The following is a 243793-nucleotide window of genomic DNA, read 5'->3' as shown; positions in this document are numbered from 1 at the left end:
TCCCTTCTGTCTCCTGTCTCAAGATTAACCTCCTGGCTGGAGTTATCATGTAAAGCCTCCTGGTTTTGACAGGAGAGGATCTGAATTCCCTCTAATGCCAGTTCTAATTTTGGTGCTTCTTATCATGATAGATTTCCTGGCCTGTTTCACTATCAGGTGGGGGATAATGTCTAATATTTGGAGGCTGAGACCCAACAACTCCTGTGTCGGGCTGGGACCCAGCATGTGTTGGGGAAGAGAGAGAACGGCTGGTGGTGGGGAACATGCTGCTGCTGGTACAAACTGACTTTCCCAATGTCTTTGAGCATATGGCGAAGTGATGCTGAGGAAATGGCAAGTAATTACACCTAGACACTCTCTGTGTCAGGTTTTGCAGTCTCTGCAGTGTTCACAGCCTCCTGTTGCATTGTTCAGCTGTCTTGCCGTATTAATGGCTTTGAACTCTTGCTTGTAAGGGGAGTGATTAAGGTGTTGCTGCTTAGACATCAGACTTTGTTTCCTTCTTAGTCTGTGATGAATATAACAGAGCTTATATGGTGATTGAAACTATAAGTGCCTTCTGTGTGCAAGGGTTTCTAGGTGCTCGTCCTTTTTGCCCAATTGATTTTGGGTCTAAGTTGCTCAGCAGCCTCTGGTACGAGAGACCCTTTACTTGTGATCTGGAGTTAGGTGTGTGAGTAGTTGGGTATTAAAAAGTGCTTTATAATCTAATACAGAGTAGTATGTGCAGTTATGCAAAAGAATTGCCAGGTTGGAGACTTTAGGGAGAGATGATGAAACCTCCCACTTTCCTCGTACACATTTTCACATGGTAGAATGGTTTGTGTTGGAAGGGACCTTACAGATAATCTAGTTCCACCCCCTGCCATGGTCAGGGACACCTTCAATATGATATATTAGAAAACCTACCCTAGGAGAGCTAAAGATTTTAGCCTGAGTTGAGTGGGAAGGAGGCTTTCAATTCCACAACATTTCAGCTGTGTTTTTCCTATTGTGTATATGGGATGGAAAAAAAAAATCTTCAAAATATTCTGCAAACTGAAAAACCTGAAAAAAAGTAAAGTTGAGGCAATATAAAGGGTGAGGTGGGATAGTGATAGATTGCTCCAGGTTCAGATTTTGTTTGTGTATTTTTTTCCAAATTTTGAAAAAACCGGTACACTAGAGATGGTGTCTTCAAAAATGAAGCTAGTTTTGGCTATACTGAATGGCAAAAGCAGTGTTTCAGCAGTTTTCTAACATTTTTTCCCTGAAATGTACTGAAAATTGACCACACTCTTGAATAAAAAAAGCTATACTTTTTCTTTTTATTTTTTGCAAGCTATAGCAGTGGCTGATCCTGCTGTGCTGTACCAGAAGGGATGAACATAAATTTATATGCTCCCCAAAATCTGATCTGCCTGACTGCCTCTGGAGGTGTTTCCAACTCTCACCTGCTTTTCTCGAACTTCCGAAGTTAGCAAACCTTTTCTCTGTGTTGGATGAGAAAGGTGATTCCCCATCTCTGCTCATGTGTTTTATGAGTCATTTGCTGAGCTTCTTCCTGGAAATGGCAATGATTCAATAGAGTTTGTAGAGCACTTTAGAATGAGTATCTCTTACTCTCTATATTACAATAAAATCACTAGGCAATGAAACACACTAAATTCTCACCTAAATAAATGTAGTTCAGTTAAGAATAGTCACCTACCAGCTCCTTTTATGAAAGTGGAGAACTATAAAATGCAGACAGGCTGTATGGAGGGCTCTGCCAATGTTAACACTTTTTTTTTTTTAAGTGTTTGGAGAAATTTGATTTATTTAAAAAATCCTGGTGTGAATTTACCCATCAACATTCCTGAAATATTTTTTTTAAAATCTTATCTGAAGGATGTAGAAGTCCTTTGTATGAAATGAGGTTTGTTTTACATTCAACAGCTTCAGGTTAGGCACAAAAAGCGGCTTGTTGGGGGACTGGCACATGGCCAGAGGCAGCACAGCTTTGCTGAGCAGTCAGGGCAGCACCCACCACTCCTGGTTCTTATCTGGGGCTTGCCAAAACACCAGACAGGACACAGCTTGGGAGAGCCAACTCAAGCACTGTGGTGGCCACGCTCCTGGGGCTAATAGGGCATGGAATCCACTTGCCCAGGGGTTCTGCCTGCAGGGTCCTCCCTAAATTACAACAGCTCAGATAATTAAATCACATGGCCTGATTTAATAAATAAATAAATAAATAAATAAATAAATAAACAAATAAAAATTAAAGTGGCTTAGTTTAAAGCGCACAGAGCATGTGAACATGAGCAGCTCTGTGAAGGAGCAGCATCTTCTGCAGGGATGCCTCTGCACCAGAGAGAAGCTGATGTCTGGTGGCTGCTGTCTCACACAGGCAATGATTATGGGAAAATGCTCCTTTCCTCCTTCCTGGTGCCTCTTAATTCACTAGCTGTTATATTCTTTGAGGTAGGTACTGTGCTTTGCTTTACTCGTAGTGATGATCCCTGAGATGATGATCACACACACGAGCCTGGCTGCAGCCTGGCTGGGGCTGTTGCTGGTTGTGTCCATGTAATGGAATCTGCACTTCACTGATAGGAGAGAAAAATGAAAGAAAGGAAACATCTTACTGGTCAACCTCACAAAAAGAAAAAAAAAAAAGATCAAAATGTTCACAGAACTGAGCTATTGCTGATAGTTTTGTTTCAGATCAGAGGAATTATTATATTTATTTTTCAAGTTTTCCTAATAAAAAACCCTCCCACACCCCTGGTTTTCAAAAGGCAACATCAATTCATACTGAAAAGTGGGAACATCTTGTTTTCAAAACACCAAAACCAAATAATTGGTGTTTACCCCTGCTTTTCACTCTTTCCTGCACAACAAAAAACAATTTGGCAAAGCTTGTATCCAGTTGCGAGATGTTTGGGTACACCAGAAGCTGTGCGTGGTTTTCTTCTGCAAAATCGAGTGCTGGGAAGTGACAAGTGTTCAGTGGAGCAGAAAAGTGAGGTTTTTTTTCCCAGATCTTTGATGGATGATGAGCAGTGCAGCAGCTAATGGAGAACTGATGCTACCGTGCTCAGATGCTGAGTCTACGGAAAAACTGTGTTGCTGCAAAGATATTGGTTCAGTCCCCTTGAATGGCTGCAGCTAATTTAATAAGGGCATGACTGCATGAGAAGAGAAATTAGTTGAACAATTTTTAAGGTGGTATTACCTTGAAATTGCCATTCTCTTTAGAGGTTATACTGGTACAGTTGTACTGCTGTAAGGTCAAAGATTGTATAGTCAAAAAAGTGCAGGAATCCTCTTGGACCAGGCTTACACCAGCCAGTTCTTTCTCAGCAGCTTCTTTCATTGAACTCTGCTGTGGCTGGGATGAGGATGGAGATGAAGAGGCGAATCCTGCAGTGTTCCCAGCCTTGTCTCAGTACTTTGGGACTTCGTTCCCTATTTGTCCGTCAGGTGGGAAATCACTGCCTTTGTGTCTTCTCGAGATATTCGGGCTCTTGTGTTTCCTGAGCCCTCTCTCTTTGCTCTATTCCCCCAAATTCACACTGGACACAGGTGCACTTCCACTCTGGGTACATTTTCTGAGATAAAGTGATGTCTCCTCAATTAGGAAACCTAAATCAAAATAAACTCTCTGTTGTCCTAGCTTGTGACATTTAGTAAATCTGCTGCAAGGTGCCAAGTTTTGGAGTATTACGGCAGAGATGTTCACACTTCAGCTTCAGATTTAGATGTTCTAGAATAGAAATAAGGCTTGACATAAATAATTTAATTAGGAAAATAACAACTACTAAAAGACCATGTGAATCTGGTACGTGGAATACTTATGCATATTGTAAATCCCATAAGGGTACTTGTCATAGGCTTCTCATGCCTGTGAATACTGTAAAATCTCTTTCATATTGCACCTCTCCATTCTGGGGTTTTCCAGCACGGATTGTTCCTTGCTGTCCTAAATACCCATCTGGGACATCAAGAGGTAAAATGTTTGTGCTGGGAAGAGTCAGAACCAGCCTTAGAAACAGGGTGGATTTGCCCAATTGCTGAATTTCGCTGCCATGTTTGTCTCATTCATTTGAGCTGCCTACAGGAACATCAATTCCTTTTGCAGAGAATAAACATGATATTAAAATGGAGCAGAAAAAGCAATAGCACAGACCAACATCCCCACTGAAGCACCACCTCTCCTTGGGGCAGCAGGAGCTGTCAAAAATCACATTTGCAGTGCTGACACTTCAGTAGGGGGTTAACTGTGCCAGGGATCAGATGGATAATTCCCTTCAAAATTATTGTTTTACCTCACTCCATCCAATTACTCAAGTTGTTTTGCTACCCCACAGATCTTTCCCTTAATGTCAACAAAATGATTATAGCCTGCAACAGCGTCAAGATGTTTCACCCACAGGAGCTCTGCTGAAATATTTTATGGTGCGATGTGTTGAAAACAGCGTTTGATGTGTAAATGTCAGGAACAATCAGCTTCCCTGTCGCAGAACAAAGAAGCACAAATACAGGCACCAAAAATGTCACACACACAACCAAAGGGTTGCTTTATCACAAGGCACGTAAATCACTGTGTAAATGGACAACATCAGTGTAGGTGATGGGGTGGAAAATCCACCACGCCACATTTCTGATTTGGGAATTGCGACTGGCAGCACTGTCCTTCCTTTGGCATCGGTGACTGATGGTGGGGAGATGGACAGGGACAATCAAGGATGGCAACACCAAACACAGATCAAACCTCTCTACTTGGGAGAAAAATCAACTTTACAGAGGAAGGAGGTGCACCCTGGTAGCCACATGGGCCGTCTAGAAGTGGGTCATGATGCCTCCTTGGCTGTGTGGCTCCGGGGGCCTCACTTGGATACTGCCTTCTTGGCAGAACCTGCAGGATAAGGTTTTGTAACCATGATGAGCATCTGCAGCCTGAAACCTCTCACATCACGGGCACCAGGCAATGAATCCCCATGTCCCCATACTGGTGGTACGACCAAAACCCCAGACTGCCCCGTGCCTGTGCAGAAAGCAGTGGGGCACTGCTGGGATCTGCCATCTCCATCTCCCCGTCCACCCTGGCCCTGGGGGTGCTGAAGAATGAGTGGGTTGAATTAAGTTTGTTGTCAGTCCATTAAAGACCTTGTGATTCCAGTCCCTTTGATGCTGAGGTTCCCAGATCCACCGACGGCGGTTTCTGCAGTTCCAACATATCGATCAAAACTTCATTTTTGCAAATGAACATTTATGAATTCCCTGGTGCATCAGCACTCCTCATTTCTTGGTAATTCAAGCTATAGATAACAGTTTGATGAAACAAGCCACATTTGAAAGCAGAAAATATTGAAATCTAGAAGATTTAATTTAATATTTTTATTACATATTTTTGGAACCTTCATCATACCCCTGCCCCCAAGGAATTTAATTACCTAAGGAAAATTGTACTACTGATTACAAGATTGCAGGTTCATTTTCACTGCTGAGAACTCATATTTTTTTTTACAGCTCACGTTACACTTGCATGACTTGTTTTGTAACATCTTGAAATTTTTAATGCCATGTCGCAGAAAGGTACTTATATATAGAGAGATGAAATAGGCAAAATACTTGTTTTGCAGTCTTTTTGAAGGGAAAAATGTTAGTTTCTTAGTTTGAGTAGGCCTGCATATGGTTTCTTTGAGCTACTGAATAATGAGTTCACAGTGTGCTCCCAGGATCTGCCTTGCATTTGTCCTTCAGGCTGGGTGCAACGCGAGAAACTGAGAGAAGTGTCTTTAAAACATAAGAAGGAATGCTTTCTACAGGGGAATAAAAATTAATTATGCAGAAATTGTACATGAAATTATACTGGCAAGTATACTGCGGTAAATATTTGACAGATAGGACAACATTTTAGTCAGAATCTCAGTTTTTCCAATAAATCATTGCACCTGGGCCTTGTAAATCATAATTCATGTCAGCCAGCACTGCATACTGAGTTAAGGTCAGGAGAGACTTCCAGATGTGTTATGATGATTATCTAACAATTCAGTTAATAGAGCCACAGAATTGGATAAGATTTTTGTCAATTCCCATGTCACAGCAACAGAGACCTTTGACTGAAACAACATCATGAATATTGGATAAGATCCTACAGTGCTGCTCCTCCATGTTATGATATTATCCAAGGATGAAGGTTATAAATACATGACTTGTACTGTTCATTTTCCAGTGGGTAAAAACAAAGGAAAAAACCCCCATAAACAAGTTCCAATACACAACTAGATATAATATAGCTTTTTCTTTATATATATATATCTGTATATATATCAAGTAAAAAAATCTAAAATAGTTGGAAGTAAAAAATGAAAAAATAGCTGATTGTGTTATTTTTTTTCTTTACAATGATATGGTAGCAAATACAAGACAAATGAGTAATAAACCTTTACATAAGGAGTTCTGGTCCCACCTCCATCAATAGGGCTCAGAATAGAATAGAAAATGGAACAAGGTGGTTTTTTTTTTTTGGCTACAGCTTCTGCAATTGACAAAGATTATGTTGATAGGACAGAAGGAAATTATACACTAAACAAAACACAACAAAACTCCAAAGTGTTTTCCAAAAGACCTTAAACACCATAGGGCACAATTTACTTCTGAACTGTGGGAGCAAACACAAAGCATCACCAAGTCCTGCTGAGGCTGAAAATACTGTACACTTATCTTGGCCTCAGTATACATCCTTTTTGTGCCATCTTACCACAACCCCCCCCCCCCCTTTATCAGTGCTTTTCCCCCCCCTGCAGCCATTAATAAAAAAGCCAAAGCCATAAATCCTTTGAATGGACCAAGCTAGATGTGAGACCTCAATGATGCACAAGTGGTTGGCTGCCCTTCATCCAGTGGTGATTTTTCCCCAGAATTCTTTACATTGAAAACGTCAATTGACTAAGCTTGGCAAATGGTCACACTGAGCCCTATTTTGGCTGTAGAAAAGAAAGAAGTACTAGTCCCAGCATAAAACAAGATCATATAGACAGTCAACACAAAACAGTAACTTTTTCAGTTGTCTGCATAATAATAACATCATGTTTGCATATAGAACAGCTTTTGCATTATTGCTCTACTTATAAGAATATCGTAAGGAACTTAGAACAGACTTGCACATTACAAACTTAAGGTTCTTTGGTGAAGAATGAGAAAACAGTATTTTCGCTGTAGTTGAATTTCAGAGAAGTTTTCATTCCTATCTGCTGATCCTTTGGATTCTCTCGCAGAGGAGGGAAAGGTACTGAGTCAGCTTTACCATCGCGACGATGGCGACCCCGCCGATCATCATGCAGGTGGGCCAGAACAGGGAGTGGAACAGCACATTGGAGCTGTACAGTTTGGTTAATATCACGTTCTTCTGAACGCCCTCGGGGTCGTAGAAGCAGGAGAAGCGTTGGTACTTCCTGAAGTTTTCCATCACGACATTCACCAGAGACATGGATTCCTCATAATTCTTCCCACACTTGGGGATGTAGGAACACTGGGAAGGAATCAGAGGGAGAGAAATACATTTCTAAATCAGTCACAATGTCTGTTTTCAGGTGGCAAGCAGGAAAATCTCAAGATGATTATGCTTTTCATGACAAGAGTGGAATACTATTACGCTAATAATAAATTTATCACAGCAAAACTCAATATTTTGCACATCTACAGAATTTCCCATTGGAGAACCTCCAAGTGCTGTTCAAACATTAATGCTTTAATCTGCACAGTGCCTTGTGAGATAGGTGAATATATTATTATTACTAATTTACACATGCAAAAATAGAACTGATGAAGTACCTCTTCATCTTAAGTGGCACACATATGCTCGCAGTTAGATGGGTAATTGACTCTGTAAATACAAATCTGGTAGTTTAGATCTCACTTGGCTCAGATCAAAGTGATCATAGTGGGCACAGGAGTTCACTCGCACAGGAGAGGGATGATAAGAGACCTTTATACAGATTTTCCCATGGGACAAATGCCTCTATTAGAGACAAATAGATAACCCAGGAGAAAATGTAGTTTTCCTACTGAGAGCCCAGAGGACATTCATTCAGCCTTTAGCTGAAGATCAGCCTGGGTATCAGGATGGTTCTTTGTCTTGTTTTTGCTCTTGACCACAGCATAAGTCCAACAGTTCCTTCTCTCTGAAGATGCTCCTTGAATTTCAGTCTCAGTCACAAAGGAAAAAAAGATTTGGGGGTAGCTCTACCTAGCACAGAGAATAGTTCCAGAGAACACCGAAGGCAAGTTAATTAAAAAAACTACCTTATGGAGTCCATGCATTGAAGATACTCCATGGGACATGTATGACAGTAGCCCTGGGCTGTGCTGACCATTCCCTGCAAAGAGCTAGTGTGGGCTGGTGAGGTGGTGGGCAGACACACAAGGGTTGAGGCCACATCTGGACCATTTTTTAACTAGAGCAGAAACCCTTGAACTTGCTGGTGCTGCTGTTGGTCTGGAAGAAGACTGATGGGAGCAGCCCAGGGCCCCTCACTCCTCCTCTCATTCATGCACTCGCACCCCTCCAAACCTGGTGGTTTTCTACACCCACACAGGATTTTGATTAACTGCTTCAGGAAGGGTGGAAATCTGCTGCTGCTTGACTTTTTGTTTAACATGCATGGGGGGGGAGGGCCAGGAGGTCACTGCTCCCTCGTAGTTATGGGGTGACAATGTGTCCCACCATGCTCCTGCCTGCATTGCAAAACCTGCTTGTCCTGGTAGGCACCTAAAGTAGCTTCAGATAATTTAATGAGAAAGTTAGTTTTCTATAGGAAAAAATATGTTTTGATTACAATAATGTGACCCATGGCTTTTGATTATTATTGTTATAATGTGCATACTTTATAAAATATCCCTTTGTTCTTTTTCATGACTCTGCTGTGACTTTTTTTGTAACATACTGCGACAAATCTCTAGTCCTAATTATGATCAAAGGATTAACCTCATAACAGGATTTGATTGATTCATTGGCAAGTTATTAGCACAGAATATGATTTGAAACACAGCAGAAAGGTTGTCTGGCGTTAGCAGACTGGAGCATTAATGGCAGAGCATGACTGCACTGCCATTATGAATATTTCATAGAGTTCTAGAAATTAGCGATGGAAAATATCAGAGCAGCAATATCTCATCCATCTTCCTGCTGGCGCCTGTCTACTCCATCCAGGATATCCTCTTGTGCTCTGACCAGTTTTGCCTCAAATGTCCAAAGTCACAATCCCTCTTCCAGTGCCCGTGACTCTTCAACATATCATAATCTACTAAGTAGGGGAAATTTCTCAGTGAAGCATGCCTCATTTTCTTTTAATAGATTATGTGCTATCACTGTCATAACAGTAGTATTTCATCTTCAAGTGGGGTTTTGTTGAGGTTTTTTTCTTGCTACTTTGTTACTATACATTTTTGTTTCTGGAAGTCCCATGGAGTATCCTGAGGGAGGTGATTAAATGAGGACTTGGCCACTTTTGCCAAAACACAATTTTGAGAGCACCAAGGCTCTGCCATGATGGTGTCTGCTGTGTTTCATGGTGATTAATAAACAAGAAGGAAGACACAATAATGGGATGTGTTGATGTTTTCTTTGTTTTGATCTTCAGTAGTTTTCTCCAATACCTGGCAGGGAATTTTATATCCACAATTTTTATGCTGCACTTGTGAATGTAGACTACTGAATCTGTGCTGGTTTATTAACTGCATTGTCAAACACTTGGAAATCTGCAAGTAAAGAATGTCTGGTGCTCTATCTCAAGTGAGGGTTCTGTGATACAAAGTGACAAAAGTGGTTCTTGTGTTACCTGCAATCCGAGCACAAGAAGGACCTACCATAGAAACAGAACTTACTAAGTTTCCAACTCTACTTCCTTAATATAAAGGATTGGATAGGTATCCTGTCTGAACTACCTCTGGACACATCCGGTCCAATGCCCTGCTCAGTGCAGATTTGCTCAGGGACTTGTCCAGTCAGATTATGAATATCTCCAAGGACAAAGATCACACAACTTCTCCAGGCAAGCTTGAGGCAGTTTTCTTTAAATCAATGATGTTACACTGAAAAAGCTGTTGCCAGAAAAGCTCCCAGTTGAGGCTGGGCAGTGAAATACATGACCCTTGTCATACATCTGTGGTTGGGACTGGTGTCCTCGCTGAGCCTGGAAACTTAGACAGGATGTGCTGTGGCAATCTTTGTGAGAAAGTGGTCAGGATGTCAATTTACATCTATTTTGGAAAGTGCAACAGGTTTGGACCAAGGGTTGGAGCAGCTTCATTTTTGCATTGGCCTGATATTGATTACTCCAGACAGAATTCTCCAGTCCCAGCCTAGACATGAGTCTACTGGAATCCACAGCCGAGCACCTCTGCTCCCCCTCCCTGCACCAGGCAAACTCCCTCCTGGGTTATAAATACCTGAACCTTCAGTGAGAAACCCTGAGAACCACCATCATTTCTGAGTCTCAGGCAGTTACAGCTGATTCTGGTGATTAAATCCTGCTTGTTATCTCCCTTATGGAGCATAGATATAAATCAGCAGCAGCTCCGATGACACGAAAAGAATCAAAATGATATAATATGAGATCAAAATGAGGCCTCTCTAATTGCTTTAACTACCACAGCCCTTCCTCATGGGGACAGCCTGGCTCTGTGGTGCGGGCACGAGGAGAACTGGCCGATTTACCTCTCGCAGAGGCTGTTACAGCCTCTGGCAGCTGAGGAAGGAAAGTGTAGCCATGGAAGCATTTCAACCATTTCATCTGTAGTATTGACAAGGGGCTGGGCTTGTCCTAAAGGCTAAAGTACGCACAGCAAGAGCAATGAAAAGCCATGAAAAATCTCATGCGCTTTTCTTGGAAAGACTCGAGCAACTTGACAGGAATCCACAGACTTCCCACTGATTCCCACCAGAGACTGGCAGGAGCATGCTGTAGATCTCAATATAAATTGCACCTACTCCTTACTGCACCTTCTGAGCTGACAGCCAGGTTAGACAGCAAGTCTCCTGGATAAATCGTTATTTAAAATCAAAGTGATTTTGCTCCATCCACGTTGGCTGGCGGGGAGAGGAGAGAGGCAGGCTCCAGCTGCTGCTGTGTGTGTGTGTGTGTGTTGGTGCTCAGCAAGGCAGAGAGGTTGGTGAGGGGGTGCTGACCTTTTGAAGGTCACTGTTGTTGGCCTCAGAGGGTAAGAACTGTACTCTGCAACATCTCCAGCGATGTCAGAGCTCAGTGAGCCAGGAACGGTTTTGATATTTTATTTATTTAGCAAGGAGAAAGATGGGCAACACAGATCTGAGCAGATGGATGGAAAGACACAGCTAGCACCCAATTGGAGCATCACCATCCAGAGCTGCTCAGGACTGCTCATCCTGCTGCATGGGGATGCTCTCTGGCCAGGGAAGAGGGAGCTCCTGTCCAGGAGGCTGAGATGGGTTGCAGTGATCTGAACTTGGAAACTGCTGATCTGAGCCAGGCACAAGAAGCCAGGTATTTTATTTTTGCAAACTTCCATTCAAAACTGCATTTGGATTCAGGTCACATAGCCAGCAGCATGTCAGGAAAACCTAGGAATCCTCCTGAGAGCAGAGATTAACCTGTAAAACAACCTTGGTCTGGAGAAGTATTAACTGTGCCTACATTAAATTAAGAGAAGGTGGCATCTGGGAGAATTTCAAAGTCCATTTCAGCAAGCAAAAATCATCAATAGCAGAATGTGGAGATTTATGCCAGATCTCTTGATTTATTTGAATCAGCGAAGCACAGAGATTTATCTGATCTGTCCTAATCAACCTGCAGAGTGAGTGTCATGATTTTGCTTGTGCCTAGCAGAAAGTGGGGTGTGTCCTACCTGAGGCTGAACAGGCAGTGAGTGCCTCTTCCTGCACTGATGCCAGAGAAGAGGGGAAGGAAGGGGCACTCATCTCCATTTCACACTTCACATCCAGAGGACTCCATCTCTCAGCCACAGGAGTTAATTATCCAGCAGAATAAGCAGCCTAGTGCAACCATGCTGTGCTTTGACTAATTTTAATATCACTTCATCTTAATATGCAGAAGTAATTTGGTCTACTGACTGACTGCCATAAATAGAAACAGGTTACGTTGTGAGCAGGCTGAACTGGGGCTCTGCTGTTCCAGGCTGCACTTTGCTCATAGTTTGGGGTCCAGTGACCTTGGATAACTGAGCAGTTAATGCAAATATGGCACCTGTAAGTCTAATGATTTCACTGTGTCCCAGCTCACGACAACTTGCAGTCCTGGGGCCCCAGGCACTGTAGATATGAAGGAAGGTGGGGAGTGGGACATTTCTTAGTCCAATTCTGCCCTGCTTTGTGGAAGGAGCAAAGAGCCACCTGTGAAGGTGGCCTCTCTCCTGGGTGTGATGCACTGCCCTATGTCAGCCACACAGCTGTGGCTGTGGCTGGCAGGGAGGTGCCTTCTGTGCATCTGCTGCCTCATTACAGCCTCCAGACAGGAGCTGTCTCCATCCCACCTGGATGGAGTTAAGCTGGAGCTTGTACTTGCTGAAGCAGAGAGGTGAATTCTTCTGCAGATTTATTCAAAATAATTTTTCGGGTTCAACATCTGGAACAGGGGAAATTGTACTATAAAATTAGCTGATTCCTTAGCTTGTTCACACCCCAAAGCCAGAGCTTTTATTTTTGTGCTGCTGCTTTTATCTCATCAGTCCCCACTCAGCAAACTTTTAGGATCTTTGTACCATCAGCAGTGGCACAGCTGACCTCAGTGGAGATGCTCAGGGTGCCGAGTTTGTCACCAGAGATGGAGGTGGGGACACGTGTGCTGTTGGACACAGGGCTCTCATCTCTCCCTGCCACCTTGGCTGGCCCTGCAGTAGTGATGCCATTTCCATTCTCACCACTGTGGATGCTCCATGCACACTGCTGGGGGTGTTCACTACCCAGCAGAGCCATACCTGGGTGGGAAGTCCACAGCTCAGAAAGAATATCAATGTGACAAGTGCTTCGTGCTACCCTGTGCCTGTAAAGCACTTGCAAATGAGGAAGGAGGCTCCAGCCTTCGAGGACTGCACCCTGTGTGACACGAGCTGTGCTCCCCACGTGGGATGGAGGTGGAAAACTGCCCCTCCAGATGTGTGAGCTCAGTCTGTACACCAGTTTCTGCCTTCTCTGCTCTGTATTTCCCAGTGAAGCAGAAGCTGGAAGGTTTATATTGCTTTAAACTGAGGAATGTGTATCACAAGGAGAGCAGCCCTCCAGAAACCCATTTAGGAAGAAATTTTATTCTGTGCTCCTACCTCGGAATTAATTTTCATTGTTTCCTCGGTGTGGTAGAGCAGGAGCTTCTGGCCAGAAGAGGTGAGATTAACGTACACCTGGAGGCAGGGGTACTGTGAGATTTTCCAGCAGTCTGGGCCGCAGTTAAATGAGCAGTTGAAGGTTTCTGTGATGGATGCATTGAGAAGTGAGCACTGAGTCTCTTCTGTCCAGACACTAAGTAGGAAAAAAAGAGATATTAGAGCATGGCAAGAGTGGGCAATAAGCACTAAACACATCTCAGGCTTCTCATCAGGGATATACTGGGGGCATCTTGTAGGAGAGAGTACACGTGGCAGGGCTCTGAGCAAAGCCTGGACTTTCTTGCTTCACACATCACAGACAGTGTTTTATTTTGTAGTACCCAGAGTTTAGGCTTTGGGAACAAAATTACCTTATTTGCCTATGTCTATGTCTAAATGAAAAGGGAACTGCAACTTTGATTCTGGAGAAGGTGTATTTGAAAGCGTGTCAGCAGAGACATAGAAGAAAACTGAGCAGCTTACCCTGGGGAGAACATAGTGCACACAGTGCTCCATGACAAGACACCCCGGGCCAAGACTTGAGGGTTAACCACCAAGTCCAGGTCAATTTAAAGTGAAGGTCAGGAGGACAATTTTGAATTACCAGGGTATATACTCATAGGTATGAAGACACAGTAACTCACAAGTGGTACCCCATGCAGCTTGACCTATGGAAAAGCTTTTTCTAGTGGCAGCTTGCTGTTTTCTGTAAGTTAAGCCAATGGTTGTAATCATTCTGGGGGATTTCATCTTATCTCCAATTCACCAGAGGCTAAAACTGCAATGATGGAGCCTGGTTATGCACCAGCAATGTTCACTTGGGTATCTGGCATGTATTTCAAAAATCTACTGCTGCATTTTGCTTGGGGAAAGGGCACATTGAGGGCTCTGCAGAAAGCCCTTTATGGGCTGGAGGAAGGTTCCATCCAGAGTTTCCCTTTAACCCTAGTCCCTCAGTTCACCCAGAGTGTGGCTCTCCTGCCCCACCACAAAAGGGCTGAGGGTCTGCTTGCCCCTCACCAAACCTACGAAAGGCTTTACACAGTTAGAGGTATCAAAGATTTCTGACTAATTCTATTGCTATCTTTCTTTGGCAGTAATTCTGCTTGTGTATTCCATTTTACATTTATATTAAATTATGCTATGATTTCTGGGGGGAATCAAGTGGAAGAATTTTTTTTCCCCTCCTGGGCAGTATTTGTTGGAGGGATATTGCTGTAAAGGAGAATAACCCCTGAGGAGCTATGGCTGTGTGAAGAGAAGTGACAGCAAAGACTCCTGGGTTGTCTTCTCCTCTCTTTCACCTTTCTGGCTGCTGTTTTATTCATGCAAGGGGGTAATACAGTAACACCTACCTACCACACGCTTGTGAAGATGGAATATTTGATAATCTGTAGGTGCTTTGATATCTTCTGGCAATTTTTTCACATATCTTGTAATATAAATCATCTCTTTCCACATGAGTGATTTTGACCTTAGCAGCCTCTGCAATTGACCCTGATATTGCTGAAAGGTCTGGGAGAGCAATTTGGAATAGCAAATGCTCTTGGATACTTAACAGGTCTTGATCTCAGTTTTCAAAATCTGAATTTTGTCTGGACTTGAAAATGGACAAATAACTTTATCACACAAATAAAATGCTGCAAATTAGTACAGCTCATCCTCGTCGCTACTTATTTCTTATCATTGCAGGGTCAAGAAGGAATATTCTCTTGCAGGTGCACCAAAATAATTGAGGATGTTCATACAAATTAACTGTGGGCACTTACTGTATAGAAGCCTGTGGTGGATAAGCCAAAATGTGCCAGATATTTACCACTGCCCCAGGGTAGTTTGGGGCATGACTGACTAATATTTCGATCCCCAGTTACACATTTTTCATTTTCCTAACTTCACCAATCAGGGCAGTAAAAACATCACTGACAGCCTTATTACAGTCTGGGCTGGGTGTTAAATAGGACTGGTGCTTGAAAACTGATTTCAAACGCTGCTAATGAATCACAGGCCAAACCCTCTGCTCAGTGGCAGAGGAGGAAGCCAGAGAAAGCCTCAGAAAAATTAAGTGCAGGACAGTAATGATGAAAGATGATCTTTCACTTTCAGCAAATTACTATATTTCATGAGAATTTCACTTGTTAAGATGAAAGTAATAACCTACATGTAAAACTACAGGCTACAAAGAGCTTGATTTCCTTCCCAAATTAATTCTACATCCTTCATTTGAAAGTGTGTTGTTTCTCGAGGTTGTGAAATATTTTTGCCTTTTTGTCCTGAGTCTGAGCTTTGCAGCAACAGCCCCTGAGAAGCTTATAGGGTTCAGCAGACTGCCGACCAGCTGATATGGATATTATACTGGTGTTAAGATGTGCCAAGTCTAAAGCCTGTGGATCAAGATTTTGTCAAACAGGGATCTAATGCTTCCCTCACTTTCTGCTGGTATTACTCGAATTGCTTTCACCGTGGCTGTGCCTAATTTATACTGGGTTAAGGTAAGGAAGAGCAGCCAGGCCTATGTTGACCTAAGGAAAAATTATAAAACTTTAATATAGAGTCAAAAGAGTAAGCCAGCTGGAGCAGGGAGTGTGAGATCAGGGACCATCACGAAATTACCTTTGCATGTAGGAGCGCAGCAGCGTGATCCCCAGGAGGAAGTACATCATGATAGAGCACACCATCATGGCCAGCCCGAGGAGTATGGCCCGGTCTTCTCCAGCTTTTAGGGCTGTGACTGTTTTCCTTTTGTCCAGTAGATCGTGATCCCTGATTTTTTGGTAAATATTTCTGAGGTTGAAAATAATACATTCTTATGTGAAGTTCATATTTAATCAATGAAGCCTCTACAGGGTGGGTAGTTCCACCTCCATACCCATCTTGTGGGAGAGAAAGGCTTAAGGGTCCTCAGATGTCCTTTTTCAATGGATTCACTCTGACCTGGTGGAAACTTATTCATCTCCAAAACAAATTACAGCCATTTCTGAAAAGGTAAAAACCTCTTACAGCAAATACAAAGATTAGACACTTGTGCCAGCTCAGTAAATCCTCCTTTGGTACAGCCTCTTTGGCTCAGTTGAAATATACCATAAGTGCATTTGACCTGTCAATGCCATCTTAGGCCACTAGAATGTGTTCAGGTGTGTGAGGTGTCTTTTCTTCAGCTGAATATGTAGAAAAAGCCTGAAGGGAAGTCATCACTAACATCATCTGAAAGGACCACGTTCTCTTTTGATTCCCTACAGGCTACTGATTTGGGCAGTTTTCCGCCCTAAGTGTGACTCAAAGCTCATGAAACACTATGGGGATTTTGGAATTGATTTCTGTGGGTTTTTTTGATTGTGAGCTTATTTACTGTATTCATAATAGTATTTCTGGAAGCCCAGTTACTCATTACAGTGAAAACACTCACAGAAAATTATCCACCAGAGCTATTTGTTCTAGGATTAAAAAAAAAAAAAAAGATACAACAAACCATTCCCCCTTCAGCAGAGAGTCCTTTGCATTTTCTAACCATAAGTCCTTCTTTCATCTCCAAGCCTTTGATGATTCAATGGGTCATGAGGACACAATGGTGAAGAAGGAAATATTTGAGTACATTTCAAACACACTCAAACTTTGTGGGTTTAAAATGTACTTACAGACCTGAGGCTGGTCAAAATGTCCTGTGTTTTCTGTTATGGTTCTTTTGAATCATCCAGGCAGCACCCGAAGCATGTGAACCGCACACCTCTGAGCCCTGGCACCACCATAACATGGACACAGTAGTACACGTGGAAGAAGTTCCTCTTCTACTGTCTGCAAAACGGCAGGTGAGCAACATCAACATCACTTTGGGCTCTGGCAAACCCACCACTCATTTAAGCTGAAACCACCAAGCTTCACTCAACCGTGGAAAAAAGCACTGAGTCAGATCAGCCAGATAACTTACATTGACTATTAAGGACAAAGAAATAGAGTTAAGACAGACATAAGATCATACATAAACACAATAGAAAAACAACAAAATATATGTTTAATCATAGACTCCCTGAGATTGGAATTGAATTTGTATTTAGATGATGAGTCACAGTCAGGAAAAGCACATATGGTGTGGGGTTTTATAGCAAAAATCTTTCTGAGATGGTACTGGAGTCAATAGTCTCCTGTATCTAGGACCTCTTGAAATGTCTCCATCCAACTGTAATCTATATCTTTGGATGTCCATGGTTTCTCTTCAAAACCATCCTTTAAAGCTTGTCAATGTTCTCCTAGTTGGAAATGAAATGGTAGTTCAGCCTGTCAAAATTTTCTCTGTTGTTCGGGGGAAAAAAAATATATATTGTGAGCTGGCAGATGCAATTGCCTTCAAAGAAGTAATGTAGAGTAATAATCTAATGTTACTTTTCTATTATTATTTATCAAACTGTATTTAACTCTGAGAGCTGCTATTAGGATTTGCATTGCTCCCAAGTGGAAGCAGACAGGAAGGCAGAGATTGCCATGCAGTTCCAGCACATTAACCGATCACACAGCATAACTTATGTCGGCGCGCAGACATAAAACAGACACAGTGCAATCGCTCACCAGTGCCATTGGAGCAGCTAGGACACAACAGGGATACAAATGGACAATTTAAAAACAAAAAGCTGATTGAGAACGCTTACAAATACTTCCCATGTGGCCTCGAGCCAAGAAACATGCCATCAGAAGTAAGAAAAGGATGGGCTGAAGGGTATGTGGCAGAAATGAGCTATCTGGCAGGTGGCTGGCAAAGGGGACAGTGTGTGGTGACCACCTGCCAGGTGGATCCTTCGTGCTCACCTGCCATAGCAAATAAAGCAGAAGAAAGTTCTGCCTCTGAGGTCAGGCTCAGAGCCCTGGTTCAGTGGCTCTTTTGCAAACATTTGTTGTTCAAAGCCCCAAACAACAGCAAAGTGGTAGTCTGGTGCACCTCACTGAGGAATTTTTTTTCTCCTGAATCCCTGCCAGTCATCAACCTGGTGACCACCCACTGAGGTGTGTGGTGGCGTGGCACGTGTCAGCGTGTGACACACCAGTTCCATCACAGCCCAGGAGACATGCTGAGTAACCCTCCCTCCTCCTCCTCACGCTCGTGCCTGCACGGGGAGACGCCAATTTTCTCTGTAGGGTACTGGGAACATCTGCTATCACCAAACTTCAAGTTTTTGCCCGTTAGAGCCCTGGTTTAGGGAACACAGTATGTTATGTGCAATATTTGGCCACTAGGAGAGCAGCCTCAGCATCTCCTTTGCTGGAACCATGGCCTGTGCACACGTGTTTGCTGCTGCCTGGGGGTGGATTTTGTGTACCTGTGAACTTTTGGCACAGCCCAGGGACCTCCTTCTGCTCAGCGAGCTGGAAGAATGCCATGCTTAGCTGGCTGATTTTGGATCCCAGAGCTGCACAGCCACGTTTAACTGACTGCTATGGGGTGTTTAAGTACAGATCACTGCATGCCAGACACTACTCATCTAGGTGACTCCATCTAATACTTGTGATTACCTGTGAGAACTGGTAATTCACATATGACATTGAGGGGGGCTGCCTGCTTTTATAGAAGTCCCAGGTGTCAGAACACAGGGTCTCTCTACCCTGTGCAAAGACATTTAATAGGAAGCATGCCTCCAAGGACAAAAGGTCTTTGCTCCCTCGATCATTTCCATACTGAAGTTCTCCCTTGCTAAATCTCCATGTTCCTTTTGCCAAGTTGCTCAGAGGATATGGGCTGGCTGCTCTACCCGGGCTCAGCTGCCAGAGAGGAAATCTCAGCCGTGACCATGGCTGCTAGGGACAGAGCAGAGAATTCCCTCTCCACGTCTCTCTGCACAGCAGCAGTGCAGGGATCCCTCTGCAGTGTGGTCAGCAGATCTTTACGTGATCTCCCGCTCCAAAATAAGTAGATCTAGGAGCTCTGCAAAGGGCGTTATTTCCTCATGGGAAAGCTAAAATAACAATAACCAGGCATCTGCAATTACTTCATTTTTTTTTCCAAATAAACACAGATTACCTGCCTTCAAACCCCTCCCCTTGCAAATGGACCACGGTGAGAGGCTGAAAGAGGCACTGCCTCCTCCAGCACCATGCAGTCATGGTGCTCGTCAGATGGAAGTACCTGCTTGTCTAAATAATTCAGAATGACTTTGAATTCACATTCACTTCTCTGATATCACAGCTGTTATGCACATCTCACTCAAATTACCGCATGGGGAGGTGTTTACTGACATCACAAATCCTTGAATGCAATGGTCAGAAACCTGTCCTTTATCTTACCTGCAGAATTCCCAATGCTCAGGGACTTTTCTGCTCAGAAGCCAACTTCCTTATGTTTTTCTTTACAGGTATATTTAGCTGCATTAGTTTTTGTTACTAGACCTATGGCAACAGGAAATCTCTCTGGAGCTCTCAGAAAAGTCACAGTGATGGTTGCAGAAGGAATCCTGTTTATATTAACAGATTTTGTTCACTCAATTCCTTCTCTCTTCCCCACCAAACTGGACCAAACTGAACCAAACCAAACTAATGCTTTGGTTTCTCAAGCTTACAGTGGTGTGGAACACCTCACTGACATCTGAGAAAGAATGAGGACTTGACTAATTTTTCAAAGCATAAGAAGTGGCAGCTGGAGAACTGTCAGTGGCTAAAACATCAATGAAATACAGATATTTTGGTTCTGATCCTCCAAAAAAAGATTCCTGAGAGAGATACCTTCTACCCAGGAGGAGGTGATTCCTCTACAGCAAGTGACTCATTAAGCACAGTTAATATTAAAGTGCAATCCCTCAAAGGTCTGTGGTTATAGAATGTGTTAGGTGACAAATTTGCTCATCTACATGACAATCTTCCTGTCTGAATTCTAAAGAACAGAATTCCTAGGAAAGGGTCATTTAAGGCAAGTAATTTCTCTCAAAGGTACCACCTGTTTGATATAATGATGGTGCTGGTGACCTTACATGTGTTGAAATCACTGCCAGACACTGGCGGATGAGTTTCTCCCACTGGCAACACTCGCTCTGTGTTCACACCTCTCCTCTGCAGTCCTGAGGCTGCCATCAGCACTCTCTTATTTCCATTTTCTTTTCCTCCCTTTCCCTCCTGCATTTCATTAGTCACTCACAAGGTACAAACAATTCCTTCTGTACAGCTCCACAGGACCACTTGGGAAATAAACACACCCCAAGGCTTGACAAGGCACCTGAATTTCCCATGGCTAGTGTGTAGGCATAGAGATACTGCTCCCTGCTCCCTGTTTCTGCAGGCAGACAGGGATGAGCTCTGCTGAGGGTTTAGGCTGACCAGATGCCAATGAGTCCTGTTTAGCACAGCCCTCAGCCCAGGTTAATAAGCCCCACTGCAAGGCATGGTGAGAGTCAAAGGCAGTGCTAATCAGGAGCACTTGGCTTCCAGCCAGCCCAAAGTGTGGGCAGATATCTCCTCCAAGTGTCTAACCTTGGACTATGACAGTGTTTTAATGCAGGAGAACATTAGCCTGGGGAAAATTCAATTAAAGAAGAGACTTGCAGAAGTACAGGAGGCAGTTAGATAACCAGCTCCAACTGGAAGTTCATGGAAACCTGCTTCCAAGCTGACCTTTTGATCTTCAGAATACCTGTTTGGGATCAGATTATCCAATGAGCCGAACACCTATGCAATCTTTGCAGAAAAGTTCAGCAAATGGGCCAGTTCTCCAAAGAATCTCAGGGTCCTGAGGGCAGCTCTGCTGCCTGAATTCAGGAGCGCATTTTCCCAAGCAGATGCCAGCAGTAATGTCTCATTAGAATAACTGAGGAATGTGTTTTGCTAATTGGCACTGTAGATGCACTGATATCTGTTTTTGTTTCACTGGAGTCTGATTTTTTGTGATTACATGTAATAGTGACTGCAAGAGGAACTGAAGGAGAGGAGGGAAGGGGCAAAAGAAAGAAAAGAAAGGCAAAAGTGTCCTTGTTGTGACCAGACAAGCTGTCCGGCAAATCTTACTACAAAGGAGAGAGATTTTGGAAGGATGAGTCTGAGCATTACCAACAATTATTCTTTCTTCATTGATATTTAACTTCTTTCATTCCCAGTGGAGCACTGCCTTTGTCTGTGGACTTCAAACCCCTCCTTCTCTTTCCTTCTTTTTTGCGTATTTCCTTGCTCCTCTGGGAGATCCAGTAACTCATTTATTGCTGTCTCCTTCAGCCTGTTCCCTCCAGCAACACCACTTAAGTGGGCTGGTGAGCTCCCGGTTCACTTTCAAGCAGCTTAGCATCCCCCAGCAACTGTGCAATCCTGTCACATGTGTCTGTATAACCAGAAAACATCTCTGACAGCTGGATGCATCATCCAGATGTGTAAAAGCCATGTGGGGCAATGATCTGGCTGGGGGACAGGAGGCACTGTGTGTGTGTGTGTTATCTGGAGAGGGTGCAGGAGCAGTATGGCCAATGGCTGGAAGGAGGAAGGACACCTGCAAAAAGCATAAAGGCTTCACAGGGGTTGGAACTGGGACTGCAAACCTGGGACTGGGGATTAGTGCGCTTTTAAATGTGTGTGTGCTGCCCTCAGAGATGGTCACAGTGTGCTGCTGATGTGTGAGAATAAGGAAGACTTTGGCCATGGCTATGGCATTGCCCCTCTGCTTTATTCTGGCATGGCATATTAATCCTGGCACTCACTGGCTGATCCTGTGCTCAGTGGAGCAGCAGCTGGGGTTGTGAGGCACAGGATGGACACCCTTTGCATCCCTCCTCCTTCTCCAGTGCCACCACCAGGGAAGAGCCACAGGCCACACTCCTGAAGATTCAAACCCATAAGAGACAATCAGCACAGGTGCCGTTTACCTTTTCTCATCATGTCTGTAAGATGTAGAGCTCCGGCCACTGGTCCAAATAAACATTTTAGAGGGTTGCCCAGTGTTGGCTCTGCTCGCTGCAGTGGGACGATGGAAGGACCTGGGGGAAGAGGGATAATTTTTGTCACTGCCCATCCAACGTGGCAGACCACATAACATCCAGCGTGCCATGTCTCCTGTGGCCATGCCCAGTGTGCTCTGAAGACAAACTGTTTTTTAACTCAAGGTGAGATGTAAACTAATGGGGATGAGAGATCAGCGAGTGAGAATGGAGAATAAGCCCCATTAGCCCCCCTGGTAAAAGGTGAGGCTGGCTAATCAGGCTTAGCTGTGCTCCACACTGCAAAGGATTTGCACCATGGGCAAGAAATCATCAGTAAAGAAATGGTAATACCTGCATCTAGTGTTCTTATGGCAGTATTTCTGGGAGACAAAATGGCTATGGTTTAAGAACATACACACTCATTACAGGGTTTTGGTTGTTCTGCAGCTCTCAGTAAGATGAGGCTCTCAGGGAAGGTGTCTGAATGAGGCACAAGTATGAGATGTAAACACAGCATTTTGTGGAAATGTAACTGATGTGACAAAGATGTCTTTTCCCATGGAAAAATTACTATCCTGAGGCCATTTGGCCAGACCAATTAGGTCCCTGCCCAGGGGTGTCTATGTTTAACTGCAGGATGTGACACCTACTGCCTTCTCTCACGGTCTCAGGCAGTATTGGACTTGCTATTGAGGCTGTGGCTCCCCTCATAGCCCCTTCTAATCTCCTCCTGGTTTTAGTGAGGCTCACCCTTTCTGTGAGGGCTGTATTTTGCATTATTTCACAGCAAAGCACTTCGTGGTTTTAATGTATTCAGATAAAAACTTAAGGGAAAAAAAAAGAAATATTCCAAATACTTCAGTGGTGAAGTTTTTTATACACTAGGGGCCATTCTTTAACTCACTGAAAAATAAACCTGATGGTTGCTGCTGTCAGCAGAGAAGGCACACGATCTGAAGAAGTCTGTAATGTCACTATCTACATAATCATGCAAAGGGCTAATTTCAATATTTGCATAGTGGTGAACCAGGAGAATACTTAAATACTGTAGAGGTGGCTGCAGGGGAAGACTGACATGGACAAGATCCAAAATCCATCCATATGCAGACAGGCAGACAGGTGCCAAGAGACTGGGCTCTCCAACTGGAATTAACCCAGAACTCCACCACAGGATCCCTGGTGCAGCCCCATGCCAAACTCACACCCCAGCTGGGCAGCTGACTGGGCCAAACTGGTGGCCCTGTCACCTCCTCCCTGCTGGGATCCTGCTGCCATGCTCAGAAATGCTGTCTTGGGACTGAGATTTGCTTAAAATAAGAGGTGGCAATATTTGACAAAACTTCTGTACTGCATTTGTGAACAGCAAACTGGACAAAAAGGTGGTCCAAAAGAAGGGTGGAGAAAGGAGGAGCATCTCCCCCAGACCATTCCCTGACTGTGGTCATCACTGCAGCCTGAGAGCTAAAAGACTCTTCTTTCCTTACAATGACTGTAGTTAAGTACTGGGGAATAAACAACAAGAGGAAGTACTTCCTCCCTGAAATAACTATAGTTTAGAAGGTGAAGTAGCATCTTCCAGGATCTAACCAATGTAGCCACCAACTAAATGTTTTCACAGTCATATTGGTCAGAAATTTCAGTTGTAAGACCTTGGGTCTAATCCTCACTCTGGCAGGTAAGATTTGCACCCACATTACCTAAGGCAGCACCACAGTGACCACCCAGCTGGTGTTTCTGCACCAAGCCACGCAGGAGGGCTCAGAGCAACTACCCAAGGGCCTGGAGACCAGACTGGATACTGGACTGAGTCTGTCCCAGGCTGAGTCCCTCAATGCTGGAAAATAAAATTCTATATTTGCCACTGCACCCTCTAGGATGTCACACATGAATGGCATGACAGAAAAGCCTGGCTGCTGTGCTGCCACAGTCTGAGTGGTCCCAGAGCCATCAGGAGATGGTGATGAATGCTATTAGAGAGTCTGTTCTTAATTAAGCAAAACTTGGGCACATGTTAGAGGTGATCAGCAGCTTCTGCCACCTGTCTGAGCCTACAGGGACACCTGGGCAAGACTGCCTGGGCAGGGAGGCAGATTTGTAATGTCCAGAGCAAATTGCAGGGGCACTGCTGGGGTGAGAGCTGGGTGAGAGGGATCTGTCCCACCGAGGGGATGCCAGAGGAGAAAAAGGGATGTCTCTGTTCCCACTAAGTTGGAGTGATTTCAGACTCCCTCATATTGCCAGTGCCCTGGAGCAGTCCATATGTGACAACATTAATGCTGCCTGCTTCATTAGTTGGGCAATCCAAGCTAACTACCACTATTTAACACACAATTGCACAATTAATTTTGTGTAAAATTGTAACACTGATGACGTCATAACAGCTACTCCAGAGGTCAGATGTAAGCGACTAAAGCCCATGGTTCCTTTAGGCAGGGGTTAGATGTAAGGTAAGAACTTTTTGGGGACCAGTAACAACACAAAGTCTCCAAGACCTCCTTTGGAAGACTTTTGGAGGACATGTAACTTAAAACAGTTGCAACCTACATGACCATGTCCTGCCCCACCAGGTCAGTTAACAAACTTCCATGCTTTTCTCCTCCCCTGGGTTAGTCCCAAGGCAGGTTTGTAAACCTTCTTCCTTCCCTACCCCTTCTCTCTTTTCTGAGAAAACAAGTAGCACTACTTCTTTTCTTTTTTTCTCTTTTTGCCCATTGCCTCTCTGAGTCAGCTGCTGGCAACTTATTTTTATCATGCAACAAGTAATCAGCCTGCGAAACTCATTACTGTAGGACGTCAGCCTCACACTCAGAGTGTGTTGTGCTAATGCTTGAGCAGACGGAGCATTTAAAGTCATGACAATACCTGTTAAAAACAGAGTAGAAGAGATGCTTCAAGCTGCTTTTTGACTACCAGTAGTCTGTGGGGGATATTCCTATAGGGCAGGTTATTCGTAAACTCCTGTACTTGGTATGACTTTTGTTAGAGTTGGAACGCTGGGCTTTCTGCCTGACCTTGCCCAAACATCCCTATCTCCTTCACTATTTGCCCTTGTGGCAACAACACAGTTGTCTCTTGACATGGTTGCCACAGAGACAGGAGAACCAAGCTTTGGTTTTTACAAAACACACCTCATTCTTCATGTTTGGGGCTATTCTGAACAAATACACAAGGTTAAAGAGAGAAACACACGGTAAAAAGCGCACAATCTCCTACAAATACGTGGGCCTGCTACGCCTACACAGCCTGCCCGTGGCTGACCCACTCCTCCCATCCTCCCCTGTTCTCATCCTCCTCTTGAACATTACCTTCTGGTGGATCTCTTGGAACTCGCTAGAAAACCTGACAAGATTTACACTTTTCCAGCTATAGCAAGATGAAGACTTGAGATAGTTCTTATAGGATTAGAACTGCTCTGCCCTGTCCTAAGAAGTCTACCTGACAGCAACCACCTGAGAGAGGACTTCAGTGTGAAAAAACATGCCTGGATAGGATTTGATTCAATTTTCTCCAAAAAAGGATATAATTCTGAGGATGAATCGCAAGATCCCTTAGCTGGTACCCCGGGAACTCTGTTATGTGCTCTGTAGTCCTCACTTTCACCCTGAGCTGGCTTCCTCAGGTTTTGGGTTATGTCATGATTGGTATGAAAAGTCCCTTACCTCTGGGTCCCCACATCTATGAACAGACAAAGAGGGATACTGCAGACCATGTTTCTAGATGGAAAGCTGGGTTTTATATATGTTTGTTGGTAATTGCCTCTGTCTATGTTTATGTTAATCATAGGGTTTCTGAGACCTTGGAGAACCATTTACAACACCAAACTAATGAGCTTTGCCCCCCTTATGGCATTTCATTTCCTGAGCAGTGTGGCCACTGTAAAAAGAGAAGCACTTGCGTTAATTTTACCTCATAAAAGACACCCTGAGTCATCAAAAGGCAACAAAAGCATTCACTTAAAGATATAATCACTGACCACCTCAGCTTTGTCTGAATACACCCACATCCAGCACTGTCTGTGCTGACAAGTGCTCTGGACACTGGATGCTTCCCGGACAGATGATTCATTTGAACCCTAAGGGAGCTCTCTGTGAACCCCAAAGTTTTCCTACTAGTCCACATATTAACCCTTCCCAGTGTCACCACACAGCTGCCTGTGCCTGTTCATGGACGGACAGAGCAGCTGTTGTTGAGGAACAGGAGATATTTGATCTCTCTCATGACTGGATAGACCTTTTTTTTGGGATGGTCCCACCCACCATCACCCATGGGATAAGGAAGAGACAGAAACCAAGCGTCAAAGGCAACCTGCAAGGAGATAGTGGTTCACTTTGAGGTGAATTCACTGAGTATGGACAATTAGATTTTATGTCCCAATACGTCTTATGTATGCCTATGTCTGATGATAGCATGTTCTCCTATGGCTTTGATGAGCCAGAAAACAGAGAGAAGTATTGTGTGATGAAGGATAAGAGAGTAAATAAAGTGGCCTGTTGAATTTTTGATGTAAAGTGTAGCCTGACTGGGGGGTAATCTGGCATTTAGGTGCCTTAGAGTATGGTACAATCTCCCAGGTAGAGTGGTGGAGATAACTACTGTATGAAGACGCTCCTGTCTGATTCAGGAGATGATCCAGGGGAGTTTTCCAGTCCTGGTATTGAAATAATGAAAGAGCTGGACCCAGGACTCTTGTCTGCATCCAAAATGGAAGGACAGCAAGCATAGACCAACAAGAGCAGCAGTAAGCTGACTCACAAAAGAAATGCATCTGCATTAGCAGAAGACAGTCACCACTTAGGGAACGTTTAAGGCTCTGGCAGCAGCAGCTCTAAATTGTGTAGCAGCAACAGCAATATCAAATGGTGTATTTCTGCCTCGTGACTGGACTCTGCTGCTTCCCAGGATAATAGGCCTGGTGCAGGACAGAGGGACATAAATTACTGCCCTTGTTGCAGCATCTCAGGAGCTCCAGCTGCATTGACTGACTAATTCCACTGGCAGATGACCTTGAATTTGGGGTTCCTCATTATGGCAAGGGGAAAGTGGACAATGGGCAGCTGGTGTTAATGTACTGACAAAGAGTTTAGGAGGACTGATGGCTAATGATGCTTCATTAATGATTCACCTCTATTTCTGACCCTTCTCCTAAGCCTCCCTAGAGCTCAGAGATGAGAGCTGAGCTCTCCATCTGGATTTTTAGTTGAATGAGGGAGACATCCTGGACACAGGGTGGTCTTGCTGGGCTCCCATGTCACAAACATGTCTGGGACATTTTATGTCCAAAGGTAGACCATGGTAGGCCAGTGAAAACGAAAGCTGTGTGTGGAACACAGTGGCATTTGGGTTTGTTTTCAAAGGCAAAATTTCTTTTAACGTGAAGTCATCCTTCACAATTGTTAATTCCCTCTCCCCAGTATATAGAGGAGTAGGAGAGATATTCAGAAAGGCTGAGGTATCTGTATCTCTGCTACATGACAATATGCATTATCTTCACACTTCAAAATTAAGGATTCCAATGTAACCTCTAAAGCTTCCAGGTTTCCATTTCATGATGTTTTTCGTTCCAGTGCTGACTTTCTGCATTTTGAAAAAGCTTTCAAACCTTCCCATCTAGTGATGCCTTTCATCCCTAGGCTTCCCCAAGAGCTACCTTCCTAGTACAAGTCTAAACAGCCCACCCAGCATGGCTGTAGACTTTATAGTCTTTATTCTTCCTGATCTTTTTAACTTTAACTTCCTTTTCCAACTTTCTTTTATTTTTTTTCTTTTCCCCCAGTGCCTCTTCCTATGTGTTACTGTCCCAGTGACAACTCATTTCACTCACCTTGGCCACACTGTCATAGTCTTAATTATTCTGATTTAGTTGATTGAAACAGCAACTTATAAAAGAAATTCCTGTGTCTCCAGGTCAGCTACAAGGAGGGAGCTACTGTCTGTCATTGCAAGAGAGTCACAACTTCTTTGGTGACCTTCTGATTGCCTTGGAGCAGTCTGACACTACAGCCTCAGCTTCCTCATCCGTACAAGGGATGTGCTGGTCCCATTGCTGTACTTGGCAGAGGGCACTTCCAGCTCATCTCCAGGTAGCAGAGCATGCAGTGAAGAGTCAGCCCTTATTACCATCCTTGTGTTTTGGTGCTGGTGAGTTTGCAATCCAAGCACAAGGCAATGCCTCCCTTGGCATGTTGCAGTCACGGGGATCAACATTTGTGAGGAGCAGCTGAGGATAATTGTCCCCTTTGCCTGTCAGGATTCTGCAAACATTTTTAGCTTTCTGTGCTGAATTGGAATTAACGTAGCAAGTGACATATTGGACAAGCACTTTATTCATCATCTCAGCTGCTCTCTGGCTTTGGAGAAGGGCACAAAGCGGCATAAAATGGGCTGGCTCTGGGAGGGGGTGCAGCAGTGGCAAGTGCTGGGTCAGTCCCTTGCAACTCCTATCCAATTGAGCCAAGAGAATTTTATAGGGAGATCTGCCCTGCCAAAGACCAGGTAGTATTACACTGATGGAGAAGGATCCTGGGGGTAAGAATGAAGGCAGTGGAAGTGCTGCACTACCTCACTTGACACTCTCCTTTAAATCTTAGCGCAATTCTCTGCCATTGCAGAGGGATATATCACCTTGGGTACTGCACTGCACCAGAAGAGCTATATGGCCCTGGACCAGGCTGGCAGGCTAAGAGCATGTGAGTGACAGTGAAGATGCTCTGTGGCTTGTGGTCACGCCATGACAAACCAGTGGGAAATGGAGAGGGAGTGAGAGAAAGGAGATGAGGTGGAGGCATTGCTTCTCTGCTCCCAGGGAGGTGTTTCTAGCTCTAGCTCCATGCTGAGATCAGTCTCTTTGATGGTCATCAAGAGGGAATGACCTTCTCTCCAGCTGAGATTTTGTGGGTACCTACTTGATTAAGTCTTAGACAAGGCTCTTTTGGACACTAAAAATATTATTTTTAAGAACAATTGATTCCATGGTGGGATTTGAACACCTCTGACTAAGCTGAAGTGGCTTCTTACTCAACTTCTATGCCCCTGCACCATTGTCATCTCAGGGACCTGGGATTTACACCACAAACTGTGAAGCAACAGGGTGTTGGCACTGCTGTTTTACAAGTGATGGACAGAGGCACAGAGGCTGCTGAGACTTGGTCAAAGGCTTCCAGGAAGTCTGGGGTGGTTGTAGTGGAAAAAACAGTCTGAAAAATGGTGGACAACCACCTTCCACCCAGTGAGGAGGGATGAGAGCCAACACACGTACAGATTCCCATGTCAGAGAGCAAAGGCAGAACCTTGCTTTGTGGTTGTGCCAAGTCCCATCCATGGGGACACCTTGTCCAGCTTTGTGCAACTGTGCCTCAGCTTTATACCCCTCCAGAGAAGACCTAATCTGAGAAGTGCACGGCTTTTAAGTATCCCTGAAGAGGGAGCTTAATTTCAGTGCTAAAATCCTGGTGGTGTGTTTGTGGGTAGGAGCACACAGATAGAAAGGGTGATGTGCTTCTGGGGACACGGAGGACACCAGCAGCTTTTAGGGAAGCCACGAAGGAGAAGTAGATTGCAGGAGCGATGTGGCTTGGGAGAGAGGTGAGGGCAGAGAAAAATAAACAGAGACAAAGCAGCACCCAGAGGAAAAGCACAAAACAGGCAGGGCAGATACAGCAGGAGTGGCTTTTCTTGAGCAGGTCAATCATCTTTTATCTCCTTTGAGTCAGTCCCTCTGCCATCGAGAGCACCATCCGGAACAAAGCAAAGGCAGAGGCGAGCTAAAACTACTGCCCAGCGGGAAGTGAATGCTCTGGCACTATTTATTTTTGAGTCTGCATTTGGATTAGCTGTAAAGAGCTATGTGGATAAGCGAGCAGGCAATTACAGCTGGGACGTGCTGCTCATGAATGGAAACAGCTCCAATCTGCTCAGGACATATTGAAATTCTAATTCAGTTAGATTCCTTTAGTTACAGCGCTCATCACAGACACTAAAAGAGATGGGATTAGAAAATAAATACGACTCTTATGTTGCCTTTGGTCTGCCTTCTCTGCTCCCCTCCTCCCCCCCCCTCCCCAGTTTTAGCTGTTGTTTGGCTTTATTTTCTGTGGCAAAATACAGCAGCCTTCATTTAGAGTTCTTGTTAATTTTTATGAGGGTCTAGCAGAGCACAGCTGGCCGGACGCGTGCACTCCTTAACGGGTGGGCAGTCGGCACCAATACGAGACCACTGCTGAGGTATCACATGTCACATCTTACTAAAGACCATGACCATGGCCATGTTAATACTGCAAAGGTACAAGTGTGACACAGAGACGCTGAGCAAGGACATGATTTGCAAAAAGCTCTTCCCTGGCTTCACCCCTGGTTCAGACAAGTGTTTCAGCCCACGCTGCTCCCCAATGTAAGGAGGTTGGCTCTCTGCTTTGGGTGTTGGTGTAAAGCTACTTCACCATTGCAGGCAACTGCTTTTGCACCATGTTTGCACAGACCAGTTCGTAAAGGATCTGATCCAAAACAGTGACCAGGGAAGAGGACCATGAGTGCTGCCAATGTGAACTGGAAATTCAAGCAAGTTATTTAACTGTGCTGGTTTAGCTTCCCTGGCTGTCAGTGAACAGTGCTGTGTTAAATCTGCTGGCATACACAAGGAATAGATTGTTGAGATCTAAATGTCAGAGACTGCTGGATTGGAGGAACAAGAGGAGCATGAGCTTGGGTCTTTAGCTGGCTGGTAGTTGTGTTCCATTACCACTGGTCTCTGGGACCTGCTGAAGGATCTCTGGATGCAGAGAGATGTCTACAAATAGGTTGCGAATAGTCCTGCCATGCCAGCTTAGAAATCTGGTTATGACAGACACTGAGTAGAAATTACTTGTCTCCTTTGAAACTAAGGAAAGGGCTTGATAGGAAAAGACAGATATAATACCACAGTACTACTGATACAGAGTCATGGAGCTGGGAAATAAACAACTGTCTGGTAAAATCATACACCCAGCTTAGTTCTCATGAGCATCTTTCCTCTTTGTCTTATTACAAAAGGGTAAATTTTGCATCATAAGCACTCTGCGGTGGTTTGTCATCTTTTCAGAACACAGACTTCACCATCTGTAGCCCTCTTAGTTGAATATGATCAATTGCTGTGTCAAATTCACAAAGCAAAATTTTGTGCCCAAGTGCTGTAGAAAAGCTCCAGACATATTTTTTTCCTGCATACATTTCACGTAATTTTCACAGAAAATTAATATTCTTAGTGTCCTCATTTTTTCAAATGTAATTCTGCAGGTGCAGCTACCTATTGGCTCTTGAGTCTAAGTCGTGTGCAACGTGGCTACAGCTCTGTGGACCATTGAACTCATGCATGTGTCCTCTGGAGCTCCCTGTTTGCCCTGCCTGATTGCTTTTTGCTGATTAGGGGCGAGGAACTGTTGTTTTAACAATGAGCTCAATATTAAGATATTAACTGAATGGAAGAGATTTCTCTCCATTGACTAGTTCTGCTATTCACAGCAAAATAGAGCACCTGGGTGGGAATAGTGTGGTAGCAATATTTTCTGATACCCCTAAACATAGTATAGCAAGCTAATGCTTACCAGTCGGGGACTTCTGCTGATATATGACCAGATATTTTTTGTAATAGGCTGTGGAGTGAGAGTAAGGATGTCCAAGTCACATATTAGGGAGAGAAGCCAACTGGCTGATTAGAAAAACAATGCAAAATCCTAATTCCTACAGGGAAGGCGCATTTCTAGTGCAAGGAGGAAGCCTTTCTAATGGAGTCCTTCATGGTTAGGACACAGATCAAACCCAGTCTGATGAGCAAGGCTGGGAGAAAGTTAGAAATTAAGTGGGTCACATTAAGGCAGAGTATTAGAAAGACAGGGAACACAACACAGATAGTAGTGATGTGCCCACATCACAAAGAGCAGGAACAGCTGCATATTGCAGCAAGGCAGTAATGAAATGCACAGAAGTAGTGGTGTGAGGTGGATGGGAAATCTGGTGAGTCGAAGAGTTGATGGACTCTGAGACAAGGCTGATGCACTCAGGTTAATGCAGTGCTGCACCAGGCTAATAGGTCAGAAATCAGCGTGAGCACTAAAGCACCTGCTTTGCAGATGAGTTCAGTGCCTGATACACTGGACAATACAGATGCAGATTCATCCTCCTTAGAAAAACAATAGCTTGAGAGTTCATGAATCTCTTAATAGATGTGTTCTTGTAATATACTTTTTTAGCATAAAACCAATTTTTCTTGAGAGTCAGGAAAAAAGATAATGAGAAAGAACAAAGGCAAAGTCTCTCTAAGAGAGAACAGTGTACATACGCCCTTTATGCAGCTTTGAACCAATAAAGAGAACAAAATCTCTGCTGTCCTCTGATGGCCTGAACAGTGAAGGGGCTGTGTCCATGAAACAAAAACCCGAAGTATTTTTGGTCTCATAACTGGTCTGAAATTAAAACAATGGTAGGAGCAAGCACAGATACTTCCATTCCTCAGATGGCAATAATCTATATTAATTACTGCAAGTGTCCAGCTTCGAACAATGTCACTGCAGTGCTATTACTGTTGAAGAGTATTGAGTTTCCAAGGAGGTGAATGTCTTTTTCTCTCCCTAATCATGATTACTTGGCTTACTACTTGGGCTAAGCTTTTATTTAACCAAGATAAATGGATATTTCCAAAATCAGCGAGTTAACACTATGCATCACATTATTACTCTCTTCCCATATTTCTTGCCTTGACTGCTATTTTACTCAGCTGCTAAATACAAGTAACTATAAGAATAGGAATGAGGAGCTGTAAAGGATCCTATATGGATTAAAGTTAAAAAAATAAATCCGGTTTTGACCATTACTTTGTCCTATTCTGTGTTAGCATTTTCCCTTTATTGTTATGCAACACTATTTTTTTGTTTCATTTCTCTTTCTTGAAATATGAATGTCCACATCACATTCTTGCAGACACCACCAGCCTATCTGACTACTATTTTTTGTTTCCTATTTGGAATCCTTATTTAAGTTATGTGCCACTACTGTAGGTTAACATTCAGAAGAGCAGATGGGGAATTAGAAACAAAACTTCTGTCAGTGATAATGGGACTTCCATGCTTCATTTCCCCCAGGGCACAGTGAATGTTTTCCTTTTCAACAGAGCTGGGTAAAACTGCCTTAAGGAACTGGTGGCAGCAAAGCTGTGAGCTGGCAACACACTGAAATTTTCAGGCTGCAGGAATAGATTTTGGGTTGCTGGGCCATTTGTGGGAAGTTATTTTGTATTAGCTCCTGGAAGATACCCATCTCAGCACTGAAGTTCCAGTGCAAAATACTGAGTGAGAATTTCCTTTCTGTGAGAGTGAGTGAGAGGTCTGGCACTGAACAGCTTCTCCTACGCAGGCGGGTTCATCTGACCACCTCACTGAACAACTGTCCAGATTTGGTGACCAGGGCAGATCCAGGAGGAGTCAGAACTCAGGCCTCAAAAACCTTTCCAAATCCCATTATATCAGAACCATCCTGATCCCCACAGCTGCTGGGGGGAACTGCAAGGCTGTGCATGGGCAGCCTAATGTGGGTGGGTCACTTCCCACCCACATCCCACACCCTGACAAGGTAGGGGTGTCCAGGACATGACACATGTCCATATGTGTGGATGTGTGAGGTCCACATATTGTACACTTCCTTCAGGGAAAAAGCTGCCACTTTTCCCCAGCAGCTCTGTGCACCGTCCCCTTTCCCACACTCAAGGGAGCCTCACTTGTGTGCTGGGGACTGGCACGTGCAGTTAAGAAGGATTTCCCAAAGTCGGAAGTTGTTCATCTGCTGTGGCCTCAAAACTCCTCACCATCAAGGAGTGGCAGTCAGGTGAACATCCCATCTCTGTCTTGGGGACACTTGGAAGCTGGAGGGCCCTGTGGCACCTCCCTGGGATTGACCATCCCCACATGCTGCTGGCTTTGTTCTGGGCTGTTCTGCTCATGCTGTCCAGCTGCCACCCAGCAGTTGCTGAATGACAGGAACTATCAGGATCAAGACAGAATTCACTGTCCTGACACACCAAATGTCATATGGGAGATTAAAAGCAAATTCTGGCTGCTAAAATGTGTGCTGGAGATACAAAGGAGACCTGCCCAGACAGCAAAAGCTTGCCTCTACCCTTGAGTGCCAGGCAGGTGGGATTTGTTCAAATAATTATCACAGATACAGCCTGCACCATCTCACCTTCCTTGGTCTTTGTCTCTAAGGTGTACATCATTTGGCTAGTTTCCAGCCACCTTCTTCCAAACAACAAAAGGTTTTTACTAAGCATTTGATAGTGCCATTAATGAAATAAGCCAATAGATAGTGAAAATCAGATCTTGTGTGTTATGTCTGTATTCTCTGCTCTTTAGTGCAGTTTAACAATTACACATGAATTTTCACCCATTTTAATGCTTTTATGAAAGCTCTTCCTGCCTCCATCTCTCCTAAAAATCCTTGAGCCCCAGTAATCATGTGAGTTACATTTGAATCAAAATGCAGAAAATCTGTGTTTTCACATTGACCTTGAAATCCAGAAGACCATTTCTATTATAAAGGTGCTTTACAGCACAGCTTGTGACTGAGGAGGCTGCTAAGGTAAGTATAACTAAAAATGTTTCTCATAGATAGATATTCTCAGGATACTATCTTGCTCCTAAAAGATGGTATTCAAATTCTTCCATTTATTTCGCTCCTTTTAAGCAAACATACCTGTAGGAAAACTTGTGATGGTAAAAGGTAATTCCCTGCTCATGACTTGAGCCATCCCTATTGTAATGTGTGCCTCCCTCTGTAAAACAATGTAGTAGATAAATAAAAGCTGGTAGTCCTCTTCCTAATGTGTTCAGAGGGTTTTTCTCCCCTATTGATTTCATAGAAGTAATTCAATTACAGGAAATATTATCAGAGGCTTCTGTAATAGGGGATGCATTTATATTGTATAGGGTGTAAAATTTAACTTTCACCCCCACTTACTCATTTTCCTTACACTGGAACTGCTTTTAAAAAAATTCTTCTTTTAAAGTTGCTGTACAAGCAATGAAGTCTATCATTTAAATGTTCTTTGATATGGACTTCAGAAGAGCCTGGGTACTTGATTCTCTTCTTATTTACATCAGTGAGGCCAGCAGCCGAATGCAGAAGCAAGTAAAGGGCAGGACAATGCCACAGAACCTGTCAGCACCACAGCAAAGGCATTTTTTCAGTTTGCAGTGGTCCCTTGGGAAATCCTAACAGCTGCACTAATGCTGGATGTAATTGAAGAAATGTGCTCCTTAAACTGGCAGGCAGTTCAGTATTTAAACATAATGCCTGCTGAAAGAATGCTTAAAAGCTGAATTTTGACCTTCAAGCAAACCAAAAAAACAGATTTTTTTCAGTATCTGTATAGATTTAAAAAATGATGGGGAAAGTTTTGTCCAACAGTAACTTTTTTTATTTCTTTATGCTGTTTGTATTTATTTCTCCCTTTTGCCACAATGGAAATTCAATCAAAGTCAAGGATTTTATCGCCTTTCCACTCAAATGCCTGAATCAGATGCTTAAAACGTAACACCAGCAGCACTGTGAGCAGTTGATTAAAAAAAATCAACCTTTTGCTCTACAGCCCAGAGAAGTACCTTTTCTTTTTTTCTTTATTCTGGTGCAGTCATTTGCTATCAGAACACGTTGTGACTCGAAGTGATCTGCTATTGGTACCTTACAGGTTTTGGAAAATGTTGTTACTGGAGTATTTCATTTACCAGAGCTCTCCCCAGTCAGACCAGTTTGTTGGTGCAAAGTTCTGGGCTCGCAGCAGGAGCTCTACTATCAAATGCATTTGGCAACTGGAAATCAGCAATTTGCTTCCTCTCACTCAGGTGCAGAGGAAAGCAAAGTTTAGTTATTCTGGAAAGGGGAAAGCTGGAGTGGAACAAGAATGATTATCACTCTGCACCTTTCCAGGTTTCCTTTACTCCCCCTGGAATTCTGGGTTTTGTCTGTCACCCCCTCAAAAGCTCTCACTTCCCTCACTCCAGGAGTGCTCTGGCCCCCCTTTCTACTCATCTCTGAAAAAGCACTGCCCCAAATGTTAGTTTGGCAGTACTTGGAACAGCACCAGCAGCTACCGTATGTAACTGACACTATTTCCTAAGGTTCTGTGTTTTCACTTCTATGGAAAACATGGAGCTGATCTAGGAGCAACTAATTTGAGAGTTGTAACTCAATCACAGTGAAAAGCGGCACTGGAAGACCACCCGTGGATTTCAGCAGATCAGATCCCCCATAGTTAAACTAAATGTCATCACACTGTCCTCAGCTGCTGATTCCAGGTTTGCTAATTTGTAAAACAACGTGAATAAGATTCTGCAGTTGTGAACAGAGCAGCTGAATTATAGGTACTTAAGCAGCACTGTAGGGATATGAATTCTGTTTATTGCACAAACCTGCCTTTATAATTAATAGAAATAGTACCATTCCCTTGCTCTGTTTTCATTAATTCAGACTGATAGCTTTGGAAGACAGGAATGGATTAGGAAACACATTTTGGAAGAACAAGAGAGAACTAGAGGACCTTGGTTTTTCAGCATCACTCCAGATCTCCTTCTTCAATGTTCAAGGAGCAAAATTACTAGCAGTGCTCTGTGTGTACCAGACCATCTGCCACCATAATTGTAGCTTTGTTTTACTTTTCCCTGCTTCTGGGAGGAGAGATCCAAACTTTCCCAGCTGCCTGTCTGAACTAACATTTATGAAATGTACTTCAAAACCTTGAGAAACAGCCACAGTAGTCGTCCAAAACCTTTTTAAACCCCAACAGCCCTCTAAGACCAACGCCAGCAACTCTCAATAAAAACTGGCCGCAGGGTTTACCTATCAAGCTGCAAACAATCTGAACAGCCATGTCTCCTTTAGCGGGAATTTTATAGGCCTCTTCCCCCTCTCTTAGGAGGTGTAAACATATCAAGATTTAACATTGTGCTTTATTTATCTCAGTGGTATAGTATGTTATCATTCCCACAGAAGCACTGGTGATGCTTTATCGTGGTGGAGAGGAGGGCACTGCATGAAGCAGAGCTGATGCCTGAGCTGGCTTAGCCATGGCCAGTAACAGCTGAACTGTAGCACGGGCTTCAGTCTGGGCAATATCTCATTATTTTGGATGCTTTGGGGACTGGAAGCAAGGGGTGTCCAGAAACGAGCATGAAGATCAGACAGCTACACAAAGGGCCATGGACTTCACCTCTCTGGGTGGAAAGCTCTGCCCCCAGCCTTGTCCCTCTCGAGGTCTCAGGCACAGGAATAGGTGTGTCAGAGATGACTTATTTTCCCCGTGATTCATTGAAAAAACATTAATCTTAATAGCTTCCTAACACGAAGTACGTACCGACCACTGAACTGCTCCAAGGAGGGCCCTTTATTGATGTGACTCCTTAGCCAAATGTAATGCAATTAAATGATTGGATTTCATTACGTATATTGACATGGTGTCAGTGACAATTTCCATTCTCTCTATTATTTCTATAAATAAAGTCATCTGCCATAATTAGAAAATATGAACGTGCTAAGACCTCCATTAATTCTTCTCCATATTAATATAAGAGCTGGGCAGATGTTTATTAATACCTTGTTACACTGCGTTCATCAGCTGTTACCAAGAATAGAAAGATTGAGATCTGATCCCATGCTGAAGGTTAAATAAGAGCAGATCTGGCCAAGTTTTGGCTTCTGATTGACTTCTTGACAGTATCTTGCTTTTTTTATCAAAATGCTTTTTAAACCTTTAGCCTCTCTCTTTCTTCCCCTAAGTGTCCTTTGGACCCTGTATGAAACTCAGTAACATTCCCCACCCTCAGCATTGTGTTCAGCAGTCCTCTAGCCTCATCCTCATGTCTGGTGCGGATTCTGTGGAGCTGAATTACATCAGCCTGTGACCAGCCCTCTGCTTCTCCCACCTGGAAAGTATTTGAGGAGCAGTGGTGCCAGGTGAAAGCCCAAGTCCAGTCCCTTCGGTGCTGAGCACCTCCTGATGGGTGCTTGGGGAGGGATGTGAGGAACAGCAGGTATGGGTGGACCTGCATGAAGCTGTGAGGAGGACTGTGACCAGCCTCATGGACCCTCCTGGTATCCTGTGGTTGGCAGGTTTAAGACCTGGTCTAACCTCTGTTCCAAGCCATCTCCCATTATCACCTTCACTGAGTCTTTTGCCAAGAACCTCCACAATTTATTTATGTTTCTCTGTTTCTTTTAAATAGCATGCTTTACAATCTGAGGTCGCTCCCAATCTACTTCTCCTTTCCCATTTGTCTAGTGTTTTCTGCCTCTTCCCACTCTGTTCTTTCTCATAACCACCTGGATCTGTTCTCTCAGCTCTTACTTCCTGGGTTCAGTGCCCATCAGGGCACCGCTGCCATATGTACTTTGAAAGACTGGTGGCTGGCCCAGGCTCACCCCATCCCATCTCATCTCATCTCATGGCAGCTTCAGAGACAACCAAAGCAGATGAAAATGGCTCAGCGAAACACAAAAAGATTTCATGCCAAAACTTCTCTTGACCTCAAAAAAACCCCATGGGTGCAAAATTAGGCTGTCCAGCTATGGAAAACATGTATACAGGTACCCATGCTCCTCCTTTACTCTCCTCTGGGTAGATCTCAATAACAGTGCTCAGACCTTGCTTTGTACAAAGACTTTTAAAATTCATATACATATAAAAAAATTTAATAAAATCGAGTGGTGCTTCCACCACTACCCATCCCTTGCCCATCTCCTTTGATCTGGATGTTGCTTGTCTCTTCTCTTGTCTGCCACCTCTCAAAATTACCACTTACTTTTTGCACCCTCTTTCCCTTTCTTGGAATTGCCTTTGCAGAAATGCACACAAACAGCTATTTGGGTCAGCATTTCAATCAGTTTTAAATTGTACATTTCTATTTCCTGTGTCTGTACTTATTTATTATTATTTGTATTGAATCTTTGCCTGAGTGTGTGCATTGATTCTGATAACTCTGTGGGATGTTTATCTGTACAATAGCTTTTGGACTGCACTTTCTGAAGGAATAGACTAAAGAGACTTGCTTCAAACTTGAAAGCTGCTGTACTGAATTTATTAATACAGCAAACTATTATAAATGCATGATCCACTTAATCCCATGCTAAAGGAAGTGGATTTTGTACCTTTTCTTCCTGGTCATTTGTATTTAAACAGTTGCCAATCTTACACCTCCTTTTCTCACTACAAACACCCTCAGTTCCTCAGAGGAAAGAACACTACTGGTGTCACAACGACATTCTTTCCTGAGTTGACAGGGTTGGGTTTATTGCTGGTATTGCTGGTCCCAGTAGGCCAGAGCATGTGGATCAACTTAGACTCCTCCAAGGGACTAATCTGAAGGGAGGATCTAATAGGAATCAATCTCCCATCTCACATATGAAATGTTCCCTTCTCTTAAACTGCAGTAAAACAAACCCAGCTCTAATCTGATCTGAATTAAAACCAGGCACAAACTAAGACTAATTTCTATTTCTAGCCTGTTCAAGCAGAGACCTCTTTGCCCTGTCTTCCTCCAAGCCGATTTTGGGCTAAGTGAAAAAACATAGCTCCACAAAATCTTTGTGTGAAGGCACCAGGAATGCAGCAAGATAATAGTATAGCCAGATAAGGGGGATTAAGATTACTTCTGGGCTTTTTTAAGAAATAATAGGTGAAAAAGTTAATGGAACACTCAACTGGGAGACATTGCTGAGACCTGTAAAAAGTGATAAACCAAGATAGCTGGGTGCACAGCAGTTGTGTTGTATGAAATACCACTGCATGGCCAGACTTTTCCATGTACATTGCAGCCTGCTGAATTTCACGTGGATTATAGCATGGAAAGCTACCCAGGAGGAAAGGACTGAGGGTGCTGTTTGACAGCTGGCTGAAGATGAGCCAGAGTGTGCCCAGGTGGCCAAGAAGGCCAGTGGTATCCCAGTTTGGATCAGCAATAGTGTGGCCAGTATGACTAGGGAAGGGATTCTTCCCCTGTATTCAGCACTGGTGAAGCCACACCTCAAATTCTGTGTTTAGTTTTGGGCCCCTCACTTTGTGTGTCCAGAGAAAATCAACAGAACTGGGGAAAGGTCGGGAACTCAAGTCTGTTGACGAGCAGCTGAGGGAACTAGGAGTTGTTTAGCCTGGAGAAAAGGAGGCTCAGGGGTGAAGTTATTGCTCTCTACAACTACCTGAAAGTTATTGCTCTCTACAACTACCTGTGGCCAGGCGAGGGTTGGTATTCTATCCCAAGTAACAAGCAAGAGGACAAGAGGAAATGGCTTCGAGCTGTGCTAGGGGAGGTTTAGAATGGATATTGGAAAAAACCTCTGCAACAAAAGGGTTTTCAAGCCCTGCAATAGGCTGCCCAGGGAAGTGATTGAGTCATCATCCTTGGAGAGATTTAAAAGACCATGTAGATCAAGACACATGTAGATGTGTCATGCAGGGACATGGTTTAGTGGTGGACTTGGCAGTGCTGGGTTAATGCCTGGACTTGATGATCTTAAAAGTCTTTTCCAATCTAAATGATTCTCTGATTCTATATAGAGAATATGCTTGTATTATTGTGGAAATTAGATGTTACTTCAATCACCATGGTGAGTTTGAGGGGAATATTCTGTAGAGACAGTAACAGCCACTGATAATCCAAATCCAATGGATGCCTGATCTGGCTTGTGTTGAAGCTGATGAAGTATTTCTATTGTATTTAATGGACATTGGCCTCAGCCTCAAAAGAGTGCACTTCAGATTGAACTTCTCTGCCTTTGCAGTGATCTTATTAAATTTGCAGAGTTGGTATTAGATTGGCTCAGTGGTATGAGAACATTACTATTCTGTTAAATTACTTTTTCAGTTAATAATATATTCTTTTCTACTAGGGGTTTTCTTTCTTAAGCCCTTTTTCCTTCTTTGCCTTCAGCTGCTTTGGGAATTCATTCTCCCTTTCTGCCTTGAACTACTACATGCTGTTATCTGGCAGGGCTAAACAGCTCTCGTCCACTTCTCATATGAGTGCTCTGCATGCTAAACTGGATTTTTGTTCCTTGGGCAGGTTGTCCCATTTTTACTGGTGGAACCAAAGCAAGAAGAGCCTCATGGACTATGAGGAACCCTAAATTGAAACATGTTCTTGACCCCGAGCTCTTCCAGGTCAAGGCTCAGCACTAACTTATGGGGAAGCCTTGTTCATACCTGAGCCTTTTCTGTCCATCATAAAGATACACTTTGTGAGCCCATTCCCAATGAAACAGATCTATGGGATCCAAACTGTATTATATTACTTGTAGTATTTACACCTGTAATACCAGCAGCATGTTAAGGGCTTTGAAGAGATCTTGGAAGACAAAGTCCCTGCCTAAAGAGCTTAATATTCATATTTTATTCAAAATATAAAAATATACATACTCTGAGTCTGTAAGATACCGGATTAAAAAGGCTTTTCTCCTTAAATTAGCTCACAAAAATCTAACCCCCTGAAGGGAGTGAAGGAGGCAGCTGTGGAGGGAAGGGAGCCAGCACTACTGAGTACAAAGCGACTCTCAGCTGCCTCATCCGGAGATGCACTTTCAGCCTCAGCTTGGGGTCCTTACAGACTCTTTTATCCCTGGGAGCCCAGCTGGGATCAGAGAGGGGCAGATCCACTCTGCCCCATCTGTATGTGTTCTTGTGCAGAAGAGAGTCCCATCCCTGCTCCATCTGGGATGGGGGAACCAGGGGCTATGTGATGGCAATGCAGCCTTCGGATCTGCCTGTTCAAATGGCAGCTCTCTGTACTGGAACAAAATCAGACTGTTCTTCCTTTTTGTCAGAAGTCAAGGGTGCTTCTCAGTTCCTCAGTTCTGATTACTGTGCACGGATCATGCTATTCCCAATATTTTGACACAATACAATAGTTTGTTATTTCCAGGTGCAACACATCACAGTGCCAACATTCTATATAAACATAAAATAAATTACTTAAGAACAAAGGAAACCTATATAATAGCATATGAAGAAATCTTTTGGAAAAGGTTATACTTCTGCATCAGTGAAGTTTAATGTGATGGGATACTTTTGCCGTAACGGACAGTAGTGCCAGTGAAATGGAGCAGTGGAGTGCTCAGAAAGGGAACAGTGGATGCAGCTAACACAGTTTCGAGGAGAGAAAGGCAGACCCACCACTACATGTTGACAGTTGAGAAGCAAAATTACAAGCATTTGGAGGCCATAAGGTCCAGCCTAGAATTCTCCAGCTGTAGAATTTTAATGTGTTTCCACATGAGTGATATTTAGTTAGATATTGTAAGCACAGTAGTGGAAAATTAGGATTAGCAAATGAGTAAATTAAACTGAAAATTGGGTAAAGAGATTTGAAAGTAAACCTAAGGCCTTCAGTCGTGATGGACTTTGCTCTCCAAGGAATTTTTTTTTTTTCCCAAGTAGCCTGTAAATTCTTATTGGATTTTAAATTCCCATTACAGACATTAGAGATTTTGCAAGGAAATCTGATGGGGTCATAGAATAACTGTAAACAAACAACAACAGAAGAGACGTAGATTAAAAGTGATGGAATTTTTACTTAATGTCCTCTCTTTTGTGAAATGCTATTCACAGATTTCTGGGAAAATTTCTGGGATTTGTTCCTGGCCACAACACAGTGACAAAAATACTTAACACAAATTTCACCGCCCCAGTCCCAGTTCTTAAGAACTTGTCTGTTACACTGCCAAAATCCACAACTGTCTTTGCAGGGTTAATTATTTCTGAAACCCGAGGGAGACACAAAGGAAACTGCACTGACAGACACAGGACATAAATAGCTCCAGGTATTTGCTGCATGGGGGCGGGAATCGCCCAAAGGTGGCAGGCAAAGGAGACGGTCCCTGGTGGACCCCAGGGTGCACCAACAAGCACCTGTACTAGAGCACCCCACCAAATGCACCAAGCTAAACCCACCTCTGATCAATGGCACTTGGATTAACACAGGAGTTGGGATGCTGTGCAAACCAGCCTCGTCCTGACACCGAAATGAACCAGACAACTCAAATATGCGAACGGAAAAAGCAATAAACATTACTAAAAGAAAACAGTGGGTCGTGCCCCAGTGACTCTCTCAGTATATTGTTTTTCCCACAAAAATCTGGAAGATCTGACACTTCTTGTATTGGTTCTCAAGGAACATTGCAAGAGTATTAGAGATAGGGGAAGAGAGATGCAGAGCAGTCCGATAACTTACCATGATAGTAGCTGCAAGTCAAAATTACATCCAGGGCTTCCCGCTTCAATTTGTGAGGTTTGATGATGCTGATTTTATCAGCAAGGTCATTTTAGCACCCATGCTTAATCCAGAATCTATTCTGATATTTGTTTAGAAGATTTGAGTAATCTCTTTAAGAGAATTAACAAGTGCTGGAGTCCTAAAGAACAATCTTCTCTCAGCCCTGACTGGAGCAGAAGGATTGAGGTCATAGTTAGGCGAAGGTTTTTTTAAGGTAGTATGGAAACAAATAGAATTATCTTTAGAGTGAGTAGTACATTATAGAGTATGGAGGCACAAAGCTTGCAAATGAGTTCAGGTTGGTTTTGGGTTCAGTTTTCTGGTCGCCCTGGACACAACCCATGACCTGCTACATGATACAGGTATTAATAATGTGATGTGCAGAGGGGCTTGCTCTGGCAGGTTTCCCCTCTGAGCCACATACAACTGCAATCAGTGGCCAAACAACACATGAATGCTTTGCTGCCTTTTTCCAAAGTCACCATATGCTGCCTGTTGACTCTTCACAGCCCTGGAGCTCTGTGTTGGGATGTAAGGTCTAGCTAAGGGAGTGGATTGGAAAATTCACTGAAACAAAGTCACTGATGCTCAAATGCCAAGCTGTTAAATCTTCAGCAAGTCACAGTTCAGAAATCAGCCATCTTTTTTTATAAATAATTAGTAATCACTGGATGTTAAGTCAAATGTTCACTTGAGCTCTTGGGTTAAGTTTTGGAAGGGGCTTTGAGGAATTGACTTTGAATCTTCACACTCAAAGCTATTTTATTCTAGTTGTTACATGGGTCTAAAATAAACCATTTCCACATCTGAGACTATAGGGCTGACAACACATCAGATTAGTCCTTCTCTTGCAGACAGGTCAAAGAAAATAATGAAAATCCCATAAAAGCAGCATTCCCACAAGCGACCTATCATGTCGGACAGAACGGTCACCTAGCAGCTTGTGGCACTGTTGTACTATTAACCCTTACACCCTTTTCCTTCCCAAAAGGCTGATGAAATTTTATCTAGATCCAGAAACAAAGAACAACATCCTGGCCCACTAGGGTGAATACTCATCTCAAGCATCCTGCTGTTTCACAGCTGGCAGCAACAGATAAATTTATTAGTTGTCTGAGCTAAGGTTCACCAGATGGAATCACATCCCGCTTAGAGGTAACGCTGGGTTATCGCAGCCTCAGGAGCAGAGGTACCTTTGGGTATTAACTGATCTCACCTCTCAGGCTTTGGACTACCAGAAAATTTGGAACATAATTTGGAATCCTGAGGCCAAATACCCTAAACTTAAGAGGGGGTACTACAACTCACTTCTCAAAGGTTTATAGTGAAGTTTGCTGTCCAAGCCATAGGAAGGTTGTTATCTTTGTGTGGCTGACAAATTGTAATAGCAATGATTTTAGTGTAAAAACAAGCAAACCTCCCATTAAACTAGTGAGAAGCAGTATTAAAACTCATTCTTCTGCTTTTGAGAGACTTTTACATAGAGGTCTAGTAATGTTTTGACATTTGGGGAAATGGCAGCTTATATGAGCAAACAGAAGCACCTAACATAGCATATGGGCAAAGTCCTTGGCAAGGACTATAAAATCAAAGGTAAATAAGGTATGGTGTTTGTCAAAGTACATTTTCAAAAAAAGACAGTAGGGAACATGGTAAATATTTTAGGGAGATTAAGTAGTAGACTTGGCAGTGCTGGATTAATGGTTGGACTCAATCTTAGAGGTCTTTTTCAACTGAAGTGACCCTATGAAATCTCCAAAATATTAAAAATTTTCATTGATAAATTCACCACATCCTTGGCAGAGACTCTGTAGGGGTGTGGAGGACCTTTGACTTTAAGACACCCACTGCATTTGTTGAGATCCCCAGCTAAATAACATCCCAGCATCCTCCCTGTCTGGTGGCTGCTGCAGAGCAGGGGTGGTGAACAGAGGTGGGAAGAAGATACTGCAAGATTGTCCAGCCTGGGGGCTCAGAGGGTGCTAAAAGCCCAACTGTAATGCAGGTCATGACATGTCTCCTTTAAAATGAATGATGAGGACTTGCTGCAAGGCAGCCTGCCTGGAGGAGAGAGTCAGACACACATCAAAGGGCCCGTGCAAGTGTGGTCCCCAAAACCACTGTTTAAAGTCACTCAGAGTGAGCTGTCCGAGCTGCCCTGCTGGGCTGGGTGCTCTGGTATGAGCAGTGATGCTCCTGCAGATGGTCTGACTGTGCTGAACATGAGCCCTCAAGGATTAAATGTTTATCTTGGCACTTGCAAAATTCCTTAATAAGAAGGGTTTAAAAGAAAGCAGCCATATGTTTCAGGAAAGGCATCATGCAGCGATCAGCCTGCATTGCTTATCACAGTAGAGAGATGAGGAATCAAATAAAACAGGACCAGGCAGCCTAAACCCCTAAAAACCCTGACTGCTTTCAGGCTCCACAGCAGGAACTCAGCCCTCACCATGTTTTCACGGTGCTCTGCATTCACAAAATAAAACCTGCCTGGCTTTCTCATGAAGGTTGTCAAAATGTCCCAACAGGAGGCTGAAGCCAGAGGTCCTAGCACTGAAAATGCTCATGTTCCAGGTCCCTGGCTGGGGGCTACAGCAGGTGCCAACCAGCAGCTACCTCTATTTAGGCGACTGCCAGAGGTATCTTGGATTTTCTTTTTCTGACACTTACAAAACTGTCTGACAGCAAAATGGAGAAATAGGCAGTCGAGCTCCTACAGCCTGTGAAAAGGAAATAAGCCCCTGGCCAAGGGAACAGGAGAGGAAAGAGGCGTGTGGCATCTCCAGCTTTCTTAGTGCTGTGTGATAACACATGAGGAATGACCTCCACTGCTTAAGCCTTAACACTTAGATAGTTTCTTCTCATAGTGTCAGATGGAAAATCTAAAAGTCTGGAAGTGTGGATGAAATCTACATTACAGGAAGGCACACAGTCACTAAATTCTCACAAGTCACTGAATTCTAATTTCTGCAGTTCAGTACAGCTTGATGTACAATTTGTTTCATCAGAAATGCTACCTTGCTCCCTGCAATTCATTCCAAATCTATTCCAGGGCAACACTAAACAGACATTGCCCAAACTAAGGGTTAAACTCATGACGCTGCCATCCCATGATCACTTATAACAGCTTCAGGCCATGCTGAAGACCTATGAGGCTCTGAAAGCTCAACTAAACATTTGGATGATTATCCAGATGGAGCCTTAAGGGCAAATGTACAATATCTGTTAGCATTGACTAATGCCTTGTAATGGACGTCTGTGATATCCAGACTTCATTGTAGCCTAAAAACACCTGGCCTTATGTCAAGCTCATCACTATTTGCAGAAACAAAATCAAGATGTGAAAAACCTGAAACAAACATAAAGGAAGAGGAGGTATTTCTTTGGTGGCTTCTCAGAAACCAGGTTCACGAGGGTGTAGATGGACCACATGATTTACAAGTAGAGAGTGTATGTAACTGTCATATGGGTATCACATTCATGTACCAACACCTTCCTGTACGTCAGCACACCTAACTGGTTTGGTAAAGGTTAAAAACCACCCTTTCTTCTTTTTCAATCACCGTGACAGCAAATTGAAACCTACTGTTGCCACTAGTGCGTCACACACAAAAAATCTGCTTCTGGTAAAAGTTTCAGAAATGTCTCAATGTTGAGTAACTCAGGTTTTGGTTGTATCTTGTGAGGGGAACTAGAAAGCAGTGTTATTCAAAGTGTTGTGTCACCAAGACATTTTTGGCACGATGTATCCTGACACCATATCCTAACTATTGCCAGGACCTGTAAAAGCGTGTGGAAAAAAAACCAGTGGTTTTATTTTTCCTGTGTCTATTTGAAGGGTTAGTAATATAGAGCCTGCTACTACTAGTAAAAGTATTAAATAGATTTGATAGTGTTTTATATTATTAACTACTAATAATAATCTATCTTTTCACATGTGAGTGGAAGTATGTGATAAAAGCATTCCTTAGCAAGTCTGTGCAATTTACTCTCCAGCCATGACTCACCCCTTACCCTGAGAAGCAAAGCCCAGGTGACCCAGCTGCGGTGAACACAGAGCCATCACTGAGGCAGTTTCCTTAGCAACATAAGCCACATGAAAAAACATCCAAAACATCTTCTACCTCCTGCTTGCTGTTCCTTGAAGTTGTTCTAAGTAAGCTGATGCTAAACCTCGTACCTGAATTTCAGAGGTAGAATCAATGTATCACAAAGCAAATCCTTTCACTTACAAGCAAGTTAACTTTTAGCTACTGCCCCGACTTCAGGCTTAATAAGGAAAAATAACATTAATTTTTTAAATCTATTATCTCCAAACACTGCTTGGGCTCATAAACAAATAACAGAAGCAGCTTCTGGATCCTCAGCTGATACTGATTGTCATTAGGGATTTGTTGAAGTTAAAGAAACCATGGCAATTCAGAGCAATCAGCCCAGGATGAGCTGGGTGTTTATGGGTTCCAGCTGCTCATGATCAAGGCTAGATTAAGAGCAGATAAATAGTTCACCCAGGAGGGGGGAAGGGATGGTTTCTTGAGGGTTGTTCTGTGTTGCTTCTTGCTGAGATAGTTTGAAGAAAAGTGTCTCAGGAGTCTTTTTTCAGAGGTGTTGGACCAAAGAACTGTGAGCTGTTTGAAATGAAGAAGGCTTATAAGCAAGTGGAAAAGTGCCCTTTGTGCATTCAAGGTATTGTGTCCAGTAATCATAAGTATTTCCTATTTGTGTGTGCATTGTTTCTTGAAGTATCTCTGCTCCTTGTTTTGCAGGCTTTTGCAGTAAAGTGTGTATGTTGTACTGCATCAAGATGCCACTTTTTATGTTCACTGTAATCTACATCAAAGTTCAGAAAGCCAGAATGTATTGCTTTCCTCCCTGCTGTAGGCATGTGGTCATGGAAGAAGTGTGAAGAAAGGAGTGTATTGATTTATGCCTATCATTGTCTGACAGGAGCAGATGTGGGTCTTGGAGTTTTAGTTTAGCTGATGGACTGTACTAAACCTGACCTGGTTTTGCTGCTATTACATGTGAGTTATCTTTGATGCAGCTAAATCACTTTTGAAGTATTGTAGAAGGTGAAGTGGAGCCAGCTTTGTAGGCAATAATAACAGAATGAGATTATTTAGGCTAAAATGAGTCAATATTTGGAAAATTCCACTGTTGGTAATAAAACCTTGCCTGAGGGATGCTGATTGATGCTGCCTGTACCAGATGGGAGAGTGGGTTTGTAGCATGAGACTGAGCCTGAGTGCTCCTGTGGACACTCCGATGGGGATACAGCTTGGGGGGGGAAAACATGAGGATGCAGTCAAGAGAAGACATGTGGGCACCAAGTTATCTCCTTGGGAAAAGAGTAGTCGTGTGTTTCAGCTAAAGGAAGAAAAGGTAATTTTGGAGAAGATGTAAAATGACAGATTTGACTCTGGCAGGGCTTTTCTGTGGTGGCCCTGTCCCCACCCAGCATGAGGGTGCCTGGCCTGCTATTCCAGGGCTGTGAGCTCCTGCTGGCATCAGAAGCATGAGGACTTGGCTGTGTTATGCTGACACTTGTTCTATAAAATTGACAGCAATAGTGAATGATAGCCCATATTTCTGCAATATCTTCTTCCTTGGGACACCTACCAGCATACCATTGACAATGCTTTTGAAGGCTGGATTTTGGCCAGGTTCTTGGAGAAGCAGTATTTTGGCCTTGGTCCCACAACGGGGAGCTCCAGTTCATAATGCTTATGATCAGGGATGAGGGACTTGCTTTCTCTTTTCTGTGTGAACTGCCTCTCCTAAATAAACAACCTGTCTTCACAGCATATGCAGGACTGTCTAGAGGGTCTTTAAGGGTGCTAACTGCCTAACCTGAGTACCTCCTTGGTCTTAGCTTGATGCTTCAACTCCGAAGCCACTGCTTTCAGTTGAACAAGTGTTTGAGCTCAAATGGGTGTTTTTGGGTGGGAGCAGCTGTCTGTAGTGCCAGACAGCAGACCTAGTGACATATCACTGGAGCTGTTCTGGGCTAGACTATAGCAATAACTTATTTAATATAATTCTGAGGGAGCCAATTTTGGTGGTGTTGGAGTGATCACAAACATTTGAGGAAAAAAATGAGTCTTTCCATCCTTGGTCCGTTGCACAGCTCAGGACTTCTCTACTTATTTGTGGACGGAATTTATTGTTGATTATTGTATTCCTTGGCATGAACTGAAATTTCAGCCTCCAGGTTCATGGCCATTAACCATGGTGGAAAAAAGTGACCCATTTGTCTCACATAATGAGTTTGCCTGTGGAAGCTGTAGCTGCTTTGACTGACTTATGACCGTGGCTGGGTACTTGCATCAGGTGCAAACAAAAACAGTCAGTCTGGACTGGGTGCCTGTGTGTGTGACGTGATGGTCCCTCCTGCAGATACGGGGCTGGGAGCAATGCTCCACACCAGCTGTGGCTTACTGGTGCCCTTAGGAAATTTACTGCTTCTGTTTTGAGTGTGGTTGTAAAGGTACAAAGGAGAAGAATTCAATACACCTGATCCTTTACAGTGAATTCTGGGCAAGCCTTTCAGCTCAAACTTTTTGTCTTGCTTTCTCTGACCACTCTGACATTAGTAATTTGCCAGTCTTTTTGATTCACCAGCATAAAATGAAGCAGTCATGATTTGTATTGCAGGAGCAAGGATGGGAGCTGAAGCTTTCAAGCACCTTATGTGTATGCAAAGGAGACTAATGCATCTGAGGCTGTGACTGCTCTAAAGACTACTTTAAATCCTGGAGTGTGGGCCTGAGTGGAGTTTGAACAAGCTGTGTGCTTATGCAATTAAGGCAAAGCTGTGCTGCTTCTTGAGCACTTACAGCACTTGATAGGGATTCAGACAGGTCAGACAACTGCTATGTGGTCATCTCTTTAATCCCCAAATAGAGGGAAATTGGCCCCTGTGGTGCATGGAGGAGCAGTAGGTTTCTGTCTCAGGCTGTGTAAGAGCCAGCTCAGATTCTGAGCAGTGACTGCCATTTCAGCAGCACCTGTGCTCTTGTTTTGCTGGTGGTGGTGCTTGTTTTTGTGGATCGGGAGTCTGCAATCAATTCCAAAAATATCAACAGTACAGTATGAGCCCATGAGATCAGGAGTGGATGTACACTTTGAAGAAAGCACTGAAGAAAAAAAAAAACAACACTTGAAAAGCAGCATGAATTTTATAATCATGGTTAAGGACTGACAGACCAAGGCACTGTTTTTTCACTGAGTGAAACAGAAAATAAGGAATCAAAATTTCCATGTTCTGTTTCAGGTTTTTCATTAACTTCTATTTGGAGGCAAACAAGTGCCATCCTTCCCTGCTTCTAACTTCCTACAGGCAAGGCAGAGCTGTAATTTGGAACAGGGCTGTCCTATGACTTTAAGACTGTACAATGATGGAAAGCCTTGGTGAATGATCCTATGGGGATATAAAATGATTAATCTACAGGCATCTGAGAACACTTACAACTTAGCTTTTGGTTTGGTATCTGTTATTGCACTTATGGGGCTGTTAATAATCTCGTAATGCACATCAGGCCTTATCTTAATGATTAAAAAATTATTAAAAAGGGTCTGTTTTATCTCTAACTAGCAAGAAATGCAATTATTTTAAGTAGTGCAAAGTCTCTACCACTCAGAAGTGATATTAAATGGTTTTAATAACTTGGCTGGAGGGTTTTTTCAAGGTGCTAGAAGCACACCATCCCTCAGATGAGCATGTTGTGACAGCTCTGGAGCTGGTGTGGGGGCAATGCAGAGGGGCAGGGAGCCATGAGATCAGGGCAGAGGGATGTGAAGAAATTGTAGGAATAAGGCAATTTGCAGTCAGGTGTAGTACTTTAGCTTGAGGACAGCTGGAGAGGTAGCTGGGTAGGAAATCTAACAAGGATGACAGAGCTGGGGGACACAGAAGGATGAACATGTGCGTAGTGGAAAGTGAGAGGGCTGAGGGGGAAAATCTCTTTTCCTTCCACATCAAGACCTTGTGCTGACAGAAAATCCCAGAAGCAACCTTTGTTTCCTAATGCTGACCTGCTAGTCCCTGGGAGGCAGGGACAGTGCTGAGACCTGCCAGGTCTGCTGGCAGTGCTGGGGTGCTTCCCATCATGATCCCCCACCTCTGAAACTTCCAGTGCTCCTCAAAACCACACAGCTTCATGAAGAGATAACTAACTGTGTTATTAGCAGGGATCAGACTTCTGTTTTAAGTGGAATAAATCCAACCATAAGCATGTGGGTGTTACGTAGATGGGCTTCAGTCATTTTTCACTTGTTCTTCCCTCACGAGACATGTTTCATCTCCCCAACAGCCTTTACACATCAGCAACAGAGTTAAGAATTAAAGCAGAATAAAAAATGGACAGTTTTTCAACCTTGTCACATCTCTGAGATGGTGTTCTGGGTTTATTTGAATTGAGCAACAGTACAGAAGAGAATTGCTGATAAACTGAGATCTTTCAAAACTCCAATTAAAGGCAATTTTATATCTCCACTGATATTAGGAAGAATATAACTACTGCTGGACACATAGCAAGTAGCAAGACCAGCTTACCAACTGAGAGGTGCAACTGACCTGCTTTAGAAATGGGCAAGGCTCTGCTGAGCAAATTGGAATTAAACTGATTGACACTACAGAAATTTGGCCTGTTATTCCTCCTGCACACCCCAACAATGCGGCTTGGAAGTGATGTTTGAGCAGTAAGTGGCAGGTATGTGCCTGTGCTGTGCTAAGTAAAGCCAACTTCATCTGAACCCAGCCCAGCAAAGATTATCAATGTGTGCCTGAAGCACAAGGGTTACAAGAATCTGTGGGGTTGCATCAGGAGTGCAGATTTTTAGTTCTGTACTGGAGAAGCTTTACATAAATGACACCTAAATAATTTTCTGCCCAACTCCCTACTTTACACCTTGCTGTATTTCTGGTGAAACACCTATTGAAATTGCACTGCCACATACCTTTGTTAACAAACAAATATTCCACCCAACAGTGTCTTCCTGAGTGCACAGAAGTGAGTCCCTGGCCACATGGGAGCCAGAGGGACTTTGCCACTTGGTTCAGCTAGCACTAAAACTACTCCTGTAAAAGTGCACTTCTACAGTTGCACTGCAATCTCTCTGCTCCAGACCTCTAGTTAAATGCATGTTAAAGTCTAGGAACAATCTGCCTGGCAGTAAATTAATGGCCCATGGTGTAGCTACTGCTGTGATGCCTCTTCCATTAAGAGTAGTGGTGCTGCCTTAAGTGACTTGTATGTCCAGAATAATGGTGCTTGTGGCTTGCACCTGCGTAGGGGATGATGCTTGTTGCATTTAAACTAGATTATATGGCCCAAAAGGCATTGCTCAGCCCAAGAGGCACTGCAGAGTTGCAGTGTTCCAAAGGGAGACTTGTGGAACTGGGGACTTCTGGCATGTCCCTCCATGCATCATTTCAGGAAGTTTGTGCAGACCCCTTTGCTGATTGGGTTTTGCTGCCTCTGCCTGCCCTTCACCTACAGGGATGTAGCAAGCGTCAGTACTGCTGTTTTGGCAGCCTTGAACAAGCATGCAAAAGCCAGGAGACTCCTTTGCTACCTCTGCCCCTCTGCTGGCACAACATCCAGCATCTGGTATGGGTACACTGATCTAGAAAATGATGCTTAAATATTAAGGGCAGAGATGTTGGGCTATTCTGGGTGCATGCAAGGTTCCAGTGCACTGGGCTGCCGCTGGCATTTTGGATAGTAGCCTAGAAGGCACTGGACTTGGAAAGTTCAGTGCTTGGTGCCAGGATCTCCCAGCAGCCTGCCACTTGGCATGCAAAGCAGCACAGAGAAGGGGTGACTTCTTCAGCTTCTTTAAAAGAAAAAGTAGAAAAGGGAATAAGAAACATTTACCAGCTTTGAAGGTGGGAAGGGTGCTGAGGCTTTCTGCTTTCCTTTCCCATTGCCGTGCTCCTTGTCTCTCTTGGGCCCCATGTTGTAAATCCTACGCTCTCATCGGAAGAGTGCTGGCTGCAGGCTCCCTCCAGAGCCCGTTGACGCAATCTGGGTCATTCAGAGAAGGTTGTCAGGAATGATCCTACACCTCCCTGCTGTGCTGGCACTGAGCTTTGCCTTACAGGGCATGAGAGGTGCTGGGTTGATCCTGAGTCCTGTTCCTAAACCTGTCTGAGCCAACCCCCTGCAGCCCTGGAGCTCCTGGGAGGTGTCCCCCAGGGTCCTAACTGAGGTTAGGCAATGTTGGGACACCATGTTGGGGACACAGGGGGAAATACCCTGTGGCATCTAGCCACCCGTTTTTTTTTGGATGGCGAGAAGTCAGTGATGGAGGCTAGGACTGGGTATCCCTGTGAGGCAAAACCCACCTGCCAAGGGGCTGCCAGAAAATAAGGGGATTTCTAGCAGGGCAAGGAAGCCCTCCTGGGGAAAGGCAAGAGGAGATTATGACAGAGAGCTAATCTGTATGGCTGTTTCATAAGTTTCCCCAGTGCCTGGACTCTGTGCTCAGCAACAGACATTATATGTGCTGAGAATAACTGATTTCTCAGAAGCACCATGTAAAAATATGTGGAAGTCTGGAGCAAACTATGGCAGTTCCTTTATATTTTAGTGCTATCTAACAAAATCTCTCCCCATTCCCACACCAGGTTAATATAAGGGGCCAGATGAGATGTCAAGCACCACAGTTTGGTGGAGGCCACCCTTCACTTGCCAGCTCACGTTTCTCATGAATCCTCACCTCTTTCCTTGACCCTATTTTAGGTGTTTACACAGACATGTGTAAACCTAAGTCCTAACATGACAAACCTAACTCCAAAGCTGCTGTTTAGACCATTGTCAACCTTCTACTCATTTACAGCAGCCAAAATTCACAAGCAAAGGCAGAATGCAGGTGCTCCTCCAGCCCAGGGGCCACACCACAAGGAGTTTTGATACTGCTGGTCCCTGTGCTCAGACCAATTGTGCTGCACAGCAATAATCATGAGCAACTAATTTTCAAGACTTTCCAGATTGCTATTATGTGGAAATGAAGACTTAAGTTCCCAACTGGACACTTGTCCTATTCAGCTGCAAGTTTTTATCCAAATTATTTAAATGCTTGCTGCCTCAGTTTTATGTTTGTCCCTGACCTACCTGTTTGCTATTCTTGAATTAAAATTACTGTGTAGGATACAGTTAGTCTTCTAGCAGCTGCTTCTTCTTGTACATGTTTGAAAAAACAGACTCTGAATGTATTTTGGGGAATATGGATATTCCAAACCAGCTCAGGGCTGGAGTGATGGCACTGCTGCGGTACAGCATGATGTCTGTAAGCTGGGTAGTGTGGAAGTTTGTGCTCTGCCTATGGGAAGTTGGTGTGCAATTCCTCAGTCCTTCTCTGTTTTAAATGCAAACATAAATGACTCCAATTCCCCCTAAAGTCAATAAAGATTATAAATATGAAGTCAAATAAGACCCAAAAGCCCAATAAGCTGTATTAAAGCTGGCAGCATGTTTTAATTTACTACTCCTACACCTTCAATTTGCCTGACACAGCTGGGAAGTGCTGCCAGTGAATGCTGCATGAGCTCCTGTGCGTGAAGTTGGAGGGGAACGGACAGTGAGTTACCCGCTGGCTGTGAGCCACAGCTTGGAATTTCCTGACAGTTTTTCCTTGTGGTTCCGAGAGCAGCTTGCTGTCAGGGAGTGTTTCTTGTGTCTCTTCCCTACCCCATATGCTGTTTTCAGTCTCTGTTGCAGCGTTCTGGAGTATTTTGTTTTCCAAATGAGGTCCACAGGGTACTCTAAGTTGTCCCCTTGTGAAACATCACAATATGGACCACTTAAACATTACTCTAAGCCTGTAACTCCAGCCCACAAATGCTACCAACAGTGAATTCATTCCTCAGAAGAGCAAGTGTAATTTATAACTCAAAACAGCACTTGAAACTGTTTGACTAATAAAATGTCCTTCACTTGACTCCTCAGTTAGAGCCTGGCTCGTGTCAGCCTCTTTTCAGATGTAATCACTCTAGGAAACACTTTTTCAGTGTGCACTTAGCAGCAGAGCCTGAATTTGCTCTAATACATGCTTTAATGTTTACTCCCCAACACCTCATGGCAGCCCGTCTAAGCTCTCTGCACCATCCCCATCCCAAATGCCTCAGCCCATCCTGCAGCTTCCCCCCTTAAGGATCAGGTTTACCTTAGCAGCAGCGGAGCAGCAGTGCCCAAAATGGAGATTTCAATGGGATCTGGCAGGGCGATTTTCCCTCTCATCTACATACTCCTGTAGTTTCCACCTTTGGGAAAACAGCCTATCTGCAAGGAGAAGGTTTCCATATATCTTGTCTCTCAATGTCTTCAAATACTTCTTGCTGCTCTTGTAGTTTCCAGGCAGTTTTAATTACTTTTTGTTTTTAAATAGAGGTGAAGCACCAGAATTCAGTAACTATACAGAAAGAAGATGTCAGAAGGAAGTGGGTGTGAAGACCCTCTGAATAAAGTCAGCCCAAAAAAAGCTGAGCTTTCTCTCTCCAAACTTTATTTCATGAAGCTCCTCATTATCCCCACCTTTATAAAAACTCTTCTTCCCATCTGCTCTGCCTGTGCATCCCTGACTGCCGGGGCTCCTCTGGGACATGATGGCCATTCCTGTGAGGGCAGGATGCTCGGCGTGGAGTCAGTGCCTTTGCTGTCATTTGCGAAAATTCATCCCTCTCATCTGCTCCTGGGAAGAACACTGCAGGAGTCAGGCGGAAAAATGAGCTCAGGTTGGGGCAGTCCCAATATTGTCCTGAGCCCGTGGCCAGCGCACAAACAGGCAGCACCTCTCCTGGCCAACCTTTACTTTCTGAAATGTCAGGGCTGTGCAGAAGCAGGCGTTCAGCTCTTTCTCCAGTGCTCACTCATCCCTGTGTACTCTTGCATGTGCTGGTGTGAAATCAGGGGCTTCCCAGCCTTTCCCTCAGTCACCTCCATCAGATCACTTTGTCCTTGGGTGGTATTTGCTTTTCTGAGTCAAGAGCATGCCAGCGAGACGCTCCCGTTCGTCTCTGGCTGCTCGCTGATTTCCCACACTGTGTGCTTGCTGTTTGCTCCTATGGCAAAAGCAGAAGCTGCTTCTGCTGATGTGGTCCACAGTTGGACTTTCCCCCCACCTGCCCTGTTTAAAATGTAAGGTCTCACAAATTAAGAAGCTACAGCCTGTCTAGATCTTATACCAGTCAGTCTCTGATTCATCAGAGAATCTCCTTGGTAACTAGCTGTTCCTCTCTGATTTGCTACTAAAAAGCTCTCCCAATTTAAAGATAAAATACAGTGAAAGCAGAAAGAGGAGCTACACCACATAGATACCTTATACAGAAGCATATGCCTTGTGTGCAAAGAGCTATACTGGATATTTTCTGATGTGTGTGGGAAGCAGCCTCTCTGTGAGACAGAATGCTATTACCCTATGGATGGCAAATGTGCCCCAGCTGCCTCATCTCTGCTAGAAATCCTTTTTCCTGCTCCAGGGCCAGTAACCCCATCTGCAGGGTAAATAATCCCACAGGAGAAGATGAGGTTGGCATTTAACAAGGGACTCTGCAGTTCGTGCTTTAATAAGCCAGATTTCTGGCCTTGCCTGGGACAGATTGCCAAGTACAAAGATTCAGAGATGGGGTGACTTTCTGCAGGAGGTGTACCTGGTGTGTTTGATGCTGATTGCCCTCTGGCTCTGGTAATGAGCCTCTGCTGCCTGACCCCCTCAGCACACAGCAAAGTGCTACCTGTGCTCTGGTGTCTGTTGGAGTTGGAGAGAAGGTGCTCACTGAAGATTTGGGGAGTTTTTTGTTGTTCGTTTGTTGTTGGTTTTTTTTTTCCTAAGAACCAGCATTGCTGGAAAAGTTGATCCCAGGCGAGGCTAAGAACACTTAGTGTTTGAAATAGTGACTAATTGTGCTCAGAAAGTCACTGTAAGTGAAGAGTTTGACCCATGAATGCCTGAGGCCAGGAAGCTCTGTGGTGAGACTTGCCTGGGGTTATTAAAGGATGAGGCAATGGTACAGAGCTAGAAATGAGTATTCATGTTATGCATGTCTGGTGCACCTACAGCCAGAAAGCTCTGACTCCCTGTGCATGCTGTGCCTGCTCCAGCAGGACTGTGCTGCTGAGAGTGGGGCTCTCTGTGATTCTGAGCCCACTGGGGTAGAAGAGGGAACAGACAACCCTAAATGAGTGCAGCTGAGCTGCTTTCAATTCTTTTTACCAGATAAATTAGAAATCAAAAATCATTCCTGCATTTCTCTTGCAAAACCCAGCCAGCAGCCCTTGCCTTGACTCTTGCCAGAAGCAGAGGGAGAGAGGCAGGTCCACAGCCCAGACACTGGGTAAGTCACCTTCCTCTCCATATTTTCTCATTAGCCTTATGCACTTCCTGTCCCATAGCACTAATTCCTCATTGCTACAACAAACAGCAACAAAGCACCAGATCCATGAGGGGTTTTTTATCCCTGCAAGAGGCTTTTGAGCTCACTGTGAGAGCTTGCTCAGCCCTGGGAAGCACTCAGCAGCTGGAGGAAAGCTCCTGCAAGCAGTTCTGGCAGTAGGGTTATTGACACCATGGGTGTCATTGGCTTGAGACAAAATCTGTGTTCTCATAAGGTGTTGTGGTGTCTCTAATGTCTGGGCAGGAGAAGCCCAGGATTATATACTCTGCTTGGGCAGGCATGATCCAGACCTGCTCAGGTTCAGACCTGTGGTTGCAGATTGTTTAATCTTAGCAGGCAAAAGCTTGCGTTTTAATGTGCTGCCCATACCAGCAAAGCCAAAAGTGCTCACACCTTCATTTATCAAGTAATATGAGTGACAATAAACTGGTTCTGATAAATGAGGGTTGAGATAATCAAGCTCATTTTTGATGCGATTGAACATGTCAGGAACACGACCTCATTCTGGATAAGGGATGAGCTCTTAGATAATCAAAGTTGTGGTAGGCAAGGCCTGACTGTCCCCCCTTGATCAGAAGAAAAGGGATGATTGATGCTAGTCCTCTTCCTTCCTGCTCTCCTGCTGCCACTGTGCTGAGGCTTGGGGAGGGCAGGTGAATCCCTGCTGTTGGGGTCTGGTGCTACTGTTTCAGACCCGAAAGGAGGTACAAGAACCCTCTCCTCTGCCTCTTTCCTGCCTTTCAGTTTTCTTCCTGAAGCTTCACAACCTTTGCTGCTACCATATTTCTGGGCCCATGCCTCTTGGTGGGAGGGAAATGGGGGGGCAGAAGGAGCCCCTGATGGGAGCAATGCCTGCAGGCATATCCTGGTTGGCTTCATCACCAGGATCCCTTGATGGAGGGAAGGATGGAGAGGGGTCAGGTCCAACAGCACTGGTGCCAGTGTTGGGGTCTCTAATACCCAGTACCATTCTGTGACCATGGTGGGGCTGAAGCCACCAGCCTGGGAAAAGCAGGATCATTTCTTGTTTTGTCCAGGGGTAGCAGGAGCTCATCTCCCCCAGGTGAGCATCAGGGCAGAGCCTGGGTGTCATGTCCCACTACACAATTCTCCTGGAGCAGAGGATGCTCCCTTGGAGCCTGTCCTGCCCCATGGAGGCAGTGGGCAGAGCTGAAGATGGACTGTTTACCTTTGCTGAAGCTCTGGAGCAGCCAGAACTGAATTTTTATGTTATACATTTTAATCGCACTGTTGTGACATGGAGCATGGCCTGGGGAGAAGTGGAAAAGCATCAAAACCTGCTTATTCCTCGTCCCTCACTTGGTGCCTGAATTTTTCAATTGGTTCCCCTGCAGATGCCTGCAGATAACATCTCCTTGTCTGGGTTATTGCCCACCCTGCGTGGTTTTAGTTACAAATTCATATTTATATATACATAAAAAAGAGCTTATGTACAGTGTTTTGCTCTTCCTCTCTCCTTTGCAATGTATTTCTATTTTGGGAAGAGGAGCAAAGGTGGCTGCAGCTATTTATAGCAGGGGAAGGAGCATGAAAAAGGATGCCCACTGCCTGGATGGGCACAGGGCTGTCTGCCTGAGGGCAACAGGGGGTCCCTGCCATCAGAGATATAGTTTTTTTTGATTTTTTGTGTTTCTTCCATTTTATTTCAATTGCCAGTCTAATGCCGAATCAGATATGAACTTAAAGGACTGTTAGTGGCAGTGAAAAAAAAAAAGAAACGTGTGGAGCATCGGCAAGTATTTTTTATGAATTGGATCTCTTGAGATGAAAGCTTCATTACTGTGAAACAATGAGCCTACTATACTCTTAGTAGTACAAATGGGTTTCATTTGTATTAGGAAGATACAAGCTTATTACTTTTAGTTTGTTCCTGTAGCACCAGGAATATTTAATGTGATAATCAATGTAATTGAGGAACTGAAATTACAGAAAATTGCAACACTCTCAGGAGTGATAATGGCTGCAGCTGCAGCACGGCCAAAAGGCTGGGAGATGGGCACAGGTGTGGTTAAAGCAGACTCACATCCCAAGGGTGGATGACCCCCTGTCACACTGGGATCCATGGGGGTGCATCAGGCAGCTCTGGTGCAGCCCTTGCACGAGGGGCACCTGTGTTTGAACAGGTCTTTCCTGAGTTAGGGTCACCCTCGATAGGGTCACAATTTGGCCAGTTTGGTTTTTGGGGTTTTTTTCCTCCTCCCTCTCCCCTGACATTGCAAAAGGCACACTTTTGACACCCAAACCCTACTGCCAAATTCTCAGGGCCTTTTCCCAAGTACAAGGTTACTAAAGATTTTCAATTAAATGTTTCAGAGCCTTAAACAGAGACAAAACAACATTTCCTTTCCAGCCCACTGCTCATAAAATGTGATGCTGTTTTGCGAAACTTTTCACCTCTGAAACTCAGTCTGTAGCAGGCACCCAGCACGCTTTCAGCCCAAATTCTATGAAAAGCATAAGTAGCAAGCTCCTTGGAGGACCTGTCAGCTATAGGAAGGTCATCTATAGCCCAGCAGCGTGGAGCTCCTACTCTAGCTCTGGGGAGCTGCTGGTTGCCATGTACCAAATCCAACCACTCCTGCATCTCCAGGCAATTTCTCTGCTTATTTCATTCCCTCTGTGATACAGTGGGTTTTTTTGGTTGCTTGTTGGTGATTTACTCTGTGTTAGTCCATAGAAAAGGTGGTGAGAAGGAAGGCAACTCCTTTTCTCTGCCTTGGCAGCTGCCCCCAGGGCAAAAAGGCTGCATGGGGCACCTGGGCTGCACTGCAGGCTGCCCAGACATCAGCCTGGGCAGGGATGGATGAGGAGGAGTACCTAGAACCCAGGAAAGATGGAATATATTTCAGATGCAGCCTCTGAAGCTGCTAAATTAAGTCTGAAAGAAACAGCAGCCTGCAAGGGTGCAGCCAGGTTTGTTTTCAGCCCTCTCGATTTTAATCTGTTTCACTCTGAGGAGGGAAATTCTCTCTCTTAGAGAAGTTGCCTTGTTCTAGTGGTTTCTAATAAGTCACGGCTGTAGTCACCAAAAGCTGTTTGGTGCCCTCCCTTTTGGGAGAGCTGCCTGAGCTCTTCTCCCATGCCAGGAGACGTTCCCATCTGGCAGCATTGGAGCCTGTGCCCAACACTGCCCCACATCACAGGGCTTCCTCCCACTGCCAGTCTGGAACAGAGAACTACAGAGAAACCAGGTTTGTCCATTAAAAGAACTCACTTTACCATGTGCCATCAGCTGTGCCATGAGTTAGATTTAAGCCTATTGCAGTCAAATGGTACTTCGAGGGAAACTACGGAAGGCAGAGCTGAAGGTGGTGATTCATGGGCTGTAGTGTTCATGTTCTTAATGCAATTGCTTACATTACAAAGCAATTATCAGGGTTTAAAATTTCAATAGCATTTGGAAGGCGTATATGCCTGGGGGTTTTCCATTTGCAGAGATGTTTCTTTTATGGTACCTTCTTGCCTAGTAACTTCACCATTTTAAGCACATCAAAGTGTTTTAGAAAACTATTTGTGATCTTTGTTGAAAAACAAAGGCAATCCTGCCAACTCCACACAGAATACTTGCTCCCTCGCAAGCTGCTCCTAGGGCTCAGTTTGGGTTTTGTGAGGTTTAATGAGGTAAAACCCCCTGTGCAGTGTTTCCTGCTCCCTTTCTTAAATTTTGGCAGCACATCGTTCAGCTGGGGCACTGCACTTCAGTGCTCTCTCTATCACTGTGACACCATCAGCTTCTCCCTGTCTGTCCAACCCCTTCAGGAGCAGCAGTCACTCTTGCAGTAAATTTTTGCTTGGAATAACACATCATTCTTGGTGCCCTGCAGACAGGCTGGCTGAGGGGTTGGGAAGGGTAAACCTTTTCCATCAGCTGCCAAAGACAGAATTTGCTGCTGATAACTTGAGGTGGTGCCATGGTCGAAAGCAGGGCTTTGGCAGGTCCAGTCCAGCCCAGAAGGGCCAGAACTGAACTGGGACTTACAGGAGGAGGTAATTCAGACAACTCTTATCACTTAGCAAGGGAGAGACTTTCTGCAGAGAAGACAATGTCCAAACCTGACAATTCTACGCTTCCCAGCAGTGCCACAGTTTCCTTAAACAGCACCACAGACTAATTATCACACAATGGTTTATCATGTGCACAATGCATATGAAACCACACAGGTAATTTCCATAGTAACCATATGAGATTCAAATGCCAGTGTTGTATACTTCATAGTACCACGCACCTATGTGTCCGTGCAATAAAGCACATACGTCTTTGTTAGTCAGTGTTTTGTTTCTGGGCTTCTAGTCCTTGGCTTAAAAGCATTTGCAAAACCTTGATTACTCATGTGTAATACTCTTGCACTAGACACATGCTTCTGTAATGCCTTTAAGGTTATGTGGAATTCTATTTGCAATCCCTCTCATAAAAAAATAACACAAACCACTTGCTGCTAAATCTGTCTGTCAGCAAGCAAATGCCAGGAACCAAAATGACTATTATTATTACTGTTATTTGCACCATTCCAAAATCCATTAATTTGCTTGTTGCGGTGTTAGGTAATGAACGCTTCTGCAGCAAGGTCACAACTCCATTTTACATCAAATAACTATCTTTACTCATGTATGATACATGAAGCATATTTCTTGCTTAGGGCATAATGTTTTATTAACATTATTTTCCTTTGTTCTTTCTTACAGATTGTCTATTATGACTCTAAAGATTACCTTCATGACATGTCTTTTTTAATTCAATGCATAATTATATAAAACAGAAATTCATCCGATGCTACATTAATAAATCTCTCATAATTTTTTTTTAAACAGGGGGACTTGCTGCTATTATTTACCAGAAAACATGGATTTAGTTAAGCTTCACGGAATTTTTCAGTCACTGACACATGTATTGTGTACAGGCAGAGCAATGATGGAAACGATGTGAAAGAAAACTGTTCAGTTCAAGCCAAAAAGACTAATGGAAGTAGTAAAAATAGTAAAGATATGAAAGCAAGAAGTACTGAAACAAATATCTGAGATGGGAACTTGCGGGGAAGGTTCACTGCAGCTGCGGACATGCCTGGATGAGTGTCAGCCTGGGTTAATTTGCAGGGTGACAGATGTCTTGGGAACAGGCAAATGCTGAAGAACAGAGCTGATGTCCCTGGGCCAGGTCTGCTCATGGAGCTGAGCCACTCTCAGGTGTCCTTGGAGCATCACTGACTTACTGCAGCTGTGGCTTTGGCGTTTGTCTTTAAGGATGATTGTGCAATCCCACACCTTTGCAAAGAAAGACTCACCTCCCTCCTGGCAGCACAAACACTATTTTGATTGACTGACCCTATACTCCTTCATCTGCTTCATCCGGTTCAGCTGTTTTTGTCTCACCTCTGGCTCTTCCTTTGACCCCAATTTTCCCTTGATTGACTCTGACCATGTCTTGCTGGGCTTCTTAGTGCTGCCAGGTGTCTCTGGTTCCCCCAGCTCCTCCTCAAGGAGACTGGTCCTAAATTTATTTAGGCTGCTCCTAAATACCCACCCATGCTACCCTAAGATGTGATTTCACAGTCCCCTTCTGTGGCTGAAGGTCTCTGAAGGGTGCCCCCAACTGTTGTAGTATCCATGTGCAAGGATGGAGCAGCAACATCGTCCCCACACCCGAAACTTTGAATTTGCAGAAGGTAAGTGCTGCTGTTACTGTTTTGTAGATAAAAACCCTATTGGTTGGCAGATATTAAGTGTTTGGCTCAAGGTCACAGCGAGTATCTTTGAAGTCACTTGATAAACACTTCATTCGCAGCAAAGGATGTGCTTTGGGCTGTGATCTTATCCTATAACAAACGCTGAGATACGTTCCTCCTCTTTCATTCTAGCCTAGTGGTATATGTTGTTCACAGTTAATAATCAGTGGAAGATCATTAATTTTACCTTCTGATATATGTTTTTAATTTCTTTATTCATAATGAGTTCATGGCTGCAGCAGCAGGAGTGAAATATGTGATACTACTGGAATTTCTTTGCAATTCAGCATTAATTAATGTCCAGTTCTTGCACAGCGTTAATAATAACATGCCTAATCTTTCAGAGGCTGTTGTGGAAAATTCTCTCTTTTCTAGCTGGCAAGAAATGAGATTTGTATTTTAGCCTTTTGTTTAAATCTGACCCTGAAGGGGTTTGAAGTGTTGTAGCAAAGCTGGATGTAGCACCCTTTTTATCCAACCCGGTACCATGTAATTGGGATTCCAGTCCATCCGCTCACCTGGTCTCTTCATGTTTGCTAGTGAGCACAGGGAAGGACATCCCATTTCCACAGAGACCACGATGAACTTTTTGTTAGGAAAATAGGTCTGTCAGCCCTTATTGCTCCTCTTCCAGCAGAGTTTTAGTGAAATGCACTGTAACACTTGCTACCTCTGAGACCCTTTCCCTCCCTTTGCATGGGATAGACTCCTGGGTTCTGTATGGTGATTTTCCTCCCCTGTCCATTGTAATAATAACATGCTGTAAGTTTTGCTGGTCTTTGTCTCTCTGGAGGATTAGACATGCCATTTAGCAAAACTGGTCATCTAGGGATAAAAATACATTAGTAAAATCAAGTCACCGTTTGCCTATACTGTGAGATTTGTCTTAATACCATTGCAAGGTTAAACTCGTTTCTTCACAGGTTAAAGGGATGGATTTACTGGCCTGAAATGCTAATTTTTATTTCACCATACCTTGCTGCTGTTTTGTGCATGTTTTCCTCCTCAGCCCTGTCTGAGGGAAAGGAAGGGCTTAGGGTTGGGAGTGACTTGCTGTCAGAAGTCTAGGGCCATTGCACTCCCTATTCCTGACCCTTTAAAGCATAGTGTGACCTTTTGAGTATACAGAGAGCTGAGAACTTCATAAATGCACACATTTAAACAAGAGATGGTGCTTCCTTTCGTGAGAGCCCTGTCAGGCTGTGTGGGAACAGGGTAATGTTGCATGGCAAACTTGGGAATTTCTGTGTGACCTTGCTGCTAAAAGCTTCATCTTTCGGCACCAGAGAATACCCCTGAACTTGTGCATGAACTCTAAATATTTGCTGTTATGAGGCTGCTGAAGGTGCAGCTGTGGAAACCAGTTCTTCACTCTGCATGCTTGGGATAGCATTCCCAAAAGCTCTTGCCATGGCCCAGATCATTAATACACAGTGTCTAAGGACAGCTTGGGGATAGGACAGCCTCACAGAGTGGAGGGGTGTGCTAGAGGGGGTTCACCTTGTCCCCATGGCCATCTCTGACACCTTGCTGCAGGCATCAGATGTGCCTGAGTTAGAGGAGCAGTTTGCTGGCTGGGACAGATGCAGCTGGGGAATCCTGCACCCTAACTAGAGTGACCTCTTTGCTGCTTATTTTCCAGCCCTGCTTTGCTCCAGGTTTGAGCTCATTCAGTGCTTGTGCAAAGCAGCAATCACAAAGCCAAATTTTGGATAGGCTTTGGGAATGTGGAGGCACTTTGAGGTCTTGTGCATCAGGGATGTACCAGGAGCTGCATCTGGCTGTTCTGCCCCGGGAGGGCAACCAGGGCAAACTGCTCCTTTCATACATCTGCACTATCACATTGGAAAGGAAATGGAGGTGACAATTATTGCAGTTTCCCATCCTTGCTCACCAAGGTTTGGCAGGGAGATGGCACTCATTGTCACAGCCAAGCCTGCCATCTCCTGACCCAACAGCTTTGGTGGGAAAACTCAGAGGGAGGGATATTGTATCATGCTCCATCCTGCTTCACTGACTTATCAGTTCTTGCTTTTGTTTTTGTGCCCAATTTGGAATATGTGCAGATTTTGGTCAAGAAAAATGAACAAAGAAGGATGCTAATTACCGCACTCTGAGGGCAATGGCATCACTGTCCCCATATTGCATCTGACTTACTGGGCCTAAGGGAGGGGCTAAATACAAATTCCAGCAGCAGCACAAGCTCTTTAGTAATATATCATCTCACTTATAAATGTGCTTTGCAGAAAAATAACTACTTAAAACCTTCCTCTTTGTTACACTCACTGACTAATACAGCCCTGAGTTGGTATAATGCTGTCTTTCCACAGCTCTTCTTTGCATGTCTGTGCTGAATTCATACGCAGAAGTTTCTATGAGGAAATGAATTGCTAAAATTCCTAATGAATTTGGTTTTCAGAGAGGCTTTTCTAATAAAGATAATATGCGTCAGCAGAGCTGGCAGGTTTTTACTGGGGCAGTTCTTCATTGAGTCCAGAGTAGATTTCTGTGATAAATCTTGTTAGTGCTGTCACTCTTGATCCTAGTGGTGTGAATAGCCATTTAGCTTGCAAAACAGCAGAGCCATTCAGTGGCTCGTGGGTTTTGGCATCATGCTCAAATGTTCTCCAGCCTTTCCTGTCTTTTGCCAATCTCTCTGACTAACTCACCAAATTTTTTATAATGCAGGACAGGCTCCCACAATAAATCTCTTAACCTCTGCTATTCAGACTCTTATGATAGATGGTGCCTACTTTCATTGCAGGATGTGATCCCTGCTGCAGTTACCTGGCTGCATTATCAGAGACTGAGGTAACACTTTGTTCTTAGAGCACCTGCATGATTTGTTTTATATCTTTGCCTTTCAAAAGCTTTTGAATTGCACTTCCTCTCTGGCTTTCACAGCCAGTTGCAGCTCTGGACTGAACTGAAGCCCAAGCGATAAGCCCTGCTCTGTATTTTTTGTGCAGAGTACAGCAGGTTCATTCATTACAGGGGATGATGCTGCCTGTTGAGCCACCCCCAATCAGTTGTGTATCTCTTGAGCATCACAGTCTGTCTCATGGAGACACCCACAGCCTGAGGCTGTGAGTCCACACTGTGATGTTTGCTTGCTATCATGAGGACAATGAACCTTGTTTCCCTGGTCACAGTGTAATGCAGGGCACACACCCTGCAAATGGGGACAAGTAGGGAATTTGGAAACAGCTGGCCTCTGCCTGGTACCTGGGGCTAGTGCTCCTTCCTTGCCACGTGCTGTGTGGGACCAGTGGATCTTAGTCCCACTGTGTCAGCTGCACTCTAGCAAGTGGTGGGAGGGTTTTTTTATATTTCTTCTTTTAAAATATCTGTTGCTGTTCTTCCATGTCAACAAACACAAGTGTCTGCAGCAGAGACAGTATCTTAATGAGTTGTTAGGCATCTGTGGAGATCTTGGCAAAAACAAAAAAAATGCATAAATGCTAGATAGTTCAGTGAGACCTGTATCAGATTTATCTAATACTGACCTTTCAAGAAGTCCTTGGATGATATGAACTGGCTGTTATTGGTAGCGGAGAAAATAAAGTTGCAGCAGTTTATACCAGCTAAGCACCTGGTCATTATGTCTAATGTTGTAAAAGTTGCTGTGGAAGCACAGGCTAAAATAGCTATTCATCTTTGATCCCTCAGCAATGCAAGAGGCTCTAGTAATCTCTAAGATTATGGTTATAGAGAGATCAAATTTTATATACAACCTGCTAAACCATGTTTACAACATGTTTCAGTTCAAAGAGGAAAGTAGTGCATGTGCAACGTGTGTGGGTCTCCCCTCCTCCTCTGTGCCTCTTCTGGGCTTTTAAGAGTGAGTCTGTGGTGCCTTGGAAGTCTGACTTTGCAATGCTGTGGGTGCTCTGAGCTGAAGGCCAGCACTGCTGGCCCAGCACCTGGTATTTCCAGAGGAGAAAGTGGAGCCAGGTAGGAGTTACCACATATTTACATATTCTTGGGGAGCAGAGATGGAGCCAGGCTGTGTTTGAGAGATGATGTAAAACCATTAGAGGAATATACCGTCCTGCAGGACTGGAGGTAGTGGCTTTGCTGTGATTACAAGTTTCCAGGTGACTTTAATTACACTCCTATGTGGGGGAGGGTGTAAAACACAATGGCACAAATAAACAAAATGATCCAACTAGTAGGAGGCACAGTTGCAGGCTCTTAGTTTCCAATGCAACATATGCTCCAACCACTATTTCTAGATTCCCTGTGTATTAATACATATCTTATAAGGAACAATTAATGTGAAGGCTTTCAAATGCCAAAGCAGAAAGTCACTGAGACCAGGAGCCAGCTTGGCTTTGGCTGTCTTGGGCCAAGCCTGGGACTGCTCCCCAGGCTTCAGTGGAGTGATAGTGGGTTTGCCCTGGGAGAAAACATAATTCAGACTGCAAAGTAGAACAGAGTGAATTTTGTAGTTCTTACCAAAGTCTTGTTCTTTGAAAGTCTTCTCTGGTCTTGTGTAGGACAGTGCAAAAGAATGGATTTGGTAAAGGTTAGGACATTTCAGTGACTGAAGGAAAATTGCTTTCCTCCCTCAGGTTCCAGTAGTAATGCTATGTATCTGTTCATATATTTCTTTAAAAACTATTTGTGTCCTTCCAGCAATATTTGATACCCTGGGTATCTCACAGGCTGCAGAAAATATTTACTCTGTCTCGTTTGCCCTTCTCTCAACAATGCACATGCACAAAAGACAGATTTGAAGTGTTTGTGCCTTTTGATTGACAATAGAAATCTTTTGCTTTGAGTTTTGGCAGAATGTTCATGGTCCCAAAAAGCTTTTCAGTTAACTCTCATTTTGTTTGCATGACTAAGCAGTGGTTCTGCATCACTTAATTACAAAAGATTTGCAGAGCCTCAAAAGTGTTTCACTGCTGGAGAAAAATCCAGCAGTAAATCCAGCTTCCATGGATTAAATTGCTTTAAACTAAAAACCCCAATGGCAACAATTCTTTCTCATAGAATCACAGAATAGTTTGGGTTGGAAGGGACCTTAAAGATCACCTACTTCCAACCCCCCTGCCATGGGCAAGGACACTTTCCACTAGACCAGGTTGCTCTAAGCCCCATCCAACCTGGCCTTGAATATTTCCAGGGATGGGACAGGCACAGCTTCTCTGGGCAACCTGTGCCAGGGCCTCACCACCCTCACAGTGAAGTATTTCTTCCTAATATCCAACCTAAACCTATCCTCTTTCATTTAAAAGCCATTCCCCCTTGTCCCATCTCTCCGTGCACCTGTCAAAAGTACCTCTCTGGCTTCCTTGTAGCCCCCTTTAGCTACTGGAAGGGGTTCTAAGGTCTCCCCAGAGCCTTCCCTTCTCCAGGCTGAACAACCCCAGCTCTCTCAGCTTGTCTCCACTGCAGAGGTGTTCCAGCCCTTGGAGCATCTTTGTGGCCTCCTCTTGACTCAGTCCAGCAGGTCCTTTATTTTGGGGACCCCAGAGCTCAATGCAGTGCTCCAGGTGAGGTCTCAAAAGAGCAGACTAGAGGGGAAGAATCCTGCATGATGCCAGATCATGTGCATCTTCTTGACAATCAACACCCCCAAGTCTTTCTCCTTAGGGCTGCAGATGATTTTTCTCCCTTGAAGTGCAGCCTTAGGTAAGAGGAGACAATGAGGCTTCAAGCCTCTGAAGAATCTGGGTGTGGACGGTGTAAACAATGAGAGATGTCTTCGTGTAAGAAATAATTCTAGCTACTGTCATGGCAATAATGTGAAACACTGACTGCTGGAACTTCCTACCACATCAAATATACTGCCATGAATTATTTAGCAAATCTAATTGAATGTAATTTTGCTATTCGAGATAAGTAGCCGCTAAGCTCAGTCTGAAAAATCAATTTGTATATGCCATAGTACTGATATCCCTTGGAACCAGCCTGGCATCATCCACAGCGCTGCCTACTTTACACTGCAGTTTCATGCTCTTCTTTTAGTATTAGCTTGGCCTGGGACATCCAACAGCCCTGGGCTCTCTGAAATTTTACATGCAGGAGGATGTAAATCTCCTTGAATTTCCAGGGTGGCAGACCTCTCAAACATTTCTTTGTCCCTTCTGGAGCATTTACAATACTTTTGGGCAGTACAACAGACACGCTTGGTTCACCGTGTGGTGCAGAAGGGCTTTGGGTTTGCCCAGAGCAGCTGGCAAGGCTTGCAGTGGATATGCCATATATCTGCTGAGCCATAGTGAAAGCAATCCAGGATGTAACAGCTGGAAAGTAGCTCTGCAGTGGGAGCTAGAAAACAGTGTAAAGGGCTTCTGTTGGCTAAGAAACCTAGATTTGGTCTATCGAGGTCAACATCATCTACTGGGGATTAGGTAGGATCAAGTAATTAATGAAAAAGATAATTCATACCAGTTTTCTAATCCCTACAGACAGTGTGGATGACACACTTCTGCTGTCAACTCTTCTATCTATGTTTTCCTGTGAAGAAGTGCAGAGAAGGGAAGGGTGGGCAACAGGCTGCAGAGGTTGTCACTAATACTTCCTGAGTGCTCTTCTCTGCTGGTCCAGCAGCGCTTCTTCCTTGCAGATATTTGGTATGTCCAACTCAATGCCTGCTCTGGCAGCCTCACTGTTAGGGTATGCCAGCTCCCTCTGAGTCCCCTAAAGCATGGAGCAATGCAACCTGTGCCTGCTCCAGCCCCACCACTGTCACAGGGAGGATGGTGGTGCTGAGTCAACTTATTGCTGAAATTATTCCTGGAGACATCATCAAGACTGTTAAAAACCTCCATTGCTGCAGTTAGATAATTTGAATGTAGCACAAAAAGCAGCATCCTGGGGGATGCCCAAACTCTGGTCTTCACGTGATTTAGCCTAATTGTCTCCATGGCTCACACAGTCAAATTATTTGCATGGGAGCTGGTGTGCGAAGGGGCTGGAGCTGCAGACTGGCAGGTCCCGCAGCTCTGCACAAAGGGCTGGATTCTGAACAAGCTGATATCCCCCTTCCTGGTTTTCCTTGTTGGTTCTTACTAGGAGCATGGTGGGAGGTGTCTTTCTCTTAGGATGTACATCCAAATGACAAAAAAAAAATAGTTGCAGTCAAAGGTAAGCTGACCAGCCAAGGATTGTTTAAAGCAAAATTATCCTCTTGGTCCACAACAAAGTGGTTTACTACCTTGTGAGAGCTCCCTCACCTTGTGTGGATGTGCAGGTCTAGGCAAAGTACAATTCCATTTGACATCTCCAGCAGTAGGGCTGAATGACCTCAGTGGAATTTTTTTGCTTCAAAGTGCTCAAACTTTTTACAATAATGTCCTAAGTCAGAGTGATGGTTATGGTTGCAGATAGGAGGAGAGCTTCTGAAACTGTCACACTCACTGTTTTAAAACTCACAAAATACTGTTTCAATACTTTCAAAGTTAAACTCTTGGACTCTGTTTCAAAATAATTTTCTAGTTTTAAAATGTCCCTTAATTTAAAAAATAGCTATATTTTAAAATATTTAAAGTAGACTTGAAATGAAATGTGGTTTTTATTATTTAAATAGAAATTGTCCTTTTCGGATCAACTGCAACTACATTTTTCCTCTCTGACCTGCTTTGTCCATCAGACTGGAAACTCCATTATCTCTCCATTCCTACAAGAGAGATTAGATTCTCAGCAGATGGAAATGCTGATCTCTGAAATTGGGTGCTGCTTCTGCCAGTGCCCAACCTGGACCCTGAGATGGGAGAACACACAGCTGGGTTGGCCGTAGGAAGAGATTGCACCAGGGAATCCCTGCTGGGTTTTGCAGCAGAGGTGTGATGTTTCGGCACACAACTGCATTGCTCTTCCTGACAGAGCAGCTTTGATGCCAAGGAAGTAGAGCCCGAGTGCTCCAATGCTTGCAGTTTCAATATGGGTAGCTAAGGTTGTTTCCTACAATGTTCTTACTTTTATTGCTGAAACATGATGCACCAAATTTCTCAACTGCAGCAAGTGGAGTTATTTAGCCTTGTTGTGAGAGCGTGTTTCTGGGTGCACGTTGCAGGGCTCCATCCTGCCCTGCTCTGCAACCTGTGCCCACTGACACTGCCCTGGTCCCTTGGTGCAAGTGTCCGTCCACTCTCTCTGAGCCTCTGTTGAGGGGAACCTTAACGCTACATTAAAAGTGATGTAGTTGTGGAAATAAGTCATTTTCTTGGTCCCTGAGTTCCTGTTGTAGCTGGAGCTGCCAGTGCAGGAGCAGGCAGAGAGCAAGAGCTCAGATACACAACCCCCACACCAGAGTTGCTGAACTCAGGAGGAAGCAGGGTGTTGCCACCCACAGCAATGGGGCTGTGAAGGTCAGATACGGCCAAAAGCCATTTAAGCTCCTCTGGCCTTCAAGGAGAGGGGGGCAGATTTGTAGGCAGCTTTGGTCCTGCTAGGAGAAGTTTTGGTATGCTTTCCCCTCTGCACAACATGGGACACTTCCCACCTCCCCTGCTGTAAATGTATTGTCTCCTTTAAAAACTTTCCTGAAAGCTTGAATTTTGCTTTGCCTCTGCACTCTTTGGAATCATTGCCTGAAATACCAAAGCAGCATGTTTGATTACACTGGACTTGGCCTCTGCCTGGCAGCACCCAGCCCCTCTGCTGAGACAACTTGCTCAGAAATAAATTTTCAGATTAGCATAACTGAAGTGGGAAGGGCTTCTAAAACACTGGTAGAGATAAAGCAGCATGATCAGATGCAACATGCCTGTTTTCTCTGGGATATTGCAGCAAGATGTGATAGATGGTCACCCCAGCAAAGACAGATAAGAAATGCCTGGAGGTAGAGGGAAGAAACTAAGAACATCTTTCCTACTGCCTGTTTGTAATAGTTTGTAGAGCACTACAAGCTAAACTCTGTATTATCTTTAGCCTGCATTATTGTCAGCCTATAGCATTCAAGAGCATTTCTGACTCAGAACAGGTTTTATGTGCGCTCTTTTTTGTCTTTATGTCACTACAACTGTGTGACACATCATGGAGGCTGCAGCCAGGAGAGGAAACTGCTAAGAAGGCCTGTGGTGGGGTCTGGAAAACACAATGGGATCCTTTCCTTTGAAGGTGGATTTCCATTTCAAATGTTTCTCCAGGAAGACAAGTCCTTTCCTCCACTGTCCTCTTCACCTTATCCCCCAGGGAGCCTCATATTCCCAACAAGACCTTGGTATCATTATGACCCTGGTCCTCTAAATTTGATCCCAGCACTGAGGATTTAAAGCCAGTGAATTGGTGCAGTGCTGTATGCACTTTATTGTGTAGGATCTTCTTCACAGATAAACAGGGCAGTTGCTTTGCTCTTGCTATATTTTTTATGGCAAAGTGCTAACTAGGAGAGGATGGTGATAAACTAATTGGAAAATGAGAACAGTAGACCTACAGAGCATATAATACAAGCAGGTCAAAAGCTTTGGGAGTTGCATATGGTCATTCAAAAGCAGGATAAAATGCAGAGGTTTTGGTGCTGAAGTTGGAAGTGGCTCCTGTTAAATTTGCAAAGAGCTGCTGGGAGAAAGGCCAAACTCCTACTCCACAGCTGGGTAGGGAAAGGGATTCTTTTCTACACATCTAGACTTCACTGACCTCTCTCTGGCAGCTTTTTTGGCTCTTGCTCCTGCCCAGCCTCTTGATTATACTGGCCTTTTTCTCTGCTGCAAGCCCTGCCCTGCAAGTTCCAGCAGAAAAGCAGTTAGCTGGGGTAGAAACCTCTGGAATGACTGGGAGAACTGCTCTGTGGTGGAGGATGAGATGAAGAGGGAACAGGGAAGGCTGTCCTGGGCTTTCCTGGAGCAGGTGCCCAAGCAGCTAGAGTCTGGGGGGAGTAGAAAGAAGAACTGGAGAAGGAGGGGCAAGAAACTGTAATAGCTCCACTCCCTGGTTTCATAGATCCATGGCTGGTTAGGATTGTCCTGAAGAACTAATGTGGAGTTGGAGCTCCAGGAAATCAATCCTCAGGAGTTTGTGCATTGATCTTTTGGAAACATTAACCTGAGGAATTTCTCCATCTACACTTGTTTTCATTTGGGTGCATGTTCACAGGGATTGATTTTCTTAAGATCTGAGCATTGAATTAGATGTTTTTCTGGATGCACTGGTTCAGCCTCAGCTTTTGTAAGGAGGTATCAGCTGGGATTTCACCTAATTCGACTTTGTTATTGAGATTCACTGACAGCAGTAGGTTTGTGACTGCATTTTCCTCAGCAGCCCTTGAAGGGGTAGAAGGCTCTTTTATCCACAAGGCTGAACTGTGTTTTCACCCAAATGCTGCAGGAAATGGGGGTCAAATCCAGCTATTGCTGTGCAACAGGGTCGTGTGGCATGACACCCAATGAGGGCTGGATTCCTACCCCAACAAAACATGGTGGCCTCTTGACAGGTAAAGACACTAAAGTCTCATCTTTTCTTAGGAAAATAATGTGTCTAGATACATAAGATGTGCATATAAATGTATATGTGTGTGTATATATTTTCTTACCAAGTTGCTTTGTTGTCCTCTGTGGCTGTAGAGGAATGAGAGTAGACCCTTAAATAAAGTGAAAGTCAGCTGGCCCTAAGTTCTGCAATTCTGGTGAAAAAAAAAAAATTGGAGGGGGGAGAAAGAGGTCATAAAGTGCACCAGAGGTATACAGAAGAGGATCCCCATTGCATCTGCTCAGTGATATTGCTGCCCATGTTCCAGCTAATCTAATTCAGGTGCAACCACATCTGCCCTTTGCTGTGGTTGTCTGCCAGTGCCAAACCCCTCTAATGAAAACAGTGGATATCTGTGCCCAAATTGCTAAAACAGGCAATAATATGGTTTTGGTTCCCGTGTTTTCACCTTCCCCATGCTCCTGCCCACTGCTTGCCACTTAGCCCCAGCAGTCTCAGGATGGACTGCCCTAAATCCCAGGGAGTCTGCTCCAAAACCAGCCATAAATGGAGCCACTGTAAAGTTACAGAAATGAGTGGCTTTGTCCTCTGTAGGCTTTGAACCTCTTTACCTTTCACCTGTGTATAGCTTGGCATGCAGGGGTCAAGTCAGAGTGAGATAAGGTACAATTCATTCCAGTGGTATTTTGTATGCAGGGGCTGAGCTCAGTCTCACTGCGTTACCAAAAGCTGATAACAAATAGATATGAAACACCTTTGAAATGCTAACTTATCCTAAAAAGCCCATTTCTTCAATACTTCTAAGCAACACAAAGCTTCGTCCTAGACAATCTGCTCCCTCCTCTCTGTTTTAATAAGCAAGAAGCATAGTATCTGGCTGGAAAGAATGCAACAAATATTTTTGCATTCACACAGCTCAGGAAAGAAGTGATGCTGCAAAATTTCAAGAAATCCCAGTTTCAAAGTACCAAGATGAACAGAGGAGAAAGCTGGGAGCAGTGAGGTTCCAGGCAGGACTGTGCTTCCTCCCAGCTGTACTGCCCCATCTTTTCCCTACGGGCTGTAAGGGGGTGCTTAGGCTGCATCCTTCCAGGGGATGTTTTATTTTTGACCTGCATTGCAAGAGGAGCCAGAACACCAGGTTTTTGCCACACCAGGTTCTGTTTAGTGCATCATGCACTTGCTGTCCCCAGCTGCATTTTCCCTGTGCTCCCTCTGAACTCAGGTTTGGTCCTGAACTCCTTGTGTGGGTACACTGTGACCCATTTCAGTTCAAATGAACTAGGTTAGCTAAAGCAGTGGAAAATGTAGGTTTTTTGCTACTTTGCCTCACTTAGAGTGAAATCCATTGGTTGCAGAAGACCAATCCCTTGGCTGATGTAAATCACTGTACCTCCTTTGACTTTGATGGAGGCTCATCTCTTTGTTCCAGCTGCTGATCTTGCCTGGCATCTGGTACACTCTATCCTGTGTGGTGTTTGTTTTAATAGCCTGATAAAACTATTATTCTCGAAGGGAGATAGTGGCTGGTAGCTGTGTGTTTAGCAAAAATCTGCACCCATACAGTTTCCATAAGTGTTTGCTTCAAAGATGTAAACACCACATTACCCAATTAAAGGACTGTCCTTAATAATTTATCAGGCAATTAAAACATTCATTGCCCTTTATCCCAGAGAGCTCCACCAGTGATATATAATGTGAACCTAAGCTAAAATGCTATAATAAATGAACAGTGATGCAATGCATCAAACATAATGGGAACATTAAGGCAATGAAGGGTGGTTTATCAAGAATGGAGGATATAACACAGTTAGTGGAGCTAACTTAATTTCTGGAAATACCATTGCTCCTGAGGAGTGGGGCATGGCACAGGAGGTGTCTGCAGAAGAAACCTCAGTAATATGTTCCAGGGAAAACTTACCCGTTACAAAGTTAAGAGACAGAAAAGATATCTCTCCCCAGTTGTTATTAATAATCCTTTTGAGAATGTCAAAAGAAAGGGAAATGAGCAACTGAAAGAGAGGGATTATAGCAGAAGTGGTGTTTCAGCTTAGCTCTAACTGCTTCTCATAGTACAGTATTGCTTCACACTCATGTAATGAAAAATGCAAAACTAAAGAGAGAATAAAAAAAGGCAAATGCTTTTGTTACTAATTCTGGTCTGGATGTTCTAAAAAAAAATGACTCAAGAGGTTGGGAGTCCAATTCACACTGAGCTAAAATCAGATTTGAACAGTTCGTTTCCCCTCTGAAAAATCTCAGTCACTATTGTAAAAATGCCAGAGCCTCGGTGGTACCAAATCTCCTGTCTGTGCTGCTCCTGCTGCTCCTGGGAGCTGCTCCTGGTAGTATTTTGCGGTGTGAAGGTGTACCCAAAGATGTATAGGTCATGCAAACATAGAGTTGGGATGTGCTGCAGTGTGGATGACAGAAGGTTGATAATTTCATCTTCCCATTTTTAATAGTATCTTTAGGTGGGAGGATGATTAAGGGCCACCGTTACTGTTTTTGAAGAACTGTTCTTGAGCCCTTCAATTCTGGGTATGAAAAAGGATGGGATGGAAGTGAATGGTGATATAAAAATGATGGTCCTCCAGTTCCCCTTTCCAAGTTCTGAGGCTAAACATGTTGGCAAGTGATTTGCTTTAATGGGGAAAACCCACATGAGACTTGTTCTCTGACCAGAGTTTGAGACAGGCTTCACAAACGTTCACAGACACTTTAACTGTGAGTATGAATGAGGCCCCCCAAATCTTTGTTCACAAAGCCTAGTCATGATTGATGAATGAGGCACACTTTAAAAACAGGTTTTCACAACAGGGCTTTTACGTGGGTGTATCTTTGATCTTTTTATGGTGACGCACATCATCTGCCAGCCTAGGGAAAAGTGCCTTGTTCAAGGTACTATTCCATGCCTGCTGGTTTATTTGTCAGCCTGTATGGACCTTTATGATGCCTAAAGAAACTATGGTTATTAATGCTGGAGTCTTAGCACAGCATCTTACATCAAGCAGAGCTAAGTGATGTGGAGCCCACTCCATGCAGCAAGGGCAGGAAGGACGTGGGTTCTATTCCTGCCTCAGCCACTGACTCGCTGCCTAATCTTGGACACTTTGTGCTGTTATTATTTTTCCTTTGCTTATGTGGTCCCTTGTGAACTCTCTGGAGAAGGAGCAGCTGCTTGCTGCAGGATTGCTGGGTGCTTAGTGCCGTTACTCTATGGCAACTCATAACAATAGCATGGAGGGTTATTGGATAGTGAGCTTTTTATTAAGTAATTTGGAGTGGATTATATGGACTAGAACAGTGTAATGGAATGCAGGTTCATCTTCTCCTCACCACTTGCAGTATACATTAACTCCATTTATTTATACTGCCACTCTTTCTCCTTCGTGGGATGCAAAGGAGACTCAGCCTCCCACTACAAAATCCCCAAAGATTTTTGGGGCTAGGATCTACTCTTTAATACACACAAGAAAACTTCTGCAGTTGTTTCTAGTCTCTGGAAAAGCTGCTACCAGATGCACATATGCATCTCTGCCATCCTGGCTTGCACAGCAGCATCTGTGGTGGTGCCTTTGCCCTTCCTGGAGTAACAGGCTGGGGAGCTGGACACTTATTGGTAGTCCTTTGTCCTAGTTTAAAGAATAACCACGTCTGTCAGGATAAAATATTTTGGTTTGTCACACCTTTTTGGAATAAACTTTTTCACTGAAGAAAACTTAAGGACAAAAGAGAATACATTTAAATAAAAGCATGAGCCACAAAAACAACAGCAGAATACACTTTTCAAGTGATACTTAATATAAACAACTTTTCATTGGTTTAACTCATCTTTTAGTTCTTCGTGGGAGGTTAAAGCAGGCAATTCCCTCTCTTAGCCCTAGAAAGGCACACAGAAAAATTGATATCCCCATTTCTGACATCAGGAGACTGTATGTCCTTGTATTTCTTTCTTGCCTTTTGTGCTTAGTTCCTTTCTTTTTGCAAATGAGCATTTGGATGCCATTCAGCCCGATGGGGGATTACAGCTGTTCTTTCCCTCCTCATCGTTCTGGTCACCTGGCTGACATTTCTACCACGTACCTGAACTTTCCCATTCCTGGATTCTGCGTGCTTTTCCTTGCACCTAGGCAGAACAGTAAGACCTTTTGTATTGTTATGAGATTAAAAAAAAACAAACAACAAAACAAAACAGACCCAGTCTTTTTAGGACACTCATAACTATTTTCTCTTGACTTTAGATGCTTAAATGTAAAATGGCTTGTGTAGTTTATTGATGCTCCACCTCACGGTGGGGTTATAGGGACTGCTGAACCTCCCTCTGCAGTTAGAAACTGCCATTACTTCCTTTGTGTAACTGCTATTCCTTGGCATAAAACTTAGAAGAAGACCTGAAACAAAGCCAAAGATATAATATCCTATCCTCAGAGAATCAGAAAAAAGTCGGCTCTAAATTTGCTGTGAAAACATTTGATTTGTGATGAATTTCTAGAGGAAAATAAAAATAAAAATTGCTGCCTTGCAGAAATCACAAGAATTGCAGTAGCTTACAAGAGAAGTGTTCTTTTTGATGACTGCCTGAATCCCCCTCATGTCATATAATTTATGTTAATTAAATGCTGATGGAATCTGAATAAGCATATTGATGGAAGATGTATTTGAGATACTGTTATTAATTCATCATTCAGTAGCTAGTGCGTGAAATAATGCATTCCTAGGCTCTGATTTAGGACATTTCATTTTCAGTATTACCGAGATATCTGTTTCCAACAGAAATAACCCTTTAATCTACTGTTAAAAAAACCAACCAAAGCACAGCACAACAACACTAAAACAACAAGAAGCTCACCAAAAATCTGATTGGAGGCAGCCTGATTGAGCAACTCTGAAGCAGTAATTATTTATGCCTTTCAGAGCTATAGCACATACTGATCCCAATTCTTCAGGTAATGGACATAAAATAACGATTTAAAAATAACTATAATATTCAAGTACGAAGGAGAACCTCTAAACTCAACAGCATGTGCTTTATTGCACCTCAAGCTTACATTTTGGCAAGTATAAGGACATGGCAGCCTTCCTGGGACTGTGCTTTTGTACCTAAATCCTCACCTTGCTGGTAGTGAGGTGTGGACAAGGTTCAGCATCCTGCAACCAGGCTGGTGAGCTGAGACTGGCCACAAACTTCACTTGATGACAAAGAATTATTGGGTGGTGGTTGATGTGGATGGCCAGGAGACCTCCAGTGGCCTCAGAGGTGAGGGATGTCCCTGTTCCCCTGCTGAGCCTTGCCTTCTGCCAATGATTCCACCAGCACCAGTGCCTGGGGGTCAGCCTTGGCTGACACCGACCTGCCACCAAAGTGACTTCAGCAGCTGAAAGCACAGGAAAGGGGCAGCCTTGCCCCAGCTGTTGTTGCATCACCTCTCACAGGATGGTGTGGTTCAAAGCCATTAGGTTGGGTGAGTCTCTAGAGTGCCCCACACCGTGCATTGCTGCTGTGCCTGCTGCCACTGCAGGTGTCAGACAAAGCAAAGCAAAGATGGTCTGGAGGCCTCAGACCCTCAGCAAGAGCTGAACTAGGAAAGAAACTCCGCAAAACAGTAAAATGGGACATTTTGGAGTACAAAAAGCTAAGGAGCAGTGGTAATAACAGCCTAGAAACTGAATGTTTGCCTTCACTTAAGGGGGAGCACTTCTAATTACTTCTATGTGTTTTAGGTGAGGTCCCAGGTAACTGGGGTGCTCATAAGTGTTCAGAACAGTTGGAAGGTGGGAATAAAAGCATGGGAGCCGGTTACCCACCATACCATGATGTTTACTGCTGCTGGGGTTGGTTTCATAGGTCATCTCTAAATGTTTAGTAAGTGTCTTATAAAATCATTTTGGGAATCAACAGTGCCCAGAAACTTAACTGCTCCCATAACTCTGAGCTTCACTGGAAGAAGGGGGGCAGTTTGATCTCCAAAATTGAGTGTTCTTTGCTAAAGGGCTTCTCTGTAACCTGCCCTGCTACTTATGCTTAGTGTCACTGAGGGGAAGGACACACACCCTGAGGTTTCCTCAGCTGAGGGACAGGGGAGGTCTAACCCTAAATCCAGGAAGAGGCTGATGGGAGGCAGTGACATACAATTCCCACCAACGCTATAGTGTCTCTAAATGGACTTTCCTAATTTTGTGGGATCACATGAAACTGGGTCCTGATTTTTCTGCAAAGGCTTTAAGGCTTACAGCTCTCTCCCCTCTACAAAAGTGCCATTGCCTCAGGAGGTGGGGAAGCATTGATGTTGACAAGTGTTACCTTAATGCATGAGGTTGTTCACGCTTTCCCCATCGCTGCATTGAGCCCTGGGGACCAGTTCAGAAATGATGGAGAAACCTAATGATGAGCTTCTCTGAGAGAATTACAAATGTAATAGGGAATGGAATGAGGTAAGCAATGAAAACCAAGGTGAAATTTCCCGACTGACTGAAGCTGAACTAACTGTGGATGCTGCTGAAGGAAACTGTTCCATCCTCCTCCCCTAGATCTGCAAGCTTTGCCACTTCACCCAATACCATTAAATGAGTGGCAAGATGAGTTGCCTTTAGAGCTGTGGGGTTAGTTTTCAGGTGGATCACCGAGCTTAAGTCAGTAGGAGATTTCTTATGCTTAAGACGAAGTAAAGTGGCAGCACTGCCAAACTGCTGTGTAATTAAAAGTGTTACATGGTAATTGATAATGCTGTAGGTTGGATATAGGGGTATATATGACAAATACACTCTTTCTCTCCAGCAGGGAAATATAGGCTTTGCAGTGCTCATAAGTAGCTGAAAGTATTTAATATTAGGTTTTAACCTCCAGGGACCTTTATACTGCACCATCAAGAGAGAGATTAAAATCTAGGAAGAGGTATCTGAGCATCTGCACAGGAAGGACAGAGGTGTTCCAGATTGCAAACAACCACCTTCCCCTTCTGCTCCCCGAGACTTAACAACCCCAGAGTGATTTTGCTTGCTCATAACCATTCAGATCAGTGAATTCTTTTATTCAAATGTGATCCCTGTGGCTTCTTAAACGGTAGCTGGAAACGTTTCCTTGCAACTCCACCGGGTTGCTTGGAAAAACGTGCTTTTAGCCTGTTGTGTTTTGCTAATGAGATCCTGCTATTCAAGTAGGTGTGAAAGGGTTTCGAAAACAGTTTGTGTGTTTGTATACAGCAGGGAGAAGTGGCTGCTCACATTAATTCCCAATTCAGGCTGTGCTTGTGAATGGCTCTGACTACCCCAAAGATCAAAGGTGTCTGTATATATAATCTGCTTCTGGGCTGCTCTCCACTAATGATGGTGTCTGGCCCAACTATTAGTAGTTGTAATACATGGACAGGTCTAAGTAAGAGATACAAATCTGGCAATACTCAGGAATTGCTCTTTGCCCCTTAAACCATTTGAATTGCTGGAGGATTGACTGAAAAACACCCTTACAGAAGACACAGCCAGGAACTACCTGCATCTAACGCTGGTTGCATTCATGGACTCAGGCATCCCTGTAGCCTGCAAACCTGTGTTTTCCCTGCCTAGCTATCATTCTTTAGTGTTTAGGTGGTTTTGTGACAGTAAGGCTTATGAATACTGCTTGCTAGGGCTGGTATTTGCCTTTGGATTTGGCTTCTTCCCATCCCAGTGCAGGGCACGGTGAACCATCAGAAACTGTGCAGTCTGCAGAACAAAGCACAAGAACTTTTTGGCTCCTGCATCTCTTTTGCATCCTCTCTGTTTTTACTGTGGGTTTATGTACATTCACTTGCCTGGGGACTTGTCATCTTATTTGTAATCTATTGTTTTAATTATTTTCTGTGAAGGTGTCCAAAGACCTTGGGGTACTGAGACACAAATACATTATTTATTCATTAATTATTCATTATTGCTAACTACTTGCTACAATGTAGTTGTCTGCAGTAACTGCCTGGGTGAACCCTCTCCCATGGATAAGAGGGTACCTGCTTTATTTGCCAACTATTCCTCGGACAGGAGGAAGATTGCTAAAAAAGTGGAGGAGGAAATAGCTACATTCGGCCAATAACTCTTTTTCTGATGTGTATCTCCAAGAGTTGACCTAAAAAGTATCAGAGGGAACACAGGTTCCCTAATGCACGTCTGCAGTTCATAACTATTGCTAAATTGTCCCAGAACTGCCTGGAAAGGGATTTAGCAGATGGGTAAAAGGGCTTTAATTTCACTGCTCTTGACTGACTTTTTCCACTTAAGAAATGTCTCCTTCTGCAGCTTCACCTGCATCTGAGTTATCCCTGCAGTTCTGTTGTCTGCACTGCATTTTTGTTTGCAATGCAGAAATAAACACAGAAATGTTAAAAATAGAAATAACCCTGAGCTGAAATGATTTCCCCTTCCTAGCTGGCTACCTTGCACACCAGACTTCAGTCATATATCATCTCAGATTGCTGAGGCTGGAGCTCCCCAGTGCTCATCTCAGAGAGGTGTTTTTCAGAGATATACCTGGTCCCAATTGTTCATGGGATTTATCTGATCCCCATGATTTCCCTGCACTGATTGCTACAAAAGAAGGGCCTGAAGCAAACACCCAGATGCAGCAGACCCATCTTCTTGGCCAAAAGGCAGTGACTTCAGCCTGCCTTCCCCCCTCAGTGCTGCAGTTCATTGCACTCCTTAGTACCAGGGAGTAAATGTGTGGTTTAAAACTGGGATCAAAGTGTGAAATCCAGTCCTGGTGGGGACTGTGATCCTCCTCCAGCCTGAGCACTGTGCATGTGGCTGGGGGTGAACTGGGATGACACCTGGTGAGCTGCTGCTGGAGGACACACAGCTTTGGAGAAGATTAACTACAGTCTCTGCTGAGTGACAGCTTTGAAACCTCAGGGAAGTTTTAACAGGCTACAGGAGATCTGTTTTGCTGTTTTGTTTAAAATAACTAATAATTGCTGAACTTTTGATTTTTAGCTGGAGAGGAAATCTCTTAATTATTTAATTGGTTGGTAACAGGTCAGAGAAGTTGAAACAGCTCAAGTGGATTGACGAGACCAGAATTTGTGTGAGCACTTCTGGAAATGGAGCTCACCCACTCAGGAAAATTAAAGCAGGCTGCCGGGCACTGCTGTGACTAGCAGGTCTGGAGAATTTTTTAACATTTTGAGATCATTTCTGGGAGCTCTAAAACTGAGTGGAAAACCTCTTTGGCTTCACAGTCTCATCAGAAATTCCCCCAGGACATTGTGGTCACCATGACTGTCTGCTCAAGAAATGTTTGCATCTGCTTGATTAGTGTGTCGGATTGCTACAGTAAACAAGGAAATTAAGTCTTTAGTGATATGGATGGATATTTTGACAGTCATGGAGAGGGCAGAGAGGAAGTTTGTGTAAAAAAATCCTGACACTGGAAGGGTGAATTGAACACCCAGCATTGCTCTCAGCTGTTTAACGGAAGGCAGCTCAGTCACTGGCAGGATCAATCCCTATAGATTGAGCCCATGGCTATTATCAACTTTTCTTATGTCCTTGCCGCTTGTAAATTTAACTCCACCTCTCAATAATGTTGAATGAAAGGCACAGCAGCACTGCAGAGAAAGGAAACAAAATGATTCCCTAACACGTTGCTCTTTGAGGACACCTCTCCTCTGTATGAAACTTAGCTTCAGCCTGTGCTTGAATTTGTCCCTCTCTTCCCTGTCTACTGTGGTTGAGTGGAGTCACAGTGTGATACAGTCGGGAGGGTACCTATCTCTGCCCTTCCATAGTTACAGAATCCACTTCAAAGAAAATGTTCTTGAGAGAGCACAGCCCATTGCACAGTGGTGAGTCCTTCTAGTAGAATAGCATATATTAAATGGTAATCATTTTAGATGTTTTGCAGGGTAATTCTCCTCTGCTGCTCTCTCCAGTGCCCCTGTCCTCTCAGAATTGTGTGGAAGCAGGACTCAAGTGTTTTCAGTCTGTTGCTGATCTACCTGCAGAGGTCTAGAAAGCAAGGTGGGAAAGTGCTGGAAAAGTGCCTGTAAGCACTCTTGCTTGCACTTGCCAACAGCTTTGGAGCTGTACCGCTTGTCTGCCACCTCCATTTGAGAGGACCATAAAAAGGAGCATCAGTGACCATCCCAAACTATTGGGGCAGTGGCTGAGTGTGGCTGGCTAAGCTGCTGGGAAGAGATGGCTTGGAGCTGGAGTAAGGAACAACAGAAAAAGTCTGCCTGATGCAAGCTCCAAATCTGGCTGAGGGCATAGAGTGGGTATTTTTAGCTTTCACGCTCTCCTCACCACTTAGGTGTTCATTTTATACCCCTCTGGTCTGTTTGCCTACACAGCCCTGTCTTACACAGCCCTGCTGTCTGCTCCACATCGAACCCTGGCACAGTGCCAGTGACTTGAGGCATTGGATACGGCAGCAACAGGAGCATCCTATGCCAAATCCACCTCCCAGGCCTGGGTTAATGGAACACTGCTCAAATGCTTGCTCAGTCTAACAGGAAAAAAAAAAAGTCAATATGTCCTGGCAACTGAAGGCCTTAGTGTGTGACTGTGTAGCGACTACAACAGTGCAGGAAGTGATAAACTCTGAGAGTGTCTCAGCATTTATGAGAATGAGGGCACATACGTTATTATTGGACATTACCATATAAATTATCACCTCCTCTATACTTCCCAGTTGTACTGTAATCTCTTCAAGTGCTGCTCCTCACTGTGCAAGAAGCAATAAGGGAGCTGGTGCTTCACACTGCTTTCCATACAATGAAAGTGCAACACTGCTCTGACAGACGTTCTGTTTGGTGCCCACGTGCCTGGAGCACATCCAGAGCTGTCTGCCCCACACCTGCGAGACAAACAGAGCTAATCTGACACTGCATCTGCCCACTCTGCCCAGTGCTCCTCACAAATATAGAAACAGTTCAGACCAACATCTGTAGAAACTGGATCTTGCTGCCACATCTGTTTCTCTCTCCTTTAGCAAAGATTGAAATATAAGTCTGAAAGGATCCTACCTTTGACGCATGGTTGCCATAGTAAAGCCAAACTTCTTTCATGCAAAGGTTGTGGAAAGGCAAAAGTTTGTACTTAGAGCAAGTGGGTTCATTACGGGAAAGAAAATAATAGAGGTGAGAGCCTCAGGGAAGGAAAACACTCCTTCAGATATTTCTTCATGGATCATGTGAGAATAAGGAGCCATTGAAAAAGGTTTTAACACATTGCAATTATCTTGCTTTCAACAGAACTTGCCAAAGTCTAAAACCACAAGGTTTCAGTCTGAATGTGATAATGATGGAGATGGGACTCAAAAAATGCAAACAGTGGAAACTGAATCTGATGTGGGCAGTTTGCTTGAGGTTGTTTTTAAACAACAGAATTTCTCTCCAAATCCTTCCTGTCTTAGTCTGTCAAGAAGATATATATGTGTGTACAGGATGTGCTCAAGACCTGCATGATATATCACTGATGAATAAAGAACTTTGTAGATGAATACCTGCAGGTTTAAGACATAAATAAACCCTCTTTCCGTAGTCTCTTGCTACCTGTTGCAATCTAATGAGAAGAAATATGGCAGGGAATGCTAACAGCTTTTTGCCAGCATGTTGTCTTCAAATGTGTAATTGGTACCAAGTGGTGACAATACAGAAGCTTGCAAAAATTTTAACTGATGATGAGAAGGCAGCATTTGCCAGAGGAAGAGTTTTCTCCCTGATTTTGCAGATCCTGTTGAGTTAATTTAGCTGATCGTGTAGGGTGGATGAATGCTGCATCAGTTTACAGCTTTCCTGCTCCCCAAGCGCTTACAGCTGCTGTCCATGTTCCCCTCTTGTCCACTTTTCATGGCTATTTTGATCCCAGGAACAGTTTGCAAGCACCTAAGGAGGTTTGCAAAGTGACATTATCCTATACCCAGCCAGGAGGGCTGCTTGCCTCCTGCACTCAGTGTGGGAGTGCTGGGGTGCAGGAATGGAGCTGCAAGGACACTTCATGGAGAGGTTTGGGGATCTTTCCATTATGAAAGCAAAACAGAACCCATCCTCAGGTCTTTTCCCTGTATGAAGACAGTTTTTATCCATTTTTTCTGTTTGTCATAATATACATATGAAGACATCTCCCCCTTGACCTGTGACAACTGGTCTGTGAAGATCACGTGCCACTCACAGTGATTACAAGGCCATTTTATCCAGCATGGGGCAGATCCTGGGGCTTTTACTCGGATTTTTCTCAGCCATTACTTCAAGCCAAAGATCTCCTTTAGACAAACCATCTGTAATTATAGCTGAGCTAAATGTTTACAACATTCCCCCAGAAACCCTCTTGTTTCCAGGTCCCCTGCTTTTGCCTTGCAGAGCGTGCCTGGCTCGAGACCTCATTTTGCCTTGAAGGAGCTCAAAGGAGGCCAAGGTGAGGTGCTGTGATTTGACCTGACTCCAGATGAAGTCAATGCAACCTTTCTTTCTCTCATCCTATTCATTTAACATGCATCAGGGTATGGTTTTCCAGATGGGCATGGTGTTTGCAGTATTGCTATGGTGTGGTAAATAAACACCCCAGCCTGCTGTGCCTGTGGGGAGTAAATTTGCCCAGTGAGGTTGCTGCACAGGGCAGAGGTAGCTGTTGTATGTTGTAAAAAGGCACCAAATATAAAGACCTGGAGGTAGAAATAATAAGCAAGAAAATCTGCTCTGCATGTACACGGGAGGTTTCTGATCAAAAGCAACAGGTTTTTTAGACTACAGAAATTATTTATGAAAAGTATCTGGGGAATTCTAACTGGTACAAATGAAAGGAGCTTGTCCTCCCCTCCCTGCAATTTGTCAGTCTCCAGCTTCTCACCTCCTGCTTGCACAACTGAAAACTGGGCTTTTACATAAGGAAGTGAAATTTAGTAAAAAATATTTTTACAAAAGTGATCTGATCCCTGAAACTGGGGGGAAAACATTGCAGCTGCAGTATTTTATATAATTTAAAAGCTGATTACTCTCCATGTGGAGTAAGTACTTTCCATAAGGCTTTCTACTACATGTGGTATGCACCCTAATTTGTATTAACGGCTCCTAAGGAGCCATCATAGTTTATCAAGAAAGTAATATGCATTTTAAAAGCACTCAAATAAAGATTTACATGATAAACCTTAATAACTCTGGAATGCATTATTAGCTGTAGTACACTTCCAGAAGCAGTCATTCACTTCTGTCAAATTAGATAATTCAAAGAGCCATGAAAAACTTCAGCTCAGAATTTAGCTGTTGTTTGGTCACTCTCTAGGATTTATTTCGTGCATTAAGGGGCACTTTCCACCTCAGCCTGTGTATGGCAAGTGGCTATTTTGTGCATAGAAACTCTGCTATGATTCCTTCTAAAGAAAACAACCTGTTAAGCTTTAAAGCTCATTATTTATTGCAAAATGGCCTTATATCTCTGGCAATATTTTCCTGCAATTGTCCTGTCAGCCAGATGCTAAGTAAGATATCAGTATAAACCAGTTTCACAATATCTGTGAAATATGGCTGGGAGATAGTAATGTTACTGAGATGATGTTTTAAATCATGAGAAAAGCCAGTCAGTAAATTGGTGGCTTCCGTAAAGCCAGTGGAAAAATTAATGCTGTGGATAAATGGAGCTAAAAACTGTATTTTCTCCAGCAAGATGAGATCAAAGCAACAGTGCAAATGAAAATTCAATAATTCTTAATTGTGTTGAAAACTGGGACCCCTATGATACAAAGACTTGCATGGAACAAGAGAAAATACATCCTAGGGAATAGCTACATGCTCAAAGTAAAAGGATTAACTGACCTTTCTCTGCCCTAGTCCAAATAATCTTACTTTAAATGTACTTCTTAGTGAGACCAGTCACGCCCTTAAATATGAGTGATTTACACTTTTTTTCCCCACTGAATTCTGAACTGACATTTTCATGCTGTCAACTCCATTTCCTGGGTGTTCTGTATTTGCAATTATTCTTGTGTGGACAGCTTCAGTACTAGGGGACTCTCTTTGTGCTCCTCACTGGTCAGCCTCATGGCGCTGGCTGGGCAGGAAAGTCTGATGCCCAAAAAAAGAGAAACCAGTTAATTGCCCAGACCCATCCTGTGCATCTGTATGCAGCCAGTGGGCTGCCATGGCACTGCCTGAAAGTGGGATTTGGGTTTCCCCTTGGGCTTGTTGTGCTCTGTGGTTTTATACCTTCTCTGCAACTTTGGAGGAACTGAAAATATTCGCTTATTCCACTGCTACCTGGAATTAATGAGAACGAAAGAACGAGTTTTAAGTGCACGGTTTTTTAGACATTTAGATACCAGAGAGTCTTATCTGGAGCAAACTTGGATAGTGAACAGCTGGCGAGGCAAATTGTTCTGAAAGATTAAAGACCTTAACTTATCTTGAGTGGCACTATAAATGTCTGCCTGCCTTTGCAGGGCATGTGCTGCTAAAGATCAGCTACTCACTGTGGTCAGGGGAAGGGTGTAATGAGGGAAAATGGGATGGAAGGACAGAGGGATAATTTTACCTAAATGATCTGCTCTTTACCCATGTCCTCTGCATGACAGGACGGCAAAGAGAAGTGTGTGCCAAGGTGAATTACAGCTCAGTGGGGCAAAGCAGGAGCTGGCAGAGAACCTGGCTGGCTGTGTCACAGCGATGACCAGTGACTGCCTGGAAGTAGTTGTATGGTTTGCACTACCCAAAAATTGTTATCTGCTGGACTGCAGAGCAATTGCTATGGCAAAATCACACAGAGCTAGTTAGTGAGAAGCAGTGAGTGCCGTGCCCTGATGGCTCCTCACCTGGGCTTCATCACAGCCAGTGTGGGCAGCCCAGCACTGCAGGCACCAGCTCTGTGGTGTAGGGAAGCTGAGCCAGTCGTTGCTGGCAGCAAGATCATCCTGCCCAGGTGTCTAACAGGAGAAGCTGGAAAAGGCTGCCTGGGGTGGTTCTGGGGATTTGTTTGGATTGTTTGTTGTCTCTGAAGGGCTGCATAGCAGCAGCTGAAGGAGCAAGGTCAAGTTACTGCCTGTGAGGAAGAGAATTGGGCCACCTTCGTTCTCTTAAACAAAAAAACTCAACTTTTTGAGAGTTCTGTGTATCTTGTAAGGCACTGACAAGTGAGTTACCGTCTTTGGAGCCCCTCTGCCCAGGCTGCTTTCAGGACAAGCATGAGTTTATTGCAATGGGAGTTTTATTGCAGGGAAAGAAGCTGCCCTGGCTTATCCCCAGCTGACCTGAACTTGTTACCTGTTTACAAAAAGACTAAATGTCCAGGAATGCAATTGCAAATCTGAAAAACTGTGTGTCTCCAAATGAGCTGCAGCTGCTGTTGGGGTAAATGACACACAGCTTTGTTTCATGCTGGGGAGTGGAAAAAAGGAGGTTTGGGAAGTGCCGCATTCTCTAAGATCTGTGAAACATGGCTGGCAGCAAAGCTCTCTTTCCCTTGGATGGGTTATCCCTAAAATACCACAGTCCTGCCTCAGTCCTTGCCTTGTTTTTATGCTTGATTTACATCTGTATGTCTCTAATGAGGTACCTAAGAGAAAGCACATTCATGATCTTGTCCATACCCTTCTTCTTGTCTGGCAAGTGCTGTGGTAGCCTGGGCTTGAGGGGAGGAAACCTTCTCCTAGTGAAACCATGGGAGGCAGCAGAGAGGGCAAAGGATGATCTGGGATATTTGGAGGCACCTGGAAAGGGAGTGGTAGCAGCGGGGAGGGGGTGAGTGCAAATGGGGTGGTTGACTCACACCCTGGGGAATTTTTCCTTAGTACAGGAGAGAAGGGGAGTTGAGTCTCCCACTGACATGTGTCTGTTGACTAAGCCACTCAAGAAAGCGAAAAACAGAGACTGGACTCATTGCCCCCTTCCTTCCCCTGAGTATCTCACTAATAGCAGCCTGGCATGGATTTCCAGCTCTGTTAATTACCCCTAATTGCCTGCAGCTTTCTGGCCAGCCTTGCCTCTCCCCAGGAGGTGATGGCTCCGGTGGAAACAGGGATGATTTGATCCACGAGGAGCTGCTCCTGCTGCTTGTGGCCAAAGACCACCTGCATGCCTCTTCCCCCAGTGCTCAGCACTAAATCACTTTGGACATCCTTGTAACTTCAGGTAGTCGGGGAAAAACATTTTGGCTCCCACTAGTTTGATAATAACTTTAGAAACATGCATATAAAAATAATGTTTTTTCCACATAGGTTTATTGTGACAAATTTCTTTTAGCTGCCTGATACAGCTGATATCAACTGGAGCATAATGTGAGTTTCTGGGAACTGTAATGGGAAAATGAGCCTTGAAAAGGGAGTAAAAAGTATTCCTATAAGAACACAAAAAAGTTTTCCTTTTCTTCCTACCCTAAAGCTAGAGTTTGCTTTGTGTGCTTGGGGGAAAGAAAAAAAAAAGCTGATTAAGAGGTTTAGGTGCATTTGGTATCTGTTTACGCAAAATCCAGGGCTTAGCTGTGATGAGATAAAAGCAGATCTGGCTTTATTGTTTCTTTTCTGCATTAAAGTGATCACAGGAAGAGCAGCCGTAGCCCTACTGCTCAGACACGCTCCTTTCACGTTTGGTTGTTGCTTGTATTAGCGTAAGTCAGACTTCAAAATGAATTTTCTGCAAATTTGTTTGTATGAAGTTTGGCACAAAACAAATTCAGAACTTGGCGTGGCAACAGGGAAGGGGAGGAAGTTCAGAAATCCAGGGAAGTGAGGCTGGCAGCATTTCAGCGTTATTTACATTCCTCTAAGATCTTACTCGTGAATTCTGGGACTAGTCAAAAATAAGCTGTGCTCCTCTCCACTCTCCTCCTTCATTAACCTGGTGGTGCTCATTAACTGATGAGCCTCTGGGTTTTATATGATCCTCTAACGTCCATCACAAATAATTGCACTAATTAAATAGGTAAGCGAACGGTTCGGCGTGGGAGTGCAATTCCTGAGATGGAGTGGACATGTCTGTGGGCAGTGAGAGTGCTTTGAGTAATAATATTTAGCACTAATAAATTAAATTTTGGAACTCCATAAAAATTCATGCTTCAGGGTTTAAAGTTAATCTCTGTCAGGACAAGACCAACGTTGGTGTAGGTTATCCTGCATTTACCAGTTAAGGAATTTCTTGTATCTTCCTCAGAAGGCTGTTATTGGCTGGCTTTGAAGACAGGATTGTGTCTAGGCAGAGCATTTGTCTTACTTGGGTGGCAGCCCTCACACCAGGTGCACTGACTCAGGGCAATAAAGCAAAAATGGGCATGATTCCATGAATGTAGGAGTAGGAAACATTAATTGGGGTTTAGTCATTGTGCTGGGATTTGGGAGACTGGCTGCTAACTTGGAGGCTTCTGATATGTTTTTGTACAATACAGGCAATTTTTCTGTGCCTTTGCTCATCTGCTTTCAAATAAGGAAATACAATTCCTTTTCTCACACCTTTTCAGTTGAAACACTAACCCTTCACTGAGTAGGGATCGGTTCTTGCTATGGGCTGGTACAGTCAGTACCTGGCATCCTGGAACATTGAATTTGAGGATTTTCATTTTTAACTGTGATGCTGCTGCCATTCTTGATGATAAGGATGACAGGTGTAGCTGAAGTTTATTGTCTTCAGCATTTACTTTTATGTTTTATTTTCTTATGTTAAAAACCAACTTTTCACATATAATATCCTGTTAGTTTGATTTTTCAGTTGCGAGGATTGATAGTAAAGACAGCCAGGAGTTAGCAGAAGGTGAAGTAATTTGACAATATCTCTAGAATCTGCATGAAGAAATGAGGGTTAATTTATGATACAACACTTCTTTTCAACACATGTTCTGTCTTATTCATAGAGATTTAGTGAAAGAGATACCACAATGTAAGACACGTCTGAAATCTCAGGAGCTGGGGAGATGCTGTCATAAAATTTTTAGCTGTTTTTTCATGTCTGGCAATAAAATAAGTTATAGATGAAAAAGATGAGTTAGAGAGGAAAAGGAACTCTGTTTGGATAAGCAATGTTTCCTAGTCATGTTCAAGTGGAAAGCCAGAAATATAACATATGAAATAATACATGAGAGGGAATAGGAAAAAAGTACTATCCTGGGAAAAGCAACCTAGAGAATCTGAAAGGCAGATACTGCTTCAGGGAGGGAAGGTTTGTTTCTGTAGTCACTATGAAACCTCATGAATGAAAATGTCATTCTGCTGTATTTATGCTATTATGCATACTGCAATTTACTGGCAGGCAACAAGCTCTTTGAAAGAAAAACTGATGGTCCAGTTACTGTGATGTTGTAAATACACAACCCAGAAAAAAAACTGCCGAAGAGAAAGAGCTAGAAAATGGTGTGGTCTCTGACTACCCTTCCACCTTTCATTTCTCTGGCCAGATCACTTTGCTCTCCTTCTCTCCACCTCAGGGCATTAGTCATCGCCCATCCAGCTACAGAGAGCTTCAAAATCATCATTCAGTACCTGTGATACAGCAGTTCATTTGCAGCTGTTCCTGTCCCAATCTTTCATTCCTCTCAGCCGCTCACACCAAAGAGTTCAGAAATATGCCTAGAGGAAAGTGAAGCAGCCAGAGAGAACGTGTGTGTGTGTGTTGAGTTGCTGGGGTCTGTGCAGCCCTCCCTGTGTGAGGCACCCCATGAGCTCACAGCCCAGCACACTCTTGGGCTGCCTCTTGCGTGCATGTGCAACCTCTAAATGCATTTAATTGATCTTTATGGCTACATGTTTGCTTTCCACCTGGCACAGCATGAGGCTTTAATCAGCTACCATGTCACGCACATCAATAATAAATATGTCAATTAACTAAAACTGTGCTCATACGTTCAGTAACTCCGCTACGTTTTGTGTCGCGCATGAAGGTACACCAGTGCTGCTGTATGGTCTCATGAACTGAACACACAGGTTCAGACCTCATGCTGGGGAAGTGCTCCTGTGCCTGCAGCAGCTAATGATGTGTTTCATCACAAAATATAAAGACTTTTGATATTAGGTGACACTTAAAAACGGGTTTATGCAACTATTTACAACTGTGAAATCCCTTAACATAAAATCACTTGCCCACATCTCGCCTGCTTGGTGACCTGTAGGAAACAACTCTTAGTTGTTTTGTAGGCTGGAAATGAAAGACCAGTGCCCCTCTTCTCAGTTCTCTGTTTCCCAAGGAAGTCTGAAGGCACTCTTGATGCCGAGCTGCTTTGAAAAATCTAGCCCTTAATTCTGGCAACTCTTTGAAGATAAAGTGTTGTTATTGTTGGTGTTTCCAGCTTCCAGCAGATCTCAAATTTGTGATATTGTATTTCTGTCTCCCACCAGCCAGAGTAAGGCAGGGCACAGCCACCTTGTAATAAATAGAAGAAAGCGAAGTGACTTTGTCAGACCTCTGATGAAATACTTGTTTGTGTTTGATTTTGTATCAACTTTGAGATGAGAATTAGGCTGGGTTTTGTTCATCTTTAGCTGACAAACGGGACTAAAACCCTCTTTATGCTCAGTCTCTGGCTATTGTTGGCACTGTCCTGTATAATCCCTTCTGTTGGGTTATCAAACTCCATCAAAAAAGCAATCAGAGTTTTTTCCCCTCCACCACTGAGGAATGCTTTTCATATTCTAATCCTTTTAGGGTAAGGTGATTTAACACCTAATATTTCAAGACAGAATCTATTATGAAAGCAAAATTAAGCAACATTTATTCTCTGATTTCCTTTATAAACTCCAACATATCTTGGCACACTTTGCTTTTTTAGATCCCTGACATATGCATAAAAGATGAAAGTTATCACTGTAAAAAATGTTAAAATCATTAAAGATGCTGTCACAGGTGACTATGATATTTATTCATGCACATCTGGGGGCTTGTAAGGCTTATGGTGTAGTTCAATAGAAATTACAGAGAGGGAGGTTTTTTTAGTATTAACGGTTGTTAAATGTGTCAAAGCTAGTGAAGTCAGAAGAGGTTTACAAAGACAAATGTACAAGAAGCATGACAGCTGGTGAAATTCATTGATGAATTCTAGTAAGATGGATTGGAAAGAATCACCTCAACTTCTTATGTGTCGGTGGATTTTAAATTAATTATATTTTAACTGCTTTGGAGGCAGACCTGAGAACAAATTTGTGGAGTCCAATGTTAGTGGCTGTTCAATAAATGAAAGAGGCATGGAAAAGTAATCATCATTTTAACTGTGTACAGGATGAAAAAGAAATCAAACACTGAAAATATTATTACAGAGCCATTAACATAAATCAATGGCATGCTCTATCCTCAGAATCTTTTTTCATTTCTGGTCATCCTATCTCATCAGGTCTTTAATGGATATAAAAAGAGTGCAGAGATTGACAGAGAAAATGATTAGAAACGTGTAGAGATTTTTGTAAGAGGGGAGGCAATGGACTGGAACTGCTTAGAAAAAGCTTTGGCTCCACTGGGAGACTTGAACAGCTCAGCAGGGCCAAGGCAGGTTGTAGGTGCTGAATGTGGTCCCTTTACCACCTTACTCACCTCCTCCTCAGGGCCCCTAAACTCCATAAGCAAGTTGGGATTTTAATTGGAGGCCCCAGAGGCTCAAGGTTGTAGACCTGAGCTGTTGCTCCAGCTGTGGGTCACAGTCTGCTTTGGGACGGGCTGGCCGACCACAGCCCAGCCTGAGGCTCCTCCCGAGGCTGGTGGTCATGGAAACAGTCATAATGGACCAAAACACTACTGAAAGAGGCACAGTTCTCTGAAATACAGATTGAAGGTCTCACCATTGAGATCTGGCTCTGTCCCATGTATCCCTTGATGGAGGTGGTATTTCAAGCCTTTCCTATCAGGTCCTTTCCCAGGTCCCACTGTTGGGGGGGTCCATTGCCATGTACCAGCTGGCTCCAGGGATTTTGATTCCCTGTCCTCTCCAGTGCCAACTGCTAAAATGAATCTGCTGGAACTTCTGTACTCTGCTAAAATATTTGCCACGCGATACACACGAATTGCTTAATAGGATTTAAAAAAAAAAAAACACAGAAATTTCTGCAGATAAAGAGACCATCTATCAGATTTATTGAGCAAGCTACATATTTTCAAGGATCTGTTATCTCATGCTTTAAGGTATAAGTCAAACATGCAGCTACAGGAGATTCAGGCAACGGTTCCTTTCTTGGGGATTGCTCTGCAGTTTGTGCTATTCCTGGGAGGATGCTGGTGGCATCCCCAGACATGATGCAACTGGGAGTTCCCATGGGCAGACTTCTCATGGCATTTCAGCAAGGGCTGAAATGACCTGTCTCCCCTGCCATTGCATTTGTGATGGGCTCAGACCCCCACTGCCACGGGGGGTTCTGGCACTTTTCTACCTTTCTCCTCGTAAAATGGAAGACAGAAAAGAAACAGAATTTCTGAGATGTAAATAATGTTTAACAAGTGGGCCTTGGAGTTGAAAAGGAACTCCTGCACTTATGCTATAATCATTTTGGTGGTTGATTTAGAGCCAAATCCTGCTGGCCTGACAGAAGCAATTAGCCTGATTACTGCCGGAGGGATACTCACACAATTAAGGTGAGCAGTGTTTGCTCTTTATTCTAGAAACCAGTTGTCTGTGTAAAAGTAGTTGACATAGTGTGGTGGTGCTGAGGCAGTACCATGATGAGCTCTGAGAGAAACCTTCAAACCTGGGCAAAATCTGATATCTTTCAAAGAAGAGGGATGGACAGACGGACCCTGCTCTGAGGCGAAAGCTAAAACCTGACAGTGAGAGACGTCTCCTGGTGTGTTTGCTCTGTGCCACTGTTGTTGCTTCTCCAAAGGAGGGAACTGGCTAATTAGATCTACAATTGCCATTTATCAAAAAGAGCATCTGAAGTCTCCACTGATATTTTCCCCCTCCCCTTTCTCAGTGCTATTTCTAAGGCACCTATCAATGTGGTACATGAGTACCATCTGGATACCTGGCTAGTGACCAGCAGGCTGTGATATGTGAGGATTTTAAATAGAGTCAGGAGAACAGAGTAGAAGGAGTAGACAAACAGCATGTTTTAATGGAAGATGAAGGGGGTATAAAATGAATTGAGAAGCAAAAAGGGACAGTGAAATTCCTTTGTTCAAGATTTCCTGCTCAAAGAAGAAATGGAGTATGTGAAATCTTCTAGGAACCTCCCTAGGAATATTTATATTACCCGGGAAGTGTTCTTGCAGATGAGCAGGGCTGCTGCATTGACTCTGTGGATAAATACTCACCACAGGAATACTTCTCCTCTGCAGAGGAAACTTCTTCCTGCCCTGCCAGGAGAACCTCTGCACCTTGTGCTGGATGCCAGCATTTATCTGCATTCACAGCACAGATGTGCTGGGGTTTTGTTAAGGGCAGGCACAGCTTTGAGGTCAAGAGTTCTGAATTCCTTAACCCTCACCCTGAATTCAAGGAAATTTAGAGGTTTTATTTTATTCCTAAAGAATCAAATACACTTTACAACATGGGAATTTGCCTTTTGCTGGACTTGAAGAGTTTATGAATAGCCTAGTCCAAGGTTTTAGTGTGAAGCCACTTGTGTTGTCTTGCTGCTGATGAATTCACTCACATCAATAGAGTTTACTTTTTGTGTTAGCACTGTCCCCCAGGTGGGTGTCTGTGTGTGCACAAAATAATGTCTCAGTCTGGCAGAATATCCTCTCTAAGAAAACTTCTGTTGTCAATTACTGGGAATTTTCCCTGAACTCTGATGATTCTGGAGCAGAGTTTGGACTTCTGGTGTTATGACAGAATTTTGCAGGTTCACTGACAGCTTTTGACAGTTCAGGTCCCAGCAGGGAAAGACTCTTCACTCGAAATCAATCAACTTTATCACACAGGAAAAAAGAAAAAGGAAACCCACCTGAAACTCAAACCTAGTTTAACAAGGGATTCTCTCTGACTGAGCAGCTGCTGCAGATATCTACATGACAAACATATTCATGTAGGGAACCATCAAAAGGCGGGTGCACCTAACAAAGACATCTTGTTCACGCTTAATGCACCAGATAAATTGTTTTTAAATGCAGAGTTATTTTGTGAGTTCTTAGTGAATAAGCGCATCTACATATGCATTTCTGAAAAGATTTTTAATTAATTGCTTTCAGTCATTTTCTTTTTATAAAATTAGAACAATGAGGGAATAGACTGGCTGTGGAGTTTGGTCGAGGAAAGATTATACTAATCCACTTGAAATATGACTAAAACAGAAAACAAGGAGAGATAAAAGCAATTTTTTTTCAAAGCTTGTTTACCTGTGACAAAATCCTCCCAAATCAGCTGCACACAAAATACCCAATCGTCTTAATTAAACTCAAGCAAAAAAGATTTTGCTGTGGACTTCTTGGGATATTTTATAGCCAGAGAGTGTGTCCCATGCTGCTTTTAGCAAGAGGGGGGGAATACGTGTTTCATGCAATTATTAATTAGGAAAGCAGCAGAGCTTTCAAAGAGCAGAGTAGCACCAAGATCAACTTGTTATATGGAAGCAAATAAAGAAGGGGAATTTGTCAGAAGGTTTTGGTATACCTGGGGCACAATTAACAGGGGTTTTCAAAAGTCAGAGCACCTTTCATTTGCATATTCTCCAGTTAATAAAAGGCTATTATTACAAATGAACTTCCTTTGTTCCCTGCTTGGGTTATTGCTCTCTATGACTTGAAGTACATATGCTTTGTTGGAGGAATTGCAAGGTGTCCTAGTTGAACTGATGTTTTCCACTCAGGCTTTCTTTCCAAAACTCTTATTTCCCAGATCAGTAAACTTTGCCAAATCACAACATTCCTCCATACACCTGCTCTACAAGGAGCTGTTTTTCACAACTGAATCAATTCTTTCCCTATTGCCACAACAGCAGCTCTGGAATTCTGTGTATAAGCCTAAAAACAACTCGTCAATAACCAGATGGTCCCTGACGATCAAAAACCAATGAATGCAGACAAATTGTTGTCCTTTTTTGTCCTTCAGTTCTTTTATAACTCCTGGGCTCTGCAACACGTTACTGTGGTCAACATGTGGCTGTCTGAGGCCTGTTTCTGCAGCAGTCTCACCAGGTCATTAAGACAGAACAATTTAGGGGTGTTCAGCTGTGCCAGGACTGTGACTGCTCCTTGCTCCCCACACCTTGCCCCTGGCTATGCTCTTCTCCTACTTTTCTTGCATCAGGTCTGGTGCTTGTTGACTCCCAGCTGGACTCCCTCAGGAGTCAAAACCAAAGCACAGTTTTCAGGAGGTTTCATGAGCTGAACTGTCTCTTTGGAGGTCCAGGAGAGCCTGGGAAGGTGCATGAGAAGGTGACTGGATGAGAATGGGAAGGCAGTGGGAGAATAAGGGGCAATGCCAGCCCTGGGGAAGCTGCAAGCTGCCAGGGCAGCCTGGCTGATCAGTTCCCTGGGCTGTCCTCCCCAAAATCTCCATATACTCCTAACAAGTCAGAGAGTGAGTGTATTTGGCAGTAGCCCTGAGGAACATGCCCTCTCCTGTAAATGGAGAGGGACACATGTCTCCAGAAGGATTTAATATTCCTTTATTTCCTCTGACTTTGATTTAACCATGGGTTGTGATGCTTTAAGTAGCAGATATTAATTAGAAGTGGTAGGGAGTCCCAACGGGACCATACTCCATGTCTTCTCACCATTTCTACTTTGACTTATTTCAAGTTACTGCTCTGAAACATTACTTATTCACTCAGGTGCCTGATGTTTATAAGGCCTATTTAAAACTGCAAATAACTAATGGTTGTCAGTAAGGAGTGCCACTCTGCTGAGGCGGAAAATAGCTTGTCCATGAGTAAAACACGGCCAAGTATATTGAATGTTTTCTGCAACACTTGTTCAAGGCAGGCAGTGTTATTTTGTCCCCTCTTTGGTACCACACCTAAGCAGGCACACAAGGACAGTACTATGTGGAGGGCTCCCACCAGGATGGCAACCTTGGATAGATGAACCACTTTGGGCTTAAAAGCAGAAACTTCAGTCCCAGTCTGAGCTCTGCTCCTCTAAAAGAGAAGCGGGGAAGTGGGACAAATGCTCTTTTGGCTCCTCTGGTCCTCAAAACCCTTCTGTTAGTGGTTGATTTAGGACACGCAGAGTGGAACACTGAATTCAGGCAAAATTGCTGGGTACCTGGGACTGGCTGGGGCATCCCATTTAGCACCAGCAGAGATGGAGGTTAGTTATGGGTAACAGGACAGCTTTATAATTAAGAAAGAAAAGGTATCTGAAGAACTCATATGAGTTTTAGCAGTATCTAGAGGGAGTTTCAAGTTGAGATTTCATTCCAGACTACATTGAGTCAATTTTTGTCGTAGCAAAGATCCTCTGTATTTGCTCTGGTTTTAGTTCCTCTAATTCTCCTCATTCTCTTACTCTCCCCAGGCAGTATTAATGTGTTGTTACATGTGCCCTGATAGAATGTGAATGCACGTGTGTTGCCCACAGTGACTCTCACTGTGTGACTCACACACAGCACTTGCAATTGAGGCTCATTTCTATTTTTAGAATAAATAAGGATATCTAGGATCACTGGACTTTAAATTCATTGAGAAGCTAAAAAATGTCCATCTAACGGGGGCATAACCGTTGGTTAGGTCTGTGCAGTCACAGCAACCCTGTTGATTCAGCACACACCAGACTTTCTATACAAAGTATTTGGACAGTAGAGCTCACTCAGTGGGAGACCTGAGGTTTCCTCCTATATAGCATAAGTACAGTGCAAAAATAATTCAAAAGGCAAATGTATTCATGTTTTATAACCTTCTGTCCCTCATTTGTTTCTAAGTCAAAAGAGCTTGGTGTTTTGACAGCTGAATTTTTTTTGTGCCCATGAGAAAAACCGTTTGACAGGAATTCTTCGCCCTACTGGTTTTCACTTAATTTAAAACATGCATCAGATTAGATACATAGCTAGTTTTCTTCTTGTCTGTTATTTTTACAACTCTTCCATAACTCTGTGGCACGTCATCAGACCTCTGCAGGACAGAAGATAAACCACAGCACCCCCTTGCTTGGTTGGACTTGTGGTGAACACTCATGTAGTGCCTACACAGGGATGGACTGGGAGCAACAGGCTGAGTCTGATAAAACCATAAACCTTGAAGTTAATCACCCATTGCACTGGATTCATTGTTAAAAATTATACTTGTGTGTTATGTGTTCCTGCTGTGTCCATCCATATGTACCTGCTCTACATGCTGCTGATCCCCCTTTGCCAGTGGCCATCCTTGTTTTTCCCCTCTTTCAGTGTTTTCTCTCCTGTATCACTGTTGATTCTCTCTTGCTGCCCTCCCTGTTGGCTGTCTTCATGTCACACGATGTGCAAGACGGGCACAACAGGAGAGACCACAATGTGGAAAATTTAGAAGTTTCCATTATGGTGTTTTTCCCTTCTAAATTGGCTGCACAAACAGTTTCCACAGGCACTGTGGACTTACACAGGAGAGTTGTGGAGGCTATGGGGACGTGGCAAATACTGTGAGAGAATGGCCCATGCAGTGCTTGATGGATGATGCCGACTATTCATTTTAGCAGAGCTGCAGGAATTCAAACACTTTTCATGAATATTCATAAGAAATTGAAAGCTGTTTAACCTGGCTCTCACATCTGTCTGGTGGGAGCACTTCAGTGCTTATGTGTTGCTCCTATGACTACTTGCAAGACTTGAATTTTAAACCTGACTGCTCAGAGAGTGATGGAAATCCAGTATGAAACTGTATACTTGGTTGTGAAATTTGCAATTTGCTTTCTGCCAGTTAACTATACAAATCAGCTAATCAAGGAACACCATAGGACTGAACCAAGCAATGCAGCATGAATTTGCAAACATTTGCCATTCCCAAAAGATCTGTAAGCAAAGAGTTATTTGCTGAAGAAAGCCCCAAATAATATAAGATAAATAAATTAGAAAATTGCATGACCTCCACAGACAATTCATAAGCAGAAAGGGCAAGTGAGATTCATGGCAAAAGGTACTCATTGAGCTTCTGAAGAATACAGGGAAATCGTTCCTCAGCACAGTGAATCAATCTGATGTAGTTTGCTTCACTATCTGCTGTACATTGATGGAATGATGAGAGATTTGGAGTCACTTCTGACAGGCCCTCAGACAAATGGGTATTTGCTGCTGGCAGAAGTTTTTGAAAGTGGCAAATTTGTCTGAGATAGTTTTGAAAGCAGATTTAGTTTTGGATCATGGGATTTGTGTTATGTCTTATTTTATAGTTGAAAATGCCTGAAATATTAACCTCCTTCTGCATTTTACCTTATCTGGAGCTCTGTGTTCAGCCTCATTCCTTGAGCACCACAGTCTGTATTTTTTTTTGCATCATTACCACACTGTCCCGCCTCTTATTTACAAGGCAGGGCTATTCCCCTTCCCCTGTCACAAAGAGGTTGGGGGATTTGCCCAAGTCCCCCTGAGAAGTCTGTGGCTGGGCAGAGGTTGAACACAATCTCCCTCCTGCTCATGGTTTCATACTTTCAGACCCTTCCCTCAGAGAGGCATTGAAGTAAAACAAAGTAAAACTGTCCAAGCCTCTGGACAAATGTGTAGTGAAGAAAAACCATGTACTAGATTTTCACATACCTTGCTCATTTCTGACACAGATTTAATATCTTTGCATAATGTCTCTTTGATTCATACTGCAAACCTCTAGAACAATTTCTTTGGAAGAAAGTTTTCACTGTTATCATTATGTACTCAGTAGTGTATGTAATACAGGTTAAAATGATTTCCCCCAAAATTTGCAATGCAAAGTAATGCACTTGAGTGAAAAGTTGTGGTTAGGATCAAAAGGAGAATATTTATGTTCCTTAAAAGCAATTCTTACCATTCCCGATCCAATATTGCTTCTCTTTGGCACAATCTCTATTTGCTTACGCTGAATGCATTTAGCACTTTTGTTGTTGTCATCAGTGTTTTGTTATTAAATGAATTATATCATGACCTATTTACAATGCAGTATAGTACACTGAAGTTCTCCTTAAAGGGAACATTAGTTAGGATGAGTAAATTCAAATTACTTGGTAAGTCCCTGCTCTATAGGAATTCTTTTTTTTTAATGAAAATTTAACGAAAACAATCAGTCTAGCAGAATTCTAGAAGTTGTGAGCTTTTGACAGCAGTATTGTAAAGTATGCTTAATGACACTCACATTAAAGTAGACTTAAAATGGCACCATATACTTAATTTTAAAATTTAGCACAGCAAGTGACACCATGCCTCTTACTGCAAGATATGACTATCAGCTTCTTTAAGTGCATTTTTAATAGCTCCTGTGAGGAGCGTTTCTGCAAGCAGAACATTTTATTGTTGCTAAATACCACTCACTCTGAAGTCTCTCTGTTGTTTAAAATGAAATTTTAATGAACAAGTCGAAACAAGTCATCAACACAGGGAACATCACACTCAGATCAAACACACCAAATGATAAGAACTGTGCATATGCATGGAAATAATATTTTCATTCATTAATTTCCTGCTGCTCATCCTGGCGAGGGTCAGAGGCACTGACAAAAACACAAACTCGCAGCCCAGCACTGCCCAGCACCCCGTGCAGACCTCACTGCCCTGTTTGGCCACACAGACCCGAATCTTTGATGTTCAGACATTTTCTTGTCTAGTGATGCTAAACTGGTGCATCATAAAAAAGTACATGAGGCTTCTAACTTTGCCTGGCACCTCTTGGACTTCTGGCTCGGGAGAAACAAGCTTTTTCAAGGGGAAGCTTTCCTCTTATACTACTGCGTGTTCATTCAGCCCTTGCTCACAACCCTTTCAGCATCCAGCTAAAGGTCCTGCACATCCTTCCCCACGGCAGGGGGGTTGGCAGGGGGCTGGCAGTGACACAGGAGGAAACCATCCCTTTTTCTGTCTGAAACTACGATTCTTGTCCAGCAAAACAATGACAACAGTGCAGAGAAATCTTTGATTATGCAAAATGGATGGACACATCACGCCTTTTTTTTTTTTTTTGCAATAGGTTATAACCTCACCCGGAAAATTCCTCCCACCCCCAACCTTGGTTGTTTTCCCCCTTTCAAATGACATCGGTGACACTCCAGGCACATTTTACACATTAATAGCATGTCTCCCTCATCTTACAGACTCCATAGCTTTCCTCTTCCCCTTTTATTTTAGGGCAGCTTCCCCCTTTCCCTTCTCCCGTCTCAGGAAGAGCCCCGCTGGCTCGCTAGAAAATGAGTAAAGTGTTTTCTGCATGACCTCTATGTATTTTACTCCGTGGGAAGAGCAACGTGGAATGCACACTCAGCGGGGAGTGAGATTGGAGTCAGTTTGTCCTCGAGGCATTTCTGCCATAAAACACAGAACTATCCACAGTATTTCCACCCTCGGCTCTCCCCCCACCCCACCGACCCCTCCTCGCCGCTGCCGGCTGCACCTGGCTGCGCTCGGAAAGCCGCGGAGCAAAGCACAAACAACGGGTACCGAACAGCAACAGCTCCCTTTGTTTCCCATGCAAATCCTACCTCCGATAGTTGTCACATCTTCCTCCGAGGCGAAGCCTAATTATTATTAAACAGAGATCCAGCGGAATCCTCCGAACTGCCACCAGTTGTTAAGCGCTGTCATCGTTTCCTCCTGGTGCTTAAACCTTTTTTGACCATTAATGTCACAACCCCTGCTAACTCATCGCTTAGTACTCCCTGCTCAAAATGTCTGAAATAGTTTGGAAGGACAATAGGAATGACAGGCACACTAGACAGCCATGCTTGAAACTATTTTTCTCCAGCTGACTTAAGGCTGTTTCGTAGTGCTTTTAAGGCATGCACTCCGTAGGGTTTACTAACCTAGGCTAGACATGCCATTCCTGCTTTTATTCAGAACTGTAATGGGATGGCTGCCGGCGATGCAGCGATAGGTCTAACCCCATTCATCCCTCCGTAGTTTTTAAACCTTCCTGGGAGAGTAAATAGCTTCAGTCATCCTTAAACTTACTGAGGCTACTGTTTCTGCAGAGCAGGGTTTCACACATTGTTTTGAAACTAAAGAGAAAATCACTCCCGGGAACGGAAGGTGCCGTAGCTCTCCTGACTGATGCGAACGGCAAGACGAACAGGCAGCATCCGCCCCCGCCGCAAGCTGAGGCTGGCGCAGGAGTTGGTGGAAGTAGTGATTGAAAGCTGAAAGTTCTTAAAACTCTATAAAGGCAGATGTGACACAAAGAGAACGAGGGGGATGTATGGACCGTGCTGTCCTTTGTATGTACAGAGTCACAGATGTACACTACTCTTCCCAGAAGGCAAAATACTGTTTGCAGATGGCAGGGTCTTGCAACCTAAATTTCTTATATAGTAAGCAGCACCTTGGATAATGATGGGCAGAAGAAGCAAGACCGGTGTACAGTATTCAAAGTGTCTATGAAGTGGGGAAGAGGAGGGGCGAGACGATGCTACAGGACCCTGCTGTTTTCAGTAAAATTATGCACATCTCCAGACCCCAGGTCAGAGAGATTAGTGCTCTGCTGAGATTTTGGAGACTTTTTCTTCTTGGTTGTCAGCTAATAACCAGCCCGGGTCAAGATGCATCAGGGGTTGTTAACATCTGCTGTCAGTTCGGTGTTGCTGATCTCAGTGTGGTCCCTAGTGGACAAAAGTAAGAGCCACCAGCACAGATGTGTCTCTGCCAGCAGAATGGCACACATGGGCTGAAGAGGGGCAACCTGGTGCCAAGGCAGGCTGGGACACAGCAAGAGGGGAATTAGTACTTTTGCTGCTTGTTCAGCACCTGCCTAAGTTTTTGGTACCACCCAGTTCATAACCCTTGGCTCAAAATGAAAATACCACTCATAAAGACATCTCTGAAATGAATGACGTTTCAAGATATTAAGGAGTAAAGCAAATCACAGTGAAAACCCAGCTATGGCTCCCTAACACACTAGGAATGGAAAGGTTAAGATAGCAATAATGGCAGATTTGCATTAGATTTTTGAATAGTTGGGACCTGAGGGCACTGAGGGCTAGTTAGGGTGTGACCTTTCTCCTTGGAGAAGCTCTGGTTCAGATTTGTGTTGGTCCTTTGCACTGGAGGCTGTTACAGACTATGTGAAAGCTGCCCTTGCATGAGGGGAGGCTGCAAGAATATCCTGAACCAGCTGGTATGTTCTACCTGATTCTCAGGGGGAGAAGTAGCCAACTTAAACCCCTCTTTTTTTCCATGTCCCATCCTGCCACCGACACACCAGGTGTCCCCATTGCCTCCCAAACAGCACGTCAGTGTGTGTGCCCAGCAGGGGCGACAGGTCTCTCCTTCTGCCTTGCTCTTCATTGAAACTGTGAGTTAAAGCAAGCTTGTTGATGGTGCAAGTCAGCCATAGCTGCTGGTGGGGACATCTAGGGGTACCACGAGGGTGACATTTGCCCATGAACCAATACTGCTCCTACCAGAGCTGCCTTTGCACTCTCTGCTTCCCCTGCCCGTCCTTGCCATTTCACCCACTGTACTTACACAGTCAGTGTGTTGGGAGGGCTTAGGGCTCCAGTTTTGTTTCTCAGTTTACAGTGGGGTATTATGAGCACCTTAAGCTTCTCCCAGAACTGGTGAGAGCAAAGCGGATTTTGAATTTTGTGGGTGTGAAATCTCAGGATGGGCAATTACATGCTGACCGCTAACGTGGCTGCCAGAACAATACCTGCTTTCTGAATAATTTAAGGAATTTTTTCACTGTCACCTGTCTTGCATCTTTTGTGTGCACTACATTCACCTTAAGGCAGAAAAAGAAAACGGAAAAAAAAGAAAAGTTATTCTTGTCCTGAGCAATATACTTCTTTCTCACTGTGCTCTTGACTTGTAAGTGGGATGACACAACAGTTCAAGAGACATTTGATTCCTGTTGGGGATACCCAGGTCTAAGAGTCCTGACTTTGCTGATGATCTTTTGAGATCATCAGCACTGAACTGGACACAAGCATGTTCCATGACAGGTTAAAGCAGGTGATCATTGCCACCCATGCTCACAGTTCCTCAGTTATGTGTGCTGAATAAAAGGAGATTCATAAAAAATGGATTACTATCCCAGCTCCCCCTTCCCTTAGGGACCTCTCTGCCACAGTGATCTCAAAGACTTCAATTCTTTGCAGTAAGTTTAAGTCACTCACAATTGGTGGCCAACAGGTGATAGCTGTCAGTGAGAGCTTCGTAGTTGAACATTGGTGGAGATGTTCTTATATTGAATGATAATTGAAGGAGGGGTAAACTGTTCAAGGTGTGAGGTGTAGGCTAACAGGGAGTGACCAGAAAGATCTTGCAGGGGCTAGTTAGTTCAACATGGCTCAGTCTTAGGGAGATATTCCATGGTACTCCCCCTTTCCTCAGGGTCTTTCTAATCAGTGAACAGTAACAGCAGCTGCCATCAGTAATGGGACTCATGTACTGTGGCTCTACTGCTGTTGCATTTTTCCAGCACACCAATCTGCTGCTTGCTGGCAAGAAGTTACACAAAGTGATGGAGCTGTGATCTGATCGGGTATGGCAATTTTCTGTCTTTCTGGACTGTATGGATGTTAGGGGAGTAGGATTGCCCAGGGAAACAGAGGGCTCACATGTGCTTTCACTCTGCCCTCCATCAGGAAAATCCTATTGACTTCTGTAGGAGAGGAGATTGCTGCTCAACTGTGCAGTAGTGGACCCTCTGGGAGAAAACCCATTGCTTGCAGAAGAGTTACAACAATTTAAAATGCTTCTATTTGTTTCTGACCAATATTTGCTTAGGAGAAGGCCAAGGAGGATGAAGGACAGGAGGAATTCAGGAGATCTGTAGTTTGCATGCTGAGTGTAAGCCAAACAAAATAATAAACAGAGCAATAGTGCATAATTTCATTATGAGTCATCCTAATTATAACGTGAATTTGATAGACATGTAACTAGAAAGTGTAACTATCAGTTACAAATACAGATTTCTAATTGCAAAGGGAAGTGCACGATATAATTAAAGCTGCAGGTTGCACATACAATAACCTTTTCTTCTACCGTGGTCACAAATTCTCTAGGAACAGTATGAATATATTTTGAAGCTGCATACCTATCAGACAGCATTCCTTCTACCCACTTGCTGAGTCTTTTTGAAACAGCAGCAGGTAGTCTCACTAATCCATAGATACTTGGTGTGAATCGCGCATTAAAGAATTGCAGGAATGATCTGTTGATGGCTCTTCCATGCTGGGTCTCTATAAAGTGTCAGTGTTCAGTGACACTCTACAGTGTTAGCCTGGCAGAGCTACAAATGTGACGTGCAGGGCAGGTAACACGTTGTGTTCAGTATATATAATCACAGTGTAAGTGAAAATCAGTCTAACGAGAAAAAGGATCCTTCGAAAAGGCCCAGATTCTGTCATACACATCTAGATACTCTCAGGTGTTGTAAAGCCTGGACTCAGAACCAAGTTTTGCAGAGGGCAGCTATTCCCTAAAAAGAAACCAGTGTGGGCGAAGATAAATTCCTAACAATTGTCTTGGCTACATGCATTAATCCCACCTCTGTCTTTTAAAAGAAAGAATTATCAAGAAAGACCATTAATGTCAGTCCCTATATTTACAGCTCTATCTGGTTTCCTTTCTTTTTCTTGTGGTAGAACAGGCAGCACCTGTGTGAATGCAGCCCTGTGTTTGGCCACAGTCTTGCAGTCTCCTTTGTGCTGAGAATCACAGGACACCCAAGTGTTCATTTCACTGAGTTATATCACACTGACTAGCTAATCGCTTCCACATGCTGCTTGATTGTCCCCCTTATATGCCAACTCTGCCTTTTTCTTGCAAGGCTTTTTTTGAGCCACTTGCCTAGGAGAAAATAACTACATCTGGAGTGTTGTTAAATGACCCAGAAGTTGCTGCTTTGCAGACTGACAGTATTTGATGCAAATAGATGGCTTCTTGCTGTGAAAATCTCCTTGGCTGACAATCCATCGGGTACTTTTGACGATAGTTGTCTGAGTTAAAACACAGGCTCATCTTTGCATATTCACACTAACATTCTTACAGAACTGCTGGTATTAAAATCTTCCTGTGCAGTTTCAGCAGAGGCCTTTCTCCTCTCCATTTGTTCACCAGCTGCTGGTGCACATCGCTCCCTCTCTTTGCCTTCAGCTTTTGCCATCTGCCACCATTAAGTTGCCCAGGTGTCGGAAATCTTCTTGCTCTTCTCTGGTAAACATTATTCTGCCTTCTTCTTCACTAATTCAACCTCCATTTATATAGAGGCTGATAGATCAGGATAGCTGTTCTCCAAACATCTGCTGCATTTCATACTCTATGGGGGTGGATGGGGAGCAGAGTATGTATACTTGCTGGCAAAAATAAAAGCTGGTTAACCCTTCCTTCACTTTCTTTTCCATCTTCAACAGCCTACTGTTTTCCTGCATTTCTAGATGTGCCAGTTAATTAATACTTGCCAGTTAGGATGTTACCCAGAGCAAATATATCCTAAAGCACAGCTAATTTTCAGAAACATCAAAGCTTCCACATTCTGCAACAGTGTCTAGTCATTGGGTATTGAGGAGCAGAAGAGATGGGGTGTATCTAAGACAGTTATCAGCAAAGACATCAGAATAAACCTTTTTTCCACATTAGACTGCTTATCCTGTTGCAAACAGGGGCCACACCACTGCCTTTGGTATGTTTTCTGCTGAGATACAGGTCAGGCATCCTATTGTAATTGCCTGCAGGGGAAATCCAAGCTCAAAGATCATCTTTCACGACAATGGGTAGTGTAAACTATTGAATTCTTTTGGGAGAGATGATGAAATTAAACGTGCCCAATCCTCTTCAGTAAATCACTGAAGATTGACTGTAGGTTTGAACAGCAACAAACCAGAATTCAACAAAACAGGCTGCTTACACAATGCTGCTTGCTGGGCCCAGGGAATGTTTACTGCTTAAAGGCTAGTAAAATATGTATCTAAGGATGCACACCCAGCTGCTGGGGCCAGTCTTCAGTGTGGGTGTTGAGTAATTCCAAGAGGATTTCACACTTCAGCAATTTTACTCTCCTCAGTCTGGGTCTCAGTACCAGTGCTTTCAGAGCCTGATTTTGTGTGCAACTCTTGGGTAGAGATGGTTTCCTGCTCTGAGCAGTTCTGCTGAGCAACAATTGCTGCCTGCTGCTTTTCCATTTGTTAAGCAATGGATTACTGCTCAAACATTTGCAGGCCACATTGGTCTAAGCCCTGTGTGCAATTCTCCAGATTTACTCCTCTCCTGGAATGCCATGATCAGAGGTTGTTTCTCGCTTGTTCAATAATTTCCTGAAGCACTGCTCCAATCCGTGCCGCTGTGATTTCCTTGCATTGTGATGGATGATATTTTGTGCTATTCACCGTTCACAGAAACACCAAATTGGCCACTTAGATGCTCTCTGATTTTACACACAGTGCCTAGCTGTTTCTCCAACTCTTGATTGCTTTTTCTGTCCATGCTTTTCTATTCCTATGTTAATATTACTTATCCAGCAACTTTAGCAAGATATTGCTAGATAAGTCTTTTGCCTATTTTTCCACCATTTACAAATCACTTGCTATGCAGAGCTCTCCTTTCTTCAGGATTCAAGTATCTCCTTTTATCTATTCTTCCTTTTATTCTTTACTCAGCTGCTGCTTTGCTTTGGTGGAATAGTCACTTCTCTGATGAAGCTCATGCTTCTATTTTTGTTCTCTCCCTTTTTGAAAGGTCCTTTGCATCAGTGAGATGCCTGTTTGGGTTTCTTTGATGATTTGGTGCTGTATACTGAGCTCTACACTCCAGAAGTGAAAGATCAAGTTGTGGAGAGAGTGTGCAAAGGGGGAGGGAATGGGACTTTGCCATGCCCCAGTGAGGGAGTTTCCAGTGAAGTAATAGCAGAAGCAGACAGGTAAAGAGCCAGCCCAGGAGCAGTACTGTGGAGAGGCTGTTCTCTAACACTGTTCCTCAGTTTCCCCGTTTGTAAACTAAGAATAACCCCCTGCCCTTATAAAGTCCTTTGTGAGCTTTGCCTGAGAACTGAAGCAAGATGACTGAAAATCAGCCCTCTTAAGCTGGTATTGTTGCTGTCTTGCTGATAAACTTTAAATTCAGAATAGCAAGGGCCTAAAACTGCCTAAGTAGCCTCCACACTGTATGGTCACACAGATCTGCTGATGAAGGCACAATGCCTTGATGTCCCCTGACTCTTCTGTCTGAGGTCACCATGGACTCTCATGTGGGATGCTGTGGGTGATGCAGCCCTGCTTGAAGGGTGAAGGAGGATTTTGGTGGCAGCCTTACAGCAGCCAGGGAGCAGGAGGGACATTGCCTGGACTGAGTTCAAAGCCCAACCTGTTTGCAGAAAATGTGTGCTGGCAGGGACAGGAGAAACCTCACACGAGATGCCACTTTTTAATGTTATTGATCTGTATTCTGCAGCAGGTGCTCAGAGGTGTTCAGGCTGTGTGGCTGCCCCTGGAGCTACCAATGCAGGATTTATGGTCGTGAACACCAAAAATTCACCAAGGCTCAAAATCTCAGCTTTCCTGTGTAAATCTGGACTGACCAGAGGGATTTGACTGTATTTACTGAAGTAGAGTTGTTTGGAATTTATGCCACTGAGGGCAACATTTGGTCCTAAACATACATCTTCAAACATATATAGGTTTTGTACAAAGTTATTTCTTCCCCACAGAAAAAGGCTTACAGCCCCTGTATAAGCTGCCACCTCTTCCCCGTCAGCACAGCAGCTGAGGACACAGAACGTGCTTATGAATAAATGACTCGGTGAAAAAATGGTATTTGGAAACCAAGCAGATGCTTTCCAAGAGAAAATAGGCAGAATGATAAAGCTTTGCTTTTAAGACAGGTTACAGGTATACTCCTTTGGCATAAACACACATTTTTTAATTGATAAAACAAATCTCCTCTTTCTATCCTCTCTGATGCATTTTTCAATTCTGCATACGCAAAAATACTAATGTATCATCAGAAGCTGAAGTTAAGAGGACTCCAGAGGAATTTAGCCAGTCAGTTATCTCTGGTTGTAATTACCTAACAGTATTTGTTTACATCTGTTTGAAATTACTTTATGCTCATTAGGGCTATTCAAGTAATGTTTCCTTATTTCTCCACTTTTTGGAGTTTTTAAAACTGAAAAAAAAATGGAACAAGTTGTCCATACATACACCTGTAATCTGACCTTTTTTCTCCTCTGAGAAGTTTTGAGAAGATTCTTTAAATTTTTGTGTCTGTACTTGCTCTATTTTCAGACTCTTAGAGATAACCTTGACTTGAAATTGTGGACTTTAAGAGAGGCACAGAAGACACACTACAAGCTGCAGAGTTCATCCCTACTGGGATGAGGGGCCATATCCTCACTGCATGAGAATTTGTCCAACAATAACAAATGCCTGTTGCAGGGGCTCCCAGTTGGAGCTTCAGAGCACAGAAACCAGCTATGTTTTCATATTGCGAATAAAACAAACCTGGAAAAACAGTCCCAGAAAGTCTGTACTTGGGCAACTAATGTCCCAGCTCCAGTGTGACCCACAGGATGTTGCAGCACCAGGCTCTGGGGGTGCATTTTGGCCTCAGCTGCCTGTGCTCAAAGATAAAAGCACCCTGGTGTGCCTCAGAGACACACGCAGAGGCGCATACACCGCAGCTCTAACCCTTGCCTCACTCCTCTAATCCTCTCTCCTCCCACCCACAGGCACTGCAGGAAGGATGTATTTTCTTTGCTTTGGTTTCCATGCTTAGATTTCAAAGACCTCTTGGTGCAGTAAAGTAGTAAAAAACCCCAGTCCCCGGAAATGCAATGCCCTTTGGGGGAAGCATGACGGATCTGGTGGTGCAGGAACAACATCACCAGGGTCCCCTTTATCTCACACACCATGTCTATTTACCTTTTTTTTTTTCTGTCCCCAGAGTTGCTATTATTTTTTTGCACGGATGACTAAACCAACTCTCCCCCTTCTTGCCTTGCTGCTCACTGGCTCTTTCTTGCCATCCTGGCTGGTGCTCCCAGCTGGATCATTAACCCCTATCAAGCTGTTGGGCTTGAGCAGGGCTCAGCCTCCAGAAGCAAGCTTCAATGTAATCCCTCAGGAAAGGAAAGGCCACTCCTTGGAGCGCCTGCCTGGCTCTTCAGACAGATTGTACCATTTGCAGAGTGCAGGTGAATAACTGCAATAGAATAACAGGCCCTCAGCTGTCTCCCTAATGCTGACAGCAGCAAATCCACCAAACAAGTCCCTCTCTGTCCCTCTTGGTCCGATACAGAACCTCTGCTCTGATCAGGTTTGATGTGATATGGGAGGGTCAGGAAGCTCATGTGAGCAGGGAGGTCTCTTAAGCTGTGAGGAGTGTGGAGGGCACCTGTCAAGCATGGAAGGTGCTACCTGGTATGGAATCCTGGTTTTCTCTGTCCTTGCAGGGGTGTGTGGGGCACTATATTGTGTAGGTCCTGCAAAGGAGCACTGGAAGGATGTTGGGGATATCAGGGATGGCCCTGGACCGTGAAGCACCCAGTAATGGGGATTTTCTTTTCCAGGCTTCCTTCCTGAGCCTGGCATAGCCTTTCCCACCAAAGAGGGCACTGTAACGTCCCCAGACTGTGGGGTGTGAGAGCATCAGTGCCCTGTGTCAGTGATGGGCACTTACCTTGCACCCAGCCTACAGGGTTTAAAATATCTGGTGAAAGGCAGTTCCAAACAGGAGTTGGTGGTAGGTAGAGGGGGCCTGGTGGGCAGTGGTGTGGGTATATGCCCATGCAGGATGAGCAGCCAGCAGTGCCACTGCTGCTCCTCTTGTCTCTAAGAAAACTAAGGGGAAGCCAAGGCAGGGGCTGTGTTTGTGTATGAGGTCAGAGATGAGACACTTTGGTGCATTTGTCAAGGTAGGAGTTCAAGAGAGAGGAATCCAAATTACACCTATCAAAGGGGTAAAGAAATGGTGACATGATTCAGCTTTCAGCTCCACCTGTGTAAATACAGAGCAACTCCCCGGCAGTCGATTGAGTTACTCCTACCTGTGCCAGTGGGAACAAGCAGAATTTGGCAGGGCCAAATGCAGGAGAACATGAAGGACCATTGATCTGGAGCCAGCTAGGAACCCAGTGTTACTACACTGATTGCAAATGATGTCTCTCCCACACACCTGAATGAGGAATACAGGTCTGAGTCCAAAAGCTGAAGACGTGCTTTTTCTTTTCTCTCTTTTGCAAAGAAAACAATCATGTGCACTAATTACTTTGGCCAGCTCAGTCTTTTCAGGGTTCTTTTCCAGGGACTGCTCTATTGTTTCAAGAGCAATACAGCCACTGAACAAAAAGACATTGTCTGCCCAGAGTTATTCATGTGTTTTATTTTAGTAGCCTCTCAATGTTTCAGTGACTTGAATATTCCTTGAAATATCTGAGATGCTGTGAAGAAATTTCATGCCATTAATTTTTAATATAGCCATTTTTAACAAAATAGAGGACCAAGATTCTGCATTTATGTATTTGGTATGATATATGATATATTCTCTACTGTATAACTAGTACTGTCTGCTATAATTCCTTTCTCCAGATGTACAAACTCATTTTACTTCAAAAACAGCAATCCTGATATAGGATTTTTCTCCAGAGATCTTTTGTCCATTAAATAATAACACTCAATAATATTTGAGTATGATGGGAGAACCATCTAAATATAAGTATGAGCTCAGTTACTGTCAAGCAATATAGTTTTACAAAGGAAGTCTTAAACTGTCTTGAAGCTCTTCTGATTTCAGTGGTTTGATGGGAATATAAATGAGAAGGAAATTTCCCCATTTGCTGACATCTGATTTCTGAATTGGATTAATTATAACAAGAGCTCTTTCCTTGCATAATCAGATTTGCTAAAATTTCCTTATTTGGTTCATAAAACTGTTTTGTGAAACAGAGGAAATTAAGTGGCGTTTTCTTTGGCACTAAGTTCAAATTTGTGTGAACTTTCACCTAGACTCTGGTAACCTATTAGAGCCTGTCTTTGATAATAATCATGTTTGAATTTCATTACTTTCTCTTCTAATTCCAGTCACTGACCATTTTATTTTTTGTAATAGCAGTAGGAGATCAATTGCCCATGCAAGGCTGTTTGAGATGGTCCTAGAACAAGTGAAATGCCCTAATTTTTCTTAATTTTCATTAAATCACCATCTTTATTGTTGGGGTATAGTATAAACAGTTAGTAAAATGCCATATTGCAGACTTGTACAGTATGGCTTGGAGGTCTGTCTCAGTAGCCACTGAAACAGTCCCAGTGCCCCTTATATCTCACCATGGATACTAAAACTGGGGAGCTGGGAATGCAGAGCCCTGGGGAAGGGCTGTGCCGAGTAAATGAGTGGTAGAGGAGCAGGCTCAAGAGTATCATCACAATGGATGATGCAAACTTTCTGAGGCATGAGAAAGTGAAAAAGAAGCATAAAGGTCTGATGTGACATCTGGAAGCCATGGCATTTCTGGGATTGAAACCCTTCCAGCTCATGGCCTTCTACCCTCCTCTACCCCCATCTTCCTCCCTTACATAAACTGCACATCTTGGTGGCTAATGATCTCTTTAGGACTTACTCATGGACTATAGCTGTGGAAAGCTGGCACTGTTTGTTGTCTAGCAGGATACAATCACATCTGGGCATCCTGGAGGATAGTAACATTACAAAAATGAGGAGGTGCACGAAAGGTTTGAGGGAGAAAAGTCAAAAAGCTGCCCTGGCTGAGGCAAGACCAAGTTGGTCCTTGGTGTGTAAGATGAAAGATGAAGGGATGAGGGAAAACAGGGAGACAAAAGATGTTACTATGGATAACTTGATAACATAAATTTAACACACAGGGGTCTATCAGATCCCCCAAACCAGGACCTTTTCCATGACTAACTAAAGGATATAGAAATGCTTAAAAATTTGATCCCCAGCCAGAAGGCGGTGAACATCTAATTGCCCGTTAGCTGCACCATCCAGAAGCCTTTGGATCAAACCCAAACAAAACACATGTAATATTCACAATTTTATTTTTATTTGTAATCACCTACTTCTATGCTCTTTGAAATTCTCTGGCCTTTTTTAGGGAATAGATTCCCTAATTGCCTTGGGAAGAGATAGAGCATTTTTTTTCCACTGGTCTTGGGAAAATCCAGGTATTACATTATTTTTCTGGAACTTGGTCTGTTTGACTCCTAAACTCCTGAGTATGTACTTTGATGCTGTAAAAGCCTGATTTCCAGCCACTTCTGAAGTAAAGAATGTAAAAAAGTCCAAACAAAAAGAAAAAAGTAGGAAAGCAGGTAATAGAGGTTAGGTGCTATTCTGCTGTGGCTTTGCTGGAGCCAATTTGTAGGGAATCTGGCTCCAGATGGGGCACTGTTACTGTCATCCCTTTGTGTAGTAGTTGCTTAGTATATTTTTGAAGGAAAAATAGGATCTGCGTGACTAAAAGCTGATTTGTCTGACCTCAATGTTATACAAAGCTTTAGGAAGGAAAAGGACTTCTTTTTGAAGGAAAGGATGCAATAAAGCTTTACCAAAGGAATGTTGTGTCAGATGCATTTGATGATTTTATTTGATAAGATAATTGATTTTCTTGACAAAAGCAGTGCAGTAGATTTAATCTCTCTGGACTTCTACAGGGTATTTGACATAGTGGCAAGATTAGTCAAACTGGAGAAAACGAGGATTAGTGGAATTGTGCAGGAAATGTCTGGAGAGCTAGGGAGAGTACATATTTGGGAAAGTTTGGGGTGTAGTGGTGACCCTGTAGTTCCTTTAGGACTGGTGGAGAAGCTTGGTTGCATTTATAATTCTAACATTCCTGGCACAAAAAGAACATTTTTTTAACATTTAGCATTTTTGGCTGAGATGAAATCAGGCTGGATTAGCACAACAGTGGGGGTTCAGAAAACTGTATTAAAAAATGGTATAGCCTTAAGGGCTGCAGCAGGAGAGATGGAAGTGTGAATAGGGATGTAATCATATGAAGGGCAAGGCTGGACACTGAGGGAATCCTGCCATGCACTATTCCTGTAAAATGGGGCTTATCTTTTAGAAACAATAGAGAAGAAAGTGAAGTTAGATGTTCTGGGGTGCCTCAAGGGACTTTTTGAACCAGTGATGATGCTTCAGATGTCCAGTGTGAACATCACTGATCCAGGTCCTGATGAGATCCTTCTTGGAACACTAGACAGGCAGTCCTGACACACAAGCTCAGAAAAAGTCTGCTAAAACAGGAACAGCTGCAGAGAAGGGCAGCAAATGCAGCATTTCTTTGGCTTTGAGAGATGTCATTGCTGTCTACAAATGCAGTGGGAAGAAGAGCTAACACTGGAGGGTGAGAATAGCTATTTCAACACAAAACCAGCATTGGAACAAGAACAAATAGGTATAAATGGGTCATGGATAAACTCAGGCTGGAAATTCTGAGCAGATTTCCAGCCAAGAAGAGGTGGAGGCAAAGGCAAACTAGTTTTAACATAACAGCTTCACTGCTGAATGGAAGGGATCTTATGAAATGGTGGCCTATGACCGCAGAGGATTGGTCTCAGTGATGCAGAACCCTCTCCCTGCCCTCTGTTTCTCTGCTCCTGTCAGGGGATCTCTAGTTTTGCAGTGTTTCTGTGAGATCCTGCCCCCTGAAAGGCAGTGGCTGAGGAGGACTCAAAGAGGTGACTTTGCACCAGTCAGGAGCACAGAAAATGTCTGCTGAAGGCCAGCTCTGGGAGACCATGTCTGAATATCACTGGTGTGCTCATTTGTGGGTGTCAGCATCTTTATGGCCCCTGGAAGCAGCCTTCTCCGAGCTGGGCACTCCAGCCAGGCAGGACAGAGCTTGGCAGGCACAGCAGAGCAGCTGCTCTCTTGTTCCCACCCCACAGGGAAAAGAGTCAGGCTCTCTTGCAACCGGGAGAGTCATGACCTGCAACTGAAACTTTTATCTAAATCCTGAAAATAGAACTGGTCTGATCCTCAACTGCCAGCAAACAGCAGCAGCAGGAGGAGGAGCAGGCAGGCATCAGCTCAGCATCGGCAGTTCTTCTCCCCTTGTCTCTCAGGCTCTCAGTAGATAACCTCCAGCTCTTGCTGCTTCTGCCACCTTCACCTGGGGAGCAGCAGTGAGCCCAGCCTTGTCCCTCTGAGGGCTATGGCATCCACAGGCACAGCCTGTGCTGCTGCAGGCAGGGCTGTCTCTGCTGCAGTGCTGCTCACAGTCCAGTGCTCGCAGGACTCGCAGTCGCAGCCCACTGCAGAGAGTCAGCAGCTCATTTTACCCCCAGCCTAATTGCACTGAAACCTGCAGGGCTGTGCTTAGCCCAGTTCTGGCCTCCCACTAATTGTACCACCAAGGCACAGGGGTGCAAGTGGCAGGTCAGGGCTGTGCTGATTCACAACATATCATGAACCTGGCTTGGCACTTTGACTGGGCTTACTCATGTCTGCTGGAAAATACCATAGCTATGGGCCACAGTGATGCTTCTCAGCAGGTACTGGGATTAGAGCAGAATGACACCATTCTTATGGAGCACTGTAATGTTTTCCTTCTACTGGCACGAAGTCTTTAGTTTGTGTAAGGCAGGCTAGATGGGAAACAGCATGGCTGAGATGTCATGTCACCCATGAAAGTACCTCTTGGCACACTTTCTTAGGAGTGATTGAAGCAGCGAGGACGCCAGTCAACCAGTTGTTCTTATCTGAGGAAACATCTCCTCAATTACCCCTTTCTGAGGGGAAGTGGAGGGGCAGCACTGACCTCTTTTCTCTTGTGAGCAGTGACAGGACCAGAGGTAATGGCATGAAGCTGTGCAAGGAGGTTTAGGCTGGATACCAGAAAAAGATTCTTCACCCAGAGGGGCGTTGAGCACTGCAACAGGCTCCCCAGGGAAGTGGTCATGGCCCCAAGCCTGCCAGAGTTCAAGAAGCATTTGGAGAATACTCTCAGTCATACGGTGGGATTCTTGGGGTTGTCCTGTGTAAGACCAGAAGTTGGACTTCAAAGTGATCCTTCTGAGTCCCTTCTACCTCAGGATATCCTATGATTCTATATTCTAACTCATCCTGCAACTAATCCTGCCTTCTGAGCATGAAGTTACTTGCAAAGTCCATAAATTTACTATGATAATCAAGACAGGATGCAAAGGGGACTCTCTGTTCCTACAAGTATCTGAACGTTTCCGTTTATAAAGTTCAGGCCATGAAGAGTTACTGCACTGTGTCCAGGTGGTGTTCAAAACAGAAGAAGTGTGTGTGTGTGAATGTCCAGATTCTATATCCTATATACTTTGAGAAGTACTTAGGACTTGAGAAGAGAAGTATTAATGTTTGCTCCTGGGAAGGTTCTCAGTGACACAGGGTTAAAGATAGGAAAATAAACCTGTATCTCTAATCATTGTAGAGAAGAGAGAATCCCAAAGACAAACAGCCCAGACCAAACCTCCCTTCCTTTTGGTGCTGTGTGACACCTAATAGAGTTTCTGCAGCAGAGAGATCTTCACTGTAGTCCTTTGTAGCTGGCACTGATATGTCTACAGCTTCTCCTTTTTTTCTGGAGGAATTCAAAAGACTGTGTCAAATAAAGAGCACAAATCTTGTCTTTGACAAAAATAGCAAAGAGAAGAATTAAAAAGACCCAGAGGACAGAAAATTAGTATTTAAAAGAAAGAAAAAGAAAAAAGAGAGATACAGCCTAATTTTTCAGTTTGACTGAGTTTTGCCTTGCATTTTCTAATATTTTCTATATGAATGCCAGCAGTTCTTGGATTTAGAGGTCCACTGCTGGGTCTGCTACCAATATGCCAAGTGCAGACACCTTGGGGCAGCTCCTGCACCTCCAGGGTTATGGAAGGAAGAGACTTGCCCTCCTGGAACTACCTGAGATTTTCTTCCAACTATGAACTTCTCTACAGAAAGGAAACACTGTTCAAAATTCCTCATTAATGAAATTGTTATGGATCTTGTGAATACCATTTGGAATTACTTGGGTGATGAAGGATTCACTGCCGTCTTTTGTCAGTGACATGCAGATACTTTTCCCCAACTTACTCCCAAGGAGAATGCAGCTAAAAAGTCTCTGTGGTTGCCGAATGTGCTGTTAACTTCTTAGGCATGACTTTATTTCCTTCTGTTTCGGTTTACTCATTTGTAAAGCACGTATTTTTCCTAATGCTGAAGGAATTTGTAAAACCAGGTGGTGTCCATGGAATACTCTGAGTTCCCTGATTCCATTGGAGTGGATGGAGTGCTGCTGCTCAAACCCAAGGTCATGCTGACCTTGATTGCTGGACATGACTAAGCCACCCTTTTTTTTCTTGCTGCTAAAATAGATGCACTGAAAACAGTTCACTCACTTCTGTCATTTTGGTAGATTCCCTTTCACTCTGAGCGTTTTCTTCAAGTCAAATGGTCAAATTCTAAAAGGTTTCTGTCCATCCAGTAGATGCCTCAGAGTGAGAGGAAGCCAGCAAAGATATCATCACAGCAGACATAAGCTGCCCCAACTCAGCTATTACAGGAGACTTTTCCCCATCACCTCATCTGAGTACTAAACAGCTGAGAAGTAATTATGCCTAATGTTCCCTGATCTCTTCCCTCTTTGCACATGGCAGGCTATTCTGTTCCCAAAACACTTGCCTCATGTTCATGGCATTTGGCCTGTAGCAGGGAGGTTGGGTCCAGCCCCAGAATGTCTAAAACATTTTCTCCTAATAGATGGCTCACCATAAGCTGGAAATGCGTCACACACCAGCCAGTTATTTCCACATCATAAACTCCTAATGCTTCTTTAGACTGATGGGGTTTTGTATTTGCTAAGACCTGGAAATATGCCAAATATTCTTCCATGCATGACGCTTCTTTTATTTTAGTCACTGCTGAGTTAATCGTTGGGTATTTCTGGTGCTTGAAAGCCCCTCCATTTGGTCCTGGGTATTAGCTCAAAGCACCGAGCTGCTCCGTATAGCAGGGACAGAAAACATTTGTGCTGAGATGTGACCTCCCACCCTGGCCATGGGTTTTGCATTGCAGGCATTCCCAGGACTTCAGGGAATTATTGGGGCTGGGACCTGAGCTGTCCTGACATCTAAGTTCCCACTCAATGAACTCCTAAATGTTTTTTTAGAGCTCTGCATGCCACCAATCCTATTCCTGTACTTCTCTGCTTTTTTCTCCTTCCATCAATCTTACCCACTAAAATCCCAGTAGAGAAGCCTGACTGGGAAGTTCATCTTATCCCTGTTTGCTGGAAAGAGAGGAATTTGGGAGGGCAGCGAGAATAAGTACAAATTTTCAGTGGTGGCTTGACTTCTGTGCTCAGATCTCTGGCGATCCTGTTGAGATGCAATCAGCTGTTGATCCCAACAACCAAAAGGCAATTCCATTCCATTAATCACTCTGCTGGCTGGTTTCTAATGGTCTTATCAACATACTTTCCCATCTGCAAACTGTCCCATCTTTGAAGTGCTCACCTCTCCCTTTAATTTGTTCTTTTAGGGCAAGACTCTGGTAACTGCAGACTTTCCTCTTTTCCCCACTGACTCCAAGTCTGCTGTGTTTTCCAGATTCTCCAGCTACTCAATGCTAGTTAAGACTGGGCCAACTTGTCAGTGATAAACCCTTCCTTTTTTTTTTCCTCTTAGAGACTTGTGTGTACAAAGCTTCAGGCATAAAAATTGCTTCAGTCTTGAAGCTTGGCAGACACACCTCAGCACAGCAGCAAATACCTTTACCAGGTTAAAAACAGTGATAATACTTTTGACCATTTTTTTCAGTACCGAGAGTGTAAAAATAATAGTCTGTGTGATGGAGGAGTGTATGAGCTTATTTAACTAGAATAGGTTTGATTTAGCAGAAGGATTTTGAGGGATTCATCCTCAATACAGCCTATTGCAGTGCTTTAAATCCCTCCTCTTTCTTCTTTTGAGGTTAATGCAGTTTGTTCACACAATGATGAGAGTTCTGTAACTTGACACTTTGTTCTCCAAATGCACCCAGGAACCGAGGAGTTAATTATACCCACAAACCTACTTGTATATGCACGTGCATGCAAATACACACAGGCAGTGTATGCATGGATTGTTTTCTCTTTGCCCTTTCTGAAAGCTCTGACCTTGAACCAACTCTTCTGTAGCTACAGAACTGCTCTTTCAGAGCTCTGCAGAGTTGTTCTCCACAAACAAAAGCTTTACCTCCTCAACTGCATGGCACAAAGTACCTGTGAGCCACTGTTCATGAATCCTGGCTTCACAGGCTGACAGCAGACCTCACCACATGCAGTGAATCCTCCAAATGTCAGCTCCCCTAGGGACAGCAATAATAGTAATGCTTTTCACTTCTACCACACTTCTCATCACAGGACAGCAAAGCATTTCATCAGCACTGGGCCCTGACTGCAGGCTTAGAATAACTTCACAAAAGAGGGGGGTCCTGGCATCCTCTATTCTAGAAGCATAAAAAAAGTTTTGACTTGAGTGCAGACCTCAACAGAACCACCCTTGTACAGCTGTGGCCTGTTTGCACTGAGCTGTAGGACTAGAGATCTGGACTTGGCTAGCCACAAAAACAGGATGTCATCCTAGGAAGGAAGGAAGAAGGGGCAAGGCAGTTAGAGCATGAAATCCTGCCTTTACTGAATCCAGACTATGTGAATTAACCAAGTCCATCTAAAAGTGTTTTCAAATCACAGCAAACTGCCATAAATAATAGTAAACATAAGTGCCTACAAGATCCCCTCTGTATCATCAGCATACCTCCTGATACAGAATCTTACAGCCATCCCTACTTACACAATTGTATAGAGGTGGACAAAATCTCACACTTCAAGATATATGAAACATCCAAACATTTTGTGATGCCTAGAATATAGTTTAGACAATGCAGTAAGTTTATTCTGAGTCATAATGCACAACAATTAATGACAAGGGCACAGTTCTTGCCCAAATCCCTATAAGCACAAAACAAAAGCCTTCCTGTTATAAACACAGAATCATACCATATTGCTTAATTCCACTCCAAAACACTTCAGATCCCCAATCCCACTGGAGAGCTTTATATTTATCAAAAATCCAATAGATGAAACCAAAAAGGCATGGCAGAACCTAGCCTGTCCAAATTAAAGCCTCTGAGATTCTCTGTAAATCCACTGCAGAACATAAAAATCATTAATTTATCTCCCAGCTTCACAACCTCCTGACAACTCAGTATCCAAATGTGTTATTAGCGGCCATTCCTTTGCAGTTGGTAGCAGCCAAAAGGGAATTGGGAGGGAAAGGGCTTGTGGTTACCAGCATAGACCAGGGCATCACGGGAGCTGCACTTTGCCACAGGTTTGCTGTTTCTTCTGGGTCAAGTTCCTTAACCTTTTTATGCCGAATCTCCCTCTCTGTCCTGGATAACAACTGCTGATTTACTTCACAAGGGCTTTGTGGAGCTCCATTTGTCAGTGCCTGTGATGTGTGATTTATTGTCAAAGACATAAACAATCGCATCCTGAAGATGCTGAACACATCACCTGCATTTTGATTTCTGCCAAAACCTTTTTCTCACTCAGGACAAACCCCTTCTCCTTTGCTAACATAATAGTATTTTATTCAATTACGGTTAAATTTAAACAAGCCAATATGCATGTTTGGGGCCGTGAAGCGAGCTCCCAATTACAGAATTTCTGAATCGGGGGACGCTCAAGGGAAAGCCACTGGATTTGTAATGCAGTGGTGACAAAAAAGCATTGCTAGTTTTGAGGACTCTTTGCAAGATGCTTACAACTGGTGGTCCTGTCAGTATCTTCAGCAAGGTGTTACTCATGTCTGAAGGACAGCTTTTAGGGTGAGAAAACGCCCTGCACAGAAGCTTAAAGAGCAGCAGAATAAACATATGTGAAGAAAAAGCTGAACAGAGCCCAGATAAAGTACATCTGTCTCTGTTAATGCCACATGGGGTAAATGTATCTGAGAAAAGGAACATAAAAAGAAGTATATTTTCTATAAATCTTGGTAAAAATATTGACTTGGTTTTCATATTTTTTCTTCCGGGGATTCTGGTCTACCAGGCTCCCTTGTTCCTGTTACAAAACCTGATGACAAACTAGGCAGTGGCTAGATTTAACATCCTGACTGACCTTATCTAAGTGACCTTGCACCAAAACAGCACAGTGTGCTGCCAAACTTTCCAATTCTCTTCAGTATCTGAAGTCTCAGGAGGTCCATTTCCTAAATAATTCTGCATCTGTTGACCTTATCACACCACCCAGCAGCAAAACTGCCAGGCAGGTGATGGGAGCACTTTAGCACACTTGGAAATGGGGGAGCTCTGGGTGCAAAGATCTTCTCTGAAAATGCAGAAGCACTGGGGTTATGGTTGAAGGGGGTGTTGTAAATTACAGAGAACAACAAGGTCTCTGTAACTAAAATACCTTTATCTTACAAAATCAGCCAAGAAGTAGTATTGCCCCACTCTGAAGACTGAACATGGTTTGAATGATATGAAGTGTTGTGCTTTTATAGATGCATGGTTTCAGTTTGGGGAGAACTCTTCTCAACACAAAAATAAACTAGAGAAAGTTAGAAATGTATCTTGTGACTCTCCAGAAGTTTTATGTTATTTCACTTGTTATGCAAGCCAAAAATGGGTTTAACACAAAATGGCATTGAGTTTTCAATCATTAATGGCACAATCATCTAAAATACATAATCTGTTGCAGTGTTTGTAAACACATGCAATTAAAGTAGAATAAGATTCAATTATAATGGATTATGTATGCATAATAATGCAGATCATGCAATTCTTATTAGTTGGGCTGTACCCTGAGCTCGGTTCAGGAGGAAATTATATTGAAATGCTAGATAATGAAGAGGAAATTTTAATGAGAAGACAGGGTTGAGAAAATATTACTCAAAGCAAGAGGAGTGAAAGCGTCCGGAGGCAGAATACAAATGACAGTAATACAAAGTCATTTGACTGTGTCTCCAGCTTCATGCAAAGATTAGAGGTTCACACTTGACAGCTGCCAGGAACGAGGTAGGCACACTTCGCCCCACTGGTTGCCACCGTTCAGGGAGCAGGTCTGTGCTTCCTCTCCAGATAAGCTCCCTACAAGCTTTGCTCATTTTAGGAGTTTCACGTGGTGCAAGAGGCAGAAGAATTTCGCTCTTGGTTCTACAAGTGTCTACCTTCTCCCAGGCTGCTACTTTTTGGGTGGGGGCAAATAGTACTCCCAGAATTGTTTAATTTATTTCCAGTTTTTTTCCTCTGATAATATCAGCTTATATCCAAGGTAAATATTATGCAGCTATCCAATCTTTCCCTTTGTTCAATCGTTCATGGAAGGTGTTTTACTTCCCCTGAATTGCTTTAATTAACTATCACTAGGAGTGGGGGAGGGCCAAAGTACATCTTCTAACACACGGAAAATTACTCCTAAAGAGAGCGTAGGTGATACAGAACACATAAGAGCTGATCTCAGCTAAAACATGCAGACCTTGTCTCGTTCTGGAAAGAGATATCTCACATTCTACTTTACAAAACCAGTTATAATGGGTACATGTGTATAACAATGCAGACTGTGCTGCACTGATTAGTACACGGCTTTGACTTGACTTAATCAATATTTGAGAGGTGAGAGCAATACAGCATGTGAAGTAAAACAAAATAAATGAGAAACCCGGGATGCTGTGTTACATTAGCCATGCAATCATTCGGTGGCTGAAATAGTGAAGGATACCTTATATTGACTTGGACAAGGCATTAAGGATATCCACCCTGAGCTTGATGCTGTTGGCACAGAGCATAAAGGTACACTTCTGCAGAGTGATAACAAATGACAGTAAGTGTAGGAGATTAAGCTGGAAATTTTACATGGAGGAGAAAACTGCTGTGTGTGTCTGGTCCCACAGTATCACCAAGTGTAAAATCTCTCAGATAATCAAGGGAAAAAATGTCCAGGGACCAGAATCCAAATTCTTAATTCTGAACAAATGCTCACCAGAGGAAATTTGAAATTATGTGAAGGAAATTATACTGTCACCACAGCTCACGGTGAGCAATAGTCTCATACATATTCATACATTCATTACTGTCCTGTCACCCCAGTGAGGGATCTGTGCCAGTCCCAAGAGAGCAGTGAGCAGCACTGTGATCTCCTGGCTCTCTGGAGGGGACTGGGTGATCACCCTCCATTGCACATCTTCTGTCTTCTTCTTCACTTTAACTTCAAGTTTTGCAAACTATGAGGCTTCCCTTGTCAGGAGTTGTTTCTGGATATTTAGTGTGTTCCCTTTCTCATTTCTGGTTCCTCATACTTCCTGTTACACCCTACCGTGATACTTAAATCTTCCCCGTCTTTGGCGTTTATAACTTTCAGCACTAGATTGTAATATCTCTCTGTAGCCATTTTTCTGAGTAAGTGTATTACAAACTCAGTTCTTCCAGTACTGATTTAGCTCCTTTAATCTTCCTTTATAAATGAATCTCTCCATCCCCTTGATAATTTTTGTTGCTCTTCTCTGAACTCACTATAATTTTTCAATATCTCCTTGCTAATGAGTTTCCCAGAACGGAACACAGTGTTCCAGGTGCAGAAACAGTAGAGCAGCACAAAGATGGTCTGAACTTGTGCTGCCCAGACTGCAGGTTTGAACTTGCACTGCCCTTTTCCTGCCATATCTCATTGCTAGCTTGGTTCTTACTTGTGCCCATGAGTTTAAAGGGAGCAGATGGAATTCACCTACTGTTCTGTTCCAGATACTTAGCAGGCAAATTCTAAAATTTCAGGGTTTTTTAGCAGGTATTGCACAACTGCATGCTCTCATCTGCCCTGAAGACCACAGTCTGAACTGCAAGCACTGTCACCCATGTGGGAGTCAAACCCTGCCCCATGTCACGAACTTAGAAAGTGTACAATTGGATGTGCAATTCAAGACCTTCCATTTAGGAAGAATGCTGGGCTAAAAGTGGATTTTCTTAAGCCTTCAGGCTCACAAGATTCACATCTGCAGAAGCAGACATGCAAAATTATGAACCCAAACCTCCCTTCCTCCTACCAAAGAAAACTGATGATCCAGTTTGTTCCAGCAAACAGGAAAACCAGTCACAGTCTCCTGCTCTGTAACTAACTCTGAATTCATTTTATAGCATTCTGACCCAGCTGCTTTACTCTCTGGATCTGTTTGCCTCTTTTGTGGAGGATTTAATTCCTCCTAATTTAATCTCATCTTCATGTCTTATTAAAATGTCGCTTCCTTCACCATTTCTAGATGAACAGTGAAAATATTAAATATAAATTATACAGAGTAAGCTTTGTGGTTCTTCTGCAGTCTCCTCATCTTCAACTCCATGCTTTACTACTCAGTGTCTATCTCTCTTTATAGCCTTCCAGCCTGTTTTGAATTAAGAAGACAGTGTTCATCTTCAAGCTGATTTAAATTAATTTTTCTAGAAAGATTTCATGAGGCACAGTATCAAATGCACTGCTCAAATGCAAATATAGTAGAGCTCCAGCATTCCCTTCATCCTTTAATTTTGTGTTTCTATCAGAAAAGCAATCAAGTTTGTCTGGTGAGATTTATTCTTGCTGGAGGCTTCATGCTTCTGGAAATAACTCTGAGGCACCAAACGCCCATGCCCAGAGTTGTCTCTGAGGTAGTTTGATGTGTCAAAACCTCTAAAAGAGAGGTTTTTGGGGGGCTGAATTATGTTAACCCTACACTGTGGGCTCAGATAGTTGGCACTTCTGTCATTATTGTACCAATGGAAGCCCAGGCAGAGCTGTGGTTTCTGTCCCAAAGTGTTGGGATCTTTTACAGCAACCTGGGGCACAACTTCCCTCCTGAAGGGCTGCAGCCAGGGCTTGTGGTCCCTCCACCCGCTGAAAGCTCAGCAACAGCTCTTCTGTTGTGGCAAGGTCACCCAAGATACCCCAGAAAGCCGTGTGCTGGTACATCTGCCTCAGCACCATCTGCAAAGCATCCTGCTCCCTGCTAGTATCATTCCCAGGCTCTCTCTATGGTGGCATTGTGCCTGGCCAGGATGGGGACCTCCTGCCTGGAGTCTCACCACAGGTTTGGCAACAAGCTGCTGGCAGCAGTGGCCATTGCCATGAGGGACTCAGCCACCCAGGGACCACTGCAGGGACCTTTTGACAGGCCAGGCTGTGCCACTGGCCTTTGTACTCCTCACCTTCACCACATTCTAAAGCAATGCTGATTAGGTTAGAAAGGGTATAAGGTAGATATTCATAAAAAAATGTTTTGGGTTAATATTGCTCATTTTGAGTGTCTGTATACACTTTTCTTTAGTCAGCTCTTGGTCTGCTGATCACAAACTAGGAGAAATAATCACATGCAGCATGGAATTGTCACCACTTCTCCCAATAACCTGGGCTCATCTGTATCAGCTGATTTACGTATAGGCTCATTTTCCTTGAAGTATTTTCTCACATGCTATTAAGAAAAGATATTTTATTGGCTTTTCCTAATTTCTGAATTGTTCACGTTTCTTTCATCGGTCTCATTAAAGATAGATTCTAGTCATTATTATTTTCATGCTCACCTTTGTTTACTAATTAATGAGCATATCTCCTGTCTAGGTTTTTTTGCTTGTCTTCCACCTATACTCATATAATAAGTGTCTTTCATATTCCCTTTAAATCCTTTGACAGCATTAATTCACTATGATTTCTTTTTTTATCCTTATCATTCCCTGCTGAGCTTTAAATGAATCTGTATTCTTGTTTGATTCCCTTCCCACCATTTCCTATTTCAGTACAGGATTTTAACCTCACATCTTTGAGCAGTCCCTTGTGAGGTGACTGTAACTGTGGCAGATAACAAACTTTTTGCACACACTTATTAGCCATGCAGACTGTGCATCCCTGATTGCCACAGAAATTGGAGGGGTCAAATCTGGAGATGGTCCCTTGTGAATTATGGGCACAGGGCCTGGGTCAGGACAGGGACCTCTTTCATTGGGGTCCTGCTGAGCTGAGTGTCCTCCCATGAGCCAGGCAAGCTGAAGGTGGGCTCCCACCTCAAAACGCCAGGCATTAACTCCCCAGAGCAGGCAGCAGTACTAGCAAATTCATCAGGGTCCTTCAAAGGATCCCTGGAATACACTCAATGCATGTGCTCTGGAAAAGCAATAAACCTCTCTCTGTCAATAATTACTTCCTTAAATAATTAGTAATTATTTGTATAGTACCATGAAGATGTTAAGTGCTCTATAAGTGCACGCATTATTTTGGCATTTAGAGATCCTTTCAGTCTCTGCTGGTAGTGCCTGGTTCTCAGCATTAATGAGTTATGTGACATTGCTTAGGGGTAGATGTGTCCAGCAGAAAGGATTAGTTGCTATCTCTCCCCACACTCTATTAAAAAGAACCCAAAAACGAACTTGCTGTTTGCCGGGAAAGGGAATATCTATCTTCACCACTCCCTTAGGGCAGCAGAAATCCTCATCCTGGGCCCCTGGTCAAGCCGAAAAGGTGCTGTCCTGGGGATGGGGAGCAGAGCGGAGCTAGTCTGACCCATTCCAAGTTCCAGCTGCAAACCCTTCCCTCACTCAGTTATGTTTTGGTGGGGTGAGGGGAAAAGGCAAATTCCCTTCTTCAGGCAATGTAAACCATTACATTTTTTGCTGTCAACACTGAAGTGATAATTTTGAAAATAAACAATTTTGGTTTTTTAAGAGACACTGCGGCTCCAGCAGGGACACTGATGAAGTTATTCTCAAAGCCAGGCTACCAACATATTAAGTAGCCTCTTTGTGTGATTTATCTAAGGCAAGTGGAAGTGGTGTCTGTGTTGGTGCTGTTTATAGTGTTCCTACAAACTTACTTAAAGCTCCTGGCTAATTCATTATTCTGGGAGCCTAATGTAAGGCAGCAGGTACTACAGTTCCCCTGCAGAGTCTATTTTCAATATTAATTATCTTGCTGTGCGTTAAGTAGTTTTTGTTTTTGCGTTAAAAGGTTTATGAAAATTAGATTATTAAAATGATAAAAACTAATTTTCTCAAGTATAGCCACTCTGCAGCAGTCAAGTCAAAAGAGAAAAATATGTGCACTTAGCTGTCTTGGAAAAATGGCACCATAACTAAATTATCATATGGGGAGGAAGGGAACAGTGGGAAAGGCTGCTTTATCACAAATGTTGTTGCTGTCCTGCTGGCCACACGCTTGTGCTTGTGTTGATGGGTCTGCTGCTCATTTTCATTTCCAATAAAGCAGATTTTTGTCTGAGAAATTAATTTCAATATATGACAGGAATGACTATCACTTGCAAACATACCACATCTGCTGTGAAGCTAAGCCTGACTTGACAGCAGGGTATATTTTGACTATTCTTTGAGGAGGAGTGGGCTGATGAAACCTCTCTGTGGCTGGGTCTGGTTTCAGGGTATTAAGCTGGGCTGCCCTCTTACAGGGGCAGCTGTTCCTGGAGTATGATCTTATGGTTAAAGGAATCTCTTTTACAAACACAGTTACTGTGCCTCAGTTCCCTTGCTGCAAAATGATGAGGAAGTTCTGAAGGAGAGGGATAAGTCACAACCCTGCCTTCTGTGAGACATTGTTATTAGTCTGCTAATGCTGACAGATATCTGGTTTCACTCCTTTGCTCTTTATCCCCAGTGACATCCAGAGGGACTCTGCAGAGCTGTTATGGCTTATTACAATATATTGCTAAATTTGGGGCTGTTGGACCTCAGCAGATTTGTTGGTTTAATTTTGGCCTAACTGTGAACTCTGAAGTGAGGATTGGATGGTTAAGAAAGATATATCCATCCCTTTCTCTCTGAACCAGTGGGCTGGAATTGTGATCCGAGCGGTGCTGCAGTAGAGGTGGGTGCAGCTCTCAGAGCCCTGCTCTGCCACCCCAAAGCATCCTCACCACAGTTTTCTGTCCTGTCACCTCTGCTGCTTCCATTGCAGGGCACATTGTGTTGGGTGAGAGAGGGCAAACTGGGCAAACCAGCAGCAATGCCATTCCCATTCACAGTGCTCCACATCCTTCCCTGCGTCTCCAGCACGGACCATCTTTTTCCTTTCCCCCCGTCATTATAAACGTGGTGACTTTTAACCAGCATAAAATGTTTTGCTATAACAAAGTTTCCTACCTGTCAGGTAGAGGGATCTGCAGAACATTTTTTAATGCTAAAGCCATGGGGATTAAAGTCACTCTTTTCTTTAGCAGTTGTCACCCCCACTGCACTTGCAACAATGAAAACTAAAGAGCAAAAGGTGCTTTGTGAGATACAATGTAAGCCAAGAAGCTAAGGACAAGCAGGAGAATCACTCTGATTATTTTCCATATTGCATATATCCATTTTATGTGGTCCTGTAGTGGTTTCTGCATTTTGGAACACTTTCCTTCAATGACTAGCATTCTAAATATAGTTTTTTCTATGAGGTTGTTATCGTTATTGCTATGAACTGTTATTTGTTGATATCATGCAGTTTTTCAATGTCCTAGAATTTATTATGGGTATTAGAGATGCCAATGTTTATCCATTTTACACCTTCATTATCTGATCTAGCCCCATCATTACTCCAGATACATACAATGGTGCTATCATTGTTGTCTTCTTTCATTATAATTCCCATTTGTTTAGTGCTTCATTTCTAAGAAATAATTTGTTAGAAAACATACTGAAGCATAACCAGCCCCCATATTACATATGTTTGAATCTCAGGCATTTGACAGAAAATATCTGTGACTGAGAGGTGGCACAGTGTCTGGTTTACATCAATGTTAACAGACTGGGCCAAGAAGCACACTTAGTGCTAGACCCTAACTGCCTCTGAGAGCCTAAAAAGCATGTGAGGAATACCCAAATCTCCTGCATGTCCACAGTGAAGGTTCCTCCCCATGCTGAATATAGTCTCTGTCCTCAGAAAATCAGGAATCTGCCATATTAATATATGTCTCACCTACTGTAATAATTCATAACTGATGTGTATTTGATCTTTTTTCCCTAGTTCTGCTGAACTGAACCTCTGTAAGGCTACAGACAGTTGCAGAGAGGGGGAAGGAGGAGAGAAAGAGGGAGGGAAGGGGGGGGAAAAAGTAAAGCAGGATGCAGCTGCCTCTGACTGAGATGGACATAGACATCACCCTGTCATGGTGGCAACTGTTAGATTTTTATGTTGAGAAGGATTTTAAGGATCAACTAAATAGAAAGTAAAGCTGAGAGGAGAATGCAGAGAGAAAAGGGGTCAGAAAGACAGGTATGACGTGTGCGAAATGAGGGGACTCGATTAAGGCAGCAGCCTGTCCACACTGGGCAGAGAAAGTACGCTCCCAGCCTAGGACAAATTGCTGAACGTCCTGCCTGGGAGAAAGCACTGAAAAAGCTGACCTGAATCCATTTTTAGCAGTGACTGTTCTTCTGACTGGAAGTGCTTTCCAGCTACAGTGAAGCTGCACTGTGCTACGAGCAGGTTCTGCTTTGCTGGATTCCCACCAGGTCAGTTCTCAGCCATCAGTGTGAGGTGGTGGGATTCCACTGACTCTTGGAACAGGACAGCCTGGGCTTGCTCAACAGCCCTTGCCTCTGATAGCACTGTGTAGCTCACGGCAATCTTTGGCCACAAGTAACAGAGAGTCACGGGAGGTCTTACAAGAGCATCTGCTGCAATAAAAGCAGATAATTGTATCTGTATTTTAGGGAAGCTTACAGTGAATCTCAGTTAGGAACCCCAAACATAGCACTTCATCCCTGTTAAAGGCTGGAAGGGAAAAGCCCTAGTTTCTCAGCTTGTGAGGTGTCACTAATAAATCAACCCTTGGAGAAAATACCAGAAAGAGTGTTGTGGAACAAATTATATGGTTAAAAAAATATATTTCATCCAGCAAGTAATTATCACACCCACTGACATTTGTTAAGATATAATTCAGTGAAAAATAAAAATTGTGTTTCTGCTATAATTTCTGGCTCAATTCCCACAGATACCAGTCCTCAATCTTTAGCCAAAATTTGCTGAGGCGTTGTCTGACATAGAAAATGGACTCCTGAGCTCTAATGTAAAAGCTAATTACAGGAGGTACTGCAAGACAGGGCAAGAGATAATGCCTGTAATGCTGAAGAGGATAGGGTTTGGTACACATTCTTTTCCGGGAAAAACACCCAGCAACAACAACAACAGATATCAGTAATGCTTGCTGCCTTAGATGCAGAACATGCCCGCAGACACATCCTACTACAGTATTGAAAAGCATAAACTGCCTTCTCTCCTCTTTGCTCAACCCCAAATGCCTGCAGCAACACCAACAAATACCATAAAAATTAGAAATAACATTCCAGTTCCCAGTGCAAAGAAGCTGTGGCATGTGCATGTGCACACAGGGGGAAGTGTGAGGATTTGGTTGGTAGGTAAGAAGTCAAAATTGATTCTATACAACATAATGTTTGGAAAGCCTGTCCACCTATTCACCAGGACCTGCCTTGTTCCTGGGCAAAGATGGCAGCTGGGTCAGTCAGTGCAGTGATGCCCATCTAGGGACAGCAGGATATTGTAGGGGGTTATGTCTCCAAAGGCATTAAGACCTTTGGCATCAGGTCAGAATTCCCCAGATGCCTTTCCCTGCTTAGCACTGGGGAAGCTGCACTTTGCTGACAGTTTTGCCTGGAGGCTGTGTGTTCACACAAATGGGACGTTTGCCATAGGCTATATGAAACAGCATAGGAATGAGGGGGCAGGCAAAGGCAGGGTAACAGCATGGCTCTGAATTAGGCTGGAGGGAAAGTGCTGCAAAATGCACTTTTGTGTGGGAACTGCTCAACGCTGAAGGCTCAGTCTGCCATGACGGTCGTGTGCAGGTTGTGGGAGCAGGCAGGGATCTGTGTGCAGCAAAGTGCCAGCTCCCAAACAGTGTCCAAGCTCAGGCACAAAGAGAGAATGCAGGTACCTGCTCCCAGTGCTCAGCTTTTGTCACAACTCCATGAGTGACTTGGAGCATATTATCAATTTACAGAGAAATGAGAAATAGGGGATCTTCGTTCTCCAGCAGGTGCAGGGAAGCTGTCCACTGCTTTGTCAGGTAGATGGCACAGGCTGTGGTATAGGTTGTAAAGTACCTCTGCTCCCTGCTATTTTTCAAGCACCATATTCCATATATTCCCACTGGATTGCTTGGGCCCTGCAGCTGCAGCTGAGGAGTGTCTGTGTGGTTCCTGCCAGGGATTATTTTCTATACACAGAAGTGGCAACAACTAAACATCCCAAGCTTAAAAGGCTTTCCCTTCCCTGAGGTATATGCTTCCTGTATCTCTTAGGATCATGTGTTGGAAATGAAACATGATTCATCTCATATGAAATTAAATGTTCCAGAAAAACACCTTCCAGTTTCTCCCATCACTCTACCCCACCATCGGTCTCTGCCACCCAACTAATTGTCACAGCATGCCTGAAACCTTCCCATTCTATGAGCAGCATCATATAACCCTCACATTTCAGCATGCAACAGCCACCAGAGATCACATATATGTGTTAAATTCATTTGTTGAGGGGAGAGTTCCCAGATGGAAAAATTGTAGAGCTGTTCTCCAAGGTTTGTGCCTGATATGCACCATCCTTGCCCTAAGCTAAGATTAATATTTCAAAGGAAATACAGTCTCCTGTGGGCACTTTCAGAGAGGTCCTGCAGGCCAGCTGAACCAGGGTAAACTTCTAAGATGTACAATCTTCTTGCTTCTTTCTCCCTGCATTATGTATAGTAATAAACCCCTTATATAAGTATACATGTGCCATCAGGGATGCAACGTGAACTTTGATAGTTCTTATTACCAAAGGACAGGCAGGTCTGTCATTTGCTGTTTCAATGCTCACAGCAAAGTGGTGGGATTGTGTTAAGGTTCATCTGGCCACAAAGAATTCATGCTATGTCTTGCACAGCATGGGATACACTCAGGAAGACGTGGTTAATACAGCATCTCTGTTCTGGCAGTGAGACAAAATTACCTTCCGCAGTTGTCAGAGCTGGCATGGGATCAGGTGGGTGTTGACCACCCTAAATTTGTGTTCCTTGGGGCATCAGGGAAGGAGGAACACCACCTTACCTTAATGCAAGGTGAAAATCATATTATGGTGTTGAAGAGGAAAACTGTGAGGTTGCCCTTGGGAAACAAGGGAATATTTGTCACTCATTTAGGAAACAGCAGGATGAGACTTGCAAATTGGCTAAATGTCTGAGTAAAGTTCCTTGAGGAGAAGGAATTAATATGCTTTCTGGTACATGTTCTAATTTTCCATCACATTGTGGTAAGCTTATGGTGGTCATGACACGGTTTGTGATAGTGATCAATATCTAATTAGGCAAAATGCTAATTTGCTAATGCCTGAAGCTTGAAGCCTCACCTTCCAGCATCAGCCCCCTGTGCATTATTGCTCTCTGTGACAAATCACTTGTGTCCTTGCTCTTGACCTGGCGATGTTAACTCCTATCTCGACAATGCCACTAGCTCAGTTTAACCTATTCTTTTTCCTTTGTGTGAAAAGCTAAACTACAGCTGTCGCTCAGACAAAATGTGATGCAGAAGGCAACGCTCAGGCTTATTCCTTCTGCCGCAATCCCTGCAGGAGATGTGGATGGGTAACTGCGCCTGGTACGCTGGTTTACACAAGAATGAACACAATACTTCAAAAAGAAAAAGGCACTTTCTGGTGATCCAGAACTGCTGCAGTTTCCTCCTGCAGCATGAGAAAGTTGCTGCCATGCCTTTCCCGTTTTTCTCCCCGGGAAATCCATAGCTGGTAGTAGAGCAGCACCTAGAGGCGGCGGATGCCAGGGACAGCCCTGCCCCGAGGGGTCTGCGGGCAGAGGGCAGAGGGGGCTGGAGAGAGGTGCTGTCGGGTCCCAGGGAGCACCCACAAAACTGCGGGGCTATGGTAGAGAGTGCCGTTTTCCCAGTGTCACAGAGGATTTGGGGATGAAACCCGAATGTACCCAAACTTCTTCCCTTCCATATCCGATCCACCAGCTCTGTGAGATCGAAGAGACCCACCAGAGCAGATTTCTGGGGAGTGATTTTTGATCACTCGCCTTCCCAGCAAGTAGAGAAGGGGAAAGGGAAGCCAGTTTGTGCAGTTATGTCTCCTTCTCTTGTTAAACCAGGGGCTCTCTGTTGGCAATACTTGCACCCCCAGCCTGCCCATAACCCCTCTCTCTGCTTGTCTCCCCCGAAGCCTTTGCTGCTTCCCCAGTTCCTCTGCCTGCCCTGTTCTCCCACATACTGACACTGCTCCAAGGCAGCCCCGGGATCTTCAAGGGCAAGTTACCCTAGAAAAGCCATGGAAACTGCCCTGCCCCACGGAAGGCCTCTCCACATGGAAGCGATCACTGCCTTATCACTGAATAATCCCTCCCAATATATGGTGATTTTTCAAGTAACACTTTCTCATGTGTGTCTGTAGATCTTGATATAAAACAGTTAAAACTTTTCTGGAAGTCAGGTATGTCATCTGATCCTGACCTGTCAAGAAAGAGAGAACTTGCCATCCGTGCTGACACGGTTAGTCATTAGAAGTTCCACTTGCTGCTCACTGGGGTTCAGCTGGCTGCTTCCAGATGGCTGATTCTTCCACCTATTTTTCCAGACACCTTTTTCTGAGAGAGTAAATAGTTCTTTATACCCAGTATTTTCCTCTCTCCCTCTCAAAACTACTTTTGTGTTCATATTTAGTCACTTCTCTGTCTGACTTTAGCAGCCTTTTGCCAATTGCTATGCATCTGTATTGGCTTTAGTATTTAAGCATGCATGGGAAAATATGGATGCTAGAAATAGTGCAGCAATTTAGTATAATGCTATACACTTCCTTCAATTAATCTTAATTTCCTTATTAATATAGCCATGAAGCTCAGTTTGCCTACAGTGTCTGCCTTGGAGAGGCATTTCATTTTCATTCTGGGTTTAGGAGGGGAACGTGTGAGCAAAGGGGTAGAATTAGGGGAGGATAAGGAGATCTGAGGAGAGTCTGGTCAGTCCAACCCTTCAGAGGGAGCTGGAGCACATTACCAGTTTAAGATTGTAATTAGTTTCTGCCCACAGAAAGAGGTCTCAAACCTTTGACAAGGGGATGAGATGGCTGTATGACACCTGCTGTCCAAACAGAGCTATGCTGCTTTTCTACTGGGGGGAATGAGAGAGGGAAATGAGGAACTCAGTCCATGTACTGGAAAAGTTGATGAGCACATGGAGACCTCACCTTGCCCGTCACTCCTTGGGCCAATGGTGGGCTCATCCTCTTATCCTGAAGGTTGAACCATTCCTGAGTTGCACAGCTCCTGGAGTGAGGACTATGGCAAAAGCAGAGCTGATGGAAGGACTCTGCATAGGACAGATGGGCAATATATCTCTAAACTAATACACATTACAGCAGCCGAGCTTTTTGTGTGCTTTTCCAACCCTTCTATTGATCTTATTTAAGATAAGCCTAATCCCAGCACAAATAGAACAACACTAAGGTCAGAAACAACCTTCTAAGACAGGGCCTCAGTTCTATGCCACATCTTACTGGCTTTCCTTGTCACCCAAGGTTCTCTCTCTGCTGCTGGTGGCCAGTGTCACTACTGGTGTTACTCTGGCATTTAGGAAGTGCATCTTATGCTCATATTCCCTTTGCAGAGGACCCCTGAAAAATGTGTAAGTATGTACCAGAAGTCCTGGCATAAAATGGACAAACAGGCAATAGAGACATATACAGAGAGAAAGGAGAATGGAAGTAATTTTCACAAGTGAGACAGGTCCCTCACTGCTACCCTGACACAGGACACCTTACATTTTGTGCTTTCCTTACAACCAGTTGCTTTCTTTCACCCCATTTTTCCTTCCTTCCTCTCCCATTACATTCAAGCTACACAAGCTGTAGTTATGCTTTGTACAAAAGCATTCATGCAACTTAGTATTTTCATTGTGTCCTACCACCATCAAGCCAGCAAGCTAATTCATCACAGGCCTTCCTGTGCCTGGCAAGCTGGAAGGCAGTGCCTTTAGGTGTCAGTGCTCATAATGGTTGTATTTTCACTTGCTGGTTCCTGATGTGCTGGTCACCAACCCCAAATAATCAAGGAACCTTTCTCACTCCTGCAACCATTGCTGAATCATTAATCAGTCTCCCTGGGTGCTTTGGGCAGCTTCTTGCCACCTCCACCAAGGGCTTTTGGCCACAGAGGCCCTAGGACAGGGTGAAGGTGGTGTGGTCACAGCACTGAGCTGTGGTTACTGAAGGAGAAGGTGCAATTTGCCTTACTCTCATGTGATGAGCAGCAGCATCACGCAGATCTGCAAACTCCTCGTTTTTTAATCAGATCCTCGTATTCCAGCAGGAAGTGGCGTGTGGAACCAAGCAGGATAGTATATTTATTAAAGCATGTAAGCTAACAAATTTATCATTAATACTCATGAATAAGACTGTGCATGCTTTGGAAAGATCAGGAATGTGCTTGAGACTGTTGCTTGCTCTCCTACTTGAGCAGCACCATTTGGAGCCTTCTTTCTTGCTCTTGAGAGCAGCTTGCTGCAGGGAAGGATTTATCTCTGTTTCCAACTCTCCAAAGAATAAAACTGAAAATTTTGATTCTCAATCCCTGATTAACTTCATTGACTAAAAAAAACTGAGCTCTGTGGCTGGTTGACATTTTCTGGGAAAAGAGAGATGGATTAATCCCATATTCTTTGTCACAACTAAGTCTCCAAAGAGCATTCTGCGTTAACCAAAGTTTTCCTTTCGTTTATCTAGCTGGTATCCTCAAATGAGCATATTTGCTACTGCTGCTTTTCTTAACCTATCGGGAAAAACCAATCTAAGCCTAAAATATTGGTCTACAGGGAGGATGAAGAGGGCTGCAGGAAGGTGTTCTCTGGAGAGGAAGTCACATAACTGCAAAAAGAAGCATGTTCTGTGCAGGCCTGGGCTCTGGTCTGCAGAGGGGCCGGTTCTGGGAGTAACTTCACTGATGCTAATAAATCAATATGAGTGTGTATGAGATCAAGACCTATGAAAATTGAGAAGGGCAACAAGCCAGCTGGTGTGTGTCAGTGTAACTCCACAGCATTTGATTTGCAGCCGTTGGTCCCCTCCTGGCCATAAGGGCAGAGTGTACCTGTGCCACAGGGTGTGAGCTGCTGCAAATTAGGGGCCCTGCAGAGCCCTGCTCACTGGGTGCTTCACAGACTCCCTTAATTGCTTAAAGAGCAGATGAGCTGTTTGAGCGTTTCCTCGGGAAACACTGAAAGAAGCGGAGCAAGAGCATTTGGAGTGGAGTTTCACGGGCAGGCTGGAGCAGCTGGTGGGCAGCAGGTGGGCTGGGCAGTGGGAGGCAGCAAAATGGGCTCTGCCTGCACACACCACTTGGCATTAATCATACCTGGTGGGTTTCTGAATCCTCCTTCAAAACTTCCATGGGAGACCAGGCGTGGCATGACTTTAACTCTGTGAACTGTGGTAGAGATGCTTGTCTGGAAACTACGTTAACAGGGAAATCCACAAAGCATGTCAGTTGGTTTTCCAGACTGTAAGCAGTCTGGTTTGATTTTTTACTAGATATTAGGTCTGATGGTGCTCTCCTTCTTTTTAGTGAAAGGGACACAAGTAATAGCTGTCTTGCTCAATGTCATGAATGACTATTGAAGTCAGCATTGGCTGTGAGAGACATTTCCCTCATTAAATGAATTCTGATGTGCAAGATTTCATTAAATACAAGAAAACAGACATTGACTGAGTGTTGCAAAGCCTCTCCGAGCTGCAGTTATTGCTTCTTGTCCTTTGTTTATAAACTAAATTCATATTAGAACTGTACAAGTTGCAATTAACTTAAAAAGTGGCAGTAGCTTCTCTTTGCAAACTCACAAATAGGAATGATTTAGCCTCCATAGAGGGGAAAGTTGTATTTTCCATTCTAAAGGTGGAGGTTTGAAGCCCAGACCTTGCCTAGGGTCTGTCCTGTCATCTAAGAGCCAGGAACAGAGGTCAGATCTCCTGTACTCCAGCCCAACCCTGTAACTACAGGGCTATTCTCTAGTCTCTTATTCCTGCAAGCCATTACTCTGTAAGCATGATAAATAGACTGGTGTAAGTGTTTAGCACTGAATATTTCTGAAGTATAATTATTCCATCCTCCCTTGGCAGCAGAAACATTACTCTTATGTCAAAGATGAGGAAACAGAGGCACAGTGCTTTGTCCAAAGCTTGTAGGACTGTTCAGATCAGAGTCCTACAGCTCTGGGCTGTGGCCCCAGGTCAGTCCTATGAACTGTGTTGCCTCTCAGTGCCAGCTACTACCAGTGAATTGAATAATAGCTCAGTGGAAGAGGAAAATTAAGCATTACTGACTAGGGAGACAAGATATGGTTTTCAATGAGATTTGAAAACTGAGAGAGTTGATTAGGTTCATATCACTGTGTGATCTAGAGATGCTGAACCACCAGCTCTCCACAGCTGTGCTGGTGGGAATATCGACCAGATGGAATTACTCCTCCTGAAATGCAGTAACCTGCTAGTGCTGCAGTGCTGCTTGGAGGGCATTATTTCATCATGGGAAGAAACAAACAAACCTTTCTTTCTCTGACCCTCAGAGTCTTAGGGAAACCCTTGTGCAATAACACGGTACTTAAATTTTCCTTGACTGTTTTGCAAAGAAGGTGATGTCAGAGAAGCGATGGAGACACAGTGGAAGAAAAAAACATTGAAACCCCACAGAAATAAAAATACCAAAGAAGCTGCCTCTATAACTTATTCTTTACAACTGTATTACCAAATACAGTTGCTCTCTACTCACACGTGTCTGCCAGTTGTGCCTGACTTAATGGGGCACCTGGAGTCCAGGAAGATCTCCTCATGGTGAATCCTCTGCAGTTCACATTAGGAATTATCATCTGCAGCTCTGTTCTCCTTTACAGACTACACTGTTGCTCTGTAATGACCCAGTGGAATGAGCAAGCTGAATGGGGCTCCATTGCTACTGGAGGCTTGGCTGCTCCTTTTCAAACTGAAAAAGCACGTTTTGTTGCAATGGAAAAGATTAGGGAATATTTACAAACATCCTAGCTTCCAAGGTTTTGAAAAAACCTTTCAACATGTTTCTTTGGTTGTAGAATGGTCTCAGTCAAAGCACCCCACCTCTCTGGTGCCCTGCTCTACCTTTAGTGCTGTTGGAATCCTGTTTCCCCTGCGATGGGTAGCCTGAAGAGAGAAGATGGGCTCCTTGCTCTGCCTGCCCGCTGCCAGAGATGCTCCTGCTGACCAGGAGAAGCATGGCCTCTGGGAGCCCTGGCAATGGCTCTGCTTGGGAGACCTGAGTGTCCAAGGGGGTCATAGCACGTGGAGATGGAGACAGTCAGGGTACCAAAGGTTTCATGGCAAACAAGCAGGATTTCTGTATAGCTGGGCACAGTAGTGCATTCGTATGGAGTCTATATGGATCTTCAGCTGCCTCAAAAAGGAGAAGTGGGGCTGAGGGGGAAAGGATCAGCATTGATTAAGCTGACAGATCTGCTAATGTCACTGTGGACACAACCACTTTCCTTTTCTTTGCCAGCAGCAGCTTCAATAATAAGATGCGGAGGGAGAAGGAGGGAGTGTCAGCACAGGGCTGCTCACAGTGCTGCTGGCAGTATTTAGATGAGAAACTGGTGGTGTGATGGATGGCCATGATACAAAGATACATAGTGATCAGTGCTCTGGAAATGCAGGCAGATTAAGCAGGACCGTGCCTGACTAGTCTGAAGGTGACTCTACTGAGAGCCAGTTGTTAGATACAAATCGCTTTTTGTTCCCCACGAATAATATTTTACAGAACTCTCAACAGTTCTTGCAAATACTTTGGCAGATGTTGCTTTCTCACTTTGGCCTAAATCTGCTCACTGGGCTCTGAGGCTTACAGGCAGAGGAGAGCTTGGTTGGTCCTGACTATCCAAGCTGCACATCAAGCCTTGGCAGAGCTGAGTCATCCAGCTGAACTGTCTCCATGTCCCTGGTCCTGCACCCAGTGCCCCCACTGGTTAGCCACTGTATAGCCTGGCTGAATGGCACTGTTGTCACACCATGGTCTGAAGAGAAACTCAATTCTTAAGCTCTATACTGTTCTATAGGAGTTTTTTCCTAGTTTTACCTTCCTTCTGGCAGCCATGGAGGATCAATACAGCTCTGACTAAGCACCTCTAGCTTCATGAGATAGTGTAAGACAGCGTGTTGCTGGTTGGTCTGGAATGTAAGCTGTGTGAGATGGGATAGTCTTTGTCATCTTCACAAACATCAGTTGGGGCTGGATTGAATAGGGGTAAACCACAGGTAAGGAATGTGAACCATCGTGACTGTGCCCTGTACCTGTATCAAACCTGATGAATGAAACTAAAACTTTTACACCCACAGTTTTAGCACTAAACCCCTCCTTTAAAGAAGGAGGAGGGCAATGTAGAAATCGTGTCTAGACTGATTGGTGTATTGTGTGCAATTGTAGTTAAGAACAGTGTCCACCAAGACTTGGCTTTCAAGTCTAATGTAAGACTGCTCAACTTGGGTTTAGGCCTCATTCCATCCATTTTCATGGGCAGATTCAGATTAACTGAAGGGTGTTTGTGGTTTAATAAGCTTCATGTGTACTGGACAAAGTTAGCTGTGATGGGCAGCTCTGAGAAAAACCATTTGTATAAATACCCAGACATCATTATTTGGATCCATATCTCCCTGGTCATTATGAAGAGGTAATCTTTGACATCTTTCAAAACACCAAGTCAGGCTATTTTGAAGTAGATTTCTGCTTGGAAATGAGTATAAAGCTTTAGTTTTAATTTTCTAGGAGTTAAATTGAATATTATTAACATCTCCAAAACTAGGCTTCAAATATAGAACATTATGGATATCTATCTTGTGTTTTCACTTGGCCAGAGGCCCTTTCTTTGCTGTCTATTTCATTCAAGGACAAAAGTAATTTGTTAGGATAGCAAATTTCCTTCCACTCTTGCAAATTAGCATTAGAGCATCACTACAGAAATAATCCATACTATCTGGATTATGGCAATGAAATTGCTATAAATGAAAGCTGGTTTCTGAACTAATATTTAGAGAAGATGAGAGGGAGATGTACACATGAGGGGCATAACTAAACAGATTTCAGTATTTATTTTTCTGACAGAGATTCTGTTTCTCCTGAAAGGATAATGTACATCTATCTTGCAAGGAGTTTCCTTAGAGGGTTTAAATTAAGAGTGAAGCTTTAAGAACAAAGTGAAAATGGGAGAAGAAATATACTGCCATGGAAAGCTCAAAAATGAGGCACTTGGAGTTTCAGAGACTTATCATTAATCCCCTCCTGCCCCGAGGACATTCCTGTGTGACCATCAAAATGACGCACATGCAGCTGTCTGGCAGTTTGCCACATCTCAGGGTTTGATGGACTTTGCTCTGGGGATGGCTAAACCTCCAGCTGTTCAGCGTGGCAGTTTGTTTTCCTCAACAAATTCACTCAGATATTTATCTGAATCCACAAAAGCCAATTGTAAGTTGTTCCAAATGTTTTTTTCGACACCTTTTCTTACCGAAACCCGAGAACACAAACAGCCATCAAAACCTGAAGGCCTGTCCTGCCTGAGCACTGCTTTGCCTTTAGATTGGGATCAGTGGATGTGTACTGGGATGTACTGGGTTGTGCTGCTGTTGTACTCGTGGCTTAACAGAACGTGTAACAAGGTTCACCGTATTAATACAGGGGGGAAAAACAAAGTGAGCTCTTCAAAGTGAGCAGTGATAGAGCTGAGGGTGTGTTGGAGGAATCAGCCACGGGCTGGCGCTGCCAGCAAGGGCTCCCAGGAGGGTAGTGTGTGTGTCATGGCTGAGCCATCAGTGCCTGAAATGGTTTGGTTCTCATCAGCTCAGGCATCCTCCAGATCAAGAGATTTAGAGCAATGAAAAACTGTTTCATAATAACTGACAAAATGTAAGCGTTGATTTTGAAAATGCTGCACAGGTTTGATAAAAGAGCAGAGGCATGATGGATGACAGAGAACTGTGGGAACCACCTGTTAGGTTTTGCTTGGGATTGAGTAAAAGATGAGAGAGAGATAGACAGAAAAGGATCTCCTTAATAGTACCATGAATTTGAATAGTTTAAGACTCAGACAATACAACATATCTTTCCCATCCTATGCAGCTGCACACAGATACAGGGATGGTTACCGAAACAATATCTGATCCCTGCAGATAAAATGTTTATTTGCTTTTATAAAAAAAAAAAAGACCTGGAAGTACAGCTCGTGATTGCAAACTGAGAAAGAGGACAGATATTTCCAAAGGTACTGCCAATCCCCTTACAAGGACATGATTTGACTCCTACACATACTCAAGAGGAATCTCTGACTCAACACGTGGATATGAACTGAATTGCATTCACAGATTTTTGTTCATTATGACTCCTAAGCTCCAAAAGTAAGAGACTTTAAAAAAAAAATAAATTGAGACCAGGGGGTGATGTTAAAAAAACTCCAACAAACAAATCCTTCTGAAATAATGGGAGCAACTGTACATATTTCTCAGCAGTGAAAGAACTAAAATTCAGATGTATTCTGACTCAGATAAATCTTGAGTTTCCCCTGTGTACACCTGAGACTGTAAACTGGAGAAAGACTTCTGCGGGGAGATGAAAGTTCCCTTGCCAGATGAGGACCTGGCTCTTGTTGCTCAAATATACACATGTTTTTGGGACTGTTTACTTTGTGATAGACAGCTCTAAATCCAGGACTTTCAATCTCTTAGCAAAACTCCCGAACATAATAAATGTACATGCAATAGACAGGATTCAGGGAAACTCTCAATGAAGTCAGTAGAACCTGTTGGTGTGACTGATTCCACCCAGGTGAGAGCAGAATGGAAGGTGTTACCTCTCTGGCCCTTTGTTCCTTTTTTCAGTGCTACCAGTAACACAGACAAGTGCTGCATCATTTCCAAGCAGTCTCCACACCTGAAATCAGTGAGCTCATTAGTCTGCAGACTGGTAGGGCCAGGACACAGTCAGAAATTTGGGGTTAACTGCATTAACCTGGCTCAAGCTTGAACACGCTGATATCAGCCTCTCATAAGAGACCAGAGTTCTTGGGGCTCAGCTGGAGGATAAGGTCAGGAACTGACATTTTTTATTCTAGTTTTTAGAACTTCTGCCTCCAACTATATAGATGAAGTCCCCTCCCTCATTTAAAAGTTCATATTGTAATAGGAATACTAATGCAATGGAGGAATATGTGTCACTCAAACAGTATTACAGGCTAAGTAGGCAACTGGGTATTTTCTAAAAAGCTGTCAAATGGTTAATGTTTGCATGCACAACCTGTCTTTGCTGGGAAAGATTTCAACTGGCTGTGCATGGAGCATGTTAGCTCTCCTCCAAAGCTGGATAACTGCTCAGGAAATGCAAGCAAAATGCTCCCAATTGGCCTCATCTAAGCCATCCCCCATCACTTATTTGTCGACTAGAAGCCTTAAATCAAAGAAATCATAGAAAAGAGAGACTGGAAGGCCCCCTAAAGGTCACTTGGTCCATCTGCTGCCCTGTGGCAGGTTCAGCTTTACTCGCAACCACTTCTCTCTGCTTTATTTAACCTGTTTTCCAAAATCATCAGTGGTGGAGATTCCAGAATTACTCACCACTAGACATAAAGTAAAAGATGCACTTCATGAAAAATACAACTGTTCAGCTAGTAGCTTCTCTCTGTGTTAATCTGATGTACAACACATCTGCTGTGTGGTTTACTAATCCTTCAAAGAAACAGGCTGATCCTTTCGGGAAATGAGAATCTCAGGATTGGAAAATGGAAAGTACATGCTAACGTTAGCCTGTAAGGTTGTTGTTTTGGTAATGTGCATAGATGAATTTTGCCTAGATGGGATCTTTGGTCTAATGTACTTATGCAGTAGCCTTTAAGACCTTAATTGTAACAAATGGGATTAGGCCCACACTGAGCAGCTCCTGCGTGGTGCCCTATTATTGGTTTCATTGAGGCTGCTCGGTGTTTTCTTTGCCTTCCCAAGGCATAAGGTAAAAATGGACTGCACTCTGTGTTTGGTTCATCCTCTTTTTTCCCTTTTGCTTTTTATCCTTGAGCATTCCAGATATTACTTATAGTTTTTCCCTGTTTTTACGATACCTCCTGTTTAAGTTTGCCTGTTCTGACAGCTGTCTTTGTGACTAGTTGGCTCTTCTGCAGTCTATTCTAACTGAGAGGTTTAAAAGTATTTTCATTTTATTTTTGATCTTCCTGTGACTATCAAGTATTATGTTGGCCTTTCTTTTCTAGTTGACTGCTCTAGTGTTTCTTTCTCTTTACTCTCCACTGACTCCCAGCACATTTTTATTTTACAGGAGGATATTTTTTTGTGTTCCCTTCTTCACATGCTATTTTTCTTAGTCTCTGGATTCTATAATTAGCATGATTCTGCTTTTTATTATTATTTTAGAGTAGAATGTCTATTAGAATAATCTAGAATAACTAATGAATAGCCAGATAGAATGACTCAGTAGTAGGGAAATTTGTATGATCTGCTCCCAGCAGAACTCCCAGGTCTGTGCTCTAGCTGAGAGCTCAGGGGAGAAGGGGTGACTGCTTCTACTCCTGGAGTACCTCAGTGTGTCTTTGATGACTGCAGCAGTTTACTTCCATGTGTCCAAAACCTGCCCCTTCAGATTTCACACAGGCTGTGGAGAGCACTTCAAGCTGTGCAAAAAGAATCTGAAAAGCCAGTAGAAATACTCACTGAAATAAGGGAGTTTAAAATCAGGCTGTGAAAATAACTGTACAGGCTATTTTTTGTTTTTCTGTATCAGTGGTTCGAGGTTATAGCCTTAAGCCTGGTCTGTCTTCTGGATTTGTTCCTGACACAGGACTTTCCCTCCCTTCTCTTGTTACCAGCCTGGTAGCTTGGAAGTGTGACTGCCTGTGTGAAAAGTAAATTTCTGCAGCAAGAAGTGTCCTAGAGGCCTTGGTGGAAGAGGGAGGATATACTTTGGAAAAGCAAACATCTGAAGGAGCCATAGCTGCTGCTTTGCAGAGTGACTCAGCTCTCTGGGCATGGGTTTGAAAACGTAAAGGCAGCTAAACTCAGTGTTTGCATGAACACAGTGGACAGACAGTCATACTTTGAGGTCTGGTACTGACATGTAAAATCTTCCATCATCTTTACAGAACTTTTTGCTATGAAAAGGGATGAATAAAGCCAGTGGATTTGTTATCCATACTATGCTGCCACATAAATAAGAGGAAGACACTTGCAAACACTGTATGAACACTCAGTCAGGGAAGGCCCCTGCCTCGAGGAACTTGGGGTCTGCATGAGAGAGGAGATCACACAGGAGGGAGAAGCCAGAGGCGATGTGACCAACAGGAAGTTAATTCAGATATCCCCAGTTCAAGGTTGTGCCCCTCTAACACCCCTGCTGAGTTCAGGTCCACTCAGAAGTTACATATCCTTCATGCACCAAAACATAACTCTGCTCTCTGGTACTTCACAACATGAAGGAGCATAGTGTCTGTGTGAACAAAAGATGAAACTAATCTAAAAAGTTTGTTGATTCTACAAAATATATTGGGAAAATGTTCATTGTGTTTCATATATGAACTAACTTTGATGTCTCTCACCTGCAATTTTTCGCTATCAATATTTTCCTAGAAAACCCATAAATAGGCATAAGATTGAATTATCAGCAAACAGTAGATAACAATGTTTTCTTTTTTGGCAGTCAAGTTTGGAAACCTGGCTCCAAACCCCACGATAATGCAGTTGGAGACCAAAAACATACCATAAGTGTGCTTGCAAAACTAATGTAACTTAAAGTTTGATATTAGAAATACTCATTGAATAGTACAGAAAAAAACCTCTATCTCAGTAAATTTGAAGATTCTTAAAAGATCTTAGAAAACAGAAAGAAGTGTCAAGAATATTTGGTCTTGTTTTTTGCCTATTCTTGACTCACATGTGGAGTCTCATTTGGACATGCACTCCCTTTCTTCTCTAAACTGAAATATTCATTGCTATTGTACAACACAATAAACAAGACTCTTTTCATCCACTAACTGCCAGGTATGACACCCTATGAGTAAAAGACCTGCACGTCATCAAATCCTGTACTGAGTAATTTTCCTTTAAAGAAACAATTTTCAATTTATCTCAAAGTCCAGCTTAGTTCTCTGAACATCCCTGTTATGCCAGTACCATCAAATTTGTATCAGTATTACAGGATTATGAAGTGGGATCCCTTACCCTGTCAACTCTGTCTTCACATTGATACTTCCAGCAGAGCAGGTGCTATATTTTATTAGTTACAGAGATTCGCTGTGCATCCAGAACCTGCCCTCTGCACCCTGCTTTTATAACAGGATTCAATACAGCTGAGCAAATACAACCTCTGTATTATATATGAAGTACAAGGAGATAATAGGAACAGAGTAAATGCTCTGAGTAGATACACTCTACACAGTGAATCAGAAACACAGAGGCACTCTGCAAGATGAGGGAAAAGGAGGAGGGAAAATGTGTTTAAGGTCTGCCATGAAGGCCCAGAAAACCCTGCTCAAAGGGTTTCTGTCCCAACCAACTCCATAATCCCTACCAAAGGCCTGGATGCAATTACAACTCCAGTATATTTCCATACCAGACTTCAGTTAAATTGTCAACACTGCAATGAAATAGGGGGGGAAAGACCCAAACCAAATCCAGTGTACTAACTGTTAGTAGCGCCCGACTAGTGAACTGACAGCAATTCCCCAGCCCAAACAGCTTGATCCATTTGTTTCATTTCTACTTACCTCCATTTGTCTCTGGGATATTTAAGGCAAAGGCTCATTTTGTCCTGCAGATTCGGTGCTGCTGCTCAGTATTATTTTGCCAGATCGTAAAAAAGCTCCCGACCAAAAGGAAGAGGAAAGCAATACGTAAAGCAAACACAGAAGCCCAAGAGGAAAGCTACACCCTGAAGACCAGCACTAATAGCAACGGCGAGACTCGGAAGCAGAGAACACTCCCAGTTACTAACTTTTTCCATCGTTACATCTGTTGCAAAACAATTTTACTGAAAACTTCTCTTCCTTCTTGCAAGCAACGCTTTGCTGTACTGGAGACCTCAGATAAACTATATGATGAATGTGGGGTTTGGGGAGGGGGGGGGTTGGTTGTTTTTTACCACGTAAGCAAATTAGTGAAATATAAACTGGAAGGTCAGCTGACTGCTTTAAAAATACAGTGCTAGTCAGTAATTATCACAAGGTGCATTTGTCCATACTTCAGTTTTTTGTTTTTTTGTTTTTTTTTTAATTCAAAAGTCTTCAATGGAAGCAGACTCCTATTTGAAATAACCACCTATGGGGCTTTCTGGCCAGAAAGTCTCAGTGCAGCAGAGGTGAATGTTTAGATGATTAATAACTTAATTTTTTAAGAGCTTGATGGGCAGACAGGGAAAATACGCCAAACTGTCCTTGCCTCAGAGGGAATTTTAGTGCCAAAAAGGAACTGCAATGAGAAGGAGAACTCATGATTTCACTTCTAAAGACTAAGGGTAGAGAAGTGTGTGGAGAGGCAAAGGGATTTACTGTAGGAGCAGAAGCTGCTGGGCCCAGCTGTGTTTTCACACCCCTGCCTCAGTGGATTTAAGCTTCTCCAAGTGCCAGGGCTGTTCCTCGGTGTAGGTCATAGGGTAGCTATGTGTGTGAGCCCACAGAGGCAGCATGGAAACTTTTGTCACTGACATTTAATATGTCTTGGAACAAATAACAAGCAATTTGGTTTGAATTAAAAGGTTCTGACAGCTACATTTTGCCAAATGTTAGTCAGAAAGGAAAACTGATGGATATATCGTGTTTGAAAATTCCCAGGGTGCAGCAAATTCATTTGTTTTCCAAAAATTGGGCTCAGGTTCTCTCCTTGCCTCAGAATAAACCTGGAACTACTTCAGGGAGGCTGAGAGAAATTAAGGTCATTCCATTCACCAGGGTAAATGAAATCTGTCTTGAGCCCACAGCCAGGGAATGCTGCATCCAGTAGCAGAGGTGTGAAAGAACTGCTGAAGGCAGCAAGGCTGGCAGTCGTCCTGTTAAATGTAATATTAACCCCCACCCCTGTGTCCCTGTAACCCTGTGACATCTTGCTTTGTAGTTTTCCACCTCCATATGCTGATGGACTTTTAAAAAGTTATGAGTTATGTAAGAAGACACAGATCATATACTAATGATAATTCTCTCAGCTCATGGGAAAAAGGAATCATCTGGTTCCCATCTGGGATATTAAGAGACCTGAAGGCACTTGATTCCCAAATCCCCATGGATCCAATGGAGCAGGTGTGCCTGTATCCTTCATGCTCCTTGAAAACTGCAGTCAGTCAGCATCTCCTCCAGGTCCTGTTTTCTGAAGGAGTCTTCCAATGTATGCTCCTCTCAGCCAGCAGCAAACCTGAAAGCCTTCCCATCCAGACTGCCAAAGAGTGGTCACTCAGTAAGGGCTGGCCCTGGGACACGAGCTCAGGAGAACCAGAAATACCCCCAGCCCTGGCTTATCCATTCCTTCAAGCTGAGAACTGATCCCTGGGCAGGAGTAACCCCCCGTCAGAAGGCAAAGTCAGATGCATCTCTCCCCTCTAATGCAGTGGAGCCCCAGCAAACCCTAGAGCAGAAGCTGTCCAAGGTTCAAAGACTGAGGTCTTAAAACACTGTACAATGGGTGAGAACTGATTTTAGAGGGACAGGACAATTGAGTTACCTCACTGAAGTCCTTGTGTACAAAACCAGACCTTTAAAAGAATCCAGGTTAATGATAGAACGTAATTTACCTGACTCCCAATTGCTTTTAATGAGCTTGGTTGGTTTGGGTGTTTGGAGTAATTGCCAGCAAAGGATTTGTTTCGTGTTTGTACTTTCTCGCTGTTTGCAGAGCTGGTGACCTTACGAAGGAAAATCAGTGGAGTAATTCCAGCACAGTTATATTTAAGCTATTGGTTTTCAAAGGGCCTTTGTGGTTCTTGAAGCAGAATATTTTCTTCCTCATTACTAATGCAGCACTGCCAGAAGCACAGGTAATGTTGTCAGGATTACCAAACCCTGCTATAGATGCAGCAAGGACAGGATTTATTGTCAATCCAGAGGCTATTTACAATCCTAAATAGGGAAATTGTCCCACTCTCCCCTGTGTATCATTCTGTATATTAATTCTATTAATACTTGAGCAGATTATATATTTAGCTTTTGTAATTATAATTACTAGTATAATTATTCTGTACATTCCCTCTGTTGCATCGCTGCTTCCTGCACACCTGGGCACCGGTTTGGGGGGTTCAGTGGGTGCTGAATTCACTCCACAGGCACAGGGGACTTTGCCCATTTAACTCCCTGTCCCAGGTCTCTAAGAAGACAGAGAGCAAACAGACCTTTGACCTGTTGGTGATCTTTGGCCTGTCAGTGGCATTTTACTTTTGGGGCAACTTTTGACCATCCAGTGAACTTTGACCTCCTAGGGTGACATTTGACGTTTTTAGGTGAACTTTAACCCCCTGTTTTGACCATTGACCTTTTGATGATATTTCATTGTTCAACCTTTTGGGAGGACCTTCAATCTTTTGGGATGACCTTTGCACCTTTTGGTGTGACCTTTGAAATCTTGTTGGCATCTTACCTTTGAAAATCTGATATGACCTTTGACCTTTCTGGTGACCTCTGACCTTTTGTGATTTTGCCTTTTGGGGTGGCATTTCACCTTTCTTCTCAGGAGATATTTAGTGAGAACTTTGACCTCTCATTGACATTTGACCTTCAACCCTCTGATGTGAACTTTGACCTTTTAATGTGACCTTTTACCTTTCAAGGTGACCCTTGAGGTTTTCAGGTGACCTTAGATCTTTTTGATGACTTTTTGACCTTTTGGTATGAACTTTGACCTTTTCTGATGGACAGTGACCTTTTTGTATTACCTCTGGGGATTACCCTTGACCTTCTACTTTTTAAGTATGACCATTTACATTTTTCTCCCATCTGTTTTGTATCTTTTTTGAATTATTATTCCTTTTTTAAAAGAGAGACCCAGAACACCCTCCACTCCACTTTTTCTTCAAGAAAATCCCCTGCACACTATAGTTTTGTGGTGCTTGACTACCTGTGCTTTCAGAGAATAATACGTATTTCTTGATAGAAGTTGAGTGTTTCTGCATGTACACAAAAGTTCCTCTTACATTTTATTAATGGTTAAAAGTATCTGGATATTCTCATGGATAGAAGCAGCTGAATGTTTTTGAGTCCTGCTAATTTGACCTCCTAGTAATTCATAGCAGATGCATCACAAATTAATTATGTGTTCTGGGAAAAAAGATTTCCTATCATCCCTTCTGCTGGTTGCTGCCATTTAATTTCATTGATGCATCTCCTGCTGATTTTGTGTGAGACACAGTAAACCTTTACAGTCTTTTTTCCATCCATTGTTCATAAACATCTGTTGGTGTCAGTTTTAATTTACTTTCCCCTTCCAATAAATTTTATTTGATCTGTATCTTCATTAATGACTTTTGAATTTTAATATGGGATCTTGCTCTTCTTCTCCACTCCTGTTTTATGATTTGTCAACAGGGGATTCTAGCTGAGACAGCAGTATTAGAAACATGGTTGTGGAAAGTGGAAAATGTAAAGGGCTAAATGTAATGCCCTGATTCCAGGTAGGAATGCTGCACAATACAGGGAAGGTGGTGTTATTTCTGCAGTAATACTTCAAGCCCACATCTCATGCCTTTGGTGTCATGTCCTACTGGCATGTTGAAAATTTGGGAGGGAAGAGCTATGAAAACACTGAACACCTTGGAATACCTTACCTGCAGGGATAACCTTCAGGGCAGCCCCATCTGTTTAGCTTTAACAGATGTAAACAGATAGCGAGGGTCATTGAATGTAGATTTACAAGAAGCTGCAGAATCCTAACAGGAGAGTTTGGTCTCAGAACAATTCTCTGAAGGTTTTGTTGGCCATCCATCTTTGGAAGTTTAAATGTGATCTACCTAAAAATCCTGTGGTGAACGTGCTCAGGAACATTACATATCATTAAAACTACCAATTAAGACCAAAATCACTAGTCTTGACTCTGGTGGATGGGCCACCTTTACTTAACCTGGAAAAGGAACATATATAAATTATATGTGTTCGATAAATAACGTGGTTCTGCTACATTTCCTGAGGATCTCTGGTAACTAAAGGAAGTAGAATAAGAACTCTAAAAATACAGTTTATTTCTGTAAGACCAGCAAAGGCAGCCAAGCAAACACTTCTAGGGATTAAGGGCAAAAAAGAAATGATGTATCTCATGGAAATAATATTTATAACAGCCAAGATTAAAGAAGTGACCCTGGTCCAGAGGCTATTCCAAGATATTGGGTGATTCCTCATGCAGCTAAATTTCCTGGGAGGTTGTGACTAATGTTTAGTGGGCATAAGATGCAGTCTCATTTCCTCTGGATAAAAAACACGCTTAAGTGCACACACTGTCAGATTACAGGTGCACTGGAAATGAAAGGGGAAGGCATATTTCCAAACCCAGTCAGTACATCACTAAAATTCCCTATGGTGATAAAAATTCACCAGAGGGTTTTGCGCTCAAATGTGGATTACTGAACTAAGAATATCGATGATTTCTTCCCAATCCTATTTTTCCAGATGTCATACTTGGCCTGAGGCAAAATGTCTCAGCGTTTCCCAGGGGCAATGCCTGGTGCTGTGGGGGATGCACTTCTCAACACAGCCTCCCCAGGACTGCTCACTCCTTGGGCAATCCTGGAATTTCTGCTGTGCTCTCATCTCTTTTGGTATTTTAATTTTATTTGGTAGCAGGGGAAGGGAACACTGGCGGTGTAAGGGTGGGAGGAAAGCAATATTGGATAGTGTATCCCCAATTACAGCAATGCCAGCCCAGAGTGTGAGTGTGTGAGCTCTGGTAGTGAGCCCTGTGTGTGCTGCCGTGGTGAAAAGCAACACTGACTTGGATAATGCCTACCAAGGTAACTTTTACACCTTGTTTTGCAAACTTTCAGTCAGTGTTGCTGCACAAGGCGTCTCCTTGCAATTTTCACCTTAGAAGGGCTGCATTTTAATAGGGAGGAAACTGAGTCCTGTAACCCCAGCTGTGTGTGATGTGAATGAGTAAACAATGGGAAAACATGAAACTCAACACCAGCTACAATATGAGAACAAATAAACAAACTTGATATTTGCCTGTCCAGTGAAACAGGACAGAATTTTAGATTGTCTTCTTGCTAGCAGCATACAAAAACTCGAACAGACCTGACCCAAATCTCTTTGAAATCACTGTATGTTGTTGCCCATTTCCTGTAGTTTTTCAGCATAGATACAACTGGGTAGGTGACTGCTGCCAGTGTAACAGTTTGGAAAGGAAACAAAACACCCGTCAATCCGTTGGAAAATCCATGTGTGTTCTGCTTGGAGCTCTACACTCAGTGTGACCTCAGTTTGTGTCCTTTATTCACATGGAAATGTTCTCGTCCTTAGCCCAGTTGCCAGGAGTTAATTTCCCTGCAGGGCTCTGCTGTCAGTCTCCTGGTAGCCCTTGCCAAGGGCACTCCCAGTTCCATGTGCCTTCTGTTGGCACCTTGTCTTGGGAACTATGATCTGCAGCAGACCAAGGGCTAGTCAGATCTTCTGCAATGGGTTTTTCTTTGTGCTATTTCCCTGTGCTATTTGTCTCCTATCTTCTTATCTTAAAGCTGATTGTTCCTAACCTCACCTTGAATCTGACACTCCCTTTGTGCTTCTCTCCCGTGCAGTATTGCTATTCTGAATGTTTAAAATTTGGGGTTCTGCTTTCGATTTCACTTTGCTGTCCCAGTGCATCTTCCCTCTCTGGCATTTAGTTTTCAGGCATAATTTCCTGTGAACCTGCTGCCTCTAAGCCTTGTTCCCACTGGTTCTGCTTGTTTGTTCCAAGGAAGTGCTTTCCAGGTAAAGACTCCATCTGTGGACTACAAAATCTGTGCAATGCACATATGTGAGAAGTGGGCATGGAGGGCAACCACAGGGCTCATGTGATCAGGGCACATTAATGCCCTTTGTGCTCCAAGTTTCTGCAGCCTTGGTCACTGGGGAATGGCAGTTTCAATGGCTTATGTTGGATAGCCTCCAGAATAGTCCTTTTGTGGGACAGCAAATGGCACTGAGAGGTTTCCACATGGCTCATTCAAATGCCATACACATTTTAATACAACTAAAGCATTGAGAAGACATAGCTACCATATGGGATGTCTGAGACATATCTAAATGTGAATTTTCTCACTGCACTTATTTCTTTGGGGTGACAATGATGAGGGATTTCCTTTAACATCTAAAGAGGACACCTGGGCCTGCAATGTTCGTTTTAGAAAGGTTATTTCAACAATAGATATTTTCTTGTCATTATACACAGTACAGTATCTGTTTCCAGAGTCATTGCTTTAGTAAAGAGCCTTTTTATTGAAGTATTATTCATTGATAATGGTCATATTCTTGCTGTTTATTGCCAAATAAATATAACAATAAATGAGCAAATATTGCCTCGTGTGCACATCTAAGCACCTACAGTCGCTGAAGGTTATAAGTGCAGACAGACCAAAAGAGCCAGACAAGAGCTTAGCCCTGTAAAGTGCTTAACTTGCTCCAAGGGTCTGTGTCCACAGGGTCCCAGTGTCACAGGGATCCCATTTGTCACTGGTACACTGACAGACACTTTCTGAAGAGGCTCAGACAAGGTAGGAATCGGGCCCAAAGGTGGACAACTTGGATAATATGTGGCACAAATTATTATCCACTCTTTTAATTTCACACATATGGGCACTAATGGCCACCCCACAGGCATCTGCAGCCTCTCCCATGCCTTCCTTGTTTCAGGTATGTGTACAACCCATTCCTGTAGCTCCCAGGGGGTCTCTTATGTTGACATCACTTTGTTAATATCTTCATGGGAAACTCGATTCACCTACCTTTTTAATATATATTTATCTATAATATATAGGTCTGGTGGTTTTGTTCTCGGATAAAATCACATAAAGCACTACTTAGGCCCAGGGTTTCTCCAAAGAGGCAGTTTCACATTTTGACCAGCGGAGGCCAGGCTTAGCTGTGTGTTGCTGCTTGTCAAACATCCAAACACCTTGGATCTCTGGCTGTATGAACTCAGGGTCCCCTGGCCATAGATCATACCTTTGCTGTGTTGTGAGTTACAAAACATAGGCTCCAGGCCACTGAGTCTTTCCCTCTCCCTTAGGTGCTGTAAATATATTTTCTTCAAGTCACGGTGCTGTCATAGAATCATAGAATCATAGAATCAACTGGGTTGGAAGGGACCTTCGAGATCATCAAGTCCAACCCTTGATCCACTACTGCTGCAGTTACTAGACCATGGCACTAAGTGCCACATCCAGTCTCTTTTTAAAAATCTCCAGGGACGGAGAATCCACTACTGCCCTGGGCAGCCCATTCCAATGTCTGACCACCCTCTCTGTAAAGAAATTCTTTCTAATATCTAACCTAAACCTCCCCTGGCACAGCTTGAGACCATGCCCTCTTGTCTTGCTGATAGTTGCCTGGGAAAAGAGACCAACCTCCACCTGGCTACAACCTCCTTTCAGGTAGTTGCAGAGAGTTATGAGGTCTCCCCTGAGCCTCCTCTTCTCCAGGCTGAACAGCCCCAGCTCCCTCAGCCTCTCCTCATAGGACTTGTGCTTGAATCCCTTCACCAGCCTAGTTGCCCTCCTCTGGACCTGCTCCAGCACCTCAATGTCCTTCCAGTCTGCAGAAGCTGCAGGAACATTCTGTAAGTTGCTGTCCTTGCACTTAGGAGATGTATAAAATACAACTTTTGTTAGTGTGTCAGAGGAGCCTTGAATATCATTGTAGGCTGTTCTAATTTCCAATCTGTTGAACTCACATTATACTGTAAAACACTTTGCCAGAAACTAAAGCACTTCTTTGGTTTATCTTCTACGAGCAGGCCATTTAGGATGAAATGCTGCATGAACCCTTGTGTGGTGATGCTGTAAATTGCAAACCAAGTGTATTCCCCCAATGCCCTGCGATACCACAGACAGATGCACCCCTCTGTAGATTGATGTGTTCCTTCTACTCTTATTGCCACATGAAGACCTGTTTTTTGTGCAGAGGTCAAAGTTACTGCCAGGCAAAAGAGTTTCCAGGATATGGAGGTGAAACCTGGGAGAATTCTTGATTTTTTTAATGTCCTTGGTCAGTAATCAGATGAGCACCTTATATTTGCAAAATATTCCTCCTAATTTCCTGACAGTTTTCTGTCTCACTTGTTTGGTGTTAAACTGGGGAAAGGCTCACTTGTCAAGGATGAAGCAGGTTCTAGAGTGATCTTCTTAGTCCAGTCCTGGGGCTCTCCAGAGTAATCATCAAAGATAGATCCTGCTTGAACGAGGCCGGATTGCACATGGGCATTGATCAGATTATGGATTTTGTAGGCTTGACATTACTGCTGAACACAAAAGTGTGCACTTCTTGAATAGTATTTTCTCTCCTCTTTTGTGTCTCCAAAGTGAAGAGAAACATAATATTAATTCAGAAAAAGCAAAATATGGAAGCTAGTGAAAAAAACAAAAGTGGATTTTAGAAAATGGTATTAAGTTTCCACCTTAGGAAAAAAAATGTAATTATTTTGGCAATTACTTTTTTCCAAAGGATTAGAAAAGATAGTCTGTTCCATTTTGTAATTTAAAGCAATTAAAAAGGCCCAGTTTTGCAAAAGGACTTTGGTATTGAGAGTCCCTTTGGGATTTGCACTTTCTTCACAGTTTCCTCTGCGAAATTGCAGGAGTTTGTAGTCACAATGTATCTCTTCTACTGCTCTCCTGAAATCTGCAATGCTGATGATTTTGAGGTGTCTACATTGGCCTTCTAGATGTTGGCACAGACCCTAATCCCCTCATGAGGAATCAGAGAACTACACTGACTTGAGCTCTTCTTCCTTGTCCAGGTTTCTGCTGATGAAAGAGAAGGAAGAAAAAACAGGAGCCTTTCAACAGCTCCCTGTCAGTGCTGTATGATCCCTATTCAAGCCTTTAGTAGCTGTAGGCAAGCGGCAGGAGCTCTGCTTGGCACCATTAACCTTGATTGTCAGGTGAGCCTGCAGGAAGAAGAGGCTCTCTGACTTATTGCTTTGACCCTCTAACATGCCAGGTTAGTACTAGTTTAACTCCAGTAAATTCAATACAGTTACACTAGAGATCAATTTGTTCTGAAATATTTTTGGTGCGTTCTTACATAGAAGTGTCAGATATTATTAGCAACAGAAGTTTATCTTGTGAGATAGTATTAGGAACCTGATAGAAGTGTGATTTTGTTTCATACTGGCAGGAAGTATAGGAAATGCTGTTTGACTCTCTTCACAGCATGGATTAGCAAAATTAGACTTGTCTCCTTTGCACTAACAAGCCCCAGAACAGAACGTGAGCTGTTAAATGAAGGGAACTCCTTTCAGACACACATACAAAAAGCCGTGGGAAAAAAATCATCTAGGCTTCCAGGAGGACACATTATTACAGAGTTTGTATCTGTAGGGCATCCACTCTGCAGGCTTTTTTGTGCACAATGACATGACTTTGTGTTTTTATTTACATTTTCTGAGGAGTTCATATGGTGTTGCTATGGGGAATGTTGCAGTTGTCTGGGATACCCTTTTATATTTACATCACACACACACAATTCTGCCTATGTATTGACTTGATGCTGTTTGACAATCTGTAACTATGATGGGCCTGTTAACAGTTTGAGTCAGGTTTTAATATAGCAAGAATATTGTTGTATCTTCATTTTATTTTACCTATTGTTTATTTTTCATTTCTTTGAAGTTTGCATGAGTAGTGCCTTTGGAACCTAGACAAATTTGAAAGCTGGCAAATCCTGTTGTCTGAGGCTGCACATAATACTGCTTGCCCTAGGCAAGATTTGCAGAGAAGTTCATTTCTATATAAGCACCCAAATAAGGGACTAGATTCTAACTCAACCTTCAGGACAGTCAGCCTGGATGCCAGTTGTCCCCTCATCGGGTAGTTGAGCATTTCTGGTAACAGCCCTGGACAGGCATAGTGAACACCTGAAATTTTTCCTGAAATCTTTTGAATATCTGCCCTTCAGGCTAAACCCTGAGCTGATGCAGTGAAGAGAGAAACTTTATTAGTTTGCATCTGGTGGGCCTTGAAGCTGGCCCAAACTAGTTTCACTTACAAATAAAGTTCAGGTTCTAGTATAAGTTAGGTGAGGACAATAAGCACGAGTTTCAAAGCTGTTTCAAAGCATGTCTCTGTGGAAGTTTGGTTCACAGGCTCTCTGTTCAGACAGTGATGAATAAACAGTGATGTTTCAAAGTATTCCTGGAAATTTCCTCCCACGGCTGTCACCTTAAGCATGTACCATCCTCCGCATGGTTTGTCAGAGAATCGTGTGAGGAAACTTTTGGATTCAGAGTTTGCACCTCAGGCAGCATGGCCTCAGGGTACAATGAGAAAATGGCCGTTTTCACCCCAATAGATTCTTTTAAGCTGGAAAGAAATGGTCCTTCCATGATGTTTTCTATTTTCTCCGCTTCTTCCTTTTTTCACCCCGCTCTGCCCCTCTTAGGCTCTTCAAGATACCTGGCTTTCAAATGTCAGAAGGAAGCCTGACACTACAAAGGTTTAGAACTTCATGAAGTTTTCAGAGAACCATTTGAATGCCACAAAAGCATCACTCATGTTCAAATGACGTTATTTCGGTTCCCAATGACTGTGCATTTTGACCACATTCATGTTCTTCATCATTGACTCATCTCAGATGTTCACACCAGACTACTCTTGCTTACATGCATGTTTAACAAATTACTGTCTTTCAAAGGAATTGAATAATTTGACACTTGCTTCCAGAAAACATATTAACTGTCTGTCACATATTATTTGTTATTTCATTAATTATTTATCACTTGTAATCCTTATTTAGGAAATTCTAGTTATTCAGTCATCTAAGAATGGTATCATGCAACTTTTGCCATAATTTCATAATCATATAAAGTGATGAAAAGCTGTCACTATTCCTGGAAGCTGGTGCTGCTGCCTGCCCATTCTTGTCCCTCATTCTATCCGGTCCCTTCTTCCATCACAAGAACTCACTTGCTCTTTCAGAGAAGGAGGCCAAGAAAGTGATCTAGGTTAAAACCAACACTACAAAGGAATATCTTGTCCTGACAGATGCTTGTGTTGGTGCAGAAAGGAGCTAACAGCACAGGGAGTGTGAGTTTTTGGAAGAGTTTGACTTTGTCTTCTGGTGATCTGTGTAAATTGATTGAAAGTGATTGGGAAAAGGCACTGTAAAACAACTATTACCCATTCCTGAAGAGAAACTGGTGTGCAGCCAAAGCAACAAGTTTGTGACTGCCCTGGATGTCAAACGTGTTTTAACTTCTCCTAGATGTGGTTCTCTGTCCTCAAAGGAAATGTTGACCTAATTTTATCAACAAAAATTAGATTTATCAAACAATGCCTTTGTCCAGTCCAAGTTGGGACATTCCTGCTCACAAAATGGCTTTGTCCTGCCCCACCCCTTTGTCCCTTGGTGCATTTTCTTGTAGATTCATAACCTGAGCTAATCACACAGTTGGCAGCCAGGGGTGTGTGTGCCACTGCAGAGAGAGGAACATCACTGCTTGTTTGACATGCAACTTATTCAGTAAAGAGCAACATGGTAGAGCATAGGTAGAAACCCAGCACACTTTGAGGCTCTTACAAACAAATACAAAGCACAACATCCAATGCATCAACATCTATATGCATATTTTCTACTTATATTATAAAGGTTTGCTGTCAGTTTACCCCAGCTTGGCCCACAGGAGTCATTGTCATTGCCCTCTGCTCCTCACTCAGGAGCCAAGCACTTACTAAATGAGCAAGAGAGTCAATAATGAATAATAACAATGGGGTTAATTATTTTTATTTCTGGGTCAGCAATAGACTGAAACACATTCAGAGATGTAAAATAAAGTTTAAAAAAAAATAAAACAACAAACCACCTGATGTGGTGGTTAGAAGGAAAACCAAGGAATTCCAGCATAGTGCCAATTACTAAACAGCCTTTAGTCTTCCTCCTTAGAGGAAAAGCTATACTGGCAATGACTGATGATCACTGAAGGTGCTCTTGAAACAGATGATTGCATCCTTGCATTTCACATCACCATAAGAATGAAGATTAACCCATGACCTGTGTATTTGCCCCATACAGAGTATTTCTCCAGCTCCTGATGAAACAGGCCCCAGTCTGGCTCATTTTGCAGGCACAGCTCAGCTGCCAGAAGAGCTGGGCTCCCCTGCTTGGTGTGCCTTGTCCTCTCACACTCCTTTTTGCTTTTCTTATTGTGTTCTGGATTGTTGACTTTTGCTTACTTACCTACTTTCCGTCTTCCCAATCTTGCCCTGAAGGATGCACACAAGGAGTCTGGTCTTCTATTTCTCTTAACTGTGGGATTAAAAACCAATGCAGTATATCTTGACGATGCACATTGTTTTTTGACCTTGAGCAGTTTCTTTGTGAGTTTCATTTTGCTGTCTCCTCCTCCAGTAATGTCAAGTCTCTTGAACATTTCTTATCTCCTCTCCCAGGTCTTTTCCTACTTTGTACTTCCAGAATTGTTTATCATGCAGGTAAGGGAAAGCATCAGTTTACTAGAAAGGGAATTATCCATTTAAACATCACCAGTCTGACACGTATTGATTTTATTTTAGTAGGTAACATGTTAAACACATAAATAAAATGCAGGCTTTGGTGGCTTCCTTCTAGGTCAGGTTGCAGCCATTCCATCACTGATACCTGATCATGGCAATGTTCAACAGACTGTGCAACTCATCTCTCCACACTAACCCAGCTGCAAACTTTCTCTGGAGGTTTTATTTGCATCACACCTTTGTATGTGTGTGTGTTTTTAACTCCAAAGGGGTACAGTGACATCCCTCCAGCCCTCAATACTGCTGAAGTCTTCTTTGAATTTACTTGTTGACAGTGACTCCAAGCTCCATGCACCCCATAATCAGCCAATTGTTCTGTCCATGGCCATTCATCATCCTGGATGTGTGCTTGGGAACAGGAAATTTCGGCACCCAAGCATAGAGACATCTTGGAACTGCTGGGAGGTTCACATAGTGCTGAGAGGAAGACCACAAGTGAGCTTGAAGAAAAGTTGAATGAGCCGTTGTCTTCCCCTTAATAAAAGAAGATGCAGTTTAGGGTCCCTCAGCTGGAAATGCCTCATATCTGCGGGGCTGATGACCCATTAACTTCATCTGCAAGGTGTTTAGGATTAAGCCAAAGCACCTGTAGCCCCATCAGTGGGTTAGAGAGTGTTTTGGATTGTCTTTCAGCACAATTTCCCCCTACAACACAAGGGCAGTGTTATCTTTAACTGCCCCATGAGAATCTTCAAGGGGATGATGATTCACAGCTCTGAAAGGGTCTTCCTGGGCATATGGTGGGTGCTAAGGAGAATGTGTTAGTGAGGAGGATTGTCCTTCTTCTGAGGACAGCTGAGCTGCCAGCTGTGCTGCCGAGGGGGTGAGTATCTGTGTGTTTGCCTCCTTTGTGGGTGGCTGCAGTTTGTGCTCTGTGGGTGCTGTGTTTGTCCACTCCCCCAGTGCAGAATGGTCTCAGCATGAGGTAGGTGAACCCCTTCCTGACTTTTGCTTTGTGGCTGCCATGTATTTCCATCTAGGTAGTTGGTATATAACCTAGTCTGGAAAAAGAATAGCTCCTTTCTGCAGAAACCTGTTGTACCCTTTATTGCTCTAACTCTGCACCTTGTGCTTTAGTCCAAGTTGGTTGTGAGCCCTGCCATTTCACATGCTGTTTGTGCTTAGCTCCTGACTCCTCGAAATACCTTAATGCTGACCTGCATTTACTGACAATTGAGCTTTTCATGGTTTTGTGGAAAAGTACATGCTGCTTTTGATGCTCAAGAGAATTAATGCAGAAAGTCAGCACAAGTGGTGTACCTTTTGAAATCTTAAGCACGAGGCTTTCTTTTCATTTAACATCTCATTGGAAGCTGCTGTTTTTAAAAATCATAGAAAAGCTTTTTGTAGTGCCACATACGTCTTGGAAGGGTTTTTTAAGTATCAGTGTAATTCTTAGAGAACCTTTTTTTTTGATAGAAAAGGTTTACCAGTGCTGTTTTTAAATTTACTGTGAGCTGTGCTGCAGTAAGGCAGAAGATCAAAGAAAGTGGCTTACTGCCTTCCAGTCAGCAGAAGTTCACAGGTGTTGTCTGTGACCAGACCTTTTTGTTACAAATTGGACTGAGTTCACTGGAGGGAATGAGCTGAAATAGCTGAGTTAACACTGAAAAGGAAAGAAAAAACATTGTTGTTGGATATGAGGAACAGCCATAAATTTTTGAAGGCGATCACTGTGCAAACAAACCCGTCACCCCCAAATGTCTCTAACTGATTGCAAGACAGCTTCAAAAGTCCAGAGAACTTTGTACTCGGGGTGTAAAATGAAATTTTGAGGCATTTGGCTGACAGAATAACTTAGCCAGATAATTCTATGGGCCGTTCTTGAAACTGGCAGGGGTTGCCCAAACTGCTCTTGTGGGCTGTCCAGGGCCTGAACGGGAGCAGTGCATCTCCTAATGGATTCTCTTACCCTTAGTAATGTGTTCTTAGGCATTTTTATTTCTTGACTATACCTAAGAGACAGTCCAGTCAATATGGCGTAAAGCAACTCTTTTCTGCTCTTGTTCTGAGAGTAAGTGTATTTTAATACTCCGCCAGTAAGAGGCCATAGAGATTTCTTGGAAAAAATCCAGGTGATGACAAGTAAAGCCTACTTTAAAGCTGAGTCTTTTTGGAATATGCTTTTGAAACCTTGGAAAGTTTTCCTGAAGAAAAGTGCACTTATATTTGGAAAGTATTGTAATCAATATTTTGGTTAAGTGTCAGGAAAAGAGAAAACAAAGGAAAATTATATCATTAGAGAAAACTGTGAACGTATTTTATATTGGTTTCCATAGAGGATATATAGCTTGGAATATCTTCAGATCTTAAAATACTATTATTTTAAAAGTGAAAATGAGAGTAAATAGCTGATGCTGCTTGGACTATTGCCATTCTATAGGAGCGCAAACTTTTCTAGTCCTCAGGACATGAATCAAAATGTAAAATGATGCATGGGGTGTTGTGAGACTTGCAGTACTGCTTATGAAGGCTGTGGCATGGCCAGACCCTTATTCCAAGTTATCAGCTGACCCAGATCCATCTCAGCCTCAAGGGCTCTGTGCTGTCCCAGTGCCTTGCTCCTGGGACCTTTCCTGAGAGCTTCTGGCAGACTTCATCTCACTTTCTGCTTCTCTTCAAGTTATTCAGCCGACTTATCAGGTGTGCAGCACTTCTTACTCTAGAGGTCAGTATAGTGTTAGGAATGGAAATGATGCATATCCAATTCTTTTTCCCTCATGAGATGTTCCAGGGTGAACTCTGAATCAATCGTACTCCTTCCCATATAAGATGGAAGAGAAATTTCGTACTGGGGAAATGTATTTGTAAAATCACAACAGCCAGTATGGGAAGCTCAGAGGGCGTTAAAGAAAACAATCATTGAGGCTCTTTGTTGAATGGAAGTTATGAATGCACTAGTAGTAATTTTCTGAAGCCATAGACAATAACATAATGTGAGTGGGTGATGGAAGAAATTACATAGGGTGAAATTTAGAGAGCTGACAGCAGCCTATGCATCACTTAAGACCTATTTCTGAGGGCTTAATTGCGGCTTAAATAGCACACAGGCCTCGTGCTCATCTTCTGAGTAGAAACAAATTCTGTCTAGAATGAGCACCATGAGCAGAACACAAAGTGTAATCTGATCAGCTGTAAAACTCCGGCGCTGGAGAAGGGGTGCTCTGTACTGGGAACAGATGTGGGCAATATAGATTTATGTTGTAGCACACACTATAAAGATCTAATGCTGTGTTTCGCCATGGGATGCACTGATGTTACTCCAAAGAGATGCCATGAGAATATCAATCTCTAAACAAATGGGAAAACTGAGTAATGAGCAGACCCCAGGCACTGTGGTAATCTACTCCATTTGTGTGTGAGCTGTGTAGCTGATAACACCAAAACAATCCCACTTACAAATGCTTCAGAGGCATTTACTTCACTTTTGGGATGGCTTTTTGCAAGCATTCAGACTTGGTGGCATGAATGCTTACAAAAGTAAATTTTTAGCTTTGTTGTGTGGCTATATAAGATAAATCAGAACTGGGTGGTCATGTGTGTCTTTGCTACAAAATAAGTTGCATGCTGGCTCAGTAAGAGAAGAGAAAGAGCTCTGTACAGGCTCTATGAGAGGATTCAAACTCCCAAGACACTTTGCATAGTGCATATTGAACACTTGGTTCTTCAGTCAATTCTCAGGGTGTTTTTCAAAAACTGTGGTGGGCAGAATTAAAGCTGAACCAATTGAACTCTTCTTTATCTTCACATACTTGTGTTTCTTGTAATATTTAACTTTTTCTTTGCATTTCCTGGACTTAGGATTCTTAGTTTTGAGACAATCAATATTCCCTTGTAATTTATTTTGTCATATGTTCCTGATAAGTGCTTTCAACTCGAAGTCCTAATAAATGTTATTTTTGTTAGAACAGAAAATGTAAATTGAAATAGTCTCCTGATAGCCAGTTTGAAAACAGAAATACAGATGAAATATTAGGACTACAGTAATAGCACTTTTCAAAACACAAAGCTTGATGGATTTAACTGTTTTCTTTTTAATTAAGAAGCAACCTGCAAATCATTGCTGTTCTCTGGAAGGAGATCTGTTATTCAGATGTCTGCTAAATTGTTTGCATGAATTCTATTCTGGTTCTGGGTTTGTTCACAAATTGTCTACTTTTATTATTCACAATGTGTGATTGGGCATGTGGTATATTTTCTGCTCTCTGGTTTAATGACTGAAACATTTTGACAGGGAATAGCAAATGGTGAATGACAACTAGAAAACAACATGCAACTTGGGGCATTTGCACTCACTCTCAAGAATATTAACAGTCAGAAGAACACTGCTGAAGCCTGGGTAGTCTGACCTCTATGAATGATAATGATTCACATCTCAGCCATTTAGTTACAGATGTATTTCAGTCAGTTTGTCATTTGTCCAGACCCATTAAGTGTGCAAGCAAAATCATTGTCTATGAATGATGCGTCTTTCAGTCAATCCAACCCTTGATTTACTTGTAAATAAAGTCTAATTCTGAAACCTGGCTACAGGGGAGCAAGTTTTCTCATTTCCATATCCGGACGGTGAACTGAAGTAATATTCTTCTGTCCTCTGGGGCTGTTGACACAGAGGCAGGTACTGTATTCTTGTTCAAAGAGTTATAAATGTGGTGCTAAAGCCAGTTTGTCTGTACATTAGCATTAGAAACACTGCATTTCTAAGCACTAAGTTAAGGTCATTTAAAGATATCCTGATACTTTTATTTAAGTATAAAAATTGGTTTATTTTATTTGATAAGCCTCATTCTCTGTTTCCGTGCAAAACCCATCAAGTTTCTTCACTTCTTCAGTTTGGCAATTGAAAAACACCCCTATTCCGGTTCAGAAGGTTTTGATATGGTGGATGGTGTGATTCTCACACAGAATATGTGCAGCTTTTTTTTTTCCTCGGCCTGGGGTTCTTGAGCTGTATGAATGATTAAGATTTCGTAACACTGCAGGCAAAATTTTTCCCTTGATCCATGCTGTAGATATCGTTTGCATTGTCTGCACACATGGTACTTTCATTTACATCAATGGGAATTCCACATGCTGAATAAGGAAGAAATATTTGCATTCTGGATAAGTGCCTTATTTGGCCTCTTATTAATACTTACTCTGGCAAAGCTCCTACTGTCTTTGATCTTGTTGGAGAGCTGCCCGCTGGGTTTGGATCCTTGGTTTGAAGAGTTGCTAAATGGCATTTTAATGGCAGGGGTCAGCAATGATTGCCATACAATTTTTCTTGCTTTCCCCAACACAAAGTTATCATCTGAAGTAAGTCAGTGCAGTTCTTTTTGGAAGATTAATAGTTCTCCACCAGTAACAGATTTTCCACAAGCCAGAAAGCAGCACACCCACTGATGAGTTTATCATTTGAACTTTGAATCCAGTCAGGAAGTTGAGACGTAAGCTCTTCCATGGTGGTGATTTGTGGTATATTTCCAGTTTTCAGGGTCAGGTTATTAACCAGAGTAACAGTGATATAAGCACATGTCGTAGAGAACATGAATCAGAGGAAGCATCTGACAAAGACTTCACTGTGCAGGCAGCTTTCCTGGGAGGCTGTGAAAGTCTGACATGTGTCATGAAGCTCCAGGTGTCAGGCTGGAAAATACCACAACTATTAACAACCTGCATGTGTGTATATTAAACTTTTCTTGGCAGCGTTTTTGGTACTCAGAGGATTTTATGCTGTGGCCCGTAAGGAAGGATTTCATTTTCCTGTAAGATATACAGTTTCTAGAGTATTTCTTACTTTTCCCTATCAAACTGAGGGAGAAAACTGGTGACAAGAAACTAACCCAACTACCTGTGCTGAGTAACTTGTAACTTTTACGTAGGAGACGTGTTTCCCACTTTGTATTTAGTAACAGTGCTCTGGGTTGCTATTAAAATAAAGATATCAAAAGAGCATAATTGTCTGAAAAATTCTAATGCTTGCCCTGTCATCCTGAGAGTACTGAAATGTGAAGTATTCTGGGGTAAAACCTGTGCTGTAAAAGACAAATATTATTTGAGGTGTGCCTACACTGGAAATCATTACCCATAGAAAATCCTGATATTCTGACATGTTTCTGTCCTGAACTGAAATAAATATTGAAAATATTTATGGACAGGGAGTTCTGAAGAGCACTGTAGTATGGAAATATTTAACCTTTTGTTTAGAACCAGTGTAAAGCTATAGGCCTTGGGAACGTGTTACGGAAAACGTGGTTCAGGTGTCTCTTGCCTCTATCCAAGTGCAGGATAGTTTTGCAGCATGGTATATCAATCACATGCTATACTCTTTTTCACAGCTTCCACAAAGTATTAAACACAGAGAAGAAACCAGAAAGTGCTTCCTGAGGCAAATTCCAGTCTGGAAAAGATCTGCTTTTGTTGTGTTTTTTTGGTGATTTTTTTTTTTCCTCCTCTCTTTGCAAATCACTTTGAGGAAAAATCTCCCAGTCAAATATAATAATAATAAATGTGGAATTCAACTTCTTATTTAATAGTTTTTACTCAGAGTTAAGGTGTGGTAAGTTCTCCTTCTGTCGGTGTTGTAAGGATCTGTTCAGATCCACTGACAGAGGGAAAAGTCTGTCTTTTAACTGTTTATTCAAAATAATGCTGCATCCCCCCTTCGGTAGTGACTCTTACTCAGGTGGATGTAGGCTGTGGGTTTGAGGGTAATTCCTATGAAGTCACACCAGTTTTGTGGATCAGGTGAATAACATGGGAGACTTAGAAGTACTTGCTGTGGGCTTGAGAGAAGAAATATTTCTTTTCTATTCTGGTGGCTTGAGCCATGCCTGTGGTCAGGAGGTGAAGCCCTTAACTATCCAGGACCTGCCTCTCTCCTCTTCTGTGTGGTAACTCTTCTGCTTTCCACCTTGGAAGAGAAGGTAGTCCACGTTGAGGAGCTATTTTCGTATATTTAGATATTAAAATAATAGCTCTCTAAATAAAATACACACAAGAAAAGAAATTTTACATATTGCATGCATTTAATTCCGTGCATTATAAAAGGGAGAAATGGAAGACGTGGGAGAAGAAACCCACTCTCAGGAGTGTCCTTGCTCCTCTGAAGGCTTTGCTTTAGCCACTAGGTGATGCAGCAGCTTTTCTTTCTGTCCTGGGAAGTCGTGGAGGGAGAAGCTTGGAGAGTCTGGCATATGAATTAGGAATGAGTAATTGGAGAAGATCCCCACTCCTCTAGAAGCAATACAGACTAAATAATAGCCCTTGGAAAACTAACGAGATGATAGGATTTCCAACTTTACGTTTTCTAATTGCTTTAAATGAAACCCCATTAGAAACAGCTGGTCTGATTCTCAACTGATATAAATTGTCATATATTTTTAGATTTAAATAGCACTCTACTGGTCTACCCCAGATGTAAACCCTGGCCTAGATTGTGTGATTGCTATCAGCTTGGAATGGAAACTTCAGCGCTACTTTTACAGGCAAATTTATTTTAATGTATTATCAGGAAAACCCAGCATATTTCCAGGTATTGTGTATCTGAAAAAATAATCACCAGTACGAGACTGCTAAGAAGACAGCTAAAGTAATGCACAATATCCACATCATCACTGCTCAGGGCAGTGAGATGAAACTCGAGTCCAAGCCACATGCTGGTAACAGGTAATCTAGGGCTGGATGCTCTGAGCCAAGGGTGTCTTCAGCTTCCTGAATCCAAAGAAAGAGAGAGGCTTTGTATTTTGTGTGGCTGCTGAGACCCACACAGAACTGGGAATACATGGAGTAAGGTGGTGGAAAATAGTTTTTTATTAAAAAATAAAATGAATCGTATTTAAACAGATTTAACCCGTGAGATATTGCAATTCTCATTTGAAAGGAAATTAACAAATGATTTGTTGTTCATGCTGGGCCAGATTCTCATCTACCATAAATTCAGATGAAATCCTAAATCTAGCTCTTAGTATTTCCTCTTCATTGGTGTTTGGATGACTGTTGAACAGCCCACTGCTAAAGCCCTTTCCAACAGCGTGGTTTTTATAGATTTTTTTCACCTCTGTTGGAAGAATTGTCTTACTTCTGGATCTAAGGCTTGAACGAATTGAGTCATGGTATCTGAAGTCTGCACTGATGCAAAATTATGGGCGTGAGGAGGTTTACTTGTCTCTTCTGTGGTGTGTTTGTTTTCTAAAGTAGGAGGAAAAAAATACAAATAGAGAGGATAAAAGAGGGAGGGAGAAATATTTTCCAATAACCATGAGATAACCACTGATCTACAGTAGATAAGATTTTTATGGGCAATAGGTCTATTTCTGGTCTAACTTAAACTAATTTCAGAGAACTCAATGCCAGTATACATTGCTTTAAAAGAAAGACTTCAGATGAGCTCAATCAAGGAATGAAACAGCACTAAAGTTCTTAAATATTTGAAGCTGTGGGACTTTTTTTAGGGAATAATTGTCTGAAAGAATCGGATTCCAGATTACTTTCTAAATTAATGACAATTTTCCTGCATGTTTGTTGTTTTACAGAATTAGATAAGCAAGCAATATAGAGCTTTCTGAGTTATAAAGGTTTAGAAACCTAAAACCCTGTGCTATAGACATCAATATAAATATATTTAGCAATAAAGGATTGTTATGTTAATCTATATATTGATCAGTTAAAATTATTAAAAGAGGCCCTATTCAAAAACACGGTTTATAATGGGACATTAGTTGATTAAAATTTTCACATTACAGATGACAAATATTCTTTCATAATAAAAGATTAGGTTAAAACTAGGAAAATTCTAAAAATACGATAAACTTGTTGCTTACATGTCTGCCAATGCAGACAGTGTAAACCACTGTTCATGTTATTGCTATTTACATATGACTATTTCCTATCATCTGTTCCATGTTAGCCTTGCCACAGTTCAGTGTTTGAATCGCAGCCACGGCTGGAGACTGTTTTGCCAGAGTTGTTTCCACTGCAGTTTAAAACATATGAGGTATTATTAAAATTGACCTTGGATTTTTTAAATCAGTTGTTCTGTCAAAATGTAAGTTTGGGGATGCATTTTATTTGCCCTGATGGAAAACACGAAGGCGGTGTACAGGAAATCAAGACTGGGCAGAAAAGTGCAAAACAAGGGACTGTGTAAAGGGAAAGTTGTACTCAGTTGATTTCAGTACCTTAGAGGTCATATTCTCAGGCTTTCGTGTCCAACTTTAGTGGCTAAAATTTATTTCCTTGAAATATGGAGGCCAAAGTTTTCACATAGTTACATCCTTCCAAGAGAAGTTTCAATCATTAATACTGTAAAACCTGTTGTAAAATGGGGAGGGTGGCCGAGCGAAGGGAAAACACACTTGCATATATTGGTAAGATTCTATTCCAGGAAAGAAAGTAATCAAAATTGACATCACCTGGCCATCTGTCCCAGTAAAAACTGCATTACATTCCAGGTTAAATGGATCTAGAGGGACTATACCTTTTTCTGGACATATTTAGTGAGATTTTTTTTCACTTGGAGATTACGTTAATCTATTGACAACCACGTTCTTGAAACTAGCTGAATTGAATATGGATACACTTAAAATTCAGAAATATTTGGTCGTTTGCTCCTCCTCCTCCTTTTAAAAATTTATTTTACACTGGTGAATGTTGATGCTTTTAGTGAAGTTTCATCAGATAGTTGCTGCTATTGCTAAGATTTTCCTTCAAGTGCTATAGAAACTCATATTTATGTTCATTCAGTTCAGACACTTCAGCTGATAGAAACTGTCTCTCTCTTGCTGAAAGCAAATGAGTTTTGCTGATATGTGCCAGAGTTTGTGGGTCTGGAGAGCTGTGGAACTGATTTTCTACATGTGCATATCATCGTTTTTGTGTAAAAGCAGGGAACAAGGAGAGGAAGGAAAAGAAAACACATTACAAAGCATCCTTCCATACCTCATATCTGTTTCCTTCTATCATTCTCAGAAGATTATCCTCTCTGTCATGGATGAGAAAGACAAGTACAGTTTATGCCAAAATCTGGTAATAAATCTTCTTGCTTATATTGCTGCTTGTAGCTCTTTTTCTGGATACATTTTCAGAGTAGCTGCCAATGCCACTTATCAGTGAGTAGGTCTGAGGAGTGAGAATCTGAGTGAGATGCCTGCTTAGAGGCAAACATGGACCCTTTTAAATCACAAACTTTGTACTGTCCTTTATTTTAGGACCCAAACTGGAATATGCATCTTCCAGTATTTATTTGCTTTCCATTGTGGGGAGGCTGACTGTAGCTGTATATAGCTTTTAGTTTCTTTAATTATACCAGGTTTTAATCATCTGGGCCGAAGTTAGAAGATACACTCAAGACTTCAAAACAGTAAAGGTCATTCACTCCAGTACTATCACCAGTAAGGGAAGGTCTGGATTTGCTTCCTTGGTAGCTGGTAACTTCTCCTGATAGCCTTACATGAATAATTCATGTGATAGAATGCAGAGACACCGCAGCTTGACCTGTTTTCCCTGTGGAAGGAGAGGCTGCCTGCTTTGGGGACACCAAACCTCTCATTCATACACATCCTTCATGCTGAGTGAAGGCCATGGGAGTACCTTCTGGAGATGCTTTCCTAGTCTGCTCAGTGTTCAAATGGAGAATTTGCCAGGACCTCCTGTGTGCACCTAAGCCCCACTGAGGATGCTCCCTTGTTCCTCTAGGGTTCAGCCTGACCTCTCTGCTGCAGTGGCAGCTCCACTGACGTATGGGAGGCCATTCAGATGCTAAGCCTTCTGCCACTAGGCACCAAAAGGCTCAGTTTTCAAGGCCCTGTCACAATTTCATATGGAAAAGTGTGGAAAGTAATTACCCTAAAAATGCAAAGGAACAAAGTGATTTTTTTTTCTCTTTTAATCCCCTTGCATCTCAGTTTTGCATCTGTAAAACGACAACAATATACTGCTGCTCATAAAAGTGAAGATGTGTCTTGTATTCCTCATGAATCATGCAAATGCTGTGTGATGTCCCATATTCTAGTTAAGTGTACAAGAAAACAAGCAGTGCTATTGTCAGAGCTTAGCCTTGAGAGAGGTATGAGGGAAAAGGCTGAGAGATTTTTCCAAGTGAGGATACCTAAGGAAAGAACTAATTGCTCTTTCTGCAAATGATTTCCACCCTCTTCACTAAATAAGCAGGGGATCTTGAAGAAAGATGATGTGTCAGAGAAGGGCAAAATTTATATTCCCATGCATAGCAGGATGGAATGAAAATAGTGATATCTTTGGTGTTTCTGGACTTTCTGAGTATGAATTAAAATGAGATCTGCAAATACCTTTGCTGCTGACTTCAAGCTCCAGTACTGACATGGATGAAATGATACAGTGAAATGGGTATTGGTGGTTTTGGGGGATCCACTTGCTGGTAAAGGTGACTATCCTAAATTGTCCTTTTGTAGCAGCCTGCTTGTGGCTGCATCTCTACTTGCGTCCAAGTCTGTGTTCAGAGTGTGTGTGCAACCAGGGCCCCAGTCCTGGTTGGTGACCACACTGGCAGCAGAACCTGAACCTCCCTTCCCTGTTGGGACTCATGGCATTGGAGAGGAGAGTCACACAGCTGAAGTGTGAGCACCAGGGGAGGGGGTGGGATGTGAGGTAGCACTTCAGCAACATGACCATGACAGGTTTGTAAGGTAGGAAAGACTCCTCTCGTTTGGCAGACCTGGTCCTGTGCTCTCTCGGGCTCCCATATCACACAATCCTTTTCATAAATCCAGATACATTGCCTGTCTGGTGCAGAAATGTTTTGTTTCCCTCTCAAGTGTTCTGCTCACACAATGGAAAGTTGTGACAGCATAGGTATCCTTGAGCCTGCTGAAGTGAGGCCGTTCCTGTTGTGCTGATACGAAGGCCACAGACGAGAAGAGAGGTGGTATGACTCAATCTTATTAGAAGGTATTAAACTACTTCATCTTTTATCCCTACAAGCATAACCCGAGGACAGATGTGGGTGGCTGTAATGTTGCTGTCTCATTTTTCTTTTGTATTTCTGTTGCTCAATAAACATTAACACACTGTAGGAGAGTTAGAGATTTTATTTAGCTGGAGCTGTAAAAATGCTTCTTCCCCTCAAATTTCATCTCCTTTTTTCTCTTGTTTCACTGATGACTGGAATCATCTGTTCATTTCCTGGAGGGTTTGAACTCTGTTATTATGATTGTCTTTTGCTGCCCTTATTTTCTGTGCACATATTCTGTATTCCCGTTGTTTTAGATTAAATAAACCCAAATCCCATCCCTAGACTTAGCAAATTCAAGACTCAATATGGGGAAGAACATTCTTAGTTTTTAAGATGGGAATTGTCTTGCTGGCTTGGGAATTTTTGAGACTATTTGAAAAGCAGTGATATTGTTTCCTGTAGGATCTCAGTAGATCATCTTCTTTCATTTTCTGCTTTTCTCTTCATGTTCTCATCTGCCCAAGACACACAGCTCATGGTTTAGCACCTTGGTTTCACAGTTCATAAAAATTGGCCTAGCCTTGCAGTTTTCACTTGAACAAATATTTTTTTACACTTACCTAAATTATGATCAGGTCCCAAAACTTTGGGGTATTCTAACTATAACAGCAACTGCCTTTTTCAATGTAGATGACTTCTTTCCCCACAAACCTCTGAAACAAATTCTGTGTGAAATTAAGCTCTGACCCAAGATGTAGGAAGAGAAGACTTCTGCTTATGCAGATCTTCTGTTGGAATATATTCTTATGCCAAGTGCAAAAGAAATAATTTTACAAAACAGAAAGATGAGACTTGTTTTTTCAAACTACCTGATTAAAATATGCTGAATTTTTTTTTAGAAGCTTGTTTTCCCTTCTTTTACTAAACCTCTGAGGCAATTCAGTGAATTTGATCTGCATTTGCAGATTATTTCCATTGAGAAATAAGCCCTTTTTGTGAATAAAATATTTGCCTGAAAAATTCTTGCTTGGCTCTGGCAACGTGGCATATGGGCCTGTGTAATTCCTCTCCGTGGGATGTGTTTAACCCTGGGTGACAAGCATACTGTCACTGCTTAATAATCCTCAGTGGAGAATGCATCAGGAATAATGGTTTGGTTCTCAGGATCCCAGCTCATTTTATAGTCACCTGTGATGGACCCTCACCCAAGGAAGATGTGTTGCCTCAGGGGCTTGTTCCCAGGTGCAAATATCTCTTGTAGCTGAAAGTTTCCTTTCACACTCTCCAGCCTAAGAAACACATCCACAGGGAATTCTGAACTGCAGAAATGTTGCTGAACCAGGCTTCTTTTAAAATTCCTTACTGCCTCCTTGTTGCTGATTACCCTCCCATGGAGAGGGGGGAATGGCATAACATTTTGTAGTACACTGGGGGAATGATGACCACAGGGTTCCATGCCCCTTAAGAACATTTCTGCTGTGCTATGTTGGAACTGTTTTAACTATAGGTCCAGTCCTACTTTAGAGTTATGCTAATATATTAATTTTAATGACTGAAGAAATGAAGGATACTTGGATAGCTGAAGATCTAATACAATATGTAAGACTGAATGAAAAATAAATTAATTTTAAATGGTTTGCAGACATACAAAAGGTTCACTCACTGCATATAACATGCTCAGTAAAATAATATCCTTTAATGTGCTGAACTCTTCATGCTTTTCATGAAGCTGCATCTAATTGTACTGCTCAGAGTTGACTTATTCTGCCACTGCCTTCCTTTGAGAAAAATAGCATTTCAAGACATGACTAGCAGTCTAAGTAGTCATTAATTCTTAATTAATTCAGAATCAAAATTAGAATTCTGCACTGTATACATCAACCTGAATACCATACACAATACATACGTTCAGAAGAATGAGCATACATATAGGTGAGGACTAGTGTGTATGTATGCATGTATCTAGACCTGAATATGAATATACAGACATACCTGCATGCCTGTGCCAGAACCAATGATGGGACATCTTGATGTCTGCTTCTGAGGAAAATTCAACTTCGTCAGTCCTGTATGCCTTTGATTTTCCCATCTGAAGTGATAAATAATGAAATCTAGAGGAGGCTCTTTGGGCATTCTACGTACAGCAGAATATGAAAAGAAAAAGTGTCTTTGAAGGAAGCCTTGACTTCACTGAAAATTGTTTGTTAACATAAGAAGGAAATAAATTAGTTTAATCCATACACAATGTAGTACAGTGAGAAATGACATGAAAACCAAATGAAAATGGCTGTGACAAACTATCTAGACGATGGGGATAGTTTCAGAAGAAATGGAGCATGGGATGTTCAGCAAGGGGCTGGCCTCTTTAGAAGATGAGAATGAAATAATTGTTTAGGGTCTAGGCTAATAAGAAGTTTCAAAACCCTGAAAAGACATGATTGAATACATTCCTTTTGAAGATCTGGAACTGAACCCAAAGCCTATTTGGACATTTTAGCACATGGCAGGTTACATTAATTTTAAAATCCATCCTTTTGCAGCCTCTGAGCATCAGACTGAGCAGCTGTTTCTCTCTGTTTGTCCTTTCTCTTTTTGCCAGGACCTGGCATTATTTATCCCTTGGGCAGCAGTCACTGTAAATAGGTTTCCTGACCCCTTGGAAACTGGAGGAGAGTGGTGTCCTAAAATTTAAACCTTTTAATGAAGAGCTTAGGAAAGGAATCCAGCCTGTTCAAAGGCCTTTCCACCTATTTATTAGACACAGAGCTACACAGAAATCAGCAGCTGTCAGACTGCCAGCTAAGAAGACAATACAATTCTTTCTGAGCCCCTGACCAATTTTTGTTCATCTCTGGAATTGGTTATTCCTGCCTCTTGCATTCAGTCTCTTAGAAAAAAAAAAAAAAAAAGACAGCTGAATTTAAAACTATAATATCAGTGCAGCTCTGGCTTCTGTGCTGGTAATCAGGACACAATGTACTGCTGAGGATGCACACTGTATTATGCAACTCATTCAGCCTGTAATTATCCCTGATTCCCCTCCTGTGGTAGCAGAACAGCCACAGACACTTACGTGACCGTTCTGGGCTGTGCAGGTCCTGCTGTTCGTGAACTGCTGAGATAACAAACTGTGCTGGTGGTGGTGAGCTGGCCTTCAGGGATACAAAGGCCTTTAAAATTCAAGATAATTTATTTTTAGGGTTCTCATGGACATGTCAAATATCTAATGTTTACGGGCCAGGAGCAGGATTTGTACTGTTGAGATCTTATAATATTCCCTGGTGCTAAATGCTGGAGTGTTTTAAACCCTTCCTTTCCTCTTGGTTCTTCAGTAGAAGTTGGTCTAGGTAGCTGTGCTGCTTGAAATGTTAAATGGTTCCAATATCTTTTCAATTTGGGGTTGTTCAGAGGTCAATGGAGTGATGGATTAAAGTGGGGGGGAAATGCATTATATTGACTGAAAGTATCTACTGGCAGTAGGAGAAAGAAGTGTAGTAGTAGGTATGGCCAGAACAGCTTGTTTGATTTGCAGGAGCAGTTCCCATCAGAGCTGTGCTTATACTTCAGCCTGGTATGTGGCACTGTTCATTGGAAAGTCTGTGGGCCAAACTCAGCTGCCTTTCTCTGCCCCAGAGAGAAGGAAATGGGTGGGCAAGGAGGCATCTGGCAGGGACTTGCTGCAGCAGCAATGCCTATCACAGTACTGTGTCTGCAGCTGGTGGCACAGCCAGCTGGGGAAAAAAAGACCAGAGATGCCATACTATGACTACCTTCATCCTCCTGTCCTTATCCAGGTACAGTTAATCCTGTCCTTTGCTGTCTTACTGGATTTCTGCTATAAACATGCTGAGATCATCAGCCTGTTTCTTTGGAGAAAAAACCCAAACGTAACCAACACTTCCTTTCAACCTCATCCAAAGCTGCTGCTGTCAGTGGAAGCCTTACTTTCCTTGAGGGTCTTTGGATCAAGCCATCAGTGTGGGATGTGGTACACAGGACTTTCTGTAACTTATTAAATAGGCAAAATTGGTGCAGCCTTTCAGAGGAGAGGGTGGTGAAAAAAGTACTAACAGAGATGAACGCAACCTTGTGTAATTTGAGCTCCATGAAATTCAGAATGGTTTTCTATGACTCTGAAATATTCAACCTTATTGATTTTCATTTTCTCCTGCTGGATTTCCAAATTGTACAGTTCCAATTATACTTGAATGTGTTGGTTTGCATATTTGCAAGAAGAAAAAGGTAATAGAAGTGTGAATGCCTGAATTATAGCTGCACTGCCTTAAAAAAAAATTCGTATAGAAACCAGACCTGCCAAGAGTGTGTACCTATGAACCCAGCAAAGACACCCCTACACATGCTCCTTCTGTGGGTATAATTATGGTATTTGCCTTTTAAATCTCTACACGTTCCAGCACGATGATGACTGGAATAATAATTGAAAAATTTCATGTTACCTAGCAATGAAGCAGTTTATACCTTACCAGTGTGTTCTAATGTTATGCCTAATAAAAGATGACAAGACTTGCTTTAAGTCTTAATCCGTCAGCAGCACTATAATCTACTGAGGTGAGCTGTATTTGCCTTCTTGCACAGATAAATAGCATAAAAATTGGATCATTTGGAGAAACTTTGAAGCAATGTTCTGAAACAGTTACTGGTATGCCAGTTTCCTTTTGTCCTCTGTACCTGGCCCAGCTTCAAAAAGTGCCTCTTCACTGAGGAATGTCAGGTTCTGGTAATTGGGGATGATTTCTCTTTGAAGAGGGAGGTCACCTTTTCCCCTCTGTGCTGAGAGGGAGGAGCACATCAGAGGCTAGGAGACCAGCCATGGCTTCCACAGATATGTTTGACCTCTGTCTTGGGCCATGGCCAAGGGTGAGGTGCAGGATATTTATTCTTTTTCATCCACATTCCTTGCTATGTCATTGGTCAACCCTTCTGGGCAAGGACTGCCTCCCTTGTGATGCCAAATGAAAATGTAGCAGCAGCCAGAGCTTAGTCAGTGATAGTCAGTTATTTCTCAAATGCAGGACATGGCCCCTTCCTTTGTTTCCTCCAAAAGCACTGGTTGGAAAACATGAACCCACAGAGCCTGTTTACGTCTGTGCTTAGTCATCTTTGGTATCATTCCTTAAATTAAAGCTATGGACAGTAACTTCACGTGTCAGCAACACGATTTAGTCACTGTAGAGCTCCAGCTCTTTTAATTGGTCCCCAGAACTAAGGATATACTTTTAGAGAAGCATATGAAAGGTCAATTAATTTTCCCAAACCCTAATCTTGAAATATCTATGTTTATTTGACCTTCCAGTTCAGTCAGAGTTGGCGTGAGTTCAACCTCCAGCTAAATGAATGCTGCCTATTGATTTCACACAGACTTACACCAGTCCAGAGATATCTAAAAGGCATTCCTTCAGCTTTCTGAGGCTTATAAATTGAAGTATTATCAGGCTGCCAGGTGTGAGTTACCTGGACAAGACATCACAAATGAAAGTCCTTTGTGTGGAGTTTCTTAAAATAATAATATTTTTTAGGTGGTAGAGTCAGATCCTGGGTTAGAGGCTCTGATACCTGTGGCAACCTGGGCCATCAGTTGATACCTTTGTCTCAATTTTCATTTCTGTGCGTCTGTTAGAGCAAAACTGATCAAAAGGTTTTGGGTAATACCTAAATATTGAAAAGTTTCAAAAGAACGTCAGTCTCCTAGCAGAGAAAAAATAATCATTTTTCCCCATTTAAAAAATATAAATGAGGAATTTATCCTGGAGTTTTCGTTATGGAAAAGACATTGATTTCCTGGTGTGGTCCTTGGAGCACAGGATCTTTGCATTACATTGTCACACTTTCTGGGAAGTGGCTGCATTTCAATGGCAAAAAGATTATACAAAGCATTGAGGATGCTCTGTGTTGTACCTGTCCTTGTATGTGATGAGTGAATCTGGTTAGAGTAAAACGAGTGGTGTTTAGGCCAGTATGTAGTAACTGAGAATGTGATACAACAGATCTGGAACAGGTAATCTCTTATTTATTTTTTAGCTGTTTAATTCAATGAGGTTTCGAACTGCGCATGTTACAGCAGCAGTTACATACTTGGCCTATTTAATCTTCTTGTATTTTTAGTATAATTGTCCCTTCTTGAACACAACTATAAAAAGCTACTTATTCTTTCTCTCAGTTTCAATACATGGTTTTAACTTTTAATCTTTTCTCAAATGACTCACTTTTAAATTGGAACAAGACATTATTGTGTATATTTATTTCATTCCTTTGGTGAATTTTGAAGCCTCAGGAGGAATTGCATTTTGCACTTCTAATAATTCTTGGTTTTAATCTATATACTATGTCTTACTCAGTCATTCTTTACATCGATTGCTACAACCCTTCTTCACCAATTTGTCCTGAATACAAAGTGGTTTACTCCATTATCCTTCCAGTTCAAGTTTTATCATCTACGTAATCAAAACAAGCTGACCAGCCCATGGGAAATAGTTACCTTCATGACTTCAGCACAGGTTTGTGCCTTTGTCCCTTCAGTACCTGCAAGGCTACATCTAAAGGAGTGAGAAATGCTCCAAAAATTGCCATCCTACATGAAACAAAACTCCTGTCAGTATGTCATTTGCAGATGACATGGCAGCACAGACCTGCTGGTCATTAAACACCTACAGGTGATATCCTGACACTGCCTAGCCATTAAAATGGCTGCAAACTCTATATTCAGGTAATTTTCCAAGGTGTTCAAGTAGGTCTGCTTGACTTTTTTCTCCCCTTCCCCCCACCCCTCCATTCCTTTTTTTTTTTTAAGCTTCTGATGTCTTTTAAATACTTACTCTGTTTGATTGGTGGGTTATGATATCTTTTAATAAAATTCAAGCTCACCCTTAGAACTACGTATCTCAAAGAAAGTCTTAAATTATTAAATTCACAAGGAACTTATTGAACACTGTGTTTGCTGAATGCTACAACATTATTAAGCAAAGCTTAATGATGTTTGTTGGCCAAGTAATTTGTACACAGTGCTGTAGGAGCTCAGTAAAGTTTTTGTCAATGTTATTTAATATATGCAAACCAACTGCTGTTTTAGTTGTATCGAGCTGCTGAATTTTCAGCAGCCTAGAGGCCAGTGAGGGCTGTGAGTCTAGAACTATGGCATTAACAATTTAGTGCTTTCATGAAGCTTTGGAACTGTTCAGAGATGTCACCAAACACCTATCTGTGATGTAGGTGGAGGCTGGTCAGCTTGGAGAGGGGTGAGTTGGCTCCAGAGTATGATTTCAAAAGATCCTGTGAAAATGGTACCTTTTTTTACTCTTGTTGAATAGCTCCACTGTGGAGAAAGAGACTCTGGTTTTTATGTTCTTGGAAGAGCCATGTAACAGCCAGGATGTGCTGGGAGCTACATGTCAGCTGCCTCATGAAGAAATATGATTTTTGGAAACAAGCAAAAGATTAGAACACCTAATTAAACACTAGACAGGTAATGGTAGATCTACTTGGCTCTGGTGTGAACAGTAGGATCTTATAAGCTGTGAAAGATACTCTCTGAACGTTCATATAGAGTATATTTAAATGTGAAGTGTGGTCTGGCAGAATGAACCGAAGGGTGTGATTCGTATGGATTTGGTATGGGATTGGTTTGGGCACAAAGTGGTGTTTTCCAAAGCACTAAAGCAAGTCAGAAGCCTTAGTCTCACAGTAGAGGATGATTTAAGCAAGTGAACTCTGAAGTATGGTATCTTCTTAAAGAAACGTGACTTTTAATTGCTTGAATGCCATATCTGCAAAGGAATTCAGATGTTTATTATAATTTTCAAGAATACGTAACTAACTAGGATGCCTACTTATGTTATTCTCAAGTAATTTTCTTCTAAATTATTCTTGCTGTTCTCCTTAGATTTTTATGCTACCTACTAAACAATTTTACTGTTTTGGCTAAATTTTTCCCCAGTGTAAGGGCATTTACTTAACACACTTGTTCCTAGGAAAGACTGCATTTTGCTCTTCATTTCCAGGAGAGAAAAAAACAAAACAACTCTAGATTGTCTCTTTGGAGCTCCTTACCTTTTTAATCTGTGCATTTTAAGATTCACAGAGAGTATTAGATATTTAAAAGTCCTCATTATTCTGTGTTTGTCAGCTTTGAACTGTCTTTGCCATTAGCTTCTAAATGATCTAAGTCTTTCTATAACTGACTGGAGTGTTCCTCATTTACTGTTCCCCAGACTTTAACACTATCAATTTATAAGCACTTCTTAATTTGCTTCTTGTTCTGATGTTTTTTGTATTCTGGGCAAGCTTTGTCTGTCACTTGTAGTATTGCAGGTATTTACTATTGACCTTGAATTAGTGTCTGATTTTAAAAAAACAAACAAGCTTCCTAATTTTTTGATGAAAAAACCTGTGCAGTCATTATTATATCACTGTACAATGAAGTACATGGCTGTTTCAGACATTAATCTTTCTGCTAGCGAAGATCTCTTGTTTACCAAAAACTACCCTAAAATCCTTTTTACCATGTTGCCAAGCAGCTGCCATCTCTCCTACACTAGGCTGGTCTCCTGTTGTAAATAATGCTCTTATCAGGTCAGTCGGCGTGGGCAGGGACAAATCTGTAGTATGCAAATAGAATTAACTTGCTTTGTGTTACCTGTCCAATCTCTCTCTGACTTCCTGCATCCCTACTTGTGTCTTCACAAGAGTTAATTTGGGAAAGAAAACCCTCCTCAGGTTGACAAATTTATACTAAACCAAAATGAACAATATTTTCTTTCATCCCTGGCTGGATTCCGTTGCTGGAAAATGAGATCTTGCCAGCACTAGAAAGATAAAGGCAAGGTGCAGGAAGTAGCTCAGGGAAGGATCAGTGGTTTTCATCCGCTGTAAAAACAGATAAACATTCCAGATCACAGGAGTTGAGCTCAATAGAGGGGTATCTGGGTTAAAGAAAGAGAAAATATCTGGGTGAAAGAGAGGAAAGGACATTGTGAAGTAGGACCACTGCTTTCCTGTGCTTGATGGGAAGAGAAACTTTTTGGAGGGAGGATGTGATCCTATTGGGTTGAAGTTAGCCTTTGGCTGCTGGTCCTCCTGATTCAAACTCTTAAATCTCTGTAGACGGTGAAGATAATGGTGAATGTTTACTCTGACACCAAACTGGGCAGCAACTGAGGTCTTGCATTGCAGAGGTGGTATTGCTGTTAATTGCAGGCACTGGAAGTAAGAGAGGTTACTGAACAAAGAGACAAATAATTGCTCCACAGACCTCATGATGTAAATCAGGGGCTGAAAATATCAAGGGGTCACGATAGGAGAGAGGGTGGGAGCTGCTGTGGATAGTGAAGTCAAAAAGCAAAGTTGACAGGTCTTCAGCTGCTTAATTAATAGGGTAGCAGTGATTTTTATCTATTACAGCAGAAAGAGTTTCTATGGTTTTCCTTATTTCATTTAGTATAACTCTTTTCAACAGCTAACCATGAGTCTCTCAACACTGAGGAAAATTACATAAATACATTAAATACTATTTTGTAGCAGTTTAATGTTTTTACTTCTTGCAAAAATACACCAGCAATGAAAAAAAAATCCAAGCATTTTTTCCTACACAAAGTAAAAAATTAAATATTGTACATTTTTGTGGGATTTTTTTTTTCACCGCACCTCCCCAGATAGCCCCAGAACAATTTATCTGTAGGAAAGATATATACTGTATGAAAAAGGGAGTAGCAATGATGTTCACTATTCTTAAGTGAGTGATTTGTTGACAACCTTCTGATTAAACTTTCCTCCTTCAACCATTTCAGCCCAATTTAAATAAAAATATCAATGGAAACAATTTCTGTGAGAAAAATGGAAAAGTTTGTAGGGTAGCTGGGGTTCCATGGCTTTCTCCATCAATGTGCCTGGGTGTTCATTCCATTTATGAAATATTTATCTTGCCCCTGAGGTGTGGCATGAATAGCATTTGCAAGGTGTTCCTGCTGGATAACTCGAACATTGTGAAGAACTAATATCCCAAATAGGACCAAGCAGTTTACCATGGCAAGTTCACAATTATAGTTGTACACAATAAAATGCTGTCAAAAGAAGCCTTTATTTCACTTAAGGGAAAGCTGCTCAGCCTATCGGCAGAGCTCCACAGACGGACTCGTGAGAGCTGTGTTTGCAACTCTGGCAAAGAGCTTTGCCTTGACCTTGGGTCAGTGACTTCACCTCTCTCTGCCTTCGTTTTTACTCCCACCTCACTCTGCTTTGATATTTGGCTGAGCACCTTGGTGCTGGGACTGGCTACTTGTTCTTACACCCCCGGTGTGATCCTACTCCCTTCAGCCTTCGCAGTGACCTCTTGGCACAGTGCTAATGGAAACAGTGAAAAGTCACACCTTCCCTTTCCATGGGGCTGCAGGATTGCTAATAAGCTGCATTCACTGATGTGTCAGCGTTCCTAGGTGCAAAGTGGTTGCCCTCACCACTGTTATCACTTCCAGGCCAGGGTGAGTAAAATAGAAGTGCACAGGCACTGTGGGAAGTAAACTTCGTGCCTTTCAAAGAGAAGTCTGTCCTGCTTGAGAGCACAGATCTACTCCTAAGAGACAGAGCAATAAGAACAGTGATTTACCTCCTTGAAAGCATCGCATTTATTTTTAAATGTAAAAAGTAATAATGTAAAAATTAAAAAAGGCAGCAGAAGAGGTAGGGCTATAAGGGGTAAAAGCAAAGCCACTGATAGGTCAGTGTTTGCTGGCTGGAGCAGATGTTTATTCAGCCTGCAGCTGCCCTGTGTAGCCCATGCCACAGATTCCCTGCTGCAGAATGGCCATTAAGGGATGTGCCCTCATGCTCTTCCTGAAGCCAGTTGATGGGAGTAAGGCTGAATTGGAAGAAGCACGTGCCAGCAATGCCAGGAGCAAGAGAAATAAAGATTTCTGCTGATTTTGGTGGACCTGCTTTCCTCTGTCTGACCAGTGACCCATGAAGGAGCAGGTTTCTCATTTGCTGACCCATCCCTCTGGGAAAGCAGAATATGCTTCTCGTTAGCCAGTGCCAGAAGAAGGCATTGCACAACACTGGCATCACACATAGAGAAGGGAAAATACTTGTTTTGGCAAGTAAACCAAGGATTTCTAGGAGGAAGGGCAAGGACGTGTAGCAAGCTAAGTACCTATATTTCTCCTTACTGATAAGTGCAGTTATGACACAATCACTGAATAGCACTCCCAATAATGCACAGGTATCTCCATCAGAAGCAACAAGGTTATTCCAGATTTATGTCAGTGTTCCCAGGAACACTGTGCTTTTCAATAATCTTTAATAACAATCACTGCAATGCCAGTGAGCTCATGAAAAGGGTAAAATGTAAATATTTTTGAAGCCTAACTCAGCACAGACGTCATTGTGATATTAAAGAAGTTTTTTTAGTAGCCTCTCTAAAGATGAATATCCGTTTATCAATGCCTTTGCTAAATGAAATACATAAAATCTTTACATGCAACACAACAAAAAGTCATGAACAAGATCAGTATTCAGATGGTATTAGTGACATTCAGCATGACAAACTGCGTAGGAAGCTGGTTGTCAAAGTCCTGTGATAGTGAAAATGGCTCTGCTTGCAGTACTAAGATATTACTTATCTCTTCCAAAGTCTGAAAAGCTGCTGAAAAAAATCCCTTATATATTTTGTACTTACATTAGAGGCATCAACACACCATTAAATAGAAACAATAGGTTTCTATTGCTCTGCGGAGGATAGATGGGAGCAGTTCACCCCAGCCCACTCTCCCAAGAATGAAAAAAAAACAAACCTGAGTGACTGCAACTGTTTATTGTTTTATTTGTTCAGGGTTTTTAACACAGTGTGAAATACAAAGCAGCACTCAGCATTTCTTAAGAGAAATCTGAAAACACTGATAATAAATTCAGAATCTATCTGAGAATTACTAGAAATGGCTTATATCCACACATGGAAGCACACTCTGTCCAGGAGTTCAAACCTGAATTCACAAATTTTCTGTCCTGAATTAACTGTTAAAAAGGAAATCCTGAGCATTTCAGGATGATGTACAATAAAAGAAACAGACCTATAAAGATTTATCCTTTGTTTACTTTAGTATGCTTGGAGATTAGAAAGCTCCCAAAAGCACAGGAACCAATAGAGTAGATTAGGAAAAGGATTTAGGTTTTTGAGTTCAGTTGGTTTCAATGGGAGACTGATACCTCAGCGTCCTTGTACATCAGGACTGAGGTGCTGCAAGAAGTGCAGCTTGCCAAACAGATGCAGCAGATGCACAGGGTAGGTGTGTACCAGATCAGAGGTGTCCACGTGGCACTGGGAGAAGCGAGGGGACATGGCCAGCAGCATTCAGCACATCTGTGGTAGGACCTGAGCTCGGTCTGGACCTGGTAAAGGACTTGATACCTGAGAGGAGTTGGAGTTCACAGAAATTTCACAGAATATGCTGAGTTGGAAAGGACCCACAAGGATCATTAAGTTCAATTCTTAAGTGAGTGGCCCATACAGGGGTTAAATCCGCAACCTTGGTGTTATTAGCACCATGCTCTAATCTACTGAGCTAATCTCAGGGTCATCTTGAGAGTTAAACCTGAGTTTAGTGTGCTGAGGGGTCTGGTTTCCACAAGAACATGAAGGTTGTCTCCGTGCCAGAATTAATGCAGGAGAAGCTATAAATACAGTTGATACTCTGAATTGGGATTCAGGATTGTTACTAAGAGTTGCAGTGTGAATGATGCTTGGAGCCAGGCATCTCCCAAAGTCCCTGGGTTGTTACCAGCATCCTGGCTGTTATTTCATATTTATCCGGTGTTGGTGCTCAAGGTCTGTGGAACATGTCCATTGAATCAGAAAGACAGACAGAAGAGAAGAACAGGGGAACAGCACAGTGTGCTCTACCAACCTGCAGCCGTGACCTTCCTGTTTACTATATATATGTATATATATTTTAACATTGGTTAAAGGAATGAAGCAGCAAATCACCAACAATAACAGAAAAATCAATACCCGCCTCTGCTTCTTTTGTGAGATCTGGAACATGGCCTCAATCTGTCAGACTGAATTACAGAGACTGTGGGTGTCAGCAAGGGCTCAAACAAATAGACCTGCCATGCTGCTCATTGATAAAAGGCTTAGGTCTGTACTAGTGTCACCATTGCTGCTGCCTCCAAAAGGCATGGAGGGAACAAGAACCTTTCAGACCAGAGGCAGTCCGGGAGCTATGAGTGTGTTCACTTGCACTTTGCATGTAAGATTGCACTAATCTCCGGAATAAAAAGGGTAAACAAACAGTTTGACAAATACAAGGCTCTGGGGCATTACCTTGCTAATGGATGTTAAATCAAATGGATGAATTTGAATGGTAGGTGATATATCAACACAGGAATGTCATCCTAAAATAGGCCATTGATCCACTAGCTGAGAATCCAGACTTTGACAAAGGTCAATGCATCAGAGAGAGGAACAACCCCTTCCAAACTCATCATTTTCCCAGGCAACAGTAAAAGGCTGTATCAGTATATAGAGGAAAGCTTCCTCCTGTGACTCCAGATGGTAATTAGTTTATACCCTGGAGCATGGAGATTAACATCCCTTATCACTTTTAATTTTGCCAGTGGATATTAAACTACTACAATGAGCTTTTGAATCTTTGAGCAAAATATTATGTGATTTTCATCTTACAAAAAGGAGCTGGTGGGGAAGTACAGCATGGTCTTGGTATTGTCCCACTGCTCCTTCTGCAAATAGACCAGGCAGGACAGCTGCTTATGCCAGTGGAGGAAGAGGATGGCGACCAGCACTGCTGTCAGGAGTACCATCAAATAAATCACAAGTTAGCATTGGGGATTTACAGGCACAGAAACAAGCTCACTAAGGAGGAGCTGAGCATAACTTTACTAATATATTCACTGTGAGAGAGAATTAGACCACCTTTAATTTTCTTAATTAAAGATGCTTGGCACCATGAAATGTAGCACATTGAAGATTCCTGAGTAATAAAGGATGAGTTTGTATAGCAAACTGAAACATGCAGAGCAGTGTGGATTTTGGGCTGCTTCTGGCCAGAGCTGCTATGTCCTGGAAGGCAGAGGCTCAACACTTTGACTTCTCTGTGTCTCTTGGCCCAGGCTAGGGCCAAGGCAGGCTAGGCACTAGGCAGTGCCAGCTCAGTGTCCCCTGTGCCTGTTGTTCCTGATGTGCCTCAGTTCAACAAGGCATTGTTGCCTTGCCCCAAACATCATTCCCACTGTGGGATCGACAGAGCTGCCCATCCTATTCTTCAGAAATCTAGGTAGACTTCTAGGTCTTTAGCTTGTTGACTTTGTATCTCAACCTTCCCTCCTGGGCAATGGCTCTCAAGCACCTTATTCTAAGCCTCCTCCTCTTAAATACCTTGTTAAGGCCAATCCAGACAGACAACCAACAGGGCCTTTTGCAGACCAATGTCTCATGTTTCATATCTTCTTTTAACTGAGATGTTCCCTTAATACTTTATTTCAAAATGTGCTTTGAGGAGATGAATATTGCTAGATCCCACATGAAAAAAAAGGACACAGAAAATATGATTTCCTTCTTCCCCAGTTCTGAGTAGGCAGCAGTTAATTTCACAGACTGGTTATAAACTACGTTCAAAGAGGAAAAGTCTTCCCTTTAATCTGTATCAGCCTTTGCAGCCTTTTTAATGTCATGAAATGTCTTCTCATTCTTGTCCTGTACTGTGGGCAGAATAGGAAAATCCAAGGGGCTTTCATTGCATTGTTCATTATTTCATATGCCTTTGTCATTCTGTATCTATCTATGCAGCGATGAAATATTGTTAATAGGGGAGCAGAAGCCTTTTGTGGGGGAGAAGAGCTGATCACCATAGACATGTAACTAATAATATACGTGGTTAAGATTGTAATTTGGACCAAGGCTAGCACCTGAGAAAGCAGAGGAGCCCACTGTTTTTCCTGATGAAAAGAGCCAGTGTCATAAAGGAAACGAAATAAAGATGAGCATCCAGGAAGGAGGGGAAAAAAAATTCCTCTTTTTGAGATTGTGTTCACCTCTATGCCAAATGCCCCTTTTTTTTGCCTTTCTCTTTTCAATTCTCAGTGTAGCAGCAGTGCTGTGAGAAGGGTTAGTCTTACAGTATCCTCATTTTCAAGACTCTTATGGTAGCATATGCTCTTGCAAAGTGCAAAAGTCTTGGTGATTTCATATATTCAACAGATCTAGACAAGTCTTTGAAGTTCTGTGTGCCTGAACCAAACCTGAATTTGCAGCCTTCATTACTGACCTGATTCAGCTTCCCATGAAGTCAGCTGGAGTCTTTCCATTTAAGTCAGCATGACCACTTAGAAGCTAATAGGCTTGCATAGGTTTGTACCAACTTGCTTTTTGGGTACCTTCATTAGAATTGTTTCTACACAGACTCAGAAGAGGAAGTGACAAGCAACAGATATCTAAAAGAATATGTGATAAAAGATCATGCAGCCTGAGAGTGCTTGGATTTTCACAGAAGCAAGCCTATGGTTAAAAGTCAAGCACCATATTGAAGGAAATTTGAATATGTAGTTTCTACCCCAAGTTCTCTCAAATTCTGGTCTGACTAGAGCTGAGGTAGATGTCAGATCACATTAGTACACCTTTAGTCAAGTGTTATCCTTATTTTCCATGGAGATACATTCATCTATAGCAAATGAGGATCTGGCTGTTATTGTTAGAAATAAACCTGTCTGGAAGCTGAAATTCCTGTTTGAAACCAGCATGCAGGGAAAAAAAAAAAGTCAAAAACCAGCCTACTGTGAAGTACCAGTGTGAGGAAACTCCTCACCAGGCAGTGTCCAGTAGCTGGGAGCTATAGCCTAATTTGCAAAGACATTAAAGAAAATGGGATTTTGAAAGGCAGGACTCCCAGACTGGTGAGAATTCAGACTGGCAGGTGAGTTGTGGGCATCTTGCAGACAAGATGCTCGCTGTGTTTCTGCTAGGCACTTTCCTGATTTGCCTTGTTACCATAACCAACATCTTTGTTTCCATGACCCAATATTCTCCACTGGTACAACGGTATCCCCAGCTCTGTGTCTGAGGTTGCTGTAGTGCTGCTTTCTGGTGGTGAAGTTTCCTGCCCAGGTGTTGTGAGATGCAACTGAAGATGTCTTGCAGGCACAGCTAATTCCCTGCTACGTGTTTGCCAAAGTCTTATCAGCCATTATAATGTCAGCAGAGAGCCAGGCTGTCATCTCAGAGATTCACTAAGGATCAGCTTTGGGAAAGGATTATGCTGAATTTTCTTTTCATCGGTATTTATGAATTTTTTGGCTTGGTTTTGCACTGTGCCAATCTTGCGCTTGCCCCAGGGGGAATATGAACTGCAACAGTCTTCTTGCCAGCTATGTCCTGAATACCTGTGGTAACAGTTTCCAAGGGGCTGTGGGACTTATTTGTTCATGTAAATGGCAGAGTACTGCAGCAGCAGCGTTCACAGTGAACTGGAGGGAATTAAAGGAGGCTGAAGTTGCTGCAAATTGAAGAGTTAGGAGAATATGACTTAGCCTTGCCTGGAAAATAAGCCACAACACAAAGCAGACCCTTTTAAATGAAGTATACAAATATGCAAATACCAGCATAGCTGCATGTCTTATGAAATTGTTCTGTGAGCTCAGTTCCTATTGGTAAAAACATCCACATTACACGGGCCACAATCAGTCGGTTTTAAAGAGTGTAAAGTTCTGCAGAGTGATGGTGAGGCATAATTATCCACTAAGCATTTGTCCATAGCTGTTTCTTACACAGCATTGATGTAGGATCTCAGTAGCTCAAGAATGGCAAACAAAAGTCATATTCACCATGCACAGCACTCTGAATAATGCACAACCCAAACTATTTGTCCTGCATGTCAGGCAAGATGGTAAGCAGATAATCAGAAGTATCCCATGCAGGAAAGCCAGCTGAGTGACAGGAAGCATCAAGGATGTGTGAGATATACCAGGATTATCTTACACAGCAAAAGGGAACTGGAAAGAGTTGCTACTCTCATTCACCCACACAGGCTTTTGAAGTCAAGCAACTTAGTGTAGTCTGCGGCTCCAGAAATAAATCTGTGGCACAGAGCTGGGGAGAGTTGTGGTTTTACTTGTGGTTCTGCTTGATTTTAAAGAGGTCACTTCATAGGTTTCCTTTTCTATCTTTTGTAGTTCAAGCAGGAAACTTCCATAGGCACTGTACTGCCATGAAGTGGCTCCTCAGGAGGCTGGTATGGTGCCATTTAGGCAAACCCCACCACCTTAGGCCTGACTGACAAGCCAATGTTGACCCCTGAGTTCCAGAGCCAGGTGCTGGGCAGGAGTCAGAGTGCCTGGCTGCAGATACCCAGTGGAGGTGCCAAGTGGCCAGTGGAGAAGCCAATTACTGTCCTCTCTGTTGCTGTTCACTGTGTAGAGTTGTAAAGGACCACAGGTCACTTGTGTTGGGCAAGTTTAGGAGAACAGTGTATTTTCATTAACGGAAGCGGATTACCTGCAATATCAACCTGGTGTAAAAATTTGTAGTTCATGGAGCTGCAGAATATTATATTCCCTTTGGTTCCCAGAAAAATAAAGCCATGAGTGCACAAGTAATGACTCTTATCTGGCAATTGATAGGTGTCTGGCTTTTCATGTGGTTCTGTCCTTCAGCTTCTCTGCCTTTGGTGGCACTGTGCTAGCAGTTAGGTTTCTGCAGAATAATCACATGCAGCAATGTGTTTAGGGTTTTGCTTTTGGGGTTTTGTTTGGGATTTTTGTTTTGTTTTGGTCTTTGTTTGTTTGTTTGTTTATTTGGGGGTTTGGTGGTTTTATTTGGGTTTTTGCTTGTTTCTTTTGGTGGTGTTGTATTTTGGGGGGGTGTTTGTTTGTTTGTTTGTTTTTAATTTCTTCCCCATCCTTTCAGTTGTTATTTTAAAAGCAATAAATGGTTTTGCTCTTATTGCTGTTTAATAAAATTCTAGTCACCCAACAACACACCATTTGTTGGGTGAAGCCGTGGCCACAGCAGAAATGTAGGGAGAAATACTCCAAGCAATCACAGATAGTTTGTTCTTTTCAGGGTCAGCAGAGGCTGGAGAGACCTGTGACTGAGGGTTCTGCTGCCCACCACACAGGAACAGGGCAATGCCCTCCAGCACTAGCTGTGCTCTGCCATGTACTGTGCCATATATTTTTCTGATAGCAGACAACTAGAAGGAATATAAGCCAAACAGAGCAAATGCATGCACCAAAACCTAAGGAATATATTTTAGCATTAGTTTGTCCTCTCTGAGAGAAGATTCACTCAGAGGCTCAGAACAGCTGAGAGTGGTTTGGGGTGGTGTAGAGACAACCACTTCCTTATGCTGACTCAGGCCTCCCCACCCAGCATGTGAAAACCATTTTAGTTCTCCTTTAATATTCTTTGGAAAAGGCCTCTTTTCATGTTGGTGGGTTGAGGTTTTTTCTTTTTTTCCTCAGGCTCTGCAGGCACAAGCATGTTTCACAGCTGGTTTAGCAAGGATGTGTCTAATTTAGAGGACATTGAGGGTTCCCACAAGCCGCAGTGACATTGATCACACGGGCAAAGCAAAGCACTCTGGAGGGTCTCCCCTGAAATGGCTGTCCAGCACACTGATGCTGAAACCAAGAGGCAGGTAAAACCCTGGGTAGCCTTGGAGCAGCTCCCACAGTGACAGCTCAGATATGGGACATGCTGGATACTCTGCTCCCCAGTTGAGTACGCTGTCTTCTGCCTCTGGTACCGAGCTTTCCACCTTTTTCTTCAGAGCCTTTCTGCAGGCTTGTAACTCTAGCACTGGCTATTCACCTCCTCAGTTCCCACTTCTCCTTCTGCCCAGGACACATTGCTATGGCACACCAGCCTGTTGGTTTCCTACTTCACACTGTCTTGTGAGATTGGCTGCCCCCTGCATTGGCCAGGCTGATTTGTTGTGGTGGGAAGGGACACATGAAGCTCCCTTTGGGACATGCAGCCCACAGTGCACCCAGAAAAATGTGCTATAGCAGAATTGGTGTTAGCTGTTAGGCTGTGACATGTAAATGCTGAAAAGATCCTTGATGCATGTTTTCAACAAATACAAACAAAACACCAAGTACATAAATAGCCTTGAGAGGAGGCAGTGGCAGGGCTGTGTGTAGTGACTGAGCCCAGGCCTGGCTTGAGCAGCCCTGGCTCTGCCCCTGCTTTGGTAAATTTCCAAATCTTCCAAATGGAAATAGCTGTTGGGAAGGTACAAGATGTACACAGTTTAAATTTCTCTTTGCTGTGGTTTCTTGTGCCAGTTGTGGTAGTGCTCATTTGAAGCCTTGGGGAGATCAGGAGGAGCTAAGGACTTCCCACCCAGTTAATCTCTCAGCTGTGGTACTTACTACATTTTTGTCTTAAAATTTAGAGAATTGAAGAGTAGTATGTGTCCCATCTGGTTTTCATGCAGAACCAAGTCTTCCAGATGGCTCTATTCTTTCTCCTGGGCGATGATATCCCAGCTGTGACAGCAGGACAGCCTCACAGGTCTTCCCGTTGTCACGTGAGAGGATGTCTTGTGGTTCAAAGCAGATGAGGAACATGTGATATGAAAAGGCCTTTGTAGCACAGAGTCACACTACAATAACTCGGTGCTCAACAACAGGTTGTGGTTTGAAGAAATATTGCTTCTGTCAGCCCTGCATAATGGAAACAGTAATCAGCATCCATTAGGTCAGAATGCATTGTCAATCCACAGTGAAGCAGAAAGGACTACATCTCGGAAAACCTTTTCATTAAGCAAAGAAAACTGATACCAGTGCTTGGCTCAGCCTAACACTTTGTTCATGAGGCCAAGTGGGGATAATGGCCGGGTTTGTTTTCCTTTCATTTGTTTCTCTATGCACAGTTATTTTGATTAGGAAACATCCACCTTTCATACTAGATGAACAATTCTAAAAACTTTCTCCCAACATTTATTATCTTGTGTACACAATCAATGTTTGTATAAAGAACAGCATTAGAGCATAGTTCAGAAGGAAGTATTTTGGCTTGTAGTTGAATCACACAGTCTCATTCTAGATGAAAAATATTTTTTATCTGCATAGTAACTACAATCTCTTTTTTTCTTTGTGGATTTTGTCAAAATAGCTATAGGCCATGTTCATGGGTAATATTGTGCCTCTGAGTAGCTCACTATATGTGTGCATAAATGATGTAGTACTGGCTGTGTGGGGGCCTGCCTAGTTGGTTACCAGTGTATGAAAGGACTAAGGGTTGAGGGGTAGATACAAGATGTACACAAAATAATACAGGATAATAAAATATCTTTGTTATGGTATTCTGTGAGGATAACAAGGTAATTAATTTTAAGTCTGATTTGTTAACCAGAAATCATTGCTGTATATCAGCCTTGCAAATACCACTATCCCCTTACCATGAGGAACCAATGATGATAATGAAAAAGAGAAAATGGATGGGTGGGCTCTTTCATACCACTGTCAGATCTAATTCTGTGAGTGGTGAATCACTGCTACTCCTGTTCATAGAGGATTTTCTCTCAGTACTTTTCCTGTTGCCATTAAGCTTCGTTTTGTAGAAAGGAGTATCCTTCCAAGCCTTCCTTCTAGCCCTTCTAATTCCATATGTTTTCCTGCTTACCTCAAACCTCCTTTGTTGATAGGGATGTAATTAGCAGTAGCTCTTTCTCTCACATTTATACCATCAATAAACCTTCTGGGTTGAAAAAAAATAACTCAGTTCAGGAGACAGAGAAGAGAAAACACTTTACTTTTACTCTGTTGCAGATGGCTTTGGGAAGCCTTGATATTGTGGGTAGTGAAACATAAAACAACGGGTCAGGGGCTGGGAATAACAACACTGTGTGCTAGGTGCAATATCGCCTCTTTCTCTCCCCTTGTATAATTCATGAATGATTGTGGAGAAGGGAGTTTGTTGTAGGGCTCTCCCCTGGGATCTGTGCACTTTTCTCACACATGGGCTTCTGAGGGGGCCTGGGCTCAGTTAGGGGGGTTACACACATGCAACAGAACTGTCTGGCTGTGACTTGGGGCTACCTCCTTTCCTGTGATCAGTGCATCTTGACTCCTTGATGGCATTTTCTCAGCTGCAGTGTGGACTCCTCAATTGGTTCACCTGTTCTCCCAGTTCCATGGGACTGTTTTGTTTGCCAGCGTTGAACTGGGGATGAAGTGTGCTGTGGCCTGATGTTGTTGGTATCCTTTGATTTGGTGTATAGATAACCACAGTCCTGCATTGCTGTGGAAGTTGCTCTCCCCCAGATCAGGCTGAATCCAAAGCTTATGAATATGAAGAATGAATGTGAACTTAGGGAATATGCATAGGAAAGATTTGTACTGCTATAAAGTTCAACATCATATACCATCACCCCAAAGTAACTGTTCTTTGTAGCTGCAGAAAGACATCCCAGACTTCCCAGTGAATAAAACCTCTGTGATCTTGATTTTTTGCTTCTTTCTTGCATTGCCTTCCCCATTGTTTGCTACTCTTACTGCTTGCCTGTCTCTAGATATAAATGGCTCTTTTTACTGCAGTAACTGAACATCATGAATAAAATGAGATTGTAAATTCCTATAGGGGACATCTAGCCCCATATCCAAGAGCAGTATAAATAATGATCCATCTAGAAGGAAGCTGCTAGAGAAATAGGAAGCTTTTATCGTGGTTACTTCCACAGTATATACACCAGATACTGGGTGTAACTGCCACAAAACTGTTTAACAAGTCCCTTATTGCAAAGCTCTAAAACAATTCCTCCCCAGACTAGACTTTGTTCTCTCCTCACACATTTATGTCCTAGTGTTTTGGACCACAGTCATACATTATGCCGTCAGCTTTATGGTTCCTTTCTACTATCACTCATAAGACATGTTATGCTTAGTCATAAAATTGCAGCTAAGAAAAAGATTAGTGCATCTAACATTATTAGGGAGGCTTTGTGTCATCATCTATCTGTTCATCATTTCTTTGGTTTCTCATTTTTGACCTATCACAAATTGAGGTTGCTGAGGAAAGTTTTTTCTGGCAGGGAAGATTTTCATCCTTATCTGATGTACTCATTTCAGGGAAGAAGTCTATTCTCCATGTTATTTCTTTCTTTTCCCACATAAAGCATGAATCTGATTGTGATACAGCAGTTTTGAGTAGGGCACTTTACCTGGATTTCCCTGGACTGAGATGCAGAAACTGAAGGCCAATATTAGTGATCTCAAGAATTCTTGTGTGAAGGGAGGACTGCAACAACCTGAAGGGTAGCACAGACATGGAAATGTTTCACAGAGCTGTGGTGGGACTGTGGTCTCTGGGAGGCAGAGAGTGTCATGAGAGAGAAAGACATAAGAAATATAAGACTCTTGTCTCAAGAGAAGTAATCCAAAATGAGGACTGTGGCTGTTGTTTTCTATTTTGAAATGAAAACAAACTCCCAAATTTATGGAGTTTTCAGCAAATGATGGAGTTCTACAACCTTTTCGGAGATTCTCCCATAGGAAATGTACTCTTAGACTGGATGACAATCTTGTTGATGAAGTTGGTATAAAAACAGTATCCAGTTATGGTCAAAGAGTGGTAAGGTCTTAAAGAATCTGCACTGCACCGTCTACACTGCGCGCCAAAAAAAAGGTACTGTCCAGAAGGAGGGTCCAGATCTCCTCCAATAAGGTCTGACCTAAAACATGAGACTTTGCTTTGCTTTCATGGGCTTTTCCCATCCCCAATGACTTATTCTTTCACCTCATCTTGAAACTATTTGTGCTGAAGGAGGTGACATGGTCCATCCAGATCTCCTTACCCAGGGGAGTGTTTGAAAGAGTGAAACTGGCTGTAGGGTGAAAATTTAATTTTCCTTCTTAGGTCCAAGAAAAGCAGCTTTCATGGCTGGTGTCCCAGCTCTGAAATTGAGCTGGAGACAAAGAAGCTTTTTCTAATACAGACTCAGAAAAAAAGGAGAGGGTATGGGGGGAAAAAAGAAAAATAAAAATGTAGAAAATGTGGTATTTGCTGACTACCTCATGCTTGGAGAATGCTACTTCCTTTTGTGTTTTGGCTGTTATATCATCAAAACCTGGAATCTTTTCCTCTGCCTGTGGGGATTGTCAATACAGCAAGTCTGTACCTGGAGGCCTGAACCTTGCCTTAACTATTTAATGTTGTGCAATGATTAGGCCATGTCTCTAGGCCCATTTACTCCATCAGATTAACACATCAGGCAAGAACACATGCTTAGAGAGAAGTATATCCTGACAGATATAATCAAACACCATTTAAATCAAGGGAGACAGTGGTGACATTAATCTACCCTGTTATAACAGCCCATTTAAATGAGTAGGAGGAGGGAGGTGGTACAAGTGAGGATAGATGGTGTGTTTAAGTAGAGAAATGAAATCTGTAGAATGACTTCAGTGGAGATAGTTTTGATTGAAGTCAAGTAGTAAAATGAACAAGTGAGAGAGATAAATTTCTTTAAGCTGGAGACACTTCAGGTTAAAAAATGTGTGTGAGTACCAGGGATCTGTAACCTGCTCAGACCCACAGAGATCTGTCCTCTTGATACAGATAAATTTACAAACTAGAACAAAATGGCCCAGATTCCTTGTGGAAGCCTAAAAATTTCTTTGTACATTTTACAAATCATTCATCATGAGTTTGAGTTAGTAGATTAAGGCCAACCAGATTATAAATAAGAGGATTTTTTGAGACTAGAGACCAGTTTAGGTTGCCAACTGTGAAGGAAGGGAAAAAGGATGAGGCAGGTTCATGGAGAGCTACTGACCACTGATGTTACTGAAATGATGCCACTTTTTTTCCCCCCCCACATCTGACATACAGCTATGAGTCACTAACTGTACTTTCTCAGGAAGTGTGTGACCTCCTTCTGCCAGGACTCTGCAGCTCAGAACCCAGGTCAATCAGGCTTTTAGAGACAAATGCCACATTGAGCATGAGTAGCTCTCCAAAGTTGCATAGAAAGTTATTCATGCCCTGTTCTAACTAAATGCTGCTATAAATTACACAAAAAGAGATTAAGATTGAAAGGTACTTGCTGTGCTGTTCTGGAATGACTAATTAGCTGATACAAATCCAGTCCAAAGTGCTGTTAAGGAAATCAGGCCTGGGAGGTAGGTATGAGTATTGTGTAAGTCTCACCAGGAAGAACACTAAGACTAGACTGAGCTTGCTAGATACAAATACTAAATTTTTTAACCATAGGAAGACATAAATAATCCTGAGATTACAGTCTTTCTATTAAAATTTTTCCTTTTCAAACTCAGAAATATATCCTGAAGATAAAATTACAAATCACTATTGCACCTCAAAAATAATTTGTTGGATGAGAAGAAATCAGTCAAGGAAAAGCATTTTTAATAAAGCACCTTACAAATATGGAAATTTTTTTGTCCAAAACTTTTTTTTTCCTTTAAAGATTGTTTTTGCTGCCATCTTCCTTTGACCTCAATGAAGTCAGTACATGAAGTTTATAGGGCCAAGGCCAGAGGATTCATGAGTAGCAGATGAGCCACATGTCCCATCACATACCTAAACTCTGTTCAACAGGATTCCTTAAAGCTGGACTGGGATGGGCCTTTCCTTTCCATATGTCTCTTCTGTTTTTCTTTTTTCCTATTTTAGGGCAGGGCACTCTGTTAGAAGAAAAACATATCTCAGTAGGTTTGCTATCTTTATTAGGAGTTTTTCTCTCTAATGTTTTCACTTATATACACACTACACTTTTTTCTAACACAATGACTGGTTTATCATGCTGAATAAGTTTTCCTACCCTTCATCTTCCATTTGGGAATATGGGCTAAACCTCACAACAAAGGATATGATAAAAGACAGGCATGGTACTTTCATTAGGAGGACAGGGAGCTTTTGAAGTACACTCCTGAAGTCAGCAAACAAAACTAGGCAGCAAAGAGCACTGCCTGTTACAATATGCTGCAGAGATGAGACTAAACCCAAATGAAATATTATGCTTTTTAGTCACTGGTCCTGCTCCCAAGTGATGAAAAGGATCTGATGACTTTCTCCTGAGTCAGAGCTTTCATTGCCCCTGAGAAAGGGATGCATTGGTTATACAAATGACAATTAATTGAAGTACCTCAGAGCCTGGGAAACTCCAGAGTAGAGACACACAAGCCTTTGTAGGTGGCACACAGGAACTATCAATCAGGAAACTATAACTTTTTTTTTTTCCTAAGCTGCAATTGTTCCTGCTAATATATTTATTTCTGAAATCCTACATCCAGCCCCTGGAGGCTCAAAGATGATGTGCAATATCATTACAAAGCCAAGCTATCACATTTGAAATGCACTGAATATAATGAGGAAACCCTCATCAAACTAGAGCAGCCACTCTTGCTATTTAGCCTGAAACTGTCTTTGTATCCCACATGAGAGCTCTTCCCCACGCTCATCTTCTAAAGATGTAAGACCTACTTTAGAGAATGACATTTCTGAGTATGGAGGGCAGAGCTCTGAGAAGCCCTTGGGATATTGGACTGGCTTCAGATTCCTCTCTCTGCCGAGTTTGTTCAGCCGCGCTCTATCTACCGTCTATACGATTAATTAATGTGTGATAGATTAGTAACTCCCAAATAGGAAATCATGTTTTCGCCACAGGCTGTAGCAGAAGTAGCACAGGGTCTTATTCTGACACTGCTTTTGCTGATAAATCCTGAGAGGAACTCTGCTGAGTCTATCAGGCTGGCAAAGTCATCGCAGGAAGATCTGACAGGGCACAGCAGCGAGCAAAGCCACCCATCACCCTCAGGTCTGAGTCAGCCACTGCAAAGGCACGGACACACACGTATGCTGTACTTGGACTCAATTCTTTTGTTTAATGGGATGAAAAATAATAAGCATCCAGGGATAGCACAGCTAAAGAAGGCACTGGAACTGGTTGCTGTGATTGTCCCATCCCTGGAATTGTTCATGGCCACTTTGACTGGGGCTCTGAGCACCCTGGTCTTGCAGGAGGTGTCTCTGCCCTCAGCAGGGGGTTCGAATCTAGAAGAGCTTTCATGTCCCTTCCAATGCAAACCATTTTATGGTTCTAAAGAGCAGTGAAGCAGCTGCATATAAATATTAGTGTTTAAAATCTTGGGAAAATGCAACCCTAATTTCAAATCTACCCACTATTAGAATCCCATACACCTGAAGATTTGTGGGTGAGCAGTCCTCTGAGATGTATCTTTAAATGCTATACTTTACCCAATTGCTCCTAACAAAAGAGATTGATTTGTACCAAATCTGAAAGTTGGAATCAAGCACAGTGTGTTGTTTTCTGGAGAAGGTTCCAATAAAAGGTCAAACTACATCAATATTGTCACCGTGGTCTGCAGCACAGTCAGCCTGTAATTTTGTCTTCCTCAGTGAAATCCCAGTACATTTGGATTTATTCACACCCAATCTTGAAATTCTACCTCTACCAGAGGATGGAAACCCATTTATTTTAGTGGGGTACCAATAACATATATGTGGTTTTATTATATTTGTCTTTGTGCCAGTTCCTTATAGGAGTTTTTTTGTCATAAAAATCCCCACACATTTGTAATTTTTCCCCCGCTGTCTAGATCTCACCTTGTTAATCAGTGCATGACAATGCTTTTAGCTGGCTGCAGCAACATTTCTGAGTTCAGTGACTTGAGTTGATATTTTACCCACAGACCACCCAGCTGTGTTTGGGTGTTGTTTTCCATGTATGTGCTACAGTTTGTGCTTATGGTATCCCACGTGACTGCATTTCACTTTGCTTGGATCGTGTGGTCTTCCACTTTTGTCACTACTCATGATTTTCTGAAGTCAGCTGCACAGAATCTCTCTCTCCATCCCCTACCTTAACACGAAAGGGCTCTCCACTGAATACACATATTTAAAGCTCACTTTCCATAAATGTTCCTTGGGATTCTTTGGCAACATGTGCAGTTGAAAAACAGTTATGCCAACAAATCTGCTTTGAGAATAGCTGTAGAAATTTGCATTCTGTCCCAGTTTCTGACACAGACTTCCCTTCTAAGGATGGAAAATTGCTCAGTTCTTATCTGTCTCAATTCTCCAGCTCTAAGGTGGGAATAATAATGTTTCCTTTCCCCAGTGCTTTCTCTGTATATTTAGATTAGAACACAAAAAGGACAAAACTGCTTGAATTATGTTCTAGGGTAGCTGCTAACACACAGAATTGCTTCTCTTGGTAAATATTAATATACATTAAAAAAAATGTTTTCGAATACAAAGGAAAATTAGTTTAAAATTTGAACCAATATTGTTCAAAATATTGGTATTTTCCAAAGTGTAATTAGTAACAAACAAGGGGACTTTTTCCTTCATGATGTTTGTATCATTGTGTTACTTTACCTTGTCGTGTTAATCCTGGTGCTAAATCACTGTGCATGTCATGCATGTCCTCCAAGAGGTTTTCCCAGGCTGCTCCTGATATGCAGCCCTCAAGCCTGCAAATGAACAAGACCTTTCTGCTTTGTCAGCACATCATTATTTTTTTTTTCATGGCTACTTAGAGAGTTTCACTGTAACTTGTAATTATAGTTGCAGACTAGACCACTAGGTACTCTCTCATTCCTCGAGAGTATTTCCATACTGTTTCCATGTTCCTGTTTTGCTTTGATATTTATGTGTTCTGAACAGTGAGAACAGCTGATTGGGAGGCTATATTTCCTCCTTGCAGAAAAAAAAATAAAAGAAAAAAAAAAAGAGTGAACACTTGGGTATATTTTTTTAAATCATCCCCAACCTGTTCTCTTAAAAATTTTTTTCAATTTTTGTGCTCCAAAGAGGTATTTACCATCTTAAACTGAATGCTTTCCAAATTAAACCTGGTGGGTTTGGTTTTTTTCATGGAAACCTCGACTTCAGTAAAAAAAATAATTTTCCTTCAGGAAGGCAGCGTGACCATTCCTGTAACAACGAGCACATCGCTCTAGGATTGTTTTGGTCGTGTACCCGTGGTGCTGTTAAATGCAAACAGGGCTCTGGGTCACTTAGAGCCACTCTGCTGCCAAAAACTGTACACCAAGTGCAGGGAAGTATGAACATCTATTTCTCAGGCACTTTCCAATACTTTTTTCACCTTAAGAAATATGTGAGGTGTTGGTAATTTTAAAAGTGGTCAGCAAGCCTCTTAGCTCAAGATTCATACATTTAGTTTCTGTCTTGCTGGGAGGAGAGTGTTTTGTGTCTGAAGCCGTTCAGATGAGCAGTAAATTCTCCTCTGATTTTGAAAGTGTAACTAGTGGCTGTTTAATTGCCTTTATTCCTGTTAATTGTCTGCAGTATATTTAATTTGCTGGGTTTTTAAGATATTTGCTTTGTTTTTAACAAGCTTTGAGGTGTAGGTTAAGTGATGTCTTTATAGAGTATCTGACTACAATCTGCTGAGCTAAAATTTGTAGCTCAACTGTCTCTTTTCATATCATAAGCAATTCACCATTTTTATGATTTTACCTCTACCCTGACTTGGGGGGGGGGGAGGGGAGCAAGGAAAGAAATTCTGTAGATCACCTTGCAGTCTGAGCCTTGAGCCTGGGAAAGGACTTTTCCTGCTAATTACCAGAGCTGTTAATTCTGTTGTCAGGTTTGACAGTCGAGAGATAGTGACTGCCAATGCCCATTTCCTACCAGTGGAGTCAACAGGTAAGAGCAGGACTGTAAAAGGATGAAAAGCAATTTCAAAAGCTTTGTGCTTTTCTCAGTGTAATATTGCAAGATTTAGCAATATTCTGTTTCCAAAGGAGGGATCAGCTCCTGTTTACTGAGTATCCCTGGAGGGATAGTGGTGAGGTGCTCTCTGCTGACAGGTAAATCTTCAGAAACACCGCACAGTAACTTTGAATGGATGTATGGTGACAGTGCAGCAGCTCCTCACAAACAAGACTAACTCTGTGGTTATCTTGTGGCAATACTGCTGCTTTATCTTGTGGTAAAATAACAAATAATTTTAGCCAGACCCACAAGCAGTGAATTTAATCCATTTAATTCCTGCTAGACATTAAATTATAGGTTTGACTGAAATGCCTTTGCTCCTGCAGATTGCTTAGCAGAAATGTGAATGTTCATCTCTGTATCTGCATACACAGTGGTATTTCCCGCTGGGAACCAGCACATGAACAAGGACATTTCTTATTGCTGTGGTCTCTGTGGTCATAATCTAAGCCCCCTGCCTTTTCATGGTTTCCAAATCTGGCATCAATATCTTACTTTACATCTCATGCACACGAAGACATACTGGCACAGTAGGATTAAGCAATAAGCACCACTGCTCATCTGTGTGTCGTAAGCATTGATCTGGTAAAGGAAATGCTGTCTTAGTTCAGTGCACTGGGGATTTGGAAGAGGTAAAGAGGTTTGTAACCACAGGTTGCTTAGGGACAACACTGCACCTCTTGTCACTGGAGAGTTTCGGGAGTACTCAACAGCATCTCTGCTCTTCTTTTGTAAGCAAACAGAAAAATATTAGCATAGACACACACATATGTTCCCTACAAGGGATTTGTGCTGGGAATCTGTGGGGTTTTGACCTGCCAAGATGTGACACAGTTTTTTATGTACCTTGCAAAGTCCAAGGATATCCACTGGTTTTCTGGTTTCTACTTCTGGAAGAAGTTAGTTACTCCCTTCTATTTTAAACATGTTATAACTTACAAATGTGGCTGTTACAATTCAGCTCCCAGATCAATGCAGGTGTCCATCAAAGTTTTTCTGATTGTGTTTAGATTAATTTTTTTTAAAAAGTAATTTTTGCTGTCCCTTAAGCACATCAATCTTTGAAGTTAAAAGTATTCTCAAGCACAGTTAGTGAGCTTGCTTCAATCATAGTGCTGATCTAGCTATTGATCATCAAAAAGCCTCTGAAAAGCTTAATTTAGCCTTCCTAAAGAATCTGGACATCTTCAAATACTTCAAACTTTATTAAGTATTTATTATTTTTTTACATACAGGAAAAGTGGAGACGATGGAGGTTTAAAGCATTTCACTAGAATCTGGTTCCACTTCCCTGCGGCAAATGTTTGCTCCACAAGTTATTTTCTACTGATAACTTGTTCTCTGAGTATACTTGCCTTAGCTTTCAGCAGGCAGCACTCTGTCAATGGAGCAGAGAGATGCAAATAAGAACATCTTGAAAATCTTGTCATTAGGGCTGGAGCCTTGATTCTTCAGCTTTCTGCAAGCAACTGAGCTTCCTGTCCACATGAGAAGGGTATTTGTGGGGAAAATATTCCACTCTTGTTTGATCGTTTTTGTTTGCGTAAGGCTGGATGGGGTTATTGTGGAAAAACATGGTCTCTGAACTTCAAAATAGGAATTTAGCATGAAAATGCTTATTTTTCCTCATGAAAATTCTTTAAGAAAGATTTTTACTTTTATTTTTTTCCCTGTATCATTTTGCATCCTCAGCTAACCCCTGCTCTGAGGGGTCTATATGTCCATTGCTGACCATGACAACTTTTCTGCTTTTCTGTTCTGTTTCTCACTTTCAGTATCTTGCCTAATTCTAGGAGATACTAAACTGAGGGGAGATTCCTGAGGGGAATGTCTCTTGCTCTTCAAAACAGAATCTCCTCTGAGGCTTGAAGGAGCTACTATAGCCGCAAATAGTACTATTGTGTGGATGTCCTCAAACCTGCAAGGGTTCTTTACATTTTTTCCAGGAAAAGATGATGAAAAGCTTGATATTTTTCCCCTGGTGATATTCCACTTTGAAGATGTATTTATCTGAATATTGATTGAAAAGCAGAGCACAAGATCTCAAAATCAAGCTACTCTGAACAGCAAAACTCCTGTGAACCACTTGGAGCTAAACCCATGGTGTTTTTCTTAATCTTGCCGCAGAGGATGAGGAGAGCTGGGAAGCCTGTTATACTCCTACTGCCTCTAGGCATAACCATGTTTTGCCTTAGCTGTCAGCTTATCTTTGTGGAACAGAGATACTGCAGATTTTTCCTTTTTTAAATTAAGGTTGTTCATATATTGAAGTCTTCTATCTCCCTCCTGATGACTGGAATAACAAAGCCTGCCGATGTTGTCTCTCTCGATGTAGACTTCAATACATTTGACCCACTTGTCATATTCTTGGCATCACAGACTGTGTGTTTTAAACAGGCTGCTTCAGAAATGAGCTAATGGCACAAATAGGGGATTTGTGTAGCTGCAGTGGACCTGCAAAACTGTGAGGTATTTGGGCTTTAGGAACAGGGAGAGGAGCTCTGTAGTCCATTGCTCGAAATGTAGATCACAGCAGGGCTGGACCTATTTAAAAATCACCAGAGGTCTTGCTAGTTAACTTCCCTTCATGTAATAGAAAAAAAAAGGTTGAATGAGTCATGTGAAGCCAGCCATGAGATTAATATAGACAAAGATGTCATATCCTCATGCATGCAGCTGTGAATGGCGTATCTACTTTGCCATCTGCAGATTAAATGGACATAGTGTCTCGGTGGCTGCTGCAGGGCTTGGTATAACTCAGTTATCATCAGGCAGATTTCCTGTTGCCTAATACCCAAACACAATAGTTGTTTAGCGTCAGACTTTGGTTTCTGGAGTAGTTTCAAAACCCGTCAGCCACAGTATGTAGTTTTATAACAACACCACCGTTAACTAATTGCACTCGCTCACAGAATTATGAAACCCGGGAGGATAATTTGGTGCATCATGAGTATATCTTTGTGAATTTTTCATAGGGTTATTTTCCTGCAGATCTGTTTGCTCTAATTTCTTCCCTCCTGGTAATTTGGGGCTTTCTTTTCCAACAATTAGAAAAACAACATTCTGTTTAATTACAATATTTACAGAAACAGCTTTTTTCCATACTGCAATTTGCAACAAGTTTTATGTCAATTAACGTCTACTTTTGGAAAGACACACCTTTAAGTATCATTCATTTCATTTGCAAATTGGACAGTTGAATGTGAGTGCTCAATTTATAAAAACCATTTAAGGATGTATTATGTTAAGCGTGCAATTAATCTTGATAGGAAAATACCGTAACCCCCTCAGATCATTCTAGTCATGGCTGATATCACTGAGCAAGTTTATCTAGAATCTTCATCAAAACTTATTTGTGAGTTCATTACAAAAGGCCAAAGCTGGGAGAAAAATCTCTGCTCTTTATACTGAAATCTTTGGTGCAGTCACGTAATTCACATTTACTTCAGTGAGTCACCCATGTGCACAGAGATGAGAATTCTCCCTTGTTAGGACTTTAAAGATTTCCATGGGAGTTTGCTTCCTTGAATATTTTATTTTCAGCTTTGTTATGGTAAGATGATTTTTCTGACATTTCACTGATCACAAAGCAGCTGGCCCCATAAAAAATAAAGCACACACACAAAGAAAGAAATGACTGGGTGTCTGGGGGAAAATGTGAGTTCTGTATCTGAGCTGCAACAGATTGTCATCATTAAAACAAAGCATCAGCAAATGCTGGAATGATGGGCATGAAAGAGTGGGAGCATTTTCTCAGATTGAAAGACAAAAGAAAGGTGGTGCTTTAATTAAGTCATTGTTCGTTTTGAGTGCATCATCCAGCTCTGATCTTTTTTAAAATTCTAAAATAATGGTGTTAAATACAAAGAAGATAACAAGTGGAAACACTGTAAGGTGTATTCAATCTATCTGCACAAATCACACCATCTCTCACTGCAGGTCTAAAAGTACTGCTGCACAGATCTGCCAAGAGCACCATAAAATCCAAAAATACAGATGCTTGTCCATGTCAGGGGCTCTCCCACACAGAAGAGTTAAAATCCAAATTTAAAAGTGCAACAGAACCAACCCCAGCCATAGGTATTTTCTACTATGATCTCTCTTCCATCTCTGTAGTATACCTACTGCAGAAGATGGTCCCTATTCTGCATCTTCACAGCAGCCCTTTGCTAGTTCCTTCCAGGATCTTTACTTCTAAGAGAACAGACAGATGAGTGATGGAGGAGTCTCTGGTTATGTGTTTGAAGGACACATGGGAAGAGCCTGGCTTCCTTGTTGTGCCAGCTCCATCACTGGAGGAAGAGGGAGCTCAACCAACTCCCAAAGACTTTTTCTGTCATAGAAAAAGACATAGGCAAAAGAAATGACCCACAAAGGGCAAAAAAAAAAAATCCCAGCTAGTAGTGTTACATGGGGAACCAGTTCATCCCCTCCCCCTTCACAAGTTTTTTATTAAATGCTTTTTCTTCTGAATTTTCCATTTGTTTTCTGTTTCTATTGAATTTCTTTATTTATTTGTTTCTGCTTATCTATATTGCATGAGTTGTCATGCTGTTAAAGACCTTTATTAAGGAAAATGAATAATCTCCTTGAAGTTACTTATAGTGTCTCTCTTCCCTGCACTTATTGTTGTTTTCTCCCCGGTTATTGGAAATTAAAGGCCAGAAAATGGGTTTGGCATGGAATTTTCATAGGAACTTTTTTTGAGGTTTTCCCTTAAAAGCTTTTTAATCAAAAGCTGGAACTAAAACCCAAATGACTTCTACGTTTTCAAAAGGAATAGGTCAGCACTCTGGGCTTATATCAAATGTTACATTTTCAGAAACAAAGAATTGTAACCTCAAGTTCAATAAAAATGTTCTTAGGCAGACAGCATCCTGGCCACTGGCCCAGGCAGCTGCATTGTTCCTCCCAGGGCTGGGTTTCTGGGCAGTCAGAAGTGATGCAGAATCTGGAAACCAAGACTTCAGAGTAGAACAATGATGGAAATGAATGTACTGTTGTGGGGGGACGATTTGCCTGGCCCTTTTTCAGCAACTTTCCTGTACTTCCTTTCATCCCGCTCTCCTCCTTCACATTCACTTTTCTTCCCTTATCCCTTTTCCCTTGTCTCTCACAACTCACTTCCCTGACCCCTCCTCACCTTGCTGCCTTCCCTGTTCTCATGTCTTTATCCTTGCAGTGATTCACTGACATGGCCTAACACTGGCAAAACTTTGCCAGGGAAAATTTCCTGCAGAAAGCCAAGATGTGTTTCAAGGTAGCTCAAAGTGTTATTTCTTCTCACAGCCAAAAGAACTGCGTCCATACCTCAAAAAATGCTCCCTTGTTCATCATGTGGTTACTTAGCTGGTGCCTCACAAAGACTATATGAATTTTAATTCATAATGATTTATTAAGAGGGACTTTCAGGTCTCAGATTGTTCTCGTGGCCTTTCAGAGCTTCCCCCCTTTCTCTACAGCTATCTCTCAAGAGGGGTCTTTGTTTTGATTTAAGTTCTTTTTGTCTATTCACTGTTTGCCTTATCAGCCAAGGAGAAGAAATGTGAAGATGTATGTGTCTGATCAAATATTTAGACTTTTAATACTAGCAGCTCACAAGATACATAAACCATAATTTACTTCTGTTTACAGCACTTCTGCTGGAAGTACCCTGCTAATCTACCTAATGTATGTAAGAAAATGCAGACATGCCAAGATTTTTTTTTATTATGACTATCAATCTTTACAACAGTATTATGAAGAAACAAGGAATGGACTTTTCCAGGGATGAGATGTCCTATTTATTAAAGGCAAGGCTTCATGTTATCTGTCAGTTCCTTGTATGCAGCACTGGATGACCTTTATGGAAGAATCTCAGTTGGGTGATGTAGTTTCCCTGAAGGCTTTAAGTGATTTTGTCACTTTTCCAGATGAGGCTGCATCAGATCCTACACACATGTATCCTAGAATGAGACATCCTGTGGCTGATGTGCTCACCAAAGCTATAGGGCCAAGTGCATCTGGACAAACACAGTTGCCTGGGGCCAGTGGAGGAGCAACATTTCCAAAACAGTCTGTCTCAAAACAGTCAGGTCTGATGCTCAAGGGAGAATGGATCAGAGATGGACCTGGGGATTAAATTCCCATATTTCCAGAGGGGTCAAAAGCAGGGTGACTTGAGTCTCTCGGTTTCATGACAGCCAACCCCCACATCCCAGCTGTGCCCAGGCCCTCGAGGCAAAAATGACCTTTCCCATTGCCCTTCTCTCTCTGCCCTCAGCAAACCTAGAGTAATTGTTTTGTAACCATATTTAGCTTTCAGTTTGTTTCCATTCCGCCGCTGTAAAAAGGATTTGTATCCCTGATGATGATGAGTGCTTCTCCCCACTTGCACCTCTTGTTTTTTTAGAAAAAGCATCTTCTCCTTGGAACATTACCTTTTTCTCTGGAGGTTTCTTCCCACTTGTTATCTCGAGGTGGATGTGGTATAGCCCTGTCTCTTCCTGTAATGTGCATTATTACAGTGGCATTAGCTGGGTGTATTTTCATGCTCAGACACTGTCAGTGGATGTGGGTCTTTGCAAGACAAAGCTTTAGCAAATGAGATCTAGCTTTTTTCCTCCTTTCATCTTATATGGGAACTAGTTAACTGATGCTCTGGTGACTTCTTGAGGCAAAAACTCTGGCAGGGAACACCAAGGGAGCAGGAGGAGCTTAACCCCCAAAGAAGGGAGGCAGGCTCATAAGTGGGGTCTGTGCCCCAGACTTCTAATTAACAGTTCTTCCAGCCTTCACAACCATGGTGCAAATAGGTGTGCAGCTCAAAATGGAAACATAAAGGGACCCCAAGATAAAGAAGATGAGCAATAATAACATGCTTGGTTGGCTGAAGCCTTCTACATTGTTTTTAAGTTAACTGGATGCCCTGCTCTTGGCTTCAGTATACAAGATCAAAAAATAAATCCTATTAATACTTTTATTTGAACTAGTCATTCAGATTTGAGTGGGCTGAGAAGCCATAAGCACCCAGGTTAACCCAGGATTACTCCTGACATAAATTGTGTGCACATATCAGAGGTATGAGAATATCAAGTGAGTTCATTTAAATTAATGGTATTAAAACAAATGGAAAATTGATTTTTGGTAATAGAGGGCTTGATTTACCCTAGCTTAACTCCATTGACTTTGGTGGATTTGCACCTACTTCACTTTGGCATAAATCAGGGGAATACCAAGTCCAGGGAGTGTAAATGCTAAGACCAAGTGAAATATTTACTGTCTCATGTCTTATTATATTCAAAGTAGTAGAAAATGTGTTTCTTCTGGTTTATTCTACTGTAATGCAGGCAGTTGCCAGGAACAACAGAAGTAATGATTAGCTGTTTAGTGCAGTGCTTGGCCTTAATAACTAGTACCATGCTAACACAAACATAATTACAGATTCAAATCGAGCTTATATTTAAGATATTTATAAAGCAACAAGCAGAACTCAGGTATTGACCATTCACAGACAGAACTGGTTTCCAACCTCTGGGCTCAGCAGCATGCCAAGAACTGTAGTCACTCGTGTACCTGACTGGAGTCCTTCCTCCCCCTTTCTAAAGCTCCTTCTTACTGCTCCACGAGTGAAAAATTAATGGACCTCCTTTCGTTTGCTTTTGTGACGAGAAGGAAGCACTTCCACTAATGGCACTAAGAATAGGATTTACTGTAACTTGGCCTCAAATGGTATTTGTGGTTCCCACACATCCTGTAACAATATGCTTTCTAAACTTAAGCGGATATTGCCACACTGACTGTTAGAGAAAAGCAGAAGGGAGATGATGAAGCAGCTCGTCCAAGCTAACTTTTTTCTTCCTGAGGCAAATTTATTGGCCTCGTGTTCCACACCTTGGCAAGGAAAGGAAAAAACCCAACATGAAAGCGAGACAGGTTGCAACTGTATGTTACCAGTGTGTCTGCAGTGGGGTGATTTCCTGCAAATAATTACTGATGTGAGGGGACAAACGGAAAAACAGATCTCTACAGCTGTTTTTTCACTCTTACATAGCAGTATTATCTGACAAGAGCACAAATACTACATTCAGCTCCACCTTTCCCATTCCTTGGTGAAAGCTCTCCTCCACTCCTACATCAATTCCTCCAGCAGCTGCATCCTCCAGCGACCTTCTACAGATCACTTTGCACAGGGCCCCCCTGGTCAATGCTCCTCTGGGGTAACTCCATCACCCAATCGATGAATTGGTAGTGTTCAGCTTCAGATGGCAACCAGCTCCTTGACCTCTTGCCCAAGGCTGCCTGTAGACTTGTCAATCAAGGATTTATTTTGTGTGAAGTCAAATTCTTTAAGCAATTTGGGATCTATATGTAGGCAGCCAGTGCATCTTGAATGGTGCTTGGACCAGCTAAAACTTCTCTTACCCATTACCAGCCTCTGAGTAAGCCAGTCCTGCATAGAATAGACAAATACCAGCTATCCATCATCCCCTGCATGGCTTAGGAGTGTAATTTCATGAGCTGCCTGTGTGGGAGAGAAGTGTGAGAAGATGCTGCGTCAGTGTGTGGGCTGCACAAGGGACAAAGAGGTGACTTAAAATTTATACTGGAAATAGAGAGTGAGTAATAATGTGCCCACCGTGGACCTTTCTTCAGAAGAAATATACAAATGAAAAATTATTTGAATGATGGATTTAACTCCCAACTGAAAATTAATCTGGGAGGCTGAGGTGTGAACCAGCCTTCTGGCAAGATGGTAGCAACAGGCATAACCCACAAAGTGAAACAACACTCTCTCTGTGTGAGAGGGTGAAGCTGTGGGACTTGCAGCTCAGAAAGAGAAAGTTTTTGTGTACCTGATAGGTTTTTTTTTCTTCCTTTGTGGTGCTTTCCCATAATTGATGGAACCACCAGGAGATTAAGTGACTTGATGCTCCAGAGCTGAAATCTGAGTCCTGGGGGAATTTATCCACAATTCCCCAGACCACAATACTGGATCCACAGGGCTGTGGGAAAGCTGTTGGAGTTTCTGCCTGGGACATTAGAGTCAGATGGATATGAACCAGACCACCAGATCAGACCCTTCAGATTTTGGAGGCACTGTAAATAGGGCTCATATGCAAACATCACTGCATTACATTTTCTCTAGCAAAAAAAGGTTTAACAAGTGGACCTGATGCAGAACATAAACTGCTAGGAAAATATAGGGACTATATTTGAGCTGATTGAATGATCTAGCCTGACGTGATATTTGTTAGCTCTGGTCTCCTGAATTCACCTATGCAATTCTCCAGCATTCATCAGTTAAGCTGAAGCACACTTCTAGTAATAAGGAGAAGACTTTCTTCAAATAAAATCTTTCTTCCTGCATATGATCTGGGGAGAGAGTTTCATTTTTCCTGTTGCCGTTTGGGATGAATAGGATATAATATTTTTTCTTCTGTCCATTCTTATGCATCTTTCCTTCTTGAGATCCTTACAACTGTGAAATCAGTTGGGTGAAAACCATCTCTTTCCCATCCTCTTCCCTCATTTCCTATGAAAATAGATACTTTGAAAGGCATGAAATATAATGCCAAGTACTGCCTTCCTAAAGAATGTCTAAAATTCCTGTGAGACAATGTATTGTTTCAAAACAAAGCTATTTCAGGCAATTCTATCCTTGTCTGTACAAAGCTATTCATCTGAGGAACTTTTTTTCCAGCATAAATATTCTTGCTCTGGGGTTTTATCTTTTACAAAGAAAAAAAGAAAGTGTTTTGGAAGATCAGTTTCATATTGTTACGTTTTAAAATAAAACAAACAAAACCAGATTCTGCAGAAGTTCAATCCAACTCCCATTCTTGCTGTCCGTGTCTAGTCAAAGCCTGCACAATCCCTCTGGAACATCTTTTACAAACATTATTCTTTTGACAGCCTCTGGTGGATTTTTTTTTTTTGACAAATTGCTACCAAGAATCCCGTGCCATGCACAGATTTTAAAGGAAGAGCGTAGTGGGTTTGGTTTTACACGCTTTAGGGTCTTACATGGTCTTACCTTGATGTGGTGGGAACTACCCCAAAAACTGCTTACTGCTTCTGTCAGCACTGGGCACTGGCACTGTTATGGCTGTTTGGTGTGGCTGGAAGGAGGGACAACCAGAGTTCTGGCCTGTTGCAAGCCATTCTCTAGCAACAAGGATTTCTACCAGCAGATAGACTTTTATGAACTTCAATTCACAAAATCCCAGAGCTACGCTCTGTAGAAACTTTGACATTTCCAAAGGAAATACTTTATAGAAGGCAGATTGGTTTTGGCTAAATAGAGAACCTTAGCTGCTCATTTAGGTACTTTCCCCACGCATGAATAAATTCATTGTGGGCTTGAACCAGGAAAATCTGGTTAACCCACCACAGTAAAAGACAGAATAAGATCAAATGTATGGGTGGAGACTTGATGCCTTCATTGCTTTTGCTTATTTTGCAGAAAACAGGGCCTCAAACCATCAGTGATTTCTCCTTTCTCAGCATCCAGCCTGCTCACTGAAATTATAGATACAAAAGTGTTTCACCAACCCCTGCATTTTGACTTCACTCCAAGTCATCGGTTTTCTTATTGAGGAGATAAATATTCACAGAGCAAAGGCAGGATGCTATTGCACTAAAACATCTAACATGTTCTCTGTGAAGTAAATTTGTAGGTGTTTTCCTAGTTAAAGATTTAAATATGTCTCTTAAAATTCCAGTGCTGGTGAAAACACGGATGAATCTGGTTTTAGCAGCCATGGGTAATTAGCCAGTTTTCAAGGTTGTCAGAAATTTTTGGTTTTTTACAACAACAGAAATACCCCAGAAGCATCCTTTCTTAAGAAGTATCTGTGAAACAAAACCAAAAAGTGGAAAAAGAAAATTAGCAGCTGCTATTGCAGTAAACTTCAACACACAGACACTGCTTCCTGAGAGCTCTCATTAGAGCCAAATTAAAACATAGCCAAGATTTTTCTAAATAAAACTGTCAATGAAGATAGAAAGTTTTTATGTTGACAGTAAAGCAAATGATTTTTTCCACTCTGTTGAGGTTCTGTAATGGTGCAGTATATCTGGTTGACTTATGGCAGGCTAATGACAGATTACCAGCTGCAGGAGACACGACTGCTCTCAGAATCGCTCTAGAGCGAGTGAAGCTGAAGACCTGTGGGCAGGGGCTGGATTTAGAGGCAAAAATGGGTGGGGGATTTACACAAGGCTGCACAGCAGTAACACAGGGACAAAAATTAAGAGAAGCACTTAGGGATATGAGAAGTGGCTCCTAGGGTGGGGGAAGCCCTGTGCTGGAGGTTATGTCTTGGTACTGCCAAAACCGAGCTGCAGCAGCAAAGTAACTGAATTTGGTTATTTTCTGTAGGTTAGGGAAGGAGTGCACCAGCAGCAGTGATAATGCTGGGGATATTAAGTAGGTTAAGTGAGAATTATGATCTGCTGCAGTCTTTTAATGCATTCCTAGTATGTTCAGCCAGCACAAATACCACCCCCCCCAACCATCTTGAAATAGCAATTTCCTTGTGTGTTTCCTTGAAATATTCATATAGAGAGAAAAGATCATGGTTGAGGATTTTTTCTCTTCTCAACACCCAAAACTGAAGGCCTTGTTCCCCCTCTGGGATGGAAAAGGCTCAGAGCTCAGTAATACCCATGGTCTGGTAGGAGAAGGAGTCCTGTCATAGTGGGTAAATGCTGACCTGTCCTGCTGCACTTGGGCCGATATGAAATGAAGGCTTTTGAAAGTTGCCTTCTTGGTGGAAACACCCACTGGATTAAAATTCACCCTAAAGAGCTCACTAATCTACTATTATTTTATGTATTTAGAATTTGTGTTGTTTGTTGCAAATGAGGCAAGAGAAGAGTTTGAATATCATGGTTTGAAGCAGAGTAAGCATCCCTCTGCTTGGTACCTCCATTGCAAGAGGATGGCAATGGTGGTTGCACATTTATGTGATGCTCTTTGGTGTAAACAAGTGGACAAAGAGGGGCTGGAGTGGTGGAGCAGCAGATGCCATTCATTGCCCCTCTGTCCTCTGTGCCCATGGCAAGTGGAGAGAAAGGGACTGTAAAGCCTTGAGCCCTAAATCATTCTCAAGCCTCCAGATGTGCTGGAGCTGCTCCCTTCATTGTACAATGCCCAGTTATGACTCTGACCAAGACCAGGGACTATTGGCAGCTGTACCAGATCCCCCACCCTTTAGTTCCTGAGTCCTGAATTTCACCACTTTTAGTAAAAAACATGTACTTAACTCTTCAAAAGTACTATAACTTGGAGATCTTGGATGCCTCCAAAACTGGTGTCTGTGATAACCTGAATTCACTTGGAGATATCTTCAACATTTAATTAGACGAGTTATTTCAGCAGGGAGGAGGAAGGTAAAAAAGCAGAATGCTTAGAAAAAGAACAGCCTTCCTGGGATTGTGACATCTGAATAACTTAGAGGTTTTGAGAACTATGCTTTATTTTAATTAGTTTCTGAATCAGTTTCTGCTTTGCCTATTCTTTTTCCCCCCTCTTTGTACTGTTTATTTTTGATGACATCTGCAATCCTGAAAAAAAAAAAAAGGAAGCAAATTAACTTGGTTCAAGCCACATCAGCACATCCCTTGGAACATCACAGCAGTCAGCTGTAAAAAATGGGCTTATGCTGAAAGAAAATGAGGAGCTCAGAGGGCTGAAAATGAACTTACCTATTTATTAACTACATCCATCTTTATTATTTTTGTATGACACCAAAAATTGTTCTTGGCACTACACAGACATTCACAGAGGATGTGTGGTGGACTGCTCTGGCACTATTTTATTAAGGCCATTCAGCATTTACATCTCCCAAACTAGGAACAAGGTCCATCCTTTGACAAACTCTCAGTCTGAAGAGGCCCAGTCCAAGAGAGTGGTGGGGGAAGAAATGAGCTGCATGGCTGGGATTAACACTACGATTCAGGAATAGCACAGTAGCTCCAGAAAACTCTTCTTTGCTTCTTGCAGACTCATGCAAGAAGCATGTGATGTTTTGTGTTTTGCCAACAGTCCTTCTTCTTGTGTCCTATTTCTACCAAGCAGCAGGTGAAAGGTAGCCTAAAGAGAGCGGAAGGAGTCAAGAGGGAAGGAGATGATGTTCACAAAGGCTTTTAGCAGAGACATGAGAAGGAAGAGACCCAGCAAACCAATGCTGAGGGAAACAGACCTGATCCACTGGTTGCTCTTGATCACAGCTCTCTTAGCTACAGCTACATGTCTGTTCAAGAGTTGTCCCCGTTGGATGTGGGCAATGCTATATGCAAACAGAAGTTGCCCATATAAAGAACTACTCTCTGTGGGTGCAAGGAAAGGAGCTACAACTCCCTTCTCATAAACCTGTGGGCTACAGAAATTGATAGAAAGTTATTTGTATCCCTGTTCTATCACTACCAGCCTACATTCAGCATTGATAATCCCGTGTGCTTCCTGGAAAGATAGGATGTCTATGGAGTAAAACAACATGAAATACAGTTGTTATGTCACGATAATTTTGGATGAAAAATGAAAAATTGGCTTAACCAATATATTTTGCAAATCAATATAAGCCTCAGATAATATTTCAGTAAGAAAGAAAAGCGCCAAGCAACCTGTCACAAGAAAAAGACAGAATGAATGAAATGTTTCATTTCAATATTTGTCAAACTACAAGTTTTAAAATTTTTATTTGAAGTGAACATTTGTGGGTTAGAAATTCACGCCCTCTCTCCTTTTATCAGGAAGCGAATCATGTGTTTTCATCCCCAAACAACGTTATTTCCCAACTTTTCTAAATGTCAGGCAGGCCAGGAAAAAAAGAGTCTTTTGAGCAACTGAGATGTGATTTCTGAACAAAGTGTGTCGTGATGAAGTCCTGAGCACTGACTCACAAGTTCTGATCCGAGTTCAATATATGGTACATGTAAGGTAGGTGACGGAGGTAATTCTGTTATCGTGTCATTCTGTCCTGCCAATTCTCTCCTAGGCATTATCAACTAATGTGTGACAGTTATAAAGTGGATTATAGGCCGGTCTGTCTGATATAGCTAAGCTGAATCCATCAAACATATATCACTCAGACTCTCAAATTGGACAGAACCTTGCCCTGAGAAGCTGCAAATAAGTAATTTGTCACATTTTGCTCACACCTTTCCCCTGCTTGGTGTGTCCTTTTTGGTCCCATACTGCCATTTAGCACGCTCATTTTACTGGTGTTTTCAGGATGTAATATGAAAATTACCAGGCATTATGAAAAGGTCAGCTCTGTTAGACTCACAGAGTAAGTAGGAGGAATGGAGATGTTCTTAGGATATTCATCATCTGTCATTATATCTCATTAATCATCCCAAACAAATCTTGGGCTGCAGTTCGTTAGAGAGTGTTTGTCCTACAAATGTCTGGGATAGGTGCCATTTTTGCTGTATCTTTCTGATTTTTTCACTGGGTTAATAATCGAGATTCTTATTGTGGCATTTTGATTATTATGAGTATAAAACAGGTATAAGGAAAAGGTGAACAGAGAACAGCTGTGTAGAAGGGTGAGAGCTGGCCTTACTGAGCAGCAGAGCTGTCTGGACAGGGAATTACCTTCGTGCACAGTCTGCTGCTGAAACCAAACTCAGCAGTTTGACAAGCTTCAAAAGATCCAAAACACTGTCAGTGTGAGAGAAATACATGATGTCAAAAATGTTTGACAAGCTTGGTCTAAAGAAGGCATTAGACAGCATAATGATGGAAGTATTTAACTGCCTGGCACAGCTCAGTCTGCTGCTCCCAGCAGAGATGCAGTTTTTGTAAGAACTTCCTCTGAAAGAACTGCTGAAACCAAAATGGGCTTTGCACAGACAGATTGGATGGGGTGAGCGCTTCCAGAGGAGTTTGACTGAAGTCATGTTCCTTGTTTCCTAAACAACAATCTGGAAGGGGAAGGAGTATATGCAACTGAAATATTAAATTTATTCCTGTAGCCCTGAGGAACCAACACACACTTCAGCACTTAAAAACATCCCTTTAAAAGGAGTGTGCAGATCCTGTCACTTCAGAGGGGTTGAGGATTTAAATAGGTTAGTGAAAGTGCATTGGAATACAGCCAGTGTTCAGGAGTTATCCTCTTACTAATTTGGAGATAAGAAAAAAAATGCTTTGTGCCTTCTTAATATTTGCCTTCACACCTCAGATGTGAAAGTTTAAGAACTTCTCTTTGTTCTTTTGTTCCTTGTATCTTTTGATGGGGTAAAGGGGAATAGAGGTGCAAGATTTATTAGAAATGCCTGTTTCTTTTACTACCCCTTTAAAAGGGAATAGTGGTCCAGGTTCTTCACAGGTGGAAATGTGCTGCTGAAATTAGTGAAGCTGCTATCACTAGGTTACCCAGGAAAAGTGAGATCTGGAGCCAAGTGTTACAATTTTTGTTGTAGGAATTGCAGGTTTTGCAGAGAATTCATTAACCTGACTTCCAGTGATTTTTTTACCTGACCTCTCAGAATTATGAGAATAAAACAATAATCTTTTCAGAATCAGATGCTGATTGCTTTTATGAAACCATAGGACCAGACTCCTCCTCTTGTGTAAACAGGCACAGATGTGTGTGAGATAGCCAAAGTTATGCAATTCTGCTCCACTCCAAAGGCTGTCCTAACTGTTTACATGGCTGTCTCCTCCAGCAGAGTAAATCTTGTGATGAAAGATCAGGAAAGACAACCAGACAGACAGGTTGGCCTCTGACCAGTATTTCAGCTGAGCTTGTGTAATGCAATGGTCATCTTGTGCAAAATGCTCTGGCAACACCTGCACTGGTTCCTCATGCCCTTTTGCTAAGTTGATTTTCATTGTTCCTCCCACACATGAGGAGCTTCCATGGGACAAAGCCAAGTGGTGCAAAGAGAATGACTCTGCTGCCAACCAGCCTCTGGTCCTTTCCCTCAGTGGCTGTGAATGGCCATGGGTAAGGAAGAAATATGTCCCAGCCCATGGTGGCAGATCTTATAAGGTTGTAAGCTTTATTGTGTAAAGGACTTAATTCCACTACATAGATGCTGACAGAATAAAAAAACTTCTGTGGGAGCCTTGCTTCCTGATAAGTTGGATCCTGGAAGTGTAGGCTTTGTAGACCAGGCCATGGATCAATACCACACATCAGCACCAGGAGGATTTGCCTCTGGGAGCAAAAGCCAGGACTCTGCTGAGTCTGTCCCCTTCACCCGGGGGTTTCCTTAGAGGCAGAGGGGTTTGATGCATTATGACTTAGAGATGCCAAAGAATGGGAGCGTCTTTGGCTTTGTCTAGATTCTTCCTTTATATTGAGTGCAAGAAATTGGAGAAATACATTGCGATGGTATAAATCAGCTGTGCTGGATCAGGGCTGTGCTGATCCAGAACTCAGTGATGTGAACATGCTTCTCTGTTCATAGAGATCCTAACACATTAGTGTGTGCTTTCAGAAACCACCTCAACACAAGTAAGAAATGGATAATAAATTATTTTGTTTTCTTCTTCTCCCACAGACTTTGGTCTATTTTTATGCACTTAAATGTAAGATGAGCCACGTAGATAGTTCTTCAGTTCCATTTCTGTTTGTCACGCTGCTGATAGATCAATACACAGCTAAAAGTTCATAACTTGGCTTTTTCCCCCCAGTATCCAGTATTTGTCTACAGAGATTGAATCTGTCATTCCAGATTAACAGGTAACCACCAAACAATGTTATGATTACAGTGGGAGCTCAGTTGTTGTGGGTGTAAACAGTGGGTGTGAACTATGGTGGGTTTTTTAATGGATAAACCCTTTAAATAAAGGAATGGTTTTAAAAGCAGCTTTCATTCGTGGGAGTTTCAAGAATAGAGTGTTTCAAGTGTTTCAGGTATTTGTTGTGGGGAGTCTGGAAGGCAGATCTTTGTGAACAATGCCCTGCAGTGACATGGGCAGCAGGACCAGGAGGCCAAACCTGGCATCCCTGGCTGTGAATGAGCAGGTCCTGCCCTGGAGAGCTGCAAGGGTCTCTCTCAGCAGCAAGGGGTGGTGGGAACAGCCGGACAGCAAGGATGGATCAATCCTTTCATTGCTCAGCCACCTCTAGAGGGTGACAAATGGCCACACTGAACGTTGTTACCATAACTTTGTCATAAGATGCTGCCATAAGATTGTGTCATAAAGTTATATGGCAACTTTGTCATAAGACTCCCTCTTATCAGTGCTGTTCTGGCATTCTTTTGCAGGGTCTTTGCAGGGAAGTTGTGGAGCAGAATGAAGATGGTGAGAACCTCTTGTTCAGGGCTTTTTTGATGGTAACACTTCACACATAAACTCTAGAAAGTCCTTGTATGGCAGACTTTTGGAAGGGAGGACAGTCCATTGTCTATTGAGGTAAAGAAGCTTTTCCTGTATATTTGTTCACTCCTGGGCAAGATCAAGGCGCTGAGTTTGGGCTTGAATGACCTTTGGTCTGTCTTGATATGATAATTCTTCTGTGGGGTGCATTGTAATGGAATAAAATATAATATTTGTCAAGACTCAAATGGTTTTGTTCAGTAAGATTGATGCAGACTTGGAAATCACATGAGGGCTTTTTGCAGCATGGCTGTGTGCAGTGCAGTTCTCTGAGTCAGAAAAAGGAGGTGATGTCTACCACCAGGTATGGAAATGCAGCATGGAACCTTTTAAATCAGCAGAGGACAAAATACAGCTGCTTTCCCTCCCTAGAATAATGACAAAAACTGTAAGCAAAACACCCTCTTTTTTTACGTGGAATTAATAGTTCAAGCAAAAGCTTCACATTTCTGGAAATCAGAAGAATGTTTCTGTCCTGCAGGTGAATGAACCTTTTTAACACTAACAGGACAAAATGATCAGTGGTGCAGGGAAAATGATATGATGTGCAGAGCTGTGGGTACAGAGGAAAGGACTTTCAGGATTTGTGTATTAGATAACCAGAACTGAAGGAGAAACTCTTTTCATACAGGAAAGTGAAGGTAGGATTTGGAATCTGATGTCAGAAAATGTTAAACAAAATGCCACCCAGACACAGCTGCTTTGTCAGTAGCATCTACACATCTCTTTTTCTTTTGTGAGGGACTGCAGAGATGCTTATGACAAAATTATATATTATGGTGCTATTGTTGCATACCGAATGTGAGAGGGGAGAGTGTTTGGAAGGAGGAACAGAAATAATAAAAAAATAAATATTAAAACCATCAGGACAGCCAAGCTGAATAAAACCAGCTGAGGACCTGACTCATTTTGTGATGTCTGTGGCACACCAGATGCATGCACATGTATTGTGCTTACTGCCCTGTGGGAGTAGCTGAAAGGAAGAAAAAAGACATTTCTAGAACAATACTGGCATAAGGCATCCATTATTATTCTAACCCCCCTGATGCATTATGGTTTTAGGGTAATTGTGTGGGTGTTTGGTGTTTGAAGGAGAAAGCAGAGATGCTGCAGTGAGTCACTTCTCCCCCTCCTGGCTTTTGCACCATAGACCAGGCTGGTGGTACTCCAAAGCTTTTTGTCAATGTACCACAAAGATGTGCATTGACTTTTTAATGTATTTTAAGGTCACATGGGACCATTTTGCTTCACTTGACATAATCCAGTCCATGAGGGAGGGATGTCCTGACTGCCCAGGGTGTACCACATCTCCCCTCTCTCCCTCCACTTGCTCTCCCCTCCAGCACAAGTAGCTGGATTCTGATGTCCTTTGATCTTTTGGGGTTTGTGTCCTCTGTAAAGGACAAAAGAGCAGTCCACTTAGTCCTGACTATGCAAGATATAAGCCTGCAGTGTTGGAATTTCTCTATCAGGATGCAGGTGCATGGGATTTTTCCTCCCAGTGGTGTCTTCTTGGAGTGTGCTCTAGAGCTGAATTCGTGGCCACAAGGAAAGTAAAGGGAAGGTTTCCATTAAGTCTAATGGGGATAAAGCCTTAGCTGATGAGGCAAACACATAAGCAATGTATTCTATTTCTAACCTCTACATGATTAATACAGGGAACCAAATGTCTGTATCAAATTCAGCGTCTGTTGTAGTTATGCCAAGTTTCAGGGCTCAGACAGCTGGCAACCAGCAAGGAATTTATTTGGAAATACAAACCATCTGCAAATGGCCCTAATTCTTTTACTACCTTTTCCCTTTTCTTAGCTATTTTTACCTCTCCTTTTATTCATTCCTATTATGTTTGCAAGGGATTTTTCACAATCATTTTGAGACATTTCGGTTTGTACCACAGAGGAGATAAAGCCCTGCTTGGCTGAGGTGAAGAGCTCCTGGGGATCCCACTGCACCTCATTGCCTGGCTCTTCAAAGGAAAGCTCTGATGCAACGTTGCTGTGGCCAGAGAGCAAAATGAGTCCCATGGGAACAGCTTCATTTCCTTTGATGTTTGGTGGATTTGGCAGTTCAGCATCCCTTGATTCACCAGCCTGGCAGAGAGCCGGGATGCCTGCAAAGCAGGTCAAGGCTGTCAGAATTTCACTGTGGAACAAACCCACTCTCGGACGCTGTTTCATAACAGCAGCCGAGCGTTTCCCTGCCCCGTGGAGAGGCTGGTCCCAGCGGCACACGGCAGGGAGGGGGTGAAACCCTGCCTCAGCACTTTCTGATCCCCAGCCCCGTGTCGGCTCCCAGCCGTGCTCACACAGGCACGGCAGCACTGCAGCCCAAGCCAGCATCCTTGCTGCGGCTGCACAAGTGGAAAAAATACCCACATGAGAAATAAACTTAAATTCTTTGCTGCAGGGGGACAGCTGTGTGGTGCAGGGAAACTCACAGCTTGTCAGCCGGTGATGCTGTTTCTGGGTCAGCGCTGCCCAGGAGCACCAGCTTGGATGGCCAGGGAATTGCTGGCCCCAGGGTGCACCCAGGACCTTGGAGGAGAGTTATCCAGAGGTTTGCAGCTGTTCTCTGCTCTCTCGCAGGGCAGGGGAGGGGGCTGCTGGAGGTTGACCCAGCCCCCTCTTGTGCCCACAGCCGCAGCCAGAGGAGTTGCCATGAGCCCAAATTTGGCTGCCTCTGCAAAACTGGAGCCTTCCCCAGGTGGCTGGAATAACTTATTTCTACTGTACAGTAGTGTCCAGATACCCTGACTGTGGTATGTGTATATGTGTATGTATACGTATATATGTATATACATACAGGTTTATATATATATATATACTTATATATACACACACATATGTGTATATTCTTTTGGAAACCTGAATAGTTGTTCTGTATGGAAAATCTCCAAGCCTATGTTAGATATTTATATCCCTCCTGATATTTCCTAAATATGCATTGACTGAACGTTCCCAGCTCTCTGAACAATACTGGTGATAAAGAGAGAGATTAAATGCAGAGATCAGGTTCTGATGTGCTTAAGTGGGAACCAGGTATGCCTCGTTTGTTTCCCAGAACTCGTCATTGCCATAGGGTTTATTTTGGGCTAAAGCAACCTAAATAGGCAATGCTGATTGTCAGGAGTGGGGATTTTAGGGTTCAAATGGATGTTACATCAACAGAAGCGTGATAAGTAGGGGTAAATATGATGGTGTCTGAGCCCGTGGAGGTTGGTCAGCTGCTCACAAGTGGCTGTTGTCTGCAGGAGGACACTGTGTTGGTGCTGGTTCTGCATGCAGGGAAAGAACAGTGTTGGTCCCCCAGCTTTAGCTCGCACACAGATGGCTGCCTGAGTATAATTCTGTACTGAGAGGTCTCCTTTAAAGCTTCACTCCCCATCCCACACGGTTAATTGGCCTGAGTTAGAAGCCTCAGGATATAAAAGCAAAATGCTAGCATGCCATGCATTGGAACTAATAATAAAAAGGGTTAATTATCTTTAATACTGGGAGCTGTTGGAGCTGAATGAAGTGAGAAAGCAGCTTAGAGTTTGCTTGCTTGAATGTGTAGGAGGAAGGTGTGGAGGCTGTTTATTTACAATTATTCCCTTTCTGGAGAGCTGGTGCAAACCAGTGCTCCCTCACCTCATTCAAAAATCAATGAGAATCCTCCTTGGCTTTGGTTTTGTTGCTGTTTCACTTGACCTTTAAACTTTACCTTTTAGATAAGCCAGGAATAATCAGTGAACCAAAACAGTTTGGATGTGTCTGAGTAAAAGCCAAACCCCTGAGCCTCAGCTTTGATATCTATTGCACCAGAGCACTGGCTGGTTGTGGTGCTCAGAGGTTTTCAGTACTTGGAGTGCCTGCTGCCTGCTGCAGGATGCCAGGGCAGCCCCACTGGCGATTTGTATGAGCAGTTTTTGCTGAGTCATCTCTGGTTTTCTTATCTTCTCCTCAGAGTGGAGAAATAAGCTGTGATCTTGCAGATTTTTCCCTTTCATCTGAAAGTGCTAGAGGTCCTGGAGAAGAACCACAGGCATAGGGTCATTTTCCATGCACCCCACACAAAGACTGTTCTCACCTTGGCGACCTTCTCTCCCTTCTGTGCTCTAAGTGCAGCAGCCCCAAAAAACCAGCTTTTCTGTTGCAGCCTCTTGTCCTGCCCTTCCTGAGGTGGTTTGTCTGGGAATCCACCATGATCTCTCTGTGTTTTATCCAGAAGCATCATTTGCATCTTTACACAGGTTTCCCTCTGACCAAAAGGTTACAGAAACACCTAAACAAAGAAGAAATGCTGTATATGTATATAACGAGGTGCAGGGCCTGAGACTCTGTAGAGCACCTGTAACTGTCTAGAACTACCTGTGGGCAGGCTTTGAGTCCTCAGTGACGGGCTTGGCTCAGTCATGCTGGATTTAAAGGTTTCCTGGGTGGGAAGAGTGAAGCAGGCTGTGAGACTCTGACTTCAGCCTTTCTTCCGAGCCAGGTAATTCCCTCTGAACGAAGTTTTGGTGCCAGATGCTGTTTCTGAGAACCGAGATTGCTGGAGATTTCCCTGAGCATCTGTGATCCTGGGGTGTATGGTGGAATAAAACTAATTTCTCTCTGCTGGGGCTCCCTGGATGACGTGTGTCAAAAGGGACACAGTGGTAGGATAGGGTTGCTGCACCTTGGAGTAAGCAACTGTCAGGCAGACTGTGAGTTTTTCGCTAAGAAAAAAATAATAGGAATATCTGTAGATATTTAACCATTATGCTGTGATACATTCTTGCTGTGCAACACACTAAACACTTCATCTTAAGAGAACAGGCTCAGGGTGAGATTGAGCAGAGAGGAGTGAGACAGCTGCTGGAAGGAGATGGGAGGGAAATGTAGTTCAGCTTGGAACCGCAGGAAAGAGCTGTGCCCATGACAGTGAAGGAAAACAAGTTCTCTGGGTACATTTGGTGCCCACGGCTGCAAGTGAAAAGATGTTCTGTTACATTTGTGCCCTCTCTGCTAGTCATTTATCCAATTTTCACCTCTTCTTAAGCTGTCAGCTTTTCAGCACGCATTTTCAGGAGTAAACACTGTGCTCACAGCTTCTGTGCTGTGAAAATCTGAAAACTTGATGTCAACTTGAAAAATGTTATTCTGCAAGAATAAGAAAGAAGACAGAAAAAAGAAGTGTCCACATCATTTCTATTTGTGGAATTAGGAGTTTAAAACTACAACCAACCTGTGTTACCTCACTCAGGATGTAACGAAATCAAGAGCGTTACTGGTTTTAACAACATGCTGAAATTATGTAGCAGGGATGTGGGTGCCTTCATTTCTTTGCAGAGAACACATTAAAAATGAGTATTTTGGCTTGCACCGCGATGCTGCATAATGACAGTGTTATGCTGTGTGCCAGCAATTCAATGGGATGCTCCTTTCTTTGGATCACATATCTGTTATCACTCCAGACAATGAGTATCTGATACAAAATAAAAGTGATGGATGCCAAGTGAACCAGTGAGTGGGGAGAAGATACTGTGGTTCATTGACTAACCAAATTACTTTGGGGATATTTAAATGCATCTCTTGCTTTTTATTCTGCATGGGCTATTATAGATGAATTCTGTGATGATTCAGCCTTGGAAAAATTAACCTGTTCTGTTCCATGTGGGATGCTGGTGATTGCAGAAGTGTGATGATGTGGTAGGGAACTATAACGCGGTTTCCAGGATAAAAAGGTTCTGGGTTTGGACACTGATTAAAATTTTTTAACATTTATAATTGCATTTTAGTCTAGCAGTGTAGCTGTTTATGCTCACAAACTGAGCTAAAACTGAGGAAATATAGGCTGAACTGCATAGCTTTAGGCAGCAAATAGTGTGCACTACATTAATGCATTCACTTGGCTTTATCCCCCATTTCACTGCTGGGTTTACCATTCCACCACAACAGAAACTGAGGCAGATTGATGAGTTTGCTGCAGAAAAAGCAAAGCAGCTGTTAACTGAAGCAGAGAAAATCCCTCACCAAGTTATCTGTAAATAAGTACATAAAACCCTAGATTGGCTTTGTTGGTGTTTGCACCCGTCTTGTATTTTGTTCTGAGGAGATTGTAACAGATCAGTTTTGTTTGCAAAGACTTTGGCATAAGCAGGGAATTAGAAGCTGGTGCAAAGAATGTGCGTAGAAAGACATTTTGAACTTCTACATATAAATACACACACTGGAAACTTTTTCTAAGCGTGGCCAAAACAAGACACCACCAGCTGTCTGTATCTTATCCAAATTAATGAACAAGGTCTGCATTTCCAGTATCAAATACCAAATTCCTTATGAACAGCTCCAACTGTCACCAGAAGTATTCAGACTGATGGTAAATTAGTTCGGAAAATCTGATGCTGCTCTTGGACAGTTCATACCTAGAAGAGATCTTATGCTGTCCAATCAATCAGCTCAACCTTTAATACAGACTTACAGAAAATGGAAGCCATCCAATCTTCAGGAAAACTCTGTTATCCACGATTAGAAACAAATTTCTGAACAAAAATCTATTTTAAAACAAAATTTCATATTGCCATATAGGGTGCACAGACCAGGGCAATGCAGGGGCACTTTTGGGGCACTCTGGGGTTTTTCTGAGAGGTGTTTGCAGCTGGATTTTGCTGCAGACAGCTTGTTGTTGTGCAGAGACTGACCTGCTTGCTATTGCCTCATATGAGTTTATGGTCTACCATGAACTCTTTACAATGTTTGGCTAAAACCCATCAACTAGTTAACCTGGAAGTTGCTGTGTGTTCCTCTGCAGATGCTGAATTAAGATGATGGCAAAATAAAGTTGAACTTAAAGACATCCGGGAGGCCGAGGAGCTGAAAACCATAAACATGGAGAATTATTTTTGCAGATATGCATGTATAAGCTGAGAAGTAAAGCCTTTAAATTGAATATGTGCTGTCAGTGAGGTGTAGTCAAATAATTATTGAAATCTGGGGAGTGGGAGAATACATAGGAAAACAGGAATATTGGTTAGAGGGAGGCCAACAGGGGGCAATCAGATCCTTCCCTGCCCACGGCTGTAACCCCCCTCCAGCCATTGCCATTAGCCCAAATTGTTGTCTGTTGGACTGTAAAGTGTTACACGTTCCATTTAATTAACACCTTAAATTTGATCTTGATGGTGTGGGAGCTCCTGAAGAAAATGAAACAAATTTACAACTTGTATTTAACAAAGGCAGAGTTTGCAAGCGGGTGGAAACCAACGGAATTGCCATGGAAATGTTGAAAGTGCTTTACTGGCTTCAGGGGTAGAGCCAGGTGAGGTCTTTGGGCTCACTATGCAGAGCTGATGGTTCTGCCCGGGGTTTTGTGACAGCCAGTGTGGGTGGGTGATGGTCTCACTTGATACCTGCAGCCCTGCCTGCGCCTGGAGCTGTTCTCCAGGTGGTGGATTGATGTCGCACCATCCCAAGCGTTCTCCTGCTGAGGGGGACAGCTCTCTCCAAACCGAGAAGCGCTGGGAATGACACTGTATCATTGAGCATTGATGATTAATCAACAAACTAATTATCATTCCCAGAGAAGGCTCTTAGGAGCATTCCTGTCAGGAAGAGCAAAGGCTGAGAAATGAGATTTAGTATGCAGCAAACACAAGCTGTTTCCCACGCTGCCTGCCACCAGATGACATTGGAGAAGGTTCTAATGTTCCAGGAGTAGGAGAAGGACTTCTGTGTGTAATTGTGGTTTGGTGACCAATGACAAAAGTCTTTCAAAAAAGACAAAAAAATTTGAATTTAAAAATAGAATGGAGTAGATTTCTGTGGACCACCATGTGTATCCACTATTGGAGACCTTTAAAAATGTGGGGGGACATTTGACAAAAGTATGTACATAGGATTGGGTCTGCTTTGGGAAGGATAGACTAAGCAATTCCTTCTTTCCAGCCCTATTTCTGCTTATTGCTATTCTTCTTGCCAGACATACCCAGAAAATGCGAAGCTCTAAATTATTTTTATATAAACACGTTATTCTCGCTTCTTTTATAGGGAAATAATAATTCCTTAAGTGGTTCAACATGAAGAATATATTCCATGTGTATGCATCCTGCTTTAGGAGCAGGGAATTTCATGGGCTGCGTTGCTCCCTCACTGGGTGTTCCTTGGTGGGCAGCGTTGTGTGCTGCCCCACCACACAGAGGAGCCACCCTTCACATGGGTCCTGAAATTCCTCCCTACTTCCAGCAGTTGTGATATGAACGAGCACTGTCCTCCTCAGGCCTCTCCTTAGATTCCTGCTCATGTTTCATAACAGGCTGTGTCTCTTTGTCATTCAGCAAGATGCCTGCCCTGCTTGTGTTACCCACATTATCGAATTTGCTATGCCCACCGGGGTGCTCAGTGTGTACCACAGACACAGCATTAGCTCTGGTTGCTTTTTTGTGGTTTTTTTTTGTTTTTGTTTTTTAAGGGAAATATTTTCTCCATTCTCTCACTGCACGCCAGTTTAAAATCGGCGCTGCAGCCACCCTGGAAGGAGTGAGCAGAGCGTGTTTGGTGCCACAGCAAAAGCAACTTGCAGGGGCAAGCTGCGGTTCTGTGGGGGAAGATCGGCCTTTCCACGCCGTGGAAATGGTCCCTTGAAATACAGGAGCCCTGCCCGGCCACTGAGGCAATTCACTGCCCCGAGTACCCCGGAGGGGTTGGCTCCCCCGGGTGCACAGTGCTGGCACACAGACAGGTTATCCTCGGGTCTGGAAGGGGACTCCGCTCCGTGTTTACCGTATCAGCCGAGTCACTCTCGCCGCTCCGCTCGCATCGCGGGCAGCCCCCGGCAGAAAATCCTCGGCGTATCCATGGGAACGTGGTTTTCCTTAAGCAGCGCTTGTAAGGATGCGGTTCGTAACGAGCCAGGGTGATCAGGGTGAGCATGTGGGGGAGAGCAAGAGCGTTCATCTCAGCTTTCCTCTGCCCCCGCGCTAATCAAATGCAAAAAAAGAAGAACAATAGTTTGCCTTCACCTCCACAGCTTTTCCCAGGTGGTCTATCACCGGATATCACTCCTGCATTAAACACAGCACCATAGGGCTCATTTTAAATCTGATTTTTTTTTTTTTAAATGGGTAAATCAGTGAGATGCTCTGTGTTTTAGGAGCCTGGGGCAGCTCCAGCAACAGATCCAGGGTCATGGGGAATCCAGCTTCCCTGGAGCCCAGGGGTAGAGCACCATAAGCAAGATGTTCCATTAAAAGGGTAGGTAGCACATAATGACCACCTTGATGATGCTTAAGGTAATTTTTAGGGAGTTTGCTGGTGGTACAGTGAGATCCCTAAATGACAACTTTTGTGCCTTCCTTTTTTGTATCCTATATTTTTGCAATGTCGACCACAGAGTTGGTGTCAGAAGCAAGGGCACGCAGCAGCAATAAACGTATTACCACAAATTGGTAAATCCCTCTTCAGGTCTCCAAAAGTGACATGGGTGATACCGGTGTTTGCTGCCCCAACAGATGTCAGTGGGAGGTGGCTGTACTGAGTCACAGCTCTGTGGCTCTCAGAGGATCAAAGGCACTTTATCTCCGTTGCTATTGATGTCTTTCTCCTAGGTTTTCTCATAATAAGAAGTCGTTGTAAGATGGAGCTCAGCTGCACATGGGCTTGTCTGAAGTTTTCACTCCCCCTCCACACAACACCCCAGGGGAAACCATAGGATCCAAACTGCTTTAAGCCTTTCCTCCCTAATTAATGGACATGTGTAAGGACATGCTCAATTGCAACTGAACAAACATGCTTCAGTGCCACCCTGAGGAGAGGCTTCCCTAAATCAGCTCTTGCTGTCCTGGCTTTAGTGGGTGCTGCAGAAGTGGTTTTTCAGAAATGCTAATGCCAGAAACATCCCTCCCTCTTACAGCTTTCTTTTGTGTGAACTTTTTTTTCAAATTTTGTCATCTACATGCATGACTAAAGGCTGAACCAAAGCCAGTTGTGTTGGTAGATTCATTCCCACAGACTTACATGAACTTTGGGCAATCACGAGGTGCACTGGGGTGTTGGAGCTGTGCTGAGAGGTCTCAGAGCATTTAGAAGTGAGCAATTTGTGTATCAAATGGCTGAGAGTTTTGGATCAATGGCTTACTTTCTTCCCCTCCGTCTCCTCCAGAACAATTGCTATTTTTCACTATTTTCTCTATTTCTTTTTTTTAATTATTTTTTTATTTTGCCTGTTCTTTATTATGGTTTTCTGCAAATAGTGGAAGAAAAAATCCATCTAAAGCAAAGAGTATGCACCAGCTATTGTCTGCCCCCTCAGAAGAAACCATTTGGGAACACTGTTTTATGTATATATAAATACACACATATATATATATATATATATATATATATATATAAATTGCTAGAGCTATTAAGCAGTGACCTGAGACAAAACTGAACCTGCATCCTTGTTTAGCTGCTCAACGCAGCAGTGTGATAATTGCAAAAATACACTCCTTGGAGTGAGAAAATGGAAGAGATTTAGAAAGCTGGATTGATTATTTTTCACATGTTGGATTGCTCTGTTATGATATCCTGCCAGGCTGCTGTAGGCAAAGGGAGGTAACTCACTTTCCCATGAGGGTGCACAAGTTGGACACGAATCTGTAGAAAATCACTGTGAGATGTACATATCCTCCTTCACATTTCACATCCCCGCCGTTACATCATGAAATGGAGTGAAAAGATTGATCCATTAAACTAGTTTGCTAATTCCTTCCCTAAAACCGAATCTGGGCAGAATTCCCAGTCACTAAACTTTGTCACCTAATCTACAGTTTGTGAGTCCTTCAGGTAGAATGAAAATTCTCTGCAGCTTTTCACTCACTGGGCCCTGCCCTCCATAAATAAGGTTTATGGAGAAAGCCTAATCACACTTACTTTAGGGAACATTGTTTTGCTTTCACAGCTACACCCAGTGTGGAACTGGGACCAAAACCCCAGAGTCGCAGACTTTCCATCCTCCAGGATGGTTGAATGTGCATTTGTCTGTTGGTGCTCAGGCTTCCCACTCCTTCTCCAACTTTGTCTCCACTTGTGGGCAGTCTGAAGCTGGACATGCTGGGGAAGGGTGGGTGTTTGAGCACAGAAGCTCTTTGCCTTTTCACGGGCATGTGCTATGTGTGATATGCCAAGTGCTGTCCCCTATTCTCCTGTGCTGAGGCAGGATCCACACAGAGCTTCTGTCTGGAAGGTAATGAAGGGCTGAGAAGGACCTGGGGTGTAGCTTAGTTGGAACTTCAGGGTTTGGGGCACTGACCTTAGGGGAACTGGTGGCATTCAGGTACCATGTGCTTCAGCTCCATAAGGAAAACATGGAAAGGTAATAATGACAATACTTCTATGCCCATCCAAGGATCTCAAGGGTAGTACATTGAGGCCAGCCTGTTCCTTTTACTCAGCTTTTGGTTTTTGACTATCTGACAGTAGCTGAAAGTGCAGTTTAGCTGGATTTTCCTCCCCCCCCAGCAGCAGCAGTCTCTGTTCACACAAGCCCTTCTCTAGGAATGGAAATATTAGCAAATTGAGCTGAGCGTGAGAGGAGGCTTCCAAGAGATTGTTTTGTTTCTTACCCACCTCTTTTCTAATAACAGTAGTTTCCTTGCAGGATAACAAGCTGGATACCCTCAGTGTATATGTTTGCACCTCTGGGAGCAAGTCCAAGACCCTTTTGAGAAGGGAGAGAGAAGAAGGAAAGGAGACCATCCAATTTTACATGCCCGGGAGAGCTGCAATTCTCTCCTCCTTACTTCCTTCCCACCTGGTGGACAGACAAGGGAAGAGGCAGGGTTTGAGTTGCTTTCAAAGTGGCTGTCACTCTCTTAGGATGGTGCTTTCCCCCATTTGTGAAAGAGCCTGAGACGGATTGACATCTCCGCTGCTCATGTCATTGTGGCACACAGTGGACTTTGAAAATAAAAAAATCATGGCATGTATCCTCAGGAGGTGTCACTGCCTAAGTCACCCTGAAGGCAGTGGGAGGAACTGTGAGCTGCAGGGCTGGCCCCTATGTTAGCTGCATAAGAGCACGGGCTGCGTGAATTACGTGATCTGAATCTTAATCAAGTATTATTTGCATCACTCAATTATCCTGACTCAGCCTCTGGGATGGGTTTTCCTCCTGTTTCCAGGGCTCAAATCAGGAGATGTCCTGTGGGCCAGGACAACAGGTAGGTTCTGGCCAACAGACATAGCCAGAGAAAGCAGAGAGTTTTGGAATGATGGAATGATGGCTCTCTCTTGGCAGACCTGGGTTTGGGACCCTCTCCCACCACAGCAGCGCAGGCAGGGTGCTTGGGCAGGGCACTCTGTTGGCACAGTGTCAGGTTGGAGGGCAGAGCTGAGCCCCCTGCTTTGGTACCTGCAGATTGGCTGTTGTGTTGGCTGTTTTATCGGCAAATCAGGTTCTGGCTGTGTGGAAATGTCATTTGTCTGTTAAAAACAGGTGACGTCAGAGTCCCTTCAGAGAGGAACTTTTATTTTTCCACCTGGCAAGAGAGGCACATAAAGATGGCCAGGCTGCATGTCACGCTGTGCCAGGGAGTAGGATGGGCTGGAGATGGAATTTCCCCTTGGAAAACACCCCAAAGCACCACATTGGTAAGATGGGGCTGCTGTAGCCCATGCAGTATGGACAGGAGGGAGGCAGGTGGTTGCCTGATATCTGTGGCAAAGGGACATTCCAAATGGGACTGTGAATGCCCTGTGAGGTTTGTGGGTTTGTACCAGCTCTTTTCTAAGCCTATTTCTATTTCACTACGTGGAGTAGTGGGGCACGAACTACATTTGTCAAGATGATGATGCATCTCCTCTCTAATTTCATGAAGGCACTGGCTGATTTTTTTCTCTTTCTATTTTTAAAACAGAGTAAGATTTTAACTTATTAAAACAAAACAAGCCTGTTAGTGGGCTGGTCGTACTGTTGTTTCAAGGTGGATGCAGAAGATTCAGGGAGTTGGATTGCATCCTTTTTTTCTGGCATGCTGAGTGATTTTGGCCAAGGTTCTTACCCTTGTGCGTCATCATATTTTTGCTTGTAAAACGAAGACAAAAGTGCTGTGTTTAGCTGAAAGGACCTTTTTTGTTCAAAGAGTTTTGCAATACACAGAGAAAAGGGCTGTGGAAGGACAGATAAATGACAAGTGGTAAAGTAAAAGATGCAAGCCTTTGTAACCATATGCAAGAATTATTTGGAGTCACCAGATGGCAGGATTCTAGACCAAATTTGTTTTTGTTCTGCAAATCAAAACATAGCATCTTTTACAAATGTCTGTCAAGTGAGACATGGATCTTCTTAAATGCCAGGAGTGTTGGAGTATCACCACAAAAGATGCAGGTGCAGATAGTCTGGGAGATTATAAACCAGAAAAAACTTGCTGCTACGCACGGTGGTTGTGGGGAGTGCCGACTTTAGGAACAAACAGCACAGGGCAGTGGCAACTTGTGTGTTCCCAGGATTTCCACCAAGGTGGGGTGTTTTTCTGGAAGAGACACTGCAGCCCAAGCAGGAATCTGGTGCTTGGAAGTGCTGTAGCTTGTGGATGAGGCCATCAGGGCAGCTAATTGCCATGTTCTCTGCACCCTTCCCTGTGTGCAAACCTGGAGTGTGTCGGCTGTAGACCTCAACAGTCATTTTTCTGGGTGGCAATAAAACAATATGCATTTTCCAATTAACGGTGCAGGTAGCAGTATTTCATTTTTCATTGCCTGCATGATGTGGCAGTGCTCAAGTCATCATGGCCTTTCTAAAGAGTCAGGAAGAAATGGATAGGCTTTCTGTGGGATGTCTTTGCTGGCAGCTTTCCTTCCCTTTAATAGAAGACATCAAAAGAGATCATAGAGAACTTAGAGTGGAAACTAAATGTGTAGCACCAGGATAAATAAGGCGCACGTCTTTTGGATTTAGAGGACATCCCTTCATTTTTGCTCAGTACAGTCCAGTCTCTCCTTTTCCAGTTTTCATGACAGATCTGACAAAGACAATCTTCTCTTTTAATGCTGAGCTGTGAGCACTGCCAGACGCTCCGTTCTGTAAGAGCACGCGGTTTTGATCAAACCAAACCAATTATCCCACCAGAGTGATAGTTTACCATGCGGAGAGTGTCCATCTTACAAGACCCTGCTGGAGTCTGGAGTATTTTTTTTCTTTTTTTTTTTTTTTAAATGTACATATGTATTTTTAGACCTGCACCATTATTACTCTGCTAGAGAGAGCAAATGACACGCTGCCACGGAGGTGAGCTGCCTTCAGCCAAATAAAGACTTAATTGTGGCACAAGCAATTCAACACACATAATAGAAGACAAGTGCATTCGGTCTGGAAGATCGATGATGTTGACAGCTTTTGAAAATTGTAAAATGTAACTGTTATTAGAGCAAGGTAGTGGGTGAGAAACAACACGGCCCGAAGTAGATCTTGTCAGCAAGGCAAAAAAATATATATATCTTGAATGACTTGAGAGTTGCTGAGGAGGGAATATAGCTGGTTTGAATCTCCCGATTAGGGGTGAGATGACTGGAGCTGGTCACAGAATACCTTTTAGAAATGTAAAACTACTGGGCTGTAAAAATTAGAGTGAAATCAGAAAAGAGCTGAGCAATATTACAGTGCTAATTCTGGGAGGCTCTAAGCAGCACCTCTGAGAATTATTTATTTTGTCTTTAATTACTGAAGAAGTGGTCAAGCTGGTGGAGGTTTATCCCCATGTACCTCAGGGCAGAGGCTGTGCAGGGAGGGCTTTCAGAGGCAGCTGGTCTCAGCAGACTCTGTGAGCAGGCTCCCATTATCACAGGCAGCAGGCATGGGAAGGAGGATTTTCAGCCCAGGAGAGGAAGGAGAAAGACATTTCAGCAAAAATAATCTAGGCTGTTTTGCAAGTCATTTCAAAGCTTGAAAAGAGTTGCCTGTTTTTAGAGCCCTTTGGAAAGTGTTCATCAATGGAATTTTTTTTAAAGGTCACATATTTCCTGAAAGGAAATTACTCCTCATTCTGAGACTCTCAAATTCACTGTCACTCCATCACTCTCCTAATGTGTGGTGCTCTTAAATACACTTGGCTTTAACTTTTCATTTCTTCTGAGCGGCATCGCCCTCTTTCCTCACAGTGCTTGTGTGGTTTTTTTCCAACACTCTCCAAATCTCACACTGTTGTCAGCCTCCTTCACATGCTGCCTCTCTGACTCTTCTCCCAGGGCTCCTGTGTGAGTTCTCTCATGCTGTTTCACCCAGTGTCTGCTGATGAGTCCTTCAAGACATTTTTTGAAATGCCTTTTGTGCTCCTCGTAAGCTCTTTGCTCTAAGCTCCTCTCCACTGTGCCCCTCTGCCTTCCCTGCTGGAATCCAAAGCACACTCCCTCTTGAGTCTTTCCTATTAAAGTTGCCAAAGGTGATGTGTTGAAGTGATATGAAGTGATAAATTTGAACATACAAGGGTTTGCATAGGACCGACATTTTTTAAATGTACCTCTCACATTATTATTTTTCTTTGTTACATGGTCTGTTGCTTTGTTGTGGCTTTTCTTAGTTTACCTGCTGCTATAAAAATGCAGAAGAAAGGATTCACTGATCTCTAAATTGATTTCCACACATGCAATAGAAACCATGGTGGAAATTACACTGGAAATTTAACATTATGTGGTGTGATAAATAGTCATTTGGAGGTATATTAACCTGCTTCCTTAGGTAAAGAAATGTCTTATATAATAACTGTCCTCGTGCAGGAGCTAACATTTCCTCCTGATGATGCATTTGTCTTATGGCTTGATTATCTTTCTGTGAAAACACTTCAGCTCTGACCTTTCCAGATGCTATAGTGGGCTATGCTTTCACACTGACTGGCAGCTTGTGGTGGCACAAGGGCAACTGGGAATATGAGGTGTTTTGCCTACCCTAAATCACTGAGGTGGTGACAACTTGTTGAAAAGCTCTTTGATGAAACCTAATTCACTTCGTTTCACTAAAAGATAACTTATCTAGCAGAGTAAAATGGGTTTGATGTACTAGAAGAACACATGGAAGCGTGAAGCAGGTTGTGTGCTGCAGAGAGGGGTGCACTGATCCCCAGTCCTGCTGATGGTAAGAGCTCCTGGGGAGCTGACAGCTCAGGGGGTGACCAACTGCTTTCTGTCCAAGCTTCTGTGTTACCAGAGAGATTTGGGCACATAGCAAAACACTGCTGAAACAAAGCTTGTTGTGCTATTGTTGTCTGCTAATTCAGGAAGCTGGACCTCCTCTTCTTTAGGTTAGACCTTCCCTGGGCTTACCCTGAACTGTGATGAGCACAGAAACTGGTTTATTTCTGTAGAAAAGGTGGAAGGCCATGGGAATATGCTGCACCATTTTAATATTGTGATTATTTACTGTTATATGCAGCCAGAATGGGGTTAAAGCAGGACTATGGATGGACTCGTGGTGCCCCAGCCTCTTCCAAGGGCAGGCTGTGCACACACAAGCCCTTTCTCTCACCCTGCTCACTCAAGGGACAGCTCTGTCTGTAGCACAACTCCCACTGAAGTTGCTGTGGGATCTGCTAAAGCCAGTATACCAGCACCATGCCCTAATTTCTTTTGCAGTCACTGCCTGACTGGGTATAACAAAAAGGCTGCCTTTGAAGTATCTACTTACAAGAAAACATGTGAAACATATCCGTGCTCTTGGGAGTACCTTAGATCTAACCCCAGCGAATCCTTCTACTGCAAAAAATGAAAACATCCACTGAAGATGGATCAGGTTCAGTGCCACCTGAACTGGCCCAAAGGCACCAGTTCATGCCCTGCATCACCAGTATGGCTGCAGAGGGTTTAGGGCAAAGGCTGTCTGTACAGATAGACTGTGCTTGCCTCTGTGTGCACCCCACTCACAGGCACCATGAAGTCTCTGTCCCCCACATTTGCATCTGACCCTCCCAGAGAGGTATCATTGACCTTGTTAGCTTTTGTAGTTGGCTTATGTTTTCTCTCTTTCTTACACTACAACCTGTTTTATTATGTTCTCATCCCCCTGAAGAGCCCAGGACTTGGTGCACCACTCTTTCCCTGCCTCCCACTGCAGTGAGAGTCTGGCTTCTGCAAGAGGGAAATCGGGCTCAAGAGAGATGTGTCCTTGCAAAGCTTTCTCTGTAAGGAGAAAGGGCAGTGGTGAACTGTTGGGCCTCATTAAAAGGAGCCCAGACAAAGCCACAGGAATGACAGAGACAACTGGATTGCCTTGGATTATTGTCCCCCTGAGTTTTTGCTGTGAGATGATTTTCCCTGTGGCTGATGTGCCGTGCTCCCCTTGGCAGTGACTGTGCAGCTCCTGCTCTGTGCCTTCCTCAGCCTCTGCCTTTCTGGAACTGCTTTTGGGAGAGAAAGTGCTCAGTATTGCTTGGATTTGGAAGAGTTTTAGGAATATGCATGTGCACTTTTTTACATTAGCAATAGCTAATTCTGAGAGATGAGCCTTGTGCCTAGAAGGGTCCCACTGTTTGTTTCTTCCAGCTGCTGTCCCACTGCCTCCACCTACCTCAAATAGAGAATTTGATGTTGCAGAGACAAACCCACCATGCAGAGAGCACTTTATTGTGCTGAAGCACAGTAATGGGGGAAACACCTTTTACCTGGGAGCTATAAGTGTCCTTGTGGGTGTCCTAGGGTCGAGCTATTGAACACTTCAGAGATGAGAGCTGAGACCTTGAATATAACTCCAGATTTTGCAAAAGGCCAGTGAAATGACAGAAGGTCAGGTGTGATGTGTTTGCAGGAGCCTGTGCTGTTAAAGACACACACTGCACTTTTTTGTGCCTGTTTTTGTGTGTATAAGGGAGCTCATTACCCAAACCAGAGCACTGAGTCATTTTCAGGGGAAGCAAACTAGCAGCGCTGCTGACGCCCTCGTGACCTGGCAGCTCATTACAGCACAGGTATGGGAGAGCTGAACACATCCATCACACTGAGATTGGATCCCACATCCTCACTGTGTTCTGTTGAGTCACCTGGAGTTGTATAGGTTCAGATCTGTTATTTTCACCCAACAAACAGCAGCCTCTTAATGAGAAGAGGTCTCTTTCCTCCTCTTGCTGCCTGCTGCATGGTCACTCCCAAGGTATAGTCCGAGGAACAGTGAGTTTTAATCCTATAAAGGAGTTCTCTAAACTTTGCAAAACTAGCTGCCATGTCTAATTTCATAGAAGATACCTTGGAGATCCTGTTCAAACACTAGTTATTGTGGTGTGGTCATTCTGGGTGGAGAAGACTCCCCTAGGTACATGAGTGCTGGGGTTAATGCGGTCCCTGTCACATCTCTATTGCTTAAGCAAGGCATGAAAAACCACGGCAGAGAAATGCTGTGATGATGGCCAAAGGCATGTCAAAGCTGGGTACTAAACAACCTAATTATAGCTGGCTGGACAGACCAGCAAGCAGAGGATTGTTGTGTTAAAAGGGGCTGTGCTGGTGGTGCTGAGGGGAAATGTGTGCGCAGGGCAAATCTGCGCTCGGGACTCGTTTGCATGGCAAATGCATGCAGAGGATTCCCCACCAGGGACAGTGTTTTGCAGACACAACCAGAATTAATATATTGGGTAAATAAATTCCAGACATACTCATCGATAGATTAAGAAAAGCTGCAAGAGATGGGAATCCTACAGAGATGAAAATGGAAGCAAAGTTCTGAGCTTGATTTTACTTACGCCGGTATGACCCAAGAATAAATCCACGGAATTTGGTGGAGTGATGCTTATGTGACAGAGGTGTAAATGAGAGGAGTTGGCCCCTGAAGTCTGTCAGAGGGGATTGTGACATTACCAAGAGCTGTCCTTTATGCGCTTTTTCAACATGCTGGAAAACTCTGTGTACAAAATGTAACCTTTTTTGAGCAAAATGAATAAATTTTGCCAATTTTATTACTTTTTTTTTTCTTTTAATGTTTATAGCAAAGTATCTCCTTACTCCCTGGAACCTTCAGCCGTCAGTAGTCAGTGTGAAAGGTGATGATGAGGCCTGAAAGTCCAGATTCCTTGATAGGCAGAAGCAGGTCCTTGGTTTGCATTCTGCCAGACAGGCTGCCCATCTCCCCCTTTCTCTCCCAGGCTATCTCTGAGCTGCTCCAGGCCTCTCTGGACTAATCTGAGTTCCCAGGCTACTCAGGCAGGCAGCTGCCAGCAGCTTCTCCTTGCATGCTGTGTTTCAAATTCAGCCAAAGATCCCTCAGCACCCACATCCGGGTGTTGCTGAGAAACTAAACACTGCAGAGATCCAGCTGTGTGAAAAAGCATCAGGCTGTGGGTGTTCTGCCCCAAATCAGCATGTGGGGATTACCACCCTACACATTTTGTGAAGCTGAAATGTCCCTGTCCCCTCCACTCTGATACATGGTGTACATCAAACACTGTCAGCAAGACCGACTGGCTTTTGTCAGCATTTTTCCTTCTCTCCTGCGGCACCACTGAGGTGAGTGGGAATTGTAATCGCTTTCTCCCCCTTCCTTCCAATTAGTGGTCCTTCTTTTGTGCATCCGAAAATTGGCCCCTTGTGACATTTGCATGTCTACATGGCATTAACATTTCCAAATTGGCACAGAGCAATGCCGTAGCTCAGCAACGCAACCACCTGATGTGCTTGTTTTAGCTAAAATTAGGGTACACGTGTGAGCACTGGGGGGGCGTGGAGGGGAATGGCTGAGATGACTGATTTCTTGGGGATTTTAACCCAATTAAGACCAGTTAATGGACTTAGGAGGTGGATCATTTGTAAATATTATCAAATGTTGGAACTGTTTAATTGAAAAGAATCAGGAAGTTCCCAAGGTCTGACTCGACACAAAGCCCCATGGCACTGCTGAGCCCAGCCTAGTGCTCATAGCTAAGAGGTGTCTAAGGGAGAAACTGGATTTCGTATAATCATCTCTTTCCTGTACCTGATGACTGAACAGATTTTGTTAGGGCACTCCTAATCTTTTGGAGCAGAGAGGAAGCTGAGGTCCTGACCATGTGTGGTCAGAGAGATCCCATAGTGTTTTGAGCAGCGGTGCTCTGGCCAGATTCCAAATTGGGTAATTACATCATGTTTCCCTAAATTCCCTCTGTAGTTTCCACTGGATATACTTTTCTTTTTCACATCCTGCCCAAATCCATACTCCAACCCTGTAACTAATTAATTTAAGTGCTTTGAAAATATAAAATGCTATGTAAGTGCCGTAAGTACTATTATTACTAGTGTCTCAGTGTGATGCTGAACAGCTGTCATGGGCCAGCCCCAGAGGTGGCTGTATCAGAGAAGGGAGATCCTTTAGAAGAGCTTTAGGCTCATTTCAAGGACACTGTATAAACCTGCAACAAAATAATATCCCTGGAAAAAGGAACAAACACATAGATTGCATTTATTGAACTTTTTAAAGTTTAATGCCAGTATAATCTCCTTCTCTTAATCTCCTTGAATGAAACAGTTTAATATATTCTTGTGATGTTGATTCACTCTCATCTATGTTACAGTTACCCACACAGTGTATAAACTGTATAAACTGTATTAAGGGTTGGAGTTTATAATCCAAGTAAATCAAATGGGCAAGGAGATGAAAATAGAAGAACTAATCATCCCAAACTAGAAATTATGGCTGCATGGACCAACATTTTTAACTCCCCTTTGTAATTCAGGCTTTGGGTTAGCCAATTCTCAAAATACCTGCAGGCAGTTTTTCGAGGTTGGGGCTTCTCAAAGAACAGGACCAGGATGCTGATTGGGTTAAATTTCCCTAGAAAGCTGCTCCTGGAGAGGCAGTGGGCAGAGGCTGATTCATAGAGGCCTTTGGAAGAACCTCTGGGAAGACCAACAGTTCTCCATTCAGTTCCATGTGTCTGGCCAAGCACCAGCCTCAGGCAGGGCATCACTGAAGTCTCTGCTCAGGTACCCATGCATGGAGTTGTTTTTTCCAGTGGGATCAAACGTCTTCACTCTGTAAGGGGACTATGACTTGTACTACTGGGATGAGGAGGTTGCAGCAGAGGGGCACTCAGTTTTCTCAGTCTTTCTTCCTTTCTTTCCTGTGGAAAGCAGGACAGCAGAGGCTGCCTGGGTGATGGGGAGGGAAGGCAGAGCAGGGCTGCTTCTGCCCGCGATGAAGATGCTGTGATTTTGTTGGCATGTGGCTCCAGGCACTCCAACTGCAGGACACCAATTATTTATATTTTTTAAACTCTGGCCAGAGGAGGTGGGCCGCAGCTTAATTTTCTCTCAGAGCAAAAGTCCAGATCCAAAGACACTCATGTTTCTTTACCCATTTGCCTCCCTTTCCTTATTCTCTTTCCCGTGTGCCTAATGCTACCTCACTGTTGTGAAGCCCAGGTTAAGGTCTTGAAGCCCAGTGGAAGGGAAACATAAATAACAGAAAAAACAGAAAACATGTCCTAGAAGCCTCTACATCACCCTGAAACAGCTGTGACTATTGTCCACAGGCTGTGGTGCAACTGGGTATGAAGACACTTGTGCCAGTGACGACACATCTCTGAGACATTTGGGTCACTGCTGCTTTCCCTTTCTTGTGCTGAAATATTCACTCTTTTCGCCTCTGAGCGATAAAGAATTGCCACAGGGAGTTGATTAACTTCAGAGAAGAGCTGCTCCAATGAGTCTAAACACAGGGACTTAAATTTGTGGGACTCAAATAAATAATCTATCTCAGCATATAGCCCAGACCACCTTGGGTCAGTGCTGTGTTTGGGTGTGTAGGATTCTCTCCAGTCTGCTTACCTGCTCCTACACTTATTTATGTTGCTCATTCGGTGACCAAGTGAATTGCTCCATAGTCCCGTAATTATTATATTTCATGTTTTAATACAAAGGAACATAGTTCAAGGGGAGCTATTATTTTAAAGGGATGAAACTCAAGCCTGAGGAGATTGCAGGGATGCAGCCTACCATCTGTTTAGCTGCTCTGGTTATGGTTATGAAACCCATTTTGCTCAGGAGGATGAACTGGGTGTGAAAGGTTGACAATGACATTTAGAAGAGACAATCTGGCAAATAAGAAAGCATGAGAGTCTCCTGTGGACTGTTAAATATTGAATAAAATATGAATAGTGCTGTGTTATTACTAAAATGAGCTATTTTTAATGATTCCACTTATAGCCCGCCAGACCTCTGACGTACCAGTCAGCAACAGCACTCAAAAAACATGAATAATAAAGAAAGCAGTTTAAAAGTTGACCTATATATTAACATATATTCTAGCATGGGTCTCAGGTGTTGCTAATGAAGAAAGATAACTGCACAAAGAACTAACAAGAAATTCATGGATTTCTCCCTCCCACCTGAAAGTTATTGATTTAATTTAGTGTAGTGATACAGAGAAAAACCAAACAAGTTTGATTAAAATTTTCTGTGCTGTTTTTTAACAAAATAAGGGAGCTGTACTCACACTAGATGAGGAAAAATAAGTAATTTTCAGATTAATAGCCACTGAAGAAAATGTAGAGTTAAAGGTTTTTGATTTAGCAGTCCAGGAAAATTTGCACTCAAGAACTTTAAAAGTCTGGATGAGATTAGTGTCTCTGGTTAACAGATGTTAATTTTTAATAAACCTTGAATTAACAGTAAGGAGTAATAGACCACAACAAATATGGGAATACAATGTTCTAGTTGAGAGAGAGAGCTGAAAGGCAAGGAGGTCTTTTTGGCCCAAATCCAGCTTCTGGCTGAGTAGATTCATCTCTGAACAGGTTGCTCCAACAGTTTTCAGCTTAGAAGGTCTCTCATCAACTTGCCAGGCTTAGCCAAAGGCAGAGGGTTAAATCTGTTCTGTGATTTGGTTGTTTTCCAGGTAGCGGCCACACTTTCTGCCATTCGGTAAGACCCAGGGTGGCATCAAGGACCCAAGGCTGCCTGGTTTGTGTACAATGTGAAGTGGAAACCAAGGCAGCATTCCTAGATTGGAGTGAGCCACAGGATATACCTTGTATGGGACTGTGCCTTAAATACTGTCTGGGCAGGCATCGGCATCAGGGCTGAAAGCAGAGACCTCTCTCCAGTTAGGATCAGGATCCTGCTTTGCTCATCTGGACTGTGCATATCTGACATGAAAAAAGAAGGAATTTAAGTCACCTGTGATTATCAGACCAGAGTCGCTCACTAGCATTGTTTCTGCTCTTAGAAAGGGCTGCTCTTCATGCTTTTTATGTCTTTTATTCTTGAGGCACAGCGGAGAAAACAAGCGGAGAAATTGTACTGGAAGCAAGGATCAGGACCCAGGAGTGGGCTTTAGTGCACTGCAGGAATTGTACAATGTTTTTTTCAAGGCCCAGAACATATGTTGATCCCTTTACAGATATGGCTGCTCCTTTCCCCGTGGTGGTATTCCTCCTCCTCCTCCACTGCAACATCACAGAGTGCAGCACTGGCAAACTCTTCTGTCCCTCTGGGGCAAGGAGGATTCCAGGTTAGCAGATCCCTAAGCCCTGAATCAGGAAAGCAAATGTCAACTGGGCCAGGAACACACCCTGGGGATGTGTTAGTGCTTGGGAGCATCCTTAAGGAAGAGGAAATCACCGCTAGGGATAAAGAGCCATGGTGACATACAGCACTAGAAAAAAATGCCCTTTTTGTCCCTTTCCTGTTCTCAGTCATTCTGTCTTGCAGAGGGAAGATGCCTCCATATGGTCCTGCCAGAGAACCTGGAAGTCCTGTGTGAAAGGTGTGATTTAGGAGAGTTCACCTCTGTGCTGGGCTGCCCTGAACCCCTGTTTCTGTGGTACTGGGGATGTGTGAGGAGCCAGAACTCCAGTGGTGTAATGTGTCCTTTGCACCTCCTCGATTCTCTGTGTGTCTATCTCTTTGTGCACTTTTTAAGTCCCTGCTGCTCAGGTAAGAGAAGCACATCTGGAGTTGAAATGACAGAAATGGGCCAAATCATCCTCACACTCTGCCTGGGTTTGCTCAAAGATGAGCTGTGGTTGTTACAGTTCCTTATGGAAGTGCAGCTTGTTCCATCAGTCATAGCTAGTGAACTGGAGATTTATGCACATACTTGTATTTTTCCAGGGCTTTGACCAAGACCTTGTCCCCATCCAGAAAAATTAAGGTGGATGATTTCCAAGCCAGACATTCATGAGTATTATCCTTATTTATGTGAGAACTTTCACAAGCCTGAGCTCTTTACTGCCATTGCACTTGTAGTGCCTTTAATGGCTGTAGGTGCATAACGGGCAGACCTTCAGAAGAACAGCATCATCATTCAAATCCAGTAATCCTTTTCCAAGCAGATGTTGAAGGATTTACCAGGACTTTATGATATGTACACCTGGAAACCTCTGAATTTGATTTAAAGGGGCTCACAGAGTAGTAATTAACTCAGAACTGCCAAGCACAAATATAGTTCAAGGAAATAATATTTCAGCTTTTCAGTGCTTAAATGGAAAAATGAATTCATCATTGGCAATTACTGAGTTAAAAGATTTAACTCATGACTTGAAATACGCCCACACAATCTTGTTTCCAAAGCTTTCATTAACTGAGCTAATAATTACCACTACAATTAGGGATGTGAGGCATTAAAAAGTCCAAGATAATAAAACATATGTAGTTATTTTAAAAAAGAAATACCAGTCAGGTTTGCAGTGTGCAAGAAATTCACCTTGTCTCTTGTTTGGAAATGTTCCACATCCACCCAACTACTCATCTTTTTGGACAGTAAAGCCATCTCATGTGCTGGCACAAAGCATCCCAGGACAGCCCCAAAACACTTTGCTCTGTCTCCTTGTGTTTGCCGGGGGAGTCTGCGGATGCCATCAGGGGTCTAAATTTGTGGAAAGGCTGTTTTTTCTGGAGGATATGAGTAAAGATGGTATGTCTGATGGTTTCTGATCGGGTCGTGTAGCATCGTAGAAGGGATTTTTTTATTCATTTCCTTGTTTTTGTCCCGTTTAATACAAAGGCGATTCAGTGTTGGTAATTGAAGGAATGACATCAAACGCTAAACTAGGCCAATACTGGAATCTCAAACAATCGTGTCTTTATGGCAAAGCATCTCCCCCCAAAGAGGCGGGTTCTCAGTCAAAAGGAAAGCTTGGAAAAAGGAAACTGTGGGTGGGAAGGGAGTCACGAAGATGCAAAGGGTGTCAGTGAACTGTTTGGGAGTTTGCCTTTTGGAGAAGGAGGAAGGGTAGGGGAAAGGACTCCTTTTTTAAATATTCAACATGGTATTCTCATGTACAAGTAGCCTGGTTTCAAGGAGAAGG

The 243793-nt window shown here is 42.9% G+C and overlaps 1 protein-coding gene across 11 annotated transcripts; it reads right to left on the bottom strand.

Annotated features, from left to right (window-relative positions):
• Positions 1-4354: 4354 nt before the first annotated feature.
• Positions 4355-147933, bottom strand: LOC127468766 (calcium-activated potassium channel subunit beta-2). Of its 11 annotated transcripts, XM_051782298.1 has the most exons (6): positions 147662-147687; positions 78074-78116; positions 22143-22253; positions 15937-16107; positions 13285-13480; positions 4356-7501 (listed from the first exon to the last, which is right to left on the bottom strand). In XM_051782298.1, exons 2-6 carry the CDS (start codon positions 78085-78087, stop codon positions 7217-7219), a joined length of 777 nt encoding a protein of 258 aa, XP_051638258.1. In that variant the 5' UTR covers positions 78088-78116; positions 147662-147687; the 3' UTR covers positions 4356-7216. The 11 variants fall into 11 exon arrangements, with proteins under 11 accessions (XP_051638256.1, XP_051638254.1, XP_051638264.1 ...); XM_051782296.1 differs by lacking the exon at positions 78074-78116 and having other exon boundaries at positions 4355-7501; positions 15937-16086; positions 147662-147933; XM_051782294.1 differs by lacking the exons at positions 78074-78116; positions 147662-147687 and adding an exon at positions 55640-56594 and having other exon boundaries at positions 4355-7501; positions 15937-16086.
• Positions 147934-243793: the final 95860 nt, after the last annotated feature.

This window comes from Manacus candei, unplaced genomic scaffold, assembly GCF_025592945.1.
Source record: "Manacus candei isolate 608988 ecotype Guabito, Panama unplaced genomic scaffold, ASM2559294v1 h1tg000015l, whole genome shotgun sequence".
Lineage (NCBI taxonomy): Eukaryota > Metazoa > Chordata > Aves > Passeriformes > Pipridae > Manacus > Manacus candei.
This window is presented reverse-complemented; position numbering and strand designations above follow the sequence as displayed.

What these genes read in the sequence shown, in the direction of transcription:
- LOC127468766 (XM_051782293.1), bottom strand. Translation starts at nt 55,713, where the DNA reads ATGAGAGGGAAAATCGCCCTGCCAGATCCCATTGAAATCTCCATTTTG. An exon ending in CTGCGCTCCTACATGCAAAG is followed by an intron (nt 13,481 to 15,936) that starts GTAATTTCGTGA and finishes TTTCCTACTTAG; the next exon opens with TGTCTGGACAGAAGAGACTC. An exon ending in CAATGAAAATTAATTCCGAG is followed by an intron (nt 7,502 to 13,284) that starts GTAGGAGCACAG and finishes ATTCCTTCCCAG; the next exon opens with TGTTCCTACATCCCCAAGTG.